The 278,080-nt window shown below is 42.7% G+C and overlaps 10 protein-coding genes across 27 annotated transcripts; 3 read left to right on the forward strand and 7 right to left on the reverse strand.

Annotated features, from left to right (window-relative positions):
• Positions 1–511: 511 nt before the first annotated feature.
• dna2 (DNA replication helicase/nuclease 2) lies at positions 512–30,220 on the forward strand. Of its 3 annotated transcripts, XM_064933784.1 has the most exons (23): positions 512–867; positions 10,866–10,922; positions 11,393–12,435; positions 12,582–12,755; positions 18,907–19,090; positions 19,187–19,335; positions 20,026–20,157; positions 20,269–20,497; positions 20,625–20,742; positions 20,860–21,013; positions 21,139–21,333; positions 21,651–21,884; positions 23,524–23,640; positions 23,733–23,842; positions 23,995–24,104; positions 24,653–24,874; positions 26,021–26,214; positions 26,619–26,708; positions 26,866–27,073; positions 27,283–27,372; positions 27,843–28,025; positions 28,209–28,355; positions 29,750–30,220. In XM_064933784.1, exons 1-23 carry the CDS (start codon positions 838–840, stop codon positions 29,801–29,803), a joined length of 4,224 nt encoding a protein of 1,407 aa, XP_064789856.1. In that variant the 5' UTR covers positions 512–837; the 3' UTR covers positions 29,804–30,220. The 3 variants fall into 3 exon arrangements, with proteins under 3 accessions (XP_064789856.1, XP_064789857.1, XP_064789858.1); XM_064933785.1 differs by lacking the exon at positions 10,866–10,922; XM_064933786.1 differs by lacking the exon at positions 10,866–10,922 and having other exon boundaries at positions 11,529–12,435.
• On the reverse strand, positions 29,990–33,204 carry LOC135512113 (phenazine biosynthesis-like domain-containing protein). 2 transcript variants are annotated; one of them, XR_010451377.1, is made up of 9 exons: positions 33,038–33,204; positions 32,796–32,895; positions 32,454–32,552; positions 32,231–32,340; positions 32,076–32,105; positions 31,899–31,987; positions 31,612–31,787; positions 31,294–31,532; positions 29,990–31,126 (listed from the first exon to the last, which is right to left on the reverse strand). XR_010451377.1 is itself a non-coding variant. In XM_064933787.1 (9 exons), the coding sequence occupies exons 1-9, from the start codon at positions 33,119–33,121 to the stop codon at positions 31,014–31,016; spliced, it is 864 nt and encodes a 287-aa protein (XP_064789859.1). In that variant the 5' UTR covers positions 33,122–33,203; the 3' UTR covers positions 29,991–31,013. The 2 variants fall into 2 exon arrangements, 1 of the variants encoding a protein (XP_064789859.1); XM_064933787.1 differs by having other exon boundaries at positions 29,991–31,126; positions 31,470–31,532; positions 33,038–33,203.
• A 1,958-nt stretch (positions 33,205–35,162) lies between these two features.
• hnrnph3 (heterogeneous nuclear ribonucleoprotein H3 (2H9)) lies at positions 35,163–40,923 on the forward strand. Its single transcript, XM_064933799.1, has 11 exons — positions 35,163–35,257; positions 35,966–36,064; positions 36,185–36,340; positions 38,039–38,182; positions 38,697–38,835; positions 39,456–39,640; positions 39,763–39,855; positions 39,940–40,073; positions 40,246–40,381; positions 40,490–40,546; positions 40,652–40,923. Exons 2-11 carry the CDS (start codon positions 35,977–35,979, stop codon positions 40,723–40,725), a joined length of 1,206 nt encoding a protein of 401 aa, XP_064789871.1. The 5' UTR covers positions 35,163–35,257; positions 35,966–35,976; the 3' UTR covers positions 40,726–40,923.
• Positions 40,924–45,256: 4,333 nt separating this feature from the next.
• rufy2 (RUN and FYVE domain containing 2) lies at positions 45,257–61,746 on the reverse strand. 11 transcript variants are annotated; one of them, XM_064933795.1, is made up of 19 exons: positions 61,541–61,746; positions 60,712–60,837; positions 57,228–57,401; positions 53,771–53,888; positions 53,367–53,468; positions 52,966–53,089; positions 52,559–52,623; positions 52,218–52,283; positions 51,788–51,857; positions 51,587–51,688; positions 51,335–51,451; positions 50,904–51,071; positions 49,395–49,492; positions 48,077–48,196; positions 47,803–47,932; positions 47,575–47,669; positions 47,243–47,291; positions 46,891–46,971; positions 45,257–46,710 (listed from the first exon to the last, which is right to left on the reverse strand). In XM_064933795.1, the coding sequence occupies exons 2-19, from the start codon at positions 60,785–60,787 to the stop codon at positions 46,567–46,569; spliced, it is 1,899 nt and encodes a 632-aa protein (XP_064789867.1). In that variant the 5' UTR covers positions 60,788–60,837; positions 61,541–61,746; the 3' UTR covers positions 45,257–46,566. The 11 variants fall into 11 exon arrangements, 10 of the variants coding, with proteins under 10 accessions (XP_064789867.1, XP_064789863.1, XP_064789861.1 ...); XM_064933791.1 differs by having other exon boundaries at positions 52,071–52,283; XM_064933789.1 differs by lacking the exon at positions 61,541–61,746 and adding an exon at positions 59,726–59,913 and having other exon boundaries at positions 52,071–52,283; positions 60,712–60,790.
• Positions 61,747–90,446: 28,700 nt separating this feature from the next.
• LOC135512117 (tetraspanin-15-like) lies at positions 90,447–134,956 on the reverse strand. Its single transcript, XM_064933800.1, has 8 exons — positions 134,753–134,956; positions 120,269–120,454; positions 116,506–116,580; positions 105,753–105,848; positions 100,304–100,420; positions 96,455–96,505; positions 96,103–96,219; positions 90,447–91,850 (listed from the first exon to the last, which is right to left on the reverse strand). Exons 1-8 carry the CDS (start codon positions 134,834–134,836, stop codon positions 91,677–91,679), a joined length of 900 nt encoding a protein of 299 aa, XP_064789872.1. The 5' UTR covers positions 134,837–134,956; the 3' UTR covers positions 90,447–91,676.
• A 5,735-nt stretch (positions 134,957–140,691) lies between these two features.
• Positions 140,692–144,161, forward strand: tacr2 (tachykinin receptor 2). The gene is made up of 5 exons (XM_064933809.1): positions 140,692–141,249; positions 142,422–142,616; positions 142,812–142,962; positions 143,230–143,426; positions 143,618–144,161. The coding sequence occupies exons 1-5, from the start codon at positions 140,852–140,854 to the stop codon at positions 143,814–143,816; spliced, it is 1,140 nt and encodes a 379-aa protein (XP_064789881.1). The 5' UTR covers positions 140,692–140,851; the 3' UTR covers positions 143,817–144,161.
• LOC135512118 (hexokinase-1) lies at positions 144,157–182,947 on the reverse strand. Of its 4 annotated transcripts, none has more exons than XM_064933801.1 (19): positions 182,681–182,947; positions 173,214–173,376; positions 155,578–155,726; positions 155,303–155,422; positions 154,731–154,826; positions 154,261–154,360; positions 152,765–152,948; positions 152,462–152,617; positions 152,063–152,296; positions 151,446–151,750; positions 150,711–150,859; positions 150,361–150,480; positions 149,760–149,855; positions 149,344–149,443; positions 148,172–148,355; positions 147,884–148,039; positions 147,550–147,783; positions 147,141–147,265; positions 144,157–145,192 (listed from the first exon to the last, which is right to left on the reverse strand). In XM_064933801.1, exons 1-19 carry the CDS (start codon positions 182,741–182,743, stop codon positions 145,059–145,061), a joined length of 2,868 nt encoding a protein of 955 aa, XP_064789873.1. In that variant the 5' UTR covers positions 182,744–182,947; the 3' UTR covers positions 144,157–145,058. The 4 variants fall into 4 exon arrangements, with proteins under 4 accessions (XP_064789873.1, XP_064789875.1, XP_064789876.1 ...); XM_064933802.1 differs by having other exon boundaries at positions 145,107–145,192; positions 147,115–147,265; XM_064933803.1 differs by lacking the exons at positions 173,214–173,376; positions 182,681–182,947 and adding an exon at positions 157,606–157,625.
• Positions 182,948–191,578: 8,631 nt separating this feature from the next.
• Positions 191,579–214,409, reverse strand: hkdc1 (hexokinase domain containing 1). Its single transcript, XM_064933805.1, has 18 exons — positions 214,134–214,409; positions 211,686–211,848; positions 208,806–208,954; positions 203,415–203,534; positions 202,549–202,644; positions 202,317–202,416; positions 202,030–202,213; positions 201,727–201,882; positions 201,375–201,608; positions 200,950–201,254; positions 200,579–200,727; positions 200,386–200,505; positions 200,146–200,241; positions 195,083–195,182; positions 194,809–194,992; positions 193,574–193,729; positions 192,658–192,891; positions 191,579–192,387 (listed from the first exon to the last, which is right to left on the reverse strand). The coding sequence occupies exons 1-18, from the start codon at positions 214,194–214,196 to the stop codon at positions 192,258–192,260; spliced, it is 2,739 nt and encodes a 912-aa protein (XP_064789877.1). The 5' UTR covers positions 214,197–214,409; the 3' UTR covers positions 191,579–192,257.
• A 1,136-nt stretch (positions 214,410–215,545) lies between these two features.
• On the reverse strand, positions 215,546–222,401 carry supv3l1 (SUV3-like helicase). 2 transcript variants are annotated; one of them, XM_064933807.1, is made up of 15 exons: positions 221,953–222,401; positions 221,468–221,545; positions 221,237–221,344; positions 220,999–221,113; positions 220,540–220,708; positions 219,857–219,968; positions 219,299–219,376; positions 218,989–219,080; positions 218,613–218,793; positions 218,332–218,425; positions 217,880–218,099; positions 217,682–217,762; positions 217,377–217,553; positions 216,600–216,748; positions 215,546–216,422 (listed from the first exon to the last, which is right to left on the reverse strand). In XM_064933807.1, the coding sequence occupies exons 1-15, from the start codon at positions 222,236–222,238 to the stop codon at positions 216,014–216,016; spliced, it is 2,349 nt and encodes a 782-aa protein (XP_064789879.1). In that variant the 5' UTR covers positions 222,239–222,401; the 3' UTR covers positions 215,546–216,013. The 2 variants fall into 2 exon arrangements, with proteins under 2 accessions (XP_064789879.1, XP_064789880.1); XM_064933808.1 differs by lacking the exon at positions 217,682–217,762.
• Positions 222,402–224,361: 1,960 nt separating this feature from the next.
• vps26a (VPS26, retromer complex component A) lies at positions 224,362–245,385 on the reverse strand. Its single transcript, XM_064933810.1, has 9 exons — positions 245,278–245,385; positions 238,946–239,095; positions 228,989–229,064; positions 228,321–228,477; positions 227,940–228,104; positions 227,681–227,787; positions 227,373–227,441; positions 227,048–227,190; positions 224,362–226,543 (listed from the first exon to the last, which is right to left on the reverse strand). Exons 1-9 carry the CDS (start codon positions 245,278–245,280, stop codon positions 226,430–226,432), a joined length of 984 nt encoding a protein of 327 aa, XP_064789882.1. The 5' UTR covers positions 245,281–245,385; the 3' UTR covers positions 224,362–226,429.
• Positions 245,386–278,080: the final 32,695 nt, after the last annotated feature.

Genomic DNA, 278,080 nt, shown 5'->3' on the forward strand with positions numbered 1-278,080 from the left:
CTATGACAATACTTGAAAATAACCCCTATTTAATCTCTGGGAAAAAAATTGCCGGAAATTGATGGTTTGCTGTATGGATCAGATGAGATGGAGGTTATTACCACTAAATAAATTATTCGGAAAAGTTCTGGTGTGCCACATGGCACTGCCAAGATGGAGAGGAAGTCCAGGAAAATATATACAGTATCATTGTGGATGTGGCAGAACGGTTCCTGGGACTGAAAGACTTCTCAGCAGTGGAGTTTGTGTCTGTGAAGGGAGATATGAAGATTTGAGGTAAGGAAGAAGTGGGAGCTTTGGGGGTTTTGGTTTTGTCAATGTATTTGTTTTATTGTTTTATTTTGGGTTGGTTAAGTACATTTTCCCTATCACGTATTGGTTTTATTTTTTACCTTGTTTTTTTTCAACCCCGTCCAGTTAGCGGCGGTAATACACCATTTTGGTCTGTAGTCTGCCATAAAACTCACAAGAAGAAGAAAATATTATGGAGTGGGAGTGTCTTGATTCTAACTACCATTAATGCTTTTAGCGCGAAAAATAAGAATGAACGCAATGAATGAAATAACCTGAAATAGCTGGCTAGCCAAGTCTTTTGACGAGGTTGGCTCCCTTTATATATGTAACCGGTAGGCATTTGAGATGTACGTGTGATTAGTGAAGTAATACGTTTCCATCTAGGAACTAGCTAACGAAATATGTAAGCTTGCGTTGACTAAAACCAATAACGTTAACTAAAGTAATTTAGCCACTCAGGTTAGCTGCAGCTATCTCAAGCTAGTCATCTAAGTTAGCTATCATCCAAACACACATGCACGCCGTCAGATCTCTAACGTTACAATGCAGAGGACCAAGTCAAAGAAGAACTCTGTGAGTATTTGCATATTTTTATGATGCATGTAAAAGTAATAGTTTGTCACATGAATACGTAACGTTAGCTCGCTAGCTCGCAGGGTTTCCCGTAGCTCTTCATGACTCTAAGTTCCATTACACTACACATAGCTAAATCAGCCATTGGACTAAGTCGTCTTCTGCATGGGGGAGATTTGTTAAAAGCCCAGAGGTTCAGTCTGAACATTAACACGCGTCACTTGGTATGGTTTTGTAAACATAAGGACCTTTCATATCAGCAAGAAATTATTTTCAAAAAACTAACGGTTGAATTGAGACACCTTGTGCATATTCTAAAACATGGGGGTGGACGATTCTCATATCTTGAAAAAAATGATATTAAAGTAAATTAATCCGCCATCATTAACACGATGGAAAAATCGAATGATTTATTGAGTTATTACAAAGGGGGTATAATCATGAATGCTGATTGGTTAAAAGTGCATGCCAGCCGTTGTCTATTCCACAAGTTACTGCAGGCATTTTAACATCAGATGGTCACCTCAACTTCCGTCTGTTTTCCATAAACGTGCTGTAAAATTGATATATGGCCTTTTGGGTACACTCACCCTAACAAGGTGTGTATCAATTATTTTGATTGCATTTTTGTGTATATATACATACATATAAACAACAACTTACAGACGTACACAATTAAGTGATAATGCCTGAAAGTTGCAAACTGTGCCAATATATCTTCCAAACGCCGGCTTTGACGTCATTACCACTTTTATACAATTGGTTACCAACATATTCAAATAATGATTGCCATATTTTAATTAAACTTTATTTTGATATGTATTCATACTTTTTCATCCTTCCACAAGATATAGTCCCAAACCAAATATAGGGTTGCTACCCTGGTCGTTCGTTCTATAGGTTCGGTTGCCAGACACAACCCAGTCGTTCAGTCTTTTTGTTCTGTATCTATGGACGCGACCCAGTCATTCATTCTAAATGTTCCATTGCCATCCAGGCTGGCAACGTTCTTATCCCTTGCTAGCTAGCCAACTACAGCTAACTTACAGTCACGTAACAACAGTAGCTACATTTGCATAAGCTGTTCTCTAGTGACATTTATTTGGGTACATCCATAAAAATGATGGCAGCTGATTCATGATTTCAACTAGCTGAGAAACGCTGCCTTCCTCTCGCTCTCGTCCCAACCATGTTCATTACTATGGGACAGCTAGAGATCGAATTTGAATATTGAAACAATGTTGCAAATGTCGGAGATAGACAGCAAGGTCTAGGATGCTAAACGGCTTGCATTCCCCGAACACCTGTGTATAAGCCTAACTCAGAAAGTGTAGTTTTGTCAATAGAGGAACTCATAAATGTATGGATCTGTGCTAAACTGCAACAGGTAAGTGAAATATCAAAATTTACTGGGGGAGGGGATGATCCAAGGGTTGTCAAATGTATTTGTTTTTGCTTTGGGGAGGGTGTTTTTTTTCTATTGGGCTCAGGGTAATGTGTGTGTTTACCTTGTTTACATTTTCTCTTCTGATTGTATTTAAGCAAAAAGGTCAGAGGAGGTGTAGATGCTGTATGGCTTAATGAAATGCGTCACAATGTAAACTGGGCATTATTTAAGCAATAAGGCCCGAGGGGGTGTGGCATATGGCTAATATACCACAGCTAAGGGCTGTTCTTATGCGCAACGCAGAGTGCCTGGACACAGCCCTTAGCCATGGTATATTGGCCAAATACCACAAACCACCGATATGACTTTTTGCTTTTAGAAACTGGTAACCAACATAAATATTTTTGGGGTCATACCCGTGGTATATGGTCTGATATACCACGGCTTTCAGCATTCAGGCCTCGAACCACCCAGTTTATAATTTACTTATAAACAATTGCTTGACTGACTTCTGATATTACCCTAATAAAGTTTAAGTGTTTGTCAACGTTTAGTATGGTATGTCTATTATTCAACTTTAGCTACTGCAGGCCTATGATATGAAGGCAATAAGTGAAATAATATGTATGTAAACAATTGGTGGAAAAATTACTTGTGTCATGCACAAAGTAGATGTCCTAACTGACTTCCCAAAGCTATAGTTTATTAACAAGAAATTTGTGGAGTGGTTGAAAAATGAGTTTTAATGACTCAAACCTAAGTGTATGTAATTTTCTGACCTAGTTGTACATTTAATTACTTCCTCTACTGGTTGTCTGGGTGGTTGGTCCTTATGCTTTGGACTAAAGGTCGACCGATTAATCGGAATTGCCGCTTTAATTAGGGCCGATTTCGTGTTTTCATAACAATCGGAAATCTGTATTTTTGGACACTTTTTTTTTTTTTTTTTTTTTTTTTTTTTTTTTTTTTACACCTATGATCTTTATTTAACTAGGCAAGTCAGTTAAGAACACATTCTTATTTTCAATGACGGCCTAGGAATGGTGGGTTAACTTCTTACGGTATAGGGGATTGTTGCGTGCCACTTGGGCAAAAAACAGGGAAAATGCAGCTGGGCAAATTTTTAAAAATTATATAAAAATCAAACTTTCATTAAATCACACGTAAGATACTCAATTAAAGCTACACTCGTTGTGAATCCAGCCAACATGTCAGATTTTAAAAAGGCTTTTTGGCAAAAGCATAAGAAGCTATTATCTGATGATAGCACAACAGTAAACAAAGAGGGTAGCATATTTCAGCCCTGCAGGCGCTACACAAAACGCACAAATAAAATATAAAACATGTATTACCTTTGACGAGCTTCTTTTGTTGGCACTCCAATATGTCCCATATACATCACAATTGGTCCTTTTGTTCGATTAATTCCGTCCATATATATCAATGTTAATTTATAAAGCGCGTTTGATCCAGAAAAAAACTGCTTCCAAAATGAGCAACGTTCACTACAAAATATTTCAAAAGTTGCCTATAAACTTGGCTAAAATATTTCAAACTACTTTTGTGATACAACTTTAGGTATTTTTAAACGTTAATAATCGATCAAATTGTAGACGGGTTTATCTGTGTTAAAAACAGGAAGACCACAAACCATGCTACTTTTCAAGTCTTAACAGTGTTACGCAGTTCCTAGATGGCCTACTTCTTCAATGCACAAATGAATAACCTCAACCAAATTCAAAAGACTGGTGACATCCAGTGGAAGCGGTAGGAACTGAAAACCAGTTCCTAAGAAATATCGTTTGCCAACGAGAACCACTGAGCAGACGGAGACCTAAAAAAGAAAATCCGAAAGTTTAGTCCTTGGTGTTTTGACTGCAACATAAGTTCTGTTATACTCACAGACATGATTCAAACAGTTTTAAACTTCAGGGTTTTCTATCCAAATCTACTAATAATATGCATATCTTATATTCTTGGCATGAGTAGCAGGAATTTGAAATTGGGCATGCTATTTATCCAAAAGTGAAAATGCTGCCCCCTATCCCAAATAGGTTAACTGCCTCGTTCAGGGGCAGAAAGACAGATTTTGACCTTGTCAGCTCGGGGATCCAATCTTGCAACCTTGCAACAGTTAACTAGGCCAACGCAATAACGACCTGCCTCTCTCTCGTTGGACTCCACAAGGAGTGTTATGCGAATGCAGTAAGTCAAGGTAATTTGCTAGCTAGTTAAACTTATCTTATAAAAAACAATCAATCATAGTCACTCGTTAACTACACGTGGTTGATGGTAATATCTAGCGTGTCCTGCGTTGCATATAATCTGACTGAGCATGCAAGTATCTGACTGAGCGGTGGTAGGCAGAATCAGGTGCGTAAACATTAATTCAAACAACACTTTCGGGCATTTTGCCAGCAGCTCTTTGTTGTGCGTCAAGCATTGTGCTGTTTATGACTTCAAGCCTATCAACTCCCGAGATGAGGCTGGTGTGACCGAAGTGAAATGGCTAGCTAGTTAGCGCGTGCTAATAGTGTTTCAAACGTCACTCGCTCTGAGCCTTGAAGTGGTTGTTCCCCTTGCTCTGCATGGGTAACGCTGCTTCGAGGGTGGCTGTTGTCGCTGTGTTGCTGGTTCGAGCCCAGGGAGGAGCGAGGAGAGGGACGGAAGCTATACTGTTACACTGGCAATACTAAAGTGCCTATAAGAACATCCAATAGTCAAAGGTTAATGAAATACAAATGGTATAGAGGGAAATTGTCCTGTATTAACTACAACCTAAAACGTCTTACCTGGGAATATTGAAGACTCATGTTAAAAGGAACCACCAGCTTTCACATGTTCTCATGTTCTGAGCAAGGAACTGAAACGTTAGCTTTCTTACATAGCACATATTGCACTTTTACTTTCTTCTTCAACACTTTGTTTTTGCATTATTTAAACCAAATTGCACACGTTTTATTATTTATTTGACGCTAAATTGATTTTATTGATGTATTATACAGAGGGGCAAAAAAGTATTTAGTCAGCCACCAATTGTGCAAGTTTTCCCACTTAAAAAGATGAGACCTGTAATTTTCATCATAGGTACACTTCAACTATGACAGACAAAATGAGAAGAAAAAAATCCAGAAAATCACATTGTAGGATTTTTATTGAATTTATTTGCAAATTATGGTGGAAAATAAGTATTTGGTCAATAACAAAAGTTTCTCAATACTTTGTTATATACCCTTTGTTGGCAATGACAGAGGTCAAACATTTTCTGTAAGTCTTCACAAGGTTTTCACACACTGTTGCTGGTATTCTGGCCCATTCTTCCATGCAGATCTCCTATAGAGCAGTGATGTTTTGGGGCTGTTGCTGGAACAGACTTTCAACTCCCTCCAAAGATTTTCTATGGGGTTGAGATCTGGAGACTGGCTAGGCCACACCAGGACCTTGAAATGTTTCTTACGAAGCCACTTCTTCGTTGCCTGGGTGGTTTGTTTGGGATCATTGTCATGCTGAAAGACCCAGCCACATTTCATCTTCAATGCCCTTGCTGATGGAAGGAGGTTTTCACTCAAAATCTCACGATACATGGCCCCATTCATTCTTTCCTTTACACGGATCAGTCGTCCTTGTCCCTTTGTTGAAAAACAGCCCCAAAGCATGATGTTTCCATCCCCATGCTTCACAGTAGGTATGGTGTTCTTTGGATGCAACTCAGCATTCTTTGTCCTCCAAACACGACGAGTTGAGATATTACCAAAAAGTTATATTTTGGTTTCATCTGACCATATGACATTCTCCCAAGCTTCTTCTGGATCATCTAAATGCTTTCTAGCAAACTTCAGACGGGCCTGGACATGTTTTGGCTTAAGCAGAGGGACACGTCTGGCACTGCAGGATTTGAGTCCCTGGCGGTGTATTGTGTTACTGATGGTCGGCTTTGTTACTTTGGTCCCAGCTCTCTGCAGGTCATTCACTTGGTCCCCCCGTGTGGTTCTGGGATTTTTGCTCATTGTACTAGTGATCATTTTGACCCCAACGAGGTGAGATCTTGCGTGGAGCCCCAGATCGAGGGAGACTATCAGTGGTCTTGTATGTCTTTCATTTCCTAATAATTGCTCCCACAGTTGATTTCTTCAAACCAAGCTGCTTACCTATTGCAGATTCAGTCTTCCCAGCCTGGTGCAGGTCTATAATTTTGTTTCTGGTGTCTTTAGACAGCTCTTTGGTCTTGGCCATAGTGGAGTTTGGAGTGTGACTGTTTGAGGTTGTGGACAGGTGTCGTTTATACTGATAACAAGTTCAAACAGGTGCCATTAATACAGATAATGAGTGGAGGACAGAAGAGCCTCTTAACCTCTTGGAACACTAGGGGCAGTATTTCATTTTTGGATGAAAAAACGTTCCCGTTTTAAACAAGATATTTTGTCACGAAAAGATGCTCGACTATGCATATAATTGACACTCTGACGTTTCCAAAACTGCAAAGATATTGTCTGTGAGTGCCACAGAACTGATGCTACAGGTGAAACCAAGATGAAACTTCAAACAGGAAATTAGCAAAATCTTTGAGGCGCTGTTTTCCATTGTCTCCTTATATGGCTGTGAATGCGCCCTGAACGAGCCTACACTTTCTGCCTTTTCCCCAAGGTGTCTGCAGCATTGTGACGTGTTTGTAGGCATATCATTGGAAGATTGGCCATAAGAGACTACATTTACCAGGTGTCCGCCCGGTGTCCTTTTTCGATATTGGTGCGTAATCTCCAGCTGCAAGCATTCTTCCATGTGATTCAGAGGAGAGAGCAGATTTCCACGAACGATATATCATTGAAGAGATATGTGAAAAACACCTTGAGGATTGATTCTAAACAACGTTTACCATGTTTCAGTCGATATTATGGAGTTAATTTGGAAAAAAGTTTGGCGTTTTGATGACTGAATTTTTTAAACTTTTTTTGATAGCCAAACGTGATGAACAAAACGGAGCGATTTCTCCTACACAAAGAATATTTTTGGAAAAACGGAACATTTGCTATCTGAGTCTCCTCATTGAAAACATCCGAAGTTCTTCAAAGGTAAATGATTTTATTTGAATGCTTTTCTTGTTTTTGTGAAAATGTTGCCCGCTGAATGCTACGCTAAATGCTACGCTAGCTATCAATAATCTTACACAAATGCTTGTTTTGCTATGGTTGAAAAGCATATTTAGAAAATCTGAGATGACAGTGTTGTTAACAAAAGGCTAAGCTTTAGAGCTAGCATATTTATTTCATTTGCGATTTTCATGAATAGTTAACGTTGTGTTATGGTAATGAGCTTGAGGCTGTATTCACAATCCGGGATGGCTAGAATCAAGAGGTTAAAGTAGTTGTTACAGGTCTGTGAGAGCCAGCAATCTTGCTTGTTTGTAGGTGACCAAATACTTATTTTCCACCATCACTTGCAAATAAATTCATAAAAAATCCTAAAATGTGATTTTCTGGATTTTTTTCCCCCCCTAATTTTGCCAGTCATAGTTGAAGTGTACCTATGATGAAAATTACAGGTCTCTCTCATCTTTTTAAGTGGGAGAACTTGCACAATTTTTGACTGACTAAATACCCCCCCGCTGTAGTAAGTTAAAATAAGTGTTCATTCAGTATTGTTGTAATTGTCATTATTACAAATAAATACAATCACAAAAAAAAATCGTCCGATTAATCTATATCTGCTTTTTTGGTCCTCCAATAATCGGTGTCAGCGTTGCATAATCATAATCGGTCAACCTCTACTTTGGACACTAACTTCCAGACGAGCTTCAATGCCATACAACTCTCCTTCCGTGGCCTCCAACTGCGCTTAAATGCAAGCAAAACTTAGTGTGTTCTTAAATCGATTGCTGCCCACACCTACCCACCCATCCAGCATCACTATTCTGGATGGTTCTGACTTAGAATATGTGGACAACTACAAATACCTAGGTGTCTGGTTAGACTGAACTCTCCTTCCAGACTCACGTTAAGCATCTCCAATCCAAAACTAAATCTCAAATCAGCTTTCTATTTCGCAACAAGCATCCTTCACTCATGCTGCTAAACATACCCTTGTAAAACGGACTATCATACCGATCCTTGACTTCGGCGATGTCATTTACAAAATAGCTTCCAACACTACTCAGCAAATTGGATGCAGTCTATCACAGTGCAATCCATTTTGTCACCAAAGCCCCATATACTACCCACCACTGCGACCTGTATGCTTTCGTTGGCTGGCCCTGGCTTCATATCCGTTGCCAAACCAACTGGCTCCAGGTCATCTATAAGTCAATGCTCGGTAAAGGCCCAACTTATCTCAGCTCACTGGTCACCATAGCAGCATGGGCTCCAGCAGGTGTATTTCACTAGTCACTCCCAAAGCCAATTTTTTCCTTCGGCCGCCTTTCCTTCCAGTTCTCTGCTTCCAATGACTGGAACGAACTGCAATTATCACTGAAGCTGGAGACTCATCTCTCCCTCACTAGCTTTAAGCACCAGCTGTCAGAGCAGATCACTGCACCTTTAAATAGCCCATCCAACTACCTCATATTGTTATTTATTTTGCTCCTTTGCACCTCAGTACCGCTACTTGCACACTCATCTCCTGCCCCTCTATCACCCCAGTGTTTAATTTGCCATACTGTAATAATTTCGCCACTATGGTCTATTTATTGCTTCAGCCCCCTTATGCTACCTCATTTGCACACACTGTATATATACTTTCTCTATTGTGTTATTGATACTGTTTATTCCATGTGTAACTCTGTCGCACTGCTTTGCTTTTTCTTGGCCAGGTCGCAGTTGTAATTGAGAACTTGTTCTCAGCTAGCCTACCTGGTTAACCTTTCTAGGTAGCGGAACCCCCTCGACAACATTCTGCTGAAAAGGCAGCGTGTGAAATTCAATTTTTTTGGGGGGGAAATATGTAACTTTCACACATTAACATGTCCAATACAGCAAATGAAAGACAAACATCTTGTTAATCTACCCATAGTGTCCGATTTCAAAAATGCTTTACAGCGAAAGCACAACATATGATTATGTTAGGTTATAGCCAAGTCAGAAAAACAGCCATTTTTCCAGCCAAAGATAGGAGTCACAAAAACAGAAATATAGATTAAATTAATCATTAACCTTTGCTCTTCATCAGATGACACTCATAGGACATCATGTTACATAATACATGTATGTTTTGATCAATAGTGTGCATATTTATATCCAAAAATCTGTTTATATTGGCGCATTACGTGCAGTAATGTTTTGATTCCAAAACATCTGGTGATTTTGCAGAAATACTCATAATAAGCATTGATAAAAGATACAATTGTTATTCACAGAATAAAAAATATACTTCTCCTTAATGCAACCGCTGTGTCAGATTTCAAATAAACTTGACGGAAAAAGCATAATCTGAGAACTGAGCTCAGAACCCAAAACAGCCAGAGGAATATCTGCCATTTTGAACAAAGTTAGAAATAACACCATAAATATTCACTTACCTTTGATCTTCATCAAAGGCACTCCCAGGAATCCCAGTTCGACAATAAATTACTGATTTGTTCCATAAAGTCTCCTTATGTCCAAATAGCCATGCTAACAACAAGTGTTCAGCCCAGTAATCCATCTTCATGAGGCGCATGCACTTCGTCCAGACACAAACCCAAAGTTCCGTTAGTCCTTTAGAAACATGTCAAACGATGTATGGAATCAATCTTTAGGATGTTTTTAACATAAAACATCAATAATGTTCCAACTGGAGAATTCCTTTGTCTGAAGAAAAGCACTGGAACGAGAGGTAACTCTGTCGGGAGCGCACGTCATGAGACCAAGGCACTCTGCCAGACCACTGACTCAGAGGTCTCATGAGCCCCTCCTTTATAGTATAATCCTCATTCAAGTTTCTAAAGATGGTTGACATCTAGTGGAAGCTGTAGGCCAAGCTTTGAAGAACTACAAACCTCTGATGTCCCACTTCCTGGTTGGATTTGTCTCGGGTTTTAACCTGCCATATGAGTTCTGTTATACTCAGAGATCATTCAAACAGTTTTAGAAACTTCAGAGTGTTTTCTATCCAATACTAATAATAATATGCATATATTAGCATCTGGGACAGAGTAGGAGGCAGTTCACTGGGCACGCTATTCATCCAAATGTGAAAATGCTGCCCCCTATCCCAAAAAGGTTAAATAAATGTGGGGGGGGGGGGTGCTGCTGGAAATTTGAGGTGAAATATCCACAAGAAAAGTATTACCAAACATACTTTTCAAAATGCTGGTAGTGCATTCAGATTTCACCTGAAGCATGCGCACACAATGTAAATGCATGCATGAAATTCATACATACTAGCAGCTCGTGCATGTGTTACATGATTTTGCACATGCTTTATGTGACAGAAGTCTGAGCGCACTAGTACCAGCTTCTTTACCAAATCAGTTTAATACTTTCCTGTGGATATTTTGGTCTCGTTACGATATGATAACTGATTCAGAGGGGTTGGGTTAAATGCGAAAGACGTGCATTGTTGTACAACTGACGAGGTATCCCCTTTACCCTAACACCACAAAGGCTCTATGCTAATTTGTTGTAATTTGTCCCAACGATAGGTAATTGGAGGCCATCAGAAGACACTCTCTTCATTTTTCTACCCAAACAAACTCAAGGTGACCCCCCCCCCCATTGCATTGTCCTTTGAGTTAAGGCGTCCACATGCTTCACAGCCGGTAGAGTTTGGCATATACTATGATATTTTTCTTTTGGACTCGGGTGAGTTTATTCCGCTGTTTGGGCGCACATTTTTTTCTGGAGGCAAGCAGAATTTCAGGGAAAGCCTACTCCCCTTCTGCAAAACATCAAAATGAATGACAGATTTATTGAGTTAGATTAATTCTGACTATTTAGAAGAAGTGTGTACTGGCTATGGCGTCTCAATGGATGTTATTATTGCTGCTTTTTTCTCGAATTTTTCTTTTCTTTTCTTTTTAAGGGAGCATGTGAACACTTGTTCGGTTAGCAGAGTTGGCTAGGCACCAACTGAACTGAAGCATGCTGACGCCTTTACCATTTCTTATTGAATTATCCTCACTCTGTACAATTGTTGACAAACTTAAGTCTGACCTTGTGTTGGTTTCAGGAGTCAACGCCTCCCTCAAAGAGAACTATATGCAGCATAACTGAGATGGACTCGTCAAATGTCACCTCTAACCAGCGCAGTGTCCTGGGAGGCATTGAAAATTCTCCCCTGTCTTTTGACCTCTTATCTGTCCCAGAGACCCCCGACAGCCAGATCAGAACCTCTCACCCTGCCAGAAAGCCTGAAGATGGGCATCTCTCTCCTATCTGCCGCAGCCCGTGCTCCAGAGGGGTCAGCTTAAGGGAAAATTCTCCCAATGCAGCTATGTTCTCCCTGAGGAGTAAGATCAGTCCCCCACCTCGGGTACAGACGAGCACCAAGAACAGTAACATGCAACGTTGCTCTGTGAAAAGACTGTTCAGTCCCGATGACTTGCAGGTTGCCAAGCGTCCCAAAACCATGCCAGTAAAGAGGCCCTCTATTAGCCCTTTGCGGAAGCCTCTCCTTCATGGAGAGGAATTCCTGAGCGAATGCTTGCAGGTCATTGGTGACACTCAAAACTCCAAAGGTACTAAATTCCAGCAGGGCACAGGCCTAGTTGTCAAAGCTGTGAATGGTAGAAAGCCATCCAAGGCTGGTCAGATACACTTAGGTTACAGTGTATTGACATCAGGTGCCAAGGAGAAGATTAGAAACGTCATGCCATCATTAAAGCCACTGTCTGTCAAAAGAGCTTCGTCCTTGTCCTCTAATGAGAGCTCTCTCCCCAGCAGCTTGAGTGAATGTGAAGAGTGTGCTTTTACGGTCATTACAGAACAGAAAGATGCCACAGAATATAATGGCTGCCCTACAGACTTGAATACAAGCGGTGGGCATGTGATCTCTACTAGCTTTGAGAAGCCTAGTAGTGTAAAAACTATCCTTCCCTGTCCACCCAATACCAATAAGAGCTTAATGGAAGTTGAAAACAGTGCTGTCAGAGACCGTGGCACTGATGGGAAAGGAGGAACATCAGAAAACCACCTGGAGGGGCTGGAGGACAACTGTTTTGATGACACAATGGATGAGATCTTCAGTAACACTGAGGAGAAATCCAATGTTGGGTATGATGAGCACATCTAACTTACTAGGCATAGTCTCAAAAAAAAATTGAATAGATTTTTTTTTGTGTGCCTGAAATGCCTTTTTTCTGGTATGGAGTGATATTTGTGCAGATGAAATTACCCTTTTCTTGTTTTTCACTAACCAGTAAAAAGAAAGGCATCCCAGACCATGTTATTCTGACCACTGGGCTGCACAACCGCTACTGGATACTAGATGTGCAGGAGATCCATGGTGCTCGTGGCTCTGTGGAGAAACATCTGACCATCACTGCCTCCAAGACCTCCCATCCTACTGAGATTTGTATTCTGAAGGATGGATGGTAATTTTCTGCACAATACATTATTTTACATACCCAAATGAGTGGACAAAACATTAACACCCGCTCTTTCCATGACACATTCTGACCAAGTGAATTGAGGTGAAAGCTATGTTCCCTTATTAATGTCACTCGTTAAATCCACTTCAATCAGTGGAGATGAAGGGGAGGAGACAGGTTAACAAATTATTTGTAAGCCTTGAGACATGGCTTGTGTATCAAATGTTATTTGTCACATACACATTTAGCAGATGTATTTATTATGGATCCCCATTAACTGATGCCAAGGCAGAAGCAACTCTTCCTGGGGTTGAGCAAAATTAAGGCAGTTTATACAATTTTAAAAACATTACAATACATTCACAGATTTCACAACACACTATGTGCATTCCCAATACAATCTAGTGTGTTTCTCCTTGAAGTTGCGAGTAGAGGTTTTTTTAATACGATCAATGACCTGGACAACGTTGATTCTTGTTTTTTGGGGGGTTTAGCTGTACAGTGCCTCTATACAATGTGTGTGATGTTAGGTGTTCTATTGACTTGAATATGATGTGTGTGTGGCTGGTTTGAGTTTTGGTAGCTACCACTACCACATATCTACAGTACAAAATCCATGTGCACGTGTGTTTGTAGTGCGTATGTTATTGTGTGTGAATGCATGTCTGTGTCTATGTTTTTGTTGCTTCACAGTCCCTGCTGTTCCATAATGTGTGTATTTATCTTTTATTTATTTATATATATATATATATATTTCTGCTTGCATCCGTTACCTGATGTGGAATAGAGTTCCATGTAGTCATGGCTCTATGTAGTACTGTGCGCCTCCGATAGTCTGCTCTGGATGTGGGGACTGTGAAGAGACCTTGAATGCAAGAATCTAGGCAATAATGCAGCAATAGGCAAAACCTATGGAGCGACCTTATGAGCTCCTATGTCTGTCCATTGTAAGTTTTCCTTCTATCACAGATATCTCCATTGAGGTACATGATTGTCAGCCTCTGTGTTTAGCTCGGTGAGTGCCTCTCGCTTGTTTGTGAGTAGAGTCTTGTATTTGCTGAAACTCCTCTGTTGACTGAACTGATGGGGAAGTAGATGTAGGGCACTGCCACTTCTGCAACTCTTGGGAATCTTGCACTCAGGCCCCTCTAGTAATCCGCAAGCTCCAAAGCAGGTGAGTGCTCCCTGGACACACAGTGGTGATAGGCAATCCATTATTCACTGAGCTCGGTTGGTGGGCTTGCTATGGGTTTCAGTTGTGTGTAGGCTTCAATCTGCTTTTCCATGGCTGGAGCCTGCCTAAGATTGAACACCCTAGCCAGCCTGTAGACCTCTCTGGCTTGATGTGTGTCCCAGTGCTTTGAGAACTTTGAAGGCCAAGTGGAATGCATCATGGAGATGGTCAAGCACCTCCCTCCTCTCTCCAATCCCCATCCTTCTCAATAGCTCATCTGCTTTGGCACCATACCCACATGTTTTTGCCGTTCCATTCACTAGATAAGAGCCCAGATCCTCCATGACATTGTATGCAGACACTGGTTCCTTCCAGGATTGATAGAGCTGTCATCAGTTTGGAGCAGCCCTCTGAGATGAAGGTTAGCTTAACAGTGAAGGCCTGCACCTTCTCCTCTGTTTCCAGCTGGCTGAGGATGTTTGTGACTGCCTGGGATGATGACTTTTCTGCCAACAAAAACTCTGTACAGATGAACATGCTGTGCATGGTACTTCACCTGGAGCTATTTCACCTGGAGATCACTGCTTTTGGAGGAGTCTTGGCCTGCACAAACTTCTTCATAATGAGGAAGCTCACCCATCTTCTCTTTCTGGCAGGCTTCTTGAAGAAGACCTCTCATCCATGTCACAAGTGATGCAACTTCAGAAGTATTTGTAGTGCTGCCAGGTCTCACCCACCAGATTGATGACGTGGCAGAGACCGGTTACATGGACACTGTTGGGCATCACTCCTTTCAGAACCTCCTTGTATGCCTTCAGGCAGTAGGAGGCATTATCTGTGACTGCCCAGGCATCATTCAGGTTCAGATCGTTGCTTGGAGGGAGTATAGCTTGGAGGGAGTATAGCTAGTATAGCTTGGGAAAACGTTGAGTAGTTGCTTCTGTCCATGAAAATGACATCCACCAGAAAGTACTGGTTTTCAACACCTGCAATGAAAGATAAGGAAAAACTGTTTTAACCTAAAATGAGTGACAAAATAAGTCATTTCAAGTGTAAACACACTATAGATACAGCGATAGTTAGCAGCTGTCTGCCTCTCCATTTAGCTGACGTACATCGTTATATTTCACCACGATAGCTCGTTGTTTGGAATATCACAATTTGCTTGCGGACAATTCACATTGCAGAATGTAAATGTAGGCTAATGCAACGGTATATCAATGGGCTGTTAAATTAACTCATCAATGACAATGTTTAGACCGCTGCAATCCCTTGCATCTGTCTTGTCAACAACCACCCCAAACCTCTTCCCACGGCTCTTTTGTAGAACGACAGTCATATGTTGGTCGAACACACAGGGCAGGTGAGTTTGACCGAGGCTGCTCTCATTTTCGGGCAACGCTCCTCCCTGTTTGCAATGCTTCACTCGAAACAGCCGTAGCTTTCTTCGCTTTTCTAAGGGGATGTCAGACTCGGTGCACACAGCCACAAAGTCCTGAAATAAATTGTCTTAAATCTGCAAATGCGCTTGCACTAGTAATGGTAGTTTGAAGAGGCATGCTCTGGCTAACACGGTGCTTTTCCTTGTTCTTCACATGGGCTTTAGATTTTAAGTGGTCATCACACATTTTTACGGGTCCAATCAATAGTACGCTGACAGAATTTTCAAAACAGCTTATCACCTGACTCATAGTTTACTTCTTGGCCGTCATAGACGGCCTCTTCTACAAGTTTCTCAGTGACAGCCAAGTTGTGAGGTGACGTAAGGGTCCTAAACCTGACCGACCCCCTATCAAAACACGCCAATCGAAAATGGAAGTATTTCTCTATGCCTACTTGTCTGTAACTTTACAGTTGTCATTTAGGTTACTAGAATATATTAGGCTTACTTTTGATAAAAATAAAAATAAATCTTTCAGCCAAATTTATAGAAAATTCCTTGATTCCGTCCCAGTTTTCCGTTCAGTTACCTTTCGTTGGTGAACAAAATGACTTGATTCTGTACTTTATCACAATCCCACCATGAGTAGTTAATCATGAAACATACACCCCTGTCTGTCTTCTTCCCGGAGAGTTCTTTATTTCTGTCTGCGCGATGTACTGAGAACACAACTGGCTGTATTGACTGGGACATTATTTCTGGAAAGAGCCATGATTCTGTGAAAAAGTGTGTCACGGTCCCTGATGTCTCTCTGGAAGGAGATCCTCGCCCTGAGCTCGTCTACTTTATTGTCCAGAGATTGAATAATATTCTCTGAAGTGGTGGATGGTGTTTACCCCTCCCGAGTCAGACTAGAAGTCCACTCCGAATACCTCTTCTCTGCCGGCGGTGTCTTGGAACAGCCTCTGGGATAAGTTCAGTTGTCCTGGGGAGTACAAACAAAGGATCCAATTCGGGAAAGTTGTATACCTGGTCGTAATGCTGGTGAGTTACTGCTGCTCCAAAAGTTATTTCCGGCTGTATGTGATATAAAAAAATAAACTGTGTTAATAATGTAAGAAATAACGCATAAAAACAAAATCCTGCAATGTTGCTTAGGGGCTAGAAGCAGAGCTTCCATGTCTGTTGGCGCATCTTACATATGTGTCATTCAGAGGGTGAATGGGCAAGACAAATAATTTAAGTGCCTTTGAACAGGGTATGGTAGTAGGTGCTAGGCGCACCGGTTTTGTCAAGAACTGCAAGCTGCTGGGTTTCTCACGCTCAACAGTTTCCCACGTGTATCAAGAATGGTCCACCACCCAAAGGACATGACATTTGATTTTGTGTCACATGCTCCAAATACAACAGGTGTAGATCTTACAGTGAAATGCTTACTTACAAGCCCTTAACCAACAGTGCAGCTTAAGAAACTTTAACTTATTTATTTACTATATGAACCGAATTAAATACAAAAATATATATATTTTTTAAACCAGAAGAAAATAGAAAACTAACTATAGCGCAACAATAAAATATCAGTAATGAAGCTATGTACAGGGGGTACCGGTACAATGCGTGGAGGCACAGGTTAGTCGAGGTAATATGTAGGAAGAGGTAAAGTGACTATGCATGGATAATAACCAGAGTAGCAGCAGCTTAAAAATGATGGGGTCGCAATAAAAATAGTCCGGGTAGCCATTTGATTAGCTGTTCAGTAGTCGTCTTATGACTTGGGGGGGTAGAAGCTGTTAAGCCTTTTGGACCTAGACTTGGTGCTCCGGTATCGCTTGCCATGTGGTAACAGAGTGTCTATGACTAGGGTGGCTGGAGTTTTTTGACATTTTTAGGGCCTTCATCTGACACCGCCTGGTATAGAGGTCCTGGATGGCAGGAAGCTTGGCCCCAGTGATGTACTGGGCCGTACGCACTACCCTTTGTAGTGCCTTGCGGTCAGCGGCTGAGCAGTTACCATATCAGGCGGTGATGCAACCAGTGCACCAGGATGCACTCGAACTTCTTTGATGATCTGAGGTCACGTGCCAAATCTTTTTATTCTCCTGAGGGGTAAAAAGTGTTGTTGTGCCCTCACGACTGTCTTGGTCTGTTTGATCCATGATAGTTTGTTGGTGATGTGGACACCAAGGAATTCAGTTATCAACCTGCTCTACTACATGTTTCATGATTAACTACTCATGGTGGGATTGTGATAACATACAGAATCAAGTCATTTTGTTCACCAACCTAGAATACCTCAAATAGTCACAGCCGTGTATATTCCCCCTCAAGCCGATACCAAGGCGGCCCTCAAGGAACTTCACTGGACTTCATGCAAACTTCAAACTACATACCCTGAGGCCGCATTTATTGTAGCTGGGGTTATCAACTTGTCCTCCTTTTCCTGTAGTCCACGATTATCTCCTTAGTCTTGATCACGTTGAGGGAGCGGATGTTATCCTGGCACTACACTGCCAGGTCTCTGACCTCATCCCTATAGGCTGTATCATTGTTGGTGATCAGGCCTACCACAGTTGTCGTTAGCAAACTTAATGATGGTGTTGGAGTCATGCTTGGCCATGTGATCATGGGTGAACAGGGATTACAGGAGGGGACTGAGCATGCACCCCTGAGAGGCCCTTGTGTTGAAGATCAGCGTGGCAGATGAGTTGTTACCTACCCTTACCAGCTAGAGGTGGCCTGTCAGGAAGTCCAGGATCCAGTTGCAGAGGGAGGTGTTTAGTCTCAGGGTCCTTAGTTTAGTGATGAGCTTTGAGGGCACTATGGTGTTGAACGCTGAACTGTAGTCAATGAATAGCATTATCACGTAGGTGTTCCTTTTGTCCAGGTGGGGAAGGGCAGTATTGAATGCAATAGAGATTGCATCATCTATTGGGGCGATATGCAAATGGGGTGGGTCTAGGGTTTCTGGGATGGTGTTTGTGAGCCTTGACCAACCTTTCAGAGCACTTCATGGCTACAGACGTGAGTACCATGGGTCGGTAGTTATTTAGGCAGGTTACCTTTGTGTTCTTGGGCACAGAGACTATGGTGGGCTGCTTGAAACATGTTTGTTAGACTTGGACAGGTTGATAATGTCAGTTGCCAGTTGGTCAGCGCATGCTCGGAGTACATGTCCTTGTAATCCTTCTGGCCCTGCGGCCTTGTTAATGTTGACCTTTTTAAAGGTCTTACATGGCCTGCGGATATCGTGATCACACAGTCGTCCGGAACAGCTGGTGCTCTCATGCATGCTTCAGTGTTGCTTGCCTTGGAGCATCCAGCCAAATTAACAACTGTGGGAAGCGTTGGAGTCGACATGGTCCAGCATCCCTGTGGAACATGTTCGACACCTTGTAGAGTCCATGCCCTGACTAATTTAGGCTGTTCTGATGGCAGAACTAAATATTAGGAAGGTGTGCTTAATGTTATGTACACAGTGTATCGAACTCAAAATATTTTTGCACATTTTAGACTGTGGTTCTGGGTAATATTGCTCAAGTTTACTTTCAGGCAAACAATATAGTTCATGTGAAAATAATAGTACGTCTTGCCTTCTCTAGGGAGTCGACACCAGTGTCCCCGGGTGATGTGGTTCACCTGGAGGGCCAATGTGTCTCAGGTACCTGGCTGATAGACAGGGAGTCAGGATTCTTGGTGCTTCTCCCTGACGTGCTCATATCTGGCACTAGCATCGCCAGTGGGATCCGCTGCATGAGACGGGCCGTGCTGGGGGAAATGTTCAAGGTATGACCATGAAATACCAGGCTCAGTTATCCTATCTTTTTATGAATTGATTGACAACCTTATTGTAATGATATGTAATCCTCACCTTTGCCTTAGTGTTTCGATGGAGGCTCCAAACAGATGCTGAACGGTACGATAGTTCATGACATCTTCCAGAAAGCTGCAATGTCTGGGGACTTCTCTATGGAAAGGCTGCAACTGCTGGCCAACCAAGCCCTGCTCAGCCCCAACTACCTGGGAGACATGTAAGAGTCATTATACTATACCATACAATGCCATCATACATTGACATTGGGAGTTTCTTAGGAAATGTTAAAGGGATACTTCAGGATTTTGCCAATGAAGCCCTTTATCTACTTCCCCTGAGTCAGATGAACTCATGTAGACCATTTATCTGACTCTGCGTAGTTTGAAGGATGTTACTAACTAGTGTTAGCATGCTAGTAGATAGCATAGACTTGTAGTCAGTGCGCTAACACTAGTTAGCAACTTCCTTCAAACTGCACACAAAGTCAGATAAATGGTCTCCATGATTTCATCTGACTGGGGAAGTAGAAAAAGGGCTTCAAAATTCAAAGTATCCCTTTAAAGGTGCAATATGCAGAAATTGCTTTGGTTTTTAAAATTCTAAACAAGCAAGTACAGTGTAGAGAATCATTGTACCATCTAAACTGCTGTGAAAAATATTGTATTTTCTCCTGTTTTGAAGCTGGTGACCAAAAACCGAAAGTAAAAGACACAAACTTAACTTAAGCATGGGATGCATACATATAGCGCTCATTGAACAGATTTACCACATGTTAGTCTTGCTTTCAATGAGGATGACAGATCTATAATCCTACCAAATTCACATTGAATTGTGGGTGACCCAAAAAGTTACATTTTGCAGCTTTAAGGCTGGGTTTTATTGTAATTCTTCTCAACCCTCCTCATAGGTACACCCTGAAACTGACTCAGGAGGACATGAAGCAGGAGATTTGGGAGTACCTGCCTGCACTGACAGAATGGGCCAGAGATTACCTTCACACCTCTCCACAGGCAGGCAAGAAACTGTTAACTCTCAAATTGTGAGTAGTACCAACTCACCCCACCCCTAACTAATTTGATTCTCCATTCTATATCTTAAAACATCTTTTAAGACTGGCAGTTAAAAAAATGTTGGTCCTCCCCACCCACAGGCCAAGTGATGGGGCACTGAGCTGGCAGGACTCCGCATGCAGCATTGCTGTCACAGATTTTGTGGACATCGAGGAAAACATTTGGTCGCCACGTTTCGGCCTGAAGGGTAAAATTGACGTGACAGCAGGGGTGCGTATTCATCGCAAGGGCAGGCCTCCACTCAACAGGGTAATGCCTTTGGAGCTGAAGACTGGCAAAGAGTCCAACTCCATTGAACACCGCAGCCAGGTACTACACCAGTGGAACGAACACGCACAGTCTGGCAGTCAGATAGCAAATATTGAGCTCTATGAACCATCCATGCGTTATGACTGCAACAGTGCTCAAACCAATAAAAACTCTTGTTATTGTCCAGGTCATCCTTTACACTCTGATGAGCTTAGAGAGACGCAGTGATGCAGAGGCAGGATTCCTCCTCTACCTGAAGACTGGCAACCTGCATCCTATAGTCGGGAACCACATGGACAGAAGAGGTAAGCCCTGACCACAAAAATGTGTTTGGAATTTTATTTTCCATGAGGAACACAGTTTGTATTCATTTCTTTTGAGACAGGACCTCATAGTTGACTCATGTTCTATCTCTCTCTCAGAGCTGTTGAAATTAAGGAACACCCTGGCGCATCACGTTGGCAATAGTATGGAGAAGGAAGGCAAGACACGGATGGCACCTCTACCAGGGATCATCACAGACAGACAGGCCTGCAAGTGGTGTCCCCAGATCAGGAACTGTGCTCTCTATGACAGGTACAACTGCCTTCCTTCCAGAGTGAACTACTTATATGCTGATAGGAGATTCAGAACAACAGCAACGTCATGCCCTTAAAAATCAACTGGTGTGTGTGTGTGTGTGTGTGTGTGCGCGCGCACAGGGCCATTGAGAGCAGGGCTCCAGACTACTACTCCAGTGAGTCACAGCAGTTGTTGGTGCAGCAGGAGAGTGAGCACCTGACAGAGGCACACCTGCTCTACTTCAGCCACTGGCTGCTCCTCTGTGCCCTGGAGACCCGCACCATGGAGAGGAAGGGAGGCCGGCACAACATCTGGCTGCAGTCTGCCCAAGAGAGGTCCGGAAGAAATCTATGTATCAGATAATCTATAATCAGATGTGGTTTACATAATGTGACTTACAGAACTGTGAACATTGACAGTGACATATGTGAGCTGATATAGTGTCGGGGGGGTGGGCTATTTTCACAATGGATGTTTGTTGAACAATTTATATCTGTAATAATAGGTCTTCAATCTGTTACATTCACTGACAAAATGTACTCTAAATTTTAATGCAAAGACATTTTATGCTAAAAGATTCCGCAACTCCCCTGATGGTGTTCATCAAGCTTTTGCCGGTGATTTGGTGGTCTAATTCGTTTTTGGTGTCCAGGGAGAAGAGTGGGGGGTGTATGGGAAACATGCAGCTGATTGGGCCAGTGAAGAACCAGTCAGACGGTGTGTATATCCACCGTTTTGTACGCCGTCGTGGTGGGGAACGGGGTTTGACGGGCTTGATTGTTGGCGACAGAGTTGTGGTGAGCGACCATGATTTGCAGCTAATTGGTGTGGCAGCTGGATACGTCACAGATGTGAGCAGCACTGCAGTAAGCTGCTCCCTGGATCGGTAAGATGGCCGTATCAATGTCTTTCAAAACACTATGGTAATCTGGGAATGGGAGGTTTCGTGAGTTTCTATATACAGAACCAGTCAAAAGTTTGGACACCTACTCATTCCAGGGTTTTTCTTTTTACAATTTTCTACATTGTAGAATAATAGTAAAGACATCAAAACTATAAAATTACACGTATGGAATCATGTAGTAACCAAAAGTGTTAAACAAATCAAATATATTTATATGTTAGGTTCTTCAAAGTAGCCATGCTTTGATGACAGCTTTGCACACTGGCGTTCTCAACCAGTCACCTGGAATGCATTTCAATTAACAGGTGTGCCTTAATTTGTGGAATTTCTTTACTTACTGTGTTTAAGCCAATCAGTTTTGTTGTGACAGGGTAAGGGAAAAGGGGATACCTGGTCAGTTGTCCAACAATGTATTCAACTGAAATATGTCTTACGCATTTAACCCAACCCCTCAATCAGAGGTGCGGGGGACCGCCTTAATCGACATCCACGTCTTCGTAGGGGTGGTATACAGAAGATGGCCCTATTTGGTAAAAGACCAAGTCCATATTATGTCAAGAACCGCTCAAATAAGCAAAGAGAGATTACAGTCCATCCTTACTTTAAGACATGGAGGGTCAGTCAAACCAGAAAATTCAGAACTTGTGTGAATCAGGCCTTGATGGTCGAATTACTCCAAAGAAACCACGACTAAAGGACACCAATAAGAAGAGACTTGCTTGGGTCAAGAAACACGAGCAATGAACATTAGACCGGTGGAAATCTGTCCTTTGGTCTGATGAGTCCAAATTTGAGATTTTTGGTTCCAACCGCTGTGTCTTTGTGAGACGCAGAGTAGGTGAACAGATGTTCTCTGCATGGGTGGTTCCCACTGTGAAACTGTGGAGGTGTGATGGCGCTTTGCTGGTGACATTGTCAGTGATTGTATTTAGAATTCAAGGCACACTTGACCAGCATGGCTACCACAGTATTCTGCAGCGATACGCCATCCCATCTGGTTTGCGCTTTGTGGGACTATAATTTGTTTTTCAACAGGACAATGACCCAAAACACACCTCCAGGCTGTGTAAGGGCTATTTGATCGAGGAGAAAAGTGATGAGTGCTGCATCAGATGACCTGGCCTCCACAATCACCTGACTTCAACCCAATTGAGATGGTTTGGGATCAGTTGGACTGCAGAGTTAAGGAAAAGAAGCCAACAGGTGCTCAGAGTGTGTGGGAACTCCTTCAAGACTGTTAGAAAAGCATTCCAGGTGAAGCTGGTTGAGAGAATGACACGTGTGCAAAGCTGTCATCCAAGGCAAAGGGTGGCTACTCTGAAGAACCTCAAATAATCTCAAATGTTTAACACTTTTTTTCATTGCTACATGATTCCATACATGTTCATAGTTTCGATGTCTTCACTATTATTCTACGATGTAAAAAAAAAAAAATGAAAAACCCTTGAATGGGTAGGTGTCCAAACTTTGACTGGTACTGTGTGTGTGTATGTGTAATATATATATATATATATATATATATATATATATATATATATCTCTCTCTGTTTTAGCCTGTTTTTTTGTTGCTATGTGTATGTGTATTCTTCTGAAGTTGAAGCTGTTCCCCTCATCTCCATAGGGACCTTTCGAAGTGTTCTTCTGATGTTGTGTTCCGACTGGACCAGGACGAAGGTGTAATGGGATTAAGCACCCATCTGGTCAACCTCTCCAAGATGATGAAAAGGTCTCCTTCAAGGTCTGTTCAGTACTATTGCCTGAAATGGAATTAACTTACCTCATACCTCTAATAGTAGGTATTAACTTATGGCTCCACCTCCCCCTTTGCAGTGAAAGACTAAGGGAGCTGATAGTGGATTTCCACCCTCCTCAGTTCATTGACAACCTTAGCAGTGTGTTGCCCAGGGAAGCTAAGGACACAGTCGCCAACATCCTGAAAGGTGTGTCCCCTGATTGGTCACCCCTGTTCCCCGCTCTCCTTTCTCACTTTAGTTATTACATTTTTATCTTAACATTTTATTTATTTGCTAACTTAATTTCAAAGCTCTCTAGTGAACTGTAACACTAACTTGGTGTTTCATCTCTGTCTCAGGGCTCAACAAACCTCAGAAACAGGCCATGAAGAAGGTTTTGCTCTCCAAAGATTATACGCTCATAGTTGGGATGCCTGGCACTGGGAAAACCACCACTATATGCACACTGGTAAGAGCAGTGTTTGTCATTTCCCTGTTCTACTTCAATACTCTGGGTGTATTTTGTAAATTCAATCTGGAGTGCCAGAGTGCTCAGTGTTGTCACATTGTCCGTTTGTAAATTCAGAGCGTTAAGCTCGGAGCGTTCAGTGCGCACTGCCCGAGGAGTATGGTTGACCCAGCGTTCTGACCTCACGGTAGTCAAGCACCCGAGGTAACTGGCTAACTTTGGATAGCTTGCTAGCTAATTCCAGACACAAATGAGGGAACACCTCACTGACCATTTTACTCACCCTAGACGAGCTGGTTAGGCTGTTCATGTTATCCAGAGCATTGGTGGCATTAACTGTGCTGCTGGCAACAATTTAATTACTATTTCTTTGCCAACGTTTAATGACACCGGCCATATTCAAGGGGTGTTGAGCTTTGTAAATTAATCCGTTTTTCTGCACATTCTGCACAATTTACGAACTGTGACCCTTGTTCGTGCAATGTATGTGTGAATGTGATCAACATTGGAATGGTTGTTGAGTCTCCTTCCTCTCTGTCCTTACTCAGGTGCGTATTCTCCATGCATGTGGCTTCAGTGTGCTACTGACCAGCTACACCCACTCTGCTGTGGACAACATCCTGCTAAAGCTCCGGAGGTTCAAGGTGGGCTTCCTGCGTCTGGGCCGGGCTCAGAAGGTCCACCCAGACATCCTGGCCTACACAGAGGAGAGGTGTCGGACCAACGGCATCCACACTCTCCCTGAGCTGGAGAATCTTTACAACAAGGAGGTGAGTGGGCTAAACTGAGGGAAAGAGGCAACTTAGAGCGATGCTCTGCCACCCAACTATGCTGCACTTAACCCAGGCTAAGGAAGAGCAGTTCCGTGATTAGGGCTGTTATAGTGACCATATTACCGCCACACTGGCGGTCACGAGTTATGACGACAGTCAAATTCTGCTTGACCCGTTTTGTCATGGTAATTAGGCTTCTCCAAGCTCTGCTGCATTTTTATCTATTTTATTTCAAATCAAATTTATTTCTATTGCCCTTCTTACATCAGCTGATATATCAAAGTGCTGTACAGAAATCCAGCCCAAAACCCCAAACGGCAAGCAAGTATTTGGCAATTTTCTTTGGCGATTTTTAGGGCCTTCCTCTGATGCCGCTTGGAATAGAGGTCCTGGATGGCAGGAAGCTTGGCCCAAGTGATGTACTGGGCCGTACGCACTACCCTCTGTAGTGCCTTGCGGTCGGAGGCCGGGCAGTTGCCATACCAGGCAGTGATGCATCCAGTCAGGATGCTCTCGATGTTGCAGCTGTAGAACCTTTTTAGGATAGAGGACCACTATGGTGTTGAACGCTGAGCTATAGTCAATGAATAGCATTCTCACGCAAGTGTTCCTTTTGTCCTTTTCTTTTAGTATTCTTCATACTATAAAATAATGACACTGAATTATAAGCAAATCTTGTCTGCTAAATGAACTAGTGTAGCCCACAGCTATATGGCATAGCCAGATCAGGGCCTAACATAAGGACAACTGAGTATGCTATTCTGTTCTGAAATCGACTACATTTTCTTCATGTTTCTTTAGGCCTATCTAAAATAAATAATGGATTTATTGTGATGGTTTATTACATGGATTTGTTAGACTTTTTAAATGTAGATTTTCCAAAGGTCTGCATCAGTGGCGTGTAGGCTATGGGTGGAAGCCAGGAGATCCTGAATGTGTTTGTTAATTAACTGTCAATTACTGTGAGACAGGCAGTTATTTGCTTGACAATCACCTGCTGACAATTTTATGACTGCCACAGCCCTATCGCATGATCTACAATTGTTCAAATGGACTCTCACAAGATGGCAGAACACAACCATTGAGAGACTACAGTTCTCATACAAAAACTTTTATGTAATAACCCCTCCCATCTCTCCATAGCTGGTGGTGGCCACCACGTGCATGGGTGTAAAGCACCCCATTTTCTCCCGTCGTCGTTTTGACTTTTGCATTGTGGATGAGGCGTCCCAGATCAGTCAGCCAGTGTGCCTTGGGCCCCTGTTCTATGCCCAGCGCTTTGTCCTGGTGGGGGACCACCAACAGCTGCCTCCCATTGTCCAGAACAGAGAGGCTAGGTGAGTAGATTCTAGTGATGGGGTCAAAAATTGATAAAGTTACACCAGGATGTTATCGTTTTGACAAGATTGCAATATATTTTTGCTCTAGCTTCACCAAAATATTAATATTTGCCCTTCATAGCTTGTTCTCCATCTTTTTAAATAGGGCGACAATTTGTTTTATTTCCATGACATAAAAAAATCACAGTATCGAATTTCAATATGTATTGCGATTCTAACGGCAACATATCGTTATAATATCGTATCCTGAGGTCCCTGGCAATTCCCAGCCCTAGTAGACACATCCCTACAACCACCACCGACCCCACCTCTCAGGATCGATGAAACCAAACATACAATAAGAGTGTGGACTCTTTGAGTAGAGTTTCCTCTCCATTTCTAATGTTTCAAGTCGTCATCAGGTTGTTGGGTATGGACGAGAGTCTATTCAAGCGTCTCGAACGTAAAAGTGAGGCTGTAGTCCAGCTGAACGTCCAGTACAGGATGAATAGGTGGGTTATTCTTCCTAACAAAATCATGTCAACTATTTCATACATTTATTTCAGCATCAATTTGTTTTTCTATTGTTTATCTATTTTTCTCAATGGTTACTGTTTCCTTTTGTCACACCCAACGTTTTTATAACTAATTTCATGGTGGCCTCCACAGTAAAATCATGTCCCTAAGTAACACTCTGATGTACGGAGGGAGGCTGGAGTGTGGCTCAGAGAGGACGGCCAGCGCCATGCTGACCCTGCCCTCCCAGGGCTCTGTCCAGAGGGAGCTGGAGCTGAGTCTGGGCCGGCCGGAGGACCTGGCTTGGGTCCAGGCAGCTCTGGAGCCTCTCAACCCTGTCTGCTTCCTGGACACCACCCAGGTCAGGCTCTTGCGCCAATATTGTTCTTACAATACTCTTTATTTTGATTACTATATTTTGCATGATGCCACAAACCTAAATAAGCATTTAAGTGTGGCTTGTTTGACGTGTGTATATGTGTGTAACGGTGTTGTTGGACCTTTGTATGTTATTCGTCCTGTATATGCATGCCTCTTCTTTGAGTGCCTCACTGCTGCTCTGACTGACAGGTTCCAGCCCTGGAGACGGTTGACCAGGGGGGAATCAGCAACCAGACAGAAGCTGCTCTGGTGCACGGCATAGTCAGTCTGCTATTGAAGGTGGGAGCTTCAATAAAAGTCAAATGAAATGCACAAATTTCAATTAATTAATCCAATTTACTTGGACTCACAGCAATGACAGAGATTGTATGTACTGTGTTAGAACAGCAGAACTGTCTTTGTTCCCCCCCACCCCTTTGGTTCAAAATGTCACTCAGTGCTCTGCTTTGTGATTGCTCTGCATTGATACATGTAGAGGTAGTACTACACTAACTAACCTGTTATTAACTGGGTGGTTCGAGCCCTGAATGCTGATTGTCTGAAAGCCATGTTATATTAGACCGTATACCATGGGTATGACCAAACATTTATTTTTACCGCTCTAATTACGTTGGTAACCAATTTATAATGGCAATAAGGCACCTCGGATTTGTGAAATAAATGGCCGATATACCACGGTAAGGGCTGTGTCCTAGCACTCTTATGTTGTGGATTGCTTATTGCTTAATTATACCCTTGTGCTCTACTAGGCTGGGTGCAGGGCCAGTGACATCGGGGTCATTGCTCCCTACAGACAACAACTGAAGGCCATCTCAGGCCTACTAGCCGGGCCAGCCTTCAGCACTGTGGAGGTCAACACTGTGGACAAGTACCAGGGCCGCGACAAGAGCGTCATCATCGTTTCCTTTGTCAGGAGTCACCCAGAAGGCAATGTGAGTTGACCTTAAACCGACCATGTCTCTTGAGATCTTGACCTTTGTCAAAGTACCTCAATTTTGGATGGATAGTTAAAATAGATTCTCTACAAATTTCAACATTAGTTATTTGTAAATAAATTGGACATATTGTATGTGGCATGACATTTTTGATCTGTGTGAGACCTCGTCTGTTGCCAGCTGGGTGAGCTGCTGAAGGACTGGAGGAGGCTGAATGTGGCCATCACGAGAGCTAAACACAAGCTCCTCATGGTGGGCTCGGCCCCCACCCTGCGCCGCTACGCCCCCCTGGAAAAACTCCTCAACCACCTCACACAGGAGAGTATGATATCCTTTACACTGCCCAGTATGGCCTTAACCATGGCTGAGAGAAATACAGTGATGAATGGATGCTGTGGAGGTGCTATCATGTTTGTTGTATAGTGTCGTGTCTTTGGCTATGCTGGATTAAGTGATATGACATGCTATTCTGTAAATGTTTTTATCCGTAATTAATATTACCTGATTGAGCTAATCATGTAAATGTAATTAACTAGAGAGTCGGGCACCACAAAATAATATTTATAGAGCTGTTATCTTCCTTGATTACAAATTACGTCATAAAGGAAAACGTCCCGAGCGGGCGCAACAGATATGACAGCTTGTTACACAAAGGAAAAGGGCTGGGTTTGAGTGAAAGAGCGGGAAGACTGAGGGACACAGGAAGAAGCTGTGCTATCGTAAATACAGTATCTGATGCATTCTAAATTACCGCCCATTTGGAAAAGGAAAATGCAATAAATATTTACTCTAAGCAGTGCTTAGGTAGGTTGGTGGTAGATGGAAGGCCGTGTTGCCAAACCGAGTCCTTTGAAGAATGTCTCTGGTTGTCAATTGGATACGTTGTAGTAACATCGTTTGGTGATACAGGATACTCTCTGTTCCTTCCTAACCCTCGTTGCATCTGCTGTTGCTATCTCAATGGCTAGGAGGTATCACTTCTGTAGTGAATAAGAGTTCAAAGTTCATACCATTCGCAACCAAAGCTCACGCTGATGCTGGCTTCGTTCTGTAGTTATTATCTGAACCATTCTGACATAGGACCGTCGTCCTACATCCTCGGAACAGGAGGTTACATTGTCGTCAAGGGCTTATATAGGAAGGGAGAGGAGGGCGTGTTTGAAAAGTTTTATAGCCCATGTCCCTTCACAGGGTCGGGCCACTGATTGAGCAGAGCCCTATCTTATGAAAACCCAAATCCCACATTTTAGAAGCTAAAATCACATTTCATCCCATCACGAATAATTTCAGATTCAAACATTAAAATTGAACAACAATTCCATGTGAATCCGATAACTCAAATGTGTAGACTTTCCACGGTATAGTTTGTCATCTGATCATTGAGAATGTCTCAGATGACAACCGAACTGACATCATATTCATTAAGTACCACTGCATATGTTCCATTGGTCGGATTACCAGAATATAGTTAATTTCCCCCCACCTTCTGATGTTCCCAGAATCTCTGTTAACCAAGGGTTTTGCAAATGTAACCTCAGTAGGGTAGAGAGAGGAAAGGGAGGAAGAGGTATTTATGACTGTCATAAACCTATCCCCCAGGCCAATGGCAGTAGACATCAGTGTTTTACAGGTTTAAACAATGTTTTACAGGTTTAAGTTGTTTGATGATTGATAAAGATTACTGTTCAATCCACTCAGGGTGTTTGTCTTAACTGGCCCACGTCTTCCAGCTCCCTCCAGCAGCCCATGAGGTATTACCCACCATGCACCTGTGACGGGACATCTGAGGTAGAACATTGCCTTTCCTCCACTCACCATCTGGAAATAATCCTTTAGACTGATCAAGCAATGTATCGATTCCTCAATATTGATTACTTGAAATAGTTGATAGTATGCTATATATTTTTTTATTCATCTTTTAACAAGAATCCATGGCAGCTATGTTTGTGGTGTTATTGTTTTAATGATTTTTATTACAACAATGTGACCATTCGAAAGTTGAAGTACAGGCACCATTTACACTAAATATGCTATGTAGCAATTGCTCAGACATTGCCTCACAGACCTCCGTTAGATTAAGATTGATCATTAGTCTTGTTTCTGAGCCAGTGCTGATTGTCAAGCTTTTACTTGTTATATTGACGTTAATTTTGAAAATTTCTATGTGAATAAATCATTTTAAGTGTTGTACATTTTTGTGTCCCTTGTGTCCCTGTCAGTAAAATTCCAGACTGTTGAAATACAGTCCTCACCATATGTATTTGGAAAATGAAGCATAAATTCTAATTCTGACTTAAAATGGGACGACACGATTCATGAAGGGCTTTTGTCTTATTGAATGAGAAGTTTTCTTTATTGGAACCAAATCTGCATTTTGGAGTCCAGACATGGGGTCACATGTAGAGAACAGGAGGTTACAGACACTTCCTTTTTTTTGCGATTTCACTTGTTTTTCAGAAACTTACCCTAACCAGCAATACACTTCCTCATGCTTATGTTGCAGTGCCAGAGTTTAGATAAAACATGAACAAAAGTTTGAACACCAAAATAAGTAATTTTAAGAATGGCAACGCTCTGTGTATATGGTGTTGCAACCAATATGTATGAAAATACCCTCACATTAAGTGACATTCTGTATTCTCGCCTCCTACTCAAAACTTGATCTCAAATCCAAATCTCAAGTCCAAATACAAATGGTGAGGATTGTATGCCGAGTGTTCACTAGAGCGGCAGGTAGACTAGCGGTTAAAGACAGTTGGGCCAGTAACTGAAAAGTCGCTGGTTTGAAACCTGAGCCAACTTGGTGAAAAGTCTGCCTGTGCCCTTGGCATGGCACTTAACCCAAACCTGTAAATCGCTCTGGATAACAGCATCTGTTAAATGACAATTCCATTGTATCAAATTGTTAATCTCAAACTCAAATAATCTGTAGCCACAGCTAGGTCTACAGATTATTTGGCTAGGTCGACGTGAACAGTGTAGCCTCTACACAGTTAGAATCCCTTGCAGGACGGTTACAGCCTGGCCAGCGATATTCAGTCTGCCATCATCCCGTAGTTCCAGCTCCAACTCCCCACCACGACTGGAGCACTGATAGGCTGTCACACAGGAGGAGAATGCAGTGTGGTAGTTCTTTGAATGATGATTATTTATTTATTGGATGTATTTTACTCTAGATGTACCTGTCCATCAATATCTGTAAATTGATTGGGTTCTATGCAATGGAATTTGAACTCCATGTTGCAATGCTGTTTACATTACCCACCGCAGAAGGTTGGTGGCACCTTAATTGGGGAGAACGGGCTTGTGGTAATGGCTGGAGCGGAGTAAGTGGAATGGTATCAATCACATGGTTTCCACGTGTTTGATGCCATTCCATTTGTGCGGTTCCAGCTGTTGTCATGAGCCGTCCTCCCCTGAGCAGCCTCCACTGTTACCCACCCAGCATCTTTTTCTTGCCCAGTTTCTCAGACCAGTAGCCTGCAAGGACAGTATGTGCAGAACCTGCAATGATGTAAAAACAAACCAAATTAAACTTTCTAAAAGACTACAGAAAAGACTTGCCAATGTCCGCTGTACTTACCAGTCACAGGGTCCTCAGGAATCCCAAACCAGGGGGAGAAGTTTCTGGAGTAGAAGTCATAGCCAGGCTGACAGCCAGGGGCTCCAATCATGGTGACAATCAGACCCCTAACCCTTCCTCCAGTGTTTACATGGAGAAGAACTGCTGGGTCTGGCTGCAGGGATGTGAGCACTGACCTAAAACCAAACAGTCACTTTTTCAATCCCTTTCAAGTGAAGTTTGCCATTCCATCCTGTTTCCCAGCACCAGTGATAATGTATAAAGTAAAGTGTTTACTTTTTTTTTACCTGTCACAAGTGTCAGCAAGGCGCACCATTAGCTTTTTGGTGGTGCCACAGAGGCACACTTCTCGAACCGGCTGGTCTCCCACAGCAGCCTGCACATACATATTCAGACTGATGGACATGATCTTAATTCTTCACCATAAATTATAGAAACAGTGGTAAGAAGGATGATGCACTTACATTAACTATGTCTTTAAATTCATTGAGACCCTGTGGATATGAAGTTTCAATTCTGAAGTTACATTAAAAGGCAGGCTTTTATGCTAAACTTATAACGTGTACAGTGTGTATATATATGTTGAACATGAATGTACCACATTGATTTAATCACCTACCAGCGGAGTAGGTTTGTTCAGAGGGAAATCCATCACTATAGATTCCCCCTGTTGTTGCACATACAGCTCTCCACTCAAAGTCTCAAATACCACTGTTGCGTTGACATTTTCTTTAGGAAGGGAATTGTGGGATAGAAACAATTGAATTGCACTATATGTTTGTACTAGTTGCCATTCACTTGCTTACATGTGAGATACTGTATTATGTGACAGTCATTCTTACTTTTTTTGTAAAACAGTACAGCAGCTGAAGCTAGGGTGGCATGTCCACACAGAGGAACCTCATTGGTGGGGCTGAACCAACGCAAGCGGAAGCGTGCTCCTTCAATACAACACATACCAAAATACATACAAGTTCCCATGTCAGTAATCTCAGGATGTTGTGATGAGTTGATTTACCTTTTCTTTCCTGAGTCCCATATACTCTCATTCTCATTGGCATAGATCACCCCCTTTTTGTTAATTGCAATAAAATAGAGTACCACCAGATGGCAGATTTGGAAAACTTCTGCACAGAAATAGAGTAGAGTTTCAACTCTATTTCAGAATGTCTTGAAAAAGATACCTGAGCTGAAGTCATCTTTTGAATTTAGCCTTATGATGAAGGCAGTCTCTGACAGGTTCATCTCAGCAGCAATCTTCTGGTACATATCATCCTGCAATTCCTGTTTGGTTGAGAACAGTCAACAGTATTTTTTTTGCATGATTACTGGTTAGATAACTTAAAGCAAATACTAATGTTGATTATTCAGCAATACATGAGAATATGTGAAAAGATGTAATTATGTATAAAGAAAGTATACTTGCATGTAAAAGGGGACAAACTGCTGCAGGATTTCCTTTGAAAGGTAAATTGGTAAATGCATCAACAATGAATACTGGAATCTCCATTACTTATTAGAGTGGCCTATGCTGTTTTCCCAGTGAGAAGTGCAGAAGTTTAACAGCTGCACGCCTCCAAATGGACTTCAACCAGTGGGTGTATCATCCCAAAGGTCTAAAGTCAATTGCTTCCTCTCCTTTTCTCCTTTCCTTCGTCTGCACTCACTTGATAGTGCTGGCTTGGCTAGACAATCTCCCCAATAGAATAGGCCCACCTTGAAATATTGCTCTTGTCTGTCTTTTTAGGTAGTGCAGATGAATAAGATATTTAATTGATTTAATAGAAACGGACAGGTGTAGCTATCTCGGTACACATCTGCCCTGGGTTCATTTTTATTTATTTTTTCAAAATCACAAGGAGAGGAACCCATCTTAAACAGGGATGCGTTCAGTTTGATTCCATATTTGCTAGGTTATGTGAAGGTTTGTTCTGAAAGACACATTTCCCCAAAACCGTGTGCGCACCATTCTTCAACAGCCTTTGCGGTCAATTATTTATATATATATATATATATACACTAGATGATAGATAGGGGGCACTGTATTAAAGCCACCATGCCTCCATCTTGGCACTCCCTCACCGCTGTAAAAAAAATATATATATTTTGGAGGCTATAGAAATGTATTTATTAATGTCTACATACATTTTTGCCACATGTATTCTATTACAGATACCTTAATGCATACTTTTACATATTGTGACCTAAACATAAAACGTGAAAAAGTACTGTCCCCATTACAACAAACATATACCTAAATACATGTAAATTTGTCATTCAAACATTCTAATTGAAATACTGTAGAATTCTATTAATTCCTATGGAGAACTGCGCCTACTGGGGAGTGCCAATATGAAACAATTATAGGTAATTAATGTAATTATTATTTTGGCCAAATGTCATATTCACAAATGTACATTTACAAATAAAACACATTTTCTTACCTTACAAAATAAATTGAACTAAATTTTAAGACAATTAAATATTCTACCAACAAAAAAGCTGTTATGTATGTTAAGTGTGTGTATGTCCCTTAAGGTCCTTGTGTAATGTGATATTGTACCCCCTAGCCCAAATGTCCTTTCTATATTATTTCTATATTCTTGTGTTCCCCCATGTACTTTTTGTACTGATTTTGTTTATATAAAAAAATAACATTCGTTATAAAACACGTCATCGGGTCCAACGGTCGTCTCGCGCCGAACTGCGCATGTGCAAATCATCAAAGTCACTCCTTCGACAGAGTTGTTTTTGACGATAATGAAAACTTGGCAGTTTGTCGCTTTAACGAAGTTGGAGTATTAACATGTTCAACTACTTAAGACATTGGCTCGAATCTCGGTTGTGCAATTAGATTTAGTGAAAAGTAACAACTAATTAATAATATTTTCACATCTCTTATTGACTTCTCAAACTACAAATCCCGACCTGGGCCCAGATTCACAAAACACTTCTTACGCAAAAACTTAAGAAGCTTATTAAGAAAAACAACAAGTTAATAAAATAGTTCCTACGTGCAATTCCTCAACAGTATCTTAATATTGAATGATTTTTTTTAGGAACTTCTCAAATATCTTCTTACAAATGTTATGTGGTTGTTGCTAGGCAACCGTTTTAGCAAGCTATGGCAATGGCAATCATGTTAGCATATTTCTTACTAAGATTATTATTCTAAAACATGTTCTTGGGTGTAAAATAATCAATAGTAAAATTTTCAGATAACGTTTGTGTGAACTAAACATGTTCAATGGCTTTCAGGAGCTTTTATTCTGACTGCCCTGCTTAAAACAAGGGTTTAGCTTTCTTGGAATTAATAATTTTATTTTCAATAATATAATTTCTTCTTAATTTTTAGTTTAAGGAGAAACATAAGAACATTTCCAATAACCTTTTTGAGGAATAGCAACTTTGCTTAACTTTCTTCTTAAGTGTATAGTTAAGGGAAAATTGCAATGAAGAACGTTTTGTGAATCTGGGCCTTTGGTAAATTTGGTAAGCGTTCCCAGAAGTCTCGCGATGTTGCGCCTCTGCGTTTAGAAACTGCTCGAGGGCGGCTGTTGGTAGAAGAGGTTTTATGTTCTCGCGACATTACCTGCTGCGGAACTCCCTGTCACCTGAGAAGAGCTGAGACCGGGGAAAATACATTGTAAGACGCGTTTTATCATTTTATTCCCAAAATGTTTGTGGTTTCCTATTGAAATATATAATGCTTTTTTTGTTCGCTTTGGAATGGATATATTTTCGGAACTGGATGGACAGTTTTGTTTTCTGACCTAGACCGTTTGACCGTTGCGATGTCCTAGCTAGCTAGCTAGCTTAGCAAGAGTTGGCTAGCTCGCTAACGTTATTTAGCGTCTACTCCGGAACAAGACTGGCTAGCTAGATAGCTAATAATGTATTGTCGAAAACATACCATTATTCATCTGGATAGTTTATGGAAATTGGTGTTTTAGTCACAGAGTCAGTAAACTATCAAGGACATCTATAATGACAGAACCCAATTAACAGCGCTTGAGTGAGAAATGCATCTCTCTGATTTCATTCTAGCTAACGTTTACGATCGAGTTGTATAGTAAAAAAAAAAGACCGGTAACCTTGTAGCTAGTTAAGTTAAACTAGTCAATAATTGCGAGGTTCGCCAAAGTCCCAAGAAGAAGCAATCGACCTTGAGGCAAACAACTAACATTAGCTGGTTTAACTAGTTAACAATTAACGTTAGCTAGCTCGTGTTAATTACTAGGAAATCTAATTACACATGTAGGCCTAGCTAGTACTTTAGTAAGGTCGTAAGTTTTATGCACAATATTGCTAACGTTAACGAAGACTTGTATTGCCCTTTTTAACCATGGTCCAGAGGAAGAGACTATGTCTGTGAATGATGATGGGTATGTGGTGAGAATTCGTGGCTTGCCTTGGTCCTGCACCCAGGAAGAGGTGGCAGGGTTCTTCTCTGGTGAGTAGGCCACGTTCATAAAACTGAAAGTGGTGGCATTCAATAGTCACTTTATCGTTTGTTTGCACCTGGCTGGAAGAATGAAGGCTCAACGAAGAAAATCTTGTGTATCTCTTGCAGATTGTAACATCGTCGGGAAAGTGAATGGAGTGTGCTTCACGTTTTCCAAAGAAGGAAGGCCCAGTGGAGAAGCTTTCGTGGAGCTGAAATCAGCAGAGGATTTTAAAAAAGCCATAGCAAAAGATAGGAAACACATGGGTCATCGCTATATTGAAGGTATTTTGTCTGACAGATCTCTAATCTGTCTGTCGTCACATTTAGACTTTATCAATCAGTCAGCTAGTTGTTATTCAGTATATTATGACTGATGTTGCCCGCTCAAGGATTGACATGAAGGGTTGTCCGGGACAAGTTGCCTGAGCAGTTGCGCAAGTTGAGCCTGCTCAGAGGATGCCCCATTGGGCAGGTGATTAATTATTATATATTACTGATGATAACCAAAATAAAAAGTATTTCAGTAGTCTGGTCTAGAGGTCGACCGATTTATAATTTTTCAACACCGATACCGATTATTAGAGGACCAAAAAAGCAGATGCCGATTAATGACAATTACAACAATACTGAATGAACACTTTTAACTTAATATAGTACATCAAGAAAATCAATTTAGCCTCAAATAATGAAATGTGTTCAATTTGGTTTAAATAATGTAAAACCAAAGTGTTGGAGAAGAAAGTAAAAGTGCAATATGTGCTATGTAAGAAAGCTAACGTTTCAGTTCCTTGCTCAGAACATGAGAACATATGAAAGCTGGTGGTTCCTTTTAACATGAGTCTTCAATATTCCCAGGTAAGAAGTTTTAGGTTGTAGTTATTATAGGACTTTTTCCCTCTATACCATTTGTATTTCATTAACCTTTGACTATTGGATGTTCTTATAGGCACTTTAGAATTGCCAGTGTAACAGTATAGCTTCCGTCCCTATCCTCGCTTCTCCCTGGGCTCGAACCAGGAACACAATGACAACAGCCACCCTCGAAGCAGCGTTACCCATGCAGAGCAAGGGGAACATCCACGCCAAGGCTCAGAGCGAGTGACGTTTGAAACGCTATTAGCGAGCGCTAACTAGCTAGCCATTTCACTTCGGTTACACCAGCCTCATCTCGGGAGTTGATAGGCTTGAAGTCATAAACAGCCCAGTGCTTGACGCACAACGAAGAGCTGCTGGCAAAATGCCCGAAAGTGCTGAATGTTTACGCGCCTGCTTCTGCCTACCACCGCTCAGTCAGATACTTAGATGTTTGTATGCTCGGTCAGATTATATGCAACGCAGGACACGCTAGATAATATCTAGTGATATTATCAACCATGTGTAGTTAACTAGTGATTATGATTGATTGTTTTTTATAAGATACGTTTAACTCGCTAGCAACTTACCTTGGCTTACTGCATTCGAGTAACAGGAACTCCTTGTGGAGTGCAACGAGAGAGAGGCAGGTCGTTATTGCTTTAGACTAGTTAACTGTAAGGTTGCAAGATTGGATCCCCCGAGCTGACAAGGTGAAAATCTGTCGTTCTTCCACTGAACGAGGCAGTTAACCCACCGTTCCTAGGCCGTCATTGAAAATAAAATGTGTTCTTAACTGACTTACCTAGTTAAATAAAGAATATTAAAGGTGTAAAAAAAAAATGGTGTCCAAAAATACAGATTTACGATTGTTATGAAAACTTGAAATCGGCCCTAATTAATCGGCCATTACGACTTAATCGGTCGACCTCTAGTCTGGTCTTTCTGATTCCTCCCCAATGTGTTTGTGCAAATAGTTAATTTTATACTTTCGGGCAAGTGATCATAGTCTTCGGCAACCAAAAAATACCCATGATGGACAACCAAAAAAGCCCCAAAATTTGCCCACCTACCGAGTACCTTTCAGACCTTAATGTCAATCCTTGCCGTTCCTGTCCGGTCTTGTAGTTTTCAAGTCAAACCGTAGCGAGATGGACTGGGTGTTGAAACGCAGCGGCCCTACTGACTACGACAGCTGCAGCGGGTGTATGATACGTCTCCGGGGACTTCCTTTTGGATGCAGTAAGGAGGAGATAGTGCAGTTCTTTGCAGGTACATACATAGTGTTGCTTTAGTAAGGTGTCTATGAACAAAGTGTATGTCTTAAACTATGAATGCAAAAACAGGCCTATTGCTGGATTAGAGTTTTCAGGCATTCAAGTAAGTGCATGACAAGCAAATACAATTCAAAATAATTAAATCCATATTTGGCTTTATAAGAATGTGGTGACTTAGTATAGCATGATATTCAAGCTCTTATAGTTCAATAACATACATGCACACAATTGTACAAATATCTGTTTATAAAACCACATGCAAAGTCACCACATCTTCTGGATGGCATGATGCTGCTCTGATGTTACTGTTCTTTGAATAACATGAAGTCAATGTGTTCATGAATAAAGTTCAGCAGTATGTTCTTGGGTCTATTGGTGTGTCTAATACTAAGAGATATCACATTGAAATAGTCAAATAAAAGCGGAAAGGGTTTTTCTTTTGTACATATGGGAATGTTGCAGCTTTTAACATGTCTCCCCTTGTGGGGTTATTTGTCCTTGGGTTAAAGGGTTGAAAATCGTGCCAAATGGGATAACATTGCCGATGGACTACCAGGGGAGGAGCACAGGGGAAGCCTTCGTGCAGTTTGCCTCAAAGGAGATAGCAGAAAAGGCACTGGGGAAACACAAGGAAAGAATAGGGCACAGGTGGGGACGGAAAGTCTGGGCTGGGTATTAATTTTATGACTAATATGGGGCGGGGGGTCATGCATCTTTCCTATAAGTTAAAGATGGTATGATCATTCATAAATCACACTTTGAATAATTTTTTTTGTTACTTGGACAGTTACCATGCTTAATCTGGGCATTCTCTTCCATTGAATTTATTTGTCAAGCAGTGCAATGGGGGAAAAGGGAATTAAGATCAGTGCTGCAGAATTGAGAGCTTTGACAGTACAATAGATATTGTATGACAGTACCACCATAGAGCTGTTAATAGCTGAATTGTGGGAACTAGGCTATTTATGTCAGAGTGCCTTCTAATACTGCATCATGATGAAAGTGCAAAGTCAACCTGCTGTAATATGAGCAGATTATGTGAAAGCTGTGCCATATTGTTACTGTTATTGCTAAAATTAATAAATTGTATTATTCCTTGCCCCTCTAGATGTACAATAAAGCTATCTGTTTGACCCCCAACTATTTGGCTTAGATAAAGTTGCCCATATGAAATCATGCACAATGTCTTGTCTGCTGATGTTCTCCATATGGCTATTGTCCCGTGTAGTGTTCTTGTCATAACCCCACCTGCATTTAAACCCATTCAGGTACATAGAAATCTTTAAGAGCAGCCGGAATGAGATCCGGGCTTACTATGAGCTCCCCAGAAGGATGATGGGGCAGAGACCCAGTCCCTACGACAGGCCCATGATGGAGCGAGGTGGGTTCTTCCCTGGTCCAGGACGGGGGGGTGCTCTTTTGGACCAAATGCGTGGAGGAGGCTACAGTGGGGGTATGTGCAATAGTTTTGGTTAGTGAAGTCAATTTAGTGTTTGTGAATGGACTGGATTGAGGATGGCCATTGGTCTGAAAAGATGATCATTGATTCCCTATTCTTTGTGTCTGTTCACGTAGGCTATGGCGGGTTTGACAACTACAATGGCTTCAGTAATTACTGTTTTGGCAACGGCATGTTTGATGACCGAATAAGGGGCGATAGAGGAAGAGGTAAGATATGCTCTTTCCTTTTTAATGTCACACTGAAGGTGTGCCTCCATTTCCTTCTCAGGAAAATGTATTCTTTGCTTGCAGCTATAGGTGGCCATGGCTACGGTGGTGCAGGTGATCATAGCTCCCACAGCGGCTCCCACAGCGGCTTCCATAGTGGCCATTTTGTACACATGAGGGGCTTGCCTTTCCGTGCCACTGAGGGAGACATAGCCAATGTAAGAATCACATTTCTCTAGTACCCATAATCACTCCCATTTCTCCTTCCAATGATGTCAACACATTTTAAAGTAAATATTGACAGTCCAATTATGTAACTTCAATTTATACAATCATGGTCAGAGCAGCCCCTTACTCTTTGGTGTGTATGCGTGTTCCATTTTGGTTTAGTTCTTCTCCCCATTGACTCCTGTGCGAGTTCATATCGACTTTGGACCAAATGGGAAATCCACAGGCGAGGCCGATGTTGAGTTTAGGTCTCATGAAGATGCTGTTTCAGCTATGTCGAAGGACAAGAATCACATGCGTACGTGGATCCCTACTTCGTTTTACCCCGTTATGATTACCCCACTCTCAAAATGAACCATAAAATATAACCTTTTTTAAAGGGGATTTATTTATTTTTGTTCTGCAGAACATCGATACATTGAGCTCTTCTTAAACTCAACTGCTAGTGGAGCATCTGAAATGGGTAAGTTTCTTCTCTCACCTGCCTGTATTTCAGGAAACACTCAGACAACAATGGTTGAATCAATGTTTAATGCCATTTCTGAATTTATTTCCTGGTTGGTTTTAGGCCGCGGCGGCGGTTTCTATGGTAACTCAGGAGGCATGGGCTTGAGACGGAGTGGACTGAGGGGGATGTTCTAAACAGGAGTAATCACCATTCTAAACCAAACGTTCAAGTCTTGAAGATTTGTTTTGTATTTGAATGTTTTCACATGTTCAGAAAAAGTACCTACTTAAAATATTTTCCAGTCTCAAAGAGTGGAATAAAAAGTATATATTTGAGCAGTTGCATAGGCTAACCAACTATTGTACATTTTACTTAATACATTTTATATTAAATTCTGTGTCTCAGTTTAAGATCATTTCAAGACCATTAGTTATAATGCATATTTTAATTTAATTACTACTATTGTTAGCTAATTTCCCCTCTTCTGTCTGCATTTTTCTACGCTTTACGGCTTGATTCAATCAGATCGAGCATTAACCGCTGTTTGCCGACATCTGCATAGCAGATTTTGTGGCGGTTTTGGATGTGTAACTGCGGTATGAGCTGACAAATCGGTGAACAGCTGTTCGTGTTAAACAATTTCCTCATCTCTACCATGTTAGAAGTTGAAAACGGCGATAGAAATGTAGGCTCTATCGATTATAGAAATTACTAAAATGTCAAACCATTGATGTTAGGTTATAAATCCCCCCATCCAAATTAACGCGAAAACATGCCTCAGTTTAATTCGAGTGTTTGAATGTAACAAGGATGGATGAATTTATAGCGCGGCTGCGGAATTATAAAATCGGGTGGTTTCGTTGCATACAATCGCATTGTCCGTGGTACGGTAACACACAAGGAGCCGCATGTGGATTTGACAGCTCGAACACAGTACCACCTCTGACACCATCTGATTGAATTTAGCCCTTAGACTTGAAAGTCATTGCTAGCACGGGTTAAAGTGCAGATGGATGGGGTTCAGAGAAGAGTCCAAAGTGTAAGAGAAGACTTAGACAGCGCTCTCCCTGCCTTGGTCTTTTTACAAACATGGATCCAGGCTCAAGATGTGTATGTGGCAGGCCCTATTCAGGTGACTGATGCTCTGGTATGGTGGTATGTTCGTGGAAAATCTACCTAGAATTTACAAGCTATGTCAGCTATTGATACCTAAATAATTTGAATTCTAACTAATTTATTAATGCTACAGAGATTTTTTTATAATTCCAGCCAGTCGTTTTGAAAGTAGCGCTCATTGCTCATGAGCCAAAACGGGTCCCCTGAAAATGTTGCGTAAAGATGGGAGTATTCGGATATAGCCAATTATGACTATATTGTAAAAATTCATGAACATTTGCTTTTTGGTCTTGCTTTAAGGTTAGATTCATATTTTTAAGATTAATTGTGGGGTTAGACTTAGTTGCTGTGGTAATTAGTGACGACCTCTAGCATTACCCAGTTTTTAAAATATGGTGCCGCAAGGTTTTTTTTAAATTGCATCTGTCTTGGAGCTAGAATTGGGATAAAGTTTACTGTGCTAAAGATCATACAGGCTGAGTAATGGAGAGCACTGTATCATACAGTGAACTTAGCAAATGAGGCATTTGTGGTACAGTGCCTTCAGAAACTATTCCTTTGTGGTACAGCCTGAATTCAAAATGACTTACATTTCTCACCCATCTACTACATAATGATAAAGTGAAACATTTTGTAGAAATTTTTGCACATTCAAAATAATTAGCAGAAATGTATTTTACATACAGTACCAGTCAAAAGTTTGGACACACCTACTCATTAGTTTCTTTTTTTTACTACTTTTACATTGTAGAATAATAGTTAAGACATCAAAACTATGAAGTAACCAAAAGTGTTTGAAGAATCTAAAATATATTTTGATTTGTTGAAGTAGCCACTCTTGGCATTCTCTTAATGAGCTTCACCCGGAATGCTTTTCCAACAGTCTTGAAGGAATTCTCACATGCTGAGCACTTGTTGACTGCTTTTCCTTCACTCTGCGGTCCAACTGATCCCAAACCATTCAATTGGGTTGAGGTCGGGGGATTGTTTGAGGCCAGGTCATCTGATGCAGTGCTCCGTCACTCTCCTTGGTCAAATAGCCCTTACACAGACTGGAGGTGTGTTGCGTCATTGTCCTGTTGAAAAACAAATTATAGTCCCACTAAGCGCAAACCAGATGGGATGGTGTATCGCTGCAGAATGCTGTGGTAGCCATGCTGGTTAAGTGTGCCTTGAATTCTAAATAAAATCACTGACAATGTCACCAGCAAAGCGCCATCACACCTCCACAGTTTCACGGTGGGAACCACCCACGCGGAGAACATCCGTTCACCTACTCTGCGTCTCACAAAGACATGGCGGCTGGAACCAAAAATCTAAAATTTGGGCTCATCAGACTGAAGGACAGATTTCCACCAATCTAATGTCCATTGCTCGTGTTTCTTGGCCCAAACAAGTCTCTTCTTATTGGTGTCCTTTAAGTCGTGGTTTCTTTGGAGTAATTCGACCATGAATGCCTGATTCATGCAGTCTCCTCTGAACAGTTGATGTTGAGATGTCTGTTACTTGACACATCAAGTAACACCAAATTGGGCTACAATTTCTGACGCTGGTAACTTTAATGAACTTATCCTCTGCAGCAGAAGTAACTCTTGTCTTCCTTTCCTGTGGCGGTCCTCATGAGAGCAAGTTTCATACACCTGTTAATTAATGCATTCCAGGTGACTACCTCATGAAGCTTGTTGAGAGCATGCCAAAATTGTGCAAAGCTGTCAAGGCAAAGGTTGTCTACTTTGAAGAATCTCGTAAAATACATTTTTTGATTTGTGTTATACTTGGTTGCATGATTGCAAATGCATTTTTTTCATAGTTTGGTATTCAGTATTATTCTACAATGTAGAAAATAGTACAAATAAAAACCCTGGAATGAGTAGGTATGTGTCTAAACTTTTGATTGGTACTGTGAAGTATTCACACACCTTTGCTATGACGCTCCAAATTGAGCTCAGGTTTGTTAACTTTCCTTTGATCATCCAGTCCCGCTTTATTTGAAGTGCATCTTTTGGTTTCATAAGCACTACATAGATGCTTCTCAAATCATCTATAACTGTATATCATGCTCTATAAAGATTTGTAACGTTGCATAACTGACAATCTAGTTATATTCACTTTTTTATCTTATGGAGCATGAAATACAGTTACAGATTTGTGACCCATTTATGCAGTGCTTGTGAAGTCTTCATAAGATGCACTTCAAATAGTGGGACCGATCATCGATGTCACAACTTGATTGGAGTCCACCTGTGGCCAATTCAATTGATTGGACACACCTGTCTACGGTCCCACAGTTGACAGTGCATTTCAGAGCAGAAAATATACCATGAATTCCAAAGAACTGTCTGTAGATCTCTGAAATAGAATTGTGATGAGGCATATCTGGGGAGGGGTATAACACAATTTGAGTGTTGAAAGTTTCCAAAAGCACAGTGGTCTCCATCATTGGGAAATGGAGGAAAAAAAATATGGAACTAATATGGCTTTATGGGAGCATGACCAGACGGAAGCCACTCCTGAGAACAAGGCACATGTTCGTATACCTGGAGTTTGCAAAAAGGCACGTAAAAGATTGGTCTGATGAGACAAGTCCTTGGCCAGAACGCAAAGCGCTGTCTGAAAAAAACAGACCGCTCATCACCCGTCTTTATACCCTCCCTACCGTGAAGCATAGTGGCAGCATCATGCTATTGGTATGTTTTCAGCAGCGGGGACTGGGAGACTGGTAAGGATAGAGGGGAAAATGGTTGGCTAATATACAAAACCTGTTTCGGAGAGCAAACAGACCGGGGAGAAGATTTACATTCCAACAGGACAATGACCCCAAGCATACATTCAAAGCAATTCTGACATGGCTTCAGAAAAATGTGAAAGTCCTTCAGTGGCCTAGCCAAAGCTCTGTCTTGAATCCCATTGAAAATATATGTGGAAGGACTTGAAGATTGATGGGGAGCAGCAGTGAACAGCAAACTTAAGTCTGCAAGGAAGAATGGGAGAAAATCCCCAAATCCAGATGTGCAAAGCTGATAGACACCCAAGACGACACAAAGCTGTAATTGGCACCAAAGGTGTTTTTACAAAGTATTGACTCAGGTTTGTGAATACTTATGTAAATTAGATTTCTGTATTTCCTTTTCAAATCTGCAAATGTATATATTTTTTTAACATGTTTTCACATTCTGTGTGTGTGAGAGAGAAATCTTTAATACATTTTTAATTGAGGCTTTAACAAAATGTGGAATAAGTCAAGTGTGTCTCAGTTGGTAGAGCATGGCACTTGCAATGCCAGGGTTGTGGGTTCGATTCCCACAGGGGACCAGTATGAACAAATATGAAAATGTATGCATTCGCTACTGTAAATCGCTCTGGATAAGAGCGTCTGCTGAATGACTAAGATGGGTATGAATACTTTGAGGGTTCTGTAAGTAGATGGGGGACGCCATCTTTATTCATGTCCGCTATTGTGTACTACATCCATTTCATATTTTATGTCCAGCAAAACTATGGGAAAAAAATCCTGCAATCCGTATATGTTACATATTTGTAAATGCTTAAGATCCCGTTCAATCACTTTAAATTTCATAGTCAACATGAATTAATGCTTTGCAAAGTAACTGGCTTCTAGTGAACAAGACAATATATTGAAAACAGACTGCACACAGTATGTTTTGATCATCAATGTGAGATGTAGCACATCCATTTCTAAAAGTATTAATTCCAGTTTTGTAAAATTATATATTGTAAACATTGCTTTGCTGATTGAATACAAAACAAATTCCAGCAAGTGTATAAGTGGTTACACGAATTAGTGCATCTCAAATTCCTTGCCACTTAGTGATCCAAGTTTTTTAACTTGCCTGATTTGTCTCTGAAAAGAAATAAGATTGGCATGTTTCCAAACTGAATTGTTAGCTAGATACTGTATTTGAATACTTAAGGTAATAATTTATTAGTCCTACTTAATCAAAAGTACAACATACATTTGCTGCCCCGTTTCATGTAGTTTCTGCTTCTTCGTCACAAAGCAGTATCGGGAACATTAGTGCTTTTGGTAAACATACTTCTGAAATGTGCCTGCATTCTACCATGCAGAAACAAGTCTGAAAGGTACTCAGTATTTTGGCTTATTAGAGGCACATGTGAATTACATCAGTTATAGGAGAAGAAGTTTACTTTGTTTAACCAAATCTCTTTTTTTGTAAATAGCATGCTATAGCAGTGTTCAGCCACTTCTTTTGCGATTTCACTTGGTTTTGAGAAACCCCACCAGCAAGTTATTTCCTCATGCTCTTTCTACAGTTGCAGGGGCACAGATAAAACAGCTCCAAAAACATATATTTTTAGAAATGACAACACTCAGTATAGTGATGCATTTCTTTAGATGTTGTACACAAGTGTCATTAAACTTTATCCAATGTTATTCCATTTTGTTAACCTCGAGTGATACTTTCCGTGTTCAAGCATTCCCAGGTTCTCACCATAATAGGAATGAGAAAGCACACAAATGTAAATAAAAAAGAGATTTGGTCAACAAAAATGTACTCGTCCTTTCAGACCGTTCAAGTGAAATAACATGACTCAAAACAAAAAATATGACTCCAGTCCTAATCACATCAGGCTCAGCCACTGTCACACAGAGAAACATACTTTAAAATTGTCTCATCAAGATATTCTTACTGCAGATTTGGAATGATATGCTCAGCTGCCCAAATGGTTTATCTATTGTAAGGGAATGTTGACATTTATCACAAGAACCTTAGTGTCACAGATATAACATCTCAAATCTCATGCTACACAAAGCGATATACCTTGTAGAATGTACACACTTGACATCTGATAACAGTCACACGAGCTCAGAGGTTTCCTGGTAGTCTGAGCTGCAGGGAATTGAGTTAAAGCTGCGGCTGGGCCTGAAGGGGTGCATCTCACGTGGCATTGGAGGAGCAGCGCTGGAGGAGAAGGGCATGGCAAATATCACAGACCCTCACTGGTTTTGGTGAGGCAGGGAGGGGCAGCTCGTTGTCAGAGCAGGCATTGCAGAAGATCTCCCCACAGTTTCTACAGTGATGCTAGAGAAATGAGACATGGAAAACACCTCAGCTTATCTAGGCAAGAAGTACACCCCAAGGAGAAGGTGGGTTATGGTTTGCATAGTTGCTATTCTTGTTAATGTTACACTTTGTGTTGATTGCTGGGTCAGCATTGTCCTAATTAATTTCACATGAAAAATGTAATGAATTTATCCTAACCTTTCTCCTAGAGATGGAGAACTCCTTCTCACAAAGTTTACAGTGGGTAGCATCTTTGTCCTTCAACCAGACCTGCCCTCCCTGGAATATGTGTTAGATTGGGCACTCATGGAACAGCACTGGCAAATTTCAGCATGCTTGTTGGTAGTTCAGTTCAAATTAAATAAAAGTTTTGCAGATGTTATCACAGGTGCAGCGAAATACTTATGTTTCTCACTCAAACAGTGCAGCAATACACCTAATCTAAAAGTGAAATAAATTCAGACATTTCAATTAAGTTGTTTTCATCAGAAAATGTACTGATTGGATTGAACTTTCATTTGAACAATGATGTAGAACTCAAGACACTTACCCGAAGAGCTTTATTTGCCTCTTTTATGTCTTCGATTTTAAGTTTTGATCTGGATTAAGAAAAGCCAGGCATCAGTTAACTGAATTCATGTCTCATATTCTTAATTTAAAAATCCTTAACGGAACATTAAAACAGTAAGATCACTAACTAAAGGCCAGGAAGAATGAAAGGGGATCATGTATGTGATTATAGCCCCTCCACAACATAAAATAATGTTACTTCTGATACAGCCTTTCCACTTTTATCTTAAAAGGTACGTTGAGATTGCTGTAATTGATGGGGAAAGAGGCCGAATTCCTATTTGAAAGAGACAGTTTAAAATAGACAAGTACTCGCTGAGTTTGCAGCCTAGCTCCTCCAGGGCCTGCTCCTGTTCTTCACAAATCCCCTTCAGCTGGCTGTTCTCATCCTGCAGCCTGTGGAACTCCTGGAGAAAAACATGTGAAAAAACATCAATCCACCGTGTATATAAATAGACTCTACACCTGTGACGCAACAGAAAATATGTTGAACTTAATACTTCTTAATGCCACAATAAACCCCACGAAGAACCCTCAAACCTTTTTAAGTCCATTTATTTGCTGGGCTTCAGCACTGAGCTGGGCGACGATGTCTCGTTCCCTCTCCAGGTCGTTCTGTAAGGTTTGCCGCCACTCCTTCTCAATCTTTAGGTCTGTCTCCAGCTGCAGCCTACAACAGGAACAAAATCCTGGATTACAGCCAGATTACTATCCCTTACTCTTCATTTTGGTGCAGAGACAAACAATAGATTTATTGTATATAGGAATAAGTGCTAAGAGCTACTATAAATATACAGTATGTATGTGTACTTACATTTGTTTCTCTCTCTGGGCTATCTGCTTTTGGAGGCTGTCGGCTTTGTTGGCAAAGTCGTGCTTGAATTTGCGAGCTCCGTCTTCTGCAGTCCAACGGTCCCGCTCTGCCTCTTGTAATCTGGTGTAATTCAAACCAACTGGGTAAAACTGAGGCTCCAATCACAAAGAAAAGGGGGTACAAGGGTTTGGGATGCAATGGGACAAACTGGCAGAAGAAAAAGGGAAGACCAAACACCTACAGGCAGGCAGGCCCCTTTGGAGGGAAGATGGCCAGGCAGTGGCAGGCCAGTTTAACAATTCCATGAGCACACTCATGGGGCTAAAGATGGTGTGTTCACTACACTCAAAGACAAACGTAATGGTGCTGCCAATGATTTCATCATTCCACAACCACAATTTCAAAACATTTAACTTTATTGTTTCATGTGATAAACAATTGTTCTACTTTTTATTGGCTATAATGAGTATAGTATTTGCTCTTACAGATATGTTTGAGTGTATTAGTTATTACAGTGCCACAATAATGGGATGCACTACAAAAACTTCCTTTTGTGAAAGAAGCTTATCTTAACATTAGACTACAAAAACCAATGAACTGTTACTTTACGATACTGCATATGAACAAATCCCCTGCCTAGTGTTTGCTGAGAGTTAGTGGTTGTGTTTAAAAGCTCAGAAAGAGATGTCTTTAACAAGCTTGTATTGGTTCTCAGTGCCTGTGCTGGCACATTTTACAAATGACATGGCGAGTGTGCGTGTCTGGCTCAGCAAATCTTTATCACTATTGAGATCAAGTAGGCATGATGGGGGGTACAGGATGATAGAAAGAGGTGTATCGATGTAGAAATGAAAAGTATGAGGGTAAAAGATGGAAGAAATAAAGGCAAAAAGGGAAAGAGGATGTCAATATCAGTGAACCTCCATTTTACCAAAAACCTTAAGAAATTGTTAAGCAAAGCATTCTCATAAAGATGTCACAAAGAAGATGGCAAACCAAAGGAAGACAAAGGGAAGGATGGTCTGTGTTGACAGACGTGATGAAGCTATGGTCGCATCACAACACAACCAGACTACAGCCAAGTCAATGTTCCAAATGATTGATACGGTGAAACATATATTTATAAAAAATACACCTACATGCAAAAAGAGGAAATACTTTGCATGCCACATTATGGCCCGGTTTCCTGCACTCAGATTAAGCATTTAATCTCCACTGAAAGCACTTTTTAGTTCAGGGCTAGGCTTAAATCAGGGAAACCGGGCCTTAAATATTAATTCCAAATTATTTAAGAGGATCTTTAAGTCAACACCCTTACCTTTGCTCCAGCTGTTTCATGGTTGCTGTGATTTGATTGGTCTTCTCCTCCAAACGAGTGATCATGTCGTTCTTCTGTTTCATGCCATCATCAGAAGTCTGGTTGACAACACAAGAAAGCCCTCAGATCAGTAGTCACTGTAAAATACCCTGCCTTCAAAGTATTCACACCCCTTGACATTTTTCACATTTTGTTGTGTTACAGCCTGAATTTAAAATTGATTAAATTGAGATCTGTCACTGGCTTACACACAATAACCCATGTCAAAGTTGAATATGTTTTTAATTTGTAATCTATTTAACAAATTAATTAAAAATGAATAGCTGAAATGTCTTGAGTCAATATTGCTTGAGTCACCTATTAGTAAATCAGTCAAAAAAACAAAAAAAAGCAGACATTGAATATCCCTTTGAGCATGGTGAAGTTGTTAATTACACTTTGCATGGTGTATCAATACACCCAGTCACTAAAAATATACATGCGTCCTTCCTAGCTCAGTTGCCGGAGAGGAAGGAATCCACTCAGGGATTTTACCATGAGGCCAATGGTAACTTTAAAACGGTTACAGAGTTTAATGGCTACAATAGGAGAAAACTGTGGATGGATCAACAATGTAGTTACTCCACAATACTAACCTAATTGACAGAGTGAAAAGAAGGAAGCCTGTATAGAATAAAAATATTAAAAAACATACATCCTGTTTGCAACAAGGCACTAAAGTAATACTGCAAAAAATGTGGCAAAGCAATAACTTTTTTGTTCTGAATATAAAGTGTATGGGGCAAATACAATATAACACATTACTGAGTACTACTCTCCATATTTTCAACCATAGTGGTGGATGCATCATGTTATGGGTATGCTTGTAACCGTTAAGGACTGGGGTGTTTTTCCAGGATAAAAAAGTGAAACATAATGGAGTTAAGCACAGGCAGAATTCTAGAGGAAAACCTGGTTCAGCTTTCCAACACACTGGGAGATGAATTCACCTTTCAGCAGGACAATAACCTAAGGCCAAATTTACGCTGGAGTTGCTTACCATGAAGACAATGAATTTTCCAGAGTGGCTGAGTTACAGTTTTGACTTAAATCTACTTGAAAATCTATGGCAAGACCTGAAAATGGTTGTCTAGCTATGATAAACAACTAATTAGACAGAGCTTGAAGAAATATGAAAATAATAAATGGGCAAATGTTGCACAATCTAGGTGTGGAAATCTCTTAGAAACTTACCCAGAAAGACTCCCAGACGTAATCACTGCTTAAGGTGCTTCTATAAAAGTATTGAGTCAGGGGTGTGAATCCTTATGTAAATGAGATATTTCTGTATTTAATTTTCAATAAATCTGCTAAGATTTCTAAAAACATGTTAACTTTTTCATTATGGGGTATTGTGTGGAATAAGTCAAGGGGTATGAATACTTTCTGAAGGCACTGTAACAAACAATATAGCCTACTCTATTCACAAAAGCACCAGCAAAATGTGCCAAACAAAAAGCTCCACAGTACCTGCATTTTTGTGTACATTTCCACATTGATGGCCTTGACTTCATCCAGCTGGTGGCGCAGGCCGATCAGTGTGTCCTGTTTTTCGTGAATGTCCTTTTCCAACAGTTTCATGGCCAGATCCATCTCCTGCTTCATGCTCACCTGTACCACCAACTCATTTTCCACATCCTACAGTGGGGTACAAGGACAGCAGCTGTCAGTCACCCCAAATCCTGCTTAACTGTAAACCACTGACCTTCCTTACACAGACAATGCTATTGACTGCACCTTGCAAGCAAAGATGACCATTTCAGAATTCTGAGTTGGCTTACATTGACAGTGTTGCCTCTATTGTATAGGTGAGGCAGGCTCCACGTTCTACTGTAGCTCTTCCCTCAGCCTGTGCCCCATTAGAAAAAGTATAAAGGGGAAACAACTGAATGACAACTGACCTGGCGTAGTTGACACTCCTCCCTGAGCTGTCTCCTGGCCTCGTTGTACATCTCGTCAAGGCCCTGCCTCGACTGCTTATAGGTGTCCAGCTCCACATCCACGTCAACCTGGGTCACCTGACAGTGACACAAGAGGAGACATTAGTGGATTAGACCAGACCCACATGTCCTTAGACCACAAACACAACAAATGAGGAACATGTTGAAGTCTGACTGACCAAGACAGAGAGCAGGACATTGTAAAAGGCAAACCTCAAGTTGCTGCTGAGCTTTTATGAGAATAATAGTGTTCTCATTTCTAAGCTGATGGTTCTCCTCTTGCAGTTTGATTATGTTATTTTTTGCAATCGCCAGCTACAATAAAAAGAGGTTCAAATGAACACCAAATCATATGTATAAAATGGTAAATGCTTCAGAATGTTAGTACAGTACTATTAAGAGAGAATGCCATACCTCCTCAATGAGTTTAGAGTTTGATTTCTCCAAGTTATCGACCCTCCCTTGTAAGCCGTGAACTGAAGAACTGTGTCAAAAAAACAACTGCTAATTTAGTGCCATTTCATATTTAGTCTCTCCCAAAAGACATTTGAAGAAACACACTGCATGTTCAATCAGACTTAAAAGTCCTCACAAAAGAACCCGAGTAGTCCTTTCATTGTCCTTGACAATTAAATTTCCTGCCGTTGAACTAGTGAGCTTGAGTTCTGTAGTGTTTGAGGTTGTGCAAGGAACGTACGCTAATACAACAGAAGAGACATCTGTACTTGCATAACCAGTGCCAATGACTTGGCCTAAATAAGAGCTGAAACACATGGTTGAGCAATCACACCAACATTTTTTTTCTCCAAAAATGATACAGTATGGTAAAGAAAAAGAAAAATACTTAAGCTGCCTATTTAATTCTTCAACATAGTTCTTCTGGTCTAGGATGGCTGCTACTTGACCATTTCTATTGGGAAAACAAATCATGGAAGAGAAAATCTGTAAATTAGTCAACATTTATGTTCAAATGTTTCAAGCATACTATTATCCTTCTCAGCTTATCCAAGACAAATAAAGTATAGTAGTAGATGTTTTAATGGGTATATTCCATCTCATTAAAGCAGTGATTGAGATATATATATATATATATATAGAGAGAGAAATTCTGCATGGGAAAAATGAAGTCCCCATTGAATAAGTTTGAATACCACTGCATTAAAGTAACAAGAGTATCTACTTTACCTTTCTCCACTTCTGTAGTCATCAATGTCATTTTTCAAGTACATTGAGAAGTCAATGACCCCAACCTAAGAAATGTTAAATGTCACATACACCATTATTTAGAAATGTCTGCATAGACTGTGACCAGTATATTCCTTCTCAAGTTGGGCTGAGATAATTAGACTATAAAATGTCCACAACTACAATCTGAGCAGATTAGAAGCACAGCTGAACAGTTTGCAATGTGACAGTTCTTCCAGATACTAGTCTGTTGGGATGAGACGAGTAAATCTCCATGAGGTGAAAGGAACGCCAATCCTCTGTCAGCAAGTAGGACCCTGAATAACAGTGTCCACTCACTTGCCTAATTTAAAGGCTGTCAATGGGGAATTTTTTAACAATGACTGAAGTGAGGGGCGTTGACTCACCTGTGTATCCAGGTCCTCGCCCTTGACACACAGGTTGGCATCGATCACATTGAGTCCCACCAGCAGGCCAACGATGACAGCACCCTCCTCCTCTACCATCACAGCAGAGTTGTCATAGAAATCACTGTGGGTACACACAAAGAAACATATTTCACATTAAATTGTGAAAACAAATATAATTACTGTTTATACTAACCGTATATCTTTATAGAAAATGGCATGAGACTTTGACACCTCCTTTACCCATCTGAAGGTATTAGCGTCTAGCCTGCTGAGAGGCAGATGGTGAACCACCACGGAGGAGCCTCCCCTGTCTGCCTGCCCAAGGGGTGTGATTGGAGGTGAAACAGTGTGTGAGAAAAACAGTGTGAGTGAATTGAAACTGGAGGTACTTCCAGTACCTCAGCAGGTCCTTTCTGGTGATCAGAAGGCGGAGGTAATCAGCCAGCCTCTTCTGCATCAGGGCCAGACGCAGCCAGGCCCGAGCTCTGCCCAGTGGAGTCCTACAAACAACAGAGCACAAACTGCAACTATTAGTCCAACAATCCATAGTCATATTATATCCCTATTTACATTCCAAGTGAAGAGGGCTCAATTCAATCCGTAGAGCTGAAGATCAGCGTTGTAGCACAATTGACATTTAAATTCAGAGTTCCCGCGTCAGCAGCGACTGCATTCACATTAAATGCTGCCATTCTGTCATTTCAATCGGAAATGACCTTAACATTTCAAACACGCTATAGTGCTGAACTTCGGTGAAGCAGATTGAATCAAGCCCTTAATCAAAAGGTGTGTGTGTGTATACTTTAGTCCTGGTAGGTCCCTGACGCTGGCTGCAATCTCTCCTGCCTCAGGACACAACTTCTCCACCATCTCCAGAGGACCCCACAGTGACTTGTTGTATCCAAGAAAGGACTTCTTCACTAGGGTTGCAAAAACAAACATTGATCCTTATGCCATGGGTAATGTTACACAACACTGTCGAGAAATTGTGTCTTTGCAACCTTAACTATCAAATAATGTATGGGAAAGGGGAGATTGCTTATTTGTATATCCAGCAGGTCCCGCCAAGGGCTGGCATTGGGGATTATGCAGTTGTAAGCTGTGTGTGAGTATGTGTGTGTGATTATGTATGAATGAATGTGTGTGTGTGTGTGATTATGTGTGTGTGTTATTATAGACATATGTGGGTATGTGATTATGCATATATGTGTGTTTTTGATTATGCGTGTATAGCTAGCTGTGTGTGATTATGTATGTATATGTGTGTTTGTGTGATTATGTATGTATGTGTGCAGCTAGCTGTGTGTGTGTGTGTGTGTGTGTGTGTGTGTGTGTGTGTGTGTGTGTGTGTAGCTAGCTGTGTGGGATTATGTGTGTGTGTAAGAAGCTGTGTGTGTGTTAGTGTGTGTAGCAAGTTATTTTTGATTATGTGCGTGTGTGTGTGTGTGAGTAGCTAGCCCGTTGTGTGTGTGTGTGAGATAATGTGTGTGTAGCTAGCTATGTGTGATTATATAGATATGCATGTATTAGAGGTCGACCGATTATGATTTTTCAACGCCGATACCGATTGGAGGCCCAGAAAAGCCGATACCGATTAATGACAATTACAACAATACTGAATGAACACTTTTAACTTAATATAATACATCAATAAAATCAATTTAGCCTCAAGTAGATAATGAAACATGTTCAATTTGGTATAAATAATGCAAAACCAAAGTGTTGGAGAAGAACGTAAAAGTGCAATATGTGCTATGTAAGAAAGCTAACGTTTCAGTTCCTTGCTCAGAACATGAGAACATATGAAAGCTGGTGGTTCCTTTTAACATGAGTCTTCAATATTCCCAGGTAAGAAGTTTTAGGTTGTAGTTATTGTAGGACTATTTCCCTCTATGCCATTTGTATTTCATTAACCTTTGACTATTGGATGTTCTTATAGGCACTTTAGTATTGATAGTGTAACAGTATAGCCTCCGTCCCTCTCCTCGCTCCTCCCTGGGCTTGAACCAGCAACACAAGGACAACAGCCACCACACCGAGGCAGCATTACCCATGCAGAGCAAGGGAAACAACCATCCCAAAGCTCAGAGCGAGTGAAGTTTGAAACGCTATTAGCGCGCGCTAACTAGCCAGCCATTTCACTTCGGTCACACCAGCCTCATCTCGGGAGTTGATAGGTTTGAAGTAACTTAAGGGGGCTGAATAATTTTGCACGCCCATTTTTTCAGTTTTTGATTTGTTAAAAAAGTTTGAAATATCCAATAAATGTCATTCCACTTCATGATTGTGTCCCACTTGTTGTTGATTCTTCACAAAAAATACAGTTTTATATCTTTATGTTTGAAGCCTGAAATGTGGCAAAAGGTCGCAAAGTTCAAGGGGGCCGAATACTTTCGCAAGGCACTGTATGTACAGTGGGGCAAAAAAAGTATTTTGTCAGCCACCAATTGTGCAAGTTCTCCCACTTAAAAAGATGAGAGAGGACTGTAATTTTCAGAGGTACACTTCAACTATGACAGACAAAATGAGAAGAAAAAAAATCCAGAAAATCACATTGTAGGATTTTTTATTAATTTATTTGCAAATTATGGTGGAAAATAAGTATTTGGTCAATAACAAAAGTTTCTCAATACTTTGTTATATACCCTTTGTTGGCAATGACAGAGGTCAAACATTTTCTGTAAGTCTTCACAAGGTTTTCACACACTGTTGCTGGTATTTTGGCCCATTCCTCCATGCAGATCTCCTCTAGAACAGTGATGTTTTGGGGCTGTTGCTGGGCAACACGGACTTTCAACTCCCTCCAAAGATTTTCTATGGGGTTGAGATCTGGGGACTGGCTAGGCCACTCCAGGACCTTGAAATGCTTCTTACGAAGACACTCCTTCATTGCCCGGGCGGTGTGTTTGGGATCATTGTCATGCTGAAAGACCCAGCCACGTTTCATCTTCAATGCCCTTGCTGATGGAAGGAGGTTTTCACTCAAAATCTCACGATACATGGCCCCATTCATTCTTTCGTTTACACGGATCAGTCATCCTGGTCCCTTTGCAGAAAAACAGCCCCAAAGCATGATGTTTCCACCCCCATGCTTCACAGTAGGTATGGTGTTCTTTGGATGCAACTCAGCATTCTTTGTCTTCCAAACACGACAAGTTGAGTTTTTACCAAAAAGTTATATTTTGGTTTCATCTGACTATATGACATTCTCCCAATCTTCTTCTGGATCATCCAAATGCTCTCTAGCAAACTTCAGATGGGCCTGGACATGTACTGGCTTAAGCAGGGGGACACGTCTGGCACTGCAGGATTTGAGTCCCTGGCGGCGTAGTGTGTTACTGATGGTAGGCTTTGTTACTTTGGTCCCAGCTCTCTGCAGGTCATTCACTAGGTCCCCCCGTGTGGTTCTGGGATTTTTGCTCACTGTACTAGTGATCATTTTGACCTCACGGGGTGAGATCTTGCGTGGAGCCCCAGATCGAGGGAGATTATCAGTGGTCTTGTATGTCTTCCATTTCCTAATAATTGCTCCCACAGTTGATTTCTTCAAACCAAGCTGCTTACCTATTGCAGATTCAGTCTTCCCAGCCTGGTGCAGGTCTACAATTTTGTTTCTGGTGTCTTTAGACAGCTCTTTGGTCTTGGCCATAGTGGAGTTTGGAGTGTGACTGTTTGAGGTTGTGGACAGGTGTCTTTTATACTGATAACAAGTTCAAACAGGTGCCATTAGTACAGGTAACGAGTGGAGAACAGAGGAGCCTCTTAAAGAAGAAGTTACAGGTCTGTGAGAGCCAGAAATCCTGCTTGTTTGTAGGTGACTAAATACTTATTTTCCACCATAATTTGCAAATAAATTCATTAAAAATCCTACAACGTGATTTTCTGGAATTTTTTTCTCATTTTGTCTGTCATAGTTGAAGTGTACCTATGATGAAAATTACAGTGTACCTATGATGAAAATTACAGGCCTCTCATCTTTTTAAGTGGGAGAAATTGGTGGCTGACTAAATACTTTTTGGCCCTACTGTATGTATGTATGTATGTATGTATGTATGTATGTATGTATGTATGTATGTATGTATGTATGTATGTGTGTGGCTAGCTGTGTGTGCAATTATGTGTAGCTAGCTGTATGTATTCATTATGTAACAAACATAAATTATTATTATTATTATGCAATGAAAACATGTCCATAAGCTGATACTGTCACCATTGTGAATAGGATTCAACTAGTTCTGTAACAATGAGTGAGTGAATACCTTTGAGGCCATGTTTGAGGCAGTGCTCCATGACAACAAAGAACTGCTGGAGTGGAGGGTAGTCGGAGTCCAGGGTGCGTCCAAAACTGAGGGCCGACTCGATCAGGCCTTTGATGCTGAGCTTGGCCATGTTCAGCAGGTTAGTTCTCTCCATCGACATAGGGTCCCGCAGAGCTAGAGAGGGAAGGGAACAGACCCACAATAGGGAGTGGTCAATTCAAACTAGTATGTCAACAAAGAGCCATGCGATTATGTTTTTCATAGTAGTGCACACATGCATTTAGCAGATATTGACATCTATAGTGCCCATCTTACAGTATTTCAACAAACAGTCATGGATACATCTCACATTTCATAATTGCCTACAACATGTGTTCTACAGACATGATACTGTATGTAGGCACGAAATTGGATTTAATCTTGGCCAATAAATAATATTTTCTGATCAACTATATATTTAATCACCACTTCTGATCAAACCAGAAGAAAAACATTGATCAGAAACAGTTTTGCACTGGCCTCTAGCTGGAAATATGCAGGGTCCACAGAGATCCTATTAAATTACTTCTTACATTTCTAATATGAGTTCTAATATGTAATTCTATGGATTTTTAACATTTTATTTCACTAGGCAAGTCAGTTAAGAACAAATTCTTATTTACAATGACGGCCGACCCCGGCCAAACCCGGACGGCGCGGGCCAATTGCACCGCCCTACAGGACTCCCAATCATGGCCGGATGTGACACAGCCTGGATTCGAACCAGGGACTGTAGGACGCCTCGTGCACTGAGATGCAGTGCCTTAGACCGCTGCGCCACCCATGCTTTGGACAGTATCTTCTGCGTTTTTGAAAGGCCAGCAAGATATGGCAGCAGGCCTACAGTTTCAGAGTCTAGGCCTCAGTGATGAACTAGTGCTCTATAACAGGGGTGTGCAGTACCCCCCCCCCCCCCCCCCGATGTTTTTATGAATATCGCTCGCAACAATAGAATACTTGTATTTTTATTAGCATACCAGCAGTAGAATATATTTCTAATGAAGTCAGCTTTATTTTTCAACTCCTAATATTGAGCAAATTATACTCACTGGAGTATCTGACAGCACTCGCAAACAGGCTACCATTACGACAAATGTAGCTGGCTGCTGGTAAGCTTTCTGGAATTGGACATAACATTTTTGCCAACACATGGCTAACCTTTGTTTAACCAGTTGCTCTTAGCGAAACTGTGTTTGGAGTTAGCCTATTAGCTAGAAAGGTCTGTTAGAATTTACACTTCCTGTTCCAATTATAATGTGGGGTGGTCAAAATAATAAAAAACTATCTACCAAATCTATTTACTTTAAAATATTGAGTACTTCTCCTTGCCATTATCATTAACATGATAAGACATGTTCATTAATTGTTTTGCTAACATATGATGAGAGTCCTTGGCAGGTTTGCCTGGGAGGGGGTCCCTGGGCAAGATAAGATTAAAGACCCCTGCACAATAACCTATCCCCAATCAAATCAGCACTCTCCCCATGTTGACAGAGCAAGCCACTGACAATAGGATAACATTTATGCAAATATTCAGACACATGGCAGAGCATGGCGCTTGCAACTCCTGTGTATGTCGCTCTGGATAAGAGCTCTGCTAAAGGACTAAAATGTAAATTGGGCAAATGATGGCATTGAGCATGTTGCTATTCTGTTTCAGATCATAGTCAGTATGCTGTCATTCTGTCGCACCACTTCATGTGTGAGAGATCTATCCTTGCATTACAGGCCCAGTAATTCCAACTTCATACGAGATGCAGCGTGCCTGCATCACCCATAGTAACCGCAGCAAGCATAATAACATCTGGATTACGCTATGAGCCCGACCAGAGAGCACGAGACCTCGAAAATAAGCATGTTCAATGTCTTTTGCTCATAGGGCGGGGTGTGGTTTCGAACCAGCTATTGGTCTGTAGAAAAACCACATTATCACTAGGTTATCACAATTTAACAATATTGCGGTCCGCTATCACACACTATTGTGCCAGAACCCCCCACTAGCATCCCATTGGACTTTCCCTTATTGTGTACCGGAGTCCTAACTAGCTAGCTTCGCAGTCGTTAACATAACTACAAGAAAGCAGCGTTTTGGTGCATTACCGGCACCTACAGTAGTGTACAAGAGCAGCTCAGTCTCCCGCCTGTGTACAGCGTCCTCGCGTAAACATTTGCCAATATAAGTATAAAGAGGGGTTCCTGCAGATAAAGGAACGCCCCGGATTGCGTGCCGCAATTACACCCTTCTCCAAATAGTCAATGAATGAATATGACTTGATTCTGATGCACAAGCGGAAAAATATATGCATGCTGCTAAATTGATTGTATGTTGCACTAAATCAACAATGACCGACATATGCATTTGATACTGTAACATGGGAGCAGGCACACAATGACATGACAACTTTGTTGATTTATGCAAAAATCAAGAACAACATGCTGAACACATTACTCCAAATTACCTGGGACACTCCATTCGTTTACAAAAGATGTGGGTTCCGCTACCTTCGCCAGAACATGACTGCTGTTTCCTGAAAAGGTCTCCGATGCTTTCCTGGCTAGGGCAAATATGGGCGCCTGCCATCTCCCGTCCCCTGCCATCATGGTCGTGGTGCTAGCTTTTTCAAGGGCCGATTTTTCTTCCTGTAACCTAAGGATTCCAAATACTTGAGACTTCTCCTTGTTGCTTTCTGCTTCAGCTAATGCAAGGTCTTGCTCTGCAGGTGTCGCCATCGTCGAAATATCATATGGTTATGGACAATTCACCTGGCGACCATTGTTGCAAAAATGTTTGGGATAACATTGCTAAATGATCCAATGCCAACCCTTTAATGTACAACACATTTCATCTACATTCTACGAGTGAAGTTCGCTTTCACAGTCATCAATAACAAATGATCCCTTATTCGGCGTAGTGTAGAGATTTGTTTACACCCTACTGAAGCTGAATCCCTCAAATCCGTAGGGTGGTGTCAAAAACGCTCACAAAACAAAAGCACTACGTAATGGAGAGCCATACTTGGGATTCTGCTACCCTCTACTGCTGGCTGGAAGAACTCCCGTTGATTATACATATACATGTTTCAATTCTTTAAACTGAGTAAAATGTTAAATATGATGAATTAAATGTTAGTAAAATATATATTTTACTAGCCTAGCTCTGTACAGTGTTTACAGAAAATGGAAGTGATGATCAGGCATGTATATTTCTTGTCAACAAGTTAACAGAAATGTATAATCTTACTCATGAATTAAAAAATTAAGTCAGGAGATAAACGTGATGCATGTCCCTGTGAAGTTAATCATCTGAAATTGATAGTTTAAATAATTCAATATAGTCTTTCAGTAGGATTCCAGTGTCTCTAAAATAAATTGTGTTGTAGCCAATTGTCTTGTACCAACCACCATGTGATTGAGAAGAAAATATAGGTTATCTGCTTTTGTTTACCTTGACTGTTTGAAAGTCGCTCCATGCTCTCACTATGAGTGATGCCCCAGCGATGTAAACTCTGAGGGGAATACATAGTGAAGATCACTTCGGCCCAAGAAGATCCTGGACACACCAATATTTGTTCTGCGATAAGAAAGGAGAGTAGTCAAAGTGCTACACAATAGGAATGCCAACAGCAATTATCATTCATACAAAACCAACATTACTAGGGTTATGAATTTGTGGATATTTAAATGTGAAATTTACAGAATTAAAGGGGGGAAATCTCATTTATGTGCATGAGGGCCAACTGAAGGGAATACATGACAGTCAGTTTGCCATAAACCAACATGTATAATAATGTGCACTTTATGGTCCTTAGTTTTGAACCTGGATCATAACACAGCAACTCAATGAACCCATGGAGATTATCATTTGGTTTGTGTTATAAAGCAATACGATTATAACTGTTGTTCTTCGATATTGAACATTGTTCGGCAGAACAGCCTTCTTATACTTTCAGAAGCAGGACTATGTGGAGTCCATTGACAGTGTCAGTCATGTTTCTGCTGTTCTCCTGCAGATTAGCCAGTCAGTGCTAAACTATCATATGACTAATTTCCTGCTGCACCCTCCCCGTCTGTGTCAGTCCAACATGGCCTGAGATTCTGGATGTACTCTGCACTGTAACATCCTCCCTTCTGTGTTCTCTTGTAGAATGTACACTGGACATATACTAATTGACATTATACACTGGTACTAAACTAACCGCTGCTGTCTGACTCTGCCAAATGGACCCCTGTATTCTACAGCATTTCGAGAGTGACATAAAATTGTGACAACTTACCTCAGGCAGAGCAGCAACACACTATTTGTATTGGTTCAGCTGGGCTCAGACTGAATCAGTAATTCCAGACCTTCCCTGGCTGGGGCGGAGGCCTGTTGGCTGTGCTGCGTTGGACCTTGGTACCGAGGGAGTCTAATCCCTCTGCAGTTACAGGCAGAGGAGTGGGGATGTCTCTCAGAGGAACCACTTGGAGCACATAATACACATACGGGTAGCAGAGTAGAGGGGTCGATGAGGGCGGGGGAGGAGTCTCCCACTGAGAAGGGGAAGACATAGTTTTGCTGAGGGGGACGAACAAATTTACACAGACCAGCCAACCCCTGCCCTCTTGCAGTAATGCCGCGTTCAAAACAACAGGGAATTCAGAACTCGGAAATCTCCGACTTCAGTGCTTTCAAATTAACCGCGCACTCGAGAAAAAAAACGAGCGCCGACTGGGAAAAATCGTTTGGAACCGTCATCCAGCTCGAAATTCTAACTCGAAATATCGGGCATCTTTCTAGAGCCCCAATTTTCCGAACTGACGATCACCGATGTCATGATTCGACCTCTTTTAACCCCCCTCCAGAGTTCCCATTAGTCTTGAAAGTATAAATTACAAAGACATTCAGGAAGTGGTTTAGTGAGCGACACCCCTGTTAGAATGCATTACTATCTAAATGCATGGAACAAACACATATTAAGATGACAGTCACAAAAGAGATCACCCCATATGTATCAGTGACAAATTCTGTAAATATTAATATGGATATTAATTTCAAATCATTTAGTAATATATTTGTATTATGTAGAAGCACATGGTTTTATGACATACAACAAAGAACTGCCCTTTTACGTTCAAATGGTTATCCAACTGTCTGGAAAATACATCCCGTTCTGTGTTTGCAAACATTGCCACACGAGGGCGTTGCGCTTAAATTGATGGCAGAATAAGAGACAAAAAAATACTCTATTTACATGTTTCTTAATAGTGCATTTCACACTACTTTTGGATTATAATTAGATTTTAAAGGCTCGTATGAATGTCCTGCTTAATATGTTTGTGTCATCATCGCAAATCAACTGCATTACACCATAATAAAAAAACACTTGAATTGAATGGGCGCTGATGGCGATGGCGTTCTTACTGCCCCCAAGAGTCGCTTGCATCTGTGTGTGATGACAGTGTGTCGTGTACTGGAAAAGGGGCTATGGTCCGATCAGTAAAAAGTTAATATTTACTTTCCATTATGCTGTTCTATATTCTACCCAGGAGGTAGCAGTAGCTCCCAAGGCAAGAGTCATGGTACCAGCTCCTGCCATCAGATTGAGAATCTGTCAAATTTGTGTTGATAAAAGCAATGACGGATCATAATGGCAATTTTTGACCATGTTGTCAAACAGGGATGGTGGAAAGAAAACACAATCATTTGTGGTTCCCATTCAAAGTCAGCTGCCAGACACTAACATGATCACACATTCCAACTAATGCACCCTTCATAAACCAGTGTTTGAACATTTTATTTAGTGCAACGTAAGTGCCCCTTTGTTTAAATAACTTTGACTCAATGTAATATCTATTTAAAGTCACAGGTTCTAGGCCCATTTAAAATGGAATGTCCTAGGCAGATAAAAAAAACGACATTTAAATTAATGTTAAAGGTTTGCAATAGGGATACAGTAAGAGTACACAAAATGGCTTCAAATCAGCTACTCTGTTCACAGGTGTTGACCAAAAACAGTAACAAACTGTCCTGATGAAAGACAAAACAATTAGCCACTGAACTTACAAATTAAGTTAAAAACAAATTTAAAAAATACACAATAGATAAATAATCACCTTAAGGGAGGGCACCATCACACTGCTTGAACCCAAAAGCAAATCAACTAGGAACCAAAAGGAGGTTATTGCAGTGGCTTTACAGAACAATACACATACTGAATATTGGTCGACTCAAATACTGATGGAAATTCACGAGACCAGATATTGAATTGGGTTTAGAATATTTGAGGGAATGGAAATGAGGGGAATGAGAATGGACTGGTTGAAGCAGAGGGCAGCAGATGAAAGATCCAGGTAGTGGACTGGGCAGGGGCGCAGCCATGGATGGGCCTGTGAGGGAATAGGCCCACCCACTTGGGAACCAGGCCCAGCTAATCAAAATAGAGTTTTTCCCCTTAATTACAGACAGAAATATTCCTCAGTTTCATCAGCTGTCCAGGTGGCTGATCTTGGATAATCCCGCAGGTGAAGACGCCGTATGTGGAGGTCCTGGGCTGGGACAGTAACACGTTGTATGAGGTTGTGAGGCCAGTTGGAAGTACTGCCAAGTTCTCTAAAACGATATTGGAGGTGGCTTATGGTAGAGAAATTAACATTCAATTCTCTGGCAACAGCTATGGTGGATATTCCTTCAGTCAGCATGCCAATTGCATGCACCCTCAACTTGGAGAAATCTGTGGCATTGTGACAAAACTGCACATTTTAGAGTGGCTTTTTATTGTCTCCAGCACAAGGAGCAAATGTGTAATGATCATCCTGTAATGTTCAGTAACAGGGATGTAAACACATTTGTGCACAACATTTGAGAGAAATAAGATTTGTACGTATGGAACATTTCTGCAATCTTTTATTTCAGTTAATGAAACATGGGTCCAACACTTTACATGTTGTGTTTATATTATTGTTCAGTATAGTTGAGGTAATACATGTGTCATGTACTAATGACAGTGACAATATATTTTTTTTCAAAAATTGAAGAACCAGGCTTAGCTGGGGAACCAATCCTCTTTTGACTGGTTCAAATAAAATCAAACTTTATTTGCCACATGCGCCGAATACAACAAGTGTAGACTTTACCGTGAAATGCTTACTTACAAGCCCTTAACCAACATTGCAGTTCAAGAAGAAGAAAACATTTACCAAGTAGGCTAAAATAAAAAGTAATAAAAAGTAACAATAAGAATAACGAGGCTATATATAGGGGGCACCGGTACCGAGGCAGTGTGCAGGGGTACAGGCTAGTTAAGGTAATCTGCACGTGGAGGTGGGGGTGAAGTGATTATGCATATGTAACATGCATAGGGTTGTCAATGTAAATTGTCCAGTGGCGATTTTTGTGAATTGTTCAGCAGTCTAATGGCTTGGGGGTAGAAGCTATTGAGGAGCCTTTTGGTCCTTGACTTGGCACTCCGGTACCGCTTACCGTGCGGTAGCAGAGAAAACAGTCTGGGTTGACTGGGGTCTCTGACAATTGTATGGGCTTTCCTCTGAAACTGCCCATTATATAGGTCCTGGATTGCAGGAAGCTTGGCCCCAATGATGCACTGGGCCGTTCACACTACCCTCTGTAGCGCCTTACGGTCAGATGCCGAGCAGTTGCCATACCAGGCGGTGATGCAATCGGTCAGGATACTCTCGATGGTGCAGTTGTAGAACCTTTTGAGGATCTGGGGGCCCATGCCAAATATTTTCAGTCTCCTGAGGGGGAAAAGGCTTTGTCGTGCCCTCTTCACGACTGTCTTGGTATGTTTGGACCATGATGGTTCTTTGGTGATGTGGACACCAAGGAACTTGAAACTCTCGACCCGCTCCACTACAGCCAAGTCAATGTTAATAGGGGCCTGTTTGGCCCGCCTTTTCCTGTAGTCCACGATCAGCTCCTTTGTCTTGCTCACATTGATGGAGAGGTTGTTGTCCTGGCACCACACTGCCAGTTCTCTGACCTCCTCCCTATAGGCCGTCTCATCGTTGTCAGTGATCAGGCCTACCACTGTTGTGTTGTCAGCAAACTTAATGATGGTGTTGGAGCCGTGTTTGGCCACGCAGTCGTGGGTGAACAGGGAATACAGGAGTGGATCAAGTGCACACCCCTGAGGGGCCTCAGTGTTAAGGATCAGCGTGGTGGACGTGTTGTCGCCTACCCTTACCACCTGGGGGCGGCCAGTCAAGAAGTCCAGGATCCAGTTGCAGAGGGAAGTGTTTAGTCCCAGAGTCCTTAGCTTAGTGATGAGCTTCGTTGGCACTATAGTGTTGAACGCTGAGCTGTAGTCGATGATCAGCATTCTCACATAGGTGTTCCATTTGTCCAGGTGAGAAAGGTAAGTGTGGAGTGTGATTGACATTGCGTCATCTGGGGATCTATTGGGGCGGTATGCGATTTGGATTGGATCTACGGTGTCCAGGGGATGCTGTTGAAATGAGTCATGACCAGCCTTTCAAAGCACTTCATGGCTACCGACGATAATCATTTAGGCATGTTACCTTCGCTTCCTTGGCCACAGGGACAATGGTGGTCTGCTTGAAATGTGTAAGTATTGCAGACTCTGTCAGGGAGAAAATGCCAGTGAAGACACTTGACAGTTGGTCCGCGCATGCTTTGAGTACATGTCCTGGAAATCCCTCTGGCCCAGCGGATTTGTGAATGTTGAACTGTTTAAAGGTTTTGTTCACATCGGCTACCGAGAGAGTTATCACACAGTCATCCAGAACAGCTGGTGCTCTCGTCCATGCTTCAGTGTTGCTTGCCTCGAAGCGAGCATAAAAGGCATTTAGCTCGTCTGGTAGGCTCGTGTCACTGGGCAGCTCGCATCTGGGTTTCCATTTGTAGTCCGTAATAGTTTTCAAGCACTGCCACATCCTACAAACCTCAGAGGTGGTCTAGTAGGACTCAATCTTAATCCTGTATTGACACTTTGCTTGTTTTATGGTTCATCTGAGGGCATAGCGGGATATTTTATAAGTGTCCGGATTAGTCTCCCGCTCCTTGAAAGAGGCAGATCTAGCCTTTAGCTCAATGCAGATGTTGCCTGTAATCCATGGCTTCTGGTTAGGATATGTACAGTTGAAGTCAAAAGTTTACATACACTTAGGTTGGAGTCATTAAAACTCGTATTTCAACCACTCCACAAATGTCTTGTTAACAAACTATAGTTTTGGCATGTCGGTTAGGACATCTATTTTGTGCATGACACAAGTAAATTTTCCAACAATTGTTTACAGACAGATTATTTCACTTATCATTCACTGTATCACAATTCCAGTGGGCCAGAAGTTTACATACACTAAGTTGACTGTGCCTTTAAACAGCTTGGAAAATTCCAGAAAATTATGTCATGGCTGTAGAAGCTTCTGATAGGCTAATTGACATCATTTGAGTCAATTGGAGGTGTACCTGTGGATGTATTTCAAGGCCTATCTTCAAACTCAGTGCCTCTTTGCTTGACATTATGGGAAAATCAAAAGAATCAGCCAAGACCTAAGAAAAAAAATTGTAGACCTTCACAAGTCTGGTTCATCCTTGGGAGCAATTTCCAAACGCCTGAAGGTACCACTTTCATGTGTACAAAAAATAGTATGCAAGTATAAACACCATGGGACCACGCAGCCGTCATACCTCTCAGGAAAGAGACGAGTTCAATCTCCTAGAGATGAATGTGCTTTGGTGCGAAAAGTGCAAATCAATCCCAGAACAACAGCAAAGGACCTTGTGAAGATGCTGGAGGAAACAGGTACAAAAGTATCTATATCCACAGTACAACGAGTCCTATACTGACATAACCTGAAAGGCCGCTCAGCAAGGAAGAAGCCACTGCTCCAAAACCGCCATAAAAAAGCCAGACTATGGTTTGCAACTACACATGGGGACAAATATCATACTCTTTGGAGAAATGTCCTCTGGTCTGATGAAACAAAAATTGAACTGTTTGGCCATAATGACCATCACTATGTTTAGAGGAAAAGGGTGAGGCTTGCAAGCCGAAGAACACCATCCCAACCGTGAAGCACGGGGGTGACAGCATCATGTTGTGGGGATGCTTTGTTGCAGGAGGGACTGGTGCACTTCACAAAATAGATGGCATCATGAGGATGAAAATATTATGTGGGTATATTTATGCAACATCTCAAGATATCAGTCAGGAAGTTAAAGCTTGGTCGCAAATGGGTCTTCCAAATGGACAATGACCCCAAGCATACTTCCAAAGTTGTGGCAAAGGACAACAAAGTTGAGATATTGGAGTGGCCATCACAAAGCCCTGACCTCATTCCTACAGAATATTTGTGGGCAGAACTGAAAAAGCGCGTGCGAGCAAGGAGGCCTACAAACCTGACTCAGTTACACCAGCTGTGTCAGGAGGAATGGGCCAAAATTCACCCAACTTATTGTGGGAAGCTTGTAGAAGGCTACCCGAAAGGTTTGACCAAAGTTAAACAATTTAAAGGCAATGCTACAAAATACTAATTGAGTTTATGTAAATTCCTGACCCACTGGGAATGTGATGAAATAAATAAAAGCTAAACATTTCAAATTCTTAAAATAAAGTGGTGATCCTAACTAATTTAAATGTCAGGAATTGGGAAAAAACTGAGTTAAAATGTATTTGGCTAAGGTGTATGTAAACTTCCGACTTCAACTGTACGTACAGTCACTGTGGGCACGACGTCGTCAAGGCACTTATTGATGAAGCCGATGACTGAGGTGGTGTATTCCTCAATGCCATTGGATGAATCCCGGAACGTATTCCAGTCTGTGCTAGCAAAACAGTCCTGGAGTGTAGCATCCGCGTCATTTGATCACTTACGTACTGAGCGAAGCACTGGTACTTCCTGCTTCAGCTTTTGCTTGTAAGCAGGAATCAGGAGGATAGAATTGTGGTCAGATTTGCCAAATGGAGGGCGGGGGAGAGCTTTGTATGCATCTGTGTGTGGAGTAAAGGGAGTCTAGGATATTTTTTCCCCTGGTTGCACATGTGACATGCTGGTAAAAAAATTGTAAAACTGATTTAAATTTGTCTGCATTAAAGTCCCCGGCCACTAGGAGCTTCTAGTGGGTGAGCATTTTCTTCTTTGCTTATGGCTTTATAGAGTTGGTTGAGAGTAGTCTTAGTGACAGCTTTGCGGTGGTAAATAGAGACGGCTACGAATAATACAGATGAGAACTCTTGGTAGATAGTGTGGTCGACAGCTTATCAAAAGGTACTCTACCTCAGGCGAGGTTGGGTAGGATTCTGAAAGACTGCTTTTGTTAATGCAGGTTCTGAGAGATGAGCATGTTGATGTCAAAGTGGATGTAGGAATGATAGGTTTCAGAGGACCAGCATCTGAAGAGTTGTCTGGTGTGGTCTGGGATGCAGTGTCAAGATGCCATGGATGCAGTGCCGATGGGGAAGGAGCGTCCGGATAATTTGTCAGCAGGATAGCCGTACAGGGATATTTTAGTCTCAGATGGGAATGGACCATTGGCGAGGCAACCATAGTCGGCGATGAATAGTGGATCAGATGGAAAGGCATGTTAAGTAGGTCAGTGGTTTGTTAAAGGCTGAGGGTAGCCAGAACAGGTGTGATTCTGCTAAACTGATCAGTTTGTGTTTCTTTGTCGAGGATGATAATGTCTGACATGCTGAGACAAGGGATGTCAAGTGCATTCAAAAAAGTATTCAGACTCCTTGACTTTTTCCATATTTTGGTACATTACAGCCTTATTCTAAAATGGATAAAATAAAAATCCTCAACCTACACACAATACCTCAATACATGACAAAGTGGAAATAGGTTTATAAATTTGAGCGAATTTATTACAAATAAACTGAAAAACCTTATTCACATTAGTCAGACCCTTTGCTATAATACTTGAAATTGGGCCCAGGTGCATCCTGTTTCCATTAATCATCCTTTAGATGTTTCTACAACTTGATTGGATGACACCTGTGATAAATTCAATTGATTGGACATGATTTGGAAACGCACATCTGTCTATATAAAAGGTCCCAAATTTATATAGACAGGGTCAAAGGACTTGTCCGTAGAGCTCTGAGACAGGATTGTGTCGAGGCACAGATCTGCGGAAGGGAACCAAAACATTTCTGCAGCATTGAAGGTCTCCAAGAATACAGTGGCCTCCATCATTCTTCAATGGAAGACATTTGGAAACCCCAAAACTCTTCCTAGAGCTAGCCACTTGGCCAAACTGACCCATCGGGGAGAAGGGCCTTGGTCAGGAAGGTGACCAAGAACACGATGGCCACTCTGACAGTGTGCCAGAGTTCCTCTGTGGAAATGGGGGAATCTTCCAGAAGGACAACCATCTCTGCAGCACTCCAATCAGGCCTTTATGGTAGAATGGCTAGACAGTAGACACTCCTTAGTAAAAGGAACATGACACCCCACTTGGAGTTTGCCAAAAGGCACCTGAAGGACTCTCAGACCATGAGAAACCAGATTCTCTGGTCTGATGAAACCAAGTTAGAATTCTTTGGCCAGCGTCACATCTGGAGGAAACTTGGCACCATCCCTATGGTGAAGTGTGGTGGCAGCATCATGCTGTGGGGATGTTTGTCAGAGGCAGGGACTGGGAGACACAGGATAGAGGAAAAGGTGAACGGAGCAAAATACAGAGAGAAAACTTGCTCCAGAGCGCTCAGGACCTCAGACTGGAGTGAAGGTTCACCTTCCAACAGGACAACAACCCTAAGCACACAGCCAACACAATGCAGGAGGGGTTTCGCGACAAGTCTCTGAATGTCCTTGAGTGGCGCAGCCAGAGCTTGGACTTGAACATCTCTGGAGAGACCTGTAAATAGCTGTGCAGCGACGCTCCCCATCCAACCTGACAGAGCTTGAGATGATTTGCAGAGAAGAATGGGAGGAACACCCCAAAAACAGGTGTGCCAAGCTTGTAGCATCATACCCAAAAAGACTCAAGGCTGTAATCGCTGCCAAAGGTGCTTCAAAGTACTGAGTAAAAGGTTGAATGCTTTAGTAAATGTGATATTTCCAGGGGGTTTGTGATAAATTTGCAAAATAAATAATTAAAAACTGTTTTTGCTTGGGGTATTGTGTGTAGATTGAGGGGGGGGGGGAACTATTTAATCCATGGCTGTAACGTAACAAAATGTGAAAAAGTCAAGAACATGGTCCAAATGATAGAAGATAAAGATTTCAACTCCGAATATAGCAGGAAGCAAAATTATGTCAATCCCAGTGTGGAGAGACTGCACTGGAGACATAACCTGGTCTCAGCATCTGGATGCAGGCAGACAGGATGTCAATGGTGATGGGCCGGGGGGGATGCAATTCAGCAAGGCTGAAGTGTGGCCAGTAGTTGAAGACTAACAGAGGCAGTTGGTTCACTAATCTAGGAGAGGGTCTCAGCTGGTAAGACTGGTAAGGCTGAACCCCTGCAAGAGCAGTTGGCTGAGCTAACGGGGATGTGAGTGTTCATTACTGGTAGGGATGGAAGATGAGACGCTGCAGGGGTGGCAGTCACGGAACCAGCGGAACCGGAGGTGAAGAGAGAAGTAGTCACTGGCAGACAGAGGGCGTGAGCCGCCGCCGCTTGAGTGTCGAAGGCAAACGTAGTAACCGGGTGGGTTGTTGGAGCACGGAAACGCCGGCCGAAGGAAGGGGGACAGAGTGGACCAGCAAGCAGAGGCAGTGCAGGGGATGCAACAGGTACCACTGGTGTCGAATAAAACTAGATTAAGGCAGGGTGGGTTGAACAACTTCAGTCTGAGGGAAGGTGAAAAGCCAGGTCCCGAGCTGGTTTGGGGGCCTGGGTCAAAGTCTTTGAGGCCTTATCTGAGACTTGGAGGCTGAGTTGTTGGTGTTGGAATGAATATGTGGCAGTGAAGTTACCAGGGGATATTGTCACAGTAGCCCTCAGGTGCATGGTGTCACCATGCAGTAGGTAACATGGGTGGAGGAGGGGGGGGGGGGTCCGGGCAGCCATAGTCAACCGACCGGAGAGAGGGAAAAGTAGTTTAGAAGAAGAAAATGGGCACAAAGGAGAGGGTAAAATAACGAGAGAACAATCATGGCTGGATGGATGCCACGCAATGACATGAAGATGGCATTTCTAGAGTGAGAACGCCGGTCTGCAGGATGATAGGATGTGGCCAATATATGGCGAATTTGCAACAACCTGATACTATGTGGCCTGCAATCAGACTGTGGAACGCATTACCTGGACAAGCTTAAATTAATGGCATAATGAAGAGTGGCAAGCAGCTTTTATCAACTACTCAATGTGAATGGAAATGAGTACGGAATGTAATAAATGAAATACTGTAAGGGCGATGGTTGAATAACAGGGATTCAGAAGTGATGGTTGGCGGCACAGCCTTACGGGTCCACCGAGGAGCAGGGCATACAGCATGCATGTGTCCGGGAGATGTGCTGGTGCATTCTGTGACAGCAGGGCCGTGGATAATCGGGAAATGTGCTCCAGACTGCAAGCTGAGAATGGGCTGCGGAGCTGGCCAGCTTGGCCAAGAGGGAATGTTGTGAAAGCAGGTAGCTTGCTGGTCCGAAATATGAGAGGAACAAGGGATGCAAAGAAGCTGAAGACAGCAATTGAAAACAAAATAAAATGCCAATTGATTTCAACAGCAAGGTTAAGAGACAAACAGAGTAGCGGTTACTGAACGAGATCTGACGGGTGCGAGATGCAACAACATATTAAACTTGCTCAGGTGGAATGTTAGTTTGATCAGGTTTAAGTAGGGTGGCAGTGGTGATAAAGGAGAGTGGGGACAGGTGTGGAGGCTGATTAGCAATGAGTTGTAGCTGATGCTTGTTGATGAGCTGTGTTCAAGGCTACTAGTTATTAAAGTGTTGCGAACAGGCGTGGAGGTTGATTGTCACCCATTGAGCTTGTTTGGGATGCTCTGGATCGACGTGTACGACAGTGTGATCCAGTTCCCAACAATATCCAGCAACTTCACACAGCCATGGAAGAGGAGTGGGACAACATTCCAAAAAATACAAAAATACAAAATATATTTTTTTAAGTAATAAAAAAAAACCTTCCAACTAACCCTACACTCATTAAAAACCCACTACCCCATTTCAATACTTTGACCCTATGCGCTCCAGCACCATGCTAATGGCCAGTCACCACTCAACACACAAACTATTCTGAAGTCAAATCTTGTATGCCCAAATACTTTTCTGCAGCTGCCACCACAACATCTATTTTCTGTGATTTACGTTCCATTTCTGTGGTACAGTTGATAACCATTGCTATGAACGCTAAGAAGCCAACCTTACTGAAGCAAATATCACTCGTTGGCCTATCCCTTTGTGCTGGCACAGATCTACTACTCACAGGGATCAACCTTCACCCATCCTCTTCTACTTTCTTCACTGCTTCAGCATACAGTGGTTCCTCCACTAAAAGTTTTGCGATTATCCTGCGGTACTTAGAGGTCATTTGTGGTTTAGTACTGTACCCTGCGTCGCCACTTCATTGCTACAGACCAGCGCACGGGGGAGTTAGAGCACTGATTCTGCTTTTGGGTCCTACTGTGTCTCTAACTGATAATGAATGAGTGACATAAACCAAAATAGAAACTGATAATTGTGCACGACTTCAGTATTACTTACTAAAACTGTTGTTACACTAAGGTTATTATTTTATTTTGTTAGGATTATTTTGCTCTACTGTAGTCGTGTAGCCCACTCCCAACCGGTCACGTTGTACAGTGCCTGAGTGGCTCAACAGTTAATATCCATGCCGACCTTGACTGGGAGACCCATGAGATGACTGTAGGTTTTTGGTTTCCCTCCTTCTAAAAACATAAATAAATAATTATAAATAACAAACTGTCATCATTTACAAATTAGTAACAATATCTCAACCCATGTTCAAGAATGGCCTTTTTCTCGCTCATTTTATGTTATTTGAAAACAAAATAATCTCCAAAATATTGCTATTATTTAAACAAAGTGATGACGATTATTATTATTAATTTAGAATATAAAATATATAAAAGCCCCTTGGATATTCTCACAGCTATATTATTAACCCTGCTATTAGCAGGACAATATATATTGGTCATATTGGTCATGGCTCCCAAGTGGCGCACAATGGGATTGCCTTGCACTTCTCCAGCTGTATCCACTGAATGAATGTGAGGTTCAAGGCGAGGGCAGGGGGCACAGGATGGGCCGCAGAACCCACAGAAGACGCACAGAAGACCGACCTAGCCCATGGGGAAGGGAGGAGGAGGAGGAAGAGAGAGAAGGGAGTGGGGGAGTGGACCCCACCCCGCCACACTGGGTAGCACAGAGCAACACTTTAAGGGGCATTGCACTAATAATGGCGCTGACTAGGGAAACGTTCCCGCTGTTCTGCACGTTCAAACTAAAACAATGTAAATAATAATGGCATCTATATCACATTTGGCCGTGATTGGGAGTCCCATAGGGCAGCTCACAATTGGCCCAGCATCTTCCGGGGTAGGCCGTCATTGTAAATAAGAATTTGTTCTTAACTGACTTGCCTAGTAAAATAAATATGTAATTATTGGTGGAGAGTCATGTCATATTTTTCGATATACTGTAGGCAACATGAGTCTCACTAGTGTTGAGTAATGTGCTGTTAAAAGTGGTGTAGGTCTTATTTATTTAAAGAGCATATTGAAGTTAGAAGCAATAGGATTTGAAGCAATAGCCTACAACTATATTAGCACCGTTTCGCGCTGGTCTGAGACAAGCATGGGGACTGGTCTTGATAAATCAATGAGATTGTTATTTCTACTGAATCTCATATGAAATGGGCCCATATGACATGGGATTCTTTAGCTAAATAGCCAAGTACTGTAGCATACACCCGACAGTCACATTGTACAGTGCCATATTTTCCATTCCATCCTAACGGAAACCCAGAGGGTTTTTCGTTTTTCTTGGAATAGAAACACCATACTATTAATCAAATTAATTAAGTAAAATTTCTTCAAATCAGTCCCATATACTATGTTCTTATAAATAAAGTTATTTAATTCTCTACTACAGCAACTATTGAAGGCTATCAAATGCTTCTCAAAGATGCCATCTGGTGGTTAAACTATCACATGTTTAATGGTACCAGTCGTTGGCACTTATTAAATAACATGCCATAGAATTCTGTGGCACCACGCAAGCTGTGCTGCAGTATGCTGCAACTTTTAAAGGACGAACCACGACACCTTCTGCACTACTCTTGCTCTAGCCACCTCAACCTGCCCTTCTTGCACCGGACACTTCTGATCCCCAGCAACACGGGCACTCCTACAGTTGACACACACAACTTTATCCACTGAAACTACACAATCCTTTATCCAATGCCCTCCTGCACACTTTCCACATCTTGTAATCTCCCTCCTACAAACTGCTGCAACATGACCATAAACGTTGCACCTAAAATAGCGCAGTGGGTTTGGCACAAAATCTCTAACAGGATAATTAATATATCCTAACATGACTTTGTCGGGTAAACTCTGACTCAAAACTCAAAAGGACTGACATTGATTGCTCTGTTTCACCATGCTCACCACCGTTCAGCGTCGCAACAAACACCGGGAATCTTCAACTTCAATTGCTCCTCCTCCACACTTAATGCTACCCCAGAAATCCTTCCTTTCAATGGTGCCCTGTTCCTAAGAGCAAAGCAAGAAATAGAACTCGAACCAAGTTGCGTGACACGGGGCGCCCGCTCCCTCTGGTCATAAGAAACACAAACAAATATCCACTACAAATATCCACTACAATATCCACTACATTAAATAGTCGACTACATTTTCTTCTCCAAAAATGTTACTCCTACTCGCCCTCATTCACCTCCATTTCACCTCCAGAACTCACTCTGTTTGCACTTGACACCAATCCCCTTCGACAACCCATCTCCATTTAATCGCCATCTTCCTCAAATTCAAATCCAACCTCTGCTTTCCTCATTCTCTTCAACCTCTTCTTCCTTTTCCCCCTCCATTGCTCATCAGAAATCCACCTTTCTGTTTCCCTGCACCAAAATTCCTCCTCTCAACTTTGCTTGCGGCCCAGTGGCATCCCAACATAACTCCATCTCATAATTGTCCTGCTCACCTCGGAAATGTGTCTTTTCCGGGTGTCAACATTTTGAGAGCATGAGCAGGCCGGCCACACACAGAAAAACGACCACAAAACTCAACTCTGTTCTACTCCTGTCGCGGCGGTAAACCTTCAGCTCTCCACTTCTCTCGCCTCTGACGCTGGACCTCATTCAACGCACACCCACTTCCGGTATATTTGTCGTTGTCTTCTGCTTCCCTGGACATGTTTATAGTTTCCTGCATGCCATACTCTAAATAGGGTCCCCAGGGAAATGTTTACCAAAATAGTGGTTTCTACCCTGTCACATCAATTCAAGCAATCCTTTTCTTCTGTTTATTGGATCATCAGAATAACACTAGTAGCTATTTGACCAGGGTGGTGGCTGGTGGGTAATTGATCTAAAGGCTTTCCATACTTGCGTGATCAATAGGCCCTGTGTGTTGTGACAGTTACCTGTCAACAAGTCAATAAAGGCTATGGAGTCAGTCAGCAGCAGGTAATTTATCAGGTAGGTGGGGGGCCTCCATCTGAGGACAGAGGTAATACAGTCACCTTGATAAGGGGATTTAAAATTAGGTAATTGTAACAACACACAGGCCTTTATTGGTTGAAAAGTATTTGAATTGCACTCAGCTTTCCTATTATGCCTTGTCATTGTCACACCCTGACCATAGTTTGCTTTGTATGTTCTATGTTTTGTTTGGTCAGGGTGTGATCTGAGTGGGCATTCTATGTTGTGTGTCTAGTTTGTCTGTTTCTGTGTTTGGCCTGATATGGTTCTCAATCAGAGGCAGGTGTTAGTCATTGTCTCTGATTGGGAACCATTTAGGTAGCCTGTTTGGTGTTGGGTGTTGTGTGTGATTGTTCCTGTCTTTGTTACACCAGATAGGGCTGTTTTCAGTTTTCTTGTTTTTGTAGTTTATTCATGTATAGTTTTCTTATTAAAAACAAACATGAATTTCAACCACGCTGCATTTTGGTCCTCCTCTCCTTCGACGGAATAAACCCATAACAGTCATCCTTTGACAAAATATAATACAAAATATGAGAGCAATTCAGACTGTTCAACCGTTGCCATGAAATGGCCCAGACTACTGGTAATAACACACTGCTAATAGTAATATTATTAGTCATCAACGTCGACTAATAATCATTCATGAACAAAGTAGTTTAGTTTTTGATGCAACAGGTAGTAATTTTAACACATTTTATAAGTCACCACCATGCCCACAGAAACAAAATGCTCAAAGTCCTTCTCCAGTAATACCATTGACAGTCATATATGCTATTGTTTTTATAGGCTTCAGGGTGACTCAAAAAAGTATGCCATTGGTGGGACCAATACATATAAGGAGCGAGATAATCTCTGTTAACTACCTGTTTGAGTATATCAACGTAACCCACGGTGTCTTATTTTCCACCTACATCTCTGGTTGCAGCTTTACCCAGGGGTATGGAAACTATATCTTTACCTTTGCTATAAATGAGCTGTCACAGAAAATGTATGGACAGGGCCAATCCAGTAATCTATTAGCACCTAAAAGGCCTCTGGGTGGTATTCTATTGCTGAAACCCAGTGGAACACATTGCTAGCAAACATCTATTCTGTTGGCCAGTTAGTGTACTGTACAGTACAGTACAGTTTATTAGGATCCCCATTAGCTACCCCATTAGCTACTTCCTGGGTTCCACATACAACGTACAAATACATGACAAAGTATAGAACAGCAATAGAACAACCTAAGATACTAAATTAATTAAAAAGTAAAATAGGAAAGACATCAAGAGACAACAAAAATACTATTTACACACTTCATATATACATGTTCATATTGTTATATACAGTACAGTTAAATTAGATCTTTAGAAAGAGGAGTGGCACTCTGATACAATATGTTTTTTTAAATATGTTTTTTTTTATAGCTAAATTTGCTTTTTTGCCTGAGTAACTTCTGGTGGCAGAGCATTCCATGATGACATGGCTCTATACATAACTAAGTGATGAATTACATATGTTTTTGGTTTGGGTACCGTGAAGCACATAGTGACGTGTCTGATGGGGTATGTACTGTATGTCTGTTTGAAGTGTATGCAAATAGATTGTACAAGTGGTTAGGCATTTTCAACACACAAATGTTTCTTACAAATACTAAAAGAGAAGCAGTCAATTTCTCCTCAAACATGAAAGTCTATCATGTACAATGTTGTTAGTTCTGTGTGTGCAGTTAAAGGCAAGGCGTGCTGCTTTGTTTTGATCCAGCTGCAGCTTTGCTAGGTCTTTCTTTGCTGCACCTGACCATGTTACCAGACAGCAATCAAGATGGTACAAGATCAAAGTCTGAACAACTAGGACAGTTGATCTTTGTGTCAACATACATATATATACACCTCTTCCCATCTTCGCAAAAACAGTCATTATGACCATGATCACTGATCTTTCAATGCTACACCTAGGAGTTCAGCTTCTTCAACTTGTTCAGTGGTCACACCCTTTATGCACAACTGCAGTTTTTATTTATTTTTATAGTTAACGAGGCAAGTCAGTTAAGAACTAATTCTTAATGACGGCCTAGGAACAGTGGGTTAACTGCCTTGTTCAGGGGCAGGACGACAGATTTTTACCTTGTCAGCTCGGGGATTCGATCGTGCAACTTTTTGGTTACTAGTCCAATGCTCTAACCACTAGGCTACCTGCCGTTGAGGTTTAGGTGTAAGAGAATGAATTTAACCAAAACAATGCTTTTGGTTTTAGATTAATTAAGACCAGTTTTTTGTTACTTACCCATTCTGACACTGACTGTAACTCCTTGCTAAGAGTCTCAGGGATCTCACTGGCTGTAGGTACTGATGTGTAGAGTCTGCAATCATCAGCATACATAGAGTAGTTATTTTAGCTTCTTGTAGGACAAGTGACAAATCATTCGTAAAAATGGAGAAGAGTAACGCCCCAAGGCAACTGCCCTGAAGTATACCGCACTATACATGTCTGATGTTATTGAAGCTTCCATTGAAGAATACTCTCTGAGTTCTATTGGATAAGTAACTCTCCAACCATGTGATGGCAGGTGATGCAAAGCCATAACAAGTTGGATTTTAAATGATACATTTTTCCATCTTGTTGATAAGTGAAGTGGCATCACAGGCATGAGTAAGTCTTGAAGATGCTAACTTCTGTATGTCAATAACTATGTCTATGTATGGCACTGCTCATACCAGAAAACAGAAGAAGACTGGTGGTTGGTATTTAGCATGAGGTCTCAATTGGTTTAGTCATTTCATTTCTGGGCACGCTCCATTCTCTCTAAATATGCAAAGGTCACAGAGCGCAGTAATTGGTCTTTAGATAGATAGACACATTTGGTGTTTATATTCAACATTGGCAATGCAGTGTTAAATCTGACATTTATCTTCTTTCAGGCATGATTATCTGTGTCAGACATCAAAACATTCCATATTTGTGGTGCTGATGCATTATATGAAAATGTTTAGACATTTGTAATCTAAATCAGTAGTATAACGCTACCCATAGATCACTTAATAAGATCATTATTCAAACAAATACTCAATACAAATTCTGCTAATGTTTAACATAATAACCGCTAAGATGGCATCAGACAAGATAGTAATCAGCTAAGATGCCATCAGCTAAGATGGCATGTCAACTTGCCCTATGTATTTCAACCTGCAAGGATAGGTTTATTCATGGAAAAGTTGGCAGTACCCCTGCAGGCTAGTGGTCCATTATTAAGAATGCCTTAACATTTAATTAAGGCAATGTCCAACTATTTATAGGTCACCATTATGTAAAAATGACTAATTTTTCTTCATCCCATCTCTTTTACAGATTACTTTTTAAAATGTCGACCACTTTTTATTTTACTAGGCAAGTCAGTTAAGAACAAATTCTTATTTTCATTGACGGCCTAGGAACAGTGGGTTAACTGCCTGTTCAAGGGCAGAACGACAGATTTTGTACCTTGTCAGCTCGGGGGTTTTTGAACTTTCAACCTTCCGGTTACGAGTCCAATGCTCTAACCACTAGGCTACCCTGCCACCCCACTTTGGTGGTAAACAGTAAACACAGGCTCTCATGAATTAATTACTGTATTTTTTATTTTTTTGTTGTTGTACATAAAAGACTGTAAAAACACTAGCATATCAGCTCCAAGTGATTTTAATTTTGGAAACCTGTTCAAAAGTATTCCCACCCATAGCAGGTATATCTCACTGGTCACCCCCAAAGCCAATTCTTCCTTTGGCCGCCTCTCCTTCCAGTTCTCTGCTGCCAATGATTGGAACGAACTGCAAAAATCACTAAAGCTGGAGACTCTTATCTCATTCACTAGCTTGAAGGACCAGCTGTCAGTGCAGCTCACAGATCACTGCACCTGTACATAGCCCATCTGTAAATAGCCCATCTAATCTACCTCATTCCCATACTGTATTTATCTTGCTCCTTTGCACCCCAGTATCTCTACTTGCACATTCATCTTCTGCACATTTAACCATTCCAGTGTTTAATTGCTATATTGTAATTCCTTCGCCACCATGGCCTATTTATTGCCTTACCTCCCTTATCCTACCTCATTTGCACATGCTGTATATAGACTTTCCTACTGTATTATTGATTGTTTATTTATTCCATGTGTAACTCTGTGTTGTTGTACTGTTGATTGATTATGTGGACAGGTGTCTTTTATACAGGTAACGTGTTTAAACGGGTGCAGTTAATACAGGTAATGAGTGGAGAACAGGAGGGCTTCTTAAGGAAAAACTAACAGGTCTGTGAGAGCTGGAATTCTTACTGGTTGGTAGGTGATCAAAAACTTATGTCATGCAATAAAATGCAAATTAATTACTTAAAAATCATACAATGTGATTTTTGTTTTAGATTCTGTCTCTCACAGTTGAAGTGTACCTATGATAAAAGTGACAGACCTCTACATGCTTTGTAAGTAGGAAAACCTGCAAAATCGGCAGTGTATCAAACTTGTTCTCCCCACTGTATGTGTCGAACTGCTTTGCTTTATCTTGGCAAGGTTGCAGTTGCAAATGAGAACTTGTTCTCAACTAGCCTACCTAGTTAAATAAAGGAATAAAAATAGAGATATAGGCTATGTGATCGTATACAAATGTAAGCAAATTTAGAAATTATTATGTTTTAGTCCAATATTATATCTGTTTGGGATTCTTGTGGTCAATTTGCAGTCCAAAGATTGTATGTATTATGTTCTGGCCCCCTGACCATCCGCTCAATAAAAAAATTGGTTGATCGCTGGTCTAGACCCCCTGGCAGTCCCTAGGGTTAGGGTTGTGAGAGAACATTAGTTTGTCTTCAAGCTAGTGCTACAGACTAATCACACTAACAGAAAAATATAGAATGAAACGCTAACTGGTCCTACCACTCAAGGTTGTACGTAAACAGTGCAAACACTGAAGTTTATCCTTTTCCTGTTATCAGAGGAAAACATGAAAGCATGCCCATTCAGCTGATTGCATTCGCTCCTCCTCATTCTCTTACATAAATATTTTTGTTCTCCGGATCAGTAGAGAATTAGTATAGCAAAGAGGGTACTGGTGGGATTTTGTAAACTGCTGATTGTTAATGAAAATGTAAGTAATTATATATACCTGAGTGGTTTATACCTGGCATGGTCCAAAATCAATGAGGCACCAGATCACTGTATTAAACATTAATCAAATAAACAATCTCAGTATATTAACAAATACTTTGTCAGAGAACATTTTTCATGCATTTCATTCACATACATTGATCAAATTTAAAAAGGAAAGCTTATCATTTCCTACAAGTTGTAAAACCATTTCATGATGGATGGAAGTTTGTGGTTACTACTGAAGTCCTGTTTTCAAGGTCATTCTAGTCTCGATTGTTGCTGTCTGTTGCTGTTTTATTAAACAGCAAAATGCACACCCATGATTCTAATCTTACCACACTTGTCATACCTCTTAATCTCCCAGTTCAAACAGTATGGTGCAACGACAACTAATTGTGAAGCAAACAGAAGTGCGTCACTCGGTTCTTGGCGTCCCAGGGTGACATTGGAACAGAGAGTGGAGTGACTCAAAACAGCAAGCTAGAGTGAGGGCAGTGAGTGAATCCACATTACATTTTACGTTAGTCATTTATATTTATATTCATCTTAAGGTAGCTGGGTAAGACAACCACATTTCACAGTCGTATTCAACCAAACTTTTCCTCAATAGAGCAGCTATCTTCAAAGTCTGTGCTGGGCAAGTACAGATGTTATTAACTATATGATTAATCCCAAATGCTGTTAATTAATGCGATTAATCACATCCTCTAGGCCAGTCGCATCGGACAGAGCACTCTTGGAGAGAACCAGAGTTATTAAACCTGCAGGTAGGAGAGACATATCTCCTCAGTCCCCTCATGTCAGAAGATATGAAAGAGGCCCTTTGAGTGAGCTGCATCAGGAGGACCATTAGGTTGAAACGGGTGTTGACTAATACATTCTGCTGCCTGTTGAGAGATGTTCGTTATGGAAATAGACACACTAGGAGAAGGGGATCCAGTTGACAGGCCTTGGTAATTACACGGAACAAAAATGTAAGCGTAACGTTTTCAAAGATTTTACTGAGTTACAGTTCATAGAAGGTTCATATACGTTCCTATAATTTAACCCAAACAACTACCTCTTTCCCTACTGTATTTAATTTATTTATTTTGCTCCTTTGCACCCCATTATTTTCATTTCTACTTTGCACATTCTTCCATTGCAAATCTACCATTCCAGTGTTTTACTTGCTATATTGTATTTACTTTGCCACCATGGCCTTTTTTGCCTTTACCTCCCTTATCTCACCTCATTTGCTCACATCGTATATAGACTTGTTTATACTGTATTATTGACTGCATGTTTGTTTTACTCCATGTGTAACTCTGTGTCGTTGTATGTGTCGAACTGCTTTCCTTTATCTTGGCCAGGTCGCAATTGTAAATGAGAACTTGTTCTCAACTTGCCTACCTGGTTAAATAAAGGTGAAATAAAAAATAAATAAGGAAATCAGTCAATTGAAATAAATGCATTAGGCTCTAATCTATGGATTTCACATGACTGGGAATACAGATATGCATTTATTGACAGATACTTAAAAAAATGTAGGGGCTTGGATCAGGAAACCAATCAGAATATGGTGTGACCACCATTTGCCTCATGCACCGCGACATATCTCCTTTGCATAGAGTTGATCAGGCTGTTGATTGTGGCCTGTAGAATGTTGTCCCACTCCTCTTCAATGGCTGTGCGAAGTTGCTGGATATTGGTGGGAACTGAAAGACGCTGTCATACACGCCGATCCAGAGCATCCCAAACATACTCAATGGATGACATGTCTAATAAGTATGCAGGCCACGGAGGTACAGGGACATTTTCATCTTCCAGGAATTGTGTACAGATTCTTGTTTCAGGCTGAAACATGAGGTGATGGCGGTAGATTAATAGCACGGCAATGGGCCTCTGGATCTCGTCATGGTATCTCTGTACATTGAAATTGCTATCGATGAAATACAATTATGTTCGTTGTCCATAGCTTATGCCTGCCCATACCATAACCCCACCACTACCATGGAGCACTCTGTTCACAACTTTGACATCAGCAAACTGCTCGCCCAGACGACACCATACACGTGGTCTGAAGTTGTGAGGCCAGTTAGACGTACTGATAAATTCTCTAAAACGACGTTGGAGGTGGCTTATGGTAGAGAAATTAACATTCAACTGTCTGGCAACAGCTCTGGTGGACATTCCTGCAGTCATCATGTGAATTGTATGTTCCTTCAAAACCTGAGATATCTGTGACATTGTGTTGTGTGACAAAACTGCACATTTTAGAGTGACCTTTTATTGTCCCCAACACAAGGTGCACCTATGTAATGATCATGCTGTTTACTCAGCTTCATGATATGCCACGCCTGTCAGGTGGATAGATTATTTTGGCAAAGGAGAAATGCTCACTAACAGGGATGTAAACATTTGTGTGCACAACATTTTAGAGAAATAAGCTTTTTGTGCGCATAGAAAATTTGGGAGATCTTTTATTTCAGCTCATGAAACATGGGACCAACACTGAACATGTTCCGTATATATTTTGGTTCAGTGTTAAATGCCACAGAATATAGGACACAGGTTGGTAACCTTTTCAGAAGCATGGACTCACCCCGCCAGACAGAGTGCTCCATGGTGGTGGTGGTGGGGTTATGGTATGGGCAGGCATAAGCGACCAGGTAGAACCCTTTAAATGGAGGGCAGACAAAAAAAAATCTATCTATTTGAAAATTGAAATAGCAGATTCAATGTGCACTTTCTCTTAATAACATACGTATCTTCTACAACAATCACATTTGGTAGCACTGTACTATTTTGGGCCTTGGACATACACGGACAAAATGAAGCAACCAAAGAAATCTGAAAAGGATCTCTTCGGAACCCGTGCTTGATGTCCTTGGATGTAAATGCTCTATGGAAATCAATTGTTAAGTTGCTTGAGTGTATGAGTGCGTAAACCGATCAGTTTTTTCATCTATACATAGGCCAACTAATGCATCCTTTGTTGCTTTACAGTAGCCATATCAACACCGCCACAGATTAGATGAAGATACCTCTTTTAGAATACATACACCATCAGACAAACATGACAAATGTGATGACTCCACCCAAACCCAACTGAGGGAAAAACACTGGCAGCTGCAACACCAGAAGCACCATAGTGTTATCATGAAATATGGTCCACTTCTGAGATAGGAAATATCACTTATTCATTTATATATATAATTTACATTATTTTTCAAGACTTGTCAGTAGTATGACACACACTGAATACTAATGTTAATATGTTAGACATCATTCTAAATGCTTTATGTCCTCTGAACACCCATCAGTGGTGGTGGGGATGAGGATCCTCTTGACAGTTATGATGAATCAGAGTGGAATAGTGTTGGCTGAAATATATAGCCCACTCCACTACTTACTATGGGGGGGGGGGCTATATAACTAACCAACTAACCTTGATTAAATGTGAAAACAACAATTCACCATTTCATTGAATTTAGGTGAACAAAATTGGGTGAAAAACATAGGTGTTTCCTTTACGCTGAAGACTTTCTAAAAAAATCTATCAGTTTACCACATTGAATCAACATCATCAAATATATTTGTTTGTTAAAATGGCATGGAAACAACATTGATTCAACCTGTTTTTGCCCAGTGGGTCTCTATTAGTAATCTGGATGACACAGAGGCTAAATATGTATGAATACGTGTGTTATCCTTGCAGGATACCTCCTTGATTGGGGTGTAAACAACAACAAAATATATTGTTTTTTTGTGTCACAGCAAAGGTTGGTTCTGTCCTGGGGGTACAGAGCACTATTTCTGAAATGAGCATCCAATTCCCAAGGAGTATCTCTTAAATGTGACAGCACAAAAATAGCTGAAGGCCCCAATTATTCCTCTGGATAGGTTTTTAGCTGTAGGCCAATTTCAGTGGCCAAAACTTACCTGATTAGAATATAACCTCTTCAGATGCCCATTGTACAAAATCCAAAAGCTGAGGAATAATTTTTTGTATTTGAGAAATGTTGAATGTTTAGCTCTTAAAATTGCAGTGTTGATGGCAGGGCCAAAGAATGAAAGGGTATAACACATTTGTACAAAGATTGCATTTCATTTGAGGTTAGCACAAGTGTAACAAATCCCTTTTTGTAAATTACTTTACATACAGTGCCTTCGGAAAGTATTGTGACCTCTTGACTTTTTCTTACATTACAGCCTTATTCTAAAATGGATTGTTTTTTCCCCTCATCAAGCTACACACAATACCTCATAATAACAAAGCAAGAGGTTTTTTAGAAATGTTTTCTAATTTATTACAAATAAAAAACTGAAATATAACATTTACATAGGTATTCAGACCATTTTCTCAGTACTTTGTTGAAGCACCTTTGGCAGGGATTACAGAATCAACTCCACTTGAGTATGACACTACAAGCTTGGCACACCTGTATTTGGGGAGTTGATCCCATTCTTAGCTTGAGAGGATCTACAGATACGTCAGGTCAGATGGGGAGCGTTGTGCACAGCTATTTTCAGGTCTCTCCAGATATGTTTGATTGGGTTCAAGTCTGGGATCTGGCTGGGCCACTCAAGGACATTCAGAGACTTGCACGAAGCCACTCCTGCGTTGTCTTGGCTGTGTGCTTAGGGTCATTGTCCTGTTGGAAGGTAAACCTTCACCCCAGTCTGAGGTCCTGAACGCTCTGGAGCAGGTTTTCATCAGGGATCTCTCTGTACTTTGTTCCAATCCTGACTAGTCTCCAAGTCCCTGCCGCTGAAAAATATCCCCTCAGCATGATGCTGCCACCACCATGCTTCAACGTAGGGATGGTGCCAGGTTTCCTCCAGACATTACACTTGGCATTCAGGCCAAAGAGCTCAATCTTGGTTTCATCAGACCAGAGAATTTGGTTTCTCATGGTCTGAGAGTCATTAGGTGCCTTTTGGCAAACTCCAAGCGGGCTGTCATGTGCCATTTACTGAGCGGCTTCCATCTCGCCTCTCTACCATAAAGGCCTGATTGGTGGAGTGCTGTAGAGATGGGAGAACCTTCCAGAAGGACAACCATCTCCACAGAGGAACTCTAGAGCTCTTGGTCACCTCCCTGACCAAGGCCCTTCTCCGCTGATTGCCCAGTGTGGCCGGCTCTAGGAAGAGCCTTGGTGGTTCCAAACTTCTTCCATTGAGAATGATGGAGGCCACTGTGTTCTTGGAGACCTTCAATACTGCAGAAATGTTTTGGTACCCTTCCCCAGATCTGTGCCTCGACACATTCCTGTCTCGGAGCTCTACGGATAATTCCTTTGACCTCATGCTTTGGTTTTTGCTCTGACATGAACTGTCAACTGTGGGACATGATTCCATGTGTTATTTCATAGTTTTGATGTCTTCAATATTATTCTAGAATGTAGAAAAGAGTCCAAATAAAGAAAAACCTTGAATGAGTTGGTGTGTCTAAACGTTTGACTGGTACTCTATATAAATAAGGTATATCTGGTTCATTTTCATTTTATTTGCTAAAAACAAATAAAAAAAATTCATTTTGTCATGATGGGGTATTGTGTGTAGATTGCTGAGGAAAATGTTTTACTTAAAAAGTTGTAGAATAAGTAACATAACAAAATATGGAAAAAGTCAAGGGGTCTGAATACTTTGAAGGCATTGTAAATATCAAAGTGAAATGATACTGTTGTTAAGGAGTCAAGTGCTGAATAGTGCCTATAAAAGTACTTTGCAGGTATCCTTCATGCATCATGTAGATGTTCTTATTTACGCTTAGTGCTCCAGTGGGAAAATAGCCTTAACGGTACATAGCATTTTACCCCCAATGTTAAATGTAAGTGAAGGGTTAAAGCAAAGTGAAAAGGCAAGTGAGAGAGAGTGAGGGCACTGGAAATTCAAAACAAGCAGACGTGCTTTGATTTAGTGAGAGAGCGACACTGCAAGAATGTCAACACCTATAAAAAGGACAATGCTAACATGACGTCAGCTCAGTCCACAGGGTATACAGTGGGGAGAACAAGTATTTGATAACCTGCAAAATCAGCAGTGTTTCCTACTTACAAAATATGTAGAGGTCTGTAATTTTTTCATCATAGGTACACTTCAACTGTGAGAGACGGAATCTAAAACAAAAATCACAATTCATTTGCATTTTATTGTATGACATACGTATTTGATCACCTACCAACCAGCAAGAATTCCGGCTCTCACAGACCTGTTAGATTTTCTTTAAGAAGCCATCCTGTTCTCCACTCATTCCCTGTATTACTGCACCTGTTTGAACTCGTTACCTGTATAAAAGACACCTGTCCACACACTCAATCAACAGACTCCAACCTCTTCACAATGTCCAAGAACAGAGAGCTGTGTAAGGACATCAGGGATAAAATTGTAGACCTGCACAAGGCTGGGAAAATGGAAGAAGTTCAAAATGACGGTCAATCACCCTCAGTCTGGGGCTCCATGCAAGATCTCACCTCATGGGGCATCAATGATCATGAGGAAGGTGAGGGATCAGCCCAGAACTACACGGCAGGACCTGGTCAATGACCTGAAGAGAGCTGGGACCACAGTCTCAAAGAAAACCATTAGTAACACACTACGCCGTCATGGATTAAAATCATGCAGCTCACGCAAGGTCCCCCTGCTCAAGCCAGCGCATGTCCAAGCCCGTCTGAAGTTTGCCAATGACCATCTGGATGATCCAGAGGAGGAATGGGAGAAGGTTGTGTGGTCTGATGAGACAAAAATAGAGCTTTTTGGTAAACTCCACTCGCTGTGTTTGGAGGAAGAAGGATGAGTACAACCCAAAGAACACCATCCCAACCGTGAAGCATGGAGGTGGAAACATCATTATTGGGGATGCTTTTCTCCAAAGGGACAGGACGACTGCACCGTATTGAGGGGTGGATGGATGGGGCCATGTATCACGAGATCTTGGCCAACAACCTCCTTCCCTCAGTAAGAGCATTGAAGATGGGTCGGGGCTGGGTCTTCCAGCATGACAACGACCCGAAACACACAGCCAGGGCAACTAAGGAGTGGCTCCGTAAGAAGCATCTCAAGGTCCTGGAGTGGCCTAGCCAGTCCCCAGACCTGAACCCAATAGAAAATCTTTGGAGGGAGCTGAAAGTCCGTATTGCCCAGCGACAGCCCCAAAACCCGAAGGAACTGGAGAAGGTCTGTATGGAGGAGTGGGCCAAAATCCCTGCTGCAGTGTGTGCAAACCTGGTCAAGAACTACAGGAAATATATGATTTCTATAATTGCAAAAAAAGGTTTCTGTACCAAATATTAAGTTCTGCTTTTCTGATGTATCAAATACTTATGTCATGCAATAAAATGCAAATTAATTACTTAAAAATCATACAATGTGATATTCTGGATTTTTGTTTTAGATTCCGTCTCTCACAGTTGAAGTGTACTACCTATGATAAAAATGACAGACCTCTACATGCTTTGTAAGTAGGAAAACCTGCAAAATTGGCAGTGTATCAAATACTTGTTCTCCCCACTGTATATACTATAAGACTCCAGCTTCAGAGATTTTTGCAATTTGTTCCAGTCTTTGGCAGCAGAGAACTGAAAGGAAAGGAGGTCAAAGGAAGTGTTGGATGACCAGTGCAATATACCTGCTGGAGCGAGTGCTATGGGTGGGTGTTGCTATGGTGACCAGTAAGCTGAGATAAGGCGGGGCTTTACCTAGCAGACTTATAGATGCCCTGGAGCCAGTGGGTTTAGCAACGGATATGTAGTGAGGGCTAGCAAACGAGAGCATAAAGGTCGCAGTGGTGGGTAGTATATGGGGCTTTGGTGGTAAAATGGATAGCACTGTGATAGACTACATTCAGTTCTGAGTAGAGTGTTGGGGGCTATTTTGTAAATGACGTCGCAGAAGTCAAGGATCGGTAGGATAGACAGTTTTACGAAGGTATGTTTAGCGGCATGAGTGAAGGAGGCTTTGTTGCGAAATAGAAAGCCGATTCTTGTTTTAATTTTCGATTGGAGATGCTTAATGTGAGTCTGGAAGGAGAGTTTACAGTCTAGCCAGACACCTAGGTATTTGTAGTTGTCCACATATTCTAGATCAGAACTGTCCAGAGTAGTGATGCTAGTCGTGCGGGAGGGTGCGGAAAACATTCGGTTGAAGAACATGCACTTAGTTTTACTAGCATTAAAAAGCAGTTGTAGGCCACAGCAGGAGGGTTGTATTCTGTTGAAGCTCATTTGGAGGTTTGTTAGCAGTGTCCAAAGAAGGGCCAGATGTATACAGAATGGTGTCATCTGCGTAGAGGTGGATCAGAGACTCACCAGCAGCAAGAGCGACAGTTCTATTTTTGTTTCATCAGACCACAGGACGTTTCTTCAAAAAAGTATGATCTTTGTCCCCATGTGCAGTTGCAAACCATAGTCTTGCTTTTGGATGGTGGTTTTAGAGCAGTGGCTTCTTCCTTGCTGAGCCGGCCTTTCAGGTTATGTCTTGTTTTACTGTGGATATAGATACTTTTGTACCCGTTTCCTCCAGCATCTTCACAAGGGCCTTTGCTGTTGTTCTGGGATTGATTTGCACTTTTCGCACCAAAGTACATTCATCGCTAGGAGACAGAACGAGTCTCCATACTGAGCGGTATGACGTCTGTGGTCCCATGGTGTTCATACTTACGTACTATTGTTTGTACAGATGAATGTGGCACCTTCAGGCATTTGGAAATTGCTCCCAAGGATGAACCAGACTTGTGGAGGTCTACAATTTTATTTCAGAGGTCTGATTTATTTTGATTTTCCCATGATATGAAGCAAAGAGTTTGAAGGTAGGCCTTGAAATACATCCACAAGTACACCTCCAATTGACTCAAATGATGTCAATAAGCCCATCAGAAGCTTCTAAAGCCATGACATAATTTTCTGGAATTTTCCAAGTGGTTTAATTTCACAGTCAACTTAGTGTACGTAAACTTCTAACCCACTGGAATTGTGAATTATAAGTGAAATAATCTTTGTAAACAATTGTTGGAAAAATTACTTGTATCATGCACAAAGTCCTAACTGACTAGACAAAACTATAATTTGTAACAAGAAATTTGTGGAGTGGTTGAAAAACGAGTTAATGACTCCAACCTAAGTGTATGTAAACTTCCGACATCAACTGTATAGATCTCTGGTGAAAAATGTCAGTATTTTCTCTTAAGGAAAACCAAAGGCATCATGGAAAAAATATGTTGGCGAGTAGACTAATATGGGTTTTGTATTAGAAAGGTGTTTGAAAAGGTTGAAGAACGTAAAGTATATTCATGATGACTAATGGGTTTGTAATGGGACAGAGAGAAAGCTGAAGAATAACAATTACACAAATGGGGTATTTTGGGTGAACTAGGCTCCATGAAAGAGTAAAATATTTACATCGTCTCAGCCGGACACCCTCTGCATGCACATAAAAACCAGCAGGACAGGAAGAGCAACTACACTACAAAGGCTGCATAACATGACTGCAAACATAATTTATTCATCCACCAGATCACTCACTATATAAAATGTTCAAAAGTATTAGTGAGCTCACACACATTTAAAAAAACAAACAGCATAAAAGTACAAAGAGTTTCATTTTGAAAAAGACCAAAAGATTGACAAGACAGCACCTTAAAAGTTGGTCAAATAAATAACCAGTAGATTTGACTTTAATTCATTTGATGTATTTTGAGTTGAAATGAGTTTGAAGATACGATTTATTTTTAAAGTTAGCCTTTCTATTGTGTGTGTGGGTGGATTTAAATATCGTTCTGTCTCAGGAGAACAACATAATTTAGTCCATTGCCATGGACACAGGCTGCTGATGGAACTTCTGGTCGGAATAAGTATGTTAGCCGTTAAAGCTAGGCATGCAATCCCATACGATACCATGCTTTTAACAGTGATAATCATTGGCAGGAAGACCATTCACAGAATGCTGTTCCGGGAAGAGTATGAGTAATCATGAGAGCATAAGCACTCATCCATCTTGAACACAGCTTGAGAGAGGGTCACTAGCATTACTAGCAGATCCCTCAACACTCACATATTGGAGGTAAATATCACTGACTGAGCAAAGTCATACATGTAGATTTCAAACCATTACACAGTACAACATCCTAATAACATGTGGGCAACTGACCATGTGCATGTTATACATGATTAACAACATTGGTAATCCTAGCTCCTCAAATCAAGTCACATTGAGTGACTGACTAAAAACTTACTAAATTACATTTGTACTCACAAAACCATTCATGTGTTGAACCCATGACATTGCCAATGATTCTGAAAATAAAAAATTGGATTAAGGTAAAAAAAACCTCCATAAACCTCCCCATAGAAAATATATCCCTTTGAAAAGCTAAAAATATACTTTACAGGACTGGCTAGAGCTACAATCTCCATAAATTAAAATTCAAAAGCGTTCAATGTTTTGCTGTGAATTAATAAAAAATAAATTTCACCAATGAGAAAAAAAAGGCTATTCATAAAAGGCCATACACATTTCATACCTTTCCATCCTACTAAATCCTTCATAATTTAACCCCTGAAAAGAAATTATCCCTGAATTAAACCAATTAAAAAGCATCTGAACAGCGTCGTAAAATCGGAGCTGATAGCTCAGGCAGTGCATGACTATTCTCTCTCTGAGCTCGCACAGGCACAGCAGTGTTTTAGGCTTATTAGATAAAAAGGAGGCATGCTCAGTCGATCTCTGGCATGCAAATGCAACATTTGGCCATTCTACCCTGCTTCTTGGTTGCCCTGAAGCCACCCCTGTCCACTGTGTCCAGCAGTCCATCCTGGTAGTGACCAAACTCAGCAATGGCATCCTCCACCCGCGTGATGTAGAGCCAGCTAACGATCACGCCGAAGAACTGCAAACACAAGGAAATTCAGTGTTATGGATGGGACATATGGTCTTAAACTATGGGCTTGGTGGCAACTAGTTCAATGTATTGTAAGCAGATCACATATTGGGGCACTTTGTATCTGCAGTCCATTACTGACCACTGCTTTTTTTCTAAGGGGGAGGGGGGGGGGGGGCTTTCAATAAATAATGTCATTACATTCTGTCCTTGATATAAAACACTTTTCCAAAACATTAAAAAAGTCTGAAGCATGCCTTCTCAACCAACAGCACAAACCTGAAACAGACAAGAACTGCAATTGAATGAACAGGAAGCCGTAACTTTTGCTGATTCTAAAGCTCAAGCTATGTGCTCTTACCGTCAACAGCCCTAAAAAATGTAGCAAAACACACTGTAGAGAATTTAATTTTACTTTGTCAAGCAGCAATGTGCAAAAAGCATGAAATAATCCATACAGTACATCTGCATCATCTTGAGGTAAAAATCTCTGGTTAAGAATGCATGAAACAATGACTTTCTAAAAAAAGTATCCTTGTGGGTATATGGCATGTTAAAAGTATCCTTGTGGGTATATGGCATGTTAAAAGTATCCTTGTGGGTATATGGCATGTTAAAAGTATCCTTGTGGGTATATGGCATGTTAAAAGTATCCTTGTGGGTATATGGCATGTTAAAAGTATCCTTGTGGGTATATGGCATGTTAAAAGTATCCTTGTGGGTATATGGCATGTTAAAAGTATCCTTGTGGGTATATGGCATGTTAAAAGTATCCTTGTGGGTATATGGCATGTTAAAAGTATCCTTGTGGGTATATGGCATGTTAAAAGTATCCTTGTGGGTATATGGCATGTTAAAAGTATCCTTGTGGGTATATGGCATGTTAAAAGTATCCTTGTGGGTATATGGCATGTTAAAAGTATCCTTGTGGGTATATGGCATGTTAAAAGTATCCTTGTGGGTATATGGCATGTTAAAAGTATCCTTGTGGGTATATGGCATGTTAAAAGTATTCAAGTGCTGTAGACGGCAAGTCAAGTCAGCTATGAGGTGACATTTTACTTCCATAACTCATGTCTGAGTTTCAGACCACTCAGTCAACAACAGTCTACTCCAAAGTCACTGAACTGATGGCTAATCAAATCTAAGACTTAAATCAAATCAAAGAACTACTGACCACTTCTTCTACCTTGTCTCGATGGCCTGTTTCAAATGAAAGTCGGCCTCATTTTGTTAGACAGAGTCAGGAGTTATACAAGCTACGTGGGAGGTTTCTTCAAATAACTAGATTACACATTGAATGATTAATCTAAACAACAAATAAGCATTAATACCCTCAAATCAATAACCCATGGGAGAACCTTTGTGACCCATGTCCTTTCTACAACTCACTTTTGCCTTCACATAGCTTCAGGTGAGAGATCAATACAGAGGGATCAAGAAATCAATTGAGAGGGAGTAGACAATGGTCTAAATTATATATAATAAATGCCAGTCAGACGACAATCCTTTTGTTCTACTTTACAGCCACATACTATGAAACACAGAAGCACAAAATCTGTCGAAGTCAATACCCTCCAAGTTGTGCTCCATATTATTGGACAAATTGAGCACCAAACAGTACATCGAGTGTACAAAATAGAATAGGTTCACCTGCTCTTTCCATGACAGACTGACCGGCCAAGTGTATCCAAGTAAAAGCCTGTTAAATCCACTTCAAATCAGAGGAGACCGGTTAAAGAAGGATTTTTAAGCTTTGAGACAAATGGGACTTGGATTGTGTATATGTACCATTCAGAGGTTGAACGGGAAAGACAAAATATATAAGTGCCTTTGAACGAGGTATAGTAGTAGGTGCCAGGTGCACCGGTTTGAGTGTCAAGAACTGCAAAGCTGCTGGGTTTTTCATGCTCAACAGTTTCCCATGTGTATCAAGAATGGTCCACCAACCAAAGGACATCCAGCCATCTTGACACAACTGTCGGAAGCATTGGAGTTAACATGGGCAAGCATCCCTATGGAACACTTGACACCTTGTAGAGTCAGTCCATGCCTGGACGAATTGAGGCTGTTCTGAGGGCAAAAGGGGGTGCAACTCAATATTAGGAAGGTGTTCCTCTTGTTTTGTACAGTGTATATAGAATAAATAAAGAATAAAAGCAAAGAGAAGATAATTAAAAGGAAAGTCCTACTTTCTGAATATATAATTGTAAAACATCATCTAATTTGGCAAGGTATGTAATCAGTAGTCAATAGGTGGACAAATTATTGAAGGGTAGGTGATTCGTCTGTGTGTCTGTCAAACTATTATGGGAGAAAAATCTATTGACTTGGTAATTTTGTGTGGTGTGACTATGTCAAAATAGCCTAGAATTACAATCTTTTGATTGAAAGGGGTCTTGAAAAGTCTTCAAAATCTTGCTAGATAAACGTATGTTAATTGTAGTCATTGTTTTCAGAGAAACAGATTGCATTTGGACACATAGCTAACATGTGACATCATTGGCCCTTCACAGTAGACTACAGTCGGTCTACAACATTTCAAAGGAAATGTTCAGTCTTATTAGCATAACTTTTTTTCTATAAGATACAAGTGGTAATAATGTTTATAATTGAACATAGCTAATTAACAGGAAATTATATGGAGCATGTAATGAACCAAGGCTCCTGGGACCGTTATGGAACACCTTCAACTGCAAAAAAAAAAAAAAAACTTTACGGAGGATTTATAGTACCTAATTAATCCCAGCTATGGTAGAGGAGCATGGACGTTACAAACAAAGTCCTTTAGGTTCCTTTACTCAAGGTCACACTTCAACAGAGAGGCTTCAACAGTGAACCTACATGGACAACGCAATACATTTCCTCAATGTGTTCAGCCCAAGTCCGTTATTGAGAGGGTTCTTGCTTATGTCCTCCAACCTCCCTTACTCCAAAATGGCCTCATGATTAGTTATCAGCTGTAAGTAATGCACTAATCTAGACTCACTGCTGTGCAAATACTGCTCTGTCTTGGCCCATCTGTAGCAGAACCAGGTAAACAACATATATCAAAGTGCTGTCTCCATAGGGAAAGTCTGCGAATGGGGTGATGTGTCACATAAACCAAAATGCCTCATCTTTGCAGTGGAGAATAATTTATAACTGGGAGGCCCATAAAGCATGCCAAACACACTCATATTCTGAATGGATCTACAGTACCAGTCAAAGGTTTGGACACACCTACTAATTCAAGGGTTTATATTTATTTATCATAATTCCATACGTGTCATTTCATAGTTTTGATGTCTTCACTATTATTCTTCAATGTAGAAAACAGTAAAAATAAAGAAAAACCCTGGAATGAGTAGGTGTGTCCAAACTTTTGACTGGTACTGTAGGTCCAGGATTCAATCCGGTCGCTCTTTGGTCGGCTATGCACCTTTTAAGGGCAATGTTTTCCGCGTTTGTGGAGGGCCCATTCATGGGGACATGGGCCTAGACATTTCATGGTGCTCTTGTGTACCTGTAGGTTTGTGTTGCATATAAACAACATAAACCCTTCTAAAAGATAAGAGTAGTTAGGCAGCAGATGGGGACTTGGCTCACAGTAATGCAATTTACAATAACATTACTCATACCCTAAAAATGGATTTTGATTTTCCTACTGCAGATTGATAGTGGATTAAAGTTCCAGTTGACATAATGTGGTGACAATTAAATGTTAATTTGTGCCAAATATCTCCAAAAAAGCTCATAAGATCTGAGAAACTACTCACAGAATTTGAAGGTGTAAATTCAATTTTGCATATTTGTCCTGTTTTCCCGCTGTGCTTGATAAGATGGACATAGAATTTGAAACCAATGGAAAGTGTCCAATGTGTCAATCAATGATTAGTTCTGAGAGGCAGACATTATAAAGTGATAAGCAAACATTTGTAGGGGCTTCCACTGCAAGCTGTGACTGGGAAGCTGCATCACCCTCTCTAGCTAAAATATGAGACTATTTTAGAAGCTACATTTTAAAAAATGTTTTGATTTAATGAAGAAAAAAAAGAAAAGATCTCACAATATAACAGCATATTTTCTATCTTTCACTGCATCATTCCCCCCTCCCCCCGAAAAGCAGTTTTTAAACCATTATGTGGAAACCAGTACCTGTCTCCTGCTACAGCCATTAACCAAAGAGCTGTGCCCATAACATTTCTGTGTGAATCATTACTTGTGTATTGTTGGTGGACATCAGATGTCAGTCTGAAATGGCATGGTGGTTAACTCTTACCTGGGGGAATAAGATGCCAAGCAGCAAGCCAGCCATTATCTTATAGTTATCCATGAACCAGATGAAGACAGCATCAGTACAACCTCTGATGTAGATGACGTTCTGCAAGTCCAGCCTCTAAGCAGGAGGGATATACATTTAAAATGGCAGGCCTTTGTGCAAATCTGTATGACTGATGTGTGTGATATGATCTTTCATACATATGTGATAACAAATAAAAAATGAATGAGAAAATGAATGCACTGTCCCTCTGTATGACATCAGTTAACATCAATTTCCCATTTAGACTTTCACAATTCGAAATTGAGACCGTGAGAGACACCGAGACAAGATTTTGTTCAGATAGTCTTACCTCTTTGTCAAGGACCTTATATCCACATAGTGTGTTGGTAACTTCATTAGGCTGAAAAGTAAGAACATAATACTAAGTAAAAGTGATAACAGATTTGAGCACATCACTAGCAAGTTACACAAGCATATTTGAAGTTAGGATACATCCCTTGAGGGTTATTCAAATAATGAATCAGAAATGAGGAATCTTCTCTACAATGTCCACCTGCTTTTCTACAATAGAAAAACAAAATAGCTTGTTTTGAAAGTACATGCATTTCTGTAGGCATGAAAAGTTGTGGAAAAGTTAATAAAATGTATAAACGTGGGAACCCTGTGATTGGTAACGTCTAAACTGGTTGTGGAAATATTAGATCTCATGTCAAAAAGTTTGGGCACCCCTGGTCTAGTTGAACTATTTTAGAAGTTTGGCCCTTGGCTAGTGATTGTGATGAGTGAGAGAGATCAAATCAGTCCCAACATTAGGGAATGGATATGTAGGCTAATATCCAGCCTAAGATCATGTTCAAAAGAGCAATCAATAAATATGTTAAAATGTTAAATATTAGCTAAGACTTCAATGAAAATATTACTAAGTAAATGTGACCAAATGCTCCAAGTCTTATTGGAACAAGTTGACAAACATTGCTAAAATCCTAGCTTTGCCACCCAGGATGTGCATTACTTATTAAGGAGCAAACAGTATACAGTGATAACTGAGGGAAAACACACATCATGAATGACCCACACCAGGGAAATCTACTCACTTCAGCTTGGGTGGTTCACGGAGTGGTTCATGGAGTACTTTGTGGAAAACTGGTAAAAAGCTCTACAACTTCTAAACCAAACAGACACCTAACTCTCTTTTCATAGACAAAATGATGCTGTAAGAAGTTGTCCATTCTATTTTACTTGAATCAATTCCACTTGAATGATAGAAGGTATACATTATTCAGTGTACTTTGACATAAATATCCATGAGCACTGAGCAACTGTGCATGTTCAGAAAACAAAATGAGAAGTCTTTCAATCTTTTTGTTCAATAATGACAGTTACCATAGGGGAGAACATGTGATATGACCGCAAGACCACGGGCATTTTGACATGCATAAAAAACCGGAACCTCAGGAGAGTTGCAGAGTAGAGGCACTTTAAATATCAAGACCTAAATTGTTTTGAACAAAAAGAGCTAAGACAGACATGTTCCAGATTGTTCCAGCTTTTTCTTCACTTCAAAGACTGGAATTTTAATTCGGAACAAACAATGCATTTTTTTGTTTCACCCTTTTATATGAAGCCTTGTGAGGTGTCAATATCTGGAGTTTAGAGATAAGATAATACATTCAGCCATGGGGATCCCTGAAGGTTATCTGCTTCTATATCTCAAATCCCAGCAACTATATGTTGAAAATCATGAGCTTGAAAGACAACATGCATCTCTCATTTTGACTTGCTATTTTTACCAATCAGGTTAAAACGTAATCTTTGAGACAGACAAAAGGTTTGCATGCCCATAATAAGATTAATAAATAGACCAAGATACTTTTTCACCTTGCCATTTAAAATCAGGATAGTATATTAGGATTCAGAGCCAGATCCTCCTACAGTGGCATGACAGCACGAGACCCCATCCCCAGCTGCCTGGAGGATGTTATCTTTGTACTTTTTAAGAACACAAAGTGGTTGCCAGTTCTGCTGAGTGACATCCTGTCTGACCAGCTGTGCTCTCAGAGAGAGGGGATCACATTCACAGAAAGAACTCAAAGCATGGGGTCCCTGTCTCCCATCTCGGAGGGCTGGAGCCCTAGGACCTTGCCTGAATAAAACCTGAGCTGATGATTCCTTGCCGTTCCTGTCCCAAGTCCACCTGTTTGAGCTGATGATCCTGTGCTGCTATTCTGACTGCAGCTGTGGACGCCTGTTCTGACTTCCTCAGGCAAGCTACATCATCCCGGAAGAGCATCCCAGAGTCGCCTCTTCACCGTTGAAGTTGAGACTGGTGTTTTGCGGGTACTATTTAATGAAGCTGCCAGTTGAGGACTTGTGAGGCTTCTGTTTCTCAAACTAGACACTAATGTACTCGTCCTCTTGCTCAGTAGTGCACTGAGGCCTCCCACTCTTTTTTAGAGCCAGTTTGCGCTGTTCTGTGAAGGGAGTAGTACACAGCATTGTACAAGATCTTCCGTTTCTTGGCAATTTCTCAGAACAAGAATAGACTGACGAGTTTCAGAAGAATGTTCTTTGTTTCTGGCCATTTTGAGCCTGTAATCGAACCCACAAATGCTGATGCTCCAGATACTCAAGTAGTCTAAAGGAGGACGGTTTTATTGCTTCTTTAAATCAGAACAGTTTTCAGTTGTGCTAACATAATTGCAATAGGGTTTTCTAATGATCAATTAGCCTTTCAAAATGATACACTTGGATTAGCTAACGCAACGTGCCATTGGAACACAGGAGTGATGGTTGTTGATAATAGGCCTCTGTACACCTATGTAGATATTCCATTAAAAATCAGAAGTTTCCAGTTACAATAGTCATTTACAACATTAACAATGTCTACACTGTATTTCGGATCAATTTGATGTTATTTTATGTTTATTTTCTTTCAAAAACAATCATAGCCATAGTGTCAGTGTGGAGCACAGATATGAAAAAAAACAACATTTTAAACACCATGTAACTTATTATTTGACTTAAGAACATTGATACTCCTGAACGTATTTAGGCTTGCCATAAGAGGTTGAATAATTATTGATTCAAGACATTTGAACTAATAATTATACATTAAATTGTAAAAATGTCTAAAAAAAATATTTCAATTTTGACATAATGGGGCATTGTCTGTAGGCCAGTGACAAATCTATATGTAATCCATTTCAAATTCAGGCTGTAACATCAAAATGTGGAAAAAGTCAAGGGGTGTTAATACTTTCTGAAGGCACTGTACAAGGACCAGGAGCATTCCCTCCAGTGGCAAACTTTGCAGGAGAGAGGTCTATACTAAATCTTCAAATACCTATGTTATTGGTGTTTCTACTCCTACTGGTGTCACAATGTTATATAATTTGTTATCAAAAACTATTTAAAAAAAAGGTAATTCAGTTACCATATTAATTGATTTAGAATGGGAAGAAAAAAATGTTTTGTTCATTTTCCCCATAATGCGATGCCCAAATGCGACCATAATTCAAGAACAACCCTACTGTTATATTTAGAGATCAGAACAACACAGAGGGGAACAAATATGGCATAGGAGGCATCTAGAGATAAACAAATCTGAACTGTACTGATTAATAGTTTTCAACAAGTATGAAAACATGTTAGGGGACATGAAGAGTTGTCATGGATGTAGTCTCTAATCAACCATTCTCTGCTGAAATACCACAATGCTAAACAGTTAAATTATGAGTGCAAATAACCAGAATTGGTTGTACATTTCCATGTTTCTTGCCAGACAAAATTTTGAATGTGTGATCTTCCCAACCCGAGATTTGTTTAGTACAAACACATTAAGAAAAAGACAAAGTGACATTTGGAGACAATGGTAGCCTCAAGGTTAGAGTCTCTGACCAATAAGAGGAAGGTTGTCGGTTTGAATCACAGGACTGACACGTAAAAGCAGACTGGAGTGAACTGCAACCATAGGGTTGCTGGCATCATTATCCCATATGCTACCTACTGCCATTTTGAAAGAAACTGCTTCAGGGTCCCTGCTCTGCTGAGCTGACCCTGTGCTACTCCCAGACTGTCATGTGTGTGGGGTGTTGGGTTGGGTACTGTGACACCAAACAATGCATTCAAATTGATTTAAATGAAGATCTATTATATTCTAATTTGCATCATGAGCTCTCAATGAAAGAGCAGCACAGACCTTGTTTTCGAGGCAGCAGGTGTAAGGAACGCCACATGCCAGTGGTCCAGGAGCTGTACAGTTATGGTACATGTTCACTTCCCAGTCTTTGTACTCCTGCCCTCCACAACACTTGAACTGTAAAGAACAGACAGCGATAAAGCACAGACAGACAAACAGAACTGTTTTTGATTTATTAATACAGCTAGAATGATATTCAACATTATGAAAAACCTTGGTTCCGCTTTAAAAAACACAACTTTAAAGGCTTACTTAAGCTGTCATAAACCCTTTATGCCTACAGAGATACACATTGTTTTAAGCAATTCATCCTATACAAGCTTTTTAACAGGTCCTTAAAATCAGGCACACAATGTGGCATAACCCCTTTGTCAACCTCTAGCATACCATTTGCTTACATGATTTGTGATGCATAGACTATGAATGCCTTATAAAGGGTTTATGAACAAGTTCATAAAATTGTGGATCGTTTGAGCTTCAAATAATTTTTTTAACTCTTCTGTTCTGGTACAGCAATGTTGTTTACATGTTGAGCTTTTGTATTAGCATAAAACACAATTTAGGTTTAAAGGAAGTATTTTGCAAGGCTATAATTCAAAGGAGCTGAGCTATACACGGTGAATCTGCTTTGTCTTCAAAGCAAAGATCTGAAAAGGCTCTTAAAATGCCTAGAGCCATTGCTAGTAATTACTCCAATTACCTGGATAGGATTCTCTGAAAGTTTTAAGTACACTATTTCAGGAGCTATAGCATTTATGGTTGTAAAAAATAATTTGGTAATTTAGAATCCTGTAAAGTTTCAGTAAAGGGATCAAAATTAACACATTTTTTTTTAAATGTGTTGAGGTACAGGTAACTAAAGGAAACAGTATTTTGCCAGTGACATGCAATTTCCACCATCTGTGACTAGGTAAAAAAAAAATCTAGGGTATCTTTACCCATGAACAAATGTATTTCTGAAGAAGACTCACAAAACATGGATGTGATATATACACTGAACAAAAATATAAAACCGCAACAATTTCAAAGATTTTACTGAGTTACAGTTCATATATGGAAATCAGTGAATTTAAATAAATTCATTAGGCCCTAATCTATGGATTTCATGACTGGGCAGGGGCACAGCCATAGGTGGGCATAGGCCCACCCACTTGAGAGCCAGGTCCACCCACTGGGGAGCCAGGCCCAGCCAATCAGAATGTTTTTCCCCACAAAAAGGTTTCATTAAATACAGAAATACTCCTGTTTCTCCAGCAGTCTGGGTGTCTGGTCTCAGACAATCCCGCAGGTGAAGAAGCCAGATGTTGAGGTCCTGGCTGGCGTGGTTACATGTGGTCTGTGGTTGTGAGGCTGGTTGGACATACTGACAAATTCTCTAAAACGACGTTGGAGGCGGCTTATGGTAGAGAAATTAACATAAAATTCTATGACAACAGCTCTGCTGGACATTCCTGTAGTCAGCATGTGAATTGCACACTCCATCAAAACTTGAGACATCTGTGGCATTGTGTTTGACAAAACTGCACATTTTAGAGTGGCCTTTTATTGTACCATGCACAAGGTGCACCTGTGTAATGATCATGTGGTTTAATAAGCTTCTTGATATGCCACACCTGTCAGGTGGATGGATTATCTCGGCAAAGTACAAATGCTCACTAACCGGGATTTAAACACATTTCTGCCCAAAAATTGAGAGAAATAAGCTTTTTGTGCGGATGGAACATTTGAGATCTTTTATTTCAGCTCATGAAACATGGGACACTTTACATGTTGCATTCATATTTTTGTTCAGTATATAACTACTGAGTTGCAGTGGCACTGACATTATTGAGTTACAAGAACATGAGGGAGAGAGATCTTGTGTGTGCTTAGGGAGATTAGCAAGTAACCTTTCCTCCAGCAGCTCATACAAGCACTTTGTACCAATTCATGTTTCACCACAGAGACCAAGTAGTCCAGTTCAGATTTATCAGAGTAAGAACTAACCAAGCCAAAGCAACACTAGGCCTACTCTAGAGATCATCAAACAAATACTGGCCTGTGTTAAATGTCAGTTTTAAAAACACACAAAACCTAGAAGCCAAATATACAAGCCAGAAATCAGAGGCTTGAGATGTGTGGATCCATTTGAGTGCAATTAAAATATCCTGCTATAATTATAGTCTTTAATAGATACATACAAACGACTTGAAATAGCAGAGACCTTTGCTTAAAAAGTGTAAAGACAGGCAATGAACATTCACAAATGTATAGCATGTGGCTGGTAAAACGTGCACCTTTCATATTCGCATGAAGTGAACGTTTTTATACGAATACATTTACAGATGATGTCTCAATCTTGTGGCAGAATGTCACATATTCCTATAAAGCTGAGTGAATGACCACTGAGTGACCACTTCGAGAGCCAGTCTTCAACTTGGCTGGCGAAACATCTAAAAAAAAGTAAACAGAAATACACCTACTTCCTTTTAGAAATACAGTCTAATCTGACGCAGTTCAACATCTGACCATAAGGTAGCACTTAAGAAAAAAGCATCTATGAAAACCCTGTCAAAATACCTTAGGCTAGGTCTAATACTAGGTAATACCTACAGCACACAGTTGTGGTTACACACAAAATCATATTCAATAGTGAGTTTAGAAAAAGTTTTTTTTAAAGTTTAAAATAAAAGGGGGACAGCAGCACTCTCTTGATGCAGTTGTATTTTTCTACTTCCTCAGTGGGGATTTTCAAAGCTCCTGTTCTACCTGGTTTAGGAGAATGTCAAAACACATCACACAGTTGGAAAGAATGGAAACGGTATGACACATTAACGTTCTATTATGAGAGAAAGACAAAGCTGTCCTCCAACATTCAGAGTCCCAATTTAGTTATTTCTTGAAACATTTTCCATTCTACAAACAGTTTTGTGTTGCTTGTGGTGAGTATAAATGCTTGAAATAAAGCACACTACTTGTTTGGCATATACAGTGTTGTGAAAAAGTATGTGCCACCTTGCTGATTTTCTCTATTTTTGCATATTTCTGATACTGAATGTTGTAATATCGTCAACCAAAACCTAATACTAAATACAGAGAACCTGATTTTACAAATATATATAAAAAAAAAAAAATGATGATTGAATAAACAAAAAGTTATGCAACACCCAATTTGTGTGAAAAAGTAATTGCCCCCTTACAGTCAATAACTGGTTGTGCCACCTTTAGCTGCAATGACAGCAACCAAACACTTCCTGTCATCCAAAAAGGTGATTCAAGTTTACCAAAAAGCACCTGGAAGCAACTTGATGTTCATCGAGACTCTTGGAAGAATGTTCTATGGAAAGATGAGTCAAAAGTATACATTTTTGGATGACATGGGTCCCATTTATGCATGGTGAAAACCAAACTGCATTCCACAGTAAGAACCTCGTACCAACGATCAAGCATAGTTGTGGTAGTGTGATGGTTTGGGAATGATTTGCTGCCTCAGGACCTGGACACATTACCTTAATAGTAGGAACCATGAATTCTGTTCTGTATCAGAGAATTCTACAGGAGAATGTCAGGCCATCTGTCTGTGAGCTGAAGTCATCTGGGTCATGCAGCAAGACGACACTACAGTGGTAGGCTTGATTACCAACAACGACGAGACAGCCTACAGGGAGGGGGTGAGGGCCCTCAGAGTGTGGTGTCAGGAAAATAACCTCACACTCAACAAAACAAAGGAGATGATTGTGGACTTCAGGAAACAGCAGAGGGAGCACCCCTCTATCCACATTGACGGGACAGTAGTGGAGAGGGTAGTAAGTTATAAATTCCTCAGCGTACACATCAAACTGAATTGGTCCACCCACACAGACAGCGTGGTGAGGAAGGCGCAGCAGCACCTCTTCAACCTCAGGAGGCTGAAGAAATTTGGCTTGTCACTAAAAGCACTCAAACTTTTACAGATGCACAATCGAGAGCATCCTGTCGGGCTGTATCACCGCCTGGTACGGCAACTGCTCCGCCCACAACCGTAAGGCTATCCAAAAAGTAGTGAGGTCTGCACAACGCATCATCGGGGGCAAACTACCTGCCCTCCAGGACACCTACACCACCCGATGTCACAGGAAGGCCATAAAGATCATCAATGACAACCACCCAAGCCACTGCCTGTTCACCCCGCTATCATCCAGAAGGCGAAGTCAGTACAGGTGCATCAAAGCAGGGACTGAGAGACAGAAGCTTTTTTTCAATCTCAAGGCCATCAGACTGTTAAACAGCCACCACTAACATTGAGTGGCTGCTGCCAACATACTGACTCAACTCCAGCCACTTTAATAATGGAAAAATTAATGTAAAACTGTATCACTAGCCACTTTAAACAATGCCACTTATGTTTACATACCCTACATTACTCATTTCATGTGTATATACTGTACTCTATATACCATCTATTGCATATTGCCTATGCCGTTCTGTACCATCACTCATTCATATATCTTTATGTACATATACTTCATCCCTTTACACTTGTGTGTATAAGGTAGTTGTTGTGAAATTGATAGGTTCGATTACTCGTTGGTTATTACTGCATTGTCGGAACTAGAAGCACAAGCATTTCCCTACACTCGCATTAAAATCTGCTAACCATGTGTATGTGACAAATAAAATTTGATGAGCAAAACACAATTAAGTCTACATAAATGGCTAAAAAGCAACAAATTTGAAGTCCAGACCTAATCCCAGTTGAGATGTTGTGGCAGGACTTGAAACGAGCAGTTCATGCTTAAAAATCCACAAATGTTGCTGAGTTAAAGTAGTTCTGCATGCAAGAGTGAGACAACGATGTGAGAGAGTGATCAACAACTACAGGAAGCATTTGGTTGCAGTCATTGCCGCTAAAGGTGACACAACCAGTTATTGAGTGTAAGGGGGCAATTACTTTCACACACAGGGGCATTGGGTGTTGCCTAACTTTGTTTATGAAGTAAGTATGTAATTGTTGTGTTATTTGCTCACTCAGGTTCCCTTAATCTAATATTAGGTTTTGGTTAAGATGTGATAACATTTCAAATAAATGTAAAAGTCAAAAATAATTAGATGGGGGGGGGGGGGGCAAATACTTTTTCACAGTATCCGGGTTACTTTCTATCATCCGTAGTCCTCCTGTGTAACAACTTATGGAAAAGCAGGATTGCTGGAGAAAATGGGTTCTCTGTAACCGATTTTGTCAAGGTTAGGGGTGAGAATGAGAACTCCAATGCTGCCTTGACAGCATCCATCTCTCCCCCACCCGGTAGGAACCTTCTAATTACAACGAACCACTTTTCCCTTTGTGACATAACCCCTCCCATTATGTCAAAGTGAATAATCACAAATTACATTTGTTCAACGGCAATGAAAAACAAAGAATCGCAGACACAAAACCTGGCAAACAGTTTAAAAAGAATATCCATTAATTTTTTTCAAACTGAAATCTTACCTTTCTTTGAACAAAGTCCATGATGTTTTTGAAATCCAGATCATCATAGTAATTCACTATTCCTTTACGAATGTTTTTGTTTAAGAGGTCCACAGTCTATGGTGGTGGAAAAAAGAGGGTGAAATATATTAAGACTGTAGGATTGACAGTGTAGGCAGCTTTAAAACAATTGAGTACATTTGTTTATACATTTAATAAGGAATTCAATGCACCAACACTTGAACTCTCCCTATATTGCTCCTGTCAATAAAAACAACTTTATTGTCCTAAATCCTGACATAAGCAATTCCTCAAGACACATATTGCCATGTAACCTCTTTTTGACAGGATCATGTTCAGACTTGAAACATACCTGTATTGGACTAGGATTAGTTACCACTACAATTTTCAAAATGGCATTTTTCTTGCTAACATACGATGGAAGGTCCCCCGAGTCGCTGGTTTGCCTGGGAGGGGTCCCTGGGCAAGAGACGTTTGAAAATCCCTGCACAACCTAACAAATTGATTAACTTCACTAGGGTAGGGGGCAGCATTCGGAATTTTGGATGAAAAGCGTGCCCAAATTAAACTACCTGCTACTCACGCCCAGAAGACAGGATATGCATATAATTAGTAGATTTGGATGGAAAACACTCTAAAAGTTTTCAAAATTGTTAAAATAATGTCTGAGAATAACAGCACTGATATGGCGGGCAAAAACCTGAGGAAAATCCAACCAGGAAGTACTATTACTTTGAAAGGCTGTTTTTCCATTGAAAGCCTATCCACCATATAAAGACTTAAGACCCAGTTCACAGTCTCTATGGCTTCCACTACACGTGGCCAGTCTTTAGGCATTGTTTCAGGCTTTTACTCTGAAAAATTAGGGAGATACAGTGTTCTGACCTTACAACGGCAGTCAATCACCCAAGCTAACGTTGGCTAGCTACTTCCAGACACAAATGAGACCACTGACCATTTTACTCGCCCTAGCAGAGCTGGTTAGGCAGTTTTCATGTTAACCAGAGTGTTGGTGACTGTGCTGCTGGAAACAATTTAATTACGCTTTTTTGCAGACGTTTACTGACACCGGCCATATTCAATGGGTGTTGAGGGCTTGTAAACTCATTATTTTGCGTTCTGGTACACTCAGACGAGAGTGCTCTGAAATCGGAGTAGATAGCCAGAACGAATTTACGAAAGCACCCGAATGTCCATTGAGAACGCACACTATACCATTTAGCTAAGTTAAGAATAATGAGAATAATCAAGTCAATAAACGTTGGGTAGTTAACCTATAGTAAATATACTGGCAAGTTTGATGTATAACTACTAACGTTAGGTAGATAGCATATCATTACAGCAGTATGTACCGGTATGTTAGCTATGTGGTTCGTAAGGACACCGTAGCTAACAAATTGTCAGCAAACATAACGTGTAAGGTAACTTATTTGAAAAGTCATTACTTTATTACATTGAGTAGCAAGCTACCGCGAGGACGCGCTCTATCGACTCTGCGGCTTGAGCAGGCTTTTGGTGCACAGTCAATAGCGCGCTGGACTACGGGCAAGAAGGTTGAGTGTTCAAAACCTGCTCCCTGCTTGTTTCATTTGAAGTCGTACACAATTATCAGTTTATTTTTAGTTTATAATGCCCATTCATTGTCAGTTAGAGACACATTAGTACACTGGGACCCAAAAGCATAATCAGTGTTATAACTACCCCTTGGTCGTTAGGGCAAATCTGGTCTGTCTGGTCTGTCTCCACACCAAGCTAGGCTAATAGACTATTCTTTAGTAAAGGTTGAATAGTCTATTTTTCAGCTACTAGCCCCCCCCTCCCCAACTTGAAACAAATTGTTGTTACTCCCATCTCGTTCCTCACCCTCTTCCACGCATCATTCTCCGCCTGAGTGGCTCGATTGTGGGCGTGCTGGCAGGATATGGCAGCACTTTCGGTTGTGCGTCAAGAATTCTGCATAGCAAGTTTGTATGAAGGTATGGTTAACAGGCAAATTGTTATATGCTATGGAGGTACATTTCTTTTCTTTTCTTGTCGAGAGCAAAACTTTATTTTCAATCCAAAATAAAATTGTTCTGAAAGCAAAAACATTTTTTGCAATCAAATATTTTGTAATGGAGCACAAAACAGAAAACAAAAAATGTATTTGAAAACAAAACTCGCATTCAACCACCCTCCATTTTGGCCATTTTTTGAGTGTCAGTTTGGCTACAACCAATACCGTTCAGCCTTTCTTTCCGACACAAAGGAAGTCATAGCGGACACCTACGAAGGACTGTGTGATGATGGAATCTCAGGTAAGCAGCACTGGCCGTTCTTCCGTCCAACTTCTATATAGGTAGTAGTTACCTCCTACGATTCAGTGTCAGTTCATAACATTCTACCATCCATCCATTCATCCATCCAGTAGAATGATAAATCATGCAATTATTATTCTCAAGCTAACCAAAAGCATTTAGCTATGAACGCCTGTTCTTGCCATTTCCAGGGGAATTCATCTAACTTTCTTTCATGGCAACTCTTAAGTAGGCCATGTCCTATTTGTTTCATAGTCAATATATAATCATATTTCATGACAGTGTAACAGTTAGCTTTTTTACAGAAGGATGAAAGAACATAATATGGTCTGCCAGGGAATGCTATTCTGATATGTCAGATGAAGTGTTAGGCCAGAATGTCAGGGCCATTAACTTTTGGGACTGGGGGGGGGGGGAGTATTGAGTAGCTTGGATAAAAAGGTGCCCAGAGTAAACTGCCTGCTACTGAGGCCTAAAAGCTAGAGAATATGCATATATAATTAGTAGATTTGGATAGAAAACTGAAGTTTCTAAAACTGTTTAAATTATGTCTGAGTATAACAGAACTCATATGGCAGGCAAAAACCTGAGAAAAAAATCCAACCAGGAAGTGGGAAATCTGAGGTTTGGAGTTTTTCAAGTCATTGCCTATTGAATATACCCGTGTCTATGGGGTCATATTGCACTTCCTAAGGCTTCCACTAGATATCAACAGTCTTTAGAACCTTGTTTGAGGCTTCTACTGTGAAGGAGGTGGGAATGAGAGCTGATTGGGTCAGGTGTCTGGCAGAGTGCCATGAGCTGTCTCGCGCGCTCCCGTGAGAGTTCGCTGCGTTCAATTGCATTTCTGCAGACAAAGGAATTCCCAAGGTTGAAACATTGAAGAGATGATAAAAACATCCTAAAGATTGATTCTATACTTTGTTTGACATGTTTCTACGAACTGTAATATGGCTTTTCGTCTGAACTTTCGACTAGAGACTTGCCAGGGCCTCCTGAGTTTGGATTTGTGTACTAAACGCGCAAACAAAAAGGAGGTATTTGGACATATATGATGGACTTTATCGAACAAAACAAACATTTATTGTGGAACTGGGATTCCTGGGAGTGCATTCTGATGAAGATCAAAGGTAAGTGAATATTTATAATGCTATTTCTGACTTCTGTTGACTCCACAACATGGCGGGTATCTGCATGGCTTGTTTTTGTGTCTGAGCGCCATACTCAGATTATTGCATGGTTAGCTTTTTCCATAAAGTTTTTTTGAAATGTGACACAGCGGTTGCATTAAGGAGAAGTGGATCTAAAATTCCATGCATAACATTTGTATATTTTAGCAATGTTTATTATTAGGGGTATTTCTGTAAATTGATGTGGCTCTCTGCAAAATCACCAGATGTTTTGGAACTACTGAACATAACACGCCAATGTAAGCTGAGATTTTTGGATATAAATATCAACTTTATCAAACAAAACATACATGTATTGTGTAACATGAAGTCCTATGAGTGTCATCTGATGAAGATCAAAGGTTAGTGATTAATTTGATCTCCATTTCTGCTTTTTGTGACTCCTCTCTTTGGCTGGAACAACGGCTGTGTTTTTCTGTGGCTCGGTGCTGACCTAACATAATCGTTTGGTGTGCTTTTGTCGTAAATCCTTTTTGAAATCGGACACTGTGGCTGGATTTACACCAAGTTTATCTTTAAAATGGTGTAAAATACTTGTATGTTTGAGGAATTTTAATTATGGGATTTCTGGCAGATCTGCAGCATTTCACAGAGAGTTGGAATAATCACCCTTTAAGTACAGATTCGAACCTGACACCTCACCAGCTGTAGCCTTAGCACTACACAACTGATTCAAATGATGAAGTCATCATCAAGCTTCAAGTGGCATTTATTTATTCATTTGTGATCTGGTAATATAAAAGTCTAATAAAGATATTATCTTCTATTGTTTGTCCTCATGTCACAGTTTTTCAGCCTAAAGTACTCTGTGTAACAGTCTCTCTCCTTCACTTCGTCCCTCTCCCCCTTCTCCCTAAATCCTCTAAGTTATATCAGCTGTGTTCTTGAATCCCTAACGTATCTGAACTGGCTGACAGGGCACAGGATCATAGAGGAGGGGTCACTTGGTCAGGTTAACAGGAAGTATTATTAAAGAGATGCTTTACATTGAAATACAGAGAGATGTAGTAGTCCCAGGGTTAATGATCCAAGGTCAGTTTTTTCATTTCACCTCCTGATGATTATGATGACGAACAGTGTTTGAATAAAAAAAGCAAAGCTTAAATCATGCTCTCTCTGTCCATCGGTCTCTTGTCTGCAGGTATGTTTTGATGTGAGAGAGGAAGCCAGTCCCGTCAATGCCTCCTAACTCGCTCTTAAGATAACCTTTGGGCTGACTGGGAGCCCAAGGCTGGTTAGGAGACACCGCTAGAGGCACTATGTAATTGTGATGAACTGAGAGAATATTAGGGTAGCACTGTAATTCATTAATCATATGCTGTCTTCCCTGCTCCTCTGTTTTACCTCTGTCTTCTACACCTCTCTCCCCACCTCCTCTTTCATCCTCTATTTTTTTAAATAATGCACATCATATGTGCATTGAAGTACAGATTGAACTTGTATTTATGTTACAATTATAATATTTATAATGCATGTATTATGCATTTATAACACCTGGTTAATGAACTTTCAATAAAGTGTTTCACATTCTCCACTGGTTTAAATTAAGTATCTCATTGAAATATTACACCTATCCTGTGTCCTCCCCCCAATGTGGGGATCTCATGTGTGTTAATAACTACAGTACATGTATATAGGACTTGCACAATAAAGTTATTATATTCCACTCAATCCATAGGCTTCATTAATGCCATTCAGACTTGAAGTCAATACAACAACTATGATAGCTGAGGTTCATAGGTTCTGAACTAATATTCATACCAAAAGTGTTAGGGCCCATACACAGATCGGCTACAAAGTATATATATATATAAAAAGAAACCCTCCAACACTTTCTTCGCAATAAAAAAAAGGAAAATTAGGAAAAGGTTGCTACTCTATGCAGCAGCACATCCATAGGCATATAGTTATATTTATCCTCCACTACACAATAAGCAAATAAATAGTTAGCTAGCTATGTTACTTCAGCTGCATTGCATGACAAATGTAAGCAAGGCAAGCTTACACAATTGTTCAATCTGCAGTAAGTGCTTTAGCTAGCTAGATTCTTTACATCCACTGTTTCACAAGACAACAGCCTGGTTTTCTCAGGAGTACCTAAAACATTAAACACCACAAATTACAATTTCATACTTATGTCATAACATGAGCTAGATAGCCGGCTAAATGTTAGCTAGTCAGCCAACTTGCTAAATAGCAATTTTCGTAAATTAACTTTATAACAAAGAAATATGCAATCATTTGTCTCTACATTAACCAACATATTCCTCTCAAGTGTACATTTTTTGCTTAACTCGTTATGACATTATAATTACTTACATTTGCTTCCACCGTAATGTTTTGTCAGCCATCTTTGCTGAAGAATTTCACCAGCGACGGATAGCTCCCGTCAAACTCGTCATTGGAACAACGCAATATGATTGGTCATATAAAAACCTTGGGACCCAAATGCATAATGAGTGCTCTAACTCCCCCTTGCGGTGGTCTGGAACAATGAAGCCGTGATGCTAGGTACCTCTAAGTCCCGCAGTGTAAGCTCGCAACTTTTAAAGGAGGTACCACTGTAAGCTTTGAACCAGCTTTTTGAAGTGAACATACGTTTTATGGGTAGCCAAGCCCTACAGAAACAATGTGTTTTAGAAGACGTTTGAGTCCTTAAAAGAAAGGGGTCATATTTTGCAGTCAAATAAATATATAAACATAGAGATATATATTAAAACAACTTTAGAAGTTAATATAATGCCATTGTTAAGTGAGAAAACCACTGAAAAAGAGCACAGCTCCTCCTGTTGTGAGCATGAAAGAGATTTTAAATTAACTGTCTAGTGATATGAAGAACCATTTCAAAGTAGAGGTGTAGGCAAGATAAAAATATTCTGTCAATGATGAAAAAGATGGAATATGACAGATTTACAAAAAGCTTGGGGGGAAAATACAGAGAATGCATAAATCATTGACAAAGACACGATAGTCTTTAACTGTATTAGTCGAAGTAAGGAAACGGATGAGAAATTCTTTCTGGAGAGTCATGACAGGACATTGGAGATAAAGACAGTTTGAAAGCTCTTGGTGAACAGATCAAAACCTTGGAAGAAGAAATTCAACAAATTACAGGCAAGGGTCGTAAAAACAGACATGGCTCTAACAAGTGGACCCCTTTGTTCCCTCAATCTACCCCCACTCTGAATTGCACAAGGCAGATCAGGTTTCAAGCACCTCGTCAGCACTGCCTAGCTATGAGTCAACAGATACTGACAGCAGTGACGAACGATGTCTTAGTCCAACCAGAACACAGGCTGTAAAAGGTAGTAAAGACAAACCTCTAGTGACAGTAATCACAAACACAAATCAGCATCTCCAAAACAGTTGGATGAATGGTCAAAAATTTTGAAACATCCATGAGAAGTGGGTATGGGAACATTTGAAGCGTTATGAGAAACTCCACAACCTACATCCTTATGATGGGTTACAGTTATTAGCTCTTGTTTTGAACAACCGTGAACATTGTGTCCTTGAAGAAAAAGGTTTATAGAGCTGTGGGTGGCAAAGAGCAAAATGTGGCTGATGGATGCAGAGCCATACATGTTCTGGTCACTGGCAACGAGAATGTCAGAAAAGAAAACGTGTTCTTATGAGGAATGGCCAGGAGAAGCAGGGTCCCCAAAGACAATGCTGGTGCTAGCAAAGAAACCATGGCCGCTACTAAAGTAGTGGAGGCTGCTAACAGCATCATACAACATGGCACAATATGTAATCCAGTTACTCTTGACGCTTCCTCCAGATACCACATTACTTGAACAACTGTTGTGAGTTAGTTTTGGATCAGCTCTTTGATGGGTTTATTAAGAGTCATCTGTTGAAAAACCCTGAGTTTATCTTATACACAGACAGTTCAAGCATTGTGGAGGGGGGTGTGAGGAATGCAAGCTGGGCAGTTACTACAATGGACAATGTGAAAGTGACAGGCACGTTACCTGCAGGAATATTAGCACAGCTGGTGGAATTGGTGGCTTTGACAGAAGTGTGTAAACAGGCTGAAGGAAAAACAGCTAACACACACACGGTATGCTTTTGGAGTTACCCATGATTTTGGAAAAAAATAAATAATGGAAAAACAGAGGATTCATGACATCACTGGGAGCTCCTGTGAAGAATGGACTAGAGGTGATGGCTCTACTGACTGCTCTCCAGTTACCTGGACAAGTTGCAAATTTGAACATTAAAGCACATGAAAAAAATCTTTACAGATGAGAGTAAAGGTAATGATTTTGCTGACAGAGCTGCTAAAGCAGCTGCCAAGAGAACACCTCTGTCTTCTAAACTGATTAGGAGATACACCTTGGATACATTGCAACACATTAGAGATATGTAAGGCAGTGCACCAAAAGATGAAGTGTGAGAAAGGATGGCTGCAGGATGCAAACTCAATCAAGAAGGTGTGTGGAAATACAACCTGATATGTATAGCGCCAAATGCACTCTTACCCTACTTGGTGACAGATCCACTCTTTGGAGACACATTGGTGTGGACAAGATAGTTTATGGTTTTGTGAGCAAATGGTGGAATCATGGTGTGCAGAAAGAGGCTGAGGCTGTTATGGCGAATTGCAATATTTGTATGGGACACAACACCAAGGGACGAGTGAAAGTACAGACACGACAAACACCTGCCCCACCAGAACCCTTAAGACATCTGCAGCTTGATTACATCACAATGCCAAAATGTAAAGGACATGAAGATATGCTGGTCGTTTCTCAAGATGGGTTGAAGCCTGCCCTACTAAGAAAGGAACTGCACAACACACAGTTAAAATTCTGATTTGAGAAATCAATCACAGATGGGGATTTCCGGAACAATTAGATTCCGACCAAGGCATTCATTTCACAGGAAGAGTGTGTCAGGAGGTAGCTCGTCTTCTGAACATATAAGGGCAGTGTAGTTGCCAGTCTCATTCTCAATCGAGTAGGCAGGTAGAACACACAAATCGAGTTTGGAAAGAGAATTTCAAAGCATCAAGAAGGGATAGCATGGCCAGATGCATTGCCTACGGTATTATGTAGTATACGAGCAACACATAATAAAACCACAGGGTTGAGTCTGTTTGAGGTCGTCACAGGTCGACCATGTCACGTTAAGAGTTGAGAAAAGCAGACGTTCACTTCATGAGTGACAATGCTTAACTATTGCATACAATTCTCTAATGCAGTAGGGGAAGCAGAAAGACAAGTAAAAGAGGCGTGGAGAATAAGTCCCGAGGGGGGACATGACGTAGTACCAGGACAGTGGGTGATGGTAAAAAAAGATGTAACAGATATTATGGCCAAAATGGAAAGGTCCTTATCAAGTTTTGCTCATAACAGCAGTAAAAGTCCAAGGAGAAAATCAGGATGGATACATGTCACTCATTTGCAAGGTTGTCCATTTTGATGACAGAGGATCCTGGAGAATGAAGAACTGATTGATTAGCCATCGGGCGCCAATCTCGGGTAAAGAAGCATAGTAAGATGATCATAACCTGATAAGCTTCTGTGTTGTACACCACAGTTGTCATATTAGGGATATCTAGGTGAAATGTCCAACATTTTCCTGAAAAAAAGAAAATATATATAGATTTTTTTATATATCGGGACATGCTTAGGGAAATCTATGTGAAAAATACATTTCTCTTGAAACCAGGACATGTTACTTTCACTTTTTTTGTTTCCTTCATTTACATGTTATGAGAACCTATTGTCTGAAGCTGCAGCAATATCCCTTGAACCATGGACTGTACCTGAAACAATACAAGCTCACTAGTGAAGTGCAACGGAAGAAGAATTCCTCATTACCTGCAGACTGTCAGACCATAACTATTATAAATGATGTTCTGACAAAATTATCTATGTGGGACTGATACCAGTGTGGAAGAGCTGGTCACTTTTAAATGACTTGGTGAATGATTACATTTATATTACATTACATTTAAGTCATTTAGCAGACGCTCTTATCCAGAGCGACTTACAAATTGGTGAATTCACCTTCTGACATTACCTTGCCAATAGGATGAATGAATATTGTCTTGTAGACAACTATATTTTTTGTGAGTTTCCTCCTAATACAGAATGTGGTAGGAATCATAAGGGACATCATTACACCTGTTAAGACTTATTTTCTATAACTTTGTTTGAAATCAATTTATTATTGTAACAGCAAGTACAATGTGCTCTTTGAGTTTTATGAAATGCATGGTGTTTAATGTGAATGATTTTATGCTTACTGTTAATGTTTTTAATATTGTCTATTTTTTCACTTTTTCTAAAAATACATATATATATACATATACATATATACATACATATACATATATACATATACATATATACATATACATATACACATATACACATATATATATATATATATTTAAATGGTCTAGTGGGGAGTATAAGAATATTTTGAAGACAAATACACAACGCAGAGACAGAGTATGAGAGACAGAGGACGAGAAGTCAATAAAATACTAACGATCAATGGAAAGTGTTTTTTCTGTAATAGGGGACTGATAAGCAATGGGTCAGAGTCATGGGAGGAATTTGTCTATACAGTGAGCCTGAAATAAGATACTTGTTATTTGGCCATTTGCCCAGTTTCATTGCAAGGACTTCTAATTGGCCAACCACAAGCTAGGGCTGTGTTGTAAACTACATCCTGTCCCTTTGTTCACTGGAGGAGAGGATCACTGAGGACAGGGAAGGACCAACCATCTACCTCTCAGCATAACATCTATGATTTATCCTCTTCGAATAAACCTATTTTCCTCCCCCTGATTTGCTTTGGGGTCTGTGTTAAAGCATAACAACTGCTAACACTGGAAATACAATTTAAAGTTTGGTATGAATAGTCCTCCTACATCTTTCCCTCTTTGCAAGTTTGTCAATTTTATCCGGCCCAAAATCTTTTCACAAATTTCAAAACATAACGGGAATGGAATATCAGACAAGACATTGGAAAATTCCTATGTAGAAACCACAAGGGTCAATCTGAAATACCCAGAGAATGGTGAAAAGAGCAGTTAATATCCTTGCCTGATAACACAATTGATTTTGTCCCACTTTGTTGACTTATTGTAACGTACACGGTTTCATAAACTTGTTAGCTTTCTACTTGCACAAGCCAAGGTAAATGTATCCAATAAGAGGTGGCATGAGTCCCTTTTGTGTATATAAAGATTGGCTTTCTCTCAATGATTATGAGTTTAATAATGGCTAAGTAATAGGTTTACGGTACCTGATGCCTGAAGACCAGAGCCAGGATGCCACCGAGGAGCTCCAGAACGAGACAGACTGTCAGGGTGTAGAGAAACTGAAAAACAAAATCACATTTACAAGGTTATTACACAGAATCTTTTTATTTATAAAAACATTTAATGGATCTGTCTGGTTAGCTTTCCTTTGATCATAGCTTGTGAACCACAAAAGCACCGGTTTGCTGTAGCATCTTAAATGCTGCTGCTCTTTGCCATTTTGAGGGCAGCTCAGCTAAGGCAAAAAAAATGTTTAGAATGAATAGGGGACACTTGTGGTGCCCTCATACACAAAAAACAAACATATTGATCATTGCATGATGAAATTGAAGGGGCACTGTTCTAAGATGTTGCCAATTGTATGCCTAAAGTCTTTGAATATCAGGCGCCATTTAAAACTGCCTGTATTGTAGTTTCTGCACACAGTACCATAAAAAAAACATTCAGTGGTCTAGGGCACTGCATCGCAGCGCTAGATGTGCCACCAGAGACTCTGGGTTCTTGGCCAGGCTCTGTCGCAGCCGGCCACGACTGGGAGGTCCATGGGGCACAGTGTTTCCTCCGACACATTGGTGCGACTGGCTTCCAGGTTGAATGCGCGCTGTGTTAAGAAGCTTGTGTTTCGGAGGTCGCATGACTTTCGACCTTCGTCTCTCCCGAGCCCGTATGGGAGTTGTAGCGATGAGACAAGATAGAAACTACTAATATTTGGATACTACGAAATTGGGGAGAAAAAGGGGGTAAAATAAAATTAAAACGTATTCCCAAGTGAAATAAAATAGCAGAATTTGTTTTGGCAAAAAAACGTTATTGCTTTTAGAAGACAAAAATCTCTAATTCGTTCAGAAGGAATCAAACTCAAGCTAATACATCTACGTAAAAGTAGATGCAAACATCTCAAAATGTGATGAATATTATTCCAGTCATTAATTCATCAGAGCAATGTCTCATATCTAAAATGGACGAGGGCCTGCTAAAGTCTGATTACATATTTCAAATGTTGTCAATGCGGGTGGCTAAACTGTGCCAAATTAATACATCAATGAAACTTATGTAGCTAGTGGACTTTCATTAGTAATTGTGTCTTAAATTACCCCGACAAATCAAGCTGAAACCCAACCAACTGATGCTATGCTAAAAAGGATATTGGAAGGATATTGACCTCATCCCATCAGTAGAGCATGCCTGTTTTTAAAATTTTTAAATGCCTTCCTCACCATCTTAAATAAGCAGGCCCCATTCATGAAATTTAGAATCAGGAACAGACATAGCCCTTGGTTCTCTCCAGACCTGACTGCCCTTAACCAACACAAAAACATCCTATGGCGTTCTGCATTATCGTCGAACAGCCCCCGTGATATGCAATTTTTCATTGAAGCTAGAAACCAATATACACACGCAGTTAGAAAAGCCAAGGCTAGCTTTTTCAAGCAGAAATTTGCTTCCTGCAACACAAATTCAAAAAAGTTCTGGGACACTGTAAAGTCCATGGAGACTAAGAACACCTCATCCCAGCTGCCCACTGCACTGAGGATAGGAAACACTGTCACCACCGATAAATCCACTAGAATTGAGAATTTTAATAAGCCTTTTTCTACGGCTGGCCATGCTTTCCACCTGGCTACCCCTAACCCGGTCAACAGCACTGCACCCCCCCACAGCAACTCGCCCAAGCCTTCCCCATTTCTCCTTCTCCTGATGTTCTGAAAGAGCTGCCAAATCTGGACCCCTAAAAATCAGCCGGGCTAGACAATCTGGACCCTTCCTTTCTAAAATGATCTGCCAAAATTGTTGCAACCCCTATTACTAGCCTGTTCAACCTCTCGTGTCATCTGAGATTCCCAAAGATTGGAAAGCAGATGCGGTCATCCCCCTCTTCAAAGGGGGGGACACTCATGGCACAAACTGTTACAGACCTATATCTATCCTACCCTGCCGTTCTAAGGTCTTCGAAAGCCAAGTCAACAAACAGATTACCAACCATTTCGAATCCCACCATACCATCTCCGCTATGCAATCTGGTTTCAGAGCTGGTCATGGGTGCACCTCAGCCACGCTCAAGGTCCTAAGCAATATCTTAACCGCCATCGATAAGAAACAATACTGTGCAGCCGTATTCATTGATCTGGCCAAGGGTTTCGACTGTCAATCACCACATCCTCAATAGCCTTCGTTTCTCAAATGATTGTCTCACCTGGTTCATCAACTACTTCTCTGATAGAGTTCAGTGTGTCAAATCGGAGGGCCTGTTGTCCAGGCCTCTGGCAGTCTCTATGGGGGTGCCTCAGGGTTCAATTCTTGGACCGTCTCTCTTCTCTGTATACATCAATGATGTCACTCTTGCTGCTGGTGAGCCTCTGATCCACCTCTATGCAGACAACACCATTCTGTATACTTCTGGCCCTTTTTTGGACACTGTGTTAACAACCCTCCAGACGAGCTAAAACTAAATGCATGCTCTTCAACCGATCGCTGCCTGCACCTGCCCGCCCGTACAACATCACTACTCTGGACGGTTCTGACTTAGAATATGTGGACAACTACAAATACCTAGGTGACTAAACTCTCCTTCCAGACTCACATCAAACATCTCCAATCAAAGTTAAATCTAGAATTGGCTTCCTATTTCGCAACAAAGCATCCTTCACTCATGCTGCCGAACATACCCTTGTAAAACTGACCATCCTACCGACACTCGACGATGTCATTTACAAAATAGCCTCCAATACCCTACTCAATAAATTGGATGCAGTCTATCACAGTGCCATCCGTTTTGTCACCAAAGCCCCATATACTACCCACCACTGCGACCTGTATGCTCTCGTTGGCTAGCCCTCGCTTCATACTCATCGCCAAACCCACTGACTCCAGGTCATCTATAAGACCCTGCTAGGTCCCCCCTTATCTCAGCTCGCTGGTCAACATAGCAGCACCCACCTGTAGCACATGCTCCAGCAGGTCTATCTCTCTGATCACCCCCAAAACCAATTCTTCCTTTGGCCGCCTCTCCTTCCAGTTGTCTGCTGCGAATGACTGGAACGAACTACAAAATCTCTGAAACTGGAAACACTTATCTCCCTTTAGCCTAAACAACTACCTCTCCCCCTACTGTATTTATTTATTTAGCTCCTTTGCACCCCATTATTTCTCTCTACTTTGCACATTCTTCCACTGCAAATCTACCATTCCAGTGTTTTACTTGCTATATTGTATTTACTTCTCCACCATGGCCTTTTTTGCCTTTACCTCACCTTATTTGCTCACATTGTATATAGACTTATTTTTCTACTGTATGTTTGTTTTACTCCATGTGTAACTCTTGTTGTATGTGTCGAACTGCTTTGCTTCATCTCGGCCAGGTCGCAATTGTAAATGAGAACCTGTTCTCAACTTGCCTACCTGGTTAAATAAAGGTGAAATAAAAAATATATTTCAGGTAACATTTATGGTTTAGCGCTCATACTTTGCATACTGACATGAGAGCTACATTGTCTCATGGCCTTAGCACTGAAGACCTGAAATTATAATCGAGAAATATGTTAAGGACTATACACAGTCCATGTCCTAGAATTTAGTGGTACAATGGTACCAATGATTTAGTCCCAAAACGGTAAAGCCCAAGGTAAAGCAAGTGCACAATAAATACATTAAAATATTTGAGATGTGTATTTGACCCAGGTCTGGTGAGTGGTGAACCTCAAGCCTATATCACAGTGTTGCATTTAATTGTGTGGGCCTAGTACTCACCACTTTGAGGAGCATCAGGTTGTCCCTGAGGGAGGCCAACACGCCGATGAAGGAGACAATGAACATCACCACCCCCAGGACGATCAGGATGATCGCGGGGGCCAGGAACACCCCCTCCAGGGTTTTGTAGCGCTGCCGCTCGACCTCCGCATAGATACCGATGGCTAGGATGAACCCCCCAATCAGCTACCAGAAATAGAGACAGACATGGAGATGAGAATTAAGTATAGGGGCTAAGAGTGGTTACCTGTAAAATGCAATGTCTAATCAGAAAACTTAGACCTATGTAAATAGTTATGTTAATTTAATGCTCATAGATGAATTAATCTATTTTCTGTAAATAGTGGACCACACAGAAATCTAATTAATTATGATAAACTTTAATCCCACTGGGCAAAGACATCAGTTCAATGTCTAGTTTTGATTTACATAGATTGAGTTGTCAACTAACTGATTTCACATTTGAAATCAACAACCATTTGAAACATTGGATTTAGATTTAAAGTTGGGGGGGGGGGGGACAAATTCCCCAAAACCCTTTATGTTGATGACTTTTTACAAATAAATAAATAAATAAATAAATATTATATTTTTGTCATTGAAATGACATGTAAACAAGATAGATTCAACAGGCGTGTACCTTGTGGGATGGTACCCTGCTGAGGGTAATTCATCATTAAAATGTAAACAACATCTGTGCTAGATACACTGCTAGATTAAAATAAAAAGTTATTGGTTGCGTACACATTTGCAGATGTTAATCGCAGCTGCAGCAAAATGCTCATTTTTCTCGCTCCAACAGTGCAGTATATCTAACAATACAAAACACCATAATAAAAAAGAATGACAGTGCATTGGAAAGTATTCAGACCCCTTCACATTTTCCATATTTTGTTACATTTTAGAATAAGGCTGTAACTTAAATAAAAAAATCCTCAAACACCCTTTCCCATAATGACAAAGCAAAACGTTTTTTTAAACATATTTGCAAATATATAAAAAATAAAAACAGAAACACCTTATTTCCATAAGTATTCAGACCATTTGCTATGAGACTCAAAATTGAGCTCAGGCACATCCTGTTTCCATTGATCATCCTTGAGATGTTTCACCTTTGGTAAATGCAATTCATTGGACATGATTTGGAAAGGCACACACCTGTCTATATAAAAAGGTCCACAGTTGACAGTGCATGTCAGAGCAAAAACCAAGCCATGAGGTCAAAGGAATTGTCCGTAGAACCTTCCAGAAGGACATCCATCTCTGCAGCACTCCAATAATTAGGCTTTTATGATAGAGTGGACAGACGGAAGCCACTCCTTAATGAAAAGGCACATGACAGCCTGCTTGAAGTTTGCCAAAAGGCACCTAAAGGACTCTGACAATGAGAAAACAAGATGCTCTGGTCTGATGAAACCAAGATTTAACTCTTTGGCCTGAATGCCAAGTGTCACTTCTGGAGGAAACCGGACACTTTCCCTACGGTGAAGCATGGTGGTGGCAGCATCATGCTGTGGGTATGTTTTTCAGCTGCAGGGACTGGGAGACTAGTCAGGATCGAGAGAAAAATAATAATTTACAGAGCAAAATAGAGATCCTTGATGAAAACCTGCTCAGAACCTCAGACAGTGACAAAGGTTAACCTTCTAACAGGACAACAGCCAAGACAACGCAGGAGTGGCTTGGGGACAAGTCTCTGAATGTCCTTGATTGGCCCAGCCAGAGCCCGGACTTGAACCTGACATCTCTGGAGATACCTAAAAAAATAGCTGTGCAGCAACTCTCCCCATCCCACCTGACAGAGATTGAGAGGTTCTGCAGAGAAGAATGGGAGAAACTATCCAAATACAGGTGTGCCAAGCCTGTAGCGTCATATGCTGTGATTCGATGATTGTTGAAGCACCTTTGGCAGCAAAGTACTGAGTAAAGGGTCTGAATACTTATAAAAATTGTTTCTTTTTTTGTTGCAAATTTTTTACAACTTGTTTACGCTTTGTCATTATCAAATGTTATTAGTCGATGCAGTTTAAAAAAAATACAGATAAGTAAAAGTAACAAGTAATTAAAGAGCAGCAGTATACAGGGGGGGGGAATACTGGTACAGAGTCAATGTGCGGGGGCTCCGGTTAGTTGAGGGGTAGTTGTGTGTAAATTGATAGAGAGGGGAAAACAAACTTAATCAATTTTAGAATAAGGCTGTCAAGGGGTCTGAATACTTCCCGAATCCCTGTAAGAAATCAGAATGAGCAATGTCAGTGTGCGGAATATAAATATATAGGATACTCTCATCTGTAGACTTTTGTGAGGGTGTTAGGGGTCAAGCAGGGGTCTTCAGAATGAGGTTGAAGAGGTTTTGCCGTGCTTTCTTCAACCCACTGTCTATATGGATGGACCATTCAGGTTGTCAGTGATGTGCACCCTGAGGAACTTGAAGCTATTCAGAGTTCTTAGAATACACAGTACAATGCAAAGATTCATTCTAATTTGCTGGATTACGTAGGGCCGGGATGATACCAGTACCGCAGTACTTGTTAGTATCGTGGCAAGGAAACAAAACACGAAGCAGATTTAACTTCCTTAGGAAAACAGCCTGAATGTTTCAAACAAACATCATGTTGTCATCCAGAGTCACGTTTATTTATTTCCCAAGCTACAGCACACAATATTCTACACACAGCAGGTTTTTAAAGGAGCTAAAGATTTATGGCCTGCTTTGGGTTTCCATTTTTTTGCCTTCGAAAAAAATATTGCGATTCTGGTATTGTCACAGCCCTACTATTAAGTTAATTGGCAGTACATTGCTAAGCATTAGCAATCCATCGTTTACTCTAAGTATCAAAGTAATTACAGCATTGAGAAGGGTTCGCTCTTTAAAAGTAAAGACAATTAAAAATCACTTATAACATGAATGCAAACGCAGAAACTCAAACTGCCCTCTTAAGCTTACTTCACAGACCTTGGTTGAAAAGTGAATGTGAGATAACGATAATGGAGTAGTAACCCCTCCAGCACTAATGAACCAGTAAGTAATGCTGATTTATTACAAAAGTACACATTCTCTGCTGTTCATTACATCCTATACCAGTGACAACTAAATCAGTGTCTCTAGGTCTATGAATGCCTGTCTCCCCAAGTGTGCCACAGGCAGCTGATTGGACAGCTTTCCCCGCTTCAGGGCCAATTTGATTTTCTCTTCAAACACCAATGCAGAGATTTCTGGCTTTTGGAGTAGTTCAAGGAAACCTATTGTGCACAGCTCTGACAGAGGTTTTTATTGCAAAAATAATTGGCTCTGAGATCGTGACAGACTGTTCTGATGTCACAGGTGGATATGTAATTAAAAAGAGACACCAAGCAGCTATGAGGTGGCACTGTGTTCTGAACTGTGACTGATACGGTAGGCCTACACAGGAAATTACAAGGCTTTTTGATCACTTGATACCAGTCCAAATGGAGGGAGCGGTGGTTGCTAGGCAAACTCATCTACAAAAAAACAGTCAAGTCCAAAAATATTGGCGCCCTTGATAAAGATGAGCAAAAAAAAAAAAAAAAAAAAAAAAAAAAAAAAAAAAAAAAGACTAAAATACTGAGCTATATGCTCAATTTTTTTAAATATCTTTCTCTGAGAAATTGTATAAGTATAACAAGTTATTTAGCACATTTTTCTAAAAGATGGGTTAAAATCATTGTCTCCTCTGTTTTTAATACCTCACCTTCCGAGGATAATGGCACTGAGCCTTTTTCTAAAATGTTTGGAGAAGACATTGGGAGGCGTCTTGGACCATTTTTCCATACAGAATCTTTTCCACAGAGTTTCAATGGGGTTTAATTCAAGATGACCATTGCAAAATTTAGATTTTATGGTTAATTCATATTTTGATGTGTGGTTGGGATTGTTGCCTTTCTGGAAGACCCACTTGTGACCAAGTTTCAGCTTCCTGGCAGAGGCAACCAGGTTTTTTGGCTAAAACATCCTGGTACTCTGTCAAGTTTATGATGCGTTGATCTTGACAAGGTCCCCCAGGACCAGCGGAAGCAAAATAGCCACATATCAAAGATACCTTTACAGTATGTATGGGGCTATTTTCTGCGTAGGCATCCTTATTTTGATACCAAACCCACCACTGGTGTGCGTTGCCAAAGAGCTCTTTTCAGGTCATCTGACCATAGCACCGGGTTCTCATCCAAGTGCCAATACCATTTAGCAAACTGCAGGTGTTTAAATTTGTTGGATGAAATTAAAAGAGCTCTTTGAAAAGTCAGGTTGCTAGCAAACAAGATGCTGGGAGTTTAAATTCCATGTGAAGTTGAGTCCCAAGTAATCAAAATACAGCAGCATACTGTCATTTTACAGCAATAAACACCATAAAATTAAAATACAGTAACTTGTTGTATATTTACTGTATTTTAACTGCAATCAGGTTTTGGTAGTGCATCTTAAAATGACAGGAAATTCAGCAGTAAAAATACAGTAACTTATTGTTGTATAATGCAACCAGTGGCCGGTACTGTACCGTTAAATTACATGTGGATCAGACAAGCATGTCAAATCCTTAAATTAAAAACCTGCATAAAAAAAGAATTCACCTTTTCGCTTATTTAATACAGATGACTATATTCAAGTGAATTTAAAAAAAGACTATATTCAAGTACAGTTGTTCAGCAGATACTGTCTGTTTTATAAAAGCAATACCACGTAGTCCATAAACAAACACCTATCTGGTATTGCTGATTGGATCCAGACATTGCAAGGATCTGGCCAGCACATTGACATGACTCTGTGGATTCACAACAACCTGAAGTAGTGCACATTCAGACTGATTTTGTGGTCTGACTTCACAAATTCTTCCCTATGGCAAATTACTTGATATCTGCATCAACTTATTGGAAGCAGAAAACAATGACAGTGAATATAACTTTTTTTTAATTTATAAAGCTGGATTGCAGCATGTTTCTATAAAAATAAAATATAAAGTCTATACAAATGCAGTACAAACCTACCTGCCACTATTCATGCACACACTCCGGTGCCTTGTGAATAAACCAATACCTTAGAGCCAGCGGACGGTCATACCAACAGATTATTTTCTCACCAATGTGGGAGGTACATGCATCCTTTTGTTTATGTTCACAATGATGGCTTCTAACATGTGACTGCCTGTTCCCTGGTGGATGTTCTTTTGTCAAGGAGCAGCGAGAATCATAACACCGCTGTTCCTGGCCTTAACAAGCACACAATGCCCTGCTGTACAAGAACATTATGAGCTTGTAGGGAGACACTTCACTTACAGTTGAAGTCAGAAGTTTACATACACCTTAACCAAATACATTTAAACTCAGTTTCACAATTCCTGACATTTAATCCTAGTAAAAAATACCTGTTTTAGGTCAGTTAGGATCACCACTTTATTTTAAGAATGCAAAATGTCAGAATACTATTAGAGAGAATGATTTATTAAAGCTTTTATTTCTTTCATCACATCCCCAGTGGGTCAGAAGTTTACATACAATCAATTAGTATTTGGTAGCAATGCCTTTAAATTGTTTAACTTGGGTCAAACATTTCAGGTAGCCTTCCACAAGCTTCCCACAATAAGTTGGGTGAATTTTGGCCCAGTTCTCCTGACAGAGCTGGCGTAACTGAGTCAGGTCTGTAGGCCTCCTTGTTCGCACACGCTTTTTCAGCTCTGCCCACAAACTTTCTATAGGATGAGGTCAGGGCTTTGTGATGGCCACTCCAATACCTTGACTGTGGTCCTTAAGCCATTTTCTACAACTTTGGAAGTATGCTTGGGGGTCATTGTCCATTTGGAAGACCAAGCTTTACTCCTGACTGATGTCTTGAATGTTGCTTCAATATATCCACATTATTTTTTCTTCCTCACGATACCATCGATTTTGTGAAGTGCACCAGTTCCTCCTGCAGCAAAGCACCCCCACAACATGATGCTGCCAACCCTGTGCTTCACGGTTGGGATGGTGTTCTTTGGCTTGCGAGCATCCCCCTTTTTTCTCCAAACATAATGTTGGTCATTATGTCCAAACAGTTATATTTTTGTATCATCAGACCAGAGGACATTTCTTCAAAAAGTACCATCTTTGTCCCCATGTGCAGTTGCAAACCATAGTCTGGCTTTTTTAATGGCGGTTTTGGAGCAGTGGCTTCTTCCTTGCTGAGCGGCCTTTCAGGATATGTCAATATAGGACTCGTTTTACGATGGATAGATACTTTTGCACCCGTTTCCTCCAGCATCTTCACAAGGTCCTTTGCTGTTGTTCTGGGATTGATTTGCACTTTTCACACCAGAGTATGTTCATCTCTAGGAGACAGAATGAGTCTCCTTCCTGAGCGGTATAACAAAGAGTATGCAAAGAGGCACTGAGTTCGAAGGTAGGCCTTGAAATACATCCACCAGTACACCTCCAATTGACTAAAAATGTAAATTAGCCTATCAGAAGCTTCTAAAGCCATAACATCATTTTCTGGAATTTTCCAAGCTGTTTAAAGGCACAGTCAACTTAGTGTGTGTAAACTTCTGACCCACTGGAATTGTGATACAGTGAATTAAGTGAAATAATCTGTCTGTAAACAATTGTTGGAACCATTACCTGTGTCATGCAAAGTAGAAACTTGCCAAAATTAATTTCTTTTAAAAAGAAATTTGTGGAGTGGTTGAAAAATGTGTTTTAATGACTCCAACCTAAGTGTATGTAAACTTCCAACTTCAACTGTAAGTCTGAGACCAGTACACTTATAAGTTTGTTGGTAGATCTATAGGAATGCAAATGCATTAACAGTGAGATGTTAAAACTTCATGCTTATGCTTTAAAACTATTTTCCAAACACTCATAAGCACAACAATGGGTGAATCCGTCACTGAATACAGTCCCTCAGAGTAATTCCGTTAAACAAAGCACAACCGTTGGATTTGTTGAAAATATAATTTGTGTACAATAAATAAATAAAAATAGTTCCAACCAACTTGCTTAACTTTGGCAACAAACTCTACTTTCTTTCAATCAAGAAATACACTTTATGTTCTACTGATTAGACTGTCAAGAAATATTGGTTCTCTTATCAATCTTGCTTCAGGAAGTCTTTACTCTTTCTTCAAGCAACTATCACAGACTTTGCTGCCCAAACTTGGCAGGTTGTTCCAAGCCAAAATCTCTAACAAAGTATCAGTGATACCAAAGCCTGTGATAGTGTTTGCTCGGTCTTTAATCAACCGAGATTGGTAACAAGAGATGTTGGCTTGAAACAACCTGCCAAGTTTGAGCAGCAAAGGCTGTGATAGTTGCTTGAAGACAGAGTAAAGACTTCCTGAACCAAGATTGATAAGAGAACCAATATTTCATGACAGTCTAAATCAGTAGAACATAAAAAGTGTATTTCTTGATTGAAAGAAAGCAGAGGTTGAAAATAGCAAAACATACACTTGAGACAAAGTGACAATGGTTCCCAGAGAAGCAAATGCACTCAGATAATAGGCTAACATGTCAAAAGCTGTTGCAGTCGACAAATACAGGAATACCCGCCTGGCTTGCAGTCTCAGCAAGTTTCAGTTCCGTAGAGACGGTGAATATAAAAAATATATATAAAATAGGTTGGAAACATATATATAAAATAGGTTGAAAACAGTGGGCCTACCATACCTTTGTTTACACCCTAATAGTGCTACATTTAATTGACAGAAATTAGTGGAAGGAGAAAAATAGAACATTTAAAATAAGTATATTATTCTAATAAAATGTGGGCACTTATAACCCTGAGTCCTGTTCCTCAATATGGTGTTTCAGTCAGTACCTGTGGTAAATCATTGGCTCCCACAATTTCCTGTTGTCGGAAACATTAATCCCGGTTAAAATCTCCATCCTCCACAACAAAGATTTGATGGTCGCCCTAATTATGATGATTGACAGGTAAGCTAACCATCATGTAGGCCTACTATACCCAGGTACATTTCAAAAAGGTTTTTAACAGGGGCAGAGCATGTACTAAACAGAAATTAGCTAGTTCCGAGTCTAGCAAAATACTGGTGACGCTACACTTGAAGGGTAGGCTACCTACTACATAAAACGTTTGACCCACACATTCATAAGCAGTACATGCTTATGTTAACAGCGGCAAAACAGGCAAATATCCACTTGTGGTTGTTGACTTCTGTTAACATCTCATTATGAATGTGTTATATAGGAAATCCTTTACCAAAATATTTGCCAAACCCCTGTGGTCCTCTGATCAACAGTATAAAAAGAAAGTCGCAAAATATGCTCCCAACCAAAGTTTCGGCACACAGTGCCTTCTTCAGGGTTGAACCTGAAGCACCTCTAAACATCTTTAGGTATGCAAAGCTGTCATCAAGGCAAAGGGTGACTATGAAGTATCTCAAATCTAAAATGAATTTTGATTTGTTTAACACTTTCTTGGTTACTACATGATATCATGCATGTTATTTCATAGTTTTAATGTCTTCACTATTATTATACAATGTAGAAGATGGTAAATATAAAAGAAAACCCTGGAATGAAGTGGTGTACCAGTGAAAAGTTTGGACTGTGCCTTCAGAAAGTATTCAAACCCCTTGACTTTTTCCACATTTTGTTAGGTTACAGCTTTATTTTAAAATGTATAGATTTCTTTCCCCCCTCATCATAAGACCCCACAAATGACAAAGCAAAATCAGGTTTATAAGAATGATAGGCTAATTTATTTTTACAATAAATGTCAGTGATTACAGCCTTGAGTCTTCTTGGGTATGACGCTACAAGCTTGGCACACCTGTATTTGGAGAGTTTCTCTCATTATTCTCTACAGATCCTCTCAAGCCCTGTCAGGATGGATGGGGAGTGTTGTTGCACAGCTATTTTCAGATTTTCCAGAGATGTTCAATTGGGTTCAAGTTCAGGCTCTGGCTGAGACACTCAAGGACATTCAGAGACTTGTCCCAAAGCAACTCCTGCATTGTCCTGGATGTGTGCCTAGGGCCGTCGTCCAGTTGGAAGGTGAACCTTCACCCCGGTCTGAGGTCCTGAGCAGGTTTTCATCAAGGATCTCTCTGTTCATCTTTCCCCTCGATCCAGACTAGTCTCCCAGTCCCTGCCGCTGAAAAACATCACCACAGCAAGATGCTGCCACCACCATGCTTCCCTGTAGGGATGGTGCCAGGTTTCCTCCAGATGTGACGCTTGGCATTCAGGTCAAAGACATCAAACTTGGTTTCTCATGGTCTGAGAGTCTTAGGTGCTTTTTGGCAAACTCCAAGCGGCTGTAATGTGCTCTTTACTGAGGAGTGGCTTTCGTCTGGTCACTCTACCATAAAGGCCTGATTGGTGGAGTGCTGCAGAGATGAGTGAACCTTCCAGGAGGACAACCATCTCCAAGAAACTCTGGAGCTCTGTCAGAGTGACCATCGGTTTCTCGTCACCTCCCTAACAAAAAGGCCCTTCTCCTCCGATTGCTCAGTTTGGCCAGGCGGCCAGCTCTAGGAAGAGTCTTGGTGGTTCCAAACTTCTTACATTTAAGAATGATGGAGGCCACAGTGCTCTTAGGGACCTTTAACGCTGCAGACATTTCTTGGTACCCTTCTCTAGATCTGTGCCGACACAATCCTGTCTCAGAGCTCAACGGACAATTCCATTGACCTCATGGCTTTTTACTCTGGCATGCATTGCAGGACCTTATAGACAGTTGTGTGCCTTACAAAAATCATGTCCAATCAATTTAATTTACCACAGGTAGACTACAATCAAGTAGTAGAAAGAGCTCAAGGATGATCAGTGGAAACAGGATGCACCTGAGCTTAATTTCAAGTCTCATAGCAAAGGGTCTGAATACTTCTGTAAATAAGGTATCCGTTTATGTTTACAAAATGTGCAAAAAAAAAATCTAAAAACCTCTTTGCTTTTTTCATTATGGGTAATTGTGTTGATTGCTGAGAATTTCTTAATGCTGTAACGTAACACATTTTGGAAAAATGGGTCTGAATACTTTCCAAAGATATATATATTTATGCCTTCCCATTGGTAGTTACAGTCTTGTCACGTCGCTGCAACTCCCCTATAGACTTGGGTGAGGCGAAAGTTGAGAGCCCTGCCAAGCCACACTGGTTATTGACACACTGCTCACTTAACCAGAGGAAACGACCGAAGTCAGCTTGCAGGCACCCAGCCCGCTACAAGGAGTCTCTAGATCGCGATGGGACAAGGAAATCACGACTGGCCAAACCCTCCCCTAACTCGGACACTGGGCCAATTGTGCGCCACCTCATGGGTCTCTTGGTCACGGCCGGCTGGGACACATCCCGGGGTCTGTAGTGACGTCTCAAGCACTGCGATGCAGTACCTTAGACCGCTGTGACACTCGGGAGGCCCATCGAAACATGTTTAACTACAACAATTTCAAACCTTGCTTATACTTGTATGCAATCACATTTGTCTCTTACAGTATGTGTGGGAATATTGGAAAGAGATTTCTTAATTAAAAATCACTTGGAGTTGATTTCCTGTTGCTTCTACAGTCATGTCCAACAAATAACTTCTTTTTTTTGCTCAAAACTTTTAAATCACCCGCTGGCCAAATTCCAGTTGGGGAACCCTGTCATAATGTTACTAGTCATAATGTTACTAGTGTAACCCCAGATCTCTGATATTATGAATATCACAGTAAGATTCACAAATCTCTAAGAATCAAATCACATGTCTGTCAGAGACTGGTCGAGTGGCGAGTGAGATGAGCCCCCTCAAACTAAAAAGAGTCACTCGCCCGCCCCCTGGTCATTCTCGAGGATGCTGAACTTCCGCACAATGTTGCGAGTAGAGGAATGTGGTGAGGCATCTCACTCATAATATCAGAGAACCGGGGTTACGCAAGTAACCTTTAGTTCTTTCAATTATTTGTTTTGATATCTCACAGCGGGAATTGGCCAATTCCTGTATCACACATGCTCTCTGAAGCCAGGTAGTCTCAACGCATCAACCCTTAGAGGCCTCAACAGAGTACAGTATGTACCAAAGAATGCGCAGTGACGTCTAGACGGTAGAATGTTAGCACAGTGTTAGACGGAGAAGCTAATCATCAACGATGTGAACATAGCTAGCGTTTGCGTCGTGGGTTAATAGCCTAGCTAGTAGCCTAGCTAGTTAGCACAATGTTAGGGCTAACTTTCTTTGGCTATGTTGGTCTTGGGACGAACAAAAGTGTGGCTCCCGACTGATAAGTAGTGCAGCTAGGACGGTCGGTCTACTCAACGTGGCATGCTAGTAAGTTGACCTAAACAAGAGAGTGATCTAGTAATTCTACCCTTCCAGGTAGAAAAGATAGTCGATAGGATAGCTAGCCTTGTGGAAAGCTAGCCAGGTTAACTTAACCTTGCAGCTAAGCTAAAAAAGGCTTAGTAGATAGCTGTGTGAAGCTAGCTACCACAGGAGACAAAAGGAAAGACAACGCTAATTGGCCAAAGCAAAAACGTTCCTGTCGGTAAATTCACCCAACAAGACGTAAGCTGAAAAACCTGCGCTCGGTGGCATAACCTTGTGGAACACCTGTGAACAGTTTAACCAGAAAACAAATCAAGTCATGCTGAGGAGAGCTGAGAATGACAGGCGAGTGGCTCTTTAGTATGAGGGGAGAGGCTCACCTCATTAGCCACTCGACCGGTCTGCCTCTGACAGACGTGTGTGATTAGTTCTTCGAGCATCTTACAGATTCTGTGAATCGCACTGAGATGTCAAAACAAATAATTGAAACAGAACTTCTACGCTATAACTCTCCAGCAAACATGTCCACATTGGCACAATGTGGGGTAAATGCGGGCTAAAACATTGGCTCCAAATAGGCTGCCCACATAGAGCAAAGGTGCATTGGCCCATCGGCTCCACATTGGCTCCAAAGGTATTGGCCGAATGTTGACAGCCCATATCTGGTTATTGAAGCCCTCACTCTGCCTGAAATAAGCCCATCTTTCCCAGCTGCCTTGGCTGCCCACATTGGGCCGATAAACTCTTGCTCAGCGGCTCTACATTGGTGGCCCAAGGGCAGCTCTCACGACGCCTGAAATAAGCCTACCCCTTTGGATCGGCTGCCTGTTACAATTGTATCAAAGACAAAGTTGTTGCCATCTAGTGATCTGCAGTTTGTGAACAACTGCTTTTACTGACTTGAGAGTCATGGTTAGTTTTTTCTGAGTGACTCATTAATTTTATTATTTTGTTTGACCTGCTGGCAGCAATGAATACTACAGCAGAATTAATATGCGCCCCTCTGGTGACGTGCTCCAACCAACCACTGTCAGTCATACACTGTATATGCACTCAGGCAAATTGGATCATACTGTAGGCAGCATAGAGAAGAAAAAAACATGTTTAGAACTGATAATTGATCACGTGGAGCAAGAATGAATGCAATACATTGATTTTTGAATGTTATGGACACAGCTTTGCACAACCAAAACATACACAGCCTCTAATCAACAAACTCGAATTCCAGAACAAATCATTTGGGGCGCTGCAGTTCGCAAACGATATTGTGCTTCACCCTCATGGCAGTCAATCGATGCATTCCGCCAAGAGTCGTTCACAATCTAGTCCGGTTGCGGCCACAACTAGAGGTTGTTTCAAATTTAGGCTACCAAGAATTCATCTTATTTGTATACCCATAAATCAACAAATGGTCATACATTTTTACAATCCTCAGTCCAGATGGCAGCTCCAACAAGCCTGTTATGGTGAACGACAAGTGAATGAGAGGTTTGTAGAATCAAGACTATTTTGAGTTTTCAGTTCATCGTTTGCCTGTAGTGCCTACGTGCTCTGGGCATTACTGACTCAAATGAAAAAAAATTAGTTGAAAGTTGTTATTTTGACTGAACGAGTCAGTAAAAAGAGCTGAACTTCCCATCACTATTGCTATCATACATACAATAGAAAAACATTCCTAATACGGAGTTGCACCCCCTTTCACCTTCAGAACAGCCTAAACTCTTCAGGGCATGGACTCAACAAGGTGTCAAAAGCGTTCCACATGGATGCTGCCCATGTTGACTCCAATGCTTCCCACAGTTGCGTCAAGTTGACTGAAAGTCCTTTGGGTAGTGGTCCATCGTTGATACACATGGGAAACTGTTGAGTGTGAAAAACCCAGCAGCGTTGAAGTTCTTGACACACTCAAACCGGTGCGCCTGGCACCTATTACCGTACCCCGTGCAAAGGCACTTACATTTTTTTTTGTCTTGCCCATTCACCCTCTGAATGGCACATACACAATCCATGTCCCAAGGATTGAAAATCATTCTTTAACATATCTCCTCCCCTTTTTTAATACTGATTGAAGTGGATTTAACAGGTGACATCATTAAGGGCTCATATCTTTCATTTGGGCTGCATTCCAAACACTTAACAGACAAACCCTCTCCCCTCAGGTTAAGTGGACACTTCTGATGAGTTTACACTTGCAGGGCAAGGGAGGAGGAATTAATTTTAAAATGAACTGGCCTTATCTGGACATTAGTCACTAGAGGATTGTGTTTTCAGCCACCGGTAGCTTGTGGGTGCTTTACATCTGCTACAGTCAATGACTGCATGTCTACTTATTAACTACATACATTATTAATATACACCTACTGTATGATAGCAAGCAGACATCACAAATTGAATTATGGGGCATTTCAGGCCCTGAGGTGAGTAATTGTACACTCCAAACTCCATTAAAAACGAGGGCTGAGGGGCTTACATCGCAAACTTCCCTTGCTTGGCAAATCATTTGGACCAACGACAAATATGGCCGCGGGGATTCCCATAAGGGCATAAGGAGAGGGTAAGTGGCTGAGGGTGTGTCTTATGAGCTTGATACGCAGCCCTTGTCAGTTTAAGGAACACCTGTTCAATCCAAATGGTTTTGTACAGTGTGTATGTTTACCTGAGAAACTTTGTCACCTACACTTATCTAAAGTAGTTTTACAGACTATCATTGGGTGTACAAAATAAGTTGACATCACAACAGAACAGTTGCACAAAAATAAATTGTGAACTATAAAGTTATATCCACGCCCCTGCCCACAATGGGGTCGTATTTGTTGGGTCCTCTCACACGTCGTTTAATTATCCAGACATGACATTTATTAGCACTTATACTGTCACATGCCCTTCCAAGCCACACACTGTACAATGTGAATTCCATCGGACTCAGGAGTGAGCCACAGCAAAAACGTAAACAATGTAGCAAATACTTACCCATGCCTATCAAACCACCACCAGCCCCAAATCCACCATCTATAGGCTACAAGATTTTGCAACTGTCGATTCAATAGAACGTATCAAAAATCCTAATAGGCTACACTATTTACGCATTACCCTTTTGTCACAAACACCAGAAAGGGATAATTACCGGAATACGCGAGTCCGTTCATCCACCGTGTGTTATTTGCATCGAGTCTGCCTTGGTTATCTATTTGGCGACACGGGGATATTAAAGCATTGGCTACTCACCCAGAAGATAGTGGCATATACAATGACGGTAAACTTCAGAAAAACGTAGGAGAACCTCTCGCAATATCTAACATCATTGGACATGTTTGATCCTGAACGATGGACTTCCTGTTTCTCGTCCCCCACACTTTGAACTCTGTACCGCGTTGCCTCGTGCTTTCTGATCAGTTATTTGACTGAATAGATAGACGCCCCAATTAGGACACTGCGAGGAATGAATGGCGCACTTATGCCACTGTGGCTTCTGATTTTGGTAGGCTTGCTTACTTCATAAGTTACATTTTTAGAGTTTCCTGATTGTTCCTCTATTTCAGGAAGGCAATCAATTAAGTTTTATTTTGGATTCACTGTTGGAAGAAATGTAATGCATAAATCAAATGCACATATACAGGCATAATGAGTTATAGCCTACGTATTTATTTGGACAGTGAAGCTAAAACTTTACATTTGTCTCCATACTCCAGCATTTTGGATTTGAGAAATTGCTTTATATGAGGCGACAGTACAGAATGTCAGCTTTTTTTTTATTTGAGTGTATTTTCATACATGTTTTACCATTTAGAAATGAAAGCATCCACATTAAAACAGGGTACATTCAAAAAGCAATCGTGGCCTACACCATGAACATACATACATATATATATATATATATATATATATATATGTATGTATGTTCATGGTGTAGGCCACGATTGCTTTTTGAATGTACCTTGTTTTAATGTGGATGCTTTCATTTATATATATATATATATATATATATATATATATATAATATATATAATATATTTCTGACATTACAGACCAAACATATTTACGGGTAATATTTTATAATTAATTTATATGGACATGTAGGGTACACTGTATACAACACCTGGTTTTGATATAGGCCTATACCAATGTTATTCTTGCTTCCCTTGTTTTCTTGTTTACCCTATATTTTGAGGAATAGACAATCATTGATGTGGTTATTTGTAAGATTGTCTATAGGGTCCTCTCAAATGTGGTAGGGTAGGCCATGTCAAATGTAGCAACATTAGATTCTATTATGAATTTTGAAACCAAAACATAAAACTTCATGCACAAAGGTACTGCCTTTTTTTCAATATTATGTCAGCAGAGTTACTTTTCAAAGACAAAAAATTAATTTCACAATGTGGCTAAACAATATCTAAGGAATGTTTATTGATTTTAGCCCAGGTACTCTGAAAGATGTCTTTACTGAACCAATGGAACATTTCAACAATTCTAACCTTCTGTTTTGCCTGTCTGCAGATTGATTACAAATCTATTTTGATTAATTTGGCTTGCTGGTATTTGTCTCAGGTGGAGAGAGTACCTGGATGGTACCCAGACAGTGGATTTAATATTGTTGATTTTAGACAGTAAGTTGAAGTTGAAAGAAGCTTTCATTCAACCTTTTCTTGCCACATACTGTATGATGTTGTTTTCTTGTGGTAGGCCACTAGCCTGAATCATTGGGGAGTGGTTGTCGGTGTGATGGACTCTGAACCTTTCTACGTCTCTCTCTCTCTCTCTCTATCTATCTATCTATCTATCTATCTATCTATCTATCTATCTATCTATCTATCTATCTATCTATCTATCTATCTATCTATCTATATATATATATATATATATATATATATATATATATAGCTGTGGGATCCTTGCTAGTCATTAGTGCTGAGCAATTAACTGACATTTCGGTTTTCAAACAACTAATTGACAGACATCGGTTCAATTATTTGAATTCCATTTTGTAAAAAATAATTCTGTCAGCTCAATGCACACGTTGTGCAGTTTCTGTTGAGATAAATCAGATCATGCCCGAAGTCTGTGATGTAGTAGGGAGTTGTAGTTTCCAACAGGCCAATATTCTACATCGTTTAGCACAGAAATAATGTTAATTAACTATAAAGACCATAATCCATTGCACGCCTACTTGTCCGATCTGTTTCTTTTACACCTGTTTTGTAAAAGAGACAGAAGAATGCGCCATAGCATGATTTGAGAGGGATGAAATACATGATCTAAGCCAAGGTTTCTCAAATTCAGTCAAGTGTTTATTTATATTTTACACTTTTAAGGGAATAGTGCCAGATTGTGGCAATCAAGCCCTTTTTATACTTTCAGAGTCAGATTAACCCAGGGATACAATTTGTATTTGAATTGCCAAAATCTTATACTATCCCTTTAAGATCAGAGTGACAAGTTACAACATACAGTGCCTTGCGAAAGTATTCGGCCCCCTTGAACTTTGCGACCTTTTGCCACATTTCAGGCTTCAAACATAAAGATATAAAACTGTATTTTTTTGTGAAGAATCAACAACAAGTGGGACACAATCATGAAGTGGAACGACATTTATTGGATATTTCAAACTTTTTTAACAAATCAAAAGCTGAAAAATTGAGCAAACTCTCTCCAGAAGTTCAGTGAGGATCTCTGAATGATCCAATGTTGACCTAAATGACTAATGATGATAAATACAATCCACCTGTGTGTAATCAAGTCTCCGTATAAATGCACCTGCACTGTGATAGTCTCAGAGGTCCGTTAAAAGCGCAGAGAGCATCATGAAGAACAAGGAACACACCAGGCAGGTCCGAGATACTGTTGTGATGAAGTTTAAAGCCGGATTTGGATACAAAAAGATTTCCCAAGCTTTAAACATCCCAAGGAGCACTGTGCAAGCGATAATATTGAAATGGAAGGAGTATCAGACCACTGCAAATCTACCAAGACCTGGCCGTCCCTCTAAACTTTCAGCTCATACAAGGAGAAGACTGATCAGAGATGCAGCCAAGAGGCCCATGATCACTCTGGATGAACTGCAGAGATCTACAGCTGAGGTGGGAGACTCTGTCCATAGGACAACAATCAGTTGTATATTGCACAAATCTGGCCTTTATGGAAGAGTGGCAAGAAGAAAGCCATTTCTTAAAGATATACATAAAAAGTGTTGTTTAAAGTTTGCCACAAGCCACCTGGGAGACACACCAAACATGTGGAAGAAGGCGCTATGGTCAGATGAAACCAAAATTGAACTTTTTGGCAACAATGCAAAACGTATATGTTTGGCGTAAAAGCAACACAGCTCATCACCCTGAACACACCATACCCACTGTCAAACATGGTGGTGGCAGCATCATGGTTTGGGCCTGCTTTTCTTCAGCAGGGACAGGGAAGATGGTTAAAATTGATGGGAAGATGGATGGAGTCAAATACAGGACCATTCTGGAAGAAAACCTGATGGAGTCTGCAAAAGACCTGAGACTGGGAAGGAGATTTGTCTTCCAACAAGACAATGATCCAAAACATAAAGCAAAATCTACAATGGAATGGTTCAAAAATAAACATATCCAGGTGTTAGAATGGCCAAGTCAAAGTCCAGACCTGAATCCAATCGAGAATCTGTGGAAAGAACTGAAAACTGCTGTTCACAAATGCTCTCCATCCAACCTCACTGAGCTCGAGCTGTTTTGCAAGGAGGAATGGGGAAAAATTTCAGTCTCTCGATGTGCAAAACTGATAGAGACATACCCCAAGCGACTTACAGCTGTAAGTGCAGCAAAAGGTGGCGCTACAAAGTATTAACTTAAGGGGGCTGAATAATTTTGCACGCCCAATTTTTCAGTTTTTGATTTGTTAAAAAAGTTTGAAATATCCAATAAATGTCGTTCCACTTCATGATTATGTCCCATTTGTTGTTGATTCTTCACAAAAAAATACAGTTTTATATCTTTATGTTTGAAGCCTGAAATGTGGCAAAAGGTCGCAAAGTTCAAGGGGGCCGAATACCTTCGCAAGGCACTGTATATATATATATATATATATATATATCATCATCACCCTAAAGCTGCACCACATCCTTTTTGTATTCAATACGATATCTTAATGAGTAAAAAAAATACAGCTGTATTGTAGACATTGCTCTGCATGCAGATATCATGTTCAGCTTTTGAAAACAACTGGGCCATAGTACTAATTCTCAGACTTTTATATTCCAATATCAATCAATGCTACACTAATGCAATAAATCACTAAGTGTCCAATTTGCAATGGACAAGTTGGTACATCAATAGTGCAATATTAGCCCATGGGCGTGTTGATATTTGGTCACATAGCATCATTGTGGTTAAACCTCTTGACCCCTATCAGCTATATGGAGCCTTTTTCCTGAAAGAGCCCATTGTAGACTGATGCAATTGATCCATCCTCTATATAAAACACTTAAGCAATAAGGCCCAAGGGAGTGTGGTATATGACCAATATAAATTATAAACTGGGTCATTCGAGCCCTGAATACTGATTGGCTGACAGCCGTGGTATACTGTATCAGACCATACACCACAGGTATGACAAAACATGTATTTTTACTTCTCCAATTACATTGGTAGCTACTTTATGATAGCAACAAGGCACCGCTGGTGGTTTGTGGTATATTGCCAATTTACCACGGCTAAGGGCAGTTCTTATGCATGATGCAACTCCCTTGGCCGTCGTATATTGGACATATACCACACCCCCTCGGGCCTTATTGATTAACTAACTCACTAACTCATATCCAGGGTTGTCACAGGAAGGATAAGATCATCAAGTATGTCAGCCACCTGAGCCACGGCCTGTTCACCCACCTCGAAGTCAGAGACAGTACAGGTGCATCAAAGATGGGACCATAAGACTGAGAAACAACTTCAATCTCCAGCCCATCAGACTGTTAAACAATCATCAGTATCCTGCCCTGGTCAATTTAATAATGTTTACATACTGTTTCACCCACTTTATATGTATATACTGTATTCTAGTCATGGCTCATCCTATATAATACTTTTTTTTAACAAATGGTGTATTTAAAATATATATATATATATATTGCTAGGTATTGCAGCACTGTTGGAGATAGCAACACAAGCATTTCACTGCACCTGTGATAACATATGCAAATCTATGTAGAGACCAATACATTTTGATTTGTAAATTTCATCTGTTAGAGTTACTAGTTGCCTATCCAAAATTGTAATCAGTAAGGAAACTTTGGATTACCCAAACTCAGTAAGGTAACCTGATTAATTTCACTTACTTTTGGATGACTATCCCCTTAAGAGGCATTATTATTATTATTTTTTAACCTTTATTTAACTAGCAAGTCAGTTAAGAACAAATTCTTATTTACTGAAGGCCTACCCCGACCAAACGACGCTGGGCCAATTGCGCTATGGGACTCTCAATCACGGCCGGTTGTGATACATCCTGGAATTGAACCGCGGTCTGTAGTGACATCTCTAGCAGTGAGATGCAGTGCTTTAGACCGCTGACACACTCGGGAGCCCAGAAGAAGACACAAAGGAGTGTGGTCAGACTCACTCTGGTGGAACAAACTTAAACTTGTGCCTTTTTTTAATGGTGAATTGAGTGTCATTGAGAAAAAAAGAAAGGTGTCATTAATGTATTTATTTCAGCAAACATCATTTCTGAATTTATAAGTAATCCAAGAATGAATCATCTAGTTTTTCTAAACTATTAGTAATCTGTTTACAATGTTGTTGTTTTTTCTGGCAATGTAGTAGATTAGTTACCGTTTTTTGTAATCATATTACATCTAACTGATAACATGTAATCAGTTACTCCACAAACCTGCTCCTATGTGTGTGACTGCTTTGCTTCATTGTGTTCTGCAGGTTTCTGGAAGTCTGTTGCATGCGGCTATATTTGCTATTTGTTATTGACACCACTTCTAAAATCAGATGTTATTGTTGAAAGTACGCAACTGTACTTTCGCAGATGTTATATCATACTGAAATCTCAAACCCTACACTTTAGTAGGCTCTTGCGCACATTTCAAAACCGTAGCACTCCAACCACTGCTAGCAGCTCAGTTTTACGCACGCGCCACTGGCAAGGCTCCAGAGGTTGGCCGGGGCTACGATTACTCAGAAGATGGCTGGAGAGGGTCCTCTGATTTAACCAAATCTTAATGGTTCTGAAATGGGTAGTTTTTGTTCAAGGAGAGGACAATGTGCTCGAGGATGACATCTGAACTAATTATTAATTGTCCAATGCTGTTTCCAAAATTATTTTGTGCAATTTGAGGTAGAGATGGATACAACTTTGAAACCGCTCAACCTCTCAACAACCATATATTTTCAGGATTATGGAAACGAGACGATCATCAATCGTTTTGAACAGCCGGATTGGCAAGTGGCACTGTGGGCAATTGCTTATTCACTGATAGTGATTGTGTCTGTCACAGGAAATGTCACTGTAATTTGGATAATTTTGGCGCACAAAAGAATGAGGACAGTGACTAACTATTTTATAGTAAATCTTGCATTCTCGGACGTTTCGATGGCTACTTTTAACACTGTCTTCAATTTTGTTTATGCTATACACAACGACTGGTACTTCGGGTTGGGATACTGTAGGTTTCAGAACTTCTATCCCATCACAGCCATGTTTTCAAGCATTTACTCTATGGCAGCTATTGCGGTTGACAGGTAAGAACATACAACTAGCCTTCTTCCTATTATGTGATATAGCCTGCATACTCTAGTCTGTAGAGAACACACAATTGTTCAGGGACATCAAAAGTAAAAATGTTCACTCAAACCATGGGGAATTTCTTTAAATTAGGCACGTTCCAAAGACATAATCATATCAACCTCTACAATGGCTGCATCAGTCAGATACATGTGTAATGACGCTACTTGTCATTGAAGTAGACAATAATCCATTAATTGTCACATGCGCTAATTTGTATTATATTTCTGAGTTATATTCACATTTATTTTTAAATATAGCTTACTGGGCACTGTACATCCTAATGGTGCCTAACATTGTAATTCTTATATTATTGAATTCGCGTACAACGTATTTTTTCATGTATCCCTTCAAAAGGTTTTTGTCTGGGTGTGTGACAGACATGCACTGTGAAGTCTGTCAGTTTCTGTGCGGGTAATAGAGCGCGCTAGCTTTCCTAAATCCACCTATTCTGTTGATATAAGGACAATTCGTATATTATTCTGTATATCCCTATGGAGCTATAGAATAGAGCCCTTAGCCTACTGTTTATCTGTAAAGCTGAAGCGTTACGGGTTCCGCGATAGTAATGTAAAGGTAATTTACGATTGAGCCAACATATGCAGCGTTTACGGTAAATGCAGTCTCCGCTAAAGCGGGAACATTGCCTTCTCAATTTCAATCACGCTGTAAAGCTGAACTTCTGCGATGCGGATTTAATAGAGCCCTAGTTACATTCCATTTAATCTCTGAACCTTTCTACATCTCTCTCTCTCTCTCTCTCAGCGTGTGTGTTTCGATGATATGCATGCTATTCAATGAGATATTCCATTTTAACAACTGGATAACTCTGCCTGCTGCACCACATCCTTTTTTTGTATTCAATTCGATATATCTTAATGAGTAAAAATCCACTGTATTGTAGACATTGCTGTTTTCAAAGCTCTGATGAACAAAAGTTACTCATATATTACAGAATGATTATCGGCAAAGTGCACTACAATTTACTTATCATGACCGTGAGATTGTGATGAGTGAGCATCAACATGGTTTTCAGAACATTTCAGTCTTCAGCACTCTAAGCAGCCTATGACATGTATAACAGTGCATCTCTGTCTGTATCTGATTTTTGCTTGTTTCTCTTCCACAGATACATGGCCATAATTTACCCTTTGAAACCAAGGCTGTCCTCCACATCCACCAAGATTGTGATTGGTCTCATCTGGGCGGTGGCATTCTCCCTGGCTTTCCCCCAGTGCTACTACTCTGTCACCCAGCATTATCCACCACGGACCATCTGCATGGTCAACTGGCCTGATGACTATGGTGGGAAACACCATCTCACGTGAGACACCCACAGTACCTTTTCCAGTAGTGTGTCTGTCTAGATGTAGTTGCTATAATGACAACATAGATCAAAGTGTCTTCTTTTTTTCATGGTTAGTAATGAATGTTATGTCATGTTCGAAGCCCAAGCGCACATTATCACATAATTCTGTCTGGAATACTTGAGCCTGAACAATGTTCTACTGTCTCACAGATACCAGATAGCTATGATCATACTGATCTACCTGCTCCCCCTGCTGGTGATGTTGATCACCTACAGCCTTATTGGTCAGACACTGTGGGGCAGTGAGATACCAGGGGAGGCCTCAGATCACTACCAGAATCAGATCCAGGCCAAACGCAAGGTCAGCTATGTCATATTAATGCAAAGCCTTGACTGAACAGTTTATAAGAACCTGCTTTTTTTAATGTGTATCTCTATTTACTGAAAGCATTGTGTCCAGTGTTCCACCAGTATGGCCATTGCAAATACATACCAAAAACAAACGCTTCATATGCTTGAGCTGCACTAAAGCAAGTGCTTAGACCCAGGTCTGGTGCATATAGTTGCCATGGCATCAGAGATGCTCGGCTGTCTCAGTGAGAGTTGTGATGTTTTGTGCTCCATGTAGGTGGTGAAGATGATGATAGTGGTGGTGATGACCTTCGCCCTGTGCTGGCTGCCCTACCACATCTACTTCATCCTGGGCAGCTTCAACAAGGAAATCTACATGCAAACGTACATCCAGCAGGTATACCTGGCCATCTTCTGGCTGGCCATGAGCTCCACCATATACAACCCCATCATCTACTGCTGCCTCAACCAAAGGTAAACCCAGAGGGACATCACTAAACTCATATTGTGGCAGTTGCATGATATTATTGATTCAACAACCTACAACCCACCTTTTTAGGTTGAACTTTATTAATGAAGCAATAGTTAATTTCGGAATGTTTATCAATGTAAGCTGGCTAACTTGGTGATCTTGCTGATATTCCCTTTGGCATCTCTTTTTCTAGATTCCGCTCGGGGTTCCGTCACGCTTTCAGCTGGTTACCCTTCATAAAGGTGTCGGAGGAAGACAAGATGGAATTGCAGCACACACAGACCTTCAGGATGACACGCAGCTATCGCACTGAGAACACCAAGGGCACTGTGGTCCGCCATAACTCCACCCAACATGATGACCACACCACAGTCAAGCTAATGAAATGCTAAGGACACGAGGACATGCTCAAGCTCATGATGACAGTTGCTAGGAGAAGTCAAGTGAAACAAATCATGTTATGATTGTGTACAGTCACGCCAAATACCTCGCAGATGACTGTTAATCCCGGAGGAGAATGGGTTCCAGGAGAATGGGAAGGAGAACTCCCATGGCATTAGCACCAGGCCTTATATGTTGCTGTGTTTAGGTAGTGATATTATTTGTGTTGTTTTAGCATAATATTGGTACATGTTGTGTGTTTACCTGGCTTTGTAGACCAGATTGTGAAACATGCAAGTGAACCCACTTGTAAATATTTGCTGAAATATAAAGTAACTGATAAGAGACTGATAAATTAACACACTTTATTAATAGTACACAAATTCTATGTGATATTTAAACTACACAGATTATTTTTCAGCTCACCTCTGAAATATGTTACCACTGTAGTCCTAGTTCTCCAGTAGAATATATTGCAATATTTTCTACAGTAATAGAACTGTTACCAAAATCCATACACAACGGAACTTGACTTGTAAGAGGCAACCTTTTAATAGTTTTGTGGCAAGGGGATTAAAAGAGTTAAAAAGAGTTGAAAGAGTTAAAGTACCATTCAAAAGTTGACACACCTACTCATTCAAGGGGTTTCCTTTATTTTTACTATTTTCTACATTGTAGAATAATAGTGAAGACATCAAAACTATGAAATAACACACATGGAATCATGTAGTAACCAAAAAAGTGGTAATATATATATTTTATATTTGAGATTCTTCAAAGTAGTCACCCTTTGCCTTGATGACAGCTTTGAACACTTGGCATTCTCTCAACCCTAGAATGAGTAGGTGTGTCCAAACCTTTGACTGGTACTGTATATGGGATACAGTACCAGTATACAGTATAGTTGTAGTGTCCCATAGTGCACATGTTGGCAGCTATGGTGTAAAATGTTGAAAATAATCTTTAACAAGTGTTTGCCAGTGCAAGATGGTCCAATTAAAATAGTATTGGGGTACAGTAGCCGTATACATTATTCAATGGTTCTCTGAAATCAGAAAAAAAGACTATCAACACATTGCTTAGAACACGAAAACAGTCAAAAACAACATTTACATTTAAGTCATTTAGCAGACGCTCTTATCCAGAGCGACTTACAAATTGGTGAATTCACCTTCTGACATCAGTGGAACAGCCACTTTACAATAGTGCATCTAAATCATTTAAGGGGGGGGGGTGAGAAGGATTGCTTTATCCTATCCTAGGTATTCCTTGAAGAGGTGGGGTTTCAGGTGTCTCCGGAAGGTGGTGATTGACTCCGCTGTCCTGGCGTCGTGAGGGAGTTTGTTCCACCATTGGGGGGCCAGAGCAGCGAACAGTTTTGACTGGGCTGAGTGTGAAAAACAAATCATGTGAATTTAAAAAGGATAATGTAATATGCGGTAACTGTTGCCTTTGTTAAATATCACAGAGCATATTTAATTTTTGTTTTGTGCCCTAGACTACTCTTTTTCATGTTGTGACTTGTGATGTGCTCAAAAAATTTAATTGTCAAAGTTATATCTCACTACATTTTTAGCTACCTATGGTGTCGCATGATGTAGGTCATGCTTATTGTAATATTGTTGTATTTTGTAAAGTTGATATTGATATAGTGTAGCATAGAAAGTCACTCCACTGAGGAATTGATACATTTAAAGTATTGTAAAATGTTACGCTGTGCATTATTGTAATATGCTGGTGCTGGCTACTTTGGAAATTCATTACGGCTATGTTGATAACAGTGTAGACAACTCAGGTCGGATGACTTTCCACCTCAAGATAATTGCATAATGCCAGTGTATTTCATAAACTACTTTATGAGGGCAAGTTCCTGTTAAAGTTATTTCTTCATAAAACATTGTGTTCATGTGCAGAATGTTATTTTAACATTACCATAACTAAAATGAAAAACATATGTAGCTTTGCATGACTGTGCAGACATACAGTATTGTAGTTGAAATGATTTCACAAAATAACATACAATCTTGTTGCTAACATAAGCATCTTTGTCCAGGGGCTTAACTGTTTAATTTATACTATATTATTAATGTACTGTACTATCACTGGAACATTTCATGAACAAAACCTCAGAATGGAAGTGGACCTTTATTGAAAAGCTATTTACAATAGGTCTTTATCTGATGACTAACAACTTTATATTTGGTTGTGCATCAAAATAAATGTAATTGAATCCCAATGCCTCCTTTTTACCAGTTTTGTGCATCTCTGATTGTACAAAATATAATTGTATTCTAGATTTCTGACACTAAATAAGATGAGCATTTATTATTTAATCTTATAGCAATTTTTTTTTCTTACAGTAAGGTTGAACATTCAACTGCAGTATACAAACATATGCTCAAACACATCTTGCTCCATTCATTCTGTTATAAATGTCTTCTTTTGTATATTGTGCACTGCTGGAATTCAAGTCTTTATCTTATTCACAAAAGCCAGTTATATTGATACAGTTGCTTTAGATATCTGATTTTCAGCAGGCTCTGATTGAATCTGGCCCTTAACATGACTCAGCCTGAGGTTTCACAAAGACTGCCAAAGCAATGCATTGAGGAAGCATCCTACAGCGTGGCTGCATTTACTTTTGAATGAGCTTGTGAGCAGCCTGCCCTTGAGCAATGAAAAGATACTCAAAGGTCAAGGAACAATGGTTCATTCATAACAACCCTAGAAATTCTATCAAGCAAATACAAAAAGGGTGACATTTGATATCTTTGAAACACTTAAAGAAGAATGCCAAGTTAAAAATAAAAACCAGATTTCACAAGATAACTTCTTAACCTTGCAATGATTCTCCCTGACAACTCATTATGTCAAAACATCAACCCAATACAAAAATCTAATAAATAACATTTACATTTATATACCTGAGCAAGGTATACAGGTACAACGTTCAAAGCAGAAATATTTCCTATTATACATATACCCAAATGCCCAAAGCAGTGTTATAACACCACAAATAAGATAAAATCAAACAAAGAGCCCAGTTCCTTGCATACGGAATAGCAGATCAACACAAAACCAAACGGCTGGTAATAGCAGGTGAAGAAGTGAGATTGTTTAAAGCATGTAAATGTTCTGTCATTGGTGCCCTTGAGATCTGCCCACCACAGACGAACAATGGTTGGTTTCTGAAGCAGAGTGGTTAAGTGGAAAATACTGTAAGTGTTATTGCCAGAGTGGTATGCTACTATAAGGAGATAAAGAAGAGGAGGAGGAAGAGGAGTGGAAAGGGGGTTAAGCCAAACACACTCAGCTCTTCTGCTCCTTCTGCTCACGCATGCGACAGCCCACAGCAGTGATGAGGGCTGCACCCTTGCCACTCCCGTCCTCAGAGAGAAGGAAGTTGACGTTGCACTTAGGGGCCAACTCTTTCACTGTCTGGTGCATGATCCCTGAGAAGCTGTGAAGGGATAGAAAAAGACATGGATAATTTCACTTAGACACTTGACTTTGTTCATGCTATTGTTACACTGAAAATGTAAATTAATGAAGCCATTCAGATGTAGGATTTATCAAAGAGAATAGAGAATAGAGAGAAGATATTTTATAACGGCAATAAACTACACAACCGTTCCTGGCCCATACTCAACATTCATCATAACGGCATTGTCAACTTGAAATACACAGTTAATGACTGTGATACATGTCATTTCAACCAATTGCAATCACATCATTACTACTCACTGTGGATGTAGCTTGTAGAGTGTTCCGTCCACCCCAACGGTGATGTCCATTTGGTTCAGCCCACGGTTCTCTCGGATTTTGTCGACAACGGCAGCCATTCCGGCTCCACAGAGCTGAGCCGCCCGGCGGGACACTGTACCACACACCTCCTTGACGATGATACTGTCATCACATGTACTGTCCAGACCCAGCTGCTGCAGGATGGACCTCACCTGCAGTAGCGCCAACCGGTCACTGAGGGTAAGAGGATATTTTGTTGAGACCATTGCACAACAAAAGGAAGTTATGATGACTCAGTTACCATTTCAATCGCAGATTCAAAATGTCTACCAACCTTTCAATCTGGGAGAGGAACTTAGTTTCGAAAATGCCTCTGGTCTTCAGAGTCTCTGATATCTGCCCTCTGAAGAGAAAGCCACGCTTCGTCAAGTCGATCAGGATGTTTCGCACAATCTCTCCGAGATACATACCGCTGCACATCTTCTCATACCTGAGATGAAAAAGAACCACGATCATTTAGGTATATCTAGATCTCTAATAACGACACTATTCCATATCAAATATCAATAAAAGTTAGCCGAAGTGAAGTAATTTCGATTGGGAGAGAGAGCAGCCCAATCACCTCTGTTTTCCAAGGTTGAGTGAAAAGTCATCCACAGCTCTGTCATATTCTGTCCTGATATCATCCAGGCACCCATTATCCCCGAAGGCGCCCCACTCCATGTTGACACACATCCTCCCCACATTCCCCTCCACCACCTCAATGTTCCTCATCTCCTCCATGTAACAGGCGTTGCTGCCAGTTCCTGAAACCAGAAACCATACCATATTCAACAATCATATCTTTGACACGTATCAAACAATATAATAATAATATTATGTAGTTGTCTAGATCAGTTCTTTTCAAAGTGGGGTCCACGGAGGTACTGCAGGCCAAATCTCAAAATCTCAAAAATAAAATATCTATTTTTTTTTACATTCATATTTTTATATGAATACTACATGAACAACAGATTGTTGTTTCACCGTCATTGTAAAGCCCTAGTTATTTTGTTGCTCTGACAAAGACATTTCTGAAGATTATTTATTTCATGTGATTAGTAATTAATTTACGTCTATCCCTCATTTTAAGGTCAACCCTATAACGTGAACTGAACTCTCGTTTAAATATGGTGAAACTATTCCTTTAAAAAAAATTGGGAAAGAAACATTGAACATCTAATAGTCAAATCACATAGTCAAATCACATGTCAGAGAAAAAGCAGGTGAGCTTGTTCTACTCTTATTTGGCAATTTTATGGTGTTTTGTGGAACAAACCTGAGCGGGTCTAGCATAACAAGTCAACCCTCTTACTCCAAAAAATTATGAAGAACTATAGGCTACAAGAGTTCCCTGCAGAGGCCCATCGGAGGCTTGACCACTTTGGCCAATCAGAACGTTAAAAAAAAATTCAAATTTCAAATTCACCATTTGTCATGATGTTCATAACATTTTACCTACCTCCTCTTGTGAAGTGGAACCCAGAACAACGTGATTGACCACTTGGTGTTGCGGAGAACACGCAAACCAGAGTGGTCACCGCAAAGCCCAGGGAGCCTGATCATCTCTGGAGTTGCTGTAACCCTGCTTGGGATATTTAACCTATATTTTGAGTATTGGTTGAGATGGAGGGCCCGTTCTCGTTTGGTATGTCAGGGTGTACAATTGGAAATGTAAATTGGGCCAAGTTGGAGGTAATAATGAATTAGGTGTAGCATGAATACACCACATCAAAAGCTACACAGATGACCAACCTGCGATTAGGCCGACCTCACAGGTAGGCTCTTCATATGCACATGTCATCATGGTCCCCACTGTGTCATTAACTACTGCCACCACGTCCAAGTCAAACTCCTGGAGAAACGACCAATAGAAACACATGTACAGGATGTCTCTGGGAAGCAAATGCTTGCGGAAATGAGAACTTAATTTTTTATAGCAATACCACTTAAAAATGTTGTATCACAACCTTCTATATCATGGCAAAAACTAACAAAAAGAGCAGCCTAAAGTTACTTTTGGTTGTCAATAGATTCCCATTAGATATCAGCTTTTATATTTTGTGTAATCCTGTAGAACAGGCACTAATACCAAGTTGTTCCTGCTCTGGGCCCATGGTCAGGAAAAACTTTGGGCCCTGGTTATAGTGTCATGCCAACTCTCCACTTACCTCTCTCCTTTTAATCCCCTCTCTGAGAAGCCCGACAACATCCTCCCCTTCACAGTCAGTGGCTTTGAAGCCTTTGGTCCAGGTTACCAGGATGCCCTGAACAAAGACAGAAAGATGTTCTATTAGTGACGTACACACACACGCACATGCACACACGCACACACTTACGCACAGACACACACACACACACACACACACACACACACACACACACACACACACACACACACACACACACACACACACACACACACACACACATATAATGGAATGGATGCCGACAGAATTATGGGTAATGTAGTAATTCAACAGTTTCTAAATTGGCCTACAACTGCATACATCGTAATTATGCATTGTGACACTATGGTATATCAGGAATAATAACTCTCCAAAACACACACGTAAAAAAATGTAACAGGACGACAAGCTTCTTGTGAGCATAAAAGGACGCGCAGAATTGAAGATGGAGATCCCGGCTCAGTTTTGTGGCTGTATTTTAATATAGATATATAGACTATATAATATAGATATAATGAGCAATATGTCTGAGATGAAAAAGTTGATAGATGGCTGATTACTGTAAAAGAAGGAGTCAGCTCACCACATCCAAGCTGGTCTGTCTGCAGGGGAAGGAGAAGGTGAAACCCAGAGGCAGGCGAGTGTTCTTCATACCCATGTAGTCCAGGAAGTCAGATATGCACTGGACAATGTGGTCAAACAGCTGTGGGAAATGGAGGGTAATTTTCAACAAGCACAAGCAAATTTGCTTAAGCTACACAGGTCGCAAAGGTTGGCTGTAAGAATATGCTTAACGTATGTCCTGTTATATCTATAATAGGAGCTATTGCATTTACAGTAACTTCCTTTTCAAATGTGTGGGACAACTGACATTGTTTTGGTACAGAATGAGATATATGTCCATACTCACAGGAAACTCCCAAACTTACTCACCTCCTCTCCAGTCCCCTGCATCACCTCCATAGGAATAGCATAAATTTTGTTATGCATCTCTACTGTCCGCCGCTTGCCACTGCGAATCTTCACCAACAGCACTCTAAAGTTTGTCCCTCCTAAATCCAAAGCCAAGAAATCACCATTTTCTGGAAAACACAACAAAATTAACAATACTGTCTTTAGTAAAAAGAGATAATAACGGTTTGATTTTCCAGATATTTTTTATGAGACATAATAACACATTATAAAGGGTTCCTAAATGCTTATGAAAAGTCTTACAACACATTGTACTTGTTGCCACTGTCATAGCCATTTGAAATGAGTGACAAACAGTGTGTCGAGTTGAATCTCTCATTGACATTGGATGTTTTGACTTGCATGGAGGTGTGGAAGTGCTGTGAAGTAATTGTGTTAGACTTAGAAATACTTTGACCTTAATCAGGGCACTGCAAGAAGTGCTAAGCCAAAAAAATACACAATACCATATGTTTACACGGAAGCCTGGATTATACAGTAGCGTGTTAAAGCATTAACGAGTGATAAGGAGCTTTTAAGTTGTTGATATGGTTATATACAGCAGGGGAAGCAGAAGAGGGTTAAATTCCCATTTATGTCAAATGGAATTAATGGAATGAATCTCAAAATGTTTTGTCACAGAGCTAAACCACTCTGGACAACTGGTAGAATCACAGTCTGGGAAACTAATTTAAATCCAAGTTGAACTTCTCTCACCTGATCCATCTGGTGTGCTGAGTACATATGTGGGCCACATCTTGATGGTGGCGCTGTCATGGGTCTTTTTCCCCAGGCCGTTCTGGATCTCTGTCCTCATCCTCTTCTTCACTTCCAGAAGCTGGTCACTGGTCAGTCTGAACTCAGCCAGGGTCTCTGTGATCTTACGACGCTGATCAGCCAGCCGGTAGGCCACAGCGGTCACCATGGCAGCGCCCTTGGAGCTCCCACTCTCTGAGAGGAGGAAGCGGACATCTGACTCAGGAACTAGGCGGCGGACTGTTTTGTGGAGACGCCGGGCATATCTGAGGAGATGGGGAGGGTGATTCTCAGGCAGACAAAAATGACATGACCTTGGATTCTTGGATTCTCACATGTAACTCAACCTTTTATGTATCTCATCACGACTCAGGCTCTTGGCCCTAGTACCTAAAATATGTCTTTGACATCTGTATTCTGTATCAATGTCTCATTTTCAAAGTCTATTGTAGTATTCCCTAAGCCATTTGACAGAATTGCATAGCTTCAACGCAAGATACACAATTAAGATGCACAATAAGAGCTGGGTACAGTCTACCTTGTACCCAGGGGGCCCTCTACTGGTATAGGCTACTCACTGTGGGTGCATTTTGTAGAGAGAGCCATCGATGCCCACAGTGGTGCGTAGGCGAGGGTTCCCTTTGTTGTCCTTTAGCCTGGAAAGGATGCCGCCCAGAGTGGCAGCGAGGAGGTTGGCTGATCTGTGGGAGACTATGGTGCATACGTGCTGCACAGCAACGCAGTCATCTGCGGATGGTTCCACACCCAGGCGACCTAGGATATCCTTGGCTTTAGTGAGGCCTTCTTTACTCCTGGACAGTGACAGGTTCGGAGAAGAGGTGAGCTCAGTGGTGGCAAATGACATTACAAAGGTGTACAATAATGGTGTGCAGTCTCAAAGCAGTGCTCAGTTTGCAAATGGCTACATGACACAAGTCATCGAGACCCTAAAGAAAAGAAAACTGATTGACACCTACTTTTCAATGGAAGAAACGTGTTTGGTTTCAAATTTCCCTTTAGTAAGAAGTTCAGGCGTTATCCGACCCTCAAACAAAAATCCCTCTTTGGCCATCTTGACCAGGATGAGTCGCACAAGTTCGCCCATGTACATCCCACTGACCATCTTCTCAAACCTGGAGAGAAAAAGATACAATATATTGCTAAACACTGAGGGAAAATGTGACATGTACGATGACTACTACTATCAATGCACTGATATTGCATGTCTTAAAGAAATTTGGGAAAGTCTGATTTATAGTGTATTAATATGTGGGACATACAGCTGTTTCCCTGGGTTTAGAGAGCCCCTGTCAATTTCTCTGTCGAACTCTGTGCGAATGTCCTCCAGCATTCCATCGTCCCCAAAGGCTCCCCACTCTGTGTTGATACACATTCTGCCCTCGTCTCCCTCCACCAGGTCAATGTGCCTTAGCTCCTCCATGTAACAAGCATTAGTACCTGTGCCTGAGGAGACACCAACAAACAACACGTGAGTAATGCAAAAGTAGAAGTGTACCCAATGAGCTTCAGCTCGGCTTGAACAAAAATAGGGTAAAAGGGTGATCAGCAGGGGCACATTGAAACCAAACACAACAATATCTGTTCTGACAAAATGATTGAACATTTTGAAATAAATATAATTAAACACCCACACCGGTAGAAATCCACTTTTTCAAGCTGAAAAACAATGTCCAGAGCTTACCCATGATGGTGCATAACGATTTAAGTCAGTAAGTCATAGTTTTAGTCAAATTATGATATATTTTGGCTTGAAGTGACAAATCCGAACTGCCCACTTTGTGCGAATCCGTGTGAATGTGGTGTCATTTCCTATAATAAAAATTATTGTTCGCCTACGTTTAGTTTCAGGGTTGATTTTTATTTGAATATTACCACCCACCAGCATGGCAATGTTGATTAATCTGAAACAAATCCAAAGTTATTCCTCTTCGTGACTCACATGAGCCAAACAGTCTTGTGTCCACTTGGTCACCCGAGCCATGGAGAAAAAATGTAAGGGTGCATGTAATTTGTTAGTTACATGTAATTTGTTAGTTACATGTAATTTGCAGCGTGCATGATCTTGAGCAAAGTCATTATAGCCTATCATTTCACTTCCCATGTGAGAACCATGAGCAGGGGCTGACTTGGCATTGCTGTACCGCAGCCAAAGCCTGTCAGCAGCCTACCTACGAAAAGTTGCACCATATCCCTTACAATGTAGAAAAATGCATATCAGCTATTTTTCTATATTTATGGATATTATCTGAGCTTCATCTTATTTTTCAAACTATTTCTATGGTGGATTCGCGGCCGCAATTTATGGAAGATGTCAAAACTTTTGAGATAATAATAGATGGCAGAGTCAAAGATAGACCAGTGGTTTCCATCTGTGGCGAAGTTCTCGCTAAATCAATGCTTATGGCAAATACAGCTCCAGAACAAGCCATCGTTCGAGCTGGCTAATATTTTGAATACAGTGTAGTTAAAAAAACAGCAACAACAGATCTAGCCTATCGAGCCTGCTAGATATGGTTAGCTAGCTAGATAAGGTTAGCATGCTAGGTGCCCTATTTGTTGATATTTAACTCCACGTGGAAATTCCTACACCCAATTCGTAAATATTTATAAGTAGCCTCTGTCATTCTTCAGAGGTGGAACCTAAACGTGCGTTTTCTCTCTAAGACAGGAAATTACATTGAAATAGTGACACCAACTTCTTCATGGGGAGGGGGGATCCTTTAATGGTCTGGTGGAAGGTAAATGGATTTTATACCTATGATGATACCAACTTCACAACGCTGGTCATCAAAGCCACAGGTCATCATGGTTCCAACTGTGTCATTGACCACTGCCATGATGTCTGCGTCATAGTCCTGAAAAGCACAGGGTTACAATTATATAACCATGGTGCAACAGATTTGCTTATGACTGAACTTCCCATTGGGCACAGACATCAGTTCAACATCTAGTTTTGATTTACATTTGGTTGAGTTGTGAACTAATGTGAAATCAACCAATAATTTCACCATGTCATTGAATTTAGGTTAAAAGTTGGGTGAAATAAAAATGACCTGACATTGATTACTTTTTACAAATCCAATCAGTTATCCATGTTCATTAAACGTCATCATATTGAATTTTCTGGATAAAATGATGTGGAAACAATGTTGATTCAAGTCGTTTTTCCCTAGTGGGTTCATTGTCATTGCATTAGACAAGCGTGCTTAAAAACATCAAACCTACCCCTCGTTTTTTGATGGCCTTGTTCAGAAGAGTCACAACGTCCATTCCCTCAACTCCACTGGCTTTAAAGCGTTTTGTCCAAGTGAGCAAATAACTCTACAAAAGACAAACAGGCAGATCACTGATAGTACGATATGATCTGTCTTCAAAACTGAAGCTAATACAACCGTCCGTGACAGGAGTCCCATAGGACGGCACACAATTGGCCCAGCGTCATCCAGGTTAGGGAAGGGTTTGGCCGGGGGGGCTTTACTTGGCTCATCGTGCCCTAGCGACTCCTTGTGGAGGGCCGGGTGCTTGCAGGCTGATACAGGTCGCCAATTGAATGGTGTTTCCCCCTACACATTGGTGCAGCTGGCTTCCGAGTTAAGCTGGTGGGTGTTAAGGTGTGAGCTTGGGCGGGTCATGTTCAGGAGGACACATGGCTCACCCTTCGTCTCTCCCGAGCCCGTTGGGAGTTGCAGCGATGAGACAAGATCGAAATTGGGGAGAAAAATGAGGGTAAAATAAAAAAACAAAGCTAATAACTGAAGCTCAGTTGTACAGTACTATTGGTTTGTTCATTCTCTCACCTCATTCAGTTTGGTTTGTGCACAGGGGAAGGAGAAGGTGAAGCCGACAGAAAGCTTCTTATCCTTGATATTCTGCTTCTCCATGAAGTCACCCAGGCACTCTGCAACATGGTCAAACAGCTGCAAGGGAATGGAAAATAATTAAGTTAGGGATGGCTATCTCGAAAGCAATCTGTGCACAAGGAGAGACTGTAATGCACACTTTGGATTTATTTCCCTGGCCACTAGACTTTTAGACATTTATATACGGTAAGAGTTTGAAAGGTACCCCGTACCCGAGTGCCACTGCCATGGATGATGTCCTCTGGAGTGTCATAGATCTGGCTCTCCATCTGAACCGTCTGCTTCTTCTCATGGGACACCTTCACTCGCAGGATGCGGAAGGCCGAGCCTCCCAGATCCAGAGCAATGAAGTCCCCCTTCTCTGTAACAAGCATAAAAAATATGCATGTGCTCACAGCAAGCAAATATGTGAACTGTGAACAGAGGCATCATGTCCACTGAAACAGAAGGGGAACCTACTGATTGAGGTACGTGGGTTACAGTACTACAGGCGGCAGTGAGTATGTTCACATGCACAGTAATAATTCAATATTCAACAGATTATGCAATAGTCATGTAAACATCTCTGCCAAAGGTGCTTCAACAAAGTACTGAGTAAAGGGTCTGAATACTTATGTAAATGTGATATCAGTTTGTTTTTTTTCATAAATAAGCAACACATTTTTTTTCCTGGTTTTGCTTTGTCATTATGGGATATTGTATGTAGAATTATGAGGGGAAAGAACAATTTAATACATTTTAGAATAAAGCTGTAATGTAACAAAATGTGAAAAAAGTCAAGGGGTCTGAATATCGTCCGAAGGCACTGTATGTCCGAACTCAGAATGAAATGTGCTTCCCAAATATAACATGGTTGCTGTGGTAAAACGTTTATTTCGATTGCCGATTTGCCATCAGGTATGTGAGAATGCTGTTCATTGACTCCAGCTCAGCTTTCAACACCATTGTCCCCTCCAAGCTCATCAACAAGCTTAGGACTCTGGGTCTGAACATCTCCCTCTGCAATTGGATCCTGGTGGTGAGGGTAGGCACCATCACCCTCACCATGCTGACCCTCAACACAGGGTCCCCGCAGGGGTGTGTGCTTAGTCCCCTCCTGTACTCCCTGTTCACCCACAACTGTGTGGCCACGCATGACTCCATCACCATCATCAAGTTTGCTGACGACTACACAGTGGTAGGCCTAATCACCAGTGATGATGAGTCAGCCAACAGGGAGGAGGTCAGTGTGGTAGTGTGGTGGAAGTGTGGTGCCTCAACGTCAGTAAGACCAAGGAGCTGATCGTGGACTACAGGAAACTATGCACATACATTTATACTGACTCTACACACTGTTGTGGAAATTCAGTACTGAGAGAGATTTTGTCATTTCTTCAAACAATCATCTTCATTTAATATTGATTCATTTTTGCACTAATGAGGCTTGTCGACCCCCCACCCTTGAGTGTTGGACCGAGTAACCCAACCTTTACACAAATGCAGAATACTATATATAGCTGACACTAACAACACTCAGCTAACAACACTCAGTTATGGTTGGTTCAACCCCCCTCATGCAGATTGGGGTATCATAAGCCACTCTGGGTTCATCCTGTCATTATCTGCACTTGGGTTGTTGTCTTTACCCCACCCTGGCTTAGTTTCCCAGATGCAAGGATGATTTTGAGACAACGACGGATTGTTCTACTCCTAAGCTATCTCTAGCAAAACACATTCTTGTCTCTGTAATGCAGTCTTTAACCCATTTGTCAGCTCAAGCCATCTCCAGTGACCATACACCCTGATTAGCTGCAGGTAACTAGAGTGGAGCCCAAGAAAACAAAGACACTAACAGGACAGAAATATCCTCATATTTGTTAAGTATTAATTGCTAAGTATTAATATTAAACAAATCTGTTAAATATGTAATTTTTCTATCACATTCCCCCATTTTGAGAATTCTCTCAACTTAAAAGTAAAATTACAAGGTTTAAAAAGACATTTATTCCATTTAGTGCCTAATGAACATAACCCAGGACAAGCATCATGATCCCACTATGTATAAGGCATCACCTATGGACTCAATGTCCCATTAGCATAAACCTGCTATAGTTCCTGAGTGTTATCCTTAAACATTTCAATTTGGTAATGGATATAAATCAAATAGATTAAGCTCAGTTTCACTCTCAGAATCAGAGTTTACCCCTCCTTTTACCAAAGCATGCTGAGAATAGTCTCAACATAGTGCACAATGTATTTACCCATGTCATCATTAGCATAACAACAATCAAAACAATCAATCCATAATACATCAATTGCTCCACTCATATAGTTAACATACTAATACTAAATCAATCAGTCAGTTTTAAAAATAATTTAGTTTCCAAATCATAATTCAAAACCCAGTTAATTATCCAACCAAAATGTTGAATGACATTGCTCAGTGATTCACATTGGTTCTATCACTCAAAATGAAAACTCTCAATTTAACATACATCAACACTGACAGAATGTACATCCATATTAACATACAATATATTCACCTAATAATTAACCCAATTAACTCTCTCGTCGGGGTTATAATTACAGATCAGTATCTCAATGAATTCTTACCCTAAATAATGATACATTTAGCACTGTAGACCTCCCCCATCAACCTGATACCCCAAATAACAATTTCAGATAAGTCTAAATCAATTACGGGCACAGTTGACCAAACCCCTCCTTTCACCAGCACTCAATCTTCTGGCATTTCTTCATTTTCCTTCTTCAGGTAGCTTCACAGTTCAAAGTGTATGGACCATGATAAAATGTCTCACCTGAACCCCACCACAACTCCTATTATGCCTTGTTCATTTGCCAACCAGTATACCAGCAATATGAGAGAACTAGATGCTGTCCACCGGTTGCTGGCTCGGACTCAGGTCTCTCGATAGAAGTGGTGCAGGACAGGGCCGTAGTGAATGCCATTTCTTCAGCCGGTGAGAGGGGGTTTTGAGGTCACACCCTGTTTGGTCAAATTATCCCTTTCGTGCATTTAGATACCATTTCCACCTTAACCTCGAAAGGACAAATCAGAACAACAATTCAGTTCAGTTCATTTCTGATCCAGGAAATCCAGACAAGCATTGACTATATGACAAAATTATTACTTCTACAAATATTCTTAATGCAAATTTCTAAAACAAATGTTGAAGGAAATAACAACGCATTCTGCTGATCCTCAACACTGGGGCCCCACAAGGGTGCGTTCTGAGCCCTCTCCTGTACTTCCTGTTCACCCACCCACTGCGCGGCCACGCACGCCTCCAACTCAATCATCAAGTTTGCGGACGACACAACAGTGGTAGGCTTGATTGCCAACAACGACGAGACGGCCTACAGGGTGGAGGTGAGGGCCCTCGGAGTGTGGTGTCAGGAAAATAACCTCACACTCAACGTCAACAAAACTAAGGAGATGATTGTGGACTTCAGGAAACAGCAGAGGGAACACCCCCCTATCCACATCGATGGAACAGTAGTGGAGAGGGTAGTAAGTTTTAAGTTCCTCGGCATACACATCACAGACAAACTGAATTGGTCCACTCACACAGACAGCATCGTGAAGAAGGCGCAGCAGCGCCTCTTCAACCTCAGGAGGCTGAAGAAATTTGGCTTGTCACCAAAAGCACTCACAAACTTCTACAGATGCACAATCGAGAGCATCCTGGCGGGCTGTATCACCGCCTGGTACGGCAACTGCTCCGCTCACAACCGTAAGGCTCTCCAGAGGGTAGTGAGGTCTGCACAACGCATCACCGGGGGCAAACTACCTGCCCTCCAGGACACCTACACCACCCGATGTTACAGGAAGGCCATAAAGATCATCAAGGACAACAACCACCCGAGCCACTGCCTGTTCACCCCGCTATCATCCAGAAGGCAAGGTCAGTACAGGTGCATCAAAGCTGGGACCGAGAGACTGAAAACCGCTTCTATCTCAAGGCCATCAGACTGTTAAACAGCAACCACTAACATTGAGTGGCTGCTGCCAACACACTGACTCAACTCCAGCCACTTTAATAATGGGAATTGATGGGAAATGATGTAAAATATATCACTAGCCACTTTAAACAATGCTACCTAATATAATGTTTACATACCCTACATTATTCATCTCATATGTATACGTATATACTGTACTCTATATCATCTACTGCATCCTTATGTAATACATGTATCACTAGCCACTTTAACTATGCCACTTTGTTTACATACTCATCTCATATGTATATACTGTACTCGATACCATCTACTGTATCTTGCCTATGCTGCTCTGTACCATCAATCATTCATATATCTTTTATGTACATACTCTTTATCCCCTTACACTGTGTATAAGAAATTAGTTTTGGAATTGTTAGTTAGATTACTTGTTGGTTATTACTGCATTGTCGGAACTAGAAGCACAAGCATTTCGCTACACTCGCATTAACATCTGCTAACCATGTGTATGTGACAAATAAAATTTGATTTGATTTGATTTGATTTGAAACATATTTTCCCAAATTAGCTTATACTCCCCTTATCACACTGTCAACCTCATCGCAGACATAGGATCAGGAAATTATCCCAAACATCCAGCAGACCCAATCTGGTGGGATTTCTCAAAACAAAACAAAACAAGCAAGGGAAAAATACACTCCTTCATACATCACTCAATATATACCTACATATCACTCAAGGTGTGTAAACTTCAATCCCCCCCAAAAAAAGGTAATTCCCCCATTTTGACATATAATTCACCATATTGACTAATGTGTAAAAACAACAACACTTTCTATTAGTTATAAAACTTCTCCGTAATTATTAGCATTACAAATGACCTTCAAATCATCATCCAATGTCTCTCAGCTTTCCAGCGAGGATGATCAAATCACACTAAAAAGTCAGGACAGAGTTCAGACGTCATTCAAACCCTTCAAATTAGTGTTTCTTACTAAACTCAGTAAAAAAAGAAATGTCCTCTCACTTTCAAGTGCATTTATTTTTTAACAAACTTAGCATAACAAGATTCAACAACTGAGACATAAACTGAACAAGTTCAACAGGTCCCAGATGTGCTCAATGGAATTGAGATCCGGGTTCTTCACTGGCCATGACAGAACACTGACATTCCTGTCTTGCATGAAATCATGCACAGAACAAGCAGTATGGCTGGTGGCATTGTCATGCTGGAGGGTCATGTCAGGATGAGCCTGCGGGAAGGGTACCACATGAGGGAGGAGGATGTCTTCCCTGTAACGCACAGAGTTGAGATTGCCTGCAATGACAACAAGCTCGGTCCGATGATGCTGTGACACACCGCCCCAGACCATGACGAACCCTCCACCTCCAAATCGATCCCGCTCCAGAGTACAGGCCACGGTGTAACGCTCATTCCTTTGACGATAAACACAAATCCGACCATCACCCCTGGTGAGACAAAACCGCGACTCGTCAGTGAAGAGCACTTTTTGCCAGTCCTGTCTGGTCCAGTGACGGTGGGTTTGTGTCCATAAGCGACGTTGTTGCCGGTGATGCCTGGTGAGGACCTGCCTTACAACAGGCCTACAAGCCTTCATTCCAGCCTCTTTCAGCCTATTGCGGACAGTCTGAGCACCGATGGAGGGATTGTGAGTTCCTGGTGTAACTCGGGCAGTTGTTGTCCTGTACCTGTCCCGCAGGTGTGATGTTCAGGTGCACCGATCCTGTGCAGGTTTTGTTACAGGTGGTCTGCCACTGTGAGGACGATCAGCTGTCCATCCTGTCTCCCTGTAGCACTGTCTTAGGCATCCCACAGTACAGATATTGCAATTTATTGCACTGGCCACATTTGCAGTCCTCATGTCTCCATGCAGCATGCCTAAGGCACGTTCACGCAGATCAGCAGGAACCATGGGCATCTTTCTTTTGGTGTAGAAAGACCTCTTTAGTGTCCTAAGTTTTCATAACTGTGACCTTAATTGCCTACCGTCTGTAAGCTGTTTGTCTCTTAACCACCGTTCCACAGGTGCATGTTTGTTAATTGTTTATGGTTCATTGAACAAGCATGGGAAACGGTGTTTAAACCCTTTACAATTAAGATCTGTAAAGTTATTTGGATTTTTACGATTTATCTTTATCTTTATATTAGACCAATTAATTAAAAACTGTAAAATATTTCATACATTTTGTATCCCAGGTTTACAGTAAGTTTCCCCAGTACATTTTTTATCAAAATAATTCAGGTGGTCAATTAAAACTCAGAAGTTTTTTTTCTGAAAATTCAATGTGTGTGTGTGACCGTTTAAATTACCTTGGCACAAACCCATATTCATAACCAGTAAGTTGTGTGTACGTACTGGTGTGTGTGTGTGTGGTAAGCCATATGGCAAAATCAAACAAAAAAGGCCGGGCCTTATTTATTTTGGTAACTCCTCTTTACCACTGAATCCAGATACCGTTATACCTATAAAACTGCTAAATTTCACTAACCCCTCTCCCAAGACCATAGCCTCAGGAAACATTTCATAGAGAGAGATAATTACTACCCCCATTCTCCTGGAAGAGGAATGTCAATTTCTTTAGCATTCAGTATAATAATATCATAATCAGCAAACCAAAGGTTTTAATTGCAAACAAAACATGATCTTGATAATCATTAATTTTAATGTACCCCAACGTTTATGTGCGCTTAATTTAGCGTGTGCTACCCTTAGACATGGCGACATGTATCTCTCCACTGAGTCTAACAATTCACTCCCATATCGTATTATATGACTGGTCTCTCTTTTCAATAACCATGCTGTACTATGCTGTTAAACAGGAATCAAGACATTTATAGCAATGCTTGGGGAGCTAAAAGATAATCAGGATATAGTATCATGTCACTGACCTTGGGATACATGGCTGACAGTCATACAGGATTTTAATTTGGTCACTCTTTTGTTTATGTGAATTTTCCTGTCATTCAGGAAATGCAAACTTGTAGTGTATTTGAGTTTTATGTCCATAAGTTCCACTTTGAATTTTCGAACTAGATTTGCCCCAATAAAAAACATATCAACACATACAAAAATGTCCATTAATTATAATACACATTTCCTGTTACTGCAGGATTATTTTCCTGCTGTAGCAAACTGGCTCAAATTGAGATCCTATGTCTGTAGTGCCCAGTTGACAGTGATTTTTGTACAAACCGTTATTAAGCAAATTCAGATGACATGTAACTATGTTGGTTCAGAAAACCTCTCTCACGCATAGCTCTCCAAGATAATGCCTATAGGGCTTTAGGTCAACGGGTTAACACAGTCCTGTGGCACAGGAGACCCAGGTTACAACCCCGTCGGTAATACATAGCTGTTCTACTGAGTAAAGATGATAGAATCAGGCACTGAATGTCAGTGAAAATCTGGTTGTGGGATAATGTGTAATCTGTGATGTAACCACAGGTTTTTGATAAGGTGCATGAATAAAGAACGCTCACATTCTGCAGCAAAGGCAGATTCAGGGCCGGTTCCAAGGTTAAGCAACATAAGCAGTTGCTTTGGGCCCCTGGCTGCTAGGGGGCCCCCGACCCCACAACATATATTTATCTATTTTACATTTAGGAACACAGTCGGGGTATCAACATACTATTGAGAGTAAGAATAGTATAATACACCAGGTGCAATTTTGAAATTTGGTTGTTCCAGCAGTTTTTCTCTTGTTACAGTATGTCAGCCACTGACAGTCACAAAATGTTCCATCATTAGCAAGATATCTAAACTTGTAGTGATCATAGCCGAATAATGAACGGGCACACAGGGCACATGCCCAGTGGTCCTGACCTCCAGGGGGCCCCCATTGATTTTGTTAGTCAATCTCACTCTGATATATTTACTTTTTAATTTATTTTTGAGAAAAAATGTTAACCTTTATTTAACTAGGCAAGTCACTAAAGGACAAATTCTTATTTACAATGATGGCCTGCACCAGCCAACCATGGACGACGCTGGGCCAATTGTGTGCCGCCCTATGGGACTCCCAATCACAGACGTTTGTGATACAGCCTGGATTCTAACCAGGGTGCCTGTAGTGACACCTCAAGCACTGAGATGCAGTGACTTAGACCTCTGCACCACTCGGGAGCCCCTAAATTAATATGGCATAAGTTTAAAGAATAGCAGGAAATTAGATTACATTTTTTCTCTCTGCCCCAGGGAAAAATAAGTAGAATTTCATGAAATGTTTTATAAAATTGCAAGGTTGTCTCAGCTACATGGAAATATGTGTAGAACTGCAGAAAACTTGCTTCAAAACGGCAAAATTTTCTCTACGCCCCATGAAAAAATGTATAGAATTATAGTAAATAAACTTTAAAACTACAAAATTTCTCTCCGCCGTCAAAATGTTTTGCCGCAAGGTGGAGGGGCCCCCCAACCAAATCTAGTTTAGGGACACAAAAAGGCTATAGCCGACTCTGGGCAGATTCCACAACGATTATATGGCAAGCTTTGCACTGCAATATGCCTACAGCTATAAAGACAACAACAGCTCATTCAATGAATCCATTGATGAACCCACTTTATGCTTAATTTTCAAGTGAGTCAATCAAAAAGATCAATCTTCTGCTGCTACTGTAGATTGACACAGTTGTCACCACATTCTAGCAAAGTTCATAACTAATAAACACAATAAAACATTTTTTTTTTATGAATCCTACATGATTTCATATTGCTGTATCAGGGACATGTATCAGTATTTATATAAAGGGTTTGACTTGAATGTTGGCAATTTGAAGCGAGTGCTGACAACTTATATTGAACTGCCTGAAAGATCATAGGAGAACTTATGAGGTGAGATTTATGAGATTTTGTCCTTTAATATTTGTATAATGAAACATAGGTTGGACTCAGGATATCAGGGCCCATATCCAGAAAGCGTCTCAGCGTAGAAAATTGTAAGTGCTAAGAATAGAGACATTTTACTCCTACTATTATTGGTAAAAAATAAAAGCTATGCATAAAGCCTCTTTAGTAATAAGAGTCCCACTTACTCAACAGATAATTAGAAGGCCTCGTGAGCTGTCCTAACAATTTAATAAGTGTTACCAGTAGTTGCCTTAATAATAGTAAAAGGCAGCGAGTCAGTGGTTCCTGTGCCGTGGACAGGCAATTGCTTTGGAGTTGAAAGAATGATTTGATATTTATATAGCCTATGATCAACCCATAAATAATCTACATTTACATGCAACAGTTGGTATCTCTTGCGCTTTTGACAATGATTTTACATGAGGCCATATTCGGATGATATGCCTAAATTCCTATAATCACTAGGCTAATAAATAATCACATATTTTTCTTTGGATTATTTTATCAACCTACATCATGCTTTTTCAAGTTATCCCTTTGGAGCGCAATATCGCGTTGTAAAAAAATTCCCCTAAATTGGGCAAGCCTATAAATTGGGTAATTGACAGCATTTACGTGTTCAGTGATTAAGGAATGCCTAAACCTTTCAAACTTTTTCTGCAACATTATCAGCAAGTGACTTGAAGCCTACTGTGCCAAAAGAGATTTAGAGTTGTTGAACGGGAGTGATTGTGTTGATATAACGGTAATATTATCAAAATGTCGCTCTTAACAACCATATGATTCAGTGAAATATACCTATCACATTATTCAAAATATCAGAATTTATTAAAAAAGGTAAGAAAAGGCAACATATTAGACAAGAATTAAGAGTAGGTAGAGTGATCATGTCAGGCGAAAATTAAATAAAACATTTTACCATTGAAAGATTTGATGTCAGAGCCCCACCTATTATTTTTTGCCTATTTTGCATGTCATTCTGGCATTAATTGTTTCACATATCAGTTTAGCAAACAATGTAAAAAATAATTATTGAGTTAATAAAGCAACATTCAAACTTGGTCTCTTTCTTTGAGTAAGGCGGCTCAAAAATGCATGTTTCAGCCTACAGTAGCTCAGTGCTTTCTGTGGTGGAGGGGCAGCCAGCGAAAGCACAGAGTGTAGGCATTGTAAATCTTCTCTGGTTGAGCCGTGATTGGATCAGGGTTCTGTCACTCACGGGGACACTACATCACTGCAGAATCTACAGCAGTTCAAGCCCCCCTGGGTGTATAAAACACAGTTAGAAATGGATTTGGTTAATGAAATTAATGTACTTAGTAACAAGTCAGATTTGTCTGTGGCTGGCAAAAATAAGATACTAATCTTACAATACAAATTGGATGATGTTCACATAAAGAACGGCGAATGGTGCTTATATTAGATCAAGGACAAAGTGGATAGAAGAAGGAGAAAAAAGCACTTCTTACTTTAGCAGATGTGAAAAAAGGTGTCAGGAAAGAAATGCTATGAATTATTTGTATGTTAGTAGGAATGAAAGAAAAGAAACAAAATTGATTGTTACAGACATTTTTTGTTTCTACAATGATTTATATTCCTCATCCTAATCCCCAATAACTGTAATGATATTTTTTTGAAAAATAAAAGCCATATTCCTACAATAGACTTAGTTACACTTTAAAGAGTTTTGTGAAGTAGAGCGTCAAATAGAGGAATTGGATATAACTGTAAAGAAACCAGCCTTAAATATATTGCCTGGCTGTGATCGCCTGGCTGCGATTTTATTTTGGGATGATCTAAGAGATCTACTTTTTGACACCTTCATTGAATGTATTGAGAATAATGCTCTCATGCCCACTTTGGAACATGTCATGGGAAAAGCCATCATTAGTCAGCTAGCAGATTATACCACTATTTTTCTTAAGGACAAAGAACAGATCCCCCTAGTTATCAATTTAGTTAATCTCTTCTCAGATCCATCAGGTTTAAGGCTAAATATGAATAATTGTGAGCTTATGACCATACATGACCTTCCATTAATTTCATTACATAATATCCCTATAAAGTACAGTTAAATATCTGGAAATGTTTGCCACAAAGGACAGTGATGCAAGTGTGAAATGAAATCTTCATGTTCATCCAGAGAATGCCAGATTTTGATGACAAAGTACTAATTCAGAAGTTTGCCCACAAGAAGTACCGCCGCACCATCTTCCTGTTCAAGTGAGCACAGCACAACTACGGTGGGTCCCTTAATATGTATTGTATGCTGCTGCATAAGTGATGCAATACGCCAGGGAGACATCTATACTGTTGCCAAGAAACTAACACGAAGTGCATGTTGTGTAGTAAGCTGTTAGTAGCCCGTTGTATAGTAAGCTGTTGGTAACCTGTGTCTCATCCTAAGAATGTGGTCCCTCTCCCTCTGTAAACTTAGCCTACTGTTCTGACTTAGTGGTGCCCATGTAGCCTATAGCCTGTTTTATTGAAATGTCATCATCGAATAGTTTAAGACCTTTCATTGTCTGGTCATGTACCTCATTTATTTAACCTGCTGTTCTGACTTGGTGTACAGGGAGAACACTGTAAGAACAGCCCATGTTCTGAAATCTCTCGCTGTCCATTTTAGGCAGCTTACATGCGAATAAGCATGTAGGCTACATCCGACTCAGCTCACTCATATCTTAATCGAAATGAAGGCTTGCCTCTTATCCACTCATTGTTCCCTTATTCCATAGTTTGTATCTCATTTGTTATTTTGCTTATATAGGTCTGTCTCATTAGTATCTTATTCACCATTTTAGGCAATGATAGATTTATGCATTTCATTGTTTTGCTTACTTTGTGTATTATAATTAGCTCATGTGCTTTTCTACACGAGGAGGGGATACTATAGAATGTTGTTGGGTCTATAACCATGTACCATGTCTGCCAGTGACAGACTCTTCCCATTCAAATATTTGTGTTAAACCAAAAGTTCAGTAATAGACCCATGTAATTCCAGTTGATATTGAGAGTGCTGTTTTGTTTGCGCAGTACTCTGTCTGTGAGTCGGTATATTGTCTATAAAAGTGGATCCTCGTGATTATATTTTCCTTCCTTTTTACCTTCCTTTTTAGACCATATAATAAAATACTTCAAATGGTAGGTAAACCGCTGAGTCCGCATCTCTCTTTCTCTCTCTCTCTTTCTGTATGGGGACTTAAAGAATAGTAAAGTTAACGCCTCAACATCTTGTTGAATTTATCTGAACTAACATGAGAATTTCTGTCGCTGTCTATTTCGAAAGTGATGAACGAATAGGCCTTCCTCGTCACAGCTCGTTTGCGTTTAATTGCTTATACTTTAAGTGTTTATCATATAAGAACAAAGATTATGAATTCACTGAACATAAATGTAATAATGTTTGTGTATGATTCAAAAGTCAAAACTCGTTTCGGCATTCATTATTATTGAAGGAGGATGCGGTTCTCATCGAGTTACACAAATCCACAAGGAGTCAGTAGAAACCATATTTATTTAAGCAAGATAGCTATATCAACTATGTTTTTAAAAAGGCAGTAAATGAGACTGAATGAACTATTTCGCTGTCAGATCAGACTCCACTAAAAGCCAGGAGTAGCGGTGGTAAGGATTCACTCTATGGTGCTGAAAGGAAAGCTCTGCTGTCGGGACAGCTTTATGTAGGCCCTTATAGTTTGTGGGAACCTTTTGCCACTGTTATATCACTTATCACAAAAAATTGGTTTAGTTTGCACCACCCAGATTGACATGATAAAATCGCCCGTGTTTGATGTACCGTCACAATAAAAGTGGTTGTCTGAAGCGTTCTATAGAGTTTACAGCTGGGGATGACTCATCACTATGGCTATTACAAATAATTTGCAACTATATCAATGAAAGTATCATGATGTGAACCTTTCTGGGTATAGATCGTGCCCCCCCCCTGTCTCTCACGCTCTCGCTCTCTCTCTCTCGCTCTCTCTCTCTCTCTCTCTCTCCTACACCCAGGTTATGTTATCTCAGGTCATAAATTCCTGGAGGAGAATCTCTCCACCTGGCCATGCAGAAAGAGAGACAGATAAAGAGAACAAAGGATTTCCCATGGCGAACACCTAAATCCCAAAAATGGGAATTTGATACAAAAGGTTCACTTTTATGAAGGTGGGAATGGTCCGTGGACACTTACGGGACGGGTATGACAAGTGTGTTTCATTTGGTGACCTCAGAGTGGACAGGAAACACACATAACTATATCTCTGAATATGTACATTTCTCAGTTATGGGGTTTCCATCTAATTCCTGTATAAAGTGAATGAGTAAAGATGAAACTATTTGTGAAATTATGTAAGGTGATGTTAAACCTTTAATGAAAGAGAATTGTATTCCCTTTAAAGTTTATCTAAGTCATTGGCCCGCCCCCGTGAGCACAGACATGATCTGGCGCCATTTCTATTGTTACGAATACAAACCCCTCCTGAGGAAATCCTCTTCAGAACACGCGTACCTCGGTCAGCTGAGGAGGCACAGGTTTGAGTTTAGACTCAGAAGACCCACAGTGTCAGCTGTGATTGCGAATAGTTATTGAATTCCTAACCGTACCACATAGAGCATTGGCTACACAGCTGGAAATGGTTCAACTCTGAGACTATCGATCTCTACACAATAAGAGGAAATCTTAGATACTAATTACGAGTCTGCAGCTAGAAGTGATGTCAACCTGGGATACGAAGACCGACAACCGCCGAAACATCTATTGTATGAGAACATTTCTGAATGGTACTCTGAAGTACCCATTCTAACCACGAAATACTTTGATCTTCAGGGAAGCAGAGAGAGAGACGCTTGGATGAACTCTCCAACAGAGAGACGGAGGATTTCAACAGAGATCACGACGACACACTGAGTGTAAATATATATTGATTGCAGTTATTCCCAAATAAGTGGGCGTTCATGTGCAAAGGATTAGCATTTCAATTAATATAATTATCAACTGTGTAGTGATTAATTTTTTTGTCTTTCCCGCTATTCTCAGTCCACACCCACTTCCCTTTGTCCACCAAGCCATCATATCGGCTTAGCCCACTAGGGAACCTCCCCTATCATTTCCTTGTAACCATATCTACTGTGTTGTTTGTTTATGAATTTCTGTGATTATTTAGTTACTTAGTAAATAAATAATTAAGACAATTGGTGTATGTGTCACATTCTGACCTTAGTTCCTTTGTTTTTGTCTTTGTTTTAGTATGGTCAGGGCGTGAGTTGGGGTGGGCAGTCTGTTTGTTTTTCTATGTTTGTTTTTGAGTTCGGCCGAGTATGGTTCTCAATCAGAGGCAGCAGTCAATTGTTGTCCCTGATTGAGAATCATACTTAGGTAGCCTGGGTTTCACTTTTGGTTTGTTGGTGTTTGTTTCCGTGTGAGTGTTTGGGCCACACGGTACTGTTTTGTTTTGTTCACATCGTTTATTGTTTTGTTCCAGTGTTCAGTTTGTTTATTAAAAAGACATGAACACTTACCACGCTGCACCATGGTCCTCCTCTCTATCTCCAGATGACATCCGTTACAGTATGGATGACTCATAGTAAAGGCTGGGTTGGTGCAGAAAACCAACAATTTACGACATTTGGAATGAGACTACCGTGAGGTAAAGAATAATTAATTAATTAGAAAACTAATTGATTAGATATTAAAATATCTGAAGGGTTATATTAGGAAAATTATAACTTTGTAATCTGAAGATTTTTCTTGGTGCCCCGACTTCCTAGTTAATTACATTTACATGATTAGTGTAAGAGGTGTGTAGGGAAGTCAGACGCAGGAGAGCAGAACTAGGTAATAGCCGGAGCAGTTTAATTGTAAAACCAACGGCATAACAAAATAAACAAACATGGGTACAAAACCCAACGCGCACCAGTAACATGTGCACAATAAACAATAAACAATTCCACACAAAGCCATGGGGGGGAACAGAGGGTTAAATACACAACAATAAATGAGGGAAATTGAAACCAGGTGTGAAACGGCTGAGATGCGGTCACTCTCCATAGGAAGGAGACGGACTGTTGGAAGAACAGACATTTCTCAGCCTTGGCGTACAGGTCATGCTCCAACAGTCGACCAAGCACTTTGCGCACCAGGGACACATGCTCGGCGTGTGCAGCGGAGTATATCAGAATGTCATCAATATACACCACTACACCCTGCCCGTGCAGGTCCCTGAAAATCTCGGCTACAAAGGCTTGGAAAACTGATGGAGCATTCATCAACCTGTACGGCATGACTAGGTACTCATAATGCCCTGAGGTCGTACCGAACGGCGTCTTCCACTCGTCTCCCTCCAGGATATGCACCAGGTTGTAAGCACTCCTGAGATCAAGTTTGGTGAAGAAATGCGCCCCATGCATTGACTCAATCGCCATGGCGAAAAGAGGTAGCGGGTAACTGTACCTCACAGTTATCTGATTAAGACCTCGATAGTCAATAAACAGGCGCAGACCTCCCTCCTCCTTCTTCACAAAAAAGAAAGGTGGTGGGGGAAGTGGAGGACCGAATGTACCCCTGACGCAGGGATTCGGAGACATTTGTTTCCATAGCCACCGTCTCCGCCTGTGACAGAGGATACACGTGACTCCTGGGAAGTGCACCGTCTACCAGGAGATTTATCGCACAGTCCCCTCGTCGATGGGGTGGTAATTGAGTTACCTTCTTTTTTGGAGAAGGCGAGAGCCAAATCAGCATATTCGGGGGGAATGCGCACGGTGGAGACCTGGTCTGGACTTTCCACTGTAGTAGCACCTACAGAAACACCTAAACACCTCCCCGAGCACTCTCGCGACCACCCCGTGAGAGCCCTTCGTAGCCATTAAACAGTGGGGTCATGACAAACTAACCAGGGTAGGCCAAGGACCACGGGAAACACAGGAGAGTCAATGAGAAAGAGACTGATTCTCTCCGTGTGACCCCCTGCGTCACCATGCCCAAAGTAGCGGTGGCCTCCCTTATCAACTCTGACCCTAATGGTTGACTATCTAAGGTGTGAACTGGCAAGGCATAGCCACAGAAACAATGGGGATCCCTAAACTATGGGCAAATGATCTGTCAATAAAATTCTCAGCCGCGCCTGAATCGACGAGCTCCTTATGCTGGGAATGCGGAGAAAACTCAGGAAAAGTAACAAACAAAAACATGTGTGCAACAGAGGGCTCTGGGTGAGAATGGTACCTTCTCACCTGTGGTGACGCCAGAGTGCCCTGCCTGCTGCCTCAACCCCCAGAGGAACCAACCCGGCACCGGCCAGCAGTGTGACCTCTGTGGCCACAGATGGTGCCAGAGACGGAACCTCCTCCGGTCTCCCTGAGCGCAGCACCTCCCAACTCCATGGGCATCGGAGCGGTGGTGCTGGGGGATGGGACCAACAGACCCCGATCTGGACGTCCGCAGGTAGCCAGCAGGTTATCCAGCTGAATGGACAGGCCCACCAGCTGGTCGAAGGTAATGATGGTGTCCCTGCAGGCCAACTCTCGACGGACATCCTTGTGTAAACTGCAGCAATAGTTGTTGATCAGGGCCCTGTCGTTCCATCCTGCTCCAGAGGCCAGGGTCTGAAAGACCAAAGCAAACTCCTGTGCGCTCCTCGTCCCCTGCAGCAGGTGCAAAAGACATTCACCCGCCGCTCTGCCCTCGTGCGGGTGGTCAAAGACCGCCCGGAAACAACGGGTGAACTCCTCAAAGTGGTCCAGCACAGCATCTCCTTCCACCCACACGGCGTTGGCCAACTCCAGGGCTTGCCCCGAGAGGCATGAGACGAGGGCGGACACCCTCTCACGGCCCGAAGGAGCCGGGTGGACGGTTGCCAGGTATAAATCCAACTGCAGCAGGAAACCCTGGCAGTGGGCAGCCGTCCCATCGTACTCCCCGGGGAGGGTAAGGCGAATCCCACTGGAACTGGGTGCAGGGGGAGTGAGTAGTGGAGGCCCCTGTTGTGCTGGGGGAGGTGCTGGAGGAACTCCCTGTCTCTCCCCGTGGCCCATGGTTTGGACAATGTGGTCCAGGGCGGCGCCAAGATGGTGGATCATCGCCTCTTGCTCCAGCACGCGCTCCTCGACCCCTATACAATGGGCACCTGCTCCTCCTGACTCCATATGGGTGGTGTGGAATTCTGTAAGGGGTGCGTAACTGGTGGCAGGGAAGTCAGATGCAGGAGAGCAGAACTAGGTAATAGCCGGAGCAGTTTAATTGTAAAACCAACGGCATAACAAAATTAACAAACATGGGTACAAAACCCAATGCGCACCAGTAACATGTGCACAATAAACAATAAACAATTCCACCCAAAGACATGGGGGGAACAGAGGGTTTAATACACAACAATAAATGAGGGAAATTGAAACCAGGTGTGTAGGAAAACAAGACAAAACAAATGGAAAATAAAAAATTGACGATGGCTAGATGACCGGTGACGCCGACCACCGAACACCGCCCAAACAAGGAGAGGAAACGACTTCGGTGGAAGTCGTGACAATTAGTTTGATCACGTAATAATAATTGCAGAGAATTGATTTGATAAAATAAGTCTTCACTTTAATGATGCCAAAGACACGACAAAAATCATAACAATCTTTCCTTTGCGGTAACTCAAACTGTTGTGATTATCAGCTGATAAACTTTTATGAGGTGAGTTTGTCTGGGCAGTGTCTTAACATCATCCTAAAACGTATTCTGAGCTGGGAGTTTTTTAATTCTTAAAACAGGTTTTTAACAGGATTCCTAGGACCTTTTCTGAGATTCTTTGTGGATATGGGTCCAGACCCTGTTATTTCTATTGTGACTCTAGCCAATGGGTGAAAAAACAGAAACCATGCCACTTGACCAACTGGTTTCTGCCTCACACCTGGATTTGTAACTGTACAAATCTTTAACATGTTATTACATCTTGTCCTTAAAAAAGAAAGAACCAGGCATAGATTTCCCACAACTCTTCTTCCTCTGAGTATCTGGTTTGAGTGTCCATGCTCACCTGATCCATCAGGAATGGACCTGACGAAAGTGGGCAGCATCTTGACAGTTGCTGTGGGGTTCGTGTCCCGACCCAGCCCATTCCCCAGTTCCCTCCTGAATCGTTTCATGATGTCCATCAGCGTCTCGTCGGAGAAACGCATGGCATACAGGTACTTATCGATCTGAAAGACACCAACACATCATCATCATTGATCATTTACAACCAGTTTCTTCAAATTAATCCAGGGAGTAATTCATTCATAATTCATAACATTAAGATGATATGATCTACTTTCTCCTTATTAAGAGGGAACACAATGGGCTCTCAAAAGACACTAACAGTTGCAAAACATCTACTAGCTGTCCTTTGACATACTGGATCCAGTATCACAATGAAGGCCACACCTCTAAGCCTTAATCTTGGGAGAGTGAGCTGTTCTCTCTAAAGTCTTTCCACATCTGTTCAGGGGAATGAAGGCAGAGTTGCTGAGGACAAGCAATTCATTTTTGTCCTCTCTAATGGACATTAGTTTCAGGTCTATACGTCCATACATAGCATTGTGTTTGGTCCCTTTGTACCTTTGAGAGGACATTCTGGGCTTTTTAATGATATCACATGTGTGGGGGTGTCACCTTGATATTTTTTTATTTCTGATACTTCAAAATGGCTACTATCACAATTACCATCACAATTAGCACGTTTTGATATTTGATATTCAAATTGTTTCTAATAGGTAAATATCTCAGAACAGTGTACTATTTATAAAGAGCTAAATAAGAGCCTGTTAATGGCCCAGTGCAGTCAAAACCATGATTTTCCTGTATTTTATATATAAGAGTATGCAAAGCTAGCATAGCATTTTGAGTAGCATTTAGCACGCAACATTTTCACAAAAACCAGATAACCAAATAAATAAAATCATTTACCTTTGAAGAGCTTCTGATGTTTTCAATGAGGAGACTCTCAGTTACATACCAAATGCGCAGTTTTTCCTGAAAGCGTCTGTGTGTAGGAGAAATCGTTCCGTTTTCTACATTGCGTCTGGCTACCGAAACGAACCGAAAATTCAGTCACCTACAACGTAAAACTTTTTCCGAATTAACTACATAATATCGACCGAAACATGGCAAACGTTGTTTGGAATCAATCCTCAAGGTGTTTTTTCACATATCTCTTCATTGATATGCAGTTCGTGGAAGCTTGCTTTCCTCTCTGTATCCCATGGAAAAATACTGGCAGCTGACTTTTGTGCACCAATTTCGGCGCAGGACACCGGGCGTACACCTGGTAAATGTGGTCTCTTATGGTCAATCTTCCAATGATCTGCCTACAAATACGTCACAATGCTGCAGACACCTTGGGGAAACGACAGAAAGGGCAGGCTCATTCCTCTCGCATTCACAGCCATATAAGGAGACAATGGAAAACAGAGCCTCAAAAATCCTGCTCATTTCCTGGATGCCGTCTCATCTTGGTTTTGCCTGAAGCTCACGTTCTAGGGCACGCACAGAAAATATCTTGGTAGTTCTGGACACGTCAGAGTGTTTTCTTTCGAAAGCTATCAATTATATGCATAGTCGAGCATCTTTTTGTGACAAAATATCTTGTTTAAAACGGGAACGTTTTTCATCCAAAAATGAAATAGCGCCCCCAGAGCATCAACAGGTTAACAACACTGTCATCTCAGATTTTCAAAATATGCTTTTGAACCATAGCAAATCAATCATTTGTGTAAGAGTATTGCAAGCTAGCTTAGCATTTTGCATAGCATTTAGCACGCAACATTTTCACAAAAACCACATAACCAAATAAATAAAATCATTTACCTTTGAAGAGCTTCGGATGTTTTCAATGAGGAGACTCTCAGTTACATAGCAAATGTTCAGTTTTTCCTGAAAGAATCTTTGTGTAGGAGAAATTGCTCCATTTTGTACATCACATTTGGCTACCGAAACGAACCGAAAATTCAGTCACCAAAACGTCAAACTTTTTCCGAATTAACTCCATAATATCGACCGAAACATGGCAAACATTGTTTAGAATCAATCCTCAAGGTGTTTTTTCACATATCTCTTCATTGATATGCAGTTCGTGGAAGCCTGCTTTCCCCTCAGAATCGCATGGAAAAATACCAGCAGCTGAAAATGACGCACCAATTTCGACGGAGGACACCGGGCGGACACCTGGAAAATGTAGTCTCTTATGGTCAATCTTCCAATGATATGCCTACAAATACGTCACAATGCTGCAGACACCTTGGAGAAACGACAGAAAGGGCAGGCTCATTCCTCTCGCATTCACAGCCATATAAGGAGACAATGGAAAACGGAGCCTCAAAAATCCTGCTGATTTCCTGGTTGCCGTTTCATCTTGGTTTTGCCTGTAGCTCCCATTCTAGGGCACCCACAGACAATATTTTTGCAGTTCTGGAAAATTCAGAGTGTTTTCTTTCCAAAGCTATCATTTATATGCATAGTCGAGCATCTTTTTGTGAAAAAATATCTTGTTTAAAACGGGAACGTTTTTCATCCAAAAATTAAATTGCACCCCCAGAGTTTCAAGAGGTTAAATCAGTAAAATTTGCATTTGCAAAGCTCATTCAGGACTACCCAGTACTGAATGAAGTCCCGCTTCCAGTGGGAATCCCATGTGGCTTCGGCCTTAGGGACATGTGAACCTGGTGATGAATGTACCCTAACATTTCAAACGACTGTTTAAACGTATGATAATCCAGACAATCTCAATTGATTGAATATCATCGCCTCATTCAATTTAATAAGTTAAATTGTCGAAATACCTTTTCAGGTTTTTCCAATTAAATTAGACATTTTAAACGTTCCCATATTAACCTAGATGAACTAACTTCTCAGGATAATTCCATTTTAATTCCCAGTTGCCTATACAGGTATGATTAATCATTATCATTGATAAATCAAGTAAATCTGCTTTTGCAAATTCATTCACATGCAACTCCCACATTATGATACAGTACTGATGGTTCATTAACATCTATAAATAGATTCAAATTGTCTTTTCATCTTACAAACTATTCCAAAACCCCAAATTCTCTCCTCTCAAATGTTCTAATAATGTGCAAGCTGGTTCCCACTCCCCCGCTAAGTAGCGAAACCTCACCCTGTAAAAGGTTTGATCTCTGACCTAAGTAGTGATACCAACCCTAACTTTGTCATTAGCAGAAAAACAGTAGAAATCACGACAAATGCTCTCCAAAATCAGGCGCAGGCCTTGTGAAGGTTATCTCCAGTCCCTGATGTCTTGCCATCCATAATTTGGCTTCGGTCCAATACCGCAGTGCACAGCTGAAGCACGGGCAGGACACAGTAGACATAAAGGGACAGGTGGAGAGAACTGGACAATTGATGACAAATGCAGAAAAGGGAACAATTCTGCTAGCTATGGAACTACGTTTGAAAACTGAACAATTAAATGTAATTGCAAAAACTTATGACGACGATAGAGCACAAACTCTTCAAAAAAATGGTTTCCTACAGGAACAAAATCGTCTTCTACAGGAACAACTCCATTTAGCCAAAACTAAATACGACGATGTCCACACAAAACTAGATCAATCTGACGAGTTATCTACAAACTTGATAACATGCATGCAGTTTTGTTGAACATTACTCAAAGTAACACTGTTCTACTCCAAATGCTGCAGACCAAAGATGATCAGTTAATGAACACAATGACTAAGTTGGAGGACAAATCAGCAGAATTCATTGAAGTTGCTGAGCAAATTAATGATGAGAGAACTCAGGTGATGAAGATGGAAATATTGATTTCTAAGCAAGCACAGGAAATCTCATCAATGAATCTCTCGCTCCTTACTCAAGACCTCTATCTGCAAAACATGACAGATAGGTTTGAGACCGAAAGGAGCCAGTGATACACTCACGTGCCTAAATTCAGTACTCTAAGTGCTCAAATGGAATCCGCAATGCAGCAGAATACCACCTATAATCTGGTGGAATTCCAGAACGATCACGCGCTACAGCATGACTACCCAACCAAGCAACCGGAGCTCACACAATAGCTCACAGGAAAACACTGTCAAACAAACTCGGAATGAACACCCTCAAGCTTACTATCATAGGCTTTGTTCAGCTTACTTTGGACTACTCACTGAAACAGGAATGGAAGAGCTGTTACCATTCAAAGAAATGTTTCTGTCAAACATGTATCCCACCTTCATTACCTACTTGGGCCCTACAGCCAATGTTGGCTTGCCTATCTTACAACTCAGAGAACTTGCAAGCACAGCTTTTGAGGCATCAAAAGCTCACAACGCTAAGAGCCCTGACCACACGGTTTCAGACCAGGAGCACTCACTCCAGTTAGAGGGTGCATTATCTGGTATTGGAGCACTGATAGATGAAGCAAAACAACGGTTTCTACTACAAAACCACAAATCCAATAACCTCTGCGGTCTAAATAACTGTAAATTAAATCGCCATTGAAACTACTACCGATACAATTGACCTGTTCACTTCATTCCTGCACCCTACCCACAAAAAGTGTCAGAGCACAAGGGTAACAAAGGGTTAAAGGACAATCAAAACGTAGACCAATGTTCCCTGGAAGTTCCACTACGTGAAGAACTAAAGCGAGAAGAATTTGAGAAAATGGTCAAAGATAAGTCAGAAGGACTAGACGGAGAATTGCTGGACACTATGTCCGCAGGAATTAACTGATTGACCATTAATGATGTTAAAAATTTAATTTCTCCTGCTCTCACTCGAGACTCAATCCATGGCCACCCTGATCAAGAAAGAAGCCCAGAGGCTTTGTCTATAGAATGTGATGCAAAGGTTGCGAAGAAAAAGGTCAAAAGCTTTGTTAAAGCCAAGCCCACTCAAAATCCGAAAAGTAAATCTGCCTTCACCTTGGACCGAAATGACACATCACGTCATTGCGAACGAACACTCCACTTTGTGGGGAATATGTCCACTAAGCATGAATCTAAACGGCCATACCTGGAAACAGTCCTGGAGGACTGCTTACCTTGTCATGCACTAATTGATTCGGGCGTGATGATATCGCTCATCTCTCAACCATTGTTCAATGATTTCAAAAGGGCTTTAAAGCCATCTAAACGTGGTTAATCTTGGAACTACCCATCCCGGATCCGGGAGAATTGTCATCAATTACACTAATTAGCATAGCGCAACGGTCAAAAAATATTACTAGAAAATATTAATATTCATGAAATCACGTGAAATATATTGAAACACATCTTAGCCTTTTGTTAATCACCCTGTCATCTCAGATTTTGAAATCATGCTTTACAGCCAAAGCAAGACAAGCGTTTGTGTAAGTTTATCGATAGCCTAGCATAGCATTATGTCCAGCTAGCAGCAGGAAGCTTGGTCACGAAAATCAGAAAAGCAATCAAATTAATCGTTTACCTTTGATGATCTTCGGATGTTTTCACTCACGAGACTCCCAGTTAGAAAGCAAATGTTCCTTTTGTTCCATAAAGATTATTTTTATACCCAAAATACCTCTGTTTGTTGGTCGCGTTATGTTGAGAAATCCACCGGAATAGCGCTCACGACAATGCCGAAAAAAAATCAAAATTATATCCATAATATTGACAGAGACATGGCAAACATTTTTTATAATCAATCCTCAAGGTGTTTTTCAAATATCTATTTGATAATATATCAACAGGGACAATTGGCTTTTCAGTAGGAGCGAGAGGAAAAATGACTACCTCTGTCTTTTACGCAAGAATCACTCTGAGAGCCCTCAGCTGGCCACTTACGCAATGTAGTCATTTACGCTCATTCTTCAACATAAAGGCATGAAACTACGTCTAAAGGCTGTAGACACCTTAGGGAATACGTAGAAAAAGGAATCTGGTTGATATCCCATTCAATGGCCAATAGGGATGCATAGGAACACAACGGTTTCAAAATAAGAGGCACTTCCTGATTGGATTTTCCTCAGGGTTTCACCTGCAATATCTGTTCTGTTATACTCACAGACAATATTTTGACAGTTTTGGAAACTTTAGAGTGTTTTCCACCCTAAGCTGTCAATTTTATGCATATTCTAGCATCTGGTCCTGTGAAATGGGCTGTTTACTTTGGGAATGTTATTTTTACAAAAATAAAAATAGTGCCCCCTTACAATCAGGAAGGGACTCTTATTTAGAAAGCTCTGCGTTCATATGCGTCCCTATTGAGCAGTGAATGGGATATCAACCAGATTCCCTTTTCTATGGCTTCCCTAATGTATCTAGTGTCACAATACATAATCAGGCTTTTATTTTGAAAAATGAGCATGAACGACAACATTGTGTCAGTGGTCAGCTGGAGGCTCTCAGAGTGATTTGTGCGTAATAGACAAATGCAACCATTGTTTCTCTCTTTCCTACTAAGAAGCCACCTGTCCCGGTTGATATATTATCGAATAGATATTTGAAAAACACCTTGAGGATTGATTTAAAAAAACGTTTGCCATGTTTCTGTCTATATTGTGGATCTAATTTGGAACACTATTCGGCGTTGTCATGACCGCAGTTTCCGGTGGATTTCTCAACAAAACGTGAAGTACAAACGGAGGTATTCCAGCTATAAAAATAATATTTATGGGACAAAATGAACATTTGCTGTCTAACTGGGAGTCTCGTGAGTGAAAACATCCAAACTCATCAAAAGTAAACGATTTAATTTGATTGCTTTTTTGATTTCCGTGACCAAGTTGCCTGCTGATAGCTAGGCACAATGCTATGCTAGCCTATCGATAAACTTACACAAATGCTTGTCTTGCTTTGGCTGTAAAGCATAATTTCAAAATCTGAGATGACAGGGTGATTAACAAAAGGCTAAGCTGTGTTTCAATATATTTCACTTGTGATTTCATGAATATGAATATTTTCTAGTAATATTTTTTGTCTGTTATGCTAATTAGTGTCAGTTGATGACAATTCTCCCGGATCTGGGAGAGGGAGTTCCAAGAGTTAAACAATATTTCTACTGTGGGAATGGTCCGTGGATACTTAAGGCACAGTCATGTTGAGTGTGTTTCATTTGATGATGAAGGACAGGAAACACACATAACTGTACCTCTGAATGCGTACATTTCTCAATTATGGGGTTTGCATCTAATTATTGTATAAAATTAACGAGTTAAGATTAAAATATTTGTGAAATGATGTAATGGGATGTTAACCTTTAAAATGAGAGAATTGTCTTCAATGTAAAGTTTAACTAGTCAGTGGCCACGCCCCAGTCAGGTCAGCCATTACATCAGGTGTCATAGAACTGCCCTTTTCTCTGAAATGTATAAAACCACCCTTGACGAAATGTACATTTCAAGCCAAAGAGACCCACGTTAAGCCAGACATCTCGATTGGTTAAGACCACACAAACCATAAGACTAGAAAACCATCCCACGTGGAGCATTGGCTAGATGACACAAATTACTAGTCTGCAGCTAGAAATTACGTAAACCTAGAACGAGAATACCGACAACATTTCTGAATGGTACTCTGAAGTATCCATTCTACAACCACAAAAGACTTTGTGACTTCAATGAAAGTTAACCATAGACTGATGAATCCTACTGTCACGTTCGTTGAAAGGAGTAGACCAAGAATAGAGTGACTAGATTTCCACATATTTTAATAAACTGAAACTCACCAAAACAAAACAATAAAGCACAAAACGAAACGTGAAGCTACTGGTGTGCACTCAGGCAACTACATGTAGACAAGATCCCACGAATACCAATGGGGAAACGGCTACCTAAATATGATCCCCCAATCAGAGACAACGATAAACAGCTGCCTCTGATTGGGAACCATATCAGGCATACATATAGACATACATTTCATCTAGATGACCCACGCAAGTCACTATCACGCCACAACCAACACAGAGAATAAACAGCTTACTATGGTCAGGGCGTGACACCTACAGGACATTCAAGGATTCCAACAATGACATACGGGCGTAAATATATATACATTGCAATTATTCTCAAATGAGCGGCCGTTCATGTGCAAAGGACTACCATTTCAATGAATATAATTATAGACTACGTGTAATGAATCCATATTGTCTTTTCCGTTCTTTCTCAGTCCCACTCCTTTCCTTTTGTCTACCAAGCTGTCATATCGGCTTAGTCCACTAGGGACTTTTTAATCATTATTAGAAACCAATATCTATTGTTTTTTCTGTTATGTATTTCTGTGATTATTTAGTTAGATAATAAATAAATAAATAAACCAATTTGTATATCACTGATTCATAATTTATGCTAGAGTTTGTGCAGATAACCAAGAATTTTACGACATTTGGAATGAGACTAACAGGGTAATAATAATACATTGATGAGAATGACTAATCGATCAGATATTAAAATATCTGAAGAGTTATATTCTGAAAATTATAGCTCTGTAAATCACATTTTCCGTGGTGCCCCAACTTCCTAGTTAATTAAGTTGACATTATTAGTTTAATCACATAATAATAATTACATAGATAATTTATTTGATAAAACAAGTCTTCACATTTAATGACAGTAAAGACATAACAATGTATATATATAAGCACAGTGCATTCTGAAAGTATTCAAACCCCTTGACTTTTTCCACATTATACACCTTATTTTCACGCCTTATTCTAAAACATATTATATAGTTTCCCCCTCATCAATCTACACACAATACCCCATAATGACAAAGCAAAGAGGTTTTTAGATATGTTTGCTAAATTATACAAATAAAATTTTCAGACCCTTTACTCAGTGGTAAGCATTTCACTATAAGGTTGTATTTGGCACATGTGACTGATAAAATTTGATTTGATTTGATTACATTTATCACAAGGATATAGCATTGCCAGCTACAGTATGTTCTTGCTAACTGTTATTTAGGCACATTTGCCACTAACACACCCTAGCTAGTAGTCCTGCAACAGCCAGGAAAGGTGGTATTGAGCATTTTCAACATGTGCATTCTCAAAGTTTGCATTCCTTTCTCACTCAACAATGATAGAGCGAAATTATTACAGCAAGGGACTCCAGGAAGCGGGTTGGAGCAATATCATTTGAAGGCTGAAACCTAACTCAGGAGGCGGGTAGTGGTAGATGCTCCTGAACTGCCCCCTCACAAGGTTAGAGCTAAACACACCCTACACATTCAGTCGCAACAGACATGGAAAAACCCAGGGCCCACTGCTCAGGGCAGGCTACATCCTGGTTTCAAGGGCATTGCAGTGTTACAAACAAGATGCCTGACCGGCACTGTAGATGCTGCTGCATGCTATCACAAGACAGGGAAATGTAAGCCTGAGAGTGAATCTACCAGCTTCAAGACAGTCAATAAGCACAGGGCTTCAGATTGTGTCACTTGTTGTCACATGGCCCTGAGCTCTGTGCCTCAAAGCTGTCCTATTTTTGGAAGGTAGTTAACAACAGCTCTGCTCACTGTAGCCACATTCCTACAGGGCACTCACCTTTTTGACTTTGTCATCCTTCAACTCTGTGAAGTAGTAGGCCAGAAGCTGTGCTGCGATCATCCTGTCCACCGATGTGGTGAAAGAATAAACAGAGAGCTAAAAAAAAGGGAAATCCCTGTAGTACCCTCTCCCTGGTGAGGAGGTTTAAAAAAGATCACAGTTTCAGTCCAAACAAAGCTAGAGAAATGGGTCATGTATGGGGCTCGCAACACTCTCTTCCTGGTTCCCAGGAAGTCAGACTACATGAAGTAATTTTAGCTTGAATGCAGATACAGGCAGCAGGAGAGCTGGGATGGGGACTGGATTAAGCCCTGCCTACTGCCTGTCCTCTGATTGGCTAAGCTGCTGAAGCCAGGGCCTCCTGCGCAGATCCCAGTTGACAGGATGACTGGCTGCCTGTTACACACACTCTCCTTCACTGGGGTGGTGGAGGAAATGAGGAAGTAGAGGAGGCCGAGAAGGAAGGGATAGAGAACTGGTCTTGATCCTTTTTTACTGTGCAAAATAGGAAACAAACAGGCATGTTCATCACATTGCTGTGGTGATGGATCATCTGGATTAAACTGTAGGCAGAGAGAGGGGTTACACATTCATCACGCTGCATTTTGCTACACTCACAATAACATCTGCTAAATATGTGTATGTGACCAATCAAATTTTATTTTATTTTATTTGTGATGGCTCATAGGGGTTAAAGAGTAGGCAGAGAGAGGGGTTACACGTTCATCGCATTGCTGTGGTGATGGCTCATAGGGGTTAAAGAGTAGGCAGAGAGAGGGGTTACACATTCATCGCATTGCTGTGGTGATGGCTCATAGGGGTTAAAGAGTAGGCAGAGAGAGGGGTTAGATTACAATTAATAATTATTGTCCTTGCTTTTTGGTTGGACCTAGGTCACTCAAGTGTCCTTTCACCTCTGAAGGGCTTTTTATAAGGGGGTCACTGCAGCTTGTCAGGGAGCTCATTTTACTGACTAATACTTATGTTGAATTCCTTTAATGTCGACTATGTTGCTGCGGTCTGTTAACTCACTACTGCCTACAATGGTCAGTTTTACAAGCTGCTTGAAGGAAATTTATCACAGCGTTGTAAAGGTTTAGTGCTGTTAGTGACAACAAAGATGAGGGGATTTGGACAGGTATTCTGTGAGAATCAATGGGGAGCATTAGGAGAACAGGTATTACCCCCAGGGATACAATCCAGATGATATTTTTGTTTGTCTTCATTCTTGACTATTTGAAACATACTATGACTTTGCCCTCAATTGGAATTTGCTTGGGTGGCAATTTGCCAGTCGAGTGGACTGCATTATTTGTAGATTTGTCTCATTATTTTTAAATTATTTGGTGCCACAAACATTTAATCCTCAATCTACCCACTGTCACTAGAATAGTGCTTTAGAGGTCCAGTTGTGTTGCAAAGTCACAGAAACGGACTATATGACCACTACAAATTGATAACATGTTTCTTTACAGTAATGTACTTTTAAACCAAAGTTTAGTTGGAATTTAGCTGCCTGTAAGTTACTGCCAAATTCACCACAACCCCTTTACAGTGTATGATATTCCATCAATACTAATAAAACAGGTTAATAATTTAAAATGTCAAAACTCTGTATTACCCACGTATAGTATACAATAGAGTCTGAGAGGGAGTGATTCTTATACATTGGATATGCATGCACAGACACAACCAATAAACACAGACTTTACAAACATAAAGCAATTTCCTGTCAGTGACAGATTCGGTTACAATCACCATGGGGACAACATAGAGTATAGGATGTTTACACAGTAGATAACAGAGGAAATGTTCCCCCAAAGAGCTGGGATAAGTAGGAATTCACACTGAGCATATATAATATCATTTTGATCATGTGCACAGCATGAAACACATTTTATGAGTTGATCATTCAAATATTAGCTTTATTTTATTGCCAGATATAAATTGAACAGTTTTGGCATTGGTGGGGAGAAGATTACAATAATATGTGTTTGGGTGTATGCCCTGTTCTGTATGCCCTATGCTGTGGAATATTTTTGATTATAAACTGGGTGGTTCGAGCCCTGAATGCTGATTGGCTGAAAGCCATGGTATATCAGACCGTACACCATGGGTATGACAAAACATTTATTTTTGATTACATTCATAACCAGTTTATAATAGCAATAAGGCACCTCAGGGGTTTGTGATATATGGCCAATATTCCATCGCTAAGGGCTGTGTCCAGGCAAAAGAACAGCCTTTAGCCACGGTATATTAACCATATATCACAAAACATCAACAAAACATCTTCAGCTCTGGGCAAAAGTGACATAAGTGGTTACTGAGGACCCCTGGCCGCTAGATGGCCTATGACCCCTAAAAAAAACGCATAGCGGTTGTTTTGGCAGTGTCTTAGGTGGAACTGCGTTAGAGCTGTAAAATCCACAACTGCTCCTGGCATAAAACCTAAAGCGGACATTCCCATTGGCTGCATGGAGTAGTATTAAGAGAAATCCCATGCAGCCTTGTTACAAGTTTGAACACTGGAATGTGAGATATAATCTACACCTCGATTAGTCTGATAGAAATCCTCCTTATTTAGTTTAATGATTTTCAATTTGAACGTCATTATTTCTATATATAGCCTACACTTTCTTGTTCTGAACTTCTAACGTGAGTGGGACAGGTGTGGCTTCGTGACAATGATCAAGAGCAGCTGCTAACCAATTTTGTCAGCACCAACGCAGTTATACCTGCGACACCACCAAAACATCAATTATGCGGGTGTTGGCTATCGCTGGTCAACGTTTGATTTGATTGAATCTAGGCCTTAGAATAGAAGAACACACAAGGCGCAATTTCTAAATTTGATTTTTCATCAGCGATTTTCCTTTTGTTATGTCAGTCACTGACAGTCACTCAATTAGCCCATGTCAGCTCACATGTTTTAGACTGGTAAGTTATTCTAGCCAGCTATCTAAACTTGTAGTAATCATGGCTGACATGTTAATGAACACATTTTCTTTGAGTTCACACTGTGCACCCCTCTACACGTTTATATAACATATGTGGTGTTTGGGTCCACTGGAACCGAGGGTAACTGTGGAAAAGTGTGTGTGTGTTGGGGGAGGGACACAATAAATAAATAGCTCCTTACCACAATCAATCAGTATGGCAAAAGTAATCTCTGCTCAGAGGGCCTTAGAAATAATTTTTGCAGACAGAAAACTACTGTCTTCCACTTTGGAAGATAAAGCATTTTCCAAATATGAGGATCGTGTGTCTGTTAATTCGTAGTCTGACAGTGAGTTGGAAGAAGTGAATGAGTTTGACCCTCAGCCAGCCCCAGGACCAGCCCGTCAGCAGCTAGCCCCAGGAACCGTCAGCAACCAGCTCATCAACAGCCTGCCTGAGGAGAAATAGGGATGTCAAAAATGTTTGAAATGTAATGGTCTTCTTGCCCAAGGAATGAGCCAGTACGCATGGCTGCCAATGTGATAAGGATGCAACCAGGGCCAACGCGGATGGTGGTCCACATCGATGGAACAGTAGTGGAGAGAGTAGCAAGTTTTAAGTTCCTCGGCATACACATCACAGACAAACTGAATTGGTCCACTCACACAGACAGCATTGTGAAGAAGGCGCAGCAGCGCCTCTTCAACCTCAGGAGGCTGAAGAAATTCGGCTTGTCACCAAAAGCACTCACAAACTTCTACAGATGCACAATCGAGAGCATCCTGGCGGGCTGTATCACCGCCTGGTACGGCAACTGCTCTGCCCTCAACCGTAAGGCTCTTCAGAGGGTAGTGAGGTCTGCACAACGCATCACCGGGGGCAAACTACCTGCCCTCCAGGACACCTACACCACCCGATGTTACAGGAAGGCCATAAAGATCATCAAGGACATCAACCACCCGAGCCACTGCCTGTTCACCCCGCTATCATCCAGAAGGCGAGGCCAGTACAGGTGCATCAAAGCTGGGACCGAGAGACTGAAAAACAGCTTCTATCTCAAGGCCATCAGACTGTTAAACAGCCACCACTAACATTGAGTGGCTGCTGCCAACACACTGACACTGACTCAACTCCAGCCACTTTAATAATGGGAATTGATGGGAAATGATGTAAACATATCACTAGCCACTTTAAACAATGCTACCTTATATAATGTTACTTACCCTACATTATTCATCTCATATGCATACGTATATACTGTACTCTATATCATCGACTGCATCCTTATGTAATACATGTATCACTAGCCACATTAACTATGCCACTTTGTTTACATACTCATCTCATATGTATATACTGTACTCGATACCATCTACTGTATCTTGCCTATGCTGCTCTGTACCATCACTCATTCATATATCCTTATGTACATATTCTTTATCCCCTTACACTGTGTATAAGACAGTAGTTTAGGAATTGTTAGTTAGATTACTTGTTGGTTATTACTGCATTGTCGGAACTAGAAGCACAAGCATTTCGCTACACTCGCATTAACATCTGCTAACCATGTGTATGTGACAAATAAAATTTGATTTGATTTGATGATTTGATTTGGTTCCTCATGTGCAGGACATTGTCTTCTTCTGAACTGTTAATCCCAGACACCATCCAGAAAATCACTGGACTGCACTAATTTGGAGGGAAGGTGTGTTTTTGGAATGAGATGGACCAAACTCATTTACATGCGTACTTTGGGGTTCTTAGCCTTGATGGTGTTTTAAGATCCAATGGGGAATCCACAGAATCACTTTGGGATGCAGAAACTGGCAGAGAACTTTTCAGTGAAACAATGTCTCTGGAAAACTTCCACGTTATTTCCAGGATTACCCACTTTGACAACCGAGACACAAGACCAGTTCGGCAGCAGAGAGACAAGCTGGCTGCAATCAGGTCAGTGTGGGACAAGTCCCCTGTTTTACAACCCTGGGCCCAATGTTACTGTTGATGAGCAGTTTGTCATTTAGGGGCCGCTGCCCCTTCAGGCAGAACATACCATCTAAACCCACAAAATATGAAATCAGATTTGGGCTGCCTGTGATGCTGCTTCATCATAAACTCAGCAAAAAAAATGTCCTCTCACTGTCAACTCTATTTATTTTCAGCAAACTTAATGTGTAAATATTTGTATGAACATAAGATTCAATAACTGAGACATAAACTAAACAAGTTTCACAGACATGTGACTAACAGAAATGGAATCATGTGTTCCTGAACAAAGAGGGGGTCAAAATAAAAACTAACAGTCAGTGTGGCCACCAGCTGCATTAAGTACTGCAGTGCATCTCCTCCTCATGGACTGCACCAGATTTGCCAGTTCTTGCTGTGAGATGTTACTCCACTCTTCCACCAAGGCACCTGCAAGTTCCCAGACATTTCTGGGGGGAATGGCCCTACACGCAGAACGAACAGTACGGCTGGTGGCATTGTCATGCTGGAGGGTCATGTCAGGATGAGGCTGCAAGAAGGGTACCACATGAGGGAGGAGGATGTAATGCACAGTGGTGAGATTGCCCACCCTGTAACGCACAGCGGTGAGATTGCCTGCAATGACAACAAGCTCAGTCTGATGATGCTGGGACACACCACCCCAGACCATGATGGACTCTCCACCTCCAAATCAATCCCGCTCCAGAGTACCGGCCACGGTGTAACGCTAAGTCCTTCGACTATAAACGCGAATCCGATCATCACCCCTGGTGAGACAAAACCGTGACTTGTCAGTGAAGAGCACTTTTTGCCAGCCCTGTCTGGTCCAGCGACGGTGGGTTTGTGCCCATAGGAGACATTGTTGCCGGTGATGTCTGGTGAGGACCTGCCTTACAACAGACCTACAAGCCCTCAGTCCAGCCTCTTTCAGCCTATTTGCGGACAGTCTGAGCACTGATGGAGGGATTGTGCGTTCCTGGTGTAAGTCGGGCAGTTGTTGTCCTGTACCTGTCCCACAGGAGTGATTTTCGGATGCAGTGATCCTGTGCAGGTGTTGTTAGACGTGATCTGCCACTGCGAGGACAATCAGCTGTCCATCCTGTCTACCTGTAGCGCTGTCTTAGGTGTCTCACAGTACGCACATTGCAATTTATTGCCCTGGCCACATCTGCAGTCCTCATGCTGCCTTGCAGCATGCCTGAGGCACATTCACACAGATGAGCACGGACCCTGGTAATCTTTCTTTTGGTGTTTTTCAGAGTCAGTAGAAAGGCCTCTTTAGTGTCCTAAGTTTTCATAACTGTGACCTAAATTGCCTACCATCTGTAAGCTGTTAGTGTCTTAACAACAGTTCCACAGCTGCATGTTCATTAACTCTTTATGGTTCATTGAACATGCACCTTACAATGAAGACCTGTGAAGTTATTAGGATTATTTGGATTTTTACAAATTATATTTGAAAGACAGGGTCCTGAAAAAGGGACGTTTCTTTTTTTGCTGAGTTTATGTGAGTGAGATGTTAATAAAATTCCTTAACTAAGTGTATTCATCATTCTAGATTTCTGCCGGTAGCAACAAGAAGAAGCGCAGCAATGTGTGTGGACCCAAGATGACAGGAAGACACAGTACACATGCATAAAGTGCAAGAAATACATTTGCAACACACACAAACAGTTAAACTCTGTCCCTAATTTTGTTTACAAAAATCACATTTAATTTTTAAAAAACGAATAGCGTTTTTATTGATAAATATGATCTCGCAGAGGTAAATGGCAAACATTAACCATGTATGCTGTCTTTATTGCTTGTAACTGATATAAATCAACATCTAAGTATGAAGTATTTTTACGTAAATTGTTATGGCTGTATTGTTTTAAAAACCCAATAATGTTGTGGGTCCATCAGACCCGTGGACATTGGGTGAATAACAAAAACACCACACAAGGGTTAAAACTGCAAAGATTTCTTTCCACCGTATGTAATACAGTTCATAACGTTCATTGTAAATATGGATATTTAGCACCCTAACAACTGCTCATTGGGATTTTAGAAATGCAATGTACATATTTACGAGTGCATGCCTTTGTTGTCCCTCTCTGTGATCGCCGGTCCATCTGCTGGACAGATTGTCGACAGAAAGTCTCTGGTTTGTCCACCAGAGATCAAAGTCTTCCATAGTTGTAGTTTGTTATAATGGATATGTCAGAGTACCATTCGGTCGGTCGACCGGTTGCGTTTACCAGACTAAAGTACTTATACAGCTGCAGCCTGAAAAATTGTTCTTTAGTTTTTCGATTTCTTAGCCATTTCAACGTGAGAATGATCACAACGTTCTCTGGTCTTGTCCTTTGGTAGAGTTGCCAAACATTTCAACATGTAGCGATAGCTTTCATGTTTTCTGGTCTCTAGAGTAGTTTGAACAACTTCACACACCAGCCTCATCCGGCATGTTTTGGTCTAGAGGTATAGCTATTTCAACATGAGGACCCTGTCCCGGGGGTTATCTTGACTATATTTAAATCGCCAACCATTTTAACATGTAGCGACAGCTCCATGTTTTCTGATCTAACGTAAATTTTGTCGGGAGTCCTAGATAAGCACTCGCCTTGGAGGGCGGTTCCATGACATTTGGGTATAATGTCTGTGCTCACGGGGGCGTGGCCACTGACTAGTTAAAACTTTATATGAAAAACCATACTCTCATTTAGAAGGCAAACATCACATTTCATCTTTTCAAAAGTAGTCAAACTTAATCGTTCATTTTATACAACATTCAGGTGCAAACCCCATAATTGAGAAGTGTATACAAACAAATAAACAGTAATGTGTGTCTCCTGTCCCCAAATGAAACAAACTCGACTTGACTGCTCCATAAGTGTCCACGGACCACTCCAACTGGTTAGAATACAGAAATATTGTTACATTATTTAACCTTTCGAGGTTACCGTACTGCAAAGTCTTTCGGTAACAAAGGGATTTACAGCTTTCGTTTTGGCAGAGTGGGGAAGGGACTTTCGGTATTTACGACCATCATAAACCTGTGGTGAGAGAGAGGGGGGGGGAGGATATGATCCTCTCCCAAAAAGGGTGCATCGTGCCATCTCTCTCATCCTCTCTTCATGTTCTCCATGGTTGAAAGAAAAGGGAAAGTCTTCGCCTCAATAAGATTAGATAATCTCAATGTAAATCTGTGCTACCAGATAGGATTAGCCGGGATTTAAGAGATGGTGATTCATTATATAATCAAACGGTGACTACGCTACTTTGCTGGGCCCAGTGTGTCTGAAGTCCTTCAGAACCACACATCTATGCTCATTCTCCTTGTGATATTTCTGACTGAAAGCTCTTACTGTTACAACATAACAAACAAGAATACTGAATACCCAAATATTTTCAGCCAAAGGTGCAACAAAGGCTACACTTAATCCTTAATCTGCCAGACACAATCATAATAATCATCCTAGGCTGTATACAGTATTTACAGGGGGCATGTATGTCAGTGCATAGTATTTATATTATTTACATGCCTATCCACAGGGGTGCTGTTTAGAATTTGGTTTTGCGAGGTGCCTCCTACAGCATACAGCCGCCCCTCTAACAAAGTGAGCTGAATAATTGGCCCAGGAGGCTAGATCACTGCTAGGACAGAGAGGGATTAGTGTGAGTGAGGTTCCCTCTACTACTGCGCATGGTCTGTTGACGAAGCATGCAGCTGCCCTGGTTTAACCCTTCCATTTAATCCCACTAGGGGCTTAATTTAGCCAATATAAGAGGGGGCATTCCAATGCTGTAACCCAGGATATGACTCAAAATTATTAACGTGGTTGTGTAATTGAATTCTACACAATGTGACAATTGAATATAGATTTGGAAACAGCTATAAGCCACTGATCATGCCAATTTGTCTTACTCAACACATGCTAGAATCTCTACAGAGAGGGGATACATTCCACAAACTTGGCATTTCAATTGTATTATTTGGAGTAGTTTATTGAATACACATACCTTTAATGGGTACATTCTGTACATGGAGATTTGGATTTCATTCAGTACTAATATATTCATATAAGTGGAATTAGTCCTGTTGATATCTAAAATAAAAAAAACATCACACAAGTTGACACATACTCTGTTGCATATGGAGAGCTTGAACAAAGTTGCAGTTTTAACTTCCTCAGACTTCACCCACCAGATCATCACAATTCTGAATAGTGTTGTTATGACATTACAGTCTGATCCATTCCATTTTCCAACACCCTCTGCTCTGGCCCACTCCCATTGCTGTCCCAGTCTGCTGAGAGCATGAGGACCATTTCAAAACAAAGCAATAACACATCTAGATAGTAGCAGCGAGTCTCAATCTGCTCCCTAACTCTTCCCCTTTGTCCCAACCCATTCAATGTTTTGCAAGAGGGTCTGGATAGGTTTTAGCAGTGTAGAGGTGGAGAATCCCAATACAGACAGAATTTTAACAGTAGCTATTTGATTATATTGCAGTGGTACTATGGCCAGAGAATATTGCACAGCATCACACCTTCCATACATTACATTTACAATGGCAGATGACGATGAGGAAGAACCACAAGGTTACCAATTCCTTTGTGTGTTTGGCACAAATAATTGTGCATAAACGAGGTCTAATTTTGTGTTAATTCTCTCCACGCGCCACAGCTGTGATGAGGGCGGCCCCTTTGCCACTGCCATCTTCTGATAGGACAAACTCCACGTCACACTGCGGTGCCAGAGCCTTGACCGTGTCCTTGAGGATTCTGGAAAAGCTGCACAGTTCAAGAGGTACTGTGTTAGATGTGTTGTGTTAAAACTCTTTAAAACTGTGCCAAAGTCTGAACTAGGGCTTAATTTGACTCCTGGCTACATGTTGCTCTTAGAGACGGAGGGTTGATTTCCTTGCTGTGTTGCACTCTCATCTGACCGGAAATACTATCTCCCCTTTGACATTAACAACATAAACAAAACTCTACCGTCTGTTCAAGGATAATTATATCCCTGTTAAATCTAAATATCCCTGGCCCCTGGTGGCTACTCACTGTGGATGCAGCTTGTAGAGTGTTCCGTCCACACCTACAGTGATGTTCATTTGGTTCAGCCCACGGTTCTCTCTGATTTTATCGACAATGGCGGCCATTCCGGCTCCACAGAGCTGAGCCGCCCGGCGGGACACTGTACCACACACCTCCTTGACGATGATACTGTCATCACATGTGCTGTCCAGACCCAGCTGCTGCAGGATGGACCTCACCTGCAGTAGCGCCAACCGGTCACTGGGTGGAGATAGAGGAGTCACACACTTGATATTCTTGTACACCTGGGGTGTATTCACTACATTTTACATTTTAGTCCAGAGCGACTTACATTTAGTGCATTCATCTTTTAGGTAGCTAGCTAGGAGAGACAACCACAAATCACAGTCATAATAAGTAATTTTTGATCTCAAAGTAGCTATCAGCAAAGTCAGTGCTATTAAGAAAAGACAAGCGTGAGAAACACAAGGGTAGGGGTGAGGGGTCCTGTGGGATAAATCAAGATACTTTGTGAATAGGTAAGTTTTTAAAATGTTTTCGGAAGTTGGGCAGGGACTCAGAACTGAAGGAACCAAATAGAGGCATTCATAAGCAAACAGAAGCGCAAACAGAAGCAAACAGTACAAAACAGGGAGGGACCCACCTGAATTTGCCCAATAGAAACTCTAGTTTTCGTTGCAAAATGTTTTCCGTTTAGAGTAAACGGTTCCCGTTGCAAAACATTTTGCTACGTTTCGGGAAACCATAGTATAAAAGCCTATTCATGCAACTGTAAATACTTAAATATTCCTAACCAGCTTTAAAAGCACATGTTCAAATATTCATATTAGTAATCCTATATCCCATGTAGATTTACATTCGATCTGTCTACTATTATAGGCCTGAGTTGCTGTACTACGTGATCATTTATACAATTCTGTACCTCTCTATTTGGGACAGGAACTTGGTCTCGAAGATGCCCCTGGTCTTCAGAGGCTCTGTGATGTGGCCTCGGAACAGAAGACCTCTCCTGGTTAGGTCGATGAGAATCTGCCTCACTATCTCCCCCAAGTACATACCACTTGTCATCTTCTCAAACCTGGGGAAACAGGATATGACATGAAATAGTCAACATGCAAAACAGCTTAAATGATTTAATATTTCTCTGCGCCAATAGTCTAGACCTCCTATTAACCAAATCATGGTCAAGCATAATTTTAATAAAGCCTTTTTAAAAGATGATGTGTTAGGAAAATTCCCATAAGCATAATCAAGTATAATGCATATCTCTTTGCACAGTTGCAGAACTAATATTTAGCATTTATCATGTAGATACTTGTAGAACCTTGACCAAACCTGATTATGGGACAGTGTCCACAAGCATTAATTAAGCATCTCCCTTTAGCATGCTTGAATAAATAATTCACATTAGATTAGACTGAGCTATGGAAAATAAAATAATTGAATGACAATCCCTGGCACCAGGGTGTCCTGCAGTGGTACAGGAAGTGGTCAGTCAGGTCTGGATGTGTCCTGTAGTGGTACAGGAAGTAGTCAGTCAGGATATGTCCTGTAGTGGTACAGGAAGTGGTCAGTCAGGTCTGGATGTGTCCTGTAGTGGTACAGGAAGTAGTCAGTCAGGATATGTCCTCTAGTGGTACAGGTAGTGATCAGTCAGGTCTGGATGTGTCCTGTAATGGTACAGGAAGTGGTAGGTCAGGTCTGGATGTGTCCTGTAGTTGTACAGGAAGTAGTCAGTCAGGATATGTCCTGTAGTGGTACAGGAAGTGGTCAGTCAGGTCTGGATGTGTCCTGTAGTGGTACAGGAAGTAGTCAGTCAGGATATGTCCTGTAGTGGTACAGGAAGTAGTCAGTCAGGATATGTCCTGTAGTGGTACAGGAAGTGGTCAGTCAGGTCTGGATGTGTCCTGTAGTGGTACAGGAAGTAGTCAGTCAGGATATGTCCTCTAGTGGTACAGGTAGTGATCAGTCAGGTCTGGATGTGTCCTGTAGTGGTACAGGAAGTAGTCAGTCAGGATATGTCCTCTAGTGGTACAGGGAGTGGTCAGTCAGGTATGGATGTGTCCTGTAATGGTACAGGAAGTGGTAGGTCAGGTCTGGATGTGTCCTGTAGTTGTACAGGATGTGGTCAGTCAGGTTTGGATGTTAACAACTTGCCTTTGTTTGCCGTTGTTCAATGACCCCTCATCTACTTCTCTGTCAAACCTGGTCCGGATGTCCTCTATGCAGTCATTCTCGCCAAAACCGCCCCACTCTGTGTTCACACACATCTGTCCCTCGTCTTCCTCCACCATCTCAATGTTCCTCATCTCCTCCATGTAGCACACATTACTCCCCGTTCCTACGGGGCAGCATTTCACACTAAGATCATACATACGTCACTCTATCGTACAATGAAAAACCTCCAGGGCTGAGAATAGGCCCTACATACCAGCAATGAGTCCTATCTCACACTTGGGGTCTTCATATGCACATGTCATCATTGTGCCCACTGTGTCATTCACCACGGCAACAATGTCAAGATCAAATTCCTAAAGGAAACAAAATATTACTTTTGACCTATACTACCGTTCAAAAGTTTGGGGTCACTTAGAAATGTCCTTGTTTTTGAAAGAAAAGCACAATTTTTGTCCATTAAAATAACATCAAATTTGATCAGAAATACAGTGTAGACATTGTTCATGTTGTAAATGACTATTGTAGCTGGAAATGGCAGATTTTTTATGGAATACCAATATAGGCATAAAAAGGCCCATTATTAGCAGCCATCACTCCTGAGTTCCAATGGCACGTTGTGTTAGCTAATCCAAGTCATTTTAAAAGGCTAATTGATCATTAGAAAACCATTTTGCAATTATGTTAGCACAGCTTAAAACTGTTATGCTGATTAAGGAAGCAATAAAACTGGCCTTTAGACTTGAGTATCTGGAGCATCAGCATTTGTGGGTTCGATTAAGGCTCAAAATGGCCAGAAACAAATAACTTTCTTCTGAAACTTGTCAGTCTATTCTTGTTCTGAGAAATGATGGCTATTCCATGCAAGAAATTGCCAGGAAACTGAAGATCTTGTACAACGCTGTGTACTACTTCCTTCACAGAACAGCGCAAACTGGCTCTAACCAGAATAGAAAGAAGAGTGGGAGGCCCCGGTGCACTACTGAGCAAGAGGACAAGTACATTAGTGTCTAGTTTGAGAAACAGGCGCCTCACAAGTCCTCAACTGACAGCTTCATTAAATAGTACCCGCAAAACATCAGTCTCAACGTCAACAGTGAAGAGGCAAGTCTGGGATGCTGGCCTTGAGGTGTCTGTTTCAATTCAATTCAAGGGGCTTTATTGGCATGGGAAACATGTGTTAACATTGCCAAAGCAAGTAAGGTAAACAATAAAAATTAACAGTGGACATCACACATACAGAAGTTTCAAAACAATAAAGACATTACAAATGTCATATTATATATATATATATATATATATATATATATATATATATATATATATATATATATATATATATATATATATATATATATATATATATATATATATATATATATATATATATATATATATATATATATACAGTGTTTTTACAAGGTACAAATTTGAAAGGACACAAGATAAAATAAATAAGCATAGATATGGGTTGTATTTACAATGGTGTTTGTTCCTCACTGGTTGCCCTTTTCTCGTGGCAACAGGTCACAAATCTTGCTGCTCTGATGGCACACTGTGGAATTTCACCCAGTAGATATGGGAGTTTTTCAAAATTGGATTTGTTTTCGAATTCTTTGTGGATCTGTGTAATCTGAGGGAAATATGTCTCTCTAATATGGTCATACATTGGGCAGGAGGTTAGGAAGTGCAGCTCAGTTTCCACCTCATTTTGTGGGCAGTGAGCACATAGCCTGTCTTCTCTTGAGAGCCATGTCTGCCTACGGCGGCCTTTCTCAATAGCAAGGCTATGCTCGCTGAGTCTGTACATAGTCAAAGCTTTCCTTAATTTTGGGTCAGTCACAGTGGTCAGGTATTCTGCCGCTGTGTACTCTCTGTGTAGGGCCAAATAGCATTCTAGTTTGCTCTGTTTTTTTGTTAATTCTTTCCAATGTGTCAAGTAATTATCTTTTTGTTTTCTCATGATTTGGTTGGGTCTAATTGTGCTGCTGTCATGGGGCTCTGTAGGGTGTGTTTGTGAACAGAGCCCCAGGACCAGCTTGCTTAGGGGACTCTTCTCCAGGTTCATCTCTCTGTAGGTGATGGCTTTGTTGTGGAAGGTTTGGGAATCGCTTCCTTTTAGGTGGTTATAGAATTTAACTGCTCTTTTCTGGATTTTGATAATTAGTGGGTATCGGCCTAATTCTGCTCTGCATGCATTATTTGGTGTTCTACGTTGTACACTGAGGATATTTTTGCAGAATTCTGCGTGCAGAGTCTCAATTTGGTGTTTGTCCCATTTTGTGAAGTCTTGGTTGGTGAGCGGACCCCAGACCTCACAACCATAAAGGGCAATGGGCTCTATGACTGATTCAAGTATTTTTAGCCAAATCCTAATTGGTATGTTGAAATTTATGTTCCTTTTGATGGCATAGAATGCCCTTCTTGCCTTGTCTCTCAGATCGTTCACAGCTTTGTGGAAGTTACCTGTGGCGCTGATGTTTAGGCCAAGGTATGTATAGTTTTTGTGTGCTCTAGGGCAACAGTGTCTAGATGGAATTTGTATTTGTGGTCCTGGTGACTGGACCTTTTTGGAACACCATTATTTTGGTCTTACTGAGATTTACTGTCAGGGCCCAGGTCTGACAGAATCTGTGCATAAGATCTAGGTGCTGCTGTAGGCCCTCCTTGGTTGGTGACAGAAGCACCAGATCATCAGCAAACAGCAGACATTTGACTTCAGATTCTAGTAGGGTGAGGCCGGGTGCTGCAGACTTTTCTAGTGCCCGCGCCAGTTCGTTGATATATATGTTGAAGAGGGTGGGGCTTAAGCTGCATCCCTGTCTAACCCCACGACCCTGTGTGAAGAAATGTGTGTGTTTTTTGCCAATTTTAACCGCACACTTGTTGTTTGTGTACATGGATTTTATGATGTCGTATGTTTTACCCCCAACACCACTTTCCATCAGTTTGTATAGCAGACCCTCATGCCAAATTGAGTCGAAGGCTTTTTTGAAATCAACAAAGCATGAGAAGACTTTGCCTTTGTTTTGGTTTGTTTGGTTGTCAATTAGGGTGTGCAGGATGAATACATGGTCTGTTGTGTTTCTCAAACTAGACACGAATGTACTTGTCCTCTTGCTCAGTTGTCCCCCAGGGCCTCCCCACTCCTCTTTCTATTCTGGTTAGAGCCAGTTTAGGCTGTTCTGTGAAGGGAGTATAAAGATCATCAAGGAATACAACCACCGGAGGCACTGCCTGTTCACCCTGCTATCATCCAGAAGGTGAGGTCAGTACAGGTGCATCAAAGCAGGGACCGAGAGACTGTAAAACAGCTTCTATCTCAAGGCCATCAGACTGTTAAACAGCCACCACTAACATTGAGATGCTGCTGCCAACAATCTGACTTAACTCCAGCCAGTTTAATAATGGAAAAATTGATGTAAAAAATGTACAGTGGGGCAAAAAAGTATTTAGTCAGCCACCAATTGTGCAAGTTCTCCCATTTAAAAAGATGAGAGGCCTGTAATTTTCATCATAGGTACACTTCAACTATGACAGACAAAATGAGAATTGTTTTCTCCAGAAAATCACATTGTAGGATTTTTAATGAATTTATTTTCAAATTATGGTGGAAAATAAGTATTTGGTCACCTACAAACAAGCAAGATTTCTGGCTCTCACAGACCTGTAACTTCTTCTTTAAGAGCCTCCTCTGTGCAGCTCTTGAACTTGTTATCAGTATAAAAGACACCTGTCCACATCCTCAAACAGTCACACTGCAAACTCCACCATGGCCAAGACCAAAGAGCTGTCAAAGGACACCAGAAACAAAACTGTAGACCTGCACCAGGCTGGAAAGACTGAATCTGCAATAGGTAAGCAGCTTGGCTTGAAGAAATCAACTGTGGGAGCAATTATTAGGAAATGGAAGACATACAAGACCACTGATAATCTCCCTCGATCTGGGACTCCACGCAAGATCTCACCCCGTGGGGTCAAAATGATCACAAGAACGGTGAGCAAAAATCCCAGAACCACACGGGGGGACCTAGTGAATGACCTGCAGAGAGCTGGGACCAAAGTAACAAAGCCTACATCAGTAACACACTACGCCGCCAGGGACTCAAATCCTGCAGTGCCAGATGTGTCCCCCTGCTTAAGCCAGTACACATCCAGGCCTGTCTGAAGTTTGCTGGAGAGCATTTGGATGATCCAGAAGAAGATTGGGAGAATGTCATATGGTCAGATGAAACCAAAATAGAAGTTTTTGGTAAAAACTCAACTCGTCGTGTTTGGAGGACAAAGAATGCCATACCTACTGTGAAGCATGGGGGTGGAAACATCATGCTTTGGGGCTGTTTTTCTGCAAAGGGACCAGGAAGACTGATCCGTGTAAAGGAAAGAATGAATGGGGCCATGTATCGTGAGATTGTCTTTCTGGTATCCTTTGACAGCTCTTTGGGCTTGGCCATAGTGGAGTTTGGAGTGTGACTGTTTGAGGATGTGGACAGGTGTCTTTTATACTGATAACAAGTTCAAAGAGGTGCCATTAATACATGTAACGAGTGAAGGACAGAGGAGCCTCTTAAAGAAGAAGTTACAGGTCTGTGAGAGCCAGAAATCTTGCTTGTTTGTAGGTGACCAAATACTTATTTTCCACCATAATTTGCAAATAAATTATTTAAAAATCCTACAAAGTGATTTTCTGGATTTTTTTTCTAATTTTGTCTGTCATAGTTGAAGTGTACCTATGATGAAAATTACAGGCCTCTCTCATATTTTTAAGTGGGAGAACATGCACAATTGGTGGCTTACTTTTTGCCCCACTGTATATACTGTACTCAATACCATCTAATGCATCTTGCCTATGCCGTTCTGTACCATCACTCATTCATATATTTTTATCCTTATGTACATATTCTTCATCCCTTTACACTTGTGTGTATAAGGTAGTTGTTGTGAAATAGTTAGGTTAGATTACTTGTTGGTTATTACTGCATTGTCGGAACTAGAAGCACAAGCATTTCGCTACACTCGCATTAACATCTGCTAACTATGTGTATGTGACATATAAAATTTGATTCAAAAGAAACTCTGCCGTTTCCAGCTACAATAGTCATTTACAACATGAACAATGTCTACACTGTATTTCTAATAGATTTGATGTTATTTTAAATGGACAAAAACACTTGCTTTTCTTTCAAAAACATGGACATTTCTAAGTGACACCAAACTTTTGAACGGTAGTGTACATATACACTTTCATAATGGGCAATAGTATATGTTTTCCAGACTACCTATTCCAGAGAACAGTTGGTCTTGTTCCATTTCACTCACATTCCGTCTTTTGATAGCCTCTCGGAGCATTTCCACAACATCATTTCCTTCACAGTCTGTGGCTTTGAACCCTTTGGTCCAGCTAACCAAACTTCCCTGAGGAAGGAAGTATTACAATGGAGAGTGGTAACATACTTAATCATGGAATGACTTACCCTGATTAAGCACACCGGGCATTGAAATAACTGCCATTGTTTGGCATTGAAGATGATTTCTTCATCATGACGATTGTACTTTTACCTTATCGATTCCTGTCTGTCTGCAGGGGAAAGAAAAGGTGAAACCAAGCGGGAGACGAGTATTCTTCATCCCCATGTAGTCCAGGAAATCTGAGATACACTGGACAATGTGGTCGAACAGCTGAAACAAAGAGTTTGTCAGACTAAGGGGTTGGGGACCTAGTGAGCAGTCAGTGTGGGGGTGGGGGGCTCACCTCCTCTCCTGTGCCCTGCATGATCTCCAGAGGGATGGCATAGATCTTGTTGTACATGCGGACAGACTTGCGTATTCCACTCCGGATCTTCACCACCAACACCCGGAAGTTAGTTCCTCCCAGGTCCAACGCCAAGTACTTTCCTCGCTCTGCAATAATAAACTTTGTAATCACTTGACTTTAAATGAAACAACTTGCACCTAATGATGTGATTTTAGACAGCAACATTTCATAAACTGTTTAGGTGATAGTACAGAATAAAGTGTAATAATGGGTTATAGCATGGTAATAACATGGTAAAGTTCCACATAATGAACAACAAGGTAAAGCTTTAGATCCAGTGCATAGCAATTTGTAGTCAGTCCTCTCACCTGTCCCATCAGGTATCCTGTACACAAAGGAGGGCAGCATTTTAACAGAGGCAGTTCTGTGAGAATCCCTCCTAAGGCCTCTCTCTAGCTCCACTCTCATCTTGTCCCTGACCTGCTGGAGGTTCTCTGGACTCAGGCTGAGTAGAGCAAGAGTGTCGTTGATCTCCCTCCTCTGGGCCGCCAGCCTCTGAGCCACCGCTGTTACCATAGCAGCCCCCTTACTGCTACCACTCTCAGACAGCACAAAGCGCACATGGCACTCTGGCACCAACTGGCGCACCACCTTGTGGAGCCTCTTGGGGTACCTGGGAGGGAGAGAAAGAGAGAGCGAGACAGAGTGGGAGAGAGTTTAGTGTCAGCATTCACAGACAAAGATGAAAACTGCCACTCTGAGCAGAAACCTTCCGTGACTTATGGCTACATACTGTGGATGTGTTCTGTAGACAGTTCCATCAACCCCAACAGTGATCCGCAAGCTCTTCAGCTTCCTGTTCTCGCGGATGCGGGTGAGGATGGCAGCCAGCGCGGCAGCGCAGAGGTTAGCTGACCTGAAGGACACGATGGTGGAGACGTGTTGGACGGCAAGGCAATCATCTGCTGAGGGAGACAGGCCGAGCTCCGTAAGGATTTCCCTGGTGTTCTTCAGCCCGTCTTTGTACCTGGAAGTATAGCCCTGACATAGTTATCACAGTGTAACATACATTTCCCTGAATAATGTCTGTGAAAATTAGTACAAATAATAGCGTGAGCATTAAGACTCATGGAAAATGCTCTTACTGTTCAATTAAAGTGATGTGTTTGGTCTGAAACTTCCCTTTGGTGCGTAGAGCATCGGAAACTCTGCCATCAAACAGTAGTCCCTTCTTGGCCATCTTTAACAGAATGAGTCTCACCAACTCCCCCATGTACATCCCACTCACCATCTTCTCAAACCTGTGTGTTAACAGTCTTTATTTACATTCCTATTCCGTCAATTGTAAATAAAGGGAAACCATATCATTGGTTTACTCAGAATGTTTACAATGATATCTAATACTTAATGTATTTCCAATATGGTTGGTTATGGATTTTGGTGCTTACAGTTGCTTCCCTGGGTTGGTGGAGGCAGCATCAATCTCTCGGTCAAATTGTGTAATGAAGTCATCGAGTGTCCCATCGTCCCCGAAGGCTCCCCACTCTGTATTGATGCACATCCTGCCCTCGTCTCCCTCCACCAGGTCAATGTGTCTCAGCTCCTCCATGTAACAAGCATTAGTACCTGTGCCTGAAATTACATAGCGATGGTGAGAAAGACTATTTGTAGGCTAATAATACTGACAATGAAATGACCATTCTGAATGAAGGGTGCAAATTAATATCAGGCTGACCTATGATGACCCCCACTTCACAACGCTGGTCGTCATAGCCACAGGTCATCATGGTTCCCACTGTGTCATTAACAAGGGCCAGGACATCCACATTGATTCCCTATAAACAGTGTTGGCTGATGTTTTAATTGACATTGAATTCCTTTTTTTATATATACTGTAGTATATACAGAAATGCAAGAGAAAAATTAACTGAGTGATAATAAGTAGTGAATAAGATCTCCATAAATACCCCGACTCTATCAATGGCCTGTCTCAAGGATTGCACCACATTGGTCCCCAGGACTCCTCTGGCCTTGTAGTTCTTTGACCATGACAACAGCACTCCCTGAAACATGTTTTTATTGTTGAAAGAAAGCAAGGATTACACTGAATAGATAGTCACACAATGAACAAGTTTGTCACACCTCCTGTTACATCATATGAAAGTGGCTTGCAGGTAGCTGGTTTTTACTGATAATCAATTGGAGCCCATCTGATATTTTTGGAGTGATAATACAATGGGAATCATATCTTAATGTGAGTATCTAGAGTAAAGAGACATCTAATCAATAACCTAGGCTGTAGTGTTAATTATAAACTGGGTTGTTCAAGGCCTGAATGCTGATTGGCTGACAGTCGTGGTATATCAGACCATATACCACAGGTATGACAAAACATTTATTTTTACTGCTCTAATTACGTTGGTAAACAGTTTATAGCCTAGTGGTTAGAGTGTTGGGCCAGTAACTGAAAGGTTGCTAGATCGAATCCCCGAGCTGACAAGGTAAAAATCTGTCATTCTGCCCCTGAACAAGGCAGTTAACCCATTGTCCCTAAGCCGTCATTGTAAATAAGAATTTGTTCTTAACTGACTTGCCTAGTAAAATAAAAGTTAAATATATATATTTTTTACATTAAAAAAATAAATAAAAATTATATAACAAAAATGTATGTATAATAGCAATAAAGCACCTCTGGGGTTTGTGGTATATGGCCAATATACCAGGGCTAAGCGCTGTATACAGGCACTCCCCGTTGCGCCGTGCTTAAGAACAGCCCTTAGCCGTGGTATATTGACCATATACCACACCCTCTCATGCCATATTGCATAAATACCTCATCTATTTTGGACTGTCCACAAGGGAAAGAGAAGGTGAAGCCCAAAGCTTTCCTCTTCTGGTTGATGTGCTTCTTTTGCAGGAAGTCTTTCAGAGACTCTGCAACATGGTCAAACATCTGTAAAAGAGACAGGGTTGGACAGATTACTTACAACATGTAGTCTGTGACTAATTACAGTAATGTAATCTGATTACTCAAAATGAGTAAAGTACTCTGATTCCTTCTGAATTACTTCCTAGATTTGCCATGCAGTATTGGCCTCCTTTATGCTGTAGACCTATATAAGTTATCTCGAACTCTGCCCACAGAACTGCCAAGCACCATTGGGAAAATGTTGGCTCAGATGCCTGCTGCATCTTCTTGATGAAATGGCATCCCTGCTGAAAGATCAGCTTCCCTGTCAAGCTCCATAATCATTATTTGATTGTATATTTATAGGCGTAGATCTGTGTGCAAAGAGAGACAGGTAGATGTTAGTGTACTTGTCTCCACTGAAACTAGAGATTCAACTAAGAAAACAGCTGATTTGTCATGTCCGTCATCACAGTGCTTGGGAAATGAACAGAATGGAGCTGTGTTGACTAACCAAAAATGTCCTGACACAAAGATCCTGATGAAATGTGTGATGATTCAGTTCTCAGAAAGTGGGGGTCTGACTTTTCTGGTTAAAAAAGTATCTGTGGGAAGCCAACCAATGACAGAAAATTTGGAAATTTCAAATAGATTAGAACAGAAGGGAAAAGCTTCCATTCTCAGTGAAAGGTGACTTCTGAGCTGTATGGCTCAGACTTCAGGAGTCTTATGGCTTGGGGGTAGAAGCTGTTAAGAAGCATTTTGGACCTAGATTTGGCGCTCCGGTACCGTTTGCCATGCGGTAGCAGAGAGAACAGTCTATGACTAGGGTGGCTGGAGTCTTTGACAATTTTTTAGGGCCTTCCTCTGACACTGCCTGGTATAGAGGTCCTGGATGGCAGGAAGCTTGGCCCAAGTGATGTACTGGGCCGTAAGCACTACCCTCTGTAGTGCCTTGCTGTTGGAGACTGAGCAGTTGCCATACCAGGCGGTGACACAACCAGTCAGGATGCTCTCGATTGTGTAGCTGTAGAACTTTTTGAGGATCTGAGGACCCATGCCAAACCTTTTCAGTATCCCGAGGGGGAATAGGCTTTGTCGTGCCCCTCTTCACAACTGCCTTGGTGTGTTTGGACCATGATAGTTTGTTGGTGATGTGGACACCAAGGAACGTGAAGCTCTCAACCTAATCCACTACAGCCCCATCAATGATAATAGGGGTGTGCTCTGTCCTCATTTTCCTGTAGCCCACAATCATCTCCTTTGTTTGATCATGTTGAGGGTGAGGTTGTTAACCTGGCACCACACGGCCAGGTCTCTGACCTCCTCCCTATATTCTGTCTCATCGTTGATCAGGCTGTTGTGTCATCAGCAAACTTGATGGAGGTGTTGGAGTCCTGCCTGGCCATGCAGTCATGAGTGAACAGGGAGGACAGGAGGGGACTGAGCACGCACCTCGAGGGGCCCCTGTGTTGAGGAGCGGCATGGCAAATGTGTTGTTACCTACCCTTACCACCTGGGGGCGGCCCGTCGGAATGTCCAGGATCCAGTTGTAGAGGGAGGTGTTTAGTTCCAGGGCCCTTAGCTTATTGATGAGCTTTGAGGGCACTATGGTGTTGAACGCTGAGCTGTAGTCAATGAATAGCATTCTCACATAGGTGTTCCTTTTGTCCAGGTGGGAAAGAGCAGTGTTGAGTGCAATAGAGATTGCATCATCTGTGGATCTGTTGGGGTGGTATGCAAATTGAAGTGGGTCTAAGGTTTTTGGGATAATGGTGTTGATGTGAGCCATGACCAGCCTTTCAAAGCACTTCATGGCTACAGATGTGAGTGCTACGGGTCGGTAGTCATTTAGGCAGGTTACCTTAGTGTTCTTGGGCACAAGGAAAATGGTGAAGCAAGTTGATATTACAGAGTCAGTCAGGAACGGGTTGAAAATGTCAGTGAAGTCACTTGCCAGTTGGTCAGCGCATGTCCTGGTACATGCGCTGAACATACCAGTACATGTCCTGGTAATCCGTCTGGCCCTGGCCCAAATGGAGGGTGAGCGAGAGCTTTGTACACATCTCTGTGTGTGGAGTAAAGGTGGTCTAGAGTTTTTTTCCCCTCTGGTTGCACAAGTAACATGCTGGAAAAAATGATTTAAAACGGATTTAAGTTCCCTGCATTAAAGTACTCGGCAACTAGGAGTGCCGCCTCTGGATGAGTATTTTCCTGTTTGCTTATGGCCGTATACAGGTCATTTAGTGTGGTCTTAGTGCCAGCATCAGTTTGTGGTGGCAAATAAACAGCTACGAAGAATATAGATGAAAACTCTCTTGGTAAATAGTGTGGTCTACAGGTTATCATGAGATACTCATGTGAGCAAAATCTTGAGATTTCCTTAGATTTTGTGCACCAGCTGTTGTTTACAAATATACATAGACTGCACCCCTTGTCTTACAGGAGGCAGCCATTCTATCTTAAAAAAGAAAAGGGGAGCCACACACTCTAGGACCTCTAATGCAATTTAATAACCTAATATTTAACGTTTCAACAGACAAGCTGTCTTCATCAGGTTATAATGACAAACACGGGTCACTAGTTTATATAGTGTCAAAGGACACACACAGGTGTCTGTAATCATGGCTTGATGGTTAATTTTTAGATATAAAAATAATAATATACAAAAAAACATGAATGATAGCATACGATCATAGATCAAATTTGGCTACATAGGCCTACAAAGCTGTTATATCTTGCCAATGGACCGAAAACCCAGCTAGCTGTATGTTATCCATGTCGTCTTTCAGCCACGACTCAGTGACACATAAGATATTACAGTTTTTAATGTCCTGTTGGTAGAATAGTTGAATAGCTTGATCGTAGCTCATCCATTTTGTTATCCAATGATTGCATGTTGGCAAATAGGACTGATGGTAAAGGTGTATTATTCACTCGCTGTTGGATCCTTACAAGGCACCCTGACCTACGTCCCGATATCGCCGTCTCTTCTTCATGCGAATGGCGGGGATTTGGGCCTTGTTAGGTGTCTGAAGTATATCCTTAGCGCCTGACTTGTTTGTCCAGTACGAGGTGAGTAATCGCTGTCCTGATATCCAGAAGCTATTTTCGGTCATAAGAGACGGTGGCAGAAACATTATGTACAAAATAAGTTCCAAAAAACCCACAAAAAAATGTAAAATACACATAATAGCACAATTGGTTAGGAGCCCGTAAAAACGGCAGCCATCTCCCCTGGTGCCATCAAATGTAATCATATTGATTAAAGAGGTTTACGCTATTTTAGCTGAACAGTGTACCACTTACCTTTAAAAAAGTAACAGTACATTATCATAAATTCCAGATTTTTTTTAAATTACAGTACATTACTGTAAATATGTGCTTTACTGTAAAGAAGTGCTTTCTTTACAGTAATGCATTGTTAAACCAATGTTTATTTGAAATGTATGGTAACATACGGTACCTTTTTTTTACAGTAACTTACAGGTAACTGGCTGCCAGTAAATTACCATCATTTATTATATATTTTGTACTTTTTTTTAACAGTGCAGGTTTGAACGATTCCCATTTTTAAACAGTTTATGTCTGTCTGTATAACAACATCTCCTGTCATTCTACCAGGGTTGGGTAGGTTATTTTCTAAATGTAATCCATTACATTTACCTGTTTAAATCAGTAACATAACTTTTGCATTATCCAAACTCAGTAACGTAATCTGATTATATTCAGTTACTTTTAGATTACTTTCCTATAAAAAAAAAAGGCCATTAGAAGAAGACAAAAATGTACGTTCCCAATTGAACGACATCTATTGCAGGAAAAATCCATGTTAAAGGTTACATAGCTGGCCATATATGAATGTTACATTTTACTTTATGGTTTGGTTATGTAGGCTTCTTCTAACTCATCTCTTTCTACTGCATATAATAATACAATTCAATTATATCTTTACATTAAAAACCAAAGACTATCAGATTTCCAGTCATTCTAATAAATGTCATACCCCTTGATCTTCAAGAATAGGACTTGGAAATATGGAAGTATAGATTAGCCAAATTGTTTTACCTGAGCATAACTCCAAAATGAAGGACTCAGTCCTTCTGGCTACTAAAATAAAAAATAAATGCTGTGATCATGGAATGGCATGACTACTGAAAAGTGCTATTTACATGTGAAAAATGAATGTCTATGCTGTATTTGCTAAAGGCCTATTGTTTACCTTTTTGTGACACTTTGATATCTTGATAATATGCAGCTGTTTCAAGGGCAAATCCACAGATGAATCAATAACAAAATGGTCTCCCCACCTCTGTTTTGGTAAAAAGCTGAGGGATAGGTAAGGAGAAATGTAACCACTCTCAGAATAATAGACAGAGCTATGGATGCAAGGACTGACCATCCATGATAAACGTTGTTTTAACCATGTTTATGAGGCTGTACAGTGTTTGTTTACATTTACAATGTTTACAAACATTGGAGAAAAACAAGCTTATATTTTGGGTTCTCATGGAGTGTGACAGTTGAACTAAGCTCATGAGGCATTTCGTTGCCAGACCCACTGGCTCCAGGTCATCTACAAGTCCATGCTAGGTAAAGCTCCGCCTTATCTCAGTTCACTGGTCACGATGGCAACACCCACCCGTAGCACGAGCTCCAGCAGGTGTATCTCACTGATCATCCCTAAAGCCAACACCTCATTTGGCCGCCTTTCGTTCCAGTTCTCTGCTGCCTGTGACTGGAACGAATTGCAAAAATCGCTGAAGTTGGAGACTTTTATCTCCCTCACCAACTTCAAACATCTGCTATCTGAGCAGCTAACCGATCGCTGCAGCTGTACATAGTCTATCGGTAAATAGCCCATCCATTTTTACCTACCTCATCCCCATACTGTTTTTATTTATTTACTTCTCTGCTCTTTTGCACACCAATATCTCTACCTGTACATGACCATCTAATCATTTATCACTCTAGTGTTAATCTGCAAAATTGTAATTATTCACCTACCTCCTCATGCCTTTTGCACACAATGTATATAGACTCTCTTTTTTTTGTTATTGACTTGTTAATTGTTTGCTCCATGTGTAACTCTGTGTTGTCTGTTCACACTGCTATGCTTCATCTTGGCCAGGTTGCAGTTGCAAATGAGAACTTGTTCTCAACTAGCCTACCTGGTTAAATAAAGGTGAAATAAAAATTTAAAAAAAATTCTAAGTTATATTCTTCAAGAATCAATGAAATTCTGAAATTCTGTAAACCATTACATCTAACGGATTAAATGTAATCCGTTACTCCCCAACCCTGCATTCTACTCACCTCAGTCCCTCTACCGTTCAGGAGTTCCTCTGGGATAGGGTATGTCTCACTCTCCATCTCCACCCTTCTCTTCCCATTCTCTGACACCTTCACCTGGAGCACTTTAAACTTGGAGCCGCCCAGATCTAAAGCCAGGAACTCTCCCTTCTCTGTGGAGACAACACAATATTAACTTTGACTGACCACCTGTTCATAAAACAGCACTACACCTCCTGTCACATAAAACTGAATGTATTAAAGATGAAAATATCAAATAAAAAGAAGACATGATTAACATATTGTTACATACTTTTTGGTCATGTAGTGTATGTGGACACCGCATCTCATTCCAAAAAATCATGGGCTTGAAGTTTGTCCCCCTTTGCTGCTATAACAGATGCTGGAACATTTCTGAAGGGACTTGCTTCCATTCAGCCACAAGAGTATTAGTGAGGTCGCACACTAATGTTGGGCGATTAGATCTGGCTTGCTGTCAGCGTTCCAATTCATTTCAAAGGTGTTTGATGGGGTTCAGGTCAGGGCTCTGTGCAGGCCAATCAAGTTCATCCACACCGATCCTGACAAACCATTTCTTTAATTTGTGCACGGGGAATTGTCATGCTGAAACAGGAAAGGGCCTTCCCCAAACTGTTTCCACAAAGTTGGAAGCAGAGAACCATCTAGAATGTCATTGTATGCTGTAGCGTTAAAAATGTCCCTTCACTGGAACGAAGGGGCCTAGCCCGAACCATGAATAACAATACCCAGACCATTATTCATCCTCCAAAAGGCTTTACAGTTGGCACTATGCATCCGTGGAGGTAGCATCCTCCGGGCATCCGCCAAACCCAGATTCATCTGTCGGGCTGCCAGATGGTGAAGTGTCATTCGTCACTCCAGAGAACGCGTTTCCACTGCACTAGACTCCAATAGCGGCGAGCTTTACACCACTCCAGTCGACGCTTGGCATTGTGCATGGTGAACTTAGGCTTGTGTGCAGCTGCTCAGCCATGGAAACCCATTTCATGAAGCTCCCGACACAGTTATTGTGCTGACGTTGTTTCCAGAGGCAGTTTGGAACATGGTAGTGAGTAGGTTTTGAAACACAGGACAGATTATTTTTACGCGTTACGTACTTCAGCACTTGCCGGTCCCGTTCTGTGAGATTGTGTGGCCTACCATATCGCGGCTAAGCCGTTGTTGCTCCTAGACTTTTCCACTTCACAATAACACTTACAGTTGACCGGGGCAGCTTTAGCAGGATAGAAATTTGACAAACCGAGTTGGAGGTGGCATCCTATAACGGTGCCACGTGGAAAGTCACTGAGCTCTTCAGTAACGCCATTCTACTGAAAATGTTTGTCTATGGAGATTGCATGGCTGTGTGCTTGATTTGTTATACCTGTCAACAACGGGTGTGGCTGAAATAGCCGAATCTACTAATTTGAAGGGGTGTCTAGAGTACATACTTTTGTATACGGTGCATTTGGAAAGTATTCAGGCCCCTAGACTTTTTCCACATTTTGTTACGTTACAGTCTTAATGGATTAAATCAAAATAAAGAATCCTCATCAATCTACACACAATACCATGCTGACATTTTTTTGTGCAAATTAATTAAACATAAAAAACTGAAATACCTTATTTATATGTATACAGACTCTGCTATGAGACTCAAAATAGTGCTCGGGTGCATCCTGTTTCCATTGATCATCCTTGAGATGTTTCTACAACTTGATTGGAGTCCCCCTGTGGTAAATTCAATTGATTGGACATGATTTGGAAGGGCACATGAGACAGGATTGTGTCGAGGCTAAACTGAGCAATCGGTGGAGAAGGGCCTTGGTCAGGGAGGTGACCAAGAACCCGATGGTCACTCTGACAGAGTTCAAGAGTTCCTGTGTGGAGATCTGTGAATCTTCCAGAAGGACAACCATCTCTGCAGCATTCCACCGAATCAGGCCTTTATGGTAGAGTGGACAGACGGAAGCTTGTCCTCGGTAAAAGGCACACGGCAGGAGTTTACCAACAGGCATCTAAGGGACTCTCAGACCATGAGAAACAAGATTCTCTGGTCTGATGAAACCAAGATTGAACTCTTTGGCCTGAATGCCAAGCGTCATGTCTGGAGGAAATCTGGCACCATCCCTACGGTGAAGCATGGTGGTGGCAGCGTCATGCTGTGGGGATGTTTGTCAAAGGCAGGAACTGGGAGACTAGTCAGGATCGAGGGAAAGATGAACGGAGCAGTACAGCGAGAGTACAGCGAGATCCTTGATGAAAACCTTGTCCAGAGTGCTCAGGACCTCAAACTGGGACAAAGGTTCACCTTCCAACAGGACAACAACCCTCAGCACACAGCCAAGACAACGCAGGAGTGGCTTCGGGACAAGTCTCTGAATGTCCTTGAGTGGCCCAGCCAGAGCCCAGACTTGAACCCGATCAAACATCTCTGGAGAGACCTGAAAATAGCTGTCCAGACACGCTCCACCATCCAACCTGACAGAGCTTGAGAGGATCTGCAGAGAAGATTGGGAGAAACTCCCCAAATACAAGTGTGCCAAGCTTGTAGCATCATACCCAAGAAAACTTGAGGCTGTAATCTCTTTCAAAGGTGATTCAAAAAAGTACTGAGTAAAGGGTGTGAATACTTGTGCAAATGTGACATTTTCATTTTAAATGTGTTACATTTGTAAAAATGTCTAAAAACCTGTTTTGCTTTGTCATTATGGGGTATTGTGGGTAGATTGAGGGGAAAAATGTTTTATTCAATTTTAGAATAAGGCTGTAAATGTGGAAAAGGCAAAGGGGTCTGAATACTTTCCAAATGCACTGTATATGGTGTCAGACAGACAAAAGCAGTAGTTTCACTAATTAATGTCATCAGTGACATGTCAGCACCTGATCCATCGGGGGTTGAGAGGACATGTGTGGGCAGCATCTTGACCGCAGCTGTAGCGTTGCTTTCACTGGACAGTCCTTTTTCCATCCCTGCCCGAAAGCGAGCTGAAATGTCCACTAACTGGTCATCGGAGAGACGCATGGCATACAGGAACCTGTCCACCTGGTGGGGGGGTGGCAAAGAGTAGGAGAGTCACTGTGCAACTGATCTTTAGCCGAATAACTGACAAAGAACTTACATATAGAATGACTTGACTATCTCCAAGGCCAAACTTAAATATTGTAAAGTTAGCCTTGCAAGTGTGAATGATTCAGAATAATGCCTGAAACAACTCCTATGATCCAAAATCAAATCTGTTCCATGCTTTCTCAGAGGCCCATCTGTGTAAAAAAATAAAAAGTTGTCTTCTAGTTTCCTGTATCCACCCTTCAAACAAAACCAAACAAACAGTTTAATACAGAGCATGAGAAGAAAGAGTTTAAAAAAAGAGTCTAAGACACATGGGATTTAACTGTTACTAATGCGGTGGGAAAGGAATTGAATGCAATATTTTGGTTTTAAATGATCATGCCAAATCATTAATTATGGGGATAGTTTTCATCCCGAATACGGATTCAACTCCTGATGACAACCACACTGACTACTTGAAAGTAAAACATGGAATATAATACATTAAACTCTTTACATACAGTGCATTCGGAAAGTATTCAGAACCCTTCATTTTTAACACGTTGTTACATTACAGCCTTATTCTAAAATGGATTAAATAGTTTTTCCCCAATCTACCCACAATACCCCATAATGACAAAGCAAAAACAGGTTTAGACATTTTTGCAAATGTATAAAATATGACATTTACATAAGTATTCAGACCCTTTACTCTGTACTTTCTTGAAGCACCTTGGGCAGCGATTACTACCTTGAGTCTTCTTGGGTATGACGCTACAAGCTTGGCACACTTGTTTTTGTGGAGTTTCTCCCATTATTTTCTGCAGATCATCTCAAGCTGTCAGGTTGGATAGGAAATATCGCTGCACAGATATTTTAAGGTCTCTCCAGAGATGTTTGATCGGGTTCAAGTCCGGGCCACTCAAGGACATTGAGACTTGTCCCGAAGCCACTCCTGCGTTGTCTGGGCTGTGTGCTTAGGGTCGTTGTCCTGTTGGAAGGTGAACCGTCACCCCAGTCTGAGGTCCTAAGTATTTTGGAGCAGGTTTTCATCAAGGATCTCTCCATACTTTGCTCCATTCATCTTTCCCTCAATCCTGACTAGTCTCCCAGTCCCTGCTGCTGAAAAACATCCCCACAGCATGATGCTGCCACCACCATGGTTTACCATAGGGATGGTATTGGCCAGGTGATGAGCGGTGCTTGATTTCCTCCAGATCTGTGCCTTGACACAATCCTGTCTCAGAGTTACATGGACAATTCCTTTGACCTCATGGCTTGGTTTTTGCTCTGACATGCACTGTCATCTGTGGAACCTTATATAGACAGGTGTGCGCCTTTCCAAATCATGTTCAATCAATTGTACTTTCCACAGGTGTACTCCAATCAAGTTGTAAAAACATCTCAAGGATGATCAATGTAAACAGGATGCACCTGAGCTCAATTTCAAGTCTCATAGCAATGGGTCTGAATACATGTGTAAATAAGGTATTTACATTTTTTTATACATTTGCAAACATTTAAAAAAAAACTGTTTTCGCTTTGTCATTATCGGGTATTGTGTGTGGATGTATGATGAAAAAAATGCATTTAATCAATTTTAGAATAAGGCTGTAACGTAACAAAATGTGGAAAAAGTGAAGGGGTCTGAATACTCTACGAATGCACTGCATATCTAAAGCTGTCAAACTGTGATGACAAATCCCTTCCCAATGAACATGGTTTCAGAGGACAAGGTCCCCTTTTGTCTTGCAATCCCTACTATCTATCCATGGAAATGAGTAATGCAACAAGAAGGTTAATCATTCCTTAGGCAACATTGTGAAATAAATGTAGCCCCATTAAGCCACCACACCAGTCAGGATTTCATACCTGAATGAAGGGCCTCCTCATCAAAGGCTTCAACTGACTCAAACAGACATTTCACATGCAGGCATAAATTAAATACATTTACAGTAATCCTGTAGACTGCAGTAAATACTGCTATGAACTATTTGGAAACTCCAGCAAATATTATTTAATTTCTACAAACTAATATTTTAGCCAAATTTCTCTCTCTCTAGAAACTGTAAACCATCCTTTGCTCTGTAATTCACAAACAAGTTGGAGAAAATACAGAAGAAGTAATCCTTCCCATGCATTACACACAACTGACATGATTACAGCATCACCAAATTCTGTATTTCTATAGTAACTAGGCTACTTACAATATGTATACATAACCATAACAAACAAGCTTCTGATCAAATACAACACTTGACATCTCAGAAATGTCTCACCTTCTTGATTTGGTCCTCCTGCAGCTTGGAGAAATAGAAAGAGAGCAAGTGCACCGCAAACATCTTCACTTCTGTTACCTGTAAGTTATATCCTTGCAACTAATGTCTCTGCTCAAAACAATACAAGCTGAATCAGAACAATCTCATAGATATCAGTTTTCCTCTCTTGAAGCTGTCCAGTTTCAATCCTTGAGCTTGTTGCTCTCTGTCCCCTCAGCTCCAATATGAATGCGGTATGAGTGGGGTTTTTTTCTCCCTCAGTGATTGTTTTCCACCTCTCCCTGACTTTGCGAGTTAAGCCATAGCCAGCCCTTCCATTGGCTCAATACTTAATAGCCTAGCCCTAGCTCTCTCTCTTACTGGTCTACTTCTTGGATCTCTCCTAGCAATGCCTTGGCTCAGTTCCAAAGATCACTTTCCTTTGGAACCATGAGGTCTTTTACCATTTCTAATTCAAAAGACAACAATAGAAATGGAAACCTAGATCAATATATTAAGGCCATGTTTTTCTAATGGGTACCTTGGTTGGAAGATCCAGGGTTATATTAGGCCCAGTATAAGGGTGCTCACTGGTTCCATTAATAACTATTCAGAAGGTTGAAACGTCATCATCATATCCAAACTTCTAAACAACAGCTTCAATCAGTTCACAAATATTGAGATGATTTTGTATCAAATTAGTAAATAAGGAAATTCTGTCCCCATTCCCACTCCCAGTTAGTCTGGCAAACACCTATCTCTCAAAGTGCTCAAAGTCTGGAATGTCTTTTTGATGTTGTTGGACTCTGCACAATGTGTTGATAATGAAGGGGGCTAATTGTCTCTGTCTTTTTCACTCAAACACCCAAAGCCACACACAGCCCCCAAGTGTCACCCCCTTCCATTACAACAGTTGGATTTTCAAATCCTAACAAGAGGTCTCAACCCCCAAGCCACAAAATACATGAGTGAATCAATCAAACTTGTCGTACAATTTCTGAGAGAATATTGCATTAACAAACTGCCTCCCTTCCAGACCAGTATGGCCACAACTCTCCATGCACTGAATCAGGTGGGTCGTGTCAACCAGGCTAACTCCCAGTGGCTGTTGTGTTTTGAAAGTGGCTAAAACTGATCCCAGTGCAGAGAATGCTTTGAAAGCAGCACATGGCCTGAAAGTGTCTCATGACCTTTGTCACGTGGGCTATGAAATGTTCATGACACAATTAAGGTGTTATAAGCAGTGTCAAAAGGCAAGACAATCATTGTCATGACATATCTTATAACCATTTAACATTTGTTGATATGTTAAGAAGCTGTATGATAGGTCTACAACATTGTCGTTACAGAGTAAGGTGTCAAATTATTACAGAGACATTCGCCACCTTATTACTCACATCAAATGAATACAAAAGGCCTCATCAAAACCAAAATATTATTACAATTGTTTTAATCAATGACCTTATCATTTATGCTATTTCAATTCCTTAAATCATACATAGGGGCATATAAATCAGTGGTGGTAACATTTGAGTTTCTGGCAGTTACACTAGGCTAGCCCAAGCATGTGATGGGCACATAGTGTAACATTGTCATTACTTGCTGCGCGAGACAGACTATCCGACTACGTGAAGATGCAGTCAACCACTCTACTTTTCAAGTGATAAAAAGATTACCGCAAAATGACTGTGTAATAAGATAAGATATTACTTTGGATTTTTACATCACCTTTTGGCCCATAAAATGACTATCTGTTTTTGAGCAGGAGCTGGGACCTACACATACAATTAATCACATCTTTAGCCACTGAAAATGCATGACACCGCCTGGTATGAAGTCCAGTCAAAATGAGACAAAACCTGCTATGTTTTAGTTAGGACCTAAGGCAGAAACTGGGACTGTCACTTCTTCTTCTTCTTATTCCCTTTTGTTTTATTATTCCCCGCAACCAGTTTAACTCCTTCTTCCTCTTGTCGGTGCACTTTGGACCACTCCTTCTGCAGTTGCCTTAGGAGGTCAGGGGTCAGTAAGCCCTCCTGTACCAGGCGGGAACCTAGGGACTTATCCAGCTGCCAACCCTCTACTCCACTGTCCTGGGCCTTGGGGGCCCCTCGGACCCTCCTTGGGGATACTGGGCTGGGCCCCAGCCTCCTCTGGTTGGACAGCGGGTTTGTCCCCGGGGGGGCGTTGGTCTCCGTGGCCCGGATGAGTCGAGTGATGTTGCGCACACCCACCTGGATGATGCTGTCCAGCTCCTTCTGGATCTCTCGGACATGATTTGCGTCCGGGAACATGTCCATGAAGCGGTAGCTGGCGACATGTGGAGAGGATTATTACTATCGAATTCAGATTATTTGCAATAAAGACAATCAATGATCTCATTATACACATTGTGTTACTCAATTCTGTGATGACTATTAGTATAAGAGCAATAGGTAATTTGGCTAGGTGAATGGTTTGATATTGGTAAGGTAGAGATGGAATCACCTGAGCCAGAGGTAGAGGTCTAGCACGTCATGGACAGCCTCCAGGTGCACCAGGTCCTTGATGTTCTTGGGTGGGACCAGCGGCCAACTGACATGCCGACACACCCAGTCAAAAGTCAGGGGCTCATCTCTGCTGAACTGTCTGGCAAACTGGACAAGGAGAGATTGTGTGTGATGTGACACTCTCCCAATCAGTCTCATCATCCAGCCCCAAACACTATAGTGCTATAAACCTTATCAATAGGATTACACTTAGACCATAGTCACAGTAATATGTCATTCATCCAATTCACAACAGATCTTATCAATACTGTTGCCTGAATACCACTCATGTCACGTCCCTTAAAGCTCAACAACCAACAATAAAACCTTATCAATGCTGTTATAGTTCCAGTAAGACGGTTCATATCAGAGGCAAACTGGCAACGTCATGCCAGAATATTAATCAATGACGTGACTCAAGCAAGGACATGTGCTGCCTATGACAAATTCTATATTCCAAATGGTGGACCTATTCCTGAATAACATTAAATTAGGGTGTTAACCAGTTAAATTCAGTCAGAGGTCAAAGTCTGTATTCACAAAGTGTCTCAGAGTAGTAGTGCTGATCTAGGATCAGGTTCCCCCTGTCCATACAATCTTATTCATTATGGTCTTAAAGGCAATGCCGATCCTATATCACCACTCCTACTCATACTTTCTGAATGCGGGCCCAGATGTTTAAACAAGTTTTGCTAATGGAAAAGGGATTCTGCTGTAAACATGTCTCTGCTCCTACCTTCAGGAAGGAGGTGCACACAAAGGGCTGCTTCTTGTTGATGGGCGCAGTGCAGAACACATATCGAGAGCGCAGGTTGAGGGGAATGTGCTGGATCATGTCAGCCAGGAACTTGAAGTCGTCAATGTTGCACACAAAGTACATACCATCAACTTGGGAGAGGCTCACGAATATATCCTGGCGGTAGAAAGAAAATGGGTTACTTTTAAATGAACACAAATAATTCAATATTAATCTGTAAATTGACCAACCGTAAATCTTGATTCTCGTTACAGAGTAAATTGCAATGAAGTAAAGAAACGTACTATCAGATTGGACAAGGTGGCATCAGGTAAGTGGTAGGCAAACATTTCAATCTGCTCTGCTGTGGGGTGCAGCCCAGCTGTCTAGAATTAGGAAATTAACACCATGTCATACTTGATTGGCATTAAATAAAATAAAGGATATTGAATAGTCCGAACAGAAGGTCAAAATTCAGAAATGGCCCATGTGCTGTTCCTCACCTCTATGGCGTCGACGTTCCTGCTGAGTATCTCCTTGAGAATTGGCAGGTCGTCGCGGTGCATGGTGGTGACCTCGCCCTCTTTGAAGATGGAGCTGAAGCGTCCGGCCCGCCCGGCGATCTGGAGAGCCTGAGATGTGGAGATGGTGTCCAGCTCCTTCTCACCCTTCTCATTGATGTTGGGTTTCACCAGTGAGTTAAAAATTATTCTCTTAATACTCCTAGTGTGGGAGGGACATGGTAGCGCGCTTATAGAGGCAACAACTACAACTTTACAGCAAACTAAAAATCAACTAATCATGCAAGAAATGTGTATATATTTTCTGTTAAGTATTTTTATGACAATCTGTAGAACAATGTACTTCAAACGTAATATGTATTGTCAGCGATAAATTAAAATTTAAAAAAGCTTCAACAATATGCTAATAAAATCAGTTTCAATGTTCAACTTACAGGTTTAGTCCCATCCCTATGGCATCTGTTGCAACCAGGATCTTACACGGGTCCTCTGGGTCATTGAACTTCTTTGCTTGAGATAGTTTGGTGCCTATTGACCATATAATTAACAGTGCTTTAATGATACACACTATTATACATTTAAGGATGAGTAATGTCACAGCGGGAGTATATCAGTTATTTGTTTTTCCGTCCAGCACCTGAACAAGTTGAATGTCCGTATTTGACATTTTTCACTCTCCATCACCTCAATTACTGACATCTAAAAACAACCGTACCAGGTGGAAGGCTGCCGTAGATGACCGCACACTCCAGGCCTCTGATCTCGATCTGCCTACTGATGGAGTAAATATCGTTTTTGCTGAAGCATACGATGCAGTCGCCTGGTCGCAGGTTATCCAGAGACTCCACAGCATGGTCCAGTATTGAGAAAGGAGTGAGCCTCTTGTAGTTACGAACCTGCCAGTAGATTGGGTCAACTGTAAGACACTTGACGTCGCAAGTATTTTTTGGGAGTCGGTCTGGAATCCCGAGTTTATATTCTCATAGGATGAGACCGTTGGTATTCAGTATAATCATGTTAATGACATGATGACTGGAACAGTCTCATTAGAAGCCAAACACACTAATGGTCACTAGATTGCCCAGACTCACCTCCACCTCCTCCCCTGTCGTGTACATGAGCTCTGTGACAAAGTTAATAGCTGCAGGCTCTCCGCACACATGGATCTCATCAGCACACAAACCTATTCCCGGGACACAAAGTAAAGGCATAAGAGGGAAAGCGGAAAAAGAACAATGCATTAGTTATTACTGTGAAATCATAATTTTACCTTATTATTATTATTGACTTAATAAATAGCTTGTTATTTATGTACCATAACAAAGTGAAACCAAATATTCAGATTTTGTGATCTTACAATGGCCTGTAGTTTGTCCTAACTGTCACAGTGAAGTTACTGACCAAGCAGAGCCCTAGTCCAGGCCCATCCCCTCGATATGTCTCTGATCATCTGGATCTCATCAATGACAGCAACTTCATCTGGACAAAACACACAAGACACATTTCACATGTTAGTCAACACTCAGATGGTGATAAGAAACGTCAAATGCAGTCGAGCTCTATCAGAAATGAATCAAATACTTAAATCAAGGGTGTCAAACAAACAGTATACTTTAAAATTACTAAAAACAAATTGAAATTGTTTTGAAATTATAATGGACCTACACTCCTACAGCTTCTTGACTGTGTCCAGCTCGCTAATAATCACCTGAATGAAAGCTGCACAGTCAGGGAGCATCGGAAATCCCCAAAACAATAGATAGAGGACATTTTTTGGCAAATTTTGACAGCGAGGAAATATAACCGATTTTCAGTGCGGCCCTCTGGATCTCGTTGAAGACAGAATGCTGCCCCCAGGGCAAAATTAGTTTGACACCCCTAACTTGAATGGTAGTGATAAAATACCCTAATGTACATTAAATATGTTTAACAAGTTGAGCGATAAGGTAAGATACTGACATGGTGTTGTGACACTGCACATCTCGATAGTACAGGCCACATGCTCAGCTTGTCTCCCCTCCTCATCCACAAATGTTCTCTCCTCTCCTGTCACCAAATCACATGGCACACCCTGGGAGAAACAAAAAGTAAATTTAACATCTTCCTTTGACATAGTGCTCTGAGAATGAACTTAAAACATTTTGGAAATTATTGGTAAGAAACACTTAGATAAACACATTTTACCTCTAATTTTTCAAGGTAAAAGGGCAATTCCATGTAATGGAATTACGCTGAGACTCATATTTTTCACTTTAAAATGTATACCAAACAAAAAACATTGATTTTAAAGTTGAACAAACCATGGAACTCTATTCACAAGGCCCAATTTCAACAATTTCCACGGAACATTTTACAAAAAAACATTTACAGGAGAATAAAATACATTTTACCATAAAACTTTGAATTTGCATTTTTTTTATTTCATGTATTGTGTAAATTGTTTAAAGTAGTCATTGTTCATTGAGTTGTATGGTTTGGTAAACCTTGAAATCAATGGTTTCTGTTTGGCATTTTAAAGTAAAAAGTCCTAGCATAATTCCATTAGCATGGAATTGCCCATTTGCCACAGTATGCAAAAAGTCTTCTAAATGACGTATTCTCTCTATGGAAGGGTATACTAGTGAATGTGGGGTTATACTAACAGCATTGTTGCTCTTTTCAAAGATCTCGTGGGCTAACAGCTTCAGCGGTCCACAGTAGACTCCAGACTTGGCAGCCAGGTATCTCTGAATTGCATGATGGGTCTTTCCACTGTTGGTGGGGCCAGCATGGAATATCACCTTCCTCTGGATGGCTCTAGCCTCAGGGTACCTGGGAAACATTCAAGTGGATGGCTGAAAGACAGTTGTGTGGAGTATTGCGTGAACACGGCACTAGGTGACCTCAACTATATACATACACACATTTTTCATGTTGAAAATGCTCTTCCATTCATTGTATCCATTGTGTGTGTGTGATATATATATATATATATATATATATATATATATATATATACACACACACACACACACAAATGGATACAATGAATGGAAGAGCATTTTCAAAATGAAAAATGTGTATATAGTTGAGGTCACCTGAAGATGACGTGTGATACTTACCAATTAGCTGGTACACGCAGATCACTGATTTTGCGTAGATCCTCCATGCAGTCCAGCATGGGGAAAATCTGCTTGGCATGTCTCATGAAGTAAGGATAAAGGTCATCTATGTGGCCTGACGAGCACAAGCAAAAACACTCATCAGTTGACAGGGTGTGAGGGGTTGGAATTAAGTTTCAACTTGCAGTTGCTTTAAATCACTTGATTCCTTAAATGATAAGCACAGTGTTGAACTCACCTGCTCCACAGCATATGTCATTGAAGATGATATGAAGGTCTGCACTGAGCATAGAGATTTCTAGCACATACTTCCGAAAACTGATGAAGGCTTGGTGAAAGAGGCGAGCTGACATGGAGATCAATGTATTAGTATGACCATAAGTTGGAGAAGTATCATCACAAAAAAATATATTTGATGAGAGTACCAGACCGTTATGCCAGCCAGTTGAAACGATTAAGTTGTTCTCACCATCGAGACCTTGATCAGCTGCAATTTTTTGCATCTCTTTCCTTTTGTAGAACTTGTTCAACATTTTGAGAAGTTCATCTGTTAGGAGAAACCACATGGGTCTGGTAAAATTGCCATACAGTAGACCTATTCTTAAAGCTATAGACTAAACATTATAGAAAGCAAGTCACAGCGAACACGTTTACAAAATATCTATTGACAGGGAATTTGTCCAACAGTTCATAAGATCTTGAAAAGTCTCAGATTCATAGCTAGCTTTTATCTAGCTACGACTGAGTCATGGCTGTAGACTCCATAGTATATAGTTAAAATACAGCCATGTCTCAGGGCCAACGTTAGCCTGTTGATGACAGCTAAGTGGAGGATATCATCAACAGTTTAGTAGCAGTCAGCTACAGATATACTGACAGTTTTCTATTGACAGCTAATCTGTGTAGATGGCAATCAACATTAACAGTTAGCACTACAGTATGGATGTACAGTACTTTTGTCCAAAGGTTGCGTGAGCTCAGCTCCCACAGCCCCATCACTGCCGACATCACTCTTGATGCTGAGAGGCACAAATAGTGAGGTGTCTGGTGGTCGCGACGAACTGTTTGAAGAAACACCTTGTCTGGTGGACACAGAACCAGACAAGGACCCTTTCAAGAACGTTATAGATCCAGAGTGTACACAACGACTGTCCACCAGAGCATTTGTGTTTCGTACAGATATGGCGCATATTCTGTGTTGTACTCGTGAGAACAGAAGCATACAGCGGTTTATTGACATTCTTAGTTGCTAGATATTGTCCGCGATTATGTTGCCTTGTCTGGTGTGTCAATAAACACTTTTCAATGTCCCATTTTGCAGTTTATCAATCTTTTCCCTGGTAAAACTTTGCACAGTATTGCAGCAGAGGACGGTCAACATCGGCTTCTCTCTGTGATACAACGTGCAGGAGGACCCTTGTTTGGATTGTAGTCCAGAAATATGCCTGCACCGATTTGTTAAATTTGTTTATTGTATTAATTCACAAAATGCAGTGCTTTAGTTAGAAAATATACAAGCTGTTTCTTTAGATATTACTTGATGATACATTCAAATAATACATGTATTATAGCAGCACAAGTCTACCGACAATACTTCTGGAAAGTCTGTAGTGCATAAATTCCACAAACCAAACGGACCCCAAAAACGTCAAAGTGCAACCCCCCCCCCCCCCCAGAAAAAACAGAAAACAAATGAAAGACAGTACAGTATAAAGTTCGGCAGAAACTGCTTCTCCCAAATAAATCCCCGATAACACTTGTGCGTCGTCTTGTGATGTTCTGCCTCTGGGTTTAGAAACTCTTAACAAATGTTAGCTGCAAGTTGACATTTCAATCACGAAAATAGAATGCCTATTATGACTCAGCACTTGAGTGCGATCAGTGGCACACAATATTGTGAAACATTTTTTATTTGAATGCATATAACCAGATTGTAGGTAAAACCAGAATTGAAAATGTAAGTGCTATCCAGAATTCTTGGGATCCCTACCCTTTTAACCCGTGCATTAGAGACCTCTAACGCCCATAAAGGTCCGGTTCAAACTCCCATTTACCAACATTATACATTGGAGGTGCCGAATAGGCATTTTTTAGGTTGCTTGTACATTTTTATTTAGACCTTTTTTGGAAGTACATACCAGTTGTAAAGGGAGTAAATTAAGATTGTTGCTAAGCGAACCCCTATTTGGTGATGAACGAATGTATTTTGATATTATAACTCTTGCGTAGCTGGTGAATGATTTGGAATCGGAGCTTTCTGGGCGTTAGAGATCTCTAACCATATACATTAAAACCTAGCGCATAGTGATGCGTCGTTCGAACGAAATTCTCTTTTTGAACAGATATTTTTGGTGAACATCGCGAACTGAATCACATCGATGAAAGAGCCTTTCATTTGGCTCCCTGATTTGCATACTGCTGCTACCATAGCCGCGGGAAGTAGGGGTGCTGCAACACCCACTGATAAACAAAATATGAAACTAGGCCTTTAGTGCTCCTGTATGAGGGAGAATAATACTTTCCAGCACCCTCCGCACCCCCTACTTCCCACGGCTATAGTAGTAGCAGTATGCACAAATATTTCTCTAAAGTGTGAATCCTCACTGCAGAAACAATAGTGGAGAGTGTGTCAATCTGATCCATTGTGCAAGAAAAAAATCTAATAACTTAGCCAGATAAACATTTATTTGAACTGGAATTTTACCATCTGACAATGGTAGCCTACCTTTTGGGCTTTACATTGGAGATTTGCCATTTTTTCATTGTTGTATATCGATTTTGAACAAAGAGCCGTTACGGGACAAATGAGCCGGCTTGTTAACATGAACAAAGCCAAATGAGCCGTCTCACCCAAAAGACTTGGAATGCCCATCACTACTAACGCACATATACTGGTTCACCTGACTTGATTTTGGAGGTATGGCAACGTGAGATTACCCTAACCATAACTAAACTCAACCATTTTACATTCAAACATCAATGGAGATGTCCTAATGATCCTGGATAGCAGGGACCAATTGGAAACACTAATAAAAGCAGAGACAGAACATGAAGCGAGACATCCCACTTCCCTCTTTTTTCGCCCCGAGTTCATATACAAGCAGCGCCGTCAAACTCATTCCATGGAGGGCCGAATATCTGCAGGGCCGAATATCTGTGAAAACTTGCAGACACTCAGCCCTCAATGGAATGAAGTTTGACTGTAAGTAGACCAGACCCAGCTGCTATTGCATTGGTGTCTATGGGAGAGCCACCTCTTAACTAGACTGGAACTGTGACCATTTCTTTCAATGGTAAACGGCATGATATAGTTTTGAAATAAGTCAGAGAATGTATTAAAGACCTCACTCCAATACATAAGTATAAATTTGCAATTAATTTAATTGATGATGGATATAGACTGGGGCTAGATATATACAAATGTTCAACGTCCACACAAGTCAGATACATATTGAACACAGTATAAAATGTGGTGAACATGCAATGGTGAGTCAGGCCAGTATTTGGCATAAGTTTCTTCATGACCTTACAGGCACTTAACTAAAAAAATAATAATAATATTGCCTGTATAGTATTCAGAAATGAAGACATAACAACATTGTTACGTGATTGTAGCACAGCCCCATCTGAGCTTAAATATGTATCCTTATGCAAATGTAAAGTGGCACTTCTCTAAATATAGACAAAACCACAATAAATGTAAGTACCCATTCAACCATCATCGAACAGGACATACAGATATACATGTAGGACCTAACCGTTGATCAAAATAATTTTATTTAAACAGCATTTTGTAGTGCTTCAATCCAATGACACTAGCAAAAGCATTTATTAATATACAGTATATTTGTATTTCGAAAAAGAAAAGCACAAAATACAAGAAGTGAAAGAAAAAAGAAAGAACAAAACTACAGGTTATACACTAAATAACTTAGGAGATAGAAATCTTTTACATACAGCGAGCTCCAAAAGTATTGGGACAGTGACACTGTTTTGGCTCTGTACTCCATCACTTTGGATCTGAAATTATACACTGACTATGAGGATAGTGTTTTAATATGAGGGTATTTTATCCATATCAGGTGAACTGTTTAGAGAGTACAGTACTTTTTGTACATGGTCCCATAAAATGGGGGGACAAAGTATTGGGCCAAATTCACTTGTATTAAAAGTAGTCAAAAGTTTAGTATTTTGTCCCATATTCCTAGCACGCAATGATTACATTAAGCTTGTGACTCTACAAACTTGCTGGATGCATTTGCTGTTTGTTTTGGTTGAGTTTCAGATTTTGTACCCAATAGAAATGAATGGTAAATCATGTATTGTGCCATTTTGGAGTCACTATTATTGTAAATAAGAATAGAATGTTTCTGAACACTACATGAATGTGGATACTACCATGTTTACAGATAGTCCTGAATTAATCAAAAAATTATGAATGAGAAAGTTAGATGCACAAATCATACCCCCAAGACATGCTAACCTCTTAGCATTTTTTTGTGGGGGGTAAGATGTGTAACTTTTTCATTCATCATTATTCACGATTCATTCAGGACTATCCGTAATCATGGTAGCATCCACATTAATGTAGAAGTGTTTAGAAACACTATGTTCTTATTTGCAATAAAAGTGACTCCAAAATGATACATTATTTACCATTAGTTTCTATTGGGCACAAAATAATCTGCTAAGAATAAGAAAATACTAAACTTGACTACTTTAATACACATAAGTATGTACAAAACGTGTTGTAATTTCTAAACGGTTCCCCTGCTATGGATGAAAATACCCTCAAATTAAAACTGACAGCCTGCACTAACCTCGCAGTCACTGTATCATTTAATTTCCAAAGTGCTGGAGCACAGAGCCAAAACAACAACAAAAATGTCACTGTCCCAATACTTTTGAAGCTCACTGTATTTCAGTGAATTATGAATACGGCACCCTTTGAGCTCAAAGCATGCCTATTGTCTTACAGCTTGACCTTACAGCCAACGCTGAACACAACAATAACCCATCATATTCAATTTGACCTGCCTACATGCACTGGAACGTCCTTTGAAATATCTAGTAGTGTATGATTGTACGTCATGTCCCCAGTGTTGAGCCTAACCAAGTGCATATTTTACAGGAAGGGGAGGTCAAACGTTTTTGCAATATAAAAGAAATGGTAGCTCCCATTCCAGTGCTTTATATTGTGTGTCAAACAGACGAGTCCATACAGTAAGCTAACAAGAGTGCTTGCTGCGGCCAGCAGAGTAGACCCAGCCCATTCAGGTGTAGCAGCAAGAGACTGTAACCTTGCAGAAGGTAGTTCTATTAAATGGCTGTCTGGCGCTTTAATTTCACCTTGCATGTGTCGAGTTGCGCCCCCTTGTTTGCTTTAAGCATAATCAGAAACATTCTCAGCATTTTCTGTTTCCAGTGGTCTTCACATTTCGGGTTGCTCAGCAGTAAGGGTTGGCCGTGGCTCAGGCGACTCATAGCGTTGGTGGAAGTTCCGTTTCCTTATTTTCTCAGGAGCTTTCCTCCACAGAACAATCTCCTGGTAATAGAGAGTCAACCAGAGTCAGATTGATCCTCTCAAGTTATTATAAAATGTTCATATTGAGAGAAGATGATTGCTTTCAATAATAATGGCCTAATTCAAACTACTGTAATAATTAACTGCTGTAATGTTTCTGCCAGACACACTGAGTGTACAAAACATTAAGAACACCTGCTCTTTCCATGACGAACTGACCAGGTGAAAGCTATGATCCCTTATTGATGTCACTTGTTAAATCCACTTCAAATCAGCCTAGATGAAGGGGAGGAGACAGGATTAAAAATCCTTCTTTAACCTAGAGACAATTGGAGTCAACATGGGCTAGCATCCCTGTGGAATGCTTTTGACATCTTGTAGAATCCATGCCCTGACAAATTGAGGCTGCTCTAAGGGGAAAAGGGAGGTGTGCAACTCAATATTCGGAAGGTGTTCTTAATGTTTTGTACACTCCGTGTACGACAGACAGGTAGGTAAATGGAGGTTGGCTTTCAGGTTCTGTACCTGTTGTTTGAAGTATCTCCTGTCCTCCTCATCTACCAGCACCAGGTTGAGGAAGTACCGCACAGAGAACTTCTTGTTGACGTCCCTCATGGTGGCTGTGAGGTCGTAGCCAGCTAAAAACAGACGGATGGGAATAGACTCTCCTAAGAGGGAAACAACAGGCATAAAGAGGGTTTTGAAACAAGTTAAATGGTAAATGGCAGAAGAGAGAGATTTTCATGTACACTGCAGGTCCTGAATACATTATGCTGCTTTGGTGGGGTCAAATAACATAAGATAAAATCATAATATTGGGACATTCACACCAACACCATATTGTGCCCACCTTTCACAGGGGCTCCGTCCATAATCTCATACTTGGCAACAGTCTCCGTCTCAGTAGTTGTGCTAGGACCTGGGAAAGGAATTTCACATGACTAAATACATCTACTTCACACTGTTCTTAAAACAAAAAGCCAAGATTACAGGGACAGTTTTAGGTTCACAAAAATTTGAAAAATATGGAATTCAATCATTTAAAATAAAAAATATATATATATATATATATATATATATATATATATATATATATAAATAAAAGCAACACCTTATGCCGTTTAAGTGAACTCTCTCCCCAAGTAAGCCTCATCTCACCTATTCCAGTCATCTCTTTCTTGATCAACTGAAGTTCCATGTGCTGGATTTTGATTCTCACAAGAAGGAAGTAGATTTTACCCACAATGACATCTTTCAAGTGGTATCTGAGAAGACAGATTAGGGTCAGGTTGAAATTAAGTTACATTTTTATAATTCTGAATCTGATTAGAGATTTTGAGACGCGAATGCGCTACTATGCTATGCTTTTTAAAAGGTGTTTGAATACATTAATGTCTCATCATGGTATACATCTTACTTGGACTTGTTGTATTCAAACTCTATATGTAGACAGTCTTCAATGCCAACTTCCATCTTGATGGAATTGTTCACATCAGGGTAAGTGGCCAGCTGATGGACAATGAGGTCATACTCTTTCACCAGATCAGACAGTCTCCTCACTATTGTCACTTTGAGGAAATATCTGTAGGAAATAACAATAGGAGTTATGGCTGGCTTACAATGCAAATTAACTTCAAATGACACAGTGCATATATTCATAACAAGGTGGCTGTAGCAATGACAAGAAGCCATCTAATGCAGTTTCACTGATCATCTCAAGCTGTGTGAATAGAATGGTTGGTTTCAGGGACAATGCAGAGAATATCTGGGTATGTATGAGAGAATATTGTGAGCTAACCTCAGTCGGACGTTGGCTCCAACGTAAGACTCATATGGCTTCTCCACCTGCATGAACTCAAAGTCGTAGCTTCGATTCTGAGTCAACTCCCCTGGCAGGGCAAGCTCCTTTACCAGGTTCACAAATTCATGTGTGTTGCTTTTATCACTGAAAAGCTCTGAAAGACAGAGCACAAGTTTAAACACTTATGTTAGGTTCATCACACACAGGAACCTAATATTTCCAATAGGCAAAATCGGTTGTACTGAGGGACGCATTAATTTGAAAAAAAAAAATGTATAAATAAGGAAGTAGGCCTGAATCTAATAACCTAGATTGTCCTATATTCAGATTTTAAACTTTTGTCCTTTGATCAGACGTTCAGAGAAAATAGTGTGTTATTTGAAGGCTTCCCTTAAACTTCCTCAATTGGTTTGACAACATTGAACCCTCAGTAATGGTCAAGGAGTCTTCACAGAAACACTTTGCCACCCGGCCAGGGTCTGTGGTGTGGAGTGTAGTCCACTGTAGTTTTCACATGACAAGCACATGGTTTGCTAAGCCGTTTAGCCTAAATGAGAACGACAGTGCACTTGGTTTGTGAACCAATAAACAACGCATGGCTGGTGTTTGAGGTGGTGCGCTGCTGCAAGGTTATAATATCAAAATATAAATCAACATAAACTCACCAATCTGCCCAACAAACTCAATTCGAATCCCTTGGTGTTCTAGTCTCTTGCCTGTCTGCCTCACATTGAGATTCACCTTAAAAGAAAACAAACAAGTTGTCGGGTATTGGCATAGGTGATGGGAAGTTTGGCTCTTTTTACTGTCTCTGATCTTTGACTCATTCAGTCAATAACAAATCTTTTGACTCATTTATGTTCATTTGAGTCAGAGCATGCAGGACCCCACACCTGCTAACAATGAACTGGAAACACGAAAGTCATGCTTCTACAAGCCTCTCCTTCACATGTTGTTCACCATAGGGGGTTTATTGGAGATATAATTTGTGACTGAGGCTTGTAAAAGCATGCTTTAAACAATGTATACGGAACAAAAATATAAAAACGCAAAATTTAACGATTTTACTGATTTACAGTTCATAAAAGTAAATCAGTCAATTTAAATAAATGTATTAGGCCCTAATGATCTATGGATTTCACATGACTGGGCGGAAGCGCAGCCATGGGTGGGCACAGGCCCACCAACTTGGGAGCCAGGCCCAGCCAATCAGAATTACTTTTTAACCACAAAAGGGCTTTATTACAGACAGAAATATTCGTCAGTTTCATCAGCTGTCTGGGTGGCTGATCTCAGACGATCCCGCAGGTGATGAAGACAAAAGCGGAGGTCCTAGGCTGGCGTGGTTACACGTGGTCTGCCGTTTTGAGGCCAATTGGAGATACTGGCAAATTCTCTAAAACGACGTTGGAGGTGGCATATGGTAGAGAAATTAACAAATTCTCTTGCAACAGAGTGACCTTTTATTTTACCCAGCACAAGGTGCACATGTGTAATGATCATGCCATTTAATCAGCTTCTTGATATGTCACACCTGTCAGGTGGATGGATTATCTTGACAAAGGAGAAATGCTCACTAACAGGGGTGTAAACAAATTTGTGCACATAATTTGAGAGAAATAAGCTTTTGTGCGTATGGAAAATCTCCAGGATTTTTATTTCAGCTCATGAAACATGGGACCAACACTTTACATGTTGCGTTTACATATTTATTCAGCATACATTTGTTGATTGCTAGGCACAGAAATAAGACTATTTCTTGACACATTTGAAATGAGGTCTAGTTGTGGCCGCAACCAGGCAAGATTGTGTACGACTCTTGGCGGAATGCATTGCTTGAATGCCGTGAGGGTGATAAGCACAATATCGTTTGCAAACTGCAGCCCCCAAAACGATTTGCTCTGGAGTTCGAGTTCATTGAGCAGAGGCTGTGAATGTTTTGGTTCTATAAAGCTGTGTTCATCATAATATTCGAAAAATCAATTCATTGAATTAATTATTGCACCATGCAATGAATTATCAGTTCTAAACATGTAAAAGCATGGAAACTCAGCAAAAAAGAAAACGTCTCTTTTTCAGAACCCTGTCATTCAAAGATAATTCGTAAAAATCCAAATAACTTCAGTTTCCCATGCTTGTTCAATGAACCATAAACAATTAATGAACATGCACCTGTGGAACGGTCATTAAGACACTAACAGCTTACAGACAGTAGGTAATTAAGTTATGTAGGTCACAGTTATGAAAACTTAGGAGGCCTTTCTACTGACTCTGAAAAACACCAAAAGAAAGATGCCCAGGGTCCCTGCTCATCTGGGTGAACATGCCTTAGGCATGCTGCAAGGAGGCATGAGGACTGCAGATGTGGCCAGGGCAATAAATTGCAATGTGCGTACTGTGAGATGCCTAAGACAAGGAGACAGGACGGACAGCTGATCGTCCTCGCAGTCGCAGACCACAGGTAACAACACCTGCACAGGATCGGTACATCCAAACACCACACCTGCAGGACAGGTACAGGATGGCAACAACAACATCCCGAGGTACACCAGGAACGCACAATCTCTCCATCAGTGCTCAGACTGTCCGCAAATAGGCTGAGAGAGGCTGGACTGGGGGCTTGTAGGCCTGTTGTAAGGCAGGTCCTCACCAGACATCACCAGCAACAACGTCGCCTATGGGGCCAACCCCACCGTTGCTGGACCAGACAGGACTGGCAAAAAGTGCTCTTCACTGACGAGTCGCGGTTTTGTCTCACCAGGGATGATGGTTGGATTTGAGTTTATCATCGAAGGAATGAGCGTTACACCGAGGCCTGTACTCTGGGGCTTGATCGATTTGGAGGTGGAGGGTCCGTCGCAGCATCATCGGACTGAGCTTGTTGTCATTGCAGGCAACCTCAAAGCTGTGCGAAACAGGGAAAACATCCTCCTCCCTCATGTGGTACCTTTCCTGCAGGCTCATCCTGACATGACCCTCTAGCATGACAATGCCACCAGCCATACTGCTCATTCTGTGCGTGATTTCCTGCAAGACAGGAATGTCAGTGTTCTGCCATGGCCAGCGAAGAGCCCGGATCTCAATCCCATTGACCACGTCTGGGACCTGTTGGATTGGAGGGTGAGGGCTAGGGCCATTCCAACAGAAATGTCCGGGAACTTGCAGGTGCCTTGGTGGAAGAGTGGGGTAACATCTCACAACAAGAACTGGCTAATCTGGTGCAGTCCATGAGGAGGAGATGCACTGCAGTACTTAATGCAGCTGGTGGCCACACCAGATACTGTTACTTTTGATTTTGACCCCCACTTTGTTCAGGGACGCATTATTCAATTTCTGTTAGTCACATGTCTGTGGAACTTGTTCAGTTTGTCTCAGTTGTTGAATCTTGTTATGTTCATACAAATATTTACACATGTTAAGTTTGCTGAAAATAATTGCTGTTGACAGTGAGGACGTTTTTTTTTGCTGAGTTTATCAATCCTGGTGTAGGACTTATTGTGGCCAGCAGATTAAACGAGTCACTCAGAAAAACGCATCATGACTCAAGTCAGTAAAAAGAGTTGTGGAAAAATAACGAATCATGCGAACTGCACATCATAATTTGGCATAGCACACATTGACATAGGAAGCAGTCCGATGCACAGCATTGATCGCCATCATAATGTCATACCATGTGTGTTTGTCACGGTTTCCAGTCGCCGGTAATTGCCAGCTTTGACAAAAAAAAAAAAAAGATAATTTGGCCGGCAACAATTTAATTTAACCAGGAGAAAAAACTAAAAGGTAGGCAGACTATCAACGCGTCACCCACCACTTTAAAATGTGAGCTGGAGGCAGTATGCATTTTGAAAACATACTTAATTGTTTGAAACCTGAATGTTTAACTTCATATTATGAGGCATGTCTTAACTTGCTTGAAAATCTGACCATAGAAAGGTGGAGGCATTTCTTTTTTAAAGGCTTCTTAGGCGCCGTGTGAGTTAAGATTGAAGAAGCATACAATTTATCCAACCATTTCTACCGATCTGCTTGTCAGTTGTGATTTTCAGATATGCATTTTCTTATAACAGTTTCATTTCAATATTAACATTTTTGTTTCTCAAAATCATTGTCACATGGTTAGTTAAATTGTAATTAAAATATGGGCCTCCGGAGTGGCACAGCGGTCTAAGGCACCGCTTTGCAAGAGGAGTCATAGGGCGGCGCACAATTGGCCACCCGTCATCCAGGTTAGGGGAGGGTTTGGCCGAGGGTGTTTTACTTGGCTCATCACATTATAGCAACTCCTTGTTGCAGGCCGGGCGGCTGACCTCGGTCATCAGTTGAACGGTGTAGCTGGCTTCCGGGTTAAGCGGGTGGGTGTTAAGAAGCGTGGTTAGGCGGGTCATGTTTCGGAAGACGCATGACTCAACCTTCGCCTCTCGAGCCAGTTGGGGAGCTGCAGCAATGAGACACGATCGAAATTGGGAAGAAAAAAGGGGGTAAAATACAAAAGAAATAATGAAATATACCATTTAAAAGTCAACTACTGCGAGAGCACCAGCCTCTACCATATGGACACATTGATAGGCTACACTGTGATCACTTGCAGCTAAATAGCCTAAATGAGCACATGGAACTCAGAGATGGCCAATTCAGTCGTGGGACTATAACTGCCAATTAAGTAAAAATACAAAAAGACAACAAATAAAAACAGAAAATATAGTGCAACGTATCAATGAACTGGGTCAGGTCCGAAGCGGTCTCTAGCACACTTGCAACATTGTATCAACTAGCCTATTCTGGGCCCTCAGTTTCCTACGACTGTGAGCTCGGGACAGCTTTTTTTTTAATGACATTTCCACTGGATATATGGGATCATCAGGTGATGATATTTTGCCCTTTCACACCGAGGCTTGGTGATTATTGAGGGGGAGATGGCAGTGTGGTGCAAGGACAACAACCTCTCCCTCAATATGAGCAAGACAAAGGAGATGATCGTGGACTACAGGAAAAGGCAGGACAAACAGGCCCCCATTAACATCAATGGGGCTGTAATGGTGCGGGTCGAGAGTTAAGTTCCTTTGTGTCCACATCACCAACAATCTATCAAACACACCAAGACAGTTAAGAGGGCACGACAAAACCTTTTCCCCATCAGGAGACTGAAAAGATTTGGCATGGGTCCCCATATCATCAAAAGGTTCTACGGCTACACCATCGAGAGCATCCTGACCGGTTGCATCACCGCCTGATATGGCAACGTAAGGAGGGGGTGGCCAAGTTTCCAGCCATCCAGGACCTATATAATAGGCGGTCAGAGGAAAGACCATAAAATTGTTAGAGACTCCAGTCACCCAAGTCAGACTGTTCTCTCTGCTACCGCACGGCAAGTGATTTCTGAGTGCTAAGTCTAGGACCAAAAGGCTCCTTAACAGATTTAACCCCCAAGCCATAAGACTGCTGAACAATTAATCAAATGGCCACTGGACTATTACATTGACCCCCCCCCCCCCCTCCATTTGTTTTGTACACTGCTGCTACCTGCTGTTTATTATCTATGCATAGTCACTTCACCTCAACCTACATGTACAAATTACCTCTAACCTGTACCCCCGCACACTAACTCAGTACCGGTACCCCCTGTATATAGCCCTGTTATTGTTATGTTATTGTGTTACTTTTTATTATTTTTAACTTTAGTTTATTTGGTAAATATTTTCTTAACTCTTCTTGAACTGCACTGTTGGTTAAGGGCTTGTAAGTAAGCATTTCACGGTAAGGTCTAGTAGACCTGTTGTATTCGGCGCATGTGACAAAGTTTGATTTGATTGTTGGAAAGATTTTCAAATAGCCAAATAGTTCCTCACAGTAGGCCTGTCATTCGCAATGGACGTTAAAAAAAAACAGACTTCATTGACTGTGTGAGGTTTAGAAAAAAGTACTGAGAAGCTCAGCTTATTAGTGGTGGACGTGGTGACTAAGACAACCAGAAATCAAGCATCCCAAAATCAGCACTACAAATTAAACTTTGTCACATGCGCAAAATACAACTGGTATAGACCTTACTTACAAACCCTTAACCAACTTTTTTTTCAAGAAAGAGTTAAGAAAATATTTACCAGATAAACAAAAGTAAAAAATAAAGAGTATCAATAAAGTGACAATAACGAGGCTATATACAGGGGGTACTGGTACAGAGTCGATGTGCGGGGCTACAGGTTTGTCGAAGTAATTTGTACATGTAGGTAGGGGTGAAGTGACTATGCATAGATAATGAACAAAAAGTCGCAGCAGTGTAAAAACAAGGGGGGGGGGGGTCAATGTTAATAGTCCATTTGATTAATTGATCAGAAATCTTATGGCTTTGGGGTAGAAGCTGTTAAGAAGCCTTTTGGTCCTAGACTTGGCACTCCGTTACCGTGCGGTAGAAGAAAGAGCAGTCTATGACTTGGGTGACTGGAGCCTTTGACAATTTATTGGGCTTTCCTCTGATGGCCTAGTTTATAGGTCCTGGATGGCAGGAAGCTTGGCCCCAGTGCCGTACACACTACCCTCTGTAGCGACTTACGGTCAGATGCCGAGAAGTTGCCATACCAGGCGGAGATGCAACCGGTAAGGATGCTCTCGATGGTTCAGCTGTCGAACTTTGAGGATCTGAGGACCCATGCGAAATATTTTCAGTCTCCTGAGGGGGAAAGGTGTTGTCATGCCCTCTTCACGACTGTCTTGGTGGGGCGGTAGGTAGCCTAGTGGTTAGAGCGTGAGACTAGTAACCGAAAGTCTACAGGAAACGTATGATCTCTGTAAATGCAAACAAAGGTTTCTGTACCAAATATTAAGTTCTGCTTTTCTGATGTATCAAATACTTATGTCATGCAATAAAATGCAAATGAATTACTTAAAAATCATACGTGATTTTCTGGATTTGTGTTTTAGATTCCATCTCACAGTTGAAGTGTACCTATGATAAAAAATACAGACCTCTACATGATTTGTAAGTAGGAAAACCTGCAAAATCGGCAGTGTATCAAATACTTGTTCTCCCCACTGTAGGTACGTGGTTGCAAAGGGCATCAGTGTCTTAACAGTGCGATTTGCCAAGACAGGATACTCTGAGCGCAGCCCAATCCAGAAATGTCAGTGGCTTCTGATTCAATTTTCACAGAACCGCTTGCTGCAATTTCGATGAGGCTCTTTTGTTCAGATATCGGTAAGTGGACAGGAGGCAGGGCATGAAAGGGATATCGAATCCAGTAAAGAAAACTTTAAGCTTGTCTCTCAATTTAAAAAAAACATGTCAATACTTTGCCCCTTGATAACCAGCACACTTCTGTATGTTGTAAAGTGTTACATGGTCGCTGCCCATATCATTGTATAGTACAGAAAATACACGAGAGTTCAAGGGCCTTGCTTTAACAAAGTTAAGCATTTTCACTGTAGTGTCCAAAACGTCTTTGAAGATGTCAGGCATTCCTTTGGCAGCAAGAGCTTCTCGGTGGATGCTGCAGTGTACCCAAGTTGCGTAGGGAGCAACTGCTTGCACGCGCGTTACCTCTCCTTGTCATGGCTTTTGCGCCATCAGTACAGATACCAACACATCTTGACCACCAAAGTCCATTTGATGTCACAAAGCTGTCCAATATTTAAAAAATATCCTCTCCCGTTGTCCTGGTTTCCAGTGGCTTGCAGAAGAGGATGTCTTCCTTAATTGAACCCACATAAACGTAATGGACATATACCAGGAGCTGGGCCAAACCCACCACGTCTGTTGACTCATCCAGCTGTAACGTATAGAATTGACTGGCTTGTATGCGAAGCAGTAATTGTTTCAAAACACCTCCTGCCATGTCACTGATGTATTGTGAAACAGTGTTGTTTGATGTAGGCATTGTCTGTATAGTTTTTTGGGCCTTTTTCCCCAGCCATATCCGCAGCAGCAGGAAGAAGAATTAAGTCCTCCACAATAGTATGGGGCTTGCCTGTCTAAGCCACTCGGTAGCTCACCATGTTTTTCGGTGCTTTACCGGGTAAGGGGGCAGTAGCTCTTAGACTGCATCAGATTCACAACTGTCAGTGTCCATGCTAGCTGGGCTAACAACAAATGTATAATTACTGATGCTAGCATTGGATGTGCTCGTGGAAGCAGAACAACTTGTGTCGTTGACAGGTGCAGGTGTAGTACTGCTGGTAGTAGCAGTACTACCAATAGAGCTGGTATGTGCGTCTATGGACGCGGGCCTTACTTTAAAAAAAAAAAAAACATTTATACATTTTCGAGCAAACGAAATGAGAAGCAGCTACGTTTGGCTACATACGGACCATCAGTGGAATTCCCGGGATAGAGTAATGGTTAATGTGATTGGATGTTAATTATTTGACAAGGATACCTGTAATTGCCATTGTGTTGTTACTTCGCTGAACACTAGATGGTTACATTTATTTTTGACAGTAAAAACGAGGCTACCCAGGCAAGAAAAAAAACTCACCAAAATGTATAGCCGTGTTGGAAAATATAAATGGACTGCTTGAAAACATGGAGAAAAAAAAAACTTTTATTTGGCGCATCCCCGACGGTATTGCGCAAACGTACCCCAGTTTGAGAATAGCTGGTCTAGGGTATCTGGGATGATGCTGTTGATGAGAGCCATGGCCAGCCTTTCAAAGCACTTCATGGCTACCGACATGAGTGCTATGAGGCGGTAATCATTGAGGCATGTTACCTTCGCCTCCTTGGGCACAGGGACTATGGTGGTCTGCTTGAAACATGTAGGTATTACAGACTCAGGGAGAGGTTAAAAATGTCAGTGAAGACACTTGCCAGTTGGTCATGCTTTGAGTACACGTCCTGGTAATCCGTCTGGCCCCACAACTTTGTGAATGTTGACCTGTTTAAAAGGTCTTGCTCACATCGGCAACCGAGAGTGTGATCACCGTCATCCAGAACAACTGGTGCTTTCATGCATGCTTCAGTGTTGCTTGCCTTGAAGTGAGGCACTGGGCAGCTTGCGGCTGTGTTTCCCTTTGTAGTCCGTAACAATTTTCAAGCCCTGCCACATCCGACGAGCCTCAGAGCCAGTGTAGAAGGATTCAATCTTAGTCCTGTATTGACGCTTTGCCTATTTAAATGGTTTATCTGAGGGCATAGCGGGATTTCTTATAAGCGTCCGGATTAGTGTTCTGCTCCTTGAAAGCAGCATCTCTAGCCTTTAGCTCAATGCGCATGTTGCCTGTAATCAATACATGGCTTCTGGTTGGGATATGTGCGTACAGCCACTGTGGGGACGACGTCGTCAATGCACTTACTGTTGAAGCCGATGACTGAGATGGTATTATACTCAATGCCATTGGAGGAATCGTGGAACATATTCCAGTCTGTGCTACCAAAACAGTCCTGTAGTTTAGCATCCGCATCATCTGAATACTTCCGTATTGATCAAGTCACTGGTACTTCCTGCTTCAGCTTGTAAGCAGGAATCAGGAGGATAGAATTATGGCCAGATTTGACAAATGGAGGGTGAGGGAGAGCTTTGTATGCATCTCTGTGTGTGGAGTAAAGCTGGTCTAGAGTTTCTTTTCCTCTGGTTGCACGTGACATCTGGATGTCAGAAGGTGAATTCACCAATTTGTAAGTCGCTCTGGATAAGAGCGTCTGCTAAATGACTTAAATGTAAATGTAAATGCTGGTAGAAATGAGGTAAATCGATTTAAGTTTGTCGGCATTAAAGTCCCTGGCCACTAGGAGCGCCGCTTCTTGATAAGCTTTTTCTTGTTTGCTTATGGCCTTATACAGCTTGTTGAGTGCAGTCAGTTCCAGCATCGGTTTTTGGTGGTAAATAGACGGCTACGAACTGGCACCGGAGGGGATGGCTTCCGCTTTATGTGCTCCTAACCAACTTTGCTATTTTGTTAGTTTTTTTTCGTGTTGTTTGTAACTTTTTTTGTTGTTGTACCTAATGTTGCTGCTACCGTCTCTTATGACCGAAAATAACTTTTGGATATCAGAACAGCAATTACTCACCTCGAACTGGACAAAGATTTTTTTCTTTAAAGAATCCAACGCGAAGGATATACTACTTTCTCGGGAACAGGCCCAAATCCCCGTCATTTGCGTTAAGAAAAGATGGAGAAAAAGTGGACGGAGGTCAGGCTGCCTTCTGAGAATTCGTAGGAGAATGAGTAAACATCCACTGCCATTCGTTCTATTGGCCAACGTGCAATCATTGGAGAATAAAATGGATGACCTACAATCAAGATTATCCTACCAAAGGGACATTAAAAACTGTAATATCTTATGTTTCATTGAATCGTGGCTGAACGATGACACGGTTAATATAGAGCTGGCGTTATTTTCCATGCATCGGCAGGACAGAGAAGCTACGTCTGGTAAGATGAGGGGTGGGGGTGTGTGTCTATCTGTCAATAATAGCTGGTGCGTGCTGTCTCATATTAAAGAAGTCTTGAGGTATTGCTTACCTGAGGTACAGTACCTTATGATAATCTGTTGACCACACTATCTACCAAGAGAGTTCTCATCCATATTATTCATAGCCGACTATATATTTCCTGGATTCCCATATTTTGGCAAATGTTTGACAATGTCCTAACGGAAACCCTAATGTGCGTCTGTGTGCAATGCTCACCTTCCCAGAGACCGATTCTCCGTCATAAAATAAATAGTTCTTCTCCACTTTCCCATCCTCTGTCTTGAGTTCTGCTGTCTTCCTAGTCTCTGCATCCTTGAGTAGGACATCAATTTCACACACTGGACCAAATAAACCACCCAGGAAACTCTGAAAAACAGGAAGAATTTACAATAAACTCAAAGGCAAATACAATCAGAAATAACTCTCAATAATGGACTAAAGAAGCTTAACATTACTCCTTAGTCCAAGGGCGTTACATGTTCTACTTGAAGGTTGAATTGACTTTGGAAGCCTAAACAGCCAAATACTCCAACTAAACGAGAAATAATTCTCAATTGATTCTCAATTCTCTAGAAATATAAATCCCTCTACTTTCATACTACATGAAAATAATTTCACAAATGCAAAATACACACTAACTGTACACTGTTTAAACCCGTTTTAACACAGTCCTGGTAGAGTCCATGTGCAGGGGTACCGGTTAGTCAAGGTAATTGAGGTAATATTTACATGAAGGTAGGGGTAAAGTGGCTATACATAGATAATAAACAGCTTGACACCTAAAACCCTCAAACTTTTACAGATGCACAATTGAGAGCAACCTGTTTGGCTGTATCACCACCTGGTGTGGCAACTGCAACACCCGCAATGGCAGGGCTCTCCAGTTGGTATTGCGGTCTGCCAAACGCATCACCGGGGGCAAACTACCTGCCCTCCAGGACACCTACAGCACCCGATGTCACAGGAAAGCCAAAAAGACCATCAAGGACAACAACCACTTGAGCCACTGCCTGTTCACCCTGCTATCATGCAGAAGACAAGTTCAGTACAGGTGCATCAAAACTGGGACCGAGAGACTGAAAAACAGCTTCCATCTCAAGGCCAAATAGCCATCACTAGCAAACTAGAAGCTGCTGCCCTATATACATAGACTTGCAATCACTTTAATAATGGAACACTAGTCACTGTAATAATGTTTACATATTTTGCATTACACATCTCATATGTACAGTTGGGCTCAGTTAGGATAACCACTTTATTTTAAGAATGTGAAATGTAAGAATAATAGTAGAGAGAATTATTTATTTCATCACATTTCCATGGTGGGTCAGAAGTTTACATACACTCAATTAATATTTGGTAGCAATGCCTTTAAATTGTTTAACTTTGGTCAAACATTTTGGGTAGCCTTCCAAAAGCTTCCCACAATAAGTTGGATGAATTTTGGCCCATTCCGCCTGACAGAGCTGGTGTAACCGAGTCAGGTGTGTAGGGCTCCTTGCTCGCACATGCTTTTTCAGCTCCACCCACAAATTTGCTATAGGATTGAGGTCAGGGCTTTGTGATGGCCACTCCAATACCTTGACTGTGGTCCTTAAGCCATTTTCTACAACTTTGGAAGTATGCTTGGGGTCATTGTCCAATTGGAAAAACCATTTGCGACCAAGCTTTAACATCCTGACTGATGTGGATATTAAAGCAACATCTCAAGACATAATTTTCCTCCCTCATGATGCCATCTATTTTGTGAAGTGCACCAGTCCCTCCTGCAGCAAAGCACCCCCACAACATGATGCTGCCACCCCTGTGCTTCACGGTTGGGATGGTGTTCTTCGGCTTGCAAGCCTCACCCTTTTTCTTCCAAACATAACGATGGTCATTATGGCTAAACAGTTTTATTTTTGTTTCATCAGACCAGAGGACATTTCTCCAAAAAGTATGATATTTGTCCCCATGTGCAGTTGCAAACGGTAGTCTGGCTTCTTTTATGGTGGTTTTGGAGCAGTGGCTTCTTCCTTGCTGAGCGGCCTTTTAGGTTCATGTCGACATAGGACTCGTTTTACTGTGGAAAAAGATACTTTTGTACTTGTTTCCGCCAGCATCTTCACAAAGTCCTTTGCTGTTGTTCTGGGATTGATTTGCACTTTTCGCACCAAAGTACGTTTATCTCTAGGAGACAGAACGCATCTCCTTTCTGAGCAGTATGACGGCTGTGTGGTCCCATGATGTTTATACTTGCATACTATCGTTTGTACAGATGAACGTGGTACCTTCAGGCATTTGGAAATTGCTCCCAAGGATGAACCTGACTTGTGGAAGTCTACAATTTTTCTGAGGTCTTGGCTGATATCTTCTGATTTTCCCATGATGTCAAGCAAAGAGGCAGTGCGTTTGAAGGTAGGCCTTGAAATACATCCACAGGTACACCTCCAATTGACTCAAATTATGTCAATTAGCCTATCAGAAGTTTCTAAAGCCATGACATCATTTTCTGGAATTTTCCAAGCTGGTTAAAAGCACAGTCAACTTAGTGTATGTAAACTTCTGACCCACTGAAATTGTGATACAGTGAATTATAAGTGAAATAATCTGTCTGTAAACAATCGTTGGAAAAATTACTTGTGTCATGCAAAGTAGATGTCGTAACCGACTTGCCAAAACTATAGTTTGTTAACAAAAAATTTGTGGAGTGGTTGAAAAATTAGTTTTAATAACTCCAACCTAAGTGTATGTAAACGTCCGACTTCAACTGTATATACTGTATTCTATTCTGCTGTATCTTAGTCTATGCCGCTCTGACATTTCTCATCCAAATATTTATATTAGAGGTTGACCGATTAATCAGAATGGCTGATTAATTAGGGCCGATTTCATGTTTTTCATAACAATCGGTCATTTTTTTACACCTTTATTTAACTTGGCAAGTCAGTTAAGAACACATTCTTATTTTCAATGATGGCCTAGGAACGGTGGGTTAACTGCCTTGTTCAGGAGCAGAACGACAGACTTTTACCTTGTCAGCTCAGTGATTCAATCTTGCAACCTTACGGTAAACTCGTCCAACGCTCTAACCACCTGCCTCACGAGGAGCCTACCTGTTACGCGAATGCAGTAAGAAGCTGAGGTAAGTTGCTAGCTAGCATTAAAATTATCTTATAAAAAACAATCAATCAATCATAATCACTAGTTATAACTACACATGGTTGATGATATTACTAGTTTATCTAGCATGTCCTGCGTTGCATATAATCGATGCGGTGCGAATTCGCGAAAAAGGGCTGTCGTTGCTCCAACGTGTACCTAACCATAAACATCAATGCCTTTCTTAAAATCAATTCACCGAAGTATATATTTTAAACCTGCATATTTAGCTAAAAGAAATCCAGGTTAGCAGGCAATATTAACCAGGTGAAATTGTGTCACTCCTCTTGCGTTCATTGCACGCAGGGTCAGGGTATATGCAACAGTTTGGGCCGCCTGGCTCATTGCGAACGTAATTGTGACATAACATTGAAGGTTGTGCAATGTAACAGCAATATTTAGACTTAGGGATGCCATCCGTTAGATAAAATACGGAACGGTTCTGTATTTCACTGAAAGAATAAACGTTTTGTTTTCTAAATTATAGTTTCCGGATTCGACCATATTAATGGTATTAATCAACTGTTCTGCCTTATTATTATTATTATTATTATTATTATTATTATTCGACCATGCTGGTCATTTTTGAACATTTGAACATCTTGGCCATGTTCTGTTATAATCTCCACCCGGCACAGCCAGAAGAGGACTGGCCACCCCACATATGCTCTCTCTAATTCTCTCTTTCTTTCTCTCTCTCGGAGGACCTGAGCCCTAGGACCATGCCCCAGGACTACCTGACATGATGACTCCTTGCTGTCCCCAGTCCACCTGACCGTGCTGCTGCTCCAGTTTCAACTGTTCTGCCTTATTATTATTATTCGACCATGCTGGTCATTTATGAACATTTGAACATCTTGGCCATGTTCTGTTATAATCTCTACCCGGCACAGCCAGAAGAGGACTGGGCACCCCACATAGCCTGGTTCCTCTCTCGGTTTCTTCCTAGGTGTTGGCCTTTCTAGGGAGTTTTTCCTAGCCACCGTGCTTCTACACCTGCATTGCTTGCTGTTTGGGGTTTTAGGCTGGGTTTCTGTACAGCACTTTGAGATATCAGCTGATGTACGAAGGGCTATATAAATAAATTTGATTTGATTAATGATCTAAGGCTCGTATTTCTGTGTGTTATGTTATAATTAATTCTATGACTTGATAGAGCAGTCTGACTGAGCGATGATAGGCACCAGCAGGTTCGTAAGCATTCATTCAAACAGCACTTTCGTGCATTTTGCCAGCAGCTCTTCGCAATGCTTCAAGCATTGCGCTGTTTATGACTTCAAGCCTATCAACTCCCGAGATTTGGCTGGTGTAACCGATGTGAAATGGCTAGCTAGTTAGCGGGTGAGCGCTAATAGCGTTTCAAACGTCACTCGCTCTGAGACTTGAAGTAGTTGTTCCCCTTGCTCTGCATGGGTAACACTGCTTTGAGGGTGGCTGTTGTCGATGTGTTCCTGGTTCGAGCCCAGGTAGCGGCGAGGAGAGGGGTGGAAGCTATACTGTTACACTGGCAATACTAAAGTGCCTACAAGAACATCCAATAGTCAAAGGTATATGAAATACAAATCGTATAGAGATAAATAGTCCTATAATTCCTATAATATTTACAACCTAAAACTTCTTACCTGGGAATATTGAAGACTCATGTTAAAAGGAACCACCAGCTTTCATATGTTCTCATGTTCTGAGCAAGGAACTGAAACGTTAGCTTTCTTACATAGCACATATTGCACTTTTACTTTCTTCTCTAACACTTTTTTGCATTATTTAAACCAAATTGAACATGTTTCATTATTTATTTGAGGCTAAATTGATTTTATTGATGTATTACATTAAGTTAAAATAAATGTTCATTCAGTATTGTTGTAATTATCATTATTACAAATAAAAAATTAAAATTGGCCGATTTAATTGGTATTGGCTTTTTTTGTCCTCCAATAATCGGTATCAGTGTTAAAATCATAATCGGTCGACCACTAATTTATATATTCTTAATTCCATTCCTTACTTTAGATTGATGTAGTGTGTGTATTGAGAAACTGTTAGATATTACTGCACTGTTGGAGCTAAAAACACAAGCATTTCACTACATGTGCAATAACATCTTCTATACACGTGTATGTGACCAATAAAATTTGATTTGAGAGTAGCATCAGCTTATGTGTAAATGTATACATATGTGGCGTAAATATGCATGCATATGTGTGCGTTTTGTGTGTGTGTTGGAGTGTCAGTGTAGTATGTGTGAGTGTGCGGTTAGAGTCCAGTGTGTACATTGATCCTGTGCAAGAGAGTCAGTGCAAAGAAAATAAGCCTGGGTAGCCATTTGATTTACTGGTCAGCAGTCTTATGGCTTGGGGGGGTAGAAGCTGTTAAGGAGCCTTTTGGTCCCAGACTTGGTGCTCTGGTACCGCACGATAAGGTCCTTATGCTTCCAAAACCATACCACAAGTGATGTGTTAACTGCACTATGTAACTTTGGGGCGACCCAACCAAATTCACATAGCAAACGTCTGTAATAGATCTGTCATTCGCATTGAAAGCAAGTTTAAGAAGCTGTATATCTATTCTGTGTGTGCTATTTCTATGCGTCCCCGTCAAGTTTTGTTTTTGCGTATTTTACTTTCGAGTTTGTACACCAGCTTCAAACAGCTGAAAATACAATATTTTTGGATATGGAAAATATATTTCACAACGTTTTACAATGACTCTCTACACTATACTTGGCTTGTTTTGTCACAAACTGAAATTAGGCGAACTATTAGAATGTTTTTGCAACCAGGAAATGGCGGAGCTATTTTTTTAAATAGTTTCTGCAAGAACTACCCCAGTAGGTACCCAGTCAGATATATTTCCCATGGGGCTACGTTAAGTTATGGGACTTTGATAATTACTTAGCTAGCTAACAGATGGGTGTTTTGGCTAGTTAGCTAAATTACATAATGTCGTGAAACATGCTACAGTGAAGATTAATTCCGTTAGAAGTGCCATGGGCTAAAGGCAAATCGCACGCTTGACAGCTAACGTTTAGCAGTCAAAATTTCTCGTGACGTCCAGACAAGACGATGAGCCAGTAACTAGTTAACATTCGCCATCTAGCTAATGCTTCATGTGTAACTACATTTTCAGCTTGCGGGGATAATAGTCACAGTGGGAAACGAGATAAACGCCACTCTAGCTCATTGCCACGAATCAAAACTATCTACCAAGCTAGGAAGAACAGTGGGGTTCCAGCCAGGGCCTCCGACCTGTGCTGATAACGTTATACTAGGCTAGCTAGCCGTTAGCCAAGATATATAAGAAAAAATAACGAAAGGGCCAGAGGATGACAATACCTTGGCTTTAGTACATCTCTATTTATGTCTAAGTTAAATAGTTACGTGCTACTTCTTCTTTCATTTTGAACTCACCATTTCAGCTGTTTAAACAGTTGTAGACAGCTATCTAGCCTCCGTGTTGCTAATTCCTGTGACGATACAAACGAGAGGAGCAGTAATAGTGGCAACACAGAAATTTCAAAATAAGAGTCCCATGTCTGGTCATATCATTTTTTTTTGCTCGGGACCAGGACAACAACCTCTCCCTCAATGTCAGTAAAAACAAAGCAGCTGATCGTGGACTACAGGAAACGGAGGGCCGAGCACGTCCCCATTCACATCGATGAGGCTGTGGTGGAGCGGGTCAAGAGCTTCAAGTTCCTCGGTGTCCACAACACTAAGGATCGATCATGATCCAAACACACCAACACAGTCATGAAGAGGGCACGACAACGCCTCTTCCCCCTCAGGAGGCTGAAAAGATTTGGCATGGGCCCTCAGGTCCTCAAAATGTTCTACAGCTGCAACATTGACAGCATCTTAAAACCTCTTAAGAATCTGCTCCTTTTTTAAAATGTTCACCTAAAATGACACACCCAAATCTAACTGCCTGAAGCTCAGGCCCTGAATCAAGGATATGCATATTCTTGGTACCATTTGAAAGGAAACACTTTGAAGTTTATGGAACTGTGAAATTAATGTAGGAGAATATAACACAATAGATCTGGTCAATTATAATACAAAGAAAAAAACAACTGTTCTTTTTTTTTTGTACCATCTTTGAAATGCAAGAGAAAGGCAAAAATGTATTATTCCAGCCCAGGTGCGATATAGATTTTGTCCACTAGTTGGCAGCAGTGTATGTGCTAAGTTTTAGACTGATCCAATGAATCATTGAATTTCTGTTCAAAATTTTGTATCAAGGCTGCCCAAATGTGCCTAAATTGTCTATTAATAACATTATGTTCAAAATTGTGCACTCTCCTCAAACAATAGAATGCTATTATTTCACTGTAATAGCTCATGTAAATTGGACAGTGCAGATTGATGAACAAGAATTTAAGCTTTCTGCCAATATCAGATATATCTATGTCCTGAGAAATTGTATTTTTACTCACAAACTCATGCTAATTGCTAATTGCCTACGTTAGCTCAACCATCCCGTGGAAGGGACACCAATCCCTAAGAAGATTTTAACTGGCTGTATCACAGTATGGTAACTGCTTGGCATCTGACCGTAAGACGCTACAGATGGTAGTACGTATGGCCCAGTACATCACTGGGGCTGATCCCTCTGCCATCCAGGACCTCTATAACAGGCTGTGTCAGAGGAAGGCCCTAAAAATTGTCAAAGACTACAGCCACCCAAGTCATAGACTGTTCTCTCTGCTACCACACGGTAAGCGGTACTGGAATGCAAGTCTGGGTCCAAAAGGCTCCCAAACAGCTTCTACCCCCAAGCCATAAGTCTGCCGAACAGATAATCAAATGGCTACCCTGACTATTTGCATTGACTCCTTTTAATTTGTACTGACTATCTTGCACCGGCTTTATGAACACTCACTGGACTCCACCCACACATTCACAGATACTACACTGGCACACACACATACTTTCACACTCTTTCATACGCTGCTGCTACTCTGTTTGTTATCTATCCTGATTGCCTAGTCACTTTTACACATACCTAAATGTACACATTACCTCAATTACTCCAACTCCAAAACGTTCTGGGACACTGTGAAGTCCATGGAGAACAAGAGCACCTCCTCCCAGCTGCCCACTGCACTGAGGCTAGGTAACACGGTCTCCACAGATAAATCCATGATTATCGAAAACTTCAACAAGCATTTCTCAACGGCTGGCCATGCCTTCCGCCTGGCTACTCCAACCTTGGCCAACAGCTCCGCCCACCCCGCAGCTACTTGCCCAAGCCTCTCCAGGTTCTCCTTTACCCAAATCCAGATAGCAGATGTTCTGAAAGAGCTGCAAAACCTGGACCCGTATAAATTAGCTGGGCTTGACAATCTTTACCCTCTATTTCTAAAACTATCCGCCGCCATTGTCGCAACCCCTATTACCAGCCTGTTCAACCTCTCTTTCATATCGTCTGAGATCCCCAACGATTGGAAAGCTGCCGCAGTCATCCCCCTCTTCAAAGGGGGAGACACCCTGGACCCAAACTGTTACAGACCTATATCCATCCTGCCCTGCCTATCTAAGGTCTTCGAAAGCCAAGTCAACAAACCGGTCACTGACCATCTCGAATCCCACCGTACCTTCTCCGCTGTGCAATCTGGTTTCCGAGCCGGTCACGGGTGCACCTCAGCCACACTCAAGGTACTAAACGATATCATAACCGCCATCGATAAAAGACAGTACTGTGCAGCCGTCTTCATCGACCTTGCCAAGACTCTGTCAATCACCATATTCTTATCGGCAGACTCAGTAGCCTCGGTTTTTCTGATGACTGCCGTGCCTGGTTCTCCAACTACTTTGCAGACAGAGTTCAGTGTGTCAAATCGGAGGGCATGCTGTCCGGTCCTCTGGCAGTCTCTATGGGGGTGCCACAGGGTTCAATTCTCGGGCTGACTATTTTCTCTGTATATATCAATGATGTTGCTCTTGCTGCGGGCGATTCCCTGATCCACCTCTACGCAGACGACACCATTCTATATTCTTCCGGCCCGTCCTTGGACACTGTGCTATCTAACCTCCAAACGAGCTTCAATGCCATACAACACTCCTTCCGTGGCCTCCAGCTGCTCTTAAACGCTAGTAAAACCAAATGCATGCTTTTCAACCGTTCGCTGCCTGCACCCGCACGCCTGACTAGCATCACCACCCTGGATGGTTCCCACCTTGAATATGTGGACATCTATAAGTACCTAGGTGTCTGGCTAGACTGTAAACTCTCCTTCCAGACTCATATCAAACATCTCCAATCGAAAATCAAATCTAGAGTCGGCTTTCTATTCCGCAACAAAGCCTCCTTCACTCACGCCGCCACACTTACCCTAGTAAAACTGACTATCCTACCGATCCTCGACTTCGGCGATGTCATCTACAAAATTGCTTCCAACACTCTACTCAGTAAACTGGATGCAGTTTATCACAGTGCCATCCGTTTTGTCACTAAAGCACCTTATACCACCCACCACTGCGACCTGTATGCTCTAGTCGGCTGGCCCTCGCTACATATTCGTCGCCAGACCCAGTGGCTCCAGGTCATCTACAAGTCCATGCTAGGTAAAGCTCCGCCTTATCTCAGTTCACTGGTCACGATGGCAACACCCACCCGTAGCACGCGCTCCAGCAGGTGTATCTCACTGATCATCCCTAAAGCCAACACCTCATTTGGCCGCCTTTCGTTCCAGTTCTCTGCTGCCTGTGACTGGAACGAATTGCAAAAATCTCTGAAGTTGGAGACTTTTATCTCCCTCACCAACTTCAAACATCTGCTATCTGAGCAGCTAACCGATCGCTGCAGCTGTACATAGTCTATCGGTAAATAGCCCACCCATTTTTACCTACCTCATCCCCATACTGTTTTTATTTATTTACTTCTCTACTCTTTTGCACACCAATATCTCTACCTGTACATGACCATCTGATCATTTATCACTCCAGTGTTAATCTGCAAAATTGTAATTATTCGCCTACCTCATGCCTTTTGCACACAATGTATATAGACTCTCTTTTTTTCTACTATGTTATTGATTTGTTAATTGTTTACTCCATGTGTAACTCTGTGTTGTCTGTTCACACTGCTATGCTTTATCTTGGCCAGGTCACAGTTGCAAATGAGAACTTGTTCTCAACTAGCCTACCTGGTTAAATAAAGGTGAAATAAATTTTTTTTTTTTTTAAACCTCGTACTCCTGTACATTGACTCGGTATCGGTACTCCTTGTGTATATTCTCATTATTTTATTGTGTTACTATTTATTTTTAGCAAATGTTTCCCACTTTTTAACTTTGCATTGTTGGGAACAGGTTTGTAAGTAAGTACTTCACGGTAAAGTCTACACCTGTTGTATTCGCTGCATATGACAAATAACATTTGATTTGATTTGAAAAAGTGAAGGTAGCAGATGTATAAACAATTTATAAATTCTTTATTTAGGTTATCACATTGAGAATGAGATCTCTTTTCGAAGTGTCACCAGAGTATGAAAATAATGTTAACAAAGCATCTTGCATAGTGTAACGGCGTTCTTCGTTTGTTGAATGAGAGTCGGGCCGAAATGCAGCGTGTTGGTTACTCATGTTTTTTAATGAAACGCGGTACATGAAATAACTGATATAAATAAATAACAACAAAACGGAACGTGAAACCTAATTACAGCCTATCTGGTGAAACTACACAGAGACAGGAACAATCACCCACGAAATACAAAGTGAAACCCAGGCTACCTAAATACGGTTCCCAATCAGAGACAACGAGAATCACCTGACTCTGATTGAGAACCGCCTCAGGCAGCCAAACCTATACTAAACACACCCCTAATCAACCACAATCCCAATGCCTACAAAAAACCCAATACAACAACACAATAACATAAACCCATGTCACACCCTGGCCTGACCAACTAATTATCTAAAACACAAAATACTAAGACCAAGGCATGACAGAACCCCCCCCTAAGGTGCGGACTCCCGGACGCACCTCAAAACCATAGGGAGGGTCCGGGTGGGCGTCTGTCCATGGTGGCGGTTCCGGCTCGGGACGTGGACCCCACTCCATAAATGTCATAGTTCCTCCCCTTCGCGTCCTGGGATGATCCACCCTCGCCGCCGACCATGGCCTAATAGTCCTCACCCAGAACCCCACTGTACTGAGGAGCAGCTCGTGACTGAGGGGCAGCTCGGGACTGAGGCAGCTCGGGACTGAGGGGAAGCTCGGGACTGAGGGGCAGCTCGGGACTAAGGGGCAGCTCGGGACTGAGGGGCAGCTCGGGACTGAGGGCCAGCTCGGGACTGAGGGGTAGCTCGGGACTGAGAGAAAGCCCAGCACTGAGAGGAAGCCCAGTACTGAGAGGAAGCCCAGTACTGAGATGAAGCCCAGCCAGGCAGTTGAATCCGGCAGATCCTGGCTGACTGGCAGATCTGAAAGAGTCTGGCTGACTGGCAGATCTGGAAGAGTCTGGCTGACTGGCAGATCTGGAAGAGTCTGGCTGACTGGCAGATCTGGAAGAGTCTGGCTGACTGGCAGATCTGGAAGAGTCTGGCTGACTGGCAGATCTGGAAGAGTCTGGCTGACTGGCAGATCTGGAAGAGTCTGGCTGACTGGCAGATCTGGAAGAGTCTGGCTGACTGGCAGATCTGGAAGAGTCTGGCAGACTGGCAGATCTGGAAGAGTCTGGCTGACTGGCAGATCTGGAAGAGTCTGGCGGACAGGCAGATCTGGAAGATTCTGGCTGACTGGCAGATCTGGAAGTGTCTGGCTGACTGGCAGATCTGGAAGAGTCTGGCTGACTGGCAGATCTGGAAGAGTCTGGCTGACTGGCAGATCTGGAAAAGTCTGGCTGACTGGCAGATCTGGAAGAGTCTGGCTGACTGGCAGATCTGGAAGAGTCTGGCTGACTGGCAGATCTGGAAGAGTCTGGCTGACTGGCAGATCTGGAAGAGTCTGGCTGACTGACAGATCTGGAAGAGTCTGGCAGATCTGGAAGAGTCTGGCAGACTGGCAGATCTGGAAGAGTCTGGCAGATCTGGAAGAGTCTGGATGACTGGCAGATCTGGAAGAGTCTGGCTGACTGGCAGATCTGGAAGATTCTGGCTGACTGGCAGATCTGGAAGAGTCTGGCGGACTGGCAGATCTGGAAGAGTCTGGCTGACTGGCAGATCTGGAAGAGTCTGGCTGACTGACGGCTCTGGCTGCTCCATGCAGATTGACAGCTCTGGCGGCTTCTTGCAGACTGACAGCTCTGACTGTTCCATGCAGACTAACAGCTTTGGCAGCTCCTTGCCGACTGGCAGCTCCTTGCAGACTGGCAGCTCCTTGCAGACTGGCAGCTCCATGCAGACTGGCAACTCCATGCAGACTGGCAGCTCCTTGCAGACTGGCAGCTCTAGCTGCTCCATGCAGACTGGCGGCTCTAGCTGCTGCATGCAGATTGACCGCTCTGGCGGCTTCTTGCAGACTGACAGCTCTGACTGTTCAATGCAGACTAACAGATTTGGCAGCTCCTTGCCGACTGGCAGCTCCTTGCAGACTGGCAGCTCCTTGCAGACTGGCAGCTCCATGCAGACTGGCAGCTCCAGCTGCTCCATGCAGACAGGCAGCTCTGGCTGCTCCATGCAGACTGGCAGCTCGGGACTGAGAGAAAGCCCAGCACTGAGAGGAAGCCCAGTACTGAGAGGAAGCCCAGTACTGAGATGAAGCCCAGCCAGGATGTTGAATCCGGCAGATCCTGGCTGACTGGCGGATCTGGAAGAGTCTGGTTGACTAGCTGATCTGGAAGAGTCTGGTTGACTAGCATATCTGGAAGAGTCTGGTTGACTGGCAGATCTGAAAGAGTCTGGCTGACTGGCAGATCTGGAAGATTCTGGCTGACTGGCAGATCTGGAAGAGTCTGGCTGACTGGCAGATCTGGAAGAGTCTGGCTGACTGGCAGATCTGGAAGAGTCTGGCTGACTGGCAGATCTGTAAGAGTCTGGCTGACTGGCAGATCTGTAAGAGTCTGGCTGACTGGCAGATCTGTAAGAGTCTGGCTGACTGGCAGATCTGGAAGAGTCTGGTTGACTGGCGGATCCTGGCAGACTGACGGCTCTGGCTGCTTCATGCTGACTGACGGCTCTGGCTGCTCCATGCTGACTGGCGGCTCTGGCTACTCCATGCAGATTGACAGCTCTTGCGGCTTCTTGCAGACTGACAGCTCTGACTGTTCCATGCAGACTAACAGCTTTGGCAGCTCCTTGCTGACTGGCAGCTCCTTGCAGACTGGCAGCTCCTTGCAGACTGGCAGCTCCATGCAGACTGGCAACTCCATGCAGACTGGCAGCTCCTTGCAGACTGGCAGCTCCTTGCAGACTGGCAGCTCCTTGCACACTGGCACCCCTGGCTGCTCCATGCAGACTGGCAGCTCTGGCTGCTCCATGCAGACTGGCAGCTCCTTGCAGACTGGCAGCTCCATGCAGACTGGCAGCTCTGGCTGCTCCATGCAGACTGGCAGCTCTGGCTGCTCCATGCAGACTGGCAGCTCCATGCAGACTGGCAGCTCTAGCTGCTCCATGCAGACTGGCAGCTCTGGCTGCTCCATGCAGACTGGCAGCTCCTTGCAGACTGGCAGCTCCTTGCAGACCTTCAGCTCCATGCAGACTGGCAGCTCTGGCTGCTCCAAGCAGACTGACAGCTCTGGCTGCTCCATGCAGACTGGCAGCTCTAGCTGCTGCATGCAGATTGACCGCTCTGGCGGCTTCTTGCAGACTGACAGCTCTGACTGTTCAATGCAGACTAACAGATTTGGCAGCTCCTTGCCGACTGGCAGCTCCTTGCAGACTGGCAGCTCCTTGCAGACTGGCAGCTCCATGCAGACTGGCAGCTCCAGCTGCTCCATGCAGACAGGCAGCTCTGGCTGCTCCATGCAGACTGGCAGCTCGGGACTGAGAGAAAGCCCAGCACTGAGAGGAAGCCCAGTACTAAGAGGAAGCCCAGTACTGAGATGAAGCCCAGCCAGGATGTTGAATCCGGCAGATCCTGGCTGACTGGCTGATCTGGAAGAGTCTGGTTGACTAGCTGATCTGGAAGAGTCTGGTTGACTAGCATATCTGGAAGAGTCTGGTTGACTGGCAGATCTGAAAGATTCTGGCTGACTGGCAGATCTGGAAGTGTCTGGCTGACTGGCAGATCTGGAAGAGTCTGGCTGACTGGCAGATCTGGAAGAGTCTGGCTGACTGGCAGATCTGGAAGAGTCTGGCTGACTGGCAGATCTGGAAGAGTCTGGCTGACTGGCAGATCTGTAAGAGTCTGGCTGACTGGCAGATCTGGAAGAGTCTGGCTGACTGGCAGATCTGTAAGAGTCTGGCTGACTGGCAGATCTGGAAGAGTCTGGCTGACTGGCAGATCTGTAAGAGTCTGGCTGACTGGCAGATCTGGAAGAGTCTGGTTGACTGGCGGATCCTGGCAGACTGACGGCTCTGGCTGCTTCATGCTGACTGACGGCTCTGGCTGCTCCATGCTGACTGGCGGCTCTGGCTACTCCATGCAGATTGACAGCTCTGGCGGCTTCTTGCAGACTGACAGCTCTGACTGTTCCATGCAGACTAACAGCTTTGGCAGCTCCTTGCTGACTGGCAGCTCCTTGCAGACTGGCAGCTCCTTGCAGACTGGCAGCTCCTTGCAGACTGGCAGCTCCATGCAGACTGGCAACTCCATGCAGACTGGCAGCTCCTTGCAGACTGGCAGCTCCTTGCAGACTGGCAGCTCCTTGCACACTGGCAGCTCTGGCTGCTCCATGCAGACTGGCAGCTCTGGCTGCTCCATGCAGACTGGCAGCTCCTTGCAGACTGGCAGCTCCATGCAGACTGGCAGCTCTGGCTGCTCCATGCAGACTGGCAGCTCCATGCAGACTGGCAGCTCTGGCTGCTCCATGCAGACTGGCAGCTCCTTGCAGACTGGCAGCTCCTTGCAGACCTTCAGCTCCATGCAGACTGGCAGCTCTGGCTGCTCCAAGCAGACTGGCAGCTCTGGCTGCTCCATGCAGACTGGCAGCTCTAGCTGCTACAAGCAGACTGGCAGCTCTGGCTGCTCCATGCAGACTGGCAGCTCTAGCTGCTCCATGCAGACTGGCAGCTCTGGCTGCTCCATGCTGACTGGCGGCTCTGGCTGCTCAATGCAGATTGACAGCTCTGGCGGCTTCTTGCAGACTGACAGCTCTGACTGTTCCATGCAGACTAACAGCTTTGGCAGCTCCTTGCAGACTGGAAGCTCCTTGCAGACTGGCAGCTCCTTGCAGACTGGCAGCTCCTTGCAGACTGGCAGCTCCATGCAGACTGGCAGCTCTAGCTGCTCCATGCAGACTGGCATCTCTGGCTGCTCCATGCAGATTGGCAGCTCCTTGCAGACTGGCAGCTCCATGCAGACTGGCAGCTCTAGCTGCTCCATGCAGACTGGCAGCTCTAGCTGCTCCATGCAGACTGGCAGCTCTGGCTGCTCCATGCAGACTGGCAGCTCTGGCTGCTCCGAACAGGCAGGAGGCTCCGCCAGCGCTGGAGAGGAGAAAGGCTCTGATAGCACTGAACAGGCGGGAGACTCCGACAGCGCAGGAGAGAAGAAAGGCTCCGACAGCGCTGAATAGGCGGGAGACTCCGACAGTGCAGGAGAGGGAGAAAGCGCTGGCTGCGCTGAACAGGCGAGGCGCACTGAAGGCCTGGTGCGTGGTACTGGAACTGGTGGTACTGGATCGAGGACACACACAGGAAGCCTGGTGCGGGGAGCTGCCACCGGAGGACTGGTGTGTGAAGGTGGCACAGGATGGACTGGACCGTGAAGGTGTACTGGAGAGCCTGAGAGCAGGACTGGCACAGGACGTGCAAGGCTAGGTAGGTACACAGGAGGCCTAGTGCGTGAGGCTGGCACATTTTTCACCAGCCGACTAACACGCACCTCAGGACTAGTATGGAGCGCTGACCCAGGTGCCATTAAATCCCCGACACGCTCTGTCGGACGAATCTTGTACCTAAAGCACCAAACTAGCAACTCCCTCATTACTCTCTCCTCCAATTTCCCCATTAACTCCTTCACAGTCTCTGTTTCGCTCACCTCCAACACCGGTTCTGGTCTCCTCCTTGGCTCCTCACGATAAACAGGGAGAGTTGGCTCAGGTCTGTCTCCTGACTCAGCCACTCTCCCTCTGAGCCCCCCCCCCAAGATATTTTTGGGGCTGATTTTCGAGTTTCGCTCTGCGCTGCCGTGTCTTTCTTTTCGACTCCATTCTCCTATAGCCCTCTTCGCACTGCTCCAGCGAATCCCAGGCGGGCTCCGGCACTCTCTCTGGGTTGGCCGCCCACCTGTCTATTTCTTCCCAAGTCGTATACTCCAAGCCTCTGCTGTCCATAACGTCCTCCCTTCGCTGCTCCAGCTGCCTGTTAACACGCTGCTCGGTCCGTGTGTGGTGGGTGATTCTGTAACGGTGTTCTTCGTTTGTTGAATGAGAGTCGGACCGAAATGCAGCGTGTTGGTTACTCATGTTTTTTAATGAAACAAATGAATCGCGGTACATGAAATAACTGATATAAATAAATAACAACAAAACGGAACGTGAAACCTAATTACAGCCTATCTGGTGAAACTACACAGAGACAGGAACAATCACCCACGAAATACAAAGTGAAACCCAGGCTACCTAAATACGGTTCCCAATCAGAGACAACGAGAATCACCTGACTCTGATTGAGAACCGCCTCAGGCAGCCAAACCTATACTAAACACACCCCTAATCAACCACAATCCCAATGCCTACAAAAAACCCAATACAACAACACAATAACATAAACCCATGTCACACCCTGGCCTGACCAACTAATTATCTAAAACACAAAATACTAAGACCAAGGCATGACAGAACCCCCCCCTAAGGTGCGGACTCCCGGACGCACCTCAAAACCATAGGGAGGGTCCGGGTGGGCGTCTGTCCATGGTGGCGGTTCCGGCTCGGGACGTGGACCCCACTCCACAAATGTCATAGTTCCTCCCCTTCGCGTCCTGGGATGATCCACCCTCGCCGCCGACCATGGCCTAATAGTCCTCACCCAGAACCCCACTGTACTGAGGAGCAGCTCGTGACTGAGGGGCAGCTCGGGACTGAGGCAGCTCGGGACTGAGGGGAAGCTCGGGACTGAGGGGCAGCTCGGGACTAAGGGGCAGCTCGGGACTGAGGGGCAGCTCGGGACTGAGGGGCAGCTCGGGACTGAGGGGTAGCTCGGGACTGAGAGAAAGCCCAGCACTGAGAGGAAGCCCAGTACTGAGAGGAAGCCCAGTACTGAGATGAAGCCCAGCCAGGCAGTTGAATCCGGCAGATCCTGGCTGACTGGCAGATCTGAAAGAGTCTGGCTGACTGGCAGATCTGGAAGAGTCTGGCTGACTGGCAGATCTGGAAGAGTCTGGCTGACTGGCAGATCTGGAAGAGTCTGGCTGACTGGCAGATCTGGAAGAGTCTGGCTGACTGGCAGATCTGGAAGAGTCTGGCTGACTGGCAGATCTGGAAGAGTCTGGCTGACTGGCAGATCTGGAAGAGTCTGGCTGACTGGCAGATCTGGAAGAGTCTGGCAGACTGGCAGATCTGGAAGAGTCTGGCTGACTGGCAGATCTGGAAGAGTCTGGCGGACAGGCAGATCTGGAAGATTCTGGCTGACTGGCAGATCTGGAAGTGTCTGGCTGACTGGCAGATCTGGAAGAGTCTGGCTGACTGGCAGATCTGGAAGAGTCTGGCTGACTGGCAGATCTGGAAGAGTCTGGCTGACTGGCAGATCTGGAAGAGTCTGGCTGACTGGCAGATCTGGAAGAGTCTGGCAGACTGGCAGATCTGGAAGAGTCTGGCTGACTGGCAGATCTGGAAGAGTCTGGCAGACTGGCAGATCTGGAAGAGTCTGGCAGACTGGCAGATCTGGAAGAGTCTGGCTGACTGGCAGATCTGGAAGAGTCTGGCGGACTGGCAGATCTGGAAGAGTCTGGCGGACTGGCAGATCTGGAAGATTCTGGCTGACTGGCAGATCTGTAAGTGTCTGGCTGACTGGCAGATCTGGAAGAGTCTGGCTGACTGGCAGATCTGGAAGAGTCTGACTGACTGGCAGATCTGGAAGAGTCTGGCTGACTGGCAGATCTGGAAGAGTCTGGTTGACTGGCGGATCCTGGCAGACTGACGGCTCTGGCTGCTTCATGCTGACTGACGGCTCTGGCTGCTCCATGCTGACTGGCGGCTCTGGCTACTCCATGCAGATTGACAGCTCTGGCGGCTTCTTGCAGACTGACAGCTCTGACTGTTCCATGCAGACTAACAGCTTTGGCAGCTCCTTGCTGACTGGCAGCTCCTTGCAGACTGGCAGCTCCTTGCACACTGGCAGCTCTGGCTGCTCCATGCAGACTGGCAGCTCTGGCTGCTCCATCCAGACTGGCAGCTCCTTGCAGACTGGCAGCTCCATGCAGACTGGCAGCTCTGGCTGCTCCATGCAGACTGGCAGCTCTGGCTGCTCCATGCAGACTGGCAGCTTTAGCTGCTCCATGCAGACTGGCAGCTCTGGCTGCTCCATGCAGACTGGCAGCTCTAGCTGCTCCATGCAGACTGGCAGCTCTGGCTGCTCCATGCTGACTGGCGGCTCTGGCTGCTCCATGCAGATTGACAGCTCTGGCGGCTTCTTGCAGACTGACAGCTCTGACTGTTCCATGCAGACTAACAGCTTTGGCAGCTCCTTGCCGACTGGCAGCTCCTTGCAGACTGGCAGCTCCTTGCAGACTGGCAGCTCCTTGCAGACTGGCAGCTCCATGCAGACTGGCAGCTCTAGCTGCTCCATGCAGACTGGCATCTCTGGCAGCTCCATGCAGACTGGCAGCTCTAGCTGCTCCATGCAGACTGGCAGCTCTGGCTGCTCCAAGCAGACTGGCAGCTCTGGCTGCTCCATGCAGACTGGCAGCTTTAGCTGCTCCATGCAGACTGGCAGCTCTGGCTGCTCCATGCAGACTGGCAGCTCTAGCTGCTCCATGCAGACTGGCAGCTCTGGCTGCTCCATGCTGACTGGCGGCTCTGGCTGCTCCATGCAGATTGACAGCTCTGGCGGCTTCTTGCAGACTGACAGCTCTGACTGTTCCATGCAGACTAACAGCTTTGGCAGCTCCTTGCCGACTGGCAGCTCCTTGCAGACTGGCAGCTCCTTGCAGACTGGCAGCTCCTTGCAGACTGGCAGCTCCATGCAGACTGGCAGCTCTAGCTGCTCCATGCAGACTGGCATCTCTGGCTGCTCCATGCAGATTGGCAGCTCCTTGCAGACTGGCAGCTCCTTGCAGACTGGCAGCTCCATGCAGACTGGCAGCTCCAGCTGCTCCATGCAGACTGGAAGCTCTGGCTGCTCCATGCAGATTGGCAGCTCTAGCTGCTCCATGCAGACTGGCAGCTCTGGCTGCTCCATGCAGACTGGCAGCTCTGGCTGCTCCGAACAGGCAGGAGGCTCCGCCAGCGCTGGAGAGGAGAAAGGCTCTGATAGCACTGAACAGGCGGGAGACTCCGACAGCGCAGGAGAGAAGAAAGGCTCCGACAGCGCTGAATAGGCGGGAGACTCCGACAGTGCAGGAGAGGGAGAAAGCGCTGGCTGCGCTGAACAGGCGAGGCGCACTGAAGGCCTGGTGCGTGGTACTGGAACTGGTGGTACTGGATCGAGGACACACACAGGAAGCCTGGTGCGGGGAGCTGCCACCGGAGGACTGGGTTGTGAAGGTGGCACAGGATGGACTGGACCGTGAAGGTGTACTGGAGAGCCTGAGAGCAGGACTGGCACAGGACGTGCAAGGCTAGGTAGGTACACAGGAGGCCTAGTGCGTGAGGCTGGCACATTTTTCACCAGCCGACTAACACGCACCTCAGGACTAGTATGGAGCGCTGACCCAGGTGCCATTAAATCCCCGACACGCTCTGTCGGACGAATCTTGTACCTAAAGCACCAAACTAGCAACTCCCTCATTACTCTCTCCTCCAATTTCCCCATTAACTCCTTCACAGTCTCTGTTTCGCTCACCTCCAACACCGGTTCTGGTCTCCTCCTTGGCTCCTCACGATAAACAGGGAGAGTTGGCTCAGGTCTGTCTCCTGACTCAGCCACTCTCCCTCTGAGCCCCCCCCCCAAGACATTTTTGGGGCTGATTTTCGGGTTTTGCTCTGCGCTGCCGTGTCTTTCTTTTCGACTCCATTCTCCTATAGCCCTCTTCGCACTGCTCCAGCGAATCCCAGGCGGGCTCCGGCACTCTCTCTGGGTCGGCCGCCCACCTGTCTATTTCTTCCCAAGTCGTATACTCCAAGCCTCTGCTGTCCATAACGTCCTCCCTTCGTTGCTCCAGCTGCCTGTTAACACGCTGCTCGGTCCGTGTGTGGTGGGTGATTCTGTAACGGTGTTCTTCGTTTGTTGAATGAGAGTCGGACCGAAATGCAGCGTGTTGGTTACTCATGTTTTTTAATGAAACAAATGAATCGCGGTACATGAAATAACTGATATAAATAAATAACAACAAAACGGAACGTGAAACCTAATTACAGCCTATCTGGTGAAACTACACAGAGACAGGAACAATCACCCACGAAATACAAAGTGAAACCCAGGCTACCTAAATACGGTTCCCAATCAGAGACAACGAGAATCACCTGACTCTGATTGAGAACCACCTCAGGCAGCCAAACCTATACTAAACACACCCCTAATCAACCACAATCCCAATGCCTACAAAAAACCCAATACAACAACACAATAACATAAACCCATGTCACACCCTGGCCTGACCAACTAATTATCTAAAACACAAAATACTAAGACCAAGGCATGACAGAACCCCCCCCCCTAAGGTGCGGACTCCCGGACGCACCTCAAAACCATAGGGAGGGTCCGGGTGGGCGTCTGTCCATGGTGGCGGTTCCGGCTCGGGACGTGGACCCCACTCCACAAATGTCATAGTTCCTCCCCTTCGCGTCCTGGGATGATCCACCCTCGCCGCCGACCATGGCCTAATAGTCCTCACCCAGAACCCCACTGTACTGAGGAGCAGCTCGTGACTGAGGGGCAGCTCGGGACTGAGGCAGCTCGGGACTGAGGGGAAGCTCGGGACTGAGGGGCAGCTCGGGACTAAGGGGCAGCTCGGGACTGAGGGGCAGCTCGGGACTGAGGGCCAGCTCGGGACTGAGGGGTAGCTCGGGACTGAGAGAAAGCCCAGCACTGAGAGGAAGCCCAGTACTGAGAGGAAGCCCAGTACTGAGATGAAGCCCAGCCAGGCAGTTGAATCCGGCAGATCCTGGCTGACTGGCAGATCTGAAAGAGTCTGGCTGACTGGCAGATCTGGAAGAGTCTGGCTGACTGGCAGATCTGGAAGAGTCTGGCTGACTGGCAGATCTGGAAGAGTCTGGCTGACTGGCAGATCTGGAAGAGTCTGGCTGACTGGCAGATCTGGAAGAGTCTGGCTGACTGGCAGATCTGGAAGAGTCTGGCTGACTGGCAGATCTGGAAGAGTCTGGCAGACTGGCAGATCTGGAAGAGTCTGGCTGACTGGCAGATCTGGAAGAGTCTGGCAGACTGGCAGATCTGGAAGAGTCTGGCGGACAGGCAGATCTGGAAGATTCTGGCTGACTGGCAGATCTGGAAGTGTCTGGCTGACTGGCAGATCTGGAAGAGTCTGGCTGACTGGCAGATCTGGAAGAGTCTGGCTGACTGGCAGATCTGGAAGAGTCTGGCTGACTGGCAGATCTGGAAGAGTCTGGCTGACTGGCAGATCTGGAAGAGTCTGGCAGACTGGCAGATCTGGAAGAGTCTGGCTGACTGGCAGATCTGGAAGAGTCTGGCAGACTGGCAGATCTGGAAGAGTCTGGCAGACTGGCAGATCTGGAAGGGTCTGGCTGACTGGCAGATCTGGAAGAGTCTGGCGGACTGGCAGATCTGGAAGAGTCTGGCGGACTGGCAGATCTGGAAGATTCTGGCTGACTGGCAGATCTGGAAGAGTCTGGCTGACTGGCAGATCTGGAAGAGTCTGGCTGACTGGCAGATCTGGAAGAGTCTGGCTGACTGGCAGATCTGGAAGAGTCTGGCTGACTGGCAGATCTGGAAGAGTCTGGCTGACTGGCAGATCTGGAAGAGTCTGGTTGACTGGCGGATCCTGGCAGACTGACGGCTCTGGCTGCTTCATGCTGACTGACGGCTCTGGCTGCTCCATGCTGACTGGCAGCTCTGGCTACTCCATGCAGATTGACAGCTCTGGCGGCTTCTTGCAGACTGACAGCTCTGACTGTTCCATGCAGACTAACAGCTTTGGCAGCTCCTTGCTGACTGGCAGCTCCTTGCAGACTGGCAGCTCCTTGCAGACTAGCAGCTCCTTGCAGACTGGCAACTCCATGCAGACTGGCAACTCCATGCAGACTGGCAGCTCCTTGCAGACTGGCAGCTCCTTGCAGACTGGCAGCTCCTTGCACACTGGCAGCTCTGGCTGCTCCATGCAGACTGGCAGCTCTGGCTGCTCCATGCAGACTGGCAGCTCCTTGCAGACTGGCAGCTCCATGCAGACTGGCAGCTCTGGCTGCTCCATGCAGACTGGCAGCTCTGGCTGCTCCATGCAGACTGGCAGCTCCTTGCAGACTGGCAGCTCCTTGCAGACTGGCAGCTCTAGCTGCTCCATGCAGACTGGCAGCTCTGGCTGCTCCATGCAGACTGGCAGCTCCTTGCAGACTGGCAGCTCCTTGCAGACCTTCAGCTCCATGCAGACTGGCAGCTCTGGCTGCTCCAAGCAGACTGGCAGCTCTGGCTGCTCCATGCAGACTGGCAGCTTTAGCTGCTCCATGCAGACTGGCAGCTCTGGCTGCTCCATGCAGACTGGCAGCTCTAGCTGCTCCATGCAGACTGGCAGCTCTGGCTGCTCCATGCTGACTGGCGGCTCTGGCTGCTCCATGCAGATTGACAGCTCTGGCGGCTTCTTGCAGACTGACAGCTCTGACTGTTCCATGCAGACTAACAGCTTTGGCAGCTCCTTGCCGACTGGCAGCTCCTTGCAGACTGGCAGCTCCTTGCAGACTGGCAGCTCCTTGCAGACTGGCAGCTCCATGCAGACTGGCAGCTCTAGCTGCTCCATGCAGACTGGCATCTCTGGCTGCTCCATGCAGATTGGCAGCTCCTTGCAGACTGGCAGCTCCTTGCAGACTGGCAGCTCCATGCAGACTGGCAGCTCCAGCTGCTCCATGCAGACTGGAAGCTCTGGCTGCTCCATGCAGATTGGCAGCTCTAGCTGCTCCATGCAGACTGGCAGCTCTGGCTGCTCCATGCAGACTGGCAGCTCTGGCTGCTCCGAACAGGCAGGAGGCTCCGCCAGCGCTGGAGAGGAGAAAGGCTCTGATAGCACTGAACAGGCGGGAGACTCCGACAGCGCAGGAGAGAAGAAAGGCTCCGACAGCGCTGAATAGGCGGGAGACTCCGACAGTGCAGGAGAGGGAGAAAGCGCTGGCTGCGCTGAACAGGCGAGGCGCACTGAAGGCCTGGTGCGTGGTACTGGAACTGGTGGTACTGGATCGAGGACACACACAGGAAGCCTGGTGCGGGGAGCTGCCACCGGAGGACTGGGTTGTGAAGGTGGCACAGGATGGACTGGACCGTGAAGGTGTACTGGAGAGCCTGAGAGCAGGACTGGCACAGGACGTGCAAGGCTAGGTAGGTACACAGGAGGCCTAGTGCGTGAGGCTGGCACATTTTTCACCAGCCGACTAACACGCACCTCAGGACTAGTATGGAGCGCTGACCCAGGTGCCATTAAATCCCCGACACGCTCTGTCGGACGAATCTTGTACCTAAAGCACCAAACTAGCAACTCCCTCATTACTCTCTCCTCCAATTTCCCCATTAACTCCTTCACAGTCTCTGTTTCGCTCACCTCCAACACCGGTTCTGGTCTCCTCCTTGGCTCCTCACGATAAACAGGGAGAGTTGGCTCAGGTCTGTCTCCTGACTCAGCCACTCTCCCTCTGAGCCCCCCCCCCCCAAGACATTTTTGGGGCTGATTTTCGGGTTTTGCTCTGCGCTGCCGTGTCTTTCTTTTCGACTCCATTCTCCTATAGCCCTCTTCGCACTGCTCCAGCGAATCCCAGGCGGGCTCCGGCACTCTCTCTGGGTCGGCCGCCCACCTGTCTATTTCTTCCCAAGTCGTATACTCCAAGCCTCTGCTGTCCATAACGTCCTCCCTTCGTTGCTCCAGCTGCCTGTTAACACGCTGCTCGGTCCGTGTGTGGTGGGTGATTCTGTAACGGTGTTCTTCGTTTGTTGAATGAGAGTCGGACCGAAATGCAGCGTGTTGGTTACTCATGTTTTTTAATGAAACAAATGAATCGCGGTACATGAAATAACTGATATAAATAAATAACAACAAAACGGAACGTGAAACCTAATTACAGCCTATCTGGTGAAACTACACAGAGACAGGAACAATCACCCACGAAATACAAAGTGAAACCCAGGCTACCTAAATACGGTTCCCAATCAGAGACAACGAGAATCACCTGACTCTGATTGAGAACCACCTCAGGCAGCCAAACCTATACTAAACACACCCCTAATCAACCACAATCCCAATGCCTACAAAAACCCCAATACAACAACACAATAACATAAACCCATGTCACACCCTGGCCTGACCAACTAATTATCTAAAACACAAAATACTAAGACCAAGGCATGACAGAACCCCCCCCCTAAGGTGCAGACTCCCGGACGCACCTCAAAACCATAGGGAGGGTCCGGGTGGGCGTCTGTCCATGGTGGCGGTTCCGGCTCGGGACGTGGACCCCACTCCATAAATGTCATAGTTCCTCCCCTTCGCGTCCTGGGATGATCCACCCTCGCCGCCGACCATGGCCTAATAGTCCTCACCCAGAACCCCACTGAACTGAGGAGCAGCTCGTGACTGAGGGGCAGCTCGGGACTGAGGCAGCTCGGGACTGAGGGGAAGCTCGGGACTGAGGGGCAGCTCGGGACTAAGGGGCAGCTCGGGACTGAGGGGCAGCTCGGGACTGAGGGCCAGCTCGGGACTGAGGGGTAGCTCGGGACTGAGAGAAAGCCCAGCACTGAGAGGAAGCCCAGTACTGAGAGGAAGCCCAGTACTGAGATGAAGCCCAGCCAGGCAGTTGAATCCGGCAGATCCTGGCTGACTGGCAGATCTGAAAGAGTCTGGCTGACTGGCAGATCTGGAAGAGTCTGGCTGACTGGCAGATCTGGAAGAGTCTGGCTGACTGGCAGATCTGGAAGAGTCTGGCTGACTGGCAGATCTGGAAGAGTCTGGCTGACTGGCAGATCTGGAAGAGTCTGGCTGACTGGCAGATCTGGAAGAGTCTGGCAGACTGGCAGATCTGGAAGAGTCTGGCTGACTGGCAGATCTGGAAGAGTCTGGCAGACTGGCAGATCTGGAAGAGTCTGGCGGACAGGCAGATCTGGAAGATTCTGGCTGACTGGCAGATCTGGAAGTGTCTGGCTGACTGGCAGATCTGGAAGAGTCTGGCTGACTGGCAGATCTGGAAGAGTCTGGCTGACTGGCAGATCTGGAAGAGTCTGGCTGACTGGCAGATCTGGAAGAGTCTGGCTGACTGGCAGATCTGGAAGAGTCTGGCAGACTGGCAGATCTGGAAGAGTCTGGCTGACTGGCAGATCTGGAAGAGTCTGGCAGACTGGCAGATCTGGAAGAGTCTGGCAGACTGGCAGATCTGGAAGGGTCTGGCTGACTGGCAGATCTGGAAGAGTCTGGCGGACTGGCAGATCTGGAAGAGTCTGGCGGACTGGCAGATCTGGAAGATTCTGGCTGACTGGCAGATCTGGAAGAGTCTGGCTGACTGGCAGATCTGGAAGAGTCTGGCTGACTGGCAGATCTGGAAGAGTCTGGCTGACTGGCAGATCTGGAAGAGTCTGGCTGACTGGCAGATCTGGAAGAGTCTGGCTGACTGGCAGATCTGGAAGAGTCTGGTTGACTGGCGGATCCTGGCAGACTGACGGCTCTGGCTGCTTCATGCTGACTGACGGCTCTGGCTGCTCCATGCTGACTGGCGGCTCTGGCTACTCCATGCAGATTGACAGCTCTGGCGGCTTCTTGCAGACTGACAGCTCTGACTGTTCCATGCAGACTAACAGCTTTGGCAGCTCCTTGCTGACTGGCAGCTCCTTGCAGACTGGCAGCTCCTTGCAGACTAGCAGCTCCTTGCAGACTGGCAACTCCATGCAGACTGGCAACTCCATGCAGACTGGCAGCTCCTTGCAGACTGGCAGCTCCTTGCAGACTGGCAGCTCCTTGCACACTGGCAGCTCTGGCTGCTCCATGCAGACTGGCAGCTCTGGCTGCTCCATGCAGACTGGCAGCTCCTTGCAGACTGGCAGCTCCATGCAGACTGGCAGCTCTGGCTGCTCCATGCAGACTGGCAGCTCTGGCTGCTCCATGCAGACTGGCAGCTCCTTGCAGACTGGCAGCTCCTTGCAGACTGGCAGCTCTAGCTGCTCCATGCAGACTGGCAGCTCTGGCTGCTCCATGCAGACTGGCAGCTCCTTGCAGACTGGCAGCTCCTTGCAGACCTTCAGCTCCATGCAGACTGGCAGCTCTGGCTGCTCCAAGCAGACTGGCAGCTCTGGCTGCTCCATGCAGACTGGCAGCTTTAGCTGCTCCATGCAGACTGGCAGCTCTGGCTGCTCCATGCAGACTGGCAGCTCTAGCTGCTCCATGCAGACTGGCAGCTCTGGCTGCTCCATGCTGACTGGCGGCTCTGGCTGCTCCATGCAGATTGACAGCTCTGGCGGCTTCTTGCAGACTGACAGCTCTGACTGTTCCATGCAGACTAACAGCTTTGGCAGCTCCTTGCCGACTGGCAGCTCCTTGCAGACTGGCAGCTCCTTGCAGACTGGCAGCTCCTTGCAGACTGGCAGCTCCATGCAGACTGGCAGCTCTAGCTGCTCCATGCAGACTGGCATCTCTGGCTGCTCCATGCAGATTGGCAGCTCCTTGCAGACTGGCAGCTCCTTGCAGACTGGCAGCTCCATGCAGACTGGCAGCTCCAGCTGCTCCATGCAGACTGGAAGCTCTGGCTGCTCCATGCAGATTGGCAGCTCTAGCTGCTCCATGCAGACTGGCAGCTCTGGCTGCTCCATGCAGACTGGCAGCTCTGGCTGCTCCGAACAGGCAGGAGGCTCCGCCAGCGCTGGAGAGGAGAAAGGCTCTGATAGCACTGAACAGGCGGGAGACTCCGACAGCGCAGGAGAGAAGAAAGGCTCCGACAGCGCTGAATAGGCGGGAGACTCCGACAGTGCAGGAGAGGGAGAAAGCGCTGGCTGCGCTGAACAGGCGAGGCGCACTGAAGGCCTGGTGCGTGGTACTGGAACTGGTGGTACTGGATCGAGGACACACACAGGAAGCCTGGTGCGGGGAGCTGCCACCGGAGGACTGGGTTGTGAAGGTGGCACAGGATGGACTGGACCGTGAAGGTGTACTGGAGAGCCTGAGAGCAGGACTGGCACAGGACGTGCAAGGCTAGGTAGGTACACAGGAGGCCTAGTGCGTGAGGCTGGCACATTTTTCACCAGCCGACTAACACGCACCTCAGGACTAGTATGGAGCGCTGACCCAGGTGCCATTAAATCCCCGACACGCTCTGTCGGACGAATCTTGTACCTAAAGCACCAAACTAGCAACTCCCTCATTACTCTCTCCTCCAATTTCCCCATTAACTCCTTCACAGTCTCTGTTTCGCTCACCTCCAACACCGGTTCTGGTCTCCTCCTTGGCTCCTCACGATAAACAGGGAGAGTTGGCTCAGGTCTGTCTCCTGACTCAGCCACTCTCCCTCTGAGCCCCCCCCCCAAGACATTTTGGGGCTGATTTTCGGGTTTTGCTCTGCGCTGCCGTGTCTTTCTTTTCGACTCCATTCTCCTATAGCCCTCTTCGCACTGCTCCAGCGAATCCCAGGCGGGCTCCGGCACTCTCTCTGGGTCGGCCGCCCACCTGTCTATTTCTTCCCAAGTCGTATACTCCAAGCCTCTGCTGTCCATAACGTCCTCCTTCGTTGCTCCAGCTGCCTGTTAACACGCTGCTCGGTCCGTGTGTGGTGGGTGATTCTGTAACGGTGTTCTTCGTTTGTTGAATGAGAGTCGGACCGAAATGCAGCGTGTTGGTTACTCATGTTTTTTAATGAAACAAATGAATCGCGGTACATGAAATAACTGATATAAATAAATAACAACAAAACGGAACGTGAAACCTAATTACAGCCTATCTGGTGAAACTACACAGAGACAGGAACAATCACCCACGAAATACAAAGTGAAACCCAGGCTACCTAAATACGGTTCCCAATCAGAGACAACGAGAATCACCTGACTCTGATTGAGAACCACCTCAGGCAGCCAAACCTATACTAAACACACCCCTAATCAACCACAATCCCAATGCCTACAAAAAACCCAATACAACAACACAATAACATAAACCCATGTCACACCCTGGCCTGACCAACTAATTATCTAAAACACAAAATACTAAGACCAAGGCATGACAGAACCCCCCCCTAAGGTGCGGACTCCCGGACGCACCTCAAAACCATAGGGAGGGTCCGGGTGGGCGTCTGTCCATGGTGGCGGTTCCGGCTCGGGACGTGGACCCCACTCCACAAATGTCATAGTTCCTCCCCTTCGCGTCCTGGGATGATCCACCCTCGCCGCCGACCATGGCCTAATAGTCCTCACCCAGAACCCCACTGTACTGAGGAGCAGCTCGTGACTGAGGGGCAGCTCGGGACTGAGGCAGCTCGGGACTGAGGGGAAGCTCGGGACTGAGGGGCAGCTCGGGACTAAGGGGCAGCTCGGGACTGAGGGGCAGCTCGGGACTGAGGGCCAGCTCGGGACTGAGGGTAGCTCGGGACTGAGAGAAAGCCCAGCACTGAGAGGAAGCCCAGTACTGAGAGGAAGCCCAGTACTGAGATGAAGCCCAGCCAGGCAGTTGAATCCGGCAGATCCTGGCTGACTGGCAGATCTGAAAGAGTCTGGCTGACTGGCAGATCTGGAAGAGTCTGGCTGACTGGCAGATCTGGAAGAGTCTGGCTGACTGGCAGATCTGGAAGAGTCTGGCTGACTGGCAGATCTGGAAGAGTCTGGCTGACTGGCAGATCTGGAAGAGTCTGGCTGACTGGCAGATCTGGAAGAGTCTGGCAGACTGGCAGATCTGGAAGAGTCTGGCTGACTGGCAGATCTGGAAGAGTCTGGCAGACTGGCAGATCTGGAAGAGTCTGGCGGACAGGCAGATCTGGAAGATTCTGGCTGACTGGCAGATCTGGAAGTGTCTGGCTGACTGGCAGATCTGGAAGAGTCTGGCTGACTGGCAGATCTGGAAGAGTCTGGCTGACTGGCAGATCTGGAAGAGTCTGGCTGACTGGCAGATCTGGAAGAGTCTGGCTGACTGGCAGATCTGGAAGAGTCTGGCAGACTGGCAGATCTGGAAGAGTCTGGCTGACTGGCAGATCTGGAAGAGTCTGGCAGACTGGCAGATCTGGAAGAGTCTGGCAGACTGGCAGATCTGGAAGGGTCTGGCTGACTGGCAGATCTGGAAGAGTCTGGCGGACTGGCAGATCTGGAAGAGTCTGGCGGACTGGCAGATCTGGAAGATTCTGGCTGACTGGCAGATCTGGAAGAGTCTGGCTGACTGGCAGATCTGGAAGAGTCTGGCTGACTGGCAGATCTGGAAGAGTCTGGCTGACTGGCAGATCTGGAAGAGTCTGGCTGACTGGCAGATCTGGAAGAGTCTGGCTGACTGGCAGATCTGGAAGAGTCTGGTTGACTGGCGGATCCTGGCAGACTGACGGCTCTGGCTGCTTCATGCTGACTGACGGCTCTGGCTGCTCCATGCTGACTGGCGGCTCTGGCTACTCCATGCAGATTGACAGCTCTGGCGGCTTCTTGCAGACTGACAGCTCTGACTGTTCCATGCAGACTAACAGCTTTGGCAGCTCCTTGCTGACTGGCAGCTCCTTGCAGACTGGCAGCTCCTTGCAGACTAGCAGCTCCTTGCAGACTGGCAACTCCATGCAGACTGGCAACTCCATGCAGACTGGCAGCTCCTTGCAGACTGGCAGCTCCTTGCAGACTGGCAGCTCCTTGCACACTGGCAGCTCTGGCTGCTCCATGCAGACTGGCAGCTCTGGCTGCTCCATGCAGACTGGCAGCTCCTTGCAGACTGGCAGCTCCATGCAGACTGGCAGCTCTGGCTGCTCCATGCAGACTGGCAGCTCTGGCTGCTCCATGCAGACTGGCAGCTCCTTGCAGACTGGCAGCTCCTTGCAGACTGGCAGCTCTAGCTGCTCCATGCAGACTGGCAGCTCTGGCTGCTCCATGCAGACTGGCAGCTCCTTGCAGACTGGCAGCTCCTTGCAGACCTTCAGCTCCATGCAGACTGGCAGCTCTGGCTGCTCCAAGCAGACTGGCAGCTCTGGCTGCTCCATGCAGACTGGCAGCTTTAGCTGCTCCATGCAGACTGGCAGCTCTGGCTGCTCCATGCAGACTGGCAGCTCTAGCTGCTCCATGCAGACTGGCAGCTCTGGCTGCTCCATGCTGACTGGCGGCTCTGGCTGCTCCATGCAGATTGACAGCTCTGGCGGCTTCTTGCAGACTGACAGCTCTGACTGTTCCATGCAGACTAACAGCTTTGGCAGCTCCTTGCCGACTGGCAGCTCCTTGCAGACTGGCAGCTCCTTGCAGACTGGCAGCTCCTTGCAGACTGGCAGCTCCATGCAGACTGGCAGCTCTAGCTGCTCCATGCAGACTGGCATCTCTGGCTGCTCCATGCAGATTGGCAGCTCCTTGCAGACTGGCAGCTCCTTGCAGACTGGCAGCTCCATGCAGACTGGCAGCTCCAGCTGCTCCATGCAGACTGGAAGCTCTGGCTGCTCCATGCAGATTGGCAGCTCTAGCTGCTCCATGCAGACTGGCAGCTCTGGCTGCTCCATGCAGACTGGCAGCTCTGGCTGCTCCGAACAGGCAGGAGGCTCCGCCAGCGCTGGAGAGGAGAAAGGCTCTGATAGCACTGAACAGGCGGGAGACTCCGACAGCGCAGGAGAGAAGAAAGGCTCCGACAGCGCTGAATAGGCGGGAGACTCCGACAGTGCAGGAGAGGGAGAAAGCGCTGGCTGCGCTGAACAGGCGAGGCGCACTGAAGGCCTGGTGCGTGGTACTGGAACTGGTGGTACTGGATCGAGGACACACACAGGAAGCCTGGTGCGGGGAGCTGCCACCGGAGGACTGGGTTGTGAAGGTGGCACAGGATGGACTGGACCGTGAAGGTGTACTGGAGAGCCTGAGAGCAGGACTGGCACAGGACGTGCAAGGCTAGGTAGGTACACAGGAGGCCTAGTGCGTGAGGCTGGCACATTTTTCACCAGCCGACTAACACGCACCTCAGGACTAGTATGGAGCGCTGACCCAGGTGCCATTAAATCCCCGACACGCTCTGTCGGACGAATCTTGTACCTAAAGCACCAAACTAGCAACTCCCTCATTACTCTCTCCTCCAATTTCCCCATTAACTCCTTCACAGTCTCTGTTTCGCTCACCTCCAACACCGGTTCTGGTCTCCTCCTTGGCTCCTCACGATAAACAGGGAGAGTTGGCTCAGGTCTGTCTCCTGACTCAGCCACTCTCCCTCTGAGCCCCCCCCCCCCCCAAGACATTTTTGGGGCTGATTTTCGGGTTTTGCTCTGCGCTGCCGTGTCTTTCTTTTCGACTCCATTCTCCTATAGCCCTCTTCGCACTGCTCCAGCGAATCCCAGGCGGGCTCCGGCACTCTCTCTGGGTCGGCCGCCCACCTGTCTATTTCTTCCCAAGTCGTATACTCCAAGCCTCTGCTGTCCATAACGTCCTCCCTTCGTTGCTCCAGCTGCCTGTTAACACGCTGCTCGGTCCGTGTGTGGTGGGTGATTCTGTAACGGTGTTCTTCGTTTGTTGAATGAGAGTCGGACCGAAATGCAGCGTGTTGGTTACTCATGTTTTTTAATGAAACAAATGAATCGCGGTACATGAAATAACTGATATAAATAAATAACAACAAAACGGAACGTGAAACCTAATTACAGCCTATCTGGTGAAACTACACAGAGACAGGAACAATCACCCACGAAATACAAAGTGAAACCCAGGCTACCTAAATACGGTTCCCAATCAGAGACAACGAGAATCACCTGACTCTGATTGAGAACCACCTCAGGCAGCCAAACCTATACTAAACACACCCTAATCAACCACAATCCCAATGCCTACAAAAAACCCAATACAACAACACAATAACATAAACCCATGTCACACCCTGGCCTGACCAACTAATTATCTAAAACACAAAATACTAAGACCAAGGCATGACAGCCCCCCCCTAAGGTGCGGACTCCCGGACGCACCTCAAAACCATAGGGAGGGTCCGGGTGGGCGTCTGTCCATGGTGGCGGTTCCGGCTCGGGACGTGGACCCCACTCCACAAATGTCATAGTTCCTCCCCTTCGCGTCCTGGGATGATCCACCCTCGCCGCCGACCATGGCCTAATAGTCCTCACCCAGAACCCCACTGTACTGAGGAGCAGCTCGTGACTGAGGGGCAGCTCGGGACTGAGGCAGCTCGGGACTGAGGGGAAGCTCGGGACTGAGGGGCAGCTCGGGACTAAGGGGCAGCTCGGGACTGAGGGGCAGCTCGGGACTGAGGGCCAGCTCGGGACTGAGGGGTAGCTCGGGACTGAGAGAAAGCCCAGCACTGAGAGGAAGCCCAGTACTGAGAGGAAGCCCAGTACTGAGATGAAGCCCAGCCAGGCAGTTGAATCCGGCAGATCCTGGCTGACTGGCAGATCTGAAAGAGTCTGGCTGACTGGCAGATCTGGAAGAGTCTGGCTGACTGGCAGATCTGGAAGAGTCTGGCTGACTGGCAGATCTGGAAGAGTCTGGCTGACTGGCAGATCTGGAAGAGTCTGGCTGACTGGCAGATCTGGAAGAGTCTGGCTGACTGGCAGATCTGGAAGAGTCTGGCAGACTGGCAGATCTGGAAGAGTCTGGCTGACTGGCAGATCTGGAAGAGTCTGGCAGACTGGCAGATCTGGAAGAGTCTGGCGGACAGGCAGATCTGGAAGATTCTGGCTGACTGGCAGATCTGGAAGTGTCTGGCTGACTGGCAGATCTGGAAGAGTCTGGCTGACTGGCAGATCTGGAAGAGTCTGGCTGACTGGCAGATCTGGAAGAGTCTGGCTGACTGGCAGATCTGGAAGAGTCTGGCTGACTGGCAGATCTGGAAGAGTCTGGCAGACTGGCAGATCTGGAAGAGTCTGGCTGACTGGCAGATCTGGAAGAGTCTGGCAGACTGGCAGATCTGGAAGAGTCTGGCAGACTGGCAGATCTGGAAGGGTCTGGCTGACTGGCAGATCTGGAAGAGTCTGGCGGACTGGCAGATCTGGAAGAGTCTGGCGGACTGGCAGATCTGGAAGATTCTGGCTGACTGGCAGATCTGGAAGAGTCTGGCTGACTGGCAGATCTGGAAGAGTCTGGCTGACTGGCAGATCTGGAAGAGTCTGGCTGACTGGCAGATCTGGAAGAGTCTGGCTGACTGGCAGATCTGGAAGAGTCTGGCTGACTGGCAGATCTGGAAGAGTCTGGTTGACTGGCGGATCCTGGCAGACTGACGGCTCTGGCTGCTTCATGCTGACTGACGGCTCTGGCTGCTCCATGCTGACTGGCGGCTCTGGCTACTCCATGCAGATTGACAGCTCTGGCGGCTTCTTGCAGACTGACAGCTCTGACTGTTCCATGCAGACTAACAGCTTTGGCAGCTCCTTGCTGACTGGCAGCTCCTTGCAGACTGGCAGCTCCTTGCAGACTAGCAGCTCCTTGCAGACTGGCAACTCCATGCAGACTGGCAACTCCATGCAGACTGGCAGCTCCTTGCAGACTGGCAGCTCCTTGCAGACTGGCAGCTCCTTGCACACTGGCAGCTCTGGCTGCTCCATGCAGACTGGCAGCTCTGGCTGCTCCATGCAGACTGGCAGCTCCTTGCAGACTGGCAGCTCCATGCAGACTGGCAGCTCTGGCTGCTCCATGCAGACTGGCAGCTCTGGCTGCTCCATGCAGACTGGCAGCTCCTTGCAGACTGGCAGCTCCTTGCAGACTGGCAGCTCTAGCTGCTCCATGCAGACTGGCAGCTCTGGCTGCTCCATGCAGACTGGCAGCTCCTTGCAGACTGGCAGCTCCTTGCAGACCTTCAGCTCCATGCAGACTGGCAGCTCTGGCTGCTCCAAGCAGACTGGCAGCTCTGGCTGCTCCATGCAGACTGGCAGCTTTAGCTGCTCCATGCAGACTGGCAGCTCTGGCTGCTCCATGCAGACTGGCAGCTCTAGCTGCTCCATGCAGACTGGCAGCTCTGGCTGCTCCATGCTGACTGGCGGCTCTGGCTGCTCCATGCAGATTGACAGCTCTGGCGGCTTCTTGCAGACTGACAGCTCTGACTGTTCCATGCAGACTAACAGCTTTGGCAGCTCCTTGCCGACTGGCAGCTCCTTGCAGACTGGCAGCTCCTTGCAGACTGGCAGCTCCTTGCAGACTGGCAGCTCCATGCAGACTGGCAGCTCTAGCTGCTCCATGCAGACTGGCATCTCTGGCTGCTCCATGCAGATTGGCAGCTCCTTGCAGACTGGCAGCTCCTTGCAGACTGGCAGCTCCATGCAGACTGGCAGCTCCAGCTGCTCCATGCAGACTGGAAGCTCTGGCTGCTCCATGCAGATTGGCAGCTCTAGCTGCTCCATGCAGACTGGCAGCTCTGGCTGCTCCATGCAGACTGGCAGCTCTGGCTGCTCCGAACAGGCAGGAGGCTCCGCCAGCGCTGGAGAGGAGAAAGGCTCTGATAGCACTGAACAGGCGGGAGACTCCGACAGCGCAGGAGAGAAGAAAGGCTCCGACAGCGCTGAATAGGCGGGAGACTCCGACAGTGCAGGAGAGGGAGAAAGCGCTGGCTGCGCTGAACAGGCGAGGCGCACTGAAGGCCTGGTGCGTGGTACTGGAACTGGTGGTACTGGATCGAGGACACACACAGGAAGCCTGGTGCGGGGAGCTGCCACCGGAGGACTGGGTTGTGAAGGTGGCACAGGATGGACTGGACCGTGAAGGTGTACTGGAGAGCCTGAGAGCAGGACTGGCACAGGACGTGCAAGGCTAGGTAGGTACACAGGAGGCCTAGTGCGTGAGGCTGGCACATTTTTCACCAGCCGACTAACACGCACCTCAGGACTAGTATGGAGCGCTGACCCAGGTGCCATTAAATCCCCGACACGCTCTGTCGGACGAATCTTGTACCTAAAGCACCAAACTAGCAACTCCCTCATTACTCTCTCCTCCAATTTCCCCATTAACTCCTTCACAGTCTCTGTTTCGCTCACCTCCAACACCGGTTCTGGTCTCCTCCTTGGCTCCTCACGATAAACAGGGAGAGTTGGCTCAGGTCTGTCTCCTGACTCAGCCACTCTCCCTCTGAGCCCCCCCCAAGACATTTTTGGGGCTGATTTTCGGGTTTTGCTCTGCGCTGCCGTGTCTTTCTTTTCGACTCCATTCTCCTATAGCCCTCTTCGCACTGCTCCAGCGAATCCCAGGCGGGCTCCGGCACTCTCTGGGTCGGCCGCCCACCTGTCTATTTCTTCCCAAGTCGTATACTCCAAGCCTCTGCTGTCCATAACGTCCTCCCTTCGTTGCTCCAGCTGCCTGTTAACACGCTGCTCGGTCCGTGTGTGGTGGGTGATTCTGTAACGGTGTTCTTCGTTTGTTGAATGAGAGTCGGACCGAAATGCAGCGTGTTGGTTACTCATGTTTTTTAATGAAACAAATGAATCGCGGTACATGAAATAACTGATATAAATAAATAACAACAAAACGGAACGTGAAACCTAATTACAGCCTATCTGGTGAAACTACACAGAGACAGGAACAATCACCCACGAAATACAAAGTGAAACCCAGGCTACCTAAATACGGTTCCCAATCAGAGACAACGAGAATCACCTGACTCTGATTGAGAACCACCTCAGGCAGCCAAACCTATACTAAACACACCCCTAATCAACCACAATCCCAATGCCTACAAAAAACCCAATACAACAACACAATAACATAAACCCATGTCACACCCTGGCCTGACCAACTAATTATCTAAAACACAAAATACTAAGACCAAGGCATGACAGAACCCCCCTAAGGTGCGGACTCCCGGACGCACCTCAAAACCATAGGGAGGGTCCGGGTGGGCGTCTGTCCATGGTGGCGGTTCCGGCTCGGGACGTGGACCCCACTCCACAAATGTCATAGTTCCTCCCTTCGCGTCCTGGGATGATCCACCCTCGCCGCCGACCATGGCCTAATAGTCCTCACCCAGAACCCCACTGTACTGAGGAGCAGCTCGTGACTGAGGGGCAGCTCGGGACTGAGGCAGCTCGGGACTGAGGGGAAGCTCGGGACTGAGGGGCAGCTCGGGACTAAGGGGCAGCTCGGGACTGAGGGGCAGCTCGGGACTGAGGGGCAGCTCGGGACTGAGGGGTAGCTCGGGACTGAGAGAAAGCCCAGCACTGAGAGGAAGCCCAGTACTGAGAGGAAGCCCAGTACTGAGATGAAGCCCAGCCAGGCAGTTGAATCCGGCAGATCCTGGCTGACTGGCAGATCTGAAAGAGTCTGGCTGACTGGCAGATCTGGAAGAGTCTGGCTGACTGGCAGATCTGGAAGAGTCTGGCTGACTGGCAGATCTGGAAGAGTCTGGCTGACTGGCAGATCTGGAAGAGTCTGGCTGACTGGCAGATCTGGAAGAGTCTGGCTGACTGGCAGATCTGGAAGAGTCTGGCAGACTGGCAGATCTGGAAGAGTCTGGCTGACTGGCAGATCTGGAAGAGTCTGGCAGACTGGCAGATCTGGAAGAGTCTGGCGGACAGGCAGATCTGGAAGATTCTGGCTGACTGGCAGATCTGGAAGTGTCTGGCTGACTGGCAGATCTGGAAGAGTCTGGCTGACTGGCAGATCTGGAAGAGTCTGGCTGACTGGCAGATCTGGAAGAGTCTGGCTGACTGGCAGATCTGGAAGAGTCTGGCTGACTGGCAGATCTGGAAGAGTCTGGCTGACTGGCAGATCTGGAAGTGTCTGGCAGACTGGCAGATCTGGAAGAGTCTGGCTGACTGGCAGATCTGGAAGAGTCTGGCAGACTGGCAGATCTGGAAGAGTCTGGCTGACTGGCAGATCTGGAAGAGTCTGGCGGACTGGCAGATCTGGAAGAGTCTGGCGGACTGGCAGATCTGGAAGATTCTGGCTGACTGGCAGATCTGGAAGTGTCTGGCTGACTGGCAGATCTGGAAGAGTCTGGCTGACTGGCAGATCTGGAAGAGTCTGGCTGACTGGCAGATCTGGAAGAGTCTGGCTGACTGGCAGATCTGGAAGAGTCTGGCTGACTGGCAGATCTGGAAGAGTCTGGTTGACTGGCGGATCCTGGCAGACTGACGGCTCTGGCTGCTTCATGCTGACTGACGGCTCTGGCTGCTCCATGCTGACTGGCGGCTCTGGCTACTCCATGCAGATTGACAGCTCTGGCGGCTTCTTGCAGACTGACAGCTCTGACTGTTCCATGCAGACTAACAGCTTTGGCAGCTCCTTGCTGACTGGCAGCTCCTTGCAGACTGGCAGCTCCTTGCAGACTAGCAGCTCCTTGCAGACTGGCAACTCCATGCAGACTGGCAACTCCATGCAGACTGGCAGCTCCTTGCAGACTGGCAGCTCCTTGCAGACTGGCAGCTCCTTGCACACTGGCAGCTCTGGCTGCTCCATGCAGACTGGCAGCTCTGGCTGCTCCATGCAGACTGGCAGCTCCTTGCAGACTGGCAGCTCCTTGCAGACTGGCAGCTCTAGCTGCTCCATGCAGACTGGCAGCTCTGGCTGCTCCATGCAGACTGGCAGCTCCTTGCAGACTGGCAGCTCCTTGCAGACCTTCAGCTCCATGCAGACTGGCAGCTCTGGCTGCTCCAAGCAGACTGGCAGCTCTGGCTGCTCCATGCAGACTGGCAGCTTTAGCTGCTCCATGCAGACTGGCAGCTCTGGCTGCTCCATGCAGACTGGCAGCTCTAGCTGCTCCATGCAGACTGGCAGCTCTGGCTGCTCCATGCTGACTGGCGGCTCTGGCTGCTCCATGCAGATTGACAGCTCTGGCGGCTTCTTGCAGACTGACAGCTCTGACTGTTCCATGCAGACTAACAGCTTTGGCAGCTCCTTGCCGACTGGCAGCTCCTTGCAGACTGGCAGCTCCTTGCAGACTGGCAGCTCCATGCAGACTGGCAGCTCTAGCTGCTCCATGCAGACTGGCATCTCTGGCTGCTCCATGCAGATTGGCAGCTCCTTGCAGACTGGCAGCTCCTTGCAGACTGGCAGCTCCATGCAGACTGGCAGCTCCAGCTGCTCCATGCAGACTGGAAGCTCTGGCTGCTCCATGCAGATTGGCAGCTCTAGCTGCTCCATGCAGACTGGCAGCTCTGGCTGCTCCATGCAGACTGGCAGCTCTGGCTGCTCCGAACAGGCAGGAGGCTCCGCCAGCGCTGGAGAGGAGAAAGGCTCTGATAGCACTGAACAGGCGGGAGACTCCGACAGCGCAGGAGAGAAGAAAGGCTCCGACAGCGCTGAATAGGCGGGAGACTCCGACAGTGCAGGAGAGGGAGAAAGCGCTGGCTGCGCTGAACAGGCGAGGCGCACTGAAGGCCTGGTGCGTGGTACTGGAACTGGTGGTACTGGATCGAGGACACACACAGGAAGCCTGGTGCGGGGAGCTGCCACCGGAGGACTGGGTTGTGAAGGTGGCACAGGATGGACTGGACCGTGAAGGTGTACTGGAGAGCCTGAGAGCAGGACTGGCACAGGACGTGCAAGGCTAGGTAGGTACACAGGAGGCCTAGTGCGTGAGGCTGGCACATTTTTCACCAGCCGACTAACACGCACCTCAGGACTAGTATGGAGCGCTGACCCAGGTGCCATTAAATCCCCGACACGCTCTGTCGGACGAATCTTGTACCTAAAGCACCAAACTAGCAACTCCCTCATTACTCTCTCCTCCAATTTCCCCATTAACTCCTTCACAGTCTCTGTTTCGCTCACCTCCAACACCGGTTCTGGTCTCCTCCTTG

Source organism: Oncorhynchus masou, chromosome 24 (assembly GCF_036934945.1).
Source record: "Oncorhynchus masou masou isolate Uvic2021 chromosome 24, UVic_Omas_1.1, whole genome shotgun sequence".
Taxonomy (NCBI): Eukaryota; Metazoa; Chordata; class Actinopteri; order Salmoniformes; family Salmonidae; genus Oncorhynchus; species Oncorhynchus masou.

Bases quoted from the DNA above. Each gene is read 5' to 3' on its own strand.
- LOC135512113 (XM_064933787.1), bottom strand. From the start codon at position 33,121: ATGGAGATTCCAGTATTCATTGTTGATGCATTTACCAATTTACCTTTC. The intron at 32,896-33,037 runs GCAAGTATACTT...TCAACCAAACAG, and splicing joins CAGTTTGTCCCCTTTTACAT to GAATTGCAGGATGATATGTA. The intron at 31,533-31,611 runs GTAAGTACAGCG...ACATCATTGCAG, and splicing joins TCCTGAGGACCCTGTGACTG to GTTCTGCACATACTGTCCTT.
- LOC135512118 (XM_064933801.1), bottom strand. From the start codon at position 182,743: ATGATCGCAGCACAGCTTCTGGCCTACTACTTCACAGAGTTGAAGGAT. The intron at 148,356-149,343 runs GTTGGTCATCTG...TTCTGGTTTCAG, and splicing joins TGAGGTCGGCCTAATCGCAG to GAACTGGCAGCAACGCCTGT. The intron at 147,266-147,549 runs GTGAGTAGTAAT...ATCCCTTCACAG, and splicing joins CTCTACAAGCTACATCCACA to CTTCTCAGGGATCATGCACC.
- dna2 (XM_064933784.1), top strand. From the start codon at position 838: ATGCAGAGGACCAAGTCAAAGAAGAACTCT. The intron at 868-10,865 runs GTGAGTATTTGC...TCCCAACGATAG, and splicing joins CCAAGTCAAAGAAGAACTCT to GTAATTGGAGGCCATCAGAA. The intron at 12,756-18,906 runs GTAATTTTCTGC...TGCCTTCTCTAG, and splicing joins TGTATTCTGAAGGATGGATG to GGAGTCGACACCAGTGTCCC.
- vps26a (XM_064933810.1), bottom strand. The intron at 227,788-227,939 runs GTAAGATGTATA...CTGTCTTCTCAG, and splicing joins TTTGAATACAACAAGTCCAA to ATACCACTTGAAAGATGTCA. The intron at 227,191-227,372 runs GTGGGCACAATA...TTTCCCTCTTAG, and splicing joins GGACGGAGCCCCTGTGAAAG to GAGAGTCTATTCCCATCCGT.
- LOC135512117 (XM_064933800.1), bottom strand. From the start codon at position 134,836: ATGTCCAATGATGTTAGATATTGCGAGAGGTTCTCCTACGTTTTTCTG. The intron at 105,849-116,505 runs GTACCGTAAACC...CCACCACCATAG, and splicing joins CTCTGGTCTTCAGGCATCAG to ACTGTGGACCTCTTAAACAA. The intron at 96,506-100,303 runs GTCTGTGCTGCT...CTTACTTTTCAG, and splicing joins CCTGCTGCCTCGAAAACAAG to CCTAATGAAGTTACCAACAC.
- hkdc1 (XM_064933805.1), bottom strand. From the start codon at position 214,196: ATGTTTGCGGTGCACTTGCTCTCTTTCTATTTCTCCAAGCTGCAGGAG. The intron at 208,955-211,685 runs GTGCTGACATGT...TTGTCTCCACAG, and splicing joins CTCAACCCCCGATGGATCAG to AGAAGGGAGAGTTCCTGGCT. The intron at 200,506-200,578 runs GTGAGCCCCCCA...TCTTTGTTTCAG, and splicing joins TGCAGGGCACAGGAGAGGAG to CTGTTCGACCACATTGTCCA.
- hnrnph3 (XM_064933799.1), top strand. From the start codon at position 35,977: ATGTCTGTGAATGATGATGGGTATGTGGTGAGAATTCGTGGCTTGCCT. The intron at 36,065-36,184 runs GTGAGTAGGCCA...TATCTCTTGCAG, and splicing joins GGTGGCAGGGTTCTTCTCTG to ATTGTAACATCGTCGGGAAA. The intron at 40,382-40,489 runs GTACGTGGATCC...TTTGTTCTGCAG, and splicing joins GAAGGACAAGAATCACATGC to AACATCGATACATTGAGCTC.
- tacr2 (XM_064933809.1), top strand. From the start codon at position 140,852: ATGGATACAACTTTGAAACCGCTCAACCTCTCAACAACCATATATTTT. The intron at 141,250-142,421 runs GTAAGAACATAC...TCTCTTCCACAG, and splicing joins GCAGCTATTGCGGTTGACAG to ATACATGGCCATAATTTACC. The intron at 142,963-143,229 runs GTCAGCTATGTC...TGCTCCATGTAG, and splicing joins AGATCCAGGCCAAACGCAAG to GTGGTGAAGATGATGATAGT.
- supv3l1 (XM_064933807.1), bottom strand. From the start codon at position 222,238: ATGTCAATAAACCGCTGTATGCTTCTGTTCTCACGAGTACAACACAGA. The intron at 221,114-221,236 runs GTGAGTTCAACA...TGTGCTCGTCAG, and splicing joins TGACATATGCTGTGGAGCAG to GCCACATAGATGACCTTTAT. The intron at 218,100-218,331 runs GTAAGTTGAACA...CTCCCACACTAG, and splicing joins ATAGGGATGGGACTAAACCT to GAGTATTAAGAGAATAATTT.
- rufy2 (XM_064933788.1), bottom strand. From the start codon at position 59,996: ATGGCGACACCTGCAGAGCAAGACCTTGCATTAGCTGAAGCAGAAAGC. The intron at 51,689-51,787 runs GTATGGCATTCT...TTTTTATTGTAG, and splicing joins ACTCTAAACTCATTGAGGAG to CTGGCGATTGCAAAAAATAA. The intron at 48,197-49,394 runs GTAAGGGTGTTG...GAATTACACCAG, and splicing joins ATGAAACAGCTGGAGCAAAG to ATTACAAGAGGCAGAGCGGG.